This window comes from Malus sylvestris, chromosome 3 (genome assembly GCF_916048215.2).
Source record: "Malus sylvestris chromosome 3, drMalSylv7.2, whole genome shotgun sequence".
In the NCBI taxonomy this organism is placed as follows: Eukaryota; Viridiplantae; Streptophyta; class Magnoliopsida; order Rosales; family Rosaceae; genus Malus; species Malus sylvestris.
Window position 1 is genome coordinate 22008157 of NC_062262.1, and position 220704 is coordinate 22228860.

The window sequence follows — 220704 nt, forward strand, 5'->3', positions numbered from 1 at the left end:
AACATACACATACACATATACATACATACAGACATACATACATATAAATGTACATAGACATGCACACACAGATGCATACATACATACATATACATGTACATACACACACAGATACATACATACATATAAAATAATATACATATAAAATAATTGTTTGTAAACACGAATTTTCTATAACAAATGACACAAGAACATGTGTACAAAATAATTGTATTGTATTAATGAGTTTAGGGCTACAATCTCTTTAAAAACTTGATCCTATAATTCAATCTCTGAAGATGAAAAAATGTATTGTTATTGATCCAAGGGTCGTGATGACTTGATCTCGAATGAACGCACGTCTCAAGGTTTTGGCTTGTGGCAATTGAAAATCCAGCACGTGTGGTGGTGCTTGATGATTCTTCAAAGGTTTGAGGAAGAACGCAGAGAGCTTTCTGAATGCTTCTAAGTATTTAAGAATTTGGAGATTTGGATGATTGAGAGTTTTAGAGTTTCAAAGTTTCAGCATCTGGGTGTGAATGATTTTCTTGACCCTTTCTTTGTCTTGAATCCTCGTATTTATAGACTCTCAATGACACACCCCGATCCTAGCATCAAGGCGTGCTAGCCGTCATGTGGGAGTGACATGACCAAAAGTGCGATGCGGAAGCAAAAGATAAAAGAATTACGAAGGAATAAAAATCAACTACTAGCAGTAATATCCAACTAACATGCTAGAGTGAGTTTAAGTGTGAAACACACATATTCAGAGCATAAGTACTAAGTGCAGTCAAGTAGGACCATTACTAAATTACAACACCTGAAGGTGAGTCCTACATTTATGTAGTCTGTCAGAACACCGTGCGAATCCTCGTGAGCCACCAACACTGGTAACTCGAACCTGGAGGGGCGCAAAACAAGATTGAGTGCGTTAGTAAAACAAAGCTTTTCGAAAATATTTCAATTAATAACACTTCTAACCCCTCATTGTAAAACCTGTATACTTTCCCAGAAAAATAGTATATATAACCATATATAACAACAATTAGCTTAAATCACAAGTCTTTAACACTTTTCAAGAAATATGCCATGCTATGCTTCAAAACATAATAAGGATGCATCAATATAACAAATGAAATAAGGAATCAATCGGAGACCCTGCAGCTGTCCTGTACGGTGAATTCTATAGCTCAATATCCAACCCAACTGGAGTCACTACTGTGACCCATACGGCACTACTCTGCACATAAATCGGAACTACCTGAAGTAGTCTGTACGACAAGAATGGTGTACGAATACGCTATAGTGCTTTTCTCATCAACAGCTGTATAATAATCTAAAGTCACCTACAAGTTGGAACCACCTTTAATGGTTTGTACGACATGTCGGAACCACCTCTAGTGATCTGTATGACATGCACCTACGTGGATCCAAGGTGAGCGTGTGGTGCGGGGTGAATAATATAAGCACTAACACGAGGGGTGTAGGTTATGAGCTCTCAACACAATTCACATCATCAATAAACCATATGAACAACATAAAACTCACCTACTCACCAGTGCGTCCACATCACCATTTCACATATATGCATCAAATACTAATTCATATATTTCATATATTATGTATGCATGGCATTTTAAAACGTACTTTCATTTAAATTCAATTTCTGAGAAAAATCAGTAGTATATAGGTATAAACAGAAAATAACTGCCCACTCACTGGTAAGTCGAAGGGTCGTAACCCCCGTGACGCCCTTGAATGCTCTCATCCTCGTGATAGGTCTCACCAATATGCGAAACAACTATAAAAACGTTATTTTAAAGCACATAACCGATAATATGTAATAATTTCTCATACGATGCTCAAATTGGGTATATGAATATACCACAGTGACCTACTCGACGTCACGAACGTCGAGGTACTTTTAGAAAAAAATTTGGATCTGTCACGCGCCCCCACGTGCGTCTTCCCCTACCTCCAGTCGCCGGACTGGTTTCACCGGAGATGGAAAAGTTGCCGGTTTCTGGGAAATTTTCAAACTTCTTATTCTCCGTCAATTCTCAACCATTTTTTACGTAATTTATACCAAAATGAAGCCCTAAGCATGGAGAATCATGATGTACTAATTTAAGGCTAAAAAACACATGAAACTCACCGAAGAAAATCCAAGAAAACCGGCCAACTTCGAACCCTACAATCTCGACATCCAAAACCTTCAAACTAAGTACTCCAAGCTTCCTTGGGACCTTACTAAGCTCCCTGTAGGCTTAGAATTTCCTGAAAACCAACATTTCACGTGTGCATGAACAGTGACATCAAACGGTTTCGACGTGATTTCGTGGTTTCCAGTTCTAAAAATAGTACCAATCGATTCATGAGATAGCAAGGATGAAGGAACTCAGCTTTTTGTCATCGATCTGTGAAGTTTTTGTTGGAAATATGCCCTGAAAGTCAATCATTGGAAGAAACCTTTCAGGACAAATGAATCGATGTATAGATGACTCTTATACATCGAATGGCAAAGATACTAATTAGGACTATCTCAATAAACGATATATGTCCTAAATAGTGAATCCATGGACAATGGATTGATTGAAGAAGTAATCTAATGATGTTAGACTACAGAGACCTTCTTCACATAACCATTATGTCCAAAAGGTTCCTGGTCATTGGATTGTCGGAGGGATACGACAATGCTTAGACCGGTACATACTGTGTCTGCTTCAATTGGAAGGATGGAAAGTCTCATCCCATTCGTGTGGTGACACTAAGACAAGTATGTAGGTGCTCATTAAGGGAATGAGTTCATTGAACACAATCGAACGAGAGTACTTGCATGGAGGTCTACTCACATGTCAAGCAAGTAACTCTAATGGTTGGAATAATGTAAGTAGTCCTTTGACCTGAGGCATCGTCGTTGTCTTGTGGCTAAGTACTTAATCTTTGATTATGTCAAAGTCATCCCATCCGCGGGTGTCCACGGCATGATTGGGGTTAAGCCACTTAGTCATGAAGGCAAGTGTATGCGCAACAAGGGATCTCTAATCTTCGATAAGAGAGGAAGAATACTCTAAGATATGATTCGGGAATCTTCGGCCGAAGTATCGAGCGTAATAAAGGAAAGCGTTCCTATACGACTCAATTGAATCATATAAGAAGGAATAATCACATTAGGGGTTTGACATAATATATCCATACCCTAGTAATGTGATTGAGAGTATTGTTTTAGAGAAGGATTGAATTACATTGTAATTCCAACTGAATAGGTTCTCCGAATAAACTTCTACATTAGCTTGGGTAGCTATGACATATGGTTAGATGTCACTCATAGCTTGTGAGTTCTTCTAGATGATTAAATGTAGTCATCAAAGAAGAAAGATGAATTAAAAGGAAGTTTTAATTCACTAAGTGATTGGATAAAATATAATCAATTGGATTGGTGCCAATCACCTCACTGCCTTGCTAATTAGAACCTAAAAGATTGTTCACCAATACACTATTGTAGTGAGTAATTAATGGATGATGGAAACAATTAATTGGATTAATTAAGTGTTGTGATTAATTTAGAAAGTCTAAAGAAATCATAAAAGCGATAAAGATTGTTTTGGGCTTAAAGAAACGTTCGGGTTTAATTGGGCCCATTGGGCCTAAACCCATTGGGCTTTTATTCAAGCATTGGATGACTTGAAATAAATGAAAGCCCAAAGCCCAAACAACACAAAGAGGGCCGGCCACTTTAGGTGGAAAGGGTGAGATATTTAGGCAAGTTGTTGACTAGGTTTCTTTTGTCTATATAAGGAACTTTATAGAGATATTGTTCATTAGGGTTTTTGTGTGTTTAAAACAACAAAGAGGCAAAAGAAATATCTCTCTAAAACACATCAAAGGCCGGCCACCTTGGGGTGATTTTACTAACATATTTTTCACCCTTTGGTTATTCCTTCATCCTTCTCACTACACTAATGGGTGAGGATCTTTAGAGGTTTCCTACTTTGGAAACTTGAAGAGAACCTAGGAGCACACATTCTATCAAAGTGGAGGAGGCAAGGAGGGAAGCTAGGCTCAAGGAGTTCAAGGAACAAAGGGCTTGGAGGTGGTCCATCCTTGGTCTCAAGTCTAGATCAAGAGGTATAAGACTAAACCTTCACTTTGTTCTTTTTCTCCAAATTTTATTTGATGCATTATATATAAACCTATGAACCTTGAAGGGGATTTGCATGACTATAGCTTTGATAATTTGTTATAAATGCTTCCGCTGCTTTCGTATATTAAATTTGATTTGTATATGCATGATAGTCATTTAGAAATCCCATATGGAATCTCATAATTTTCCCTTCAGTTTTGAGGGGTTTTGCTCTTGTCCGTACAAGTTCGAAAGGGAGGGAGAGAGAGTGAACTGAGAGGGAGGAAAGAGAGAACACAAGGTGAGTGTGCTTGTCCCGTGTGTGTGTGTGGTCCACCCAAAACAAATCATAATCCAAATTTCTTTAAGTCCCTAACCACACAAAAATGTATACCATTTTAATCCACTTAAAATTTCCCAAGAACTTAAGAGAGTATGCAATATTCAAATAAACATGTCACACATACCTTAGCAACCGTTAAGGGCAATTCCGTCATTTCACATCCATGATAAATGAAATTTCAGGACGGGCTGTGACAATCTACCCTCCTTATAGAATTTCGTCCTCGAAATTCATACAACACTCACTCCACTAATATTCATAAAACAACCTTGGGTGCATCTCTCTCATTCGATCTTCTGTCTCCCAAGTAGTTTCTTCCACTGAGTGGTTCGTCCACAATACTTTTACCAAGCTCACTGTCTTATTCCTTAGATAACTCCGGTGGCAACTCCAATCTGTAAGCAACTTCACCAATCCTTTCAGTGATCTCATAAGGTCCTATATGCCTAGGACTTAGCTTGCTTTTCTTTCCAAATCGCACTACACCTCTCCAAGGTGACAATTTCAAGAATACCAAATTACCCACATCATATACTCGATCAGTGGCATGTCTATTTGCTAAACTCTTTTGTCGATCCTGGGCCGCTTTCAGGTTAGACTTAATCACCTGAACATTTTGAGTAGTCTCATCCACAATCTCTGGGCCCTCTAGCACTCTGTCGCCAACCTCTGACCAACACAATGGCGTACGACAAGCTCTACCATAAAGTGCCTCAAATGGTGACATACCAATGCTCGAATGAAAACTATTATTGTAGGCAAATTCCATCAAGTCTAGGCGATCATGCCAGGAATCACCAAATTGTAACACTAAAGATCTCAACATAGCTTCTAATGTCTGAATAGTCCTCTCTGATTATCCATCTGTTTGAGGATGATAAGCAGTGCTGTAAAGCAATTTCGTACCAAGAGCTTCCTGAAAAGCTATCCAAAACTTAGAAGTAAATCTTGGATCTCGATCAGAAATAATATTCACTGGAACTCCATGATACTTCACAATCTTCATGATGAACAACTTAGCCAATTTATTTAGGGGATACTTTTCCCTCACTGGAATGAAGTGTGCTGACTTGGTAAGCTGATCTACAACCACCCAAACACCATCAAATCCATTATGTGTACATGGAAGCTTATACACAAAATCCATAGTTATATTTTCCCATTTCCACTGAGGAACAGGAAGTGGTTGCATCCGTCCAAAAGGCTTCTTTTTTTCTGCTTTGACTTGCTGACAAACAATACACCTACTTACATATTCTGCAATTTCCCTTTTCATACTCGGCTAATAATAAAATGGTCGAATGGTATGGTACATCTTAGTTCCTCTTGGATGCATCGCATAAGCCGAACAATGTGCTTCATCCAAAATTTCTTTCTTTAATTCCTCATTATTCGGCACATACATTCTGTTCTCCTGCATAAGCATGCCATCTGATTCTCGAATCTTGAGGTCTTTCTTTTTCCCTTCATTTCTCAATCGAATCATTTCTTGGATCTCTTCATCAACCATCTGAGCTTCAAGTACACGATCGACCAAAACTGGCCTGACTTGGAAACTAGCAAGAAAAGCTTCTCTTTGCTCTTTTATCTCCAACTTTACCCCAGTAGCTCTCAAATCTACAAGTAGAGGAACATGACAAGCATATAAAGCATTAAGTCGACCTTGAGGTTTCCTACTCAGTACATCAACTACCACATTTGCACGACCTGGATGATACTCAATAGTGCAGTCATAATCACTTAGTAACTCCATCCACCTTCGCTGACGAAGATTAAGATCATGCTGAGTAAAAAGATACTGAAAACTCTTATGATCCGTGAAGATCTTACATTTCTCACCATAGAGATAATGCCTCAAAATCTTCAAAGCAAAGACAATGGCTGCCAACTCAAGATCGTGAGTAGGATAATTCCTTTCATGAATCTTCAATTGTCGAGAAGCATAGGCGATCACTCTATTATGTTGCATCAAGACACATCCCAAACCATTCAAGGAAGCATCACTGTAAATCTCAAAGTTACCGCTATCGTCAGGAAGTACCAATACTGGAGCATAAGTGAGGCAATATTTCAGCTGCTATAAACTTTGCTCACAATTCTCGTCCCACTCGAACTTAACATCATTCCTGGTTAACTTCGTTAGTGGTAAAGCAATCATAGAAAAATCTTGAACAAACCGTCGATAATAACCTGCTAGACCAAGAAAACTCCGTACCTCAGTGACGGTTCGTGGTTGTTCCCAATTTTCCACTGCTGCTATCTTTTAAGGATCTACTTGAATTCCTTGTGCCGATACTACATGTCTCAAAAATGCCACTTGATTCAACCAAAACTGGCATTTGCTAAACTTGGCATACAACTGATGTTCCCTCAATTTCTTTAATACCAAGTTAAGATGTCGAATATGATCTGCTTTCGACTTAGAGTATACCAGAATATCATCAATAAAAACAATGACAAACCTATCAAGATATTGCTGGAATACTTCATTCATTAACCTCATGAAAGCTGCAAGTGCATTAGTCAATCCAAATGGCATCACCAAAAACTCATAATGTCCATAACGGGTCCTGAAAGCCATTTTAGGTACATCTTCATCTTTAATCTTCAACTGATAATAGCCAAATCTCAAATCAATCTTAGAGAACACACATGCACCTTTAAGCTGATCAAACAAGTCATCAATACGAGGCAATGGATAACGGTTTTTAATCGTTACCCGATTCAATTGCTTGTAATCAATACATAATCTCAAAGTTCCATCTTTCTTTCTTACAAACAACACCGGAGCTCCCCAAGGTGAAGTACTAGGTTGAATGAAACCTTTATCAGTTAATTCCTGTAACTAAATTTTCAATTCTCTCAATGCAACTGGAGCCATTCTATATGGAGTCAAAGATATAGGATCCGTACCTAGAAGCAAATCAATAGAAAACTCCACATCTTTATCTAGCGGCAATCCAGGCAAATCATCTGGGAATACATCAGGATAGTGCCTAACTACTCCAACTTCCTCCACACTGCTAAGAACAACATCATTTAATACCACATGTGCTAAGTATCCTTGAGAACCTTTTGATAACAACTTATTTGCTCTCATGGCAGAAATAACACCATGTCTCACCCCACTTCTTTCACCCACAAAAGTAACTTCTGGTAGTCCAGGACGATGAAAGGTAACTGATTTCCCGTAACAATCTATATGGGCACGATTATAATGCAACCAATCTGCCCCTAAAATCACATCAAAATCCACAATATCTAACGGGATAAGATTAGCTGGCATAACTACACCATCTACCATCACTGGACACCCTGGATAAACACTATCAACATAACATTTGTCCCCTCTAGGCATAGCAAACTCTAAATCAAATCCTAGAGGTGTAGGGTGAGGTTGTGTCATTTGAGCAAATGTATGAGAAATCACAGAATGTGTAGCATCACAATCAATCAAAACTCTAGCAAAGTGACCAAGGATGTTTAACGTACCCATAATTGAGTCCGGATGATTATGAGCATTTTGCAGTGAGATGTGATTAACACGTCTATGAGCTTGTTGTCGTCCTCCACGACCTCTATTACCTTGATTACCTAGCCCCTGAGAAGTACGTCTCTGTCCTGTCTGGCTAGACTGCCTAGACGGTCCTGCACTGCTAGCAGCAACCTCTCCCTCCCTGATACCACTGAGATCCACTAGCTGGCATGGAAGGATCCTGGGAATACTGATACTGTCCGGAAGCATAGAGAGCAGCATCACCCTGATAGTGGTAAGCACCACCACGACCCGCCTGACCATAACTGCCTGATCCAAAGTTCTGCTGAATCGGCGCTTATGTGGCATAGGAGACTGCTGAGGCCTCTGTTGACTTTGGGGACACTGAGCATCTCTATGTCCCAACTGTCCACAAGTGTAGCAACCACCGCCGCTTCTCCTACACTCTCCATGATGTCTGAAATTACAACGGCGACACAATGGAGGACTTAAACCACCAGCACCACCAAAGTCTCTCTGTCTCTGAAACCTGGGTCCACCAGTAAACCTTCCACCTCTCCTTGGGCCCATGACACTAAATCCTCCACTGGAAGAACTCGAGCTCGCTCCACTTCTCTTGAAATTCTGTGTCTTACGGGGTCCCTAAGTGGAGATACCTTTACCTCTGTCATCTTTCCTCTGATTATCATTCTTATCTTCATCTCACTATTACTAGGGAGGTTTTCAGAATCCTCCATCCGAACCAAAATCTCAAAAAACTCATGGTAAGTGGTGCAAGGAATCGCACTAGCAAACGTTCGCCATTTCCTCTTAGTTCCCAGCTTAAAACGGCGAAGCATCTCTACCTGATTACCAGCTATATCAGGATCATAGCGGGATAAGTCTGTAAACTTCCTGTAATACTCATGCGCTGACATATTCTTTTGCTTCAATTGAGTGAACTCCTGCTTCTTATGATCAATGTACTCCGGGGGAACAAATCTTTTCTTGAAATTCTCTTTGAATACTTCTCAATCAGTTGCCGCTTCAGGTGACATAAACTGAGTTTGATTTACCCACCAAGTTGCTGGCTCTCGTCCTAAAAACCAAGTAGTGGTCTCGATCCATCTACTAGCAGGAAGATTTCCTTGACTCTGCATCACCTGAAAGGTCTTCTCAATATGGTCTAACCACTTTTCTGCCCCTTCATGACCCTCATTACCCATGAAGTAGTCTAATTACAGATTATACATAGTTTACAGGGATGTTCTCTGAGGAGGAGGATGACGGATTGCATTCTAAAAGGCATGGGCCATCGCTTCCCCTAATTGAGTTATGTCAGGGAAATTAGGCTCAGAAGCACGACGTGATTCCCTACGATGCGGCATAGTTCTGATAGAAGACACCAAAAGATCATTAGAGCATGAACAATTTATACAGGACTGCAAACCTAGGCTCTGATACCAAACTGAGATACCCCAATCCTAGAATCAAGGTGTGATGGCCGTCATGTGGGCGTGACGTAACCAAAAGTGCGATGCGAAAGCAAAAGATAAAAGAATTACAAAGGAATAAAAACCAACTACTAGCAGTAATATCCAACTAACATGCTAGAGTGAGTTTAAGTGTGAAACACATATATTCAGAGCATAAGTACTAAGTTCAGTCAAGTAGGACCATTACTAAATTACAACACCCAAAGGTAAGTCCTACATTTATGTAGTTTGTCAGAACGCCGTGGGAATCCTCGTGAGCCACCAACACTGCTAACTAGAACTTAGAGGGGCGCAAAACAAGATTGAGTGGGTCAGTAAAAAAAAGCTTTTCGAAAGTATTTCAATTAATAACACTTCTAGCCCCTCGCTGTAAAACCTATATACTTTCCCAGAAAAATAGTATATATAACCATATATAACAGCAATTAGCTTAAATCACAAGTCTTTAACACTTTTCAAGAAATATGCCATGCTATGCTTCAAAACATAATAAGGATGCATCAATATAACAAATGAAATAAGGAATCAACCGGAGACCCTGCAGCTGTCCTGTACGGTTAATTCTATAGCTCAATATCCAACCCAACCGGATTCACCACTATGACCTGTACGGCACTACTCTGCACATAAATCGGAACTACCTGAAGTAGTCTGTACGACAAGAATGATGTAAGAATACGCTCTAGTGCTTTTCTCATCAACAGCTGTATAATAATCTAAAGTCACCTACAAGTTGGAACCACCTTTAATGGTTTGTACGACATGTCGGAACCACCTCTAGTGATCTGTATGACATGCACCGACGTGGATCCAAGGTGAGCGTGTGGTGCGGGATGAATAATATAAGCACTAACACGAGGGGTGCAGGTTATGAGCTCTCAACACAATTCACATTATCAATAAACCATATGAACAACATAAAACTCACCTGATACTCACATGTGCGTCCACAACACCATTTCACATATATGCATCAAATACTAATTCATATATTTCATATATTATGTATGCATGGCATTTTAAAACGTACTTTCATTTAAATTCAATTTTTGGGAAAAATCAGTAGTATATAGGTATAAACATAAAATAACTGCCCACTCACTGGTAAGTAGAAGGGTCATAACCCCCGTGATGCCCTTGAATGCGCTCGTCCTCGTGATAGGTCTCACCTATATGCGAAACAACTATAAAAAAGTTATTTTAAAGCACATAACCGTCAATACGTAATAACTTCTCATACGATGCTCAAATTAGGTATATGAATATATCACAGTGACCTACTCGACGTCCCGGACGACGAGGTATTTTTAGAAAAAAAATTTGGATCTGTCACGCGCCCCCACGCGTGTCATCCCCTACCTTCAGTCGCCGGACTGGTTTCGCCGGCGATGGAAAAGTTGCTGGTTTCTGGGAAATTTTCAAACTTCTTATTCTCCGTCAATTCTCAACCATTTTTTATGCAATTTATACCAAAATGAAGCCTTAAGCATGTAGAATCACGTTGTACTAATTTAAGGCTAAAAAACACACGAAATGTCACCGGAGAAAATCCAAGAAAACCGGCCAACTTCGAACCCTACGATCCCGACGTCCAAAACCTTCAAACTAAGTACTCTAAGCTTCCTTGGGACCTCACTAAGCTCCCTGTAGGCTTAGAATTCCCTGAAAACCAACATTTCACGTGTGCATGAACAATGACATCAAACTGGGTTACAGTTTCGACGTGATTTCGAGGGTTTCCAGTTCTAAAAATAGTACCAATCGATTCAGGAGGTTGCAAGGATGAAGGAAATCAGTTTTTTGTCATCGATCTGTGAAGTTTTGAGGGGTTTTGCTCTTGTCCGTACAAGTTTGAAAGGGAGGGAGAGAGAGAGCACGGGGTGAGTGTGCTTGTCTCGTGTGTGTGTGTGGTCCACCCAAAACAAATCACAATCCAAATTTCTTTAAGTCCTGATAGGAGCATATTTATGCGACTTAGTTAACATGTTTTCTTGCACTTAGTTAGTTATTGCTTATAAGAGTGTTTTAAGCTATTTTCGTGTGTTTGTAGGTCCTAATGGCAAAGTTGGCAAGAAAGTGCAATTTGGAGCAGTTTTTGGCCAAGATTGGATAACTTATGCATGGAGCAAGATGGATGGACGAATTTGAAGTTAAAAGAGGCTAGAAACACTCACCCACTACACCCATTACATCCACTCATTACCACAACCCACTACACCCATTACATCCACTCATTACAACATTCACCCACTACACCCATTACATCCACTCATTACCACAACCCATTACACCCATTACATCCACTCATTACCACAACCCACTACACCCATTACATCCACTCATTATCACAACACTCACCCACTACACCCATTACATCCACTCATTACCACAACATACACTATCCTCTCCCTAGCCTATAAATACATCCACCATTCCCCTTCCTAAAGGATTCCATCATCATCCAAAGACACTACATTTCACATCTCACAACTTCATTCACAAACACAATTTCCTTGCCGTGACCTCCATCCATTCATCTAGCCATACTACATCTCACCAATCCATACACTTTCATCTTTTAGCCGTGCAAATCCATTCCATCCATATATCCATACACATCCTAGACACTTGTGCTACAACAAGGTGGTGAAAACAAAGGTCCTTGACGTTTCAAGCTTGGAACTTTGGAGCGTTTTAGGTGTACTCCGTTCTTGCTTTCAATGTCTACTTTGTTATTTTCTAATTTTGTTGCAATTATGAGTGGCTAAACCCCTATTTAGTTAGGGGGAAGTTTGAAGCCATGAACATGCTTGAGATTTGAATTGATTTCTTCCAATTGTGATTTGATAAGTTATGATTGCAATTCAATTATCTATTTTATTCATAACTGATTCTTGTATGTTTATTAAGGATGCATACTTAGTTTTCATGCATGAATTAGATGCTAGAATATAAATGAGTTTCACCTAATCGTTAGAAGTTTATATTCATGAGTAGTGAAGGTTGTTTATCACAATCAAGTTAATTGAATTCTTGGCAATTGTACCATGCATTCATAGTTATAATTGCCTCGTCAACACTTATGATTTTCATTGAACGTAATGATCTCTGATTGTATCTCTATTATGCATTATTTTCATTGAACGTAATGATCTCTGATTGTATCTCTATTATGCATTCATATAGGGGACTTTTAGAGAATGATTTGGGTTGTCGCATGCATTCATCCAATTCAATGAGTAAAGGAAAATCTGAGGGTTAATTTGTGCATCACGGTTAATCTGGGGTGTTGAGCATCATAGTTTATTGAAAAGCAATTGGAAATCGATTCATGTACAAGTGTGTCATGTGTGAAGAACGGACCTCTAACTAATCCATCCATCATCGTATTCCTCAAATTTGTCTTACAATCTACCTAGTTTTATAACTTGTTTGTTTGTTTCAAATTCATCAAAACCAAAATCCCCCTTTTACTTTGTTGTTTCAAAGTGTTAAATTTCTATTTCGTTAGTGTTTTTGAGTGTTTTGATTCAAACCAAAACACTAAATTGTGTTTTGAGTCAAGTCAAAACCCAAATTTTCGTCCAAAGTTGTGTTAGAGTCAGAAACTGCCTAGTTTGTGTTTTTAGGCAGTTTTGAGTGTTTTTGAGTTGTTTTGAGTCTTGTGAACCTGTTTTGAGTCCTTTAAGTCTATTCAAACGTCTTTAACTTTGTTTTTATGTTTTTGAGTTAGTTTAGAGGTTTTAGCAAGCCCTCCTAATCCCCGGTTTAGAACAATCTCTACTTGCATTATTACTACAATTTGACAACAAGAGGGTTTAATTTGAGTGCTTAACTTTCATCGCATCAAGTCCCTAACCACACAAAAATGTATACCATTTTAATCCACTTAAAATTTCCCAAGAACTTAGGAGAGTATGCAATATTCAAATAAACATGTCACACATACCTTAGCAACGGTTAAGGGCAATTCCGTCATTTCACATCCACGATAATGAAATTTCGGGACTAGCTGTGACACTCCAAGCCTTACCTATGAATGGATTTGGCCTTGATTGTGGGCTTGATCAATTGACAAAAGAACCAGGACTTGATTTGTAAGCCGGTTCACGATATTAATTAAATTAAAATCAGATAATTCATTTCCACCAAATGTTGACACGTGTCCTTCTTGATGACTCATCCAATTTTGATAAATCCCATTTATGTGTACGATTTATGAGACACATGATGCATGCCATGTATGCCCTGACATGTCGAAACTTTAATGTGTTGGTAAACATTTATTTCACCAAAATTTCAATGTTTAAAGCAGTTCTTGGTTTGGAAAGGTAATAGCATACACAACTATCTCTCTCTCTCTCTCTCTCTCTCTCTCTCTCCCCCCCTACACGCATAGGTTCGAATACCATCTTATATATATGTGTGTGTGTTGTTGGACTCTTTAATTAACAGTGGAAAATTTGCAGTACGGAGGACTAAAGAACGTTCAAGATTTGAAGAGGCAGGCCTTCCGTTCTTGCTTTTTTTCCCCAAAACAAATCTGTTTACATTATTGTCACATGGCCTCATAAATTCCAATTCCAATCAATGAAAAAATTGCACAGGTCATCCGAGTGGTGATGTTTGCACATGGTGGGCAGATATGCATTGTTATAATATTCGCTTCTCGGTCAAAAGAGGAAAATAAATAAATAAAACCCCTCCTACAACTTTCGGATAGAGTTTTGTTAAGAGTATTAATTTCATATCTGAGATTGCATGTGTTTATAAGTAATTGACTACGTCTCATATTGCCAACTGATTTTACGGCAGAACCTCAATTTTTTTTATTATAAAAGTAGGTTGTCCTATATGTCATGCCCAACGGCTACACGTGCTTCGCGGTATCCGATTTGCGATATCCACGTGTTAGACTTGAAAAATCATCACATGGATAGAAGCGTGTTGAGCTTATTAATCCCACATCGAAAAAATAATGGACCTTGTATACTTATAAATAAAAAAATAATGGACCTTGTATACTTATAAATAATTGAAGTTCTCCCCATATTATCAATTAATTTACCAATTAAATGAGGAAGAGCATGTGTGTGTGCAAGTGTAACAACTTGTACATGTGGAAATGATGATTAGATGACAGCAAACACACATGAAAAGAGGGCGGAATGCACGGCATGGCCAAAAAATACACCCATTACATCCACTCATTACCACAACACTCACCCTTGTCCCCTTCATTATTTCTGTTTCATGCACCATTACATTTAATCATTGCACTCAATTGGTGCACATTCCTTATCCCCTTCACCCATCAGATTTCATTCACTTTCACCTCCACTACTAATGCGATGAAAGTTAAGCACTCAAATTAAACCCTTTTGTTGTCAAATTGTAGTAAAAATGCAAGTAGGGATCGTTCTAAACCGGGGATTAGGAGGGCTTGCTAAAACCTCTAAACTAACTCAAAAACTTAAAAACAAAGTTAAAAACGTTTGAATAGACTCAAATGACTCAAAACAGATTATAAAGACGCAAAACAACTTAAAAACACTCAAAATTGCCTAAAAACACAAACTGGGCAGATTTGACTCTAACACAACTTTGGACGAATTTAGTGTTTTGACTTAAATCAAAACACTCTAAAACACAAACAAAACAGATTTTAAACACTTTGGAACAAGAAAGTAAAATGGGGGTTTTGATTTGGATGAATTTGAAATAAACAAGCAAGTTATATAACTAGGCAGATTATAAAATGAATTTGAGAAATAAAATGATGGATGGATTAGTTAGAGGTTCGTTCTTCACACATGATACACTTGTACATGAATCGATTTCCAATTGCTTTTCAATAAACTATGATACTCAACACCCCAGATTAATCGTGATGCACAAATTAACCCTTAGATTTTCCTTTACTCATTGAGTTGGATGAATGCATGCAACAACCCAAATCATTCTCTAAAAGTCCCCTATATGAATGCATAATAGAGATACAATCAGAGATCATTACGTGCAATGAAAATCATAAGTGTTGATGAGGCAATTATAACTATGAATGCATGATACATTTTCCGAGAATTCAATTAACACGATTGTGATAAACAACCTTCACTACTCATGAATATAAACTTGTAACGATTAGGTGAAACTCATTTATATTCTAGCATCTAATTCATGCATGAAAACTAAGTATGCATCCTTAATAAACATACAAGAATCAGTTATGAATAAAATAGATAATTGAATTGCAATCACAACTTATCAAATCACAATTGGAAGAAATCAATTCATATCTCAAGCATGTTCATGGCTTCAAACTTCCCCCTAACTAAATAGGGGTTTAGCCACTCATAGTTGCAACAAAATCAGAAAATAACAAAGTAGACATTGAAAGCAAGAACGAAGTACGCCTAAAACGCTCCAATCTTCAAGCTTAAAATGCCAAGGACCTTCCTTTTCACCACCTTGTTGCGGCACAAGAAAGGGGAGTGGCTAAATGGAGGTCACGGCAAAGGTTGAAAGTGTAAGTGTATGGAGTTGTGAGATGTGAAAATATAGTGTCTTTGGATGGAGATGGAATTATTTAGGAAGGGGAATGGGGGATGTATTTATGGGCTAGGGAGAGGATAGTGTATTTTGTGGTAATGAGTGGATGTAATGGGTGTAGTGGGTGAGTGTTGTGGTAATGAGTGTAGTGTAGTGGGTTGTGGTAATGAGTGGATGTAATGGGTGTAGTGGATGGATGTTTGGAGTTGTAGGTCAACACACTTGCACACACACATGCTGATTTCTAGCCATTAACTCTTCAAAAACGTCCATCCTCATGTCTCCATGCTTGCACTATCCAATCTTGGCTAAAAAATGCTCTAAAATGCTCCAAAATGCACTTTCTTGCCAACTTTGTTATTATGACCTACAAACACACGAAAATAGCTTAAAGTACATAAGTAACTAAGAAATAATAACACAAATGCACAAGAACAAGCTAATTAAGTCGCATAAATATGCTCCTATCAAATTCCCCCACACTTAGCTTTTGCTAGTCCTCGAGCAAAACAAAAGAAACAGAACGAAACAAAACAAACAAAACACAACCTAACCTTCCAATATTTTCCTCAGGGATTTTCAATAAAACATGCCATGCCAAAGATCACCACTTACATAGATTTAAGCATTCCTTACCCTCGAGCATACTTAATCATAGTCACCATTCACTAGCTCACATTTAATCAATTAAAACAGCATTTTGAATATAGTAACATGCCTTAGAGAATTTCCTCAATTCCTTACTAGATACACTCTTATTTTCACACAAGAATTTCTGACTACACTCCCTATACTAGGTATATGTGAGAAGATTGATGTAAACATGAAAACTAGTACTCGCATATGTTTTTCAACAAAGAAGCAATTTCTGGAATTATTAATTCATGTATATATATGATCTCATGAATGGAATGCTACTACTTAGATGCGCGAACCAGTGACACCATATGCTCATATCAATTTCAAACTCCACAAATTGAAACACACAACACTTAAGATTGAAGTCAAGGGTTGTAACAGGGCTTGGGGGTAATGGCTAACAAAGCAAGGATAGGAATAACAAACGTTCTTAAAGCGATAGCAAGCAAAGTAATGGAATCGACACTTGGAATTTACTTTAGAATGCAAAAATCAACTTTTAAACACAAAAGGAAGATTCATGCAACACTTAGGGTTGAATTCAATGCTTTGGACCCTTTCTTCAACAAACAACACTTTAGAGCTCTTTCTTATATATTTTTCAACTCTTTTCACAACTTTTCTTCTTTTCATTCTATTTTCCACGAATTTTTCTTTTCCTTTTTCTTTTCTACCTGTGCCTTATGAAGGACTTTGGCATACACATACACACAAGAATCACTTCCCCCACACTTGTTTTTTCTGCAAGAGTTCAACAAAAGGAATTCCTTCTAAATTATGTTTTACTATGCTTCAAGAACAAGGGTATGGATGGTCCTAATCTAGGCTAGGTGAGGATAGTGTGGGTAACAAAGAACATAGGCTTAACAAGGCTCAACGGGGTTAAACTTAAACACATAATGAAATAGGGGCACGACAATTTGGCTTTGGTGGTCACTACACAACTTCATCTTGAAAATGTGTTATGCAAATCAATAGCATGCTTTGAAAGAAATAGGCATGAGTTCTAGCATTTGGAACTAAATGATGAAACGCCTTCTAAGTAGCAACCAAGCAAAGAATAATGAGATCATGCAACGACTTTAGAAAACAATGATGCACAGATTTTTAACTCTCCAAATAAACGTTTAGGCTCAAGTATCACAAGGTTGTAGCGTACATTTGAGTTCCTTCTTTCAAGCATGTTACAAAACTGATTTTTCCTTTATGATTGCATGTGAATTCATAAATTATAACCACAACCAAGCATACACCAAAGAGTAAATCAAATTTTCATCCATGTTTATAACTCTCTTTAACAGTCATGTAATTAAAAACCAAATCCTCATCATTGTGTTGGAAGGTACCCTAAGACACAAATAAACATACAAAAACAACTCTTTTTGGGTTTTTCAAAACAATTTTTCAAATTTTTGTGAGATTTTCGGATTTTTATGTCAAAACACACTGAAACACTCCAAAACAGCTTAAAAACACTTAAAACAGCAAGGAACAACACTAGAAGTAATGGGTGATAAACTCCTATGAATTTCATGCAAAACAATGGTTACCCCCCCCCCCCCACACTTAAATCAAACATTGTCCTCAATGTTTCAAGCATAAACTCACACAAAAACAAGCAAATAAACAAACAACGAATAAACATGACAAGTATAGCAAAGTAAAAAAGAAACAGACAGAGTAGAGTTTAAGAATGCAAATCTGGTTTTGGAGATAGATGATCTTTTTTACTTTCCACAGCTTTGATCTCGAACTGGTTTGGAATTCTGAGCGACAAATATCAGAGTTCCTTGGTTTCAAATCAGACTCTTTCTGCTGGGTTTATTTGATTGTGCAGTCTGCATTCTTCTCTGCTTGTTTCTTCTGCACGGCAGGCAAGCACGAGGTAGAAGTGTTAGTCTATTTCTTTCTTCAATCTTTCCAAGTGTCCACCTCTTGTTTTCTTTCTCCTTGTCCCTAGCTAAGGATGAATTGGCAAATTGTCTCCACATGCTTCGAGGTATCATTTTCACTTCCCTTATCTGTTCCCCAAGCAGATATGGTAAACCAAGAGGAAGCATAAAATGATGAAGATGAGTACTCGAGAGCAAGGCTAGGTAAGCAATCAGGAAGGGGTTCCAGGCAGTCGGTTCCAGATCAGAAGATTGATACCAAGTGCTGCCTGATTACTCTCTTTCCCATTGTCCTAAAATAACGACAAGGAGAAGGATAGGGAGAAAGCATGACATGAGATACTCTTACTTTCAACCTTCATGATATGAAATACTTTTGCTTTGGATGAGTTGTTTGCAGAGGTACCCCAAGGAATAAGGAACACTGAGTGACTCGAGAGGGTTTGTTGGAAAGACATTCTCGGAGAAGAAGAAGGGTTATGTATGTCTGCCTTGCAATGGAGTGAAGGGTGACATTTATAGGAATTAATAACCGGTACTATTCTTTCACTCTTGTCAACAACCGTTTGATGATTTAATAGTAAACTTCACGTGCTTTCTACTTCACAAAAGATGTTCGACAGATTGCTCGTAATTTCCGCAAGGCTGAGTGTGTATGTGACAGGCGCTGACACGTCTGGAAAAAAAAGTGCCTCTTCGATATCTGGAATCGACGCTTCGACAAACTGCCTGTGATTTTCGCAAAGCTGATTCTGCATGTGACAGATGCTGACACATCTGGAAAAGCATTTCGACAAACTACCCGTGATTTCCATAAAGCAGACTCTGCATGTGATAGATGCTGACACGTCTGGAAAAGCAGATGCTTCTCCGATATCTAGAATCGGCGCTTCGACAAACTGCCCGTGATTTTCGCAAAGCTGACTCTGCATGTGACAGATGCTGACACATCTGGAAAAGCAGATGCCTCTCCGATTTCTGAGCTTGCCTCTTCGATCTCTGAAATCTGGTCGAGTGCAGAGGTTACATGTGACAAGTGCGGACAAATCTGGAAAAGAAGATTGGTCGTGGTTTCTAAGCAAGCCCAGCTTTTGAGAAAGTTAGCGCCTCATTGATTTTTGAGTTGGCCTCTTCGATTTCTGAGCTCGCATCTTCGATCTCTGAAATCCCATCGAGTGCTGATTTTTACAGAGGTACGCAGGACGTTCAAAGCACACTTGAATTTCTGCCTGTAGAAACTCCCTTCATGCACGTCTACGATCTTGACTTGTCCGACCTCTTCTTTCTTTAACACCTCTGAAAAAGTATGGCCCCTCCGACCGTCGTTTTGACTTGAACCTTGGTGAAGAGGCAGTCCCGCCTTTTCCAGACAACATATGGCGCCCATGCTTCATATCCCCTACTGGTCCCCTTACCGTTGGGGATTCGATGATGAAGAATGATATGACAGCTATGATGGTGGCTAGGAACCTTGTCACTCCCAAAGATAACATACTACTTGCCAAACGGTCTGATGAGTTGGCTGTTAAGGATTCTCTGGCTCTCAGTGTGCAGTGCGCAGGTTTCGTGTCTAATATGGCCCAACGCCTATTTTCCCGAACCCGTCAAGTTGAATCATTGGCGGCTGAAGTGATGAGTCTCAAGCAGGAGATTAGAGGGGCTTAAGCATGAGAATAAACAGTTGCATAGGCTCGCACATAACTATGCTACAAACATGAAGAGGAAGATTGACCAGATGCAGGAATCTGATAGTCAGATTTTACTTGATCATCAGAGGTTTGTGGGTTTGTTCCAACAGCATTTGCCTTCGTCTTCTGGGGCTGTACCGCGTAATGAAGCTCCAAATGATCAACCTCCAATGCCTCCTCCTTCTAGGGCTCTGCCAACTACTGAGACTTCACCTAAGCAGCCTTTGTGAAGGCTCCCTCTTGTATTTTCTGCTTAATGTTCCTTTTTTTCATGAAAATGAATGTAAAATACCTTGCATATCTGTCAGTGTTTCAAAAATAAACCCATACCAAAAACAATTAAACAAGCAACAAATAAAAATGACAATCGTGGCAAAATAAAATTGCAGAAAAGGGAAGGTTTTTAGAAATGCAAAATTGATTGTGGAGCGATTCAAAAATCTTCCTTATTTGAATACATGGGTTGCCTCCCAAGAAGCGCTTGCTTTAACGTCTTCCAGCCGGACGAAACTTCCTTCTAAACTTGGATAGGGCCCATAGCATGGAATTGATCCTTGAATGGAAGGTGATACTCGACATGATCCGGCAATGGTTTAAATTTTAGTGTAGGTGCCTGAATCATCAAAATCAGCAAGTTAGTATATAATAAAATCGAAGTTGGAGAAGATAGCTTACTTGCTTGCTCCAACACTAACTCATTTACGAACACCACATCTTTAAAAGTTGCAGGGATATGGGACTTGGCCAGATTTGGTGTTTTGAGAGTTATGACTTGTCCCGTGTCATAAAATCCAACTTCTTTGGGAATTTTCGTCTCAAATGTATCTTCTTTGATGAATTCTAGACATTCCCCATCCACTTCTTGCTCTTGATTCTTTGGAAAGGTTTTGAAGATGTCTTTCTCACCCTCTTCTTCCTTGGATTGCATGATCCTGCAAGGAATAAGGACATTTGGTGAAACGGGGTCAGGACAAATTGAATTTAGGCTTACCTTGGTTGTAGTGGACGACATAGAAGGCATATGGGGCTGCAGCAAAGGTGGTTCTTCCCTTGTGAAGGAAAAAAATTGTCCTAGCTAAGAACATGTGAGAATATTTGAACACATATGCAAACTATTAACACATTAAAGTAGGCATGCATTCAAAACAATTCTAAAACCCATGACTTTCAAAGCCTAGTGAATGGTGAACCGAGACTCTTTAACAACATTAAAGAGAAAAAAGGTTTTAGAGATTCATTACCCTTGAAGCTCATCCTTGTTTACACAAGGGATTCACCCAAGTGGAGGGCCTTCAAGTCACCTCCTAGCTCCTTGGATCTTCCTTGTGATTTCCTTCCTTTTGATGCTCCTTTGCTCCTTAAGGATGTGAGGAAAGGATCTCCAAAACACCAAAGGTTTGGTGTCTCTAAGTCTCCACACCAAGGATGAGGTGTGAAGATGAACTGGATGACTTAGAGAAGAAAAGATTGCTAGCTATTTCTTCCCTACGTGGCCGGCCTCCTTGTAGAGAAAAAGAGAGAAAATGTTTCACCTCTTTGCCTCAAGGAAACCCTAATGAGGTAAAAGCTATAAAGATGCTTTTATATCTCTTTTCTTAGGTGAGTGGCAAACTTGCAATTAAGCAAAACTTCCCACTACCCTTGCTATGGCCGGCCATCTTAAGTGATTGGGCTATTTGCCCATATTTGTTTTAGTTGTCATACAACTTAAACATAATGGGCCTAGTGGACCAAACCCTTTTGGACCCCGAAGCCCAAAATTAACTTAAAAGCCCAATACGAACCTTTCGTAAAATTAATTAACTAATTAATTAATCTTGACCATTCTCAATTAAACCATTTAATTGCTTATCCATCTCATTTATATTTCTTCACTTTCATCCTTACTCAGTGTACGATCCATTAGGTTCCAATTAGCGAGGTAGTGGGCGAGTGTTACTCTTAACGATCGATTGTGAATTGAAACAACATTTCAATTCTCCCTTTGTTGAAGATTAGTGTTTGCTAATCTTCAGGGCTTCCACAAACCATGAGTGACACCTAGCAATATGTCATGGCTACCCAAGCTAAGTAGAATTGGTTAGAGAACCTATCCAGTTACAATCACAATGCAATACGGTCCTTCTCTAATACAATACTCTTAATCACATTGTTTGAGTGATAGTTTGTTTCATGTCTACTATCCAATATAATACTTCTCTATATGATTCAATTGAATATGATTTGGAACATACTTCCTAAGTCATATTCGTATGCTTTGGCCAAAGACTCCCGAATCATATCTTAGAGTATTCTCCTTCCACCATGGAAGGTTAGAGATCCCTTGTTGTGCATTCATATGCCTACATGACTAGATAGCTTGACCCCAACAATGCTGTGGACACTCTCGATGGAATGCCTTTGACATGATCAAAGATCAAGGACCTAATCATTAGATGTCTATGATGCCTCAGGTCAAAGGACTACTTTGCATATTGCAACTTACGAGTTCTTACATGACATGTATGTTCGAACTCTCTTTTGATCGTTGTTCAGTGTACTTGATTACTCTTTCAAGCACCTATGTGTTTGTCTTAGTGTCCAACACTAAATGACTTGAGACTAGTCATACTCACGCTTGAGTTGACATAACACATACTAACCTTAGCGGATTGTCAATGCCCAATTGGCAATCCTATGGCTAGGAACGTTTTAGGAATGAACATAAGAGAAAGGTCTCGTTAATTTAACTTACTTAAATCACTTCTCTCTTAGATCAAATACATTCCTTGGATTCCCTTATTGCTTAAACACATGATACAATAAATAGTGATTAACAATAAGCTTTGCCCTTCGTTAAACATATAATAGTTTAATACATTAAGTATTCCAAAAGCTATTACATCAAATGAGTGGCTTTGTGGGCATACTTCCAACACCTTGCCGTGGCCTTGTTATTCTCCTCTTCTTCGAGCAGCAGCTGTTCATCCATGTTTTGTCTTGGTTTGGATGTCTTGGGTTCACCTCCAACCTCCATAGCACTTCCCAAAGTGATAGCATCATGGATTTCAAAATCTTCCTTCAAATTTTCAATAGTTGAGTTGGAGAGTTCACTTTGCTCTTGAATTTGTGCCATGAACTCCATAATCTGCCCAATTTTCTTCTCCAATTCACCCATCTTCTTGGCTTGATTTTGCATCTCTTTGTTTCCATTTTCTACTTCCTGGTTCAAAGAGGTGAGTAACTTATTAAACGTATCATTATCCAAAGACGTACCTGAATTGAATTGGGTAGATTGTTGTGGTGGCTGCATAGGTCTTGAATAGAATTCCTCTTCTTGCTGCCAATACCCATCTTGTTGGAATTGTTGAGGTTCTCCCCACATGTAATCTGAATAATCTCTCCAATCCGAATTGTAAGTGTTGGAAAACATGTTGTCCCATGATTGGCTATAGCCTTGATAACCCCAAGCATCTTCGTTCGCAGCGAATTGAGAACATTGATGAGTTGGATATCCTTGCCCATAGGACACACCATCTGTAGGGACACTTTGCATTGTGGTCCTTTCGGCATATTGTGACAATTGAGAAGTAAGTTTCGCCAATTAAGCTTGAATGGTAGCAAAATCCATGTCTTACTTCTCTAGAACCTGAAATCAAGGAAACAAAACTAAATCAAATATCATAAGTAAAAATAAAACACACAAATATAAAAAAAGTCAGTGACTAAAACAAAAGACATGAAAAAGAAACAACGGGGGATTAGCAAAGTTGCTAATCCCCGGCAACGGCGCCAAAATTTGATGCGATGAAAGTTAAGCACTCAAATTAAACCCTCTTGTTGTCAAATTGTAGTAAAAATACAAGTAGGGATTGTTCTAAACCGGGGATTAGGAGGGCTTGCTAAAACCTCTAAACTAACTCAAAAACTTAAAAACAAAGTTAAAAACGTTTGAATAGACTCAAAGGACTCAAAACAGATTATAAAGACGCAAAACAACTTAAAAACACTCAAAATTGCCTAAAAACACAAACTGGGCAGATTTGACTCTAACACAACTTTGGATGAATTTAGTGTTTTGACTTAAATCAAAACACTCTAAAACACAAACAAAACAGATTTTAAACACTTTGGAACAAGAAAGTAAAATGGGGGTTTTGATTTGGATGAATTTGAAATAAACAAGCAAGTTATAAAACTGGGCAGATTATAAAATGAATTTGAGAAATAAAATGATTGATGGATTAGTTAGAGGTCCATTCTTCACACATGATACACTTGTACATGAATCGATTTCCAATTGCTTTTCAATAAACTATGATACTCAACACCCCAGATTAATCGTGATGCACAAATTAACCCTTAGATTTTCCTTTACTCATTGAGTTGGATGAATGCATGCAACAACCCAAATCATTCTCTAAAAGTCCCCTATATGAATGCATAATAGAGATACAATCAGAGATCATTACGTGCAATGAAAATCATAAGTGTTGACGAGGCAATTATAACTATGAATGCATGATACATTTACCAAGAATTCGATTAACACGATTGTGATAAACAACCTTCACTACTCATGAATATAAACTTGTAACGATTAGGTGAAACTCATTTATATTCTAGCATCTAATTCATGCATGAAAACTAAGTATGCATCCTTAATAAACATACAAGAATCAGTTATGAATGAAATAGATAATTGAATTGCAATCACAACTTATCAAATCACAATTGGAAGAAATCAATTCATATCTCAAGCATGTTCATGGCTTCAAACTTCCCCCTAACTAAATAGGGGTTTAGCCACCCATAGTTGCAACAAAATCAGAAAATAACAAAGTAGACATTGAAAGCAAGAATGAAGTACACATAAAACGCTCCAATCTTCAAGCTTAAAACGCCAAGGACCTTCTTTTTCACCACCTTGTTGCGGCACAAGAAAGGGGAGTGGCTAAATGGAGGTCACGACAAGGGATGAAAGTGTAAGTGTATGGAGTTGTGAGATGTGAAAATGTAGTGTCTTTGGATGGAGATGCAATTATTTAAGAAGGGGAATGGGGGATGTATTTATGGGCTAGGGAGAGGATAGTGTATTTTGTGGTAATGAGTGGATGTAATGGGTGTAGTGGGTGAGTGTTGTGGTAATGAGTGGATGTAATGGGTGTAGTGGGTTGTGGTAATGAGTGGATGTAATGGGTAGTGGGTTGTGGTAATGAGTGGATGTAATGGGTGTAGTGAATGGATGTTTGGAGTTGTAGGTCAACACACTTGCACACACACATGCTGATTTCTAGCCTTTAAATCTTCAAAAACGTCCATCCTCATGTCTCCATGCTTGCACTATCCAATCTTGGCTAAAAAATGATCTAAAATGCTCCAAAATGCACTTTCTTGCCAACTTTGTTATTATGACCTACAAACACACGAAAATAGCTTAAAATACATAAGTAACTAAGAAATAATAACACAAATGCACAAGAACAAGCTAACTAAGTTGCATAAATATGCTCCTATCAACTACATGCACTCATTGATGCACCACTCCTTCACTTTCCTTGCCCATGTCGTGCATCATGAATCAACCTGCACCTATGACTCATTTCTGCACCATTCCACCTCCCTTTCCTTTATCTACCATGTGCACAATCATTCATGTTCCCTACCTGCATTCATAGCTACAACACCACTCCATTTCACCCCCCATGCTTTGCATCATTACTTTACTTTCACCTTTGAATCATTGTTCACACCACCATCCATCCCTCCATGCCGTGCACTTCCTCTATAAAAGGAAGTGTGTGTGGTAGCCATTACAACCAGTTTTTGCTAGAGAATTCATCCCCATTCCAATACAACTTTCATCCAAACACATCCATTCATCTTCACATCCATTCCTCCATACAACCAAACCTTCAAACACTCACCAACACCTTGTGCCGTAGCAAAGGGAGGGAAGGAAAGTGCTTGGACGTGCATGTTGTCCAACTTGGATCGTTGGAGCGTTTAGGTGTCTTCTTTCTATTGTTTTCAATGTCTAAAATTTGTTTATCGTTGCTTTGTAAGTATGAGGAACTAAACCCCCCTTAGCTAGGGGGAATTCGAAACCATGTTCATGCTTGCAATATGATTTGATTATCTTCAGTTGTGATTCATAAGTTGTGAATTCAATTTACTTATCCATTTGAATTAAAACTGATTTGTGTATGTTGGTTGAGAGTGCACACTTAATTTTCATGCATAAATATGATGCGAGGATATAAGGGAGTTTCACCTAATCGTTATGAACTTATATTCACAAGTAGTAAAGGTTGCTTGTCACAACCGCGTTAAGTAAATTCTTGGCATAAGTTTCATGCAATTCATAGTAACAAGTGCCTTGTCAATGCTTATGATTTTCATAGAACTTAATGATCTTTGCTTGTATCTCTATTATGCAATTCATGTGAGGAACTTGTGGGGAATACCTTGGGTTGTCGTTTGCAATCATCCAATTCAATAACTTTAGGAAAATCTGAGGGTTAATTAGTGCAATTCACGGTTAATCTGGGGCGTTGGGAATTCATGATTTATTGAAAAGCAATTGGAAATCGTTTTGTATGCAAGTGTGACATGTGTGGAGAAGAACCTCCTAGCTAGCCTTTTATCCATTCACTTTACTAAAATTTGTCCATATTTCACTAGTTCTTTACTTTACTTGTTTTGTTTCAAATTCATCAAATTAGTTAAAAAGTGATTTCGTTTGTGTTTTTAAATGTTTTGAACCAAGTTAAAACCTATTTTCGTCCAATTTTTTGTGGCAGATTTGAGTCTTTTAGCTTGTTTTGTGCTGTTTTGAGTCTTTTGAGTTGTTTCAATGTTTTATAGTTTAGTTTTGCATTCTTTGAGTCTAGCTTAGTGTTTTAAACTTTGTTTTACGTTTTTGAGTTAGTTTAGAGGTTATTAGCAAGCCCTCCTAATCCCCAGTCCAGAACGATCCCTACTTACATTCTTTACTACAATTGATACAAGAGGGTTTAATTTGTGTGTTAAGTTAATTTTCATATCAGAGCTAAGTTCGATTCGGCTTTTAAGAGGTTCACTGCTATGAAGGGCAGGAAAGTTGATTCTACTGTTAAGGTTGTGCCTGGGCCTGTTCCTCCTTCTGTTATGATTGATTCGTCTACTAAGAAATGGATGTCTGTTCACATGGGAAGTTGTGAGAGATCCAACGAGTATGAGGCTGGAGAGTTTCTCGAGGTTTGTGCGCTGCTAAAGGTTGACCTGCTTAAGGACGTTGATGTATGCACTAAGTTTGTTGACAATGTTGGGAAAGTTGTCATCAGCTCAGACTTTTTTGCTAAGCGTCCTGCTTACTCGAGAAGGTCCTTCCTGATTGCTGTAATGCACAAAACTTTGATCCTGGCAGCTGAGTCTATACGCATTGATCAGGATGCTGTCAAGTGCGCTAAGGAGGTCGAAGTGGTGCTGACGGCTCAGCTTCCCTTGGCTACTGAAAAGATCAAGAAGCTCGAATCTGAACTAGCTATTTTGAAAGGGTATGATGTCTCTACCCCCACTTCTATGCAGTTGGAAACCGCTCATGAGGCGGTCGCCCATTTGAAAGCTAAGCTTAATGCGACTCAGGCGATGTTGGAAGCTGCAGAGAAGAAAGTCAGTCGTGTTTCACCGGTGGTCAAGGACCTTGAGCGTGTCAATTTGGATCCATGATCTGCTTGTTTTGCCAAGGACGAAGAGATTGTCTTCATGCATGCTAAAGTGTCTCGTCTCAAAGATGTTCCCAGTAAGCTTGAGTCCAAGGAAGTGGATCTACAAGGTGTGCTGTCTGCTAGCGAGAACTTGAAAAAAGAACCGGATAAGCTGCAGGGTGCTCACACTAGGCTTGTTAAGGAGAATGTGCAGTTGAAGAATGAGAAAGTTGGTCACGAAGTGGTGCTTACTTCTTGTTAGGCCGATTTCTACAAGCTTGGTTATATAGACCATTTTCAGGGTAGGTCGTCAAATTATGAGATTTCTAAGAAGGACTTCGAGACTTTCTCCATTTCTCCAATTGATCTACTTAATTTCTCATTTGAAGCTGCTTTTGGTGGAGCAGCTGAGATTTAAGCAGAGGCGGCTGAGGATGAGTTGATGGAAGCTTTGGTTGCTAAGAGCGATGTTGATAAGAGCATATTTATGCGACTTAATTGGCTTGTTCTCGTGCATTTTAGTTGTGTTCCCTTAGTTATTTTAGTGTTTAAAGTCACTTTTGTGTGTTTTCAGATTCTAAGGAAAAGTATGCAAGAAGATGCATTTTGGAGCTTTTTGGACCAAAATTGGGCTTGGAATGGTTATCACAAGCTTGGAGCAAAAGGAATGAACGTAATTGAAGATTTGAAGAAGTTTGGATTCCTACTCATATGAGGATTCCTACTCCAACAAGGATTCCTACTTGAATTAGGAAAGTTAAGCCAAGGTTTCCTACTTTGGTTTGACCTTTCCTAAGTGTCCCTAAGTATTATCAACTTTGAAGGCCTCCTAAGTATTCTAGGACATCAAGCACGCATTTCTTGCATGGTCTAAGTCAATGCCGCACTTCACATGCCCTTTCCACAATCCCATCTTCCTTGCCGTGCAAGGGAACCCTTTCCCTTCAGTTTTAGGACATTTAAACCTTTCCCTAAACCTTTCCTACATCTCAGCCGCACCCCCTTAACCTTTCCTCTTCCTTGCCGTACAAGGGAGAGGGTTCTTTTCTATTTCCTTCCATTAAAACACATTCCTTTTGTGTTTTATGCCCTTGCCGCACCTCTTAGTCAATTTCCTTTAAGTTTCTGATTTGATTTCCTATTTCTAGAAGCTTTTGACTTAATTTCTGTTTACCTAAATAACCTAGGGTTTTAATTCCTGAAATCCTTTAAATAAACCTCCTTTTTGCAACCACAAAACATCCATTCATTCACCATTCACGCCAGAAAGCTACCACCACTCTCTACCACATCCATACTTCACCATTCAACATATTTTATGCCCAGAAACAACCCTTGCCGTCCCCTACATTCATCCTAACCTTAATTCCATCCTTCTACATCATCCATAACTCCCTAAACTCACCCAACCCTTGTGCCGCAGCAAATGAGAGGAAGAAGAAGTGCTTGAAGGTTCTAGCTGTTCAACATTGAATCGTTGGAGTATTTAGGTGTTCTCTTTCTTATATTTACATTATATAAATCTGTTTTCCTTTGTTTTGTGAACATGAGGAACTAAGCCCTTTTGGCTAGGGGGTTATTCAATACCATGATTATGCTTGCAAGATGAATTGATTACTTCTAATTGTTATTTCATGAATTGTGAATGCAATTTGCTTAACCGTTTGATTGATGACTTATTTTTGTGTGTTGATTAAGATGGCCAACTTAGTTTTCATGCAGGAATTTAAAGCTAAAATATAAGGAAGTTTCACCTAAGAGTTACAACCTTATATTTGCAAGTAGTGGAGGTCGCTTATAAACGATCGTGTTAAGTGAATTCTTGGCAAACGTTTCATGCTTTTCATAGTAACAATTGCCTCGTCAATGCTTATAGTTTTCATGAAGCTTAATGATCTTTGATTGTGCCTTTATTGTGCTTTTCACGTAAGGGACTTTTAGAGAATGTTTTGAGTTGTTGCATGTGCATTCCCATCCAATTCAATAATTTAAGGAAGACTTGAAGGTTAAAAAAGTGCTATCACAGTTAACCTAGGGCATTGAGGTTCATGGTCTATTGAAAGAAGCAATTGGAAATCAACTTTGTATGCAAGTGTATCATGTGTGGAGAAGAACCATCTAGTTAGTCTATCACCCATCAATTCACCTAGTTTTGTCTAAGAATCTGTTTACATTGTTCTTGTCTTAATTTACTTATTTTCGTCCAAAATCAACCCCACCTTATTTCTTTGAGTCATATTAGTTAGAACTTGTCTTAGATTATGTTTTTAAGTGTTTTAAGTCATTAGAAAACCAAATTTCGTCCAAGTTTGTGTTAGTATTCAAAACTACCCAGAAAGTGTTTTTAAGGCAGTTTTGAGTGTTTTTGTGCTGTTTTGAGTCTTTTGGTTTGTTTTACTGTTTTAGAGTTTAGTTTTGTATTCTTTGAGTCTAGTTTAGTGTTTTAAACTTTGTTTTACATATTTGAGTTAGTTTAGGAACGATCCCTACTTATCCATACTACAATTGTCAATTAGAGGGTTTAATTTGTGTGTTTAGTTATTTTACACATCAAATTTTGGCGCCGTTGCCGGGGATTAGCAAACTTTGCTAATCCCTCGTTATTTCTTCTTATTTTTCGTTTGTTTTCTATCTTAGTTGCTGATTTGTTTTGTTTCTTTGTTTTTAGGTACTAGTGCATGACTCGAAGTTCCTAACCTGTTCGTGAGCATATTTTGGACTTTGAGAAGAATGAGGAACCAACAAGAGTCTAACCCACCTAGCCCTGAACCTGACCTTGAAGAACAAGTTTTAGAAGAAGAAGAGAGGGGCACGGCTGGGATTTTTGAGGAAGCACCAATCATGGCAGCCGATAACCAAACAATCAATGAGCTTTCGGCTTCAGGATTGGACAATACCGCACCTTTATGCATCCAATATCCCATGGCAGCTCAAGGCAAGACCGAAAAGTTCGAATTGAAGTCTAGCTTGCTGCACCACATCCCAAAGTTCCATGGGCTGTCCATAGAGGACCCTAACAAGCATTTGAAAGAGTTTGAGGTTGTTTGCTCAAGTATGACTCCGGTTAACGTTGATGGCAGCATCTTGAAGATGAAGGCTTTTCCATTCTCTCTAATGGATAAAGCTAAAGATTGGTTATATGAGCTTGCACCTGGGACAGTCACATCGTGGGAAAGTATGAAACGAGCGTTCTTGGAGAAATTTTTCCCTACTTCAAGAGTCATTCTCTTGAGGAAAAGGATAAGTGGCATCCAACAAAACCAAGGTGAGTCTTTTCCATCTTATTATGAACGTTTTAAAACGCTTGTTGCTTCTTACCCGCAACATCAAATGAAGGAAGAGTTGCTACTCCAATACTTCTATGAAAGCCTTCTACCAATCGAACGTCAAATGCTAGATGCCTCGGTGGGATGAGCTTTGGTAGATAAGACACCCATGGCAGCCAAGACACTCATTGCAAACCGTGCATTGAATGCACAACAATACGAAGGCATTGGGCAAAGGGATACCCCACGGCAACAAGTTCATGAGGTAAGTTCCACATCCGACATTCAATCTCAATTAGCTAATCTTACTTCCATTGTTTCTCAGATGGCCGAAGGAATGAAAATTCAAGGACCAATGGTGTGTGGCGTATGTTCTATCCAAGGACATGCCTCTGAAAAGTGTCCTCAACTCATTGAGAATGGTGGATGGGAGAACGCTAATGCAATTGGATTTCAAAGCCAAAATCAACCAAGGAACGATCCATATTCCAATACCTACAATCCCGGTTGGAGAGGCCACCCAAATTTCAAGTGGAGGGAGCCACAACCACCTCAACCACAAGGAGGCTTTAGGCAACAACCCCCGGGCTTCTACACCAAGCCATACGCACCTCCACAAGCTCATCCACAATCTGCTCTAAACACTTCAGGTAACACTTTGGATAATGACACACTTCTTAAGTTACTAACCAATTTGTCTCAAGGGCAAGAAAATCAAACCAAAGCAATGGAAAGCCAAGACAAGAGGGTGGATCAACTAGAGAAACAAATTGGGCAGATTGCTGAATTTGTAGGGCAGTTTTGAGACCAAGGAAGACTCCCTAGTTCCACCATTGCAAATCCAAAATGAGGGTTTGAATCGGCCAAAGCAATCACCCTAAGAAGTGGCAAGGAGGTTGGGGCAGGTTCTTCATCAAAAACAGGTCACAAAGAGGATGAAATGTTGCAAATGGAAGAGGAGGAAGCAAGTCCACCCATGACAAGGATAGAAGCATCCTTGCTGCAAGTTCCAATAGCCCCAACACCACCCAATTTGTCCAACAAAGGTAAGAATGTGTCCAATTCGGTTTCTACTAATGTTATTCCTTCGAATATACCTTTTCCACGTAGGTTCATGCAAACAAAGAAGGAGGAAGCTGAAAAGGATATTCTAGATACATTTAGGAAAGTACAAGTCAACATTCCACTCCTTGATGCAATCAAGCAAGTGCCAAGGTATGCCAAGTTTTTAAAAGAACTTCGCACAACTAGGAAAAGAATTTCGAGCAAGGAAGTGGTGAAGGTAAGTGAAAATGTCTCAGCCATCTTACAACGTAAGTTGCCTCCTAAATGCAAGGATCCAGGTAGTTTTACAATTCCTTGTGTCATTGGTAATACCCGTTTCAAATCTGCCATGCTAGACTTATGAGCATCTATAAATGTTATGCCATATTCAATTTATGTATCTATGAACTTAGGTGAGTTGAAACATGATGGTGTAATCATACAATTGGCCGATAGATCTAATGCTTATCCAAAGGGAGTTTTGGAAGATGTTTTAGTGCAGGTTGATCATTTAATCTTTCCGGCGGATTTCTATGTCCTCGAAATGGATGAATCGGACCATGCCCCTTCGTTGCCCATCCTCCATGGAAGGCCGTTCATGAAAACTGCGCGTACTAAGATTGATGTGTTTAATGGGACTTTGTCCATGGAATTTGATGGGGAAGTTGTTAATTTCAATCTTTCTGATTCTATTAAGTATCCTAGTGAGGATCATTCATGTTTCTCTATTGATATAATTGACTCTTTGGCGCAGGGATATCTTGAAGATTTGAATAACAATGCACTTGAAAAGGTCATTACAAGAGGCATGGAACTCAAAACCAAGGGGGCAGAACCTATGCTAACCCACGGCATACATGAACCACTCCATGTCGTGCCTCCTAGTGAGGAATTCATTGAGTTGGTTGCTGCCCTTGAGTCATTACCTAAGCATGGTGGTAAGTCTCCTAACTTCGATTCAATTCCCATTTCGACTAACAAGTTGCTTCCATCCATAATTCAGGCACCCATGCTTGATCTCAAACCCTTACCAAGCCATTTGAAGTACATTTTCTTGGGGGAAAACGAGACCTTACCTGCCATTATTTCCTCATCCCTCACGACACAAGAAGAAGAGAAACTAGTGCGTGTTTTGAAGGAGTTCAAATCTGCCTTAGGTTGGACCTTGGCCGATATCAAAGGTATAAGCACTACAACGTGTATGCATCACATATTTCTTGAGGAGGGGGCCAAACCAACTAGAAAGGCTCAACGCCGTCTCAACCCTCCGATGATGGAAGTTGTGAAAAATGAGATAATCAAGCTCCTTGATTGTGGAGTGATTTATCCCATCTCCGATAGCCGTCGGGTTTCACCTATCCAATGTGTGCCCAAGAAATCTAGAGTGACGGTTGTAGAAAATGCAGAGAATGAGCTTGTGCCCACCCGAATTCAAACCGGTTGGCGAGTGTGCATTGATTATAGGAAGCTAAACGCCACCACAAGGAATGATCACTTCCCATTGTCGTTCCTAAATCAAATGCTTGAGAGGTTAGCAGGTCATTCCTTTTATTGTTTTCTTGATGGTTATTCTGGTTATAATCAAATTGTCATTGCCCCGGATGATCAAGAAAATACCACTTTTACTTGTCCCTTTGGAACGTTTGCATATCGACGCATGCCATTCGGCTTGTGCAATGCTCCTGCCACGTTTCAAAGGTGTATGGTTAGCATATTTTCTGACTATGTTGAAAGGATTATTGAGATATTCATGGATGATTTTAGTGTGTTTGGTAATTCATTTGATAATTGCTTGGACAATCTCACTTTAATCTTGAAACGTTGTGTTGAAACAAACCTTGTGTTAAATTGGGAGAAATGCCATTTTATGGTTAAACAAGGTATTGTTTTGGGCCATATAATCTCTGAAAAAAGGAATTGAGGTTGATAAGTCTAAAATAGATCTTGTACGCTACTTACCCTCTTCTACTTCGGTGAGAGAGGTTCGTTCTTTTCTCGGTCATGCAGGATTCTATCGATGATTTATCAAGGACTTTTCCAAGATTGCACAGCCCCTATGCCGTCTCCTACAAAAGGAAGTGTCTTTTGAGTTCAACGAGGCGTGTGAGCAAGCATTCAACCATCTCAAGGACTTACTCACCACGGCACCAATCCTCACTCCACCAGATTGGTCCATTCCCTTTGAGCTAATGTGTGATGCATCGGATTATGCACTTGGAGCTGTTTTGGGTCAAAGGAAAAACAAGTTGCCACATGTTATTTATTATGCTTCTCGTACCTTAAATGATGCCCAATTAAATTATTCCACAATTGAGAAAGAACTCTTGGATGTTGTCTTTGCATTAGATAAGTTTATATCATATTTAATTGGCACTAAAGTCATTGTTTTCACTGACCATGCAGCCTTGAAGTACTTGTTCACAAAGAAATAAGCTAAACCTAGACTCATTCGTTGGATGCTTCTACTTCAAGAGTTTGATATCGAAATTAAGGACAAAAAGGGGAGTGACAATGTAGTTGCCGACCATCTAAGCAAGTTGGTGCGTGAAGAGGAGGTTCTTCCCATCTCTGAAACGTTTCCGGATGAACAACTCTTGTCCATTAAGGTAAGTGAGCCTTGGTACGCAGATTTGGTGAATTATTTGGTGACTAAACAAGTTCCTAGCACCCTAAACAAATTCCAACGTGATAAACTTAAGAAGGATGCTAGATTTTATGTTTGGGATGACCCATACTTGTGGAAATATTGTTCAGATCAGATTATAAGAAGATGTGTGCATGAATCAGATTTTGACTCAATTTTAAGTTTTTGTCACACATATGCATGTGGGGGTCATTTTGGCACCCAAAGGACAGCTTTTAAGGTTCTTGAATGTGGTTTTTATTGGCCTACTTTGTTTAAAGATGCTAGAACCTTTTGTTTAACGTGTGATCGCTGCCAAAGGACAGGTAATATAGGCCAAAAAGATCAAATGCCGCAAGTACCCATCTTTGTTGTTGAAATTTTTTATGTTTGGGGTATTGATTTTATGGGTCCTTTTCCTTCATCTTTTGGTTTCAATTACATATTACTTGCAGTTGATTATGTTTCAAAGTGGGTGGAAGCGAAAGCCACTCGAACTAACGATTCTAAAGTTGTGGCAGATTTTGTGAAAACTAATATCTTTTCTAGATTTGGGATGCCTAGGGTGCTAATAAGTGATGGAGGGTCTCATTTTTACAATCGTACCATTGAGGCATTACTCAAGAAGTATCATGTGACACATAAGGTTTCCACACCTTATCACCCCTAAACCAATGGCCAAGCCGAGGTGTCTAATCGAGAGATCAAACAGATTTTGGAGAAGACCGTTGGGCCAAATAGAAAAGATTGGAGCTTACGGTTGGATGATGCACTATGGGCGTATCGAACGGCTTACAAAACCCCCATTGGTATGTCTCCTTTTCGGCTTGTGTATGGCAAGCCATGCCATCTACCCGTGGAATTAGAACATAGAGCTCATTGGGCTATCAAGACCTTCAATTTGAATGTGGACCAAGCTGGAAGTCATAGAAAGCTTCAATTGAGTGAACTTGATGAGATAAGGGATGAAGCTTATGAGAATGCTAGAATTTACAAAGAGAAGACCACGGCATTCCATGATAAGATGCTTCGAGGCAAGACTTTCACACTAGGGCAAAAAGTGTTGTTGTTCAACTCCCATCTTCGTCTATTCCCTGCTAAGTTACGTTCCAAGTGGGTTGGTCCGTTTGTTATTACTAATCTTTTTGTGCATGGTGCAGTCCAAATTAAGAGCTTCAGAACTGGGCAAGAATTCAAGGTGAATGGACATCGATTGAAGCCATACTACGAGAACTTTGTGGAGCATGTTGTGGAGGAGATCCCACTGCATGCCGTGGGTTCCAAGGAGGAGTAAAGGTGTTCTTCGTCTGGCTGTACGACATTAAAACAAGCGTTATGTGGGAGGCAACCCATGCATACAACAAAGGAAGCCCTAGGAATCACTCCAATTCCAGATTTGCGTTCCTAAAACCCTTCTCTTTGTTCTTGTTTCTATTCTACCCTGTTTATTTGTTTAGTTGTTGTTTGCATGTTTACTTGTGTTTTGTGTGAATTTATGCTTGAAACATTGAGGACAATGTTTGATTTAAGTGCGGGGGGGTAATTAAGTGTTTTTTATGCAAATTCGTGGGATTCTATCACCCATAACTTCAAGTGTTGTTCCTTGCTGTTTTTAAGTGTTTTTAGTCTGTTTTGGTGTGTTTTAGTATGTTTTGTTTTAAAAATCCGAAAATCCCAGAAAAAATTGAAAAATTGTTTTGAAAAAAACCAAAAAGAGTTGTTTTTTATTCGTTTTTGTGTGTTTGTTTGTGTCTTAGGGTACCTTCCAACACAATGATGAGGATTTGATTTGTAATTGCATGGCTGTTAAAGAAAGTGATTAACATGGATGAAAGTTTGATTTACTCTTTGTTTATGCTTGGTTATGGTTATAATTTATGAATTCATATACAATCAAAAGGAAAAAAAAATTTAGTTTTTGTAACATGCTTGAAGGAAGGAACTCAAACAAACGCTACAACCTTGTGAGACTTGAGCCTAAACGTTTATTTGGAGAGTTAAAATCTATGCATTATTTTTTTCTAAAGTCGTTGCATGATCTCATTATTCTTTGCTTGGTTACTACTTAGAAGGCGTTTCATCATTTAGTTCCAAATGCTAGAACTCATGCCCATTTCATTCAAAGCATGTTATTGATTTGCATAACACATATTCAAGATGAAGTTGTGTAGTTACCACCACCAAAGCCAAACTGCCGTGTATCCTATATCATTATATGTTTAAGTTTAGCCCCTTTGAGCCTTCGTTAGCCTACATTCTTTGTTAACCACATTATCCTAACCTAGCCTAGATTAGGACCATCCATACCCTTGTTCTTGAAGCATAGTAAAGCATGATTCAAATTGAATTCTTTTTTATTAATGTTTGGCAGAAAACAAGTGTGGGGGAAGTGTTTCTCATGTGAGTTAGTGTGCCATAGGCATGGGTAGGAAGAAAAGAAAAGAAAAATTCGTGAAAAAGAAAGAAAGAAAAAAGAAAAGTGTGAAAAGTATGAAAAAAAGAGTTGAAAAGAGGTGAAAAAGAGTTCTAAAGTATTGTTTGTTGAAGGAAGGGTCCAAAAAGTTGAATTTGACCCTAAGAGTTGTTTAAATCTTCCCTTTATGGCTACAAGTGATTTCTGCATTCTAAAGTGAATTCTAAGTCTAGATTTCATTACTTTGCTTGCTATTGCTTTAAGCGTTTGTTTTCCCTATCCTTCCTTTGTTAGCCAATACCCCAAGCCCCGTTACAACCCTTGACTTCAATCTTGAGTGTTATGTGTTTCAATTTGTGGAGTTTGAATTTGGTATGAGCATATGGTGTCACTGGTTCTTGCATCTAAGTAGTAGCATTCCATTCATGAGATCATATCTAAACATGCTTATTAACTGCATAAATTGCTTTCTTTGTGATACATATATGTGAGCGTTCGTTTTCATATCTACATCAATCTTATCACATATAACTAGTATAGGGTGTGTAGTTAGAAAATCTGAGTGAAAATTGAGTGCATATCTTGTAAGGAATTGAGCGAATTCTCTAAGGCATGTTACTACATTCAACACATTGTTTTAATTAGTTAATTGTGAACAAGTAAGTGGTGACTATGATTAAGTATGTGCTTAAGTGTAGAGATGACTAAAATCTGTGGGGATGATGATTTGTAACATGTCATGTGCATTGGAAATCCCTGAGGCAAACATTGGAAGGTTTAGGTTGTGTTTCGTTTGTTTTGTTTCGTTTAGTTTTCTTTAGTTTTGTTTGTTTTGCTCGAGGACTAGCAAAAGCTAAGTGTGGGGGAATTTGATAGGAGCATATTTATGCGACTTAATTGGCTTGTTCTCGTGCATTTTAGTTGTGTTCCTTTAGTTATTTTAGTGTTTAAAGTCACTTTTGTGTGTTTTCAGATTCTAAGGACAAAGTATGCAAGAAGATGCATTTTGGAGCTTTTTGGAGCAAAATTGGGCTTGGAATGGTTATCACAAGCTTGGAGCAAAAGGAATGAACGTAATTGAAGATTTGAAGAAGTTTGGATTCCTACTCACATAAGGATTCCTACTCCAACAAGGATTCCTACTTGAATTATGAAAGTTAAGCCAAGGTTTCCTACTTTGGTTTGACCTTTCCTAAGTGTCCCTAAGTATTATCAACTTTGAAGGCCTCCTAAGTATTCTAGGACATCAAGCACACATTTCTTGCATGGTCTAAGTCAATGTCGCACTTCACATGCCCTTTCCACAATCCCATCTTCCTTGCCATGCAAGGGAACCCTTTCCCTTCAGTTTTAGGACATTTAAACCTTTCCCTAAACCTTTCCTACATCTCAGCCGCACCCCCTTAACCTTTCCTCTTCCTTGTCGTGCAAGGGAGAGGGTTCTTTCCTATTTCCTTCCATTAAAACACATTCCTTTTGTGTTTTATGCCCTTGCCGCGCCTCTTAGTCAATTTCCTTTAAGTTTCTGATTTGATTTCCTATTTCTAGAAGCTTTTGACTTAATTTCTGTTTACCTAAATAACCTAGGGTTTTAATTCCTGAAATCCTTTAAATAAACCTCCTTTTTGCAGCCACAAAACATCTATTCATTCACCATTCACGCCAGAAAGCTACCACCACTCTCTACCACATCCATACTTCACCATTCATCATATTTTATGCCCAGAAACAACCCTTGTCGTCCCCTACATTCATCCTAACCTTAATTCCATCCTTCTACATCATCCATAACTCCCTAAACTCACCCCCAACCCTTGTGCCGCAGCAAAGGAGAGAAAGAAGAAGTGTTTGAAGGTTCTAGCTGTTCAACATTGAATCGTTGGAGTATTTAGGTGTTCTCTTTCTTATATTTACAATGTATAAATCTGTTTTCCTTTGTTTTGTGAACATGAGGAACTAAGCCCTTTTGGCTAGGGGGTTATTCAATACCATGATTATGCTTGCAAGATGAATTGATTACTTCTAATTGTTATTTCATGAATTGTGAATGCAATTTGCTTAACCGTTTGATTGATGAATTATTTTTGTGTGTTGATTAAGATGGCCAACTTAGTTTTCATGCAGGAATTTAAAGCTAAAATATTAGGAAGTTTCACCTAAGAGTTACAACCTTATATTTGCAAGTAGTGGAGGTCGCTTATAAACGATCGTGTTAAGTGAATTCTTGGCAAACGTTTCATGCTTTTCATAGTAACAATTGCCTCGTCAATGCTTATAGTTTTCATGAAGCTTAATGATCTTTGATTGTGCCTTTATTGTGCTTTTCACGTAAGGGACTTTTAGAGAATGTTTTGAGTTGTTGCATGTGCATTCTCATCCAATTCAATAATTTAAGGAAGACTTGAAGGTTAAAAAAGTGCTATCACAGTTAACCTAGGGCATTGAGGTTCATGGTCTATTGAAAGAAGCAATTGGAAATCAACTTTGTATGCAAGTGTATCATGTGTGGAGAAGAACCATCTAGTTAGTCTATCACCCATCAATTCACCTAGTTTTGTCTAAGAATCTGTTTACATTGTTCTTGTCTTAATTTACTTATTTTCGTCCAAAATCAACCCCACCTTATTTCTTTGAGTCATATTAGTTATAACTTGTCTTAGATTATGTTTTTAAGTGTTTTAAGTCATTAGAAAACCAAATTTCGTCCAAGTTTGTGTTAGTATTCAAAACTACCCAGAAAGTGTTTTTAAGGCAGTTTTGAGTGTTTTTGTGCTGTTTTGAGTCTTTTGGTTTGTTTTACTGTTTTAGAGTTTAGTTTTGTATTCTTTGAGTCTAGTTTAGTGTTTTAAACTTTGTTTTACATATTTGAGTCAGTTTAGAGTGTTTTAGCAATCCCTCATAATCCCCGGTTTAAGAACGATCCCTACTTATCCATACTACAATTGTCAACAAGAGGGTTTAATTTGTGTGTTTAGTTATTTTACGCATCAGATGTGGCTGCTGAAGGTCAGTTGAGGGACTAATGGTTGCACAGACTGCTGATGAGTAATCTTTTTGCTTAGACTTAGGAATTTTCTTCTTTTCCTTTTTGTTCTTAGCCTTCGAGCCAGTTTGTCCATTTGCTAAAAATCTAATAAATAGCTTTCATTGCTTCGCTGCATCATTCTAGGTAGCCATGTCTTCTGCAAAACTTTACCGTATAACGGACGGCTAGGTGAGATTCTTCAATGAAGCAGACGATCCCACATCGTCACTTAGGTTTTAGTTTCAACTTTGGGGCTCAATGAGCCTTACTTGTAAGAGGAAAAATACGAGATTTCTAACTTATAAAGCCGACAGCCGAACTCGTTGCCTCTATAGAAAGTAGACGAGTTTACGTAGCTATTATAGTTGAACATGTCGTTGCACGAGCCTTAACCCTCTCGGGGCGTGTTGCGAAATTTTTAACTTATAGAGCCGGCGGCTAGACACGTGCTTCTCGTAGAAAGCAAAGGAAATCCGTGTAGATGCTATAGTAATATATTTCCGCTTTAGCGATTTCAGGAGCCTTGGTCCTCTCGGGGCATGTTACGAAATTTTTAACTTATAGAGCCGACGGCCGGACATATGCTTCTCTTAAAAAGCAGGGGAAATCATGTAGCTACTATAGTCGTCTATTTCAGCTTTAGCTCTTGCAAAACTTAAACCGTTGGCTATAAGCGCTACTTTTAAATAAGCAGACGAGTCCGCGTAGTCATACTAGGTGTAAGTCTCAGCTTACAAATTGCCTAAGGTTGCTTGCCTTTTAGGTCGTCGGCCGGATATCTTACTTACAAAAGCAAAGGACCCACGTGACCAATTTAGGCGTCTTCCCTGGCTCTCAGAGGCACTTTAGGCTTAAGGTGTAGGCAATATCGCGCCTCAAAGGCCATGTCCTTCCGAGTTTGTAACTTGATTCCATAGGTCGCTTAACAAGTATTGCAACACTTTAGAGCCAAGCTACGTTCATGAAGATTTGCACGTCGAGGACAGACCATCTAATCAAACGAATTCTTTCATGGACAGGAATCCTGCACTTAGCATCTCTTTCGATTAGAGACCCGGGCTCTCACTGAATTGAATCCTTCAGTCAGCTAAGTTTTTTTAGGAAAAAGTCTATTGTGGCCAATTCTAGGAGTCGTCCGGCACAGGTAGTCGATGCATTCAGGGGGAACTGAGCAGTCGTAAAACCCATCCACGTCTGGATATCCTGGATCAATTTACCCTATCTTGATAGGAGAGCACACGCCATGTCTGCAAGGGCATGAGTGTCTTTTGCTGTCATATGGGTGGTTAGTTTGTTTATGCATTCGGCTAGGCTTGTAAGTAGTAATAGCATAATGACTGATAGTTCTCGGCATGCGAGGTCTTGTTCGTCGAGTTACTTAAGTCTTCGAACTTTATTTTTCTTGGAATGGTGGGAGGTCACACATAGTACTTTCTTAAGTTGTAGGCATTTCACTACTTTTCGATCTCTTTGTCGCTCATAGTGGTGAGGGTGTAGCGACCCTTCCGCCTACTCGACTAATTTTGTACAGACCATTCCATATGGGAGCCATCTTTTTGGAGCCTTCCCGGCAGGCGGTTATGAAGACTTTTCCAAGGACTAAGTCTCCTGGCTGGGACTGCCGGATCTTCGCCCTCTTGTTGTAGTTGGAGATAAGCTGCTGCTGATAAGCCGCAATGTGGGTGATAACCTTCCTGCACTTTTCTCCGCCAAGTCTAAGTTCATAGGCATCTCCTTCTTGTTTTGCTTGAAATTCGGTAGTACAGTGTTGATGCTTGGCACCATAACGTGATTGCCTCAGAGCCATATGCCAGGGATAGTGGAGTTTTATCGGTTGCTCATCTTTTGGTGGTACGATACACCTATAGAACATCAAGGAGCTCGTCTAGCCACTTGCCCTTCTTGTTTGAGAGGGACTTCTTGAGGTAGTCGATGATGGTCTTGTTGGATGCCTTAGTCTGCCCATTGCCCTGCGGATGCTTAGGCATGGACATATGCTGCTTGATGCCATATTTTTTGAAGAACTTCGCCAAGTCTTTGCCCACGAACTGCGGACCATTGTATGTGACGATAGAGTACATGATGTTGAAAAGGAAAATGAGATTCTTCTATATGAAGCGCTCTATGTCCAACTGGGTAATTGTAGTCATGGGTTCGACTTCGACCCATTTTGTGAAGTAGTCAGTCATTATGATCATTATACCTCTGCTCCCAATGGCAGGCGGCATTAGTCCTACTAGGTCAATCGCCCACTACATGAATGGCCAATGGCTTGTCTGCGAGTGAAGTTCGCTAGTAGGTAGTGCAGACACGAGCTTGAAGCGCTGGTAACTATCACACCTTTGTACATACTCCCTAGTGTCTTGATGCATGGTTGGCCAGTAGTAGCCAGCGTTAAGAGCTTTTTGCGTCATGGAGCGGCCTCCAGTGTGGTTTCCACAGACATCTTCATGGATTGAGCTAAAAATCTTCACGTCATCAAGAGACGATAGGTAGCGTAAATGTGGCCTTAAGAAGGATCTACGAAAGAGCATGTCGTTCCACATATAATAGTGTGCTGCCTTCATCTGGAGCTTCCTAAACTCCAATCTGTCTGCAGAGAGCATTCCGTTGACTATGTAGTCGATGATGGAATCTTGCCAACTCAAAGTTGTGTTGATTTGTGTCACCTCGACTGCTGGTTCCTCATCTATGCTCGACTTTTCCTAAGTACTCGACTGGGATGAAGCACATAAGCTGATGGTCTAAGGCAGGGCCTAGGCCTACTAGTGCGTCTGCGTAGGTATTTTATGCTTGTGGAACCTGAGTGAGTGTGTATGCCTGGAACGTTGCTAATTATTCTCGTACCTTCCCGAGGTATTGGCCCATCCTTGGATGCTTTGTTGCGTACTCCCCTGAGGTTTGGTTGGTGATCAGCTGGGAATCGGAATAGATCGTAAGCTTCCTTACCACTAGTTCTTTCACCAATCGAATACCTGCTAGTAAGGTTTCATACTTTGCTCCATTGTTTAATGCCTTGAAGCTTAGAATGATTGCCTATTCAAGCATCGAACCGTCTGGGGTAGTGAGAACTAGGCCTGCTCCTAATCCTTAGATGACCTGTAGACGTGCAAGCGCTAGAAATCTCTTGTAGGTCAACCTGGTACGGCTATGGTGTGCTTGGCTGCTTCTAAGGCGTTTCTAGGCTGAGTTGCTGAGCTCGTCGGAACCTCCGCCAGTTTTCGCGCCTTTAACATTGTGCGTCTGGATTGTGTAAAACATCGCACCATGATGATGACTGCGTACGTCTGAAGGTACGGCTTAAGCTTCTGGGTTACAACAACTAGCGCCAAAATCAAAGTTTTGATTTTCAGGTATCTGGTTTCCGTATCGAATAGAGCTTTTGAATTATGGAATACAGGTGGTCGGGCCCCCAGCTCTTTTCATATAAGGGTAGAGCTTATTGCTGCTTCAAATACCATCATATAGATGCATAGATCGTATGAGGGTAGGGGAGGTGATGTCAGGTACTTCTTCAAGTCCTGTAATGTTTTCTCACACTTCATCGTTCCATTTGGCCATACGTCCTGATTACCTTGAAAAAAGTTTGCATCAGTCGGTAGGTCGCAAGAGAAATCGATTGAGTGCAGCTGCTTGTCAAGTCAGACCTTTGATCTTTTGTGTGTTTTATATGGTCTGACCGCTGCTTAAGGTCAAGGGAGATGTGCTCAGTCTTCTTCGGGTTTCCATCATAATTCATCTATCAGGGCATTGTTGACCTTGACACCATTTTCTTGATCCGTCTGCTGTGATTCCTATTTTGTAGAGGTAGAATCGTCTTTCTGCACTTCAACTGTTACCGTTGGGGAAAAAGACTTCTTCTTCGTCTCCTTGAGAACTTGTACAGTGCATGGCCAAGACATGGCCTGGTTGCCTTTGATCTCTCCGACTACTCTTCCGAGGATGTGAAATCGGATCTTCTAATACTCGATCAAGGTCACAGCTCCAATCTTTACTAGCCAAGGTTAGCCAAATATCCCATTGGGGAGATGGGTCACTGACGATCATGAAGGTCTACGATAAGACAATTGGAATGGTGGTTACGTCGAGCATGATTGTGTCAATGGTAGTTGAGATAAGTCCATTGAATTCAGTTAAAACATTTGCTTTGCGTTTGATCGTGTTTTCCAGGCCCATCTTCTAGATAACTGACAGTCGTTGTCCACCATAATTTTGTCAATGATAGTGTGGGCCAGTTGAGCAGAAATCTCCAAGGCGTCGTCATGAGGAAAGTCTACTCCATAGCATCCTGCTCGATGAAGCCAACAATTGGTCCAAATACAACATCTATGGCTTGAACTTGAAAGACCAATCCCGCCTGCTGGATCTTCCTCTTCTTGAAACTGTTAGTGGCCCCTAGATGCTCAGATTCGACAAAGATATCGTTGATTCGGATCGTCTTGGCTGAGGGTTCAACTTCGGCATCTACTTCTAGCCTTGGCTAGGCAATTAACCTGTTGACATACTGGTCATACTTATCTTCCTTCATGAGCTTCTCAAGGTACTTCATCCATATGGTACAGTCATTGGTTGCATGCCCCGGACCTCTATAGAATGTGCAGTACTTTGTCTGGTCCATCTTGGAGGTGTCTTCCCTTATGGGTGGCGGCATCTTGAACCATGGCTTGTCATTAAGGTTGCGAAGGATTTGGTTGATCGGGATTGAGAACATGGTGTATGTCTTGGGCGTCGTGCCTCCCTTCATCGAGGATCAGTCCCCGCGTCTGCTTCATAACTTGTTCTTGTCATTAAGTGGTTTATCGCTCCCCTTCTTCTAAGTCAGTTTTGCGTCTTAGCGTGGCTACTTAGGCAGCTTATGAGAACATTTGGCCTCATCCTAAAGGGAATGATTTTTCTGCCAAAGCATAAGATTATGCCAAGGTCAAGTTCTCACCTATAATCAGCTCTCTGAAAAGTGGGTGATCTGCTGAGAGCCTCTTCTGAAAAGCTGAGCATGCAATGTTATCATCATATCCGACGATCTTCACCTTCTCTGCCTTAAAACTCTTGACATATGTGTGAAGTGACTCATTCAGGTCATTTTTCATGTTGAAGAAGTGGTCAAACTTCTTCTTGATCGAGCAGTAGGATAAATATTCCTTATTAGAAACTAAGGAAAGTTCGCTGAAGTTCCGAATTGATCGTGGTGACATGATGGGGAATCAGTCTTGCGCCTCGCCTTGGAGAGTCATGGCAAAGATTTTGCACATGAGAGTGTCATTGCTACAGTAGAAGGTCATGGGGCTTCGGTAGTACATCAAGTGCATGTCTGGATCTTCATCTCTTTTGAATAAGGTGAAATATGACGAGTTGAACTTCTGCGATGGCCCTATCTGCTTGATCTTGTCTATAAACGGTGACCTACTCATGTTGGCCACATCTCTACAAAGGGCATTATCGGTAATAGCAATACGCTGGAAGTCGTGCAGCTGCTTTGCTATGAGCTTTTGTACTTCCTTCTGAATTTACGCCTAGTAGGGCAGCGAAGCCTCCAGTTGCCCCGATGTTGACCTGCTGGTCCATGTTGCTCTTCGGCATGTCATGTTTGTTTGTGTCATAGTTATGGTGCACGTGGTTCATTATGTGTTGCTCTCCTCGGCCCGTCATGTTGCTGCCTACTCTTGTGCCTCGTAGGAGGATTTCTTTGTAGGCCTAGCCTCGTGTGGACGCTTCGTTTGGAATGTCTTGAGTGCTCGTCCGAGTGTAGACCCAATCTTGAATAAACACTGACTCATAAGCCGAGTCAGGAATGGACGCTTCTTTGCACATCTAGGCTGGAGAAAATGGTTTCTCGATGGCCCAAACGAAAAGGCACACTACCCAAATACATGGTTCATGCTGGGTTAAATGAATTTTTACCAGGACGTTGCTGGAATGAGTCACATTCTTCTGTCCTTGTCCTACTTCGGGACACCTCGTCGGGGGCGTACTACGCCTCGATGCGCTCAAGGAGCTGGTTCACCAAGGTGGTCTACTACGCAAGGGCACTTGTCAAATTGGTTACTTGTTGGGGCAGGTGGTGTTCTCCATTTGGATTAGAATAGTGTGGATAATATGCTTCTCTATGTGTGGTGGAAGTGTAGTGGACTGCAAGTACAAAGCTTGAACCCAAAGCGAGCATTCCTACAAAACAGTGATGTGAAAATAACCCTAAGTCGATCCCGGGACCGATGGTCGGAATCTGGATCGCAAGATGTGGCCTCGGGTTGGATTGGGCAACGGGTAGGGTCACGAAGCAGGCCAACCCGATTGGGTGGTCGAGCCATGCTTGTGGGCACACTAGGCTCGCACATGTGGCGACTGGCCTTGGGCCTACGCTGTGCTCTAAGCTAGCGTTTGCCCATCTTGAGCCTGGGCTGTATCTGCATCAAGTATAGCTCAACTCTGAGCTTAAGCCGTGGCGGCTTGGGCTACTAGCTGGGCTTCAGCTACTGCAGCACAGGCTGTCTGGCTAGTGACTTGACCTATTACGGCTTGGGCCATCCTTGGCTCAGCTTACAACTTAGGGTCCTAAGCCTCCTGCACATAGGCCATGGAATCGACCTGGCCCTACCGTGGCTGCTAGGTTGCGGCAATGGTGGTGGTGCGACTCCGCTGCAGTAGGACTCCTCATGACGTCGCGTTGAGCCTTGAGGATCGCCATCATAGGGCTATGTCGTCGTCTCCACTCTTCGGTCTAAATCCTTGTACATACAGGGTTCCGTTCATCGTGGTTTCTGAATTTCCTACCATTGTATCATTTCTCTAGGGATTGATCAAGAAACTTTTCAAGGAAAAATTAATTGATACAATGTGTGAGAAATTCAACGTAACAGAAAATTCAAGAAACAAAATGCAAAAGGCTTCTTTGAGTATTTGAATCAGCTCTCAATGAAAGCACCAATTTTTCGATGCAAATTTCTGCAGTCTTCAGTCTTGATGAAAATGCACCTGCAAAACAATTAACACATTTAATCAAAGAGTGAAGCCTCACGCGCCCACGTGGTGGGAGGTTAGGCCAATGGATCTCCGATGCCTAAGTTAGTTTTTCTGAGGAGAGTAAAGTGTTTAGGGCTTTTTAGGGGTAGCAAAAGCTTCTGAAATTTGGTAGAATATGGGGTATATATAGGGGACAAGGTTGGCCATAGTGTTAGGGTTTTACCTACACATGGCGGCATCCTATTGGCCAATTTTCATGGAGAAAAATTCTCAAGATATTAAATAGGAAAAAATATCTCGAGATAATGAAATAATTATCCCTAATTGATTTAAATTGGGAGTACTTACTTGATTGAAGTCAATCTTCAATTGGGAATGTATTAAAGATAGGATTTGAGTAATTAATTTTTATCTTTAACGATTTGACTTTTCCTTGCCAAGGGTATGTAAGCTATGGGCAATCGTATTTAGCTGCTGAGACCTTCAGGGATATGAGCTGCGTGTTAGAATATCTGAGGAGCCTGCCCATTTATAGAGGGCAATCTTGTCTTCTTGAGCAAAACTCCACGTGTCGTCTCTAGAATTTTTGGGATTATTTTAGGCTCTACAAGGAAGACACATCGAGTGGTCCAGACCCTTACCTCAGTAAAAAAAACTCGAGATCTCGTTAGAGTTCTCCATTTCTAATTTCTCTAATTCGAGTGCAAGTCTAAGGGTCAAATAAGTTTCTGGGCTCGAGAAGATAGATGGGGCGAGGTAAGGGTGATGGTGGTGTGGCTCGCGAAAGAAGACGACGAGTTAGTAGACGGCCTCGACGTTAGTAGTTGCAAAGAGAGGATAGAGTTAGAGTGAGAGAGAGAGAGAGATGCGGGAGAAATAGAGTGAAAAGAGAGAGAGATTGTGCAAGAGCTTGGGAAAAAGGACAAGTGGCGAGAGATGAGAGGAGAATTTGGGTGAGGTGTGGGCCCCATAGGTCAAAAATATTATTAAAATAATAAAAAATATCTAATCATAAAATAATAAAATAATAACAAAATAATTAAAATAGTAATTTCTTCAAAAATAATCTTTCGGATTCGTAAATCCATAAAATTTTAACCGTAACTCCGATTTCGATTCCGTTTACACCTACATATTCGTATTGTCGAGTACCTCAAGAATATGGTAAAATAATAGCTCATACACATCTCAAAATGACGGTCAACGAAAGTCAACAATCTCGCCTCTAGGGGCATTTCCATTCACTCCTTTAAAATTAATAAAATTGTCAAATTACAAACGAGTTGTTACAATTTGCCCACCTTAAAAAAACATTTGTCCCTGAATTTTAAATAAGTTGCTATATAAAAATAGTGAAAAGATAGCAGAAAAAATATATATGTAAAAAAGATATCAAGTTAGAACGGTTGCATAAAAGAGAATGTCATTTCATCGCAATCGGAGTGCAAGGATTCCTCTTTCATGCCTCCAAACTCATACTTTCCTTCTCCTTTAGTACAAAACTAAAATATAAAACCTTTATAAAAATATAAAGTCAAAAATAGATATATAATGACATAACGTTAAAAATACCTATATAAAAATGTAAAGTTAAAATAATTGTACTGAAACTAAAACTAAAAATAGAAAGTTTTTCACCTATGCATTTGTAGTGTCACGTACTCCGAGAATAAACGTGTAGTATCTTTGGGTCAAGTCCAAACAATAAATAAATAAATATACTAATGTAAACGGACCTACTTATCCAATTGCTTAACGAATCTAACAAATAAGTTATCAATATTACAATCTGCAGCCCGCAATACCGACAACTCACTGTTGTCATGATAAGCAAGCAATTAATTCCCGAGGGTGTAATATTACCATCATGCCCCCTTGGGAAATACACCTAAATCGTCTGATCAAAGCCTCGATCGCACTCACACGCTACCCTCTCAAGAGATAACATCACATAATTTCCTACATCGTAATCTCAATCATTCTAATACATGTTCGCAAAACTCTTCTGTCTATCATGTACTGTCCGTAGAATCCCTACACAACGTCTCAAACAGTGCCATACCCAAAATTGAAATTGTAACCATAATTACATGCAATTCTAATAAAGATAAATGTTTGTTACAACCATACTAAGTCTACAGAAAGGACAAAACTCAACATGTACACTAGTGTCTGTATAGTTCGTTCAGACTGGCTGTTAGTTTGAGGGTGAAATGTGGTATTGGACAAAAACTTAGCACACATGGCCTTCAAGAAAACTTCCCAAGACTTGGAAGTGAAACACGTATCACGATAAAATATAATAACGTCGGTCACACAATGTAACCGAACAATGTGGTTCACAAAGCTTCAGTGAGTAGATTCATTATAAATTTTCTTGGGTTTAGCAAAAAACTATGCCGAAAAGGCTAAAAGAACACTCGAGAATTTGAGGGTCAAAACAAGTCCATCAAATCAAGAATACAAGGTAACTAGATTGAATGCGTAACCTCTTGCTACAACTAGTAGCTTATGGGAGATTCAATCACCAACGGTGAAGATTTGTTTAGTAGAGTATTTGTTGGGTGAATAAGGAATTAATGGTCACAACTAACATTTCAATATCCGAGCGATTCTCCTAGACAATCTGTGTGCTTAAAAAAATTGTATAAAGTGCAATAGAGTAGACACGTACCCAAGATTAACTGGAATGCATTCCAGCATAAGAGGTGACTAAGGAATCATGGTCAAGTAGGTGTCGATCGAAACGCCAAAAAATCTGATAATTTCAAGAATGAGGAATTTTCTCAAGTGATCTAAAATGTAGTCCTTCTAGACCAACAAAAAGTGGGTTGATTTGTCAAGTCGGCTGATAATCACTGAAACATCATCCTAATCTCTACATGTACAAGATACCTCGTACCGGGAGCTTATGGTGATATTTTTCATCTCTATTCAGATACAGGAAGTGATTATAACCACTCGAACAATTTCTTGATGATTCGTAATTAACGTCAAAATGATACTCGTGAATTCCAACTAGAATGGGATACGTCAGGCTAGAGGTATTCAAGGGTACATATGTCTTTTGCTGTGGCAAACAGTATTTACGTTTGCACAACCAGGGTAATACATGATAATGCAATTGTAGACGTTGACTTGGTTCTTCCATCGTCGCTGTCAAAAATTTAGTTCATTTCAAATGAAGATGTATTTTAGAAGGCTAAGGTTGGACACATTTCTCCACAGAGAAGTGTCATCTAGTTTTCAAGTAAGGATGGTGATTGGTGACTTTTGGTCATAAATAAGATGGGTAAGAAATAGACAATATCACTATGGATTTTGAAATCATCGAAATTATCGAAAAGTGTACAAACATGGGTAAGAAATAGACAATAGCTCAGTTGTCACAACTTTAATCATATTCCACGTCTCAATTTAAACTAACATTCCTCGGTTGACATGTGAGGAAAAACGCTATAGCTGAAAATTGCTAACAAATTGTCGATAAAAACAAATAAGGTCAAGGATGTCTTGTATTTCATAATAATTTATGGGAATATCCAATTTTCTGCATTTGCAACCTTTTGGAGAAAGAAAAAAATATCGTCTGCTGAGATCACGTATACCAAGAAAAGTACTTAATCTAAACAAGGCTACACTTGAGGAATTTGATATAAAGCTGATTGTCGATGTTTAGAAATTTTGATTTGGTTGCTGAGTATGTAAGAAAGTCATCGATAAGACTACTACGAATTCATCAGGCTAAGGAAGAAAACTAGGGCTCTAGAAGTTTGTCAGAGAAGCCATCAATTTGAAGTATGGGTTAACGATTTTAATCGTCACCCCGATTGAGTTGCTAAAATCTAGGTACAATACTAAGGTTTAGTTTTTTGCCTTCACGGATGGGTTTGAGGTTCCCTAGATAAAGTGTTTGGTTGGGTATATTCCTAATTGGTAGCTTTTACAACTAAGTTTTCTAGACGATGTAAAAGTCGTTTGATAAGATGCAAAAAAGATAAGGGTGGTATTAGAAAGGTGGATTGATGATGTTTCAATGGTATCTTAGGTAAAATTTTGAGAAAAGATGCCAAAGATATGCGTCCTCAGAACATACAATACTACTTCATTTCATTACACCACGTACTAAAGGCCTTCACAACTTTCTCGATACTCAATTCACTCTTACAGCGGGAATTCAACTCGTGCTTCAATTCTAATATTTGTCTGTGAAGGTGATCAGAAAGGTGATTGGTCGAGAATGTTCTGGTTACCTAGATGGGTAAAATGGTTAACATAACTGCGAGTTTACGATCATCCTACAAGGCTTGATTCTAAGTTTCCACTATTATAATTTATACGGCTCAGGTAGTCACTGTTAACCAATCTATTAGTCACGCCGCTAATTAACGCATTAAGATATTTTGATATTGTTCGTTATCCTAAAATTGTGAACCGACGTTCTGGCACAAAGATATCACTCCGGGATACTAGTATATATGTCCGGTATCAGGAATCATACTGCCTGAATATTTGTCAATTAGTAGTGCCACTGTAGGCTGGTTACTGGTTAGAGCTCGCTCGGGTGAATGGTTTCAGATGATTGGTAAGGAATTGGTCTAAGAGGTGGTTTCATTGATTCTAGGGAAAATTGATTACTGCTAATCGAAGGTATAACAATTCATACTCTGATGCCTAAACTCATCGAATTGACTAGTACAACATCGAAGGAATTTCAGGAACTAGTGTTGGTTGACGTGTTCTTAGGTCGGGAAAAGGAATTTGCTAACAACCTACTTTAGAATGGACTTTAACGTAAGTCGATCTTCCTACTGAAGATTCGAAATTATAACTACACTTGAAAGATTAGTATAGTCGGGGACCAAAGGTGATTGTCCCCCTCCCGATGTTCTTCCATTGAGTGCTACCACTTTAGTACCATATTGTCACTCGAGACATTTCTGGAATTTTGACGAAAAGTAAAACTTCGTAGGAATTCTAATAGGTGGTATTCTAACGGGTACTGCCAAGGAATCAAAACATTTACGATTTCCTAACTCGGACGGATTGGAAATGATGACTGGATAATAATGGTGAGATAGATTGGTAAAAAAATCTTGACACACAATTACTGATTTAGCCCTACTTCAAGGTCATCAGCTTATCTCCAATCTAAACCTTTCCTTGGCAGAGAAATTCTTCACTTAAAGTCTAAAGACGCTCGCCAAAACGATCTTCTAAAATGTCGATAAGTCGTCTAAATTATCCAAAACTTAGGAAAAACTAACACATTTTTCATGCTCGATGAGGTGGCAAGATTCGACAATTAGGTTCAAGAACCGAGAATGCTCATAACACGGGTGTGATGAACGCAATACTGCTCAAATTTAAGCTCTAATACCAAATTGACACACCCCGACCCGAAATGTCCATCTGGACTCCGAATCGAGCTATGTTGGCCGACACCCGGAAGGTGACGAACCATAAAGTGTAGTGAGGTGGAATATGTGAATAAATTTAAACCTAAAAGTGCCTAAATGTAAGAGTGCACATGTGAGCGAGAGTGAACCCAATTCATATGTGATGTCAGAACATAAATAAAGTACAGTAAAGGTAGGATAAGAATTATACCACCGAAGGTAATCACCTATACCAAAGTTTGCCAAGAATCCTCATCAACATGAAAGCTCAGCTACTAAAACCAAGAGGGGCGAAAAAACAAGGTTGAGTGGGCCTAAAAATAAAGTTTTATGAAAACCTTTTCGAAAGCATAATAACCCCTCATCATAAAACAAATATAGTTACCAAAATATACGTACTACGTATAGCATAAAAATACTTACCGTAGCCTGCAATTTCTCAAGATTTCAATATGTCATAATATTTCATAAATAAATATCTAACGTCTGGTAATCACATAATCTTGCATAAACAAACATAACATATCGATTTCTCATCGACATATGTTGACACACGAGTCCATGCAGAGATATTTTGACATGAACAGGACTGGGTGTAATAATGATATATGCTATAGTATTATAATTACGTGAAGACTAGCGTTATGCGCATCACATACGAGTCCTAATTGCCTATAGCAATCTAGGACGTGACTGGGACCTATAATGGATCCAGAGTGAGCATACGGTGCCACGTGAACATACACGTGAAAGTCTGGCTCTAGCCTGGGCGAGTACTAACACTGGTGCAACAATGATGAGCAGATAACGTAAATAAACTCATACAACGGTAAATCAATAATTTACGTTGACATAATACTGTTCACTACTGTAAATATAAAATGGCATCACTTAGAAAATGCATTATTAATCTCACAATTTCAATCATCGAGACAATTCTTATAATGTTAATTTAATTATGGCATCACTTAGAAAATTCATTATTAATCTATGTATGAAAATTCAAATAATATATATATATATATATATATATATATATATATTATATAAAAGAAAAGACCTACTCACAGATACTTGCGAAGTCATAACTGTTCAAACGACGGAAGCCAAAGCCTACGATAGTAATCGCACCTAAGTATAATAATGGGACCCATTAGTAAAACTCAACTAAAATGATTAAATTTGGAAAAACGGAGTGCGAATTTGGAATCAAGGCGTCGAAATACAATAGGAAGAGTCCCGGACAATTTTCGTAAAAAGTCAACGAATAAATTTGGAAAAACGGAGTGCGAATTTGGAATCAAGGCGTCGAAATACAATAGGAAGAGTCCCGGACAATTTTCGTAAAAAGTCAACGAAAAGTCAACGGTCGACCCAAAAAAGTCAACCGAGCCGTCCCAGTGGTCAACTACGTTAGAACTTTGGAATTTCACTAAATGGATGTCAAAAACGGACTCAGGGTGTCGAAAATTAGCTTCGGTGGGTTTTCGAGAAAATTCTGAAAAAAAAGCCAACACAAGGAATATTCTAAGAATATTCCACAAAATATTTTAAAGAATATTCCTAGAATATTCTAAGCCCATTATTGAACTGAGTCGGGTTGGAACCTTTGGGCTGAGTTTGGCCAAAAGGTTGGGCCAGGTTTGGGCTCAATGTTTGGGGTAGGTTTGGGCTTAGGCCCTTTTTTTTTTAAATTTCTCTTTACCGGGTCGGGTTTGACCCGTTTGGGCTAGTGGGTCACCGGATCCAACAAAGAAAAAGGCCGAAATGATAGAGGTTGCTTTCGGCCTCAATACTCAACCAAAATCAATGTTCCACTAGTCAAAATGAAGCTAGACGAATGAGGAACGAGATTATACCAAAATCATATCAAAACGAGGTTGAATGACGGCCTAAAAATGCTCTGAAAACTCACTGGTTCCTCGCTGGAAAATGGTGGATCTTCATACCTTCGAATATGCACCCAACGTTGCCAAAACACACGTATTGACACAATCATCATCAGAATGAGATTGGGAAGACACATCGAGTGGTCCAGACCCTTACCTTGGTTGAAAAAACTCGAGATCTCGTCGAAGTTCTCCATTTCTAATTTCTCTGATTCGAGTGTGAGTCCAAGGGTCAAGTTTTTGGGCTTGGGGAGAGAGATGAGACGAGATGAGGGTGATGGTGATGGTGGTGTGGCTCACCAGAGAAGACAGCGAGTTGGTGGATAGCCTCAGCTCTGGTAGTTGCAGAGCGAGATGAGAGAGTTAGAGTGAAAGTGATATGCGAGAAAGATAGAGTGAAGAGAAAGAGAGAGAGAGAGAGAGAGAGAGAGGGAGAGAGAGAGAGAAAGAGCGTGCAAGAGCTTGGGAAAAAGGACAAGTGGCGACAGATAAGAGGAGAATTTGGGTGACGTGTGGGCCCATAGACCAGAAATGTTATTAAAATAATAAAAATATCTAATCAGAAAACATTAAAATAATAATAAAATAATATATAATAATTTAAATAGTAATTTCTTCAAAAATAATCTTTCGGCTTCGTAAATCCGTAAAATTTTAACCGTAATTCCGATTTCGATTCCGTTTGCGCCTATGCGTTAGTACCGTCGAGTATTTCAAGAATACAATAAAATAATAGCTCATACGAATCTTAAAATGATAGTCAATGAAAGTAAACAATCTTGCCTCTAGGGGTTTTTTTATCCATCCACTCTTTTAAAATTAATAAAATTGTAAAATTACGGACGGGTTGTTATATTGTGACATAGAAAAGAGAGGTGCTAATGTTAGGGAGGAGGTTGGAGAGTTGGGAGAAGAATAATTTTTCCTTTAATTTTTAAATTTGATTTCATTTTAAATACAAGGAATTAGATGAAAATATCCTTAATTGGCTAACGGAGATACATACAAGGACTAAATTGGCCAAATTGAAATACAATGACTAAATTAACCCAATAACTAAAACACAGAGATATTTTAACATTTAAAGCCCACCTTTAATGTAGATGTATTGTATTAGGAAAAAAAAAATTGTGAACTTATTACATTTGATATGGTTAATAAATAAAAATAGATATCTTCGAACGGTTTAGAATTTTAATTTTATAATTGATTGATATGTAATAAGAAAATGGCAAGTGTCAAACAAATAATACCATTATGGCTTCATTGTCAAAAGTGTTATAGTCATTTGTTCAATTTAGTCTCCGCATTTTCAATTTGGCCAATTTAGTCATCTTGTTTATCTCTATTAGCTAATTAAGGATATTTCATCTAATCTCTGTTAAAAAATTCATAAATTATGTAAACTTATTTATAAAATTAGATGTTTAATTTAAAATTTAAATGTGAAATAAATCTAAAAATTAATAGAAAAATACTCTTCTCCCAACTCTCCAACCTCCTCCCTAACGTTCTCTCCTCTTTTCAATCTTTCCCCTCTCTTTTTTACGTCCCAACCTTAATACTTTTTCAGGTTGGAAGTTTTAGCTGAGAATTTATCATACATAGCCAAAATATACACTCTAATTTCGTAAATGTTAGTTTTTATAAAAACTAAATATATCCAAAATTTCAATACAATAAACTTCAATATCCTCAAAGTTAATAACAAACCCTAAATCCAAAAAATATTAGATAAAATTATAGCAATTCCACCTGTTTATGAATGAACCTGAATTCATTTCCAAGAAAATTTGTTGTTTAACAATACCATCCACACCTCACAGTCTAATTGACACACCCCGTCCCGAATGAGGGCGTGCTGGCCGTCACGTGAGTGTGACGTAACCATTTACACAGTTCGGAAGCTTTAAAAAAATACAATTACTATGATGAAACACCCGAGGGTGAGTCCTACTTTTGTAACTTCTGTCAGAACACCGCTGGATTCCTCGTAGCCACCAAAGCTCTGCAACTAGAACCTGGAGGGGCACAAAACAAAATTGAGTGGGTCAGTACAACAAGGTTTTTCGAAAACATTTCATTTAAAACATTTCTAACCCCTCGCTGTGAAACATGTATACTTTCCCAGAAAATAACATAATAATATATAAACATATATATATCATCAAAAGCTCAAATTACAATCCTTCAACGCTTTCCAGAAAGAATATGTCATGCCATGTCATATGCCAAAATATAATATAAATGCATCAATATAAATCAGGCGAAATAATAAATCAACCGGAGACCCTACAGTGGTCCTATACAGCTGATTCTATAGCTCAATATCCCATCCAGCCGGAGTCACCAACTGTGACCTGTACGGCCCTGCCGGAGTCACCACTGTGACCTGTACGGCACTACACTGCACATAAGTCGGAACTACCTATAGTAGTCTGTACGACTAATATGGTGAAATAATACGCTCTAGTGCTTATCTCATCAATCATCTGTGCACATAATCTAAGGTCACCTAACAGTCGGAACCCCTCTAATGGTCTGTACGACTGGCATGTCGGAACCACCTCTAGTGGTCTGTACGACTAGCATCTACTTGGATCCAAGGTGAGCGTGTGATGCAGGGTGACTAACATAAGCACTAACACCAGAGGTGCAGGTTATGAGCTCTCAACATAATTCACATCATCATTCATTCATATAAACCATATAAACTCTCCTGATACTCACCTGTGCGTCCACAGCACCAATTCACATATATATATATATATATATATATATATATATATATATATATATATATATATATATATATATATATATATATGCATCAATATCAATTCATATAATTTTTTTATATGCATCATGGCAATTGAAAACATACTTTCATATAAATTCAATTTTTGGGACAATTAATAGTATATAGGTAATACGAAAAAAACAAAAACTGCCCGCTCACCTGGAGTTCGCCCAACAACTCCGTAGCACCACACATCAAGGCGTCAAGACGATCAGCGCCTAGAACAATAATCAAATCCAACCTCAGAATTCATATCGATGGAATATATAACTTATATAAGACACGTCACTATGTAGTTCGGTCCGGACGATCTGCAACTCAGATTTCAAATCCATAACTTCCAGAGGTCCACAATATACATCGGGGACATCATCCTAAAATTTCATTACCATCCAACGGTCGGATCTCCGTCAATTTCGGAAACCAAGTGACGGTTAACATTTTATTTTATGAACTTACAACTCCAATTCCGAAAGATCCGTAAATAGGATTCCCGATCCGTAAGTTCCTATAATCCTCAAATATTACGTATTACAACATATCAAAGTTTGGTGACGATCCAACGGTCGGATCGTCAATTCACATTTTGACCTAACCACGAATCGAAACGAACTTAGGTTCAATTACTCAATTTACGTCCATCAATTATTAAAACTGAACCTAGAACCTTAAACACATGCTAAGAATGACATTGGCGGGCCATTGGCCACGCGCCGCCCCACGGGCCGCCGCGGGTGGCGATCGGCCGCCCCGGTTCGCCGGAAAATCCTACTATTTCCAAAAATTCTCAAAAATACATAATTAAAGATCTCAATGAGTAGAGCAACTTTCATACCTGTGGCCAAGGCCAATTTGGCCTGGAAACACTTCAAATTCATCAAATTCCGTGCGGACCCTAGAATTGGGTGAGCTTCAATTCGACCTCCAAACTTGTTCCAACGCCTCTACTACTTCTTGGGCTTTGTTCTAGGTCCTGAAGGAACGCTAATGGTGTTAGTAATTGAAAGAAAACATTTCAAGATTTGAAGAATTTAGACAAGAAAGTCGCGGCACCCGTGTGGGTGTTCTTCGCGAAATCACCACGAAATTCATTGATTTTTGGGGTGAAACGTGAAGAGGGAAGGCCTAGGTGTTAATTGGGAGTGGTACCTTGATCCAATTCGTCGGAAAATTGAACGAGAACGGCGAGAACCCGTCGATTTGAAGGCACGGGTCGCACGGGTCAAGGATGACCTGTTTCCTCCTTTTCCCCCGTTCACCACTCTCCCTCCTTTCCCTCCTTTCCTTCCTCTGGTTGGTCAGCTTCTCCCTCTCTCTTCTCCTGATTCGTTGGACTCCCTCCTTTCTCTCCCGGAGCTCTGGCTCTCTCTTCTTCTGGTTGGGCAGTTTCTGCCCAATCCTCAATCTTCTTCTTCTTCTTCTTACGCGCACACACACACACCAAAAACCTTATTTCACTTAAATTTATTTATTTTTGTTTTTCCTTACATCCAAGTCAACCATTTAATCTTCATTAAATCTGGGCCATCCAAATTTTAATAATAAAATTTATAAAATGCCCAAACTTCAAACTTTAAAATCTTTTTCGTTATAACTCCAAATAACGAACCGTCTACGCCCACGCGTCCGTAGCGACGAGTACTTCGAGGATATGTCAAGAAAACAAATCTTAGATTGCACAACATGATGATTAACCTCGAATAATGCACGTACCTCAAAGGGCACTTTTGTAAAATCCTTTATTAAAACTTTAAAAATTCTTAAAATTAGGGACGGGCTGTCACAATCTACCCACCTTAAAAAAATTTCGTCCTCGAAATTTACACAATCTTTACAATCCATCGATATCCATAAAACAACTGGAACACATCCCTCTCATTCGATCTTTTGTCCCAAGTAGTTTATTCTACTGAATGATTCCTCCATAAAACTTTTACCAAGTACACTGTCTTATTTCTCAGGACTTCCTCTTTCTATTCCAAAATAATCATGGGTTCCTCATTATAATCCAAATCCGGATTAATCTCCAAGGCTGAACCGGAATCATATGTGACGAATCTGCTACTTTGTAACGAAGCATCAAAACATGAACTACACTATACACCTTATCCAATCCCGAGGGTACTCAAACTTGAAAGTATTTCACCGATTCCTTCAATAGTCAAAGACAGCCTGATGTACTTAGGATTTAACTTGTCTTCCATTTCGACCCGAACCGCACATTTCCAAGGTGATAATTTCAAAAACATCCAATCTCCTGCATTACACGTCCGGTCAGTGGCATGTTTGTCTGCTAAGCTCTTCAGCCGATCTTGGCTCACTTCCAGGTTAGACTTAATTACTTGACTATTCCGAGTAGTCTCCTTCACTAACTCAGGGCCTTGAATACCATTCGTCCACAATTCTAACAATTTTTGAAACACAAGACACAGTTTTCCACGGCCTTATGGCGTTACTCTAAGGAACAAACTGAAAGGACCAACATACCCAAGAAGTTCAATAGATCCGTAAGCCCAAATCTCTTTTCCATAAGATAGATAAATAACTGTTGCACTTCTGGAAAGGTTACTGCTCTTCCATTGAAGAATACTGCGCTGATTTAGTAAGCCAATCAATTATCACCTCAATTTCATCATAACCATCTCATGAACGAGGAAACTTGCACATATAATCTATATTAATATTTTCTCATTTCCGCTGTGGAATGGGAAGTAACTACATCAATCCAAAAGACTTCTTTCTTCCGTTTTAACCTGCTGACAGATGATACGCCTACTTACATACTCCACCATTTCTCTTTTCATACTCGGTCAATAGTAAAATGTTCGAATGATATGATACATTTTAATACCTTCAGGATGCCTTGTATAAGTTGAACCGTGCGCTTCGTCCGAAATTGTTTTCTTTAATTCCATAACATTAGGTACATACATTTTGTTCTCTTGCATAGGCATGCCATCTGATTCTCTAACTCTGAGGTCCTTCTTTTTTCCGTTATTCCTTGCTTTAAATAAATTCTTGAATTTCTTCGTCAAACGTTTAAGTCTCGAGTACGACCTAACTTGAAAATTAGCAAGTACGTTTTCTTTTCGATCTTCCATTCCCAACTTTACTCCAGTAGATCTTAAATCCACAAGAAGATGAACATGGCAATCGTACCAAGCATTAATTCTCACTCGGGTCTTCCTACTAAAAGCATTGGCCACAACATTTGCTCGATCACCCTAGTCGTGCAATCATAATCACTAAGCAACATAATCCACCTTCGTTGTATAAGATTAAGATACCTCTGAATAAACAAATATTGGAGACTCTTATGATTCATAAAAATCTTGCATTTCTCACCAATAATATAATGTCTCCATAACTTCAAAGTAAGAATGATAGCCGCCAATTCCAATCACAAGTAGTGTAATTCATCTCATGAGATCTCAATGGCCGTGAAGCCTAGGTAATCATCCTACCATGTTGCATCAACACGCATCCAAGAACATTCAAAGAAGTATCACTATAGACCACATAATTACCACTATCGTCTGGGAGTGCAAAAACAGATGCATGAGTGAGGGAATATTTTACTTGCAAGCTTTACTCACAATTTTTCATCCCACTCAAACTTAACCTCTTTTCTCATCAATCTCGCCAAGGGCAAAGCAATGATTGAAAAATCATTTATAAACGTCTATAGTAGCCTGCTAGACCAAGAAAACTCAGTACCTCAGTGACGGCTCAAGGTTGTTCCCAATTTTCCCCAGTTGTCACTCATTGAGGAGCTATCTGAATACCTTGTGTAGATATCACATGTCCCAAAAATGCCACTTGATTCGTCCAAAATTGACATTTGCTAAACTTAGCATACAACCGAGGTTCCCTCAAACATTTTAACACCAACTCAAAATGACTAGTATGCTTTACTTTCATTAAGAGTATACCAGACCTCAACTCTTTCCTGGAAAACACATAGGCACCTCTAAGCTGATCAAACAATCATCAATGCGCGGCAATGGATAACGGTTCTTATTCGTTACCCGATTCAATTACCTAATATCCATACATATTCTTAAAATCCCGTCTTTCTTCCTTATAAACAAAGCTAGGGCTTTCCAAAGTAACGTACTAGGTTGATTGAAACCTTTGTCAACCAATACCTGTGATTGAATTTTCAATTCCTTTAGCTCTGTAGGAACCAATTTATAGCATAAAGTATGTACTTGGAGACAATTCAATAATGAACACCACATCTCTGTCTGGTGGCAATCCATGTAAATCATTCCGGAAACACATTAGGAAAATGTCTACCACTCGTACGTCATCCACAATACTAGGAGTACGATCCTGCAACACCACATGAGCTAGGTATCCTTGGCAACCTTTTGATAATAATCTTTTTGCTCTCACAACAGAAATAACGGCATGCCTAACTCCACTTTGCTCAATCACAAAAGTAACCTTTGATAATCCAAGACAATGGAAAGTAACTGATTTCCCGTAGCAATCCATATTGGCACGATTAATGTAACCAATATGTGCCTAAAATCACATCAAAATCCACAATGTCTAGCGGGATACGATTCGCTGGCATAACTACTTCTTCCACCATCACTGGACACCCTGAATAGTCATAACAAACATAGAATGACCTACCTGTTTACTTGCTTAACGAATCCAACAAATAATTTATGGGTATTACGGTCTGCAGCCCGCAATAACGATAACTCACTGTCGTCTCGATAAGTAAGCAACAATTCTTAAGGGTGCACTATTATCATTTTACTCCTCACAGGGAAAATACATATATACGCCTCGATCGTGCTCATTCACTACTTCCTTTGGCAACATTGTCCATGATAAGAATTATATCAGCCGGAGTCAGCTAGAATGACCTGTACGGCTGAGTCTACAGCTCGATCATCCATGTTAGCACATAAGTCGGAGTCACTTATAGTGACCTGTACGACTTACCCATCAATTTTCCAAGTAATATGCCGAGGAAGACTGCTAGGTAACAACTGATCCTAGGGACCATTCATACCTCTATGTCTCATCTAACCACATGAACACATTCACAACTTCCCACACTTTCCAAAGTGCCTAATATTGTACCTACGGTGCAAAGATACATTTCCTCTACCAGAGTCACCTTGTCTCTGAAATCTAGGATCACTAGTAAATCTATCACTTCGCCTAGAACCAGTGGCACTAAAACCTCAGCTGGGAAAATTAGCTCTAATTTCACTTCTTTTGAAGCTCTGAGTCTTCCGAGGTCTTTGATATGACGGATCTTTAACTTTATCGTCTTTCTTCTGATTCTCATTCTTTTCTTATTTCTCTTTACTCTTGCTGATCATGTTCTCAAAGTCCTCAATGCTCAACAACATCTCGTAAACTCCTGATAAAAAGTACAATGAATAGGGGTCGCCAAAGAACGCCACTTCTTCTTATTATCCAGCCAAAAACGACATAACACCTCGACCGGATTAGCAACAACATCCGAATGGAAACAAGGAAAGTCTGTAAACTCTTTATAATGATATGCCAGAGGAATGAACTTTTCCTTAAACAATTCTTTAAACGACTTCGAAACAGCTGTTCTTCCTATAACATCAGATAACATTCCTATCTCCATCAGAATGCAGATTCAACATTCAGAAACTAGGTAGTCATCTCGACCCACCAGTCGGGAGGAAGATTCCCTTGACTTTGCATAATTCGAAACGTCTTTTCCCAAATGATTAAGCCATCGATCTGCTCCCTAGGTTCTTCATTTCCCTAAAGTGATTCAAATTTAACTTATAACCAGTCTCAAAGGTTCCTTTAGATAATAGACTGAATCACAATGGCAATAGTTTCCCCCCAAACTACTATATCAGGGAAATTAGGCCCATCTGAACTACGTGGCTCGCTACGAGGCGGTATAGTTCTGACAGAAGACACTAGGAAATTCTCAAGATGTCAAGAATTGCAACCTAGGCTCTGATACCAACTGACACACCCCGTCCTGAATGAGGGCGTGCTGGCCATCACGTGAGTGTGACGTAACCATTTACACAGTTCGGAAGCTTCAAAAAAATACAATTACTATGATGAAACACCCGAGGGTGAGTCCTACTTTTGTAACTTCTGTCAGAACACCGCTGGATTCCTCGTAGCCACCAAAGCTCTGCAACTAGAACCTGGAAGGGCACAAAACAAAATTGAGTGGGTCAGTACAACAAGGTTTTTCGAAAACATTTCATTTAAAACATTTCTAACCCCTCGCTGTAAAACCTGTATACTTTCCCAGAAAATAACATAATAATATATAAACATATATATATCTTCAAAAGCTCAAATTACAATCCTTCAACGCTTTCCAGAAAGAATATGTCATGCCATGTCATATGCCAAAATATAATATAAATGCATCAATATAAATCAGGCGAAATAATAAATCAACCGGAGACCCTACAGTGGTCCTGTACGGCTGATTCTATAGCTCAATATCCCATCCAGCCGGAGTCACCAACTGTGACCTGTACGGCCCTGCCGGAGTCACCACTGTGACCTGTACGGCACTACACTGCACATAAGTCGGAACTACCTATAGTAGTCTGTACGACTAATATGGTGAAATAATACGCTCTAGTGCTTCTCTCATCAATCATCTGTGCACATAATCGAAGGTCACCTACCAGTCGGAACCCCTCTAATGGTTTGTACGACTGGCATGTCGGAACCACCTCTAGTGGTCTGTACGACTAGCATCTACTTGGATCCAAGGTGAGCGTGTGATGCAGGGTGACTAACATAAGCACTACCAAAGGTGCAGGTTATGAGCTCTCAACATAATTCACATCATCATTCATTCATATAAACCATATAAACTCACCTGATACTCACCTGTGCATCCACAGCACCAATTCACATATATATATATATATGCATCAATATCAATTCATATAATTCTTTTATATGCATCATGGCAATTGAAAACATACTTTCATATAAATTCAATTTTTGGGACAATTAATAGTATATAGGTAATACGAAAAAAACAAAAACTGCCCACTCACCTGGAGTTCACCCAACAACTCCGTATCACCACACATCAAGGCGTCAAGACGATCAGTGCCTAGAACAATAATCAAATCCAACCTCAGAATTCATATCGATGGAATATATAACTTATATAAGACACGTCACTACGTAGTTCGGTCCGGACGATCTGCAACTCAGATTTCAAATCCATAACTTCCAGAGGTCCACAATATACCTCGGGGACATCATCCTAAAATTTCATTACCATCCAACGGTCGGATCTCCGTCAATTTCGGAAACCAAGTGACGGTTAACATTTTATTTTATGAACTTACAACTCCAATTCCGAAAGATCCGTAAATCGGATTCCCGATCCGTAAGTTCCTATAATCCTCAAATATTACGTATTACAACGTATCAAAGTTTGGTGACGATCCAATGGTCGGATTGTCAATTCACATTTTCACCTAACCACGAATCGAAACGAACTTAGGTTCAATTACTCAATTTACGTCCATCAATTATTAAAACTGAACTTAGAACCTTAAACACATGCTAAGAATGACATTGGCGGGCCATTGGCCACGCGCCGCCGCACAGGCCGCCGCGGGTGGCGGTCGGCCGCCCCAGTTCGCCGGAAAATCCAACTATTTCCAAAAATTCTCAAAAAATATAGAATTAAAGAACTCAATGAGTAGAGCAACTTTCATACCTATGGCCAAGGCCAATTTGGCCTGGAAACACTTCAAATTCATCAAATTCCGTGCGGACCCTAGAATTGGGTGAGCTTCAATTCGACCTCCAAACTTGTTCCAACGCCTCTACTACTTCTTGGGCTTTTTTCTAGGTCCTGAAGGAATGCTAATGGTGCTAGTAATTGAAAGAAACCATTTCAAGATTTGAAGAATTTAGACAAGAAAGTTGCGGCACCCGTGTGGGTGTTCTTCGCGAAATCACCACGAAATTCATTGATTTTTGGGGTGAAACGTGAAGAGGGAAGGCCTAGGTGTTAATTGGGAGTGGTACCTTGATCCAATTCGTCGGAAAATTGAACGAGAACGGCGAGAACCCGCCGATTTGAAGGCACGGGTCGCACGGGTCAAGAATGACCCGTTTCCTCCTTTTCCCCCGTTCACCACTCTCCCTCCTTTCCCTCCTTTCCTTCCTCTAGTTGGTCAGCTTCTCCCTCTCTCTTCTCCTGATTCGTTGTACTCCCTCCTTTCTCTCCCGGAGCTCCGGCTCTCTCTTTTTCTGGTTGGGCAGTTTCTGTCCAATCCTCAATCTTCTTCTTCTTCTTCTTACGCGCACACACACACACCAAAAACCTTATTTCACTTAAATTTATTTATTTTTGTTTTTCCTTACATCCAAGCCATCCATTTAATCTTCATTAAATCTAGGCCATCCAAATTTTAATAATAAAATTTATAAAATGCCCAAACTTCAAACTTTAAAATCTTTTTCGTTATAACTCCAAATAACGAACCGTCTACGCCCACGCGTCCGTAGCGATGAGTACTTCGAGGATATGTCAAGAAAACAAATCTTAGATGGCACAACATGATGATTAACCTCGAATAATGCACGTACCTCAAAGGGCACTTTTGTAAAATCCTTTATTAAAACTTTAAAAATTCTTAAAATTAGGGACGGGCTGTCACACTAATCCCCACCTCCCAATCAATCATAAATATTTTGTTTTACTTATGATTTTGGTTTTGCAATAAAAACTGGAATTTGTTTGTTTAAATGCAATTGTGATGGGCTTTTGACAAAAGGAAGAGCTCTTGATGATCGGCGAACATATGGCAACATGCCGTCGTCGCTCCCAATTAGCTAGACCCTCTTCAACTTTGCCAATATATTTCCTTTTGATTTGTTAAGTTTCCAAGGCATACCGAAAGTATAAGAAAAAAAATTAATTATTATTTTAATTATTTTAATTGAACATTTAAAAACAATATGAAGGAGAAGGATAAGCAAAGGCCAGAAGGGGAAAAGGTTGTGGCGATGGGTGGTTCGACAACTAAGCAATCTTGTTGTGAGTTTGAATAAAAATGAATTCCAACGATTTTAAGTGTTGTGTAATTTGATTTTAATTTGTAGTGCAATTTGATTTTTTAAAGCATGTTTTATGTTATAATTGATAGTTTTTATAAAAAAAATGACATTTATGAAATTAGAGGCTGAATATTGGTTATATATATGACAAATTCTTGTTTTAGCTCTTATAAGTATAATTTCTCATTGTCACTTATTATTACGGTCTAGTGGTATCTCTCTAAGAAAGAGGACCTATGTTCAATTCTCGTCAAATGCAAAGTTGAACCACATTATTATGGTATGTCTATTATAAGGCTTAGCCCACACTCCCACCTTCTTAGTGTAGATAATATTGTTTGTTAAAAAAAAAGTATAATTTCTCATTTATTTGCATTTTTATTTCTCATTTATTTGCATTTTTATGTGAATTTAAATTTAAAAATTGTACATCACGTGTTTTTATGTAAATAGTGAAAAAATTTATTTTTGAAGTTATTAACTTTTTAACATACATATTGTCACATCCCTGCCCGGGCCTCTACCACATCCTGAGCTCGACTCCACCGTAGCACGATATTGTTTGCTTTGGGTCCCAACCACGCCCTCACGATTTTGTTTCTGGGAACTCACATGAGAACTTTCCAGTGGATCACCCATCATGGGATTGTTCTCGCGAGAACTCGCTTAACTTCGGAGTTTCGATGGAACCCAAAACCAGTGAGCTCCCAAAAGGCCTCGTGCTATGTAGAGATATGAATATACATATAAGGTTTACAAGATCCACTCCCATGGGCGATGTGGGATGTTATAATCCACCCCCCTTAGGGGCCCAACGTCCTTGGCACACTTCAGACTAGGAATTGGCTCTGATATCAAATTGTCACCTCCCGGCCCGGGCCCCCACCACATCCCGGACTCGACTCCACCGTAGCACAATATTGTCCGCTTTGGGCCCCGACCATGCCCTCACGGTTTTGTTTCTGAGAACTCACACGAGAACTTCTCAGTGAGTCACCCATCACAGGATTGCTCTCACGCAAACTTGCTTAACTTCGAAGTTTCGATGGAACCCAAAGCCAATGAGCTCCCAAAAGGCCTCGTACTAGGTAGAGATAAGAATATACGTATAAGGCTTACATTATCCACTCCGCTGAACAATGTGAGATGTTACACATATCCCACCATTTATATAATACCATAAAATGTATCACCTCATATATAATGGTCACACTGAAAATCTATCTTGCTTAGCACCGTACTTGTCCGTCCCCACATCCCCCAAACAGGAAAAACGAGCATATTCACAAAGGTCGGCCAACGAGGATGATTTCCCAGAGCGTTTGACTGGTTGTATGATCCCATGAGGAAATTAAGGAGATTTTCAGAAAAAGAGACAAAGATTCGACATGGGTTTCTCCATTATAAGGCTTAGCCCACTCCCCCACCTTCTTAGTGTAGATAATATCGTTTGTTAAAAAAAGAGTATAATTTCTCATTTATTTGCATTCTTATGTGAATTTAAATTTAAAAATTGTACATCACGTATTTTTATGTAAGTGTTGGAAAATTTTATTTTTTAAATTATTAACTTTTTAACATACATAGTCACATCCCGGCCCGGGCCCCTACCACATCCCGAGCTCGACTCCACCGTAGCACGATATTATCTGCTTTGGATCCCGACCACGCCCTCACGATTTTGTTTCTAGGAACTCACATGAGAACTTTCCAGTAGATCACCCATCATGGGATTGTTTTCGCGAGAACTCGTTTAACTTCGGAGTTCCGATGGAACCCAAAACCAGTGAGTTCCCAAAAGGTCTCGTGCTCTGTAGAGATAGGAATATACATATAAGGCTTACAAGATCCACTCCCCTGGGCGATGTAGATTGTAACAATCCACCCCCCTTAGGGGCCCGACGTCCTCGGCACACTTCAGGCTAGGGATTGGCTCTGATACCAAATTGTCACCTCCCGGCCTGGGCCCCCACCACATCCCGGACTCGACTCCACCGTAACACGATATTGTCCGCTTTGGGCCCGACCATGCCCTCACGGTTTTGTTTCTAGGAACTCACACCATAGCATGATATTGTCCGCTTTTGGCCCCGACCACGCCCTTACGGTTTTGTTTCTGAGAACTCACACGAGAACTTCTCAATGAGTCACCCATCACGGGATTGCTCTCGCACGAACTCGCTTAACTTCGAAGTTCCGATGGAACCCAAAGCTAGTGAGCTCTCAAAAGGCCTCCAAACTCATACTTTCCTTCTCCTTTAGTACAAAACTAAAATATAAAACCTTTATAAAAATATAAAGTCAAAAATAGATATATAATGACATAACGTTAAAAATACCTATATAAAAATGTAAAGTTAAAATAATTGTACTGAAACTAAGACTGAAAATATAAAGTTTTTCACCTATGCATTTGTAGCGTCACGTACTCCGAGAATAAGCGTGTAGTATCTTTGGATTAAGTCCAAACAATAAATAAATATACTAATGTAAACAGACCTACTTATCCAATTGCTTAATGAATCCAACAAATAAGATATCAATATTACAATCTGCAGCCCGCAATACCGACAACTCACAATTGTACACCACGTGTTTTTATGCAAGTGGTGAAATTTTTTTTTTTTTTAAGTTATTAACTTTTTAACATACATATTGTCACATCCCAACCCAGGCCCCCACCACATCCCGAGCTCGACTCCACCGTAGCATGATATTGTCTGCTTTGGGTCTCGACCACGCCCTCACGATTTTATTTCTGGAAACTCACACGAGAACTTTCTAGTGGATCACCCATCATGAGATTGTTCTCGCAAGAACTCGCTTAATATTGGAGTTTCGATGGAACCCAAAACCAGTGAACTCCCAAAAGGTCTCGTGCTATGTAGAGATAGGAATATACATATAAGGCTTATAAGATCCACTCCTCTGGACGATGTGGGATGTTACAATCCACCCCCCTTAGGGGCCCGACGTCCTTGACACACTTCAAGCTAGGGATTGGCTTTGATACCAAATTATCACCTCTCGGCCCGGGCCCCCACCACATCCCGAGCTCGACTCCACCGTAGCACGATATTGTCCACTCTGGGCCTCGACACACCCTCACGGTTTTGTTTTTGGGAACTCAGACGAGAACTTCTCAGTGGGTCACCCATCATGGGATTGTTCTCGTGCGAACTCGCTTAACTTTGAAGTTTCGATGGAACCCAAAGCCAATGAGCTCCCAAAAAACCTCGTGCTAGGTAGAGATAAGAATATATATATAAGCTTACAGAATCCACTCCCCTGAGCGATATGGGATGTTACACTTATATCCCACTATTTATATAATAACATATAATGTACCATGATCAGACTGAAAATCTATCTTGATTAGCACCGTAGCTGTCCGTCCCCACATCCCCCAAACGGGAAAAACGAGCATATTCACAAAGGTCGGCCAACGAGGATGATTTCCCAGAGCGTTTGACCGGTTGTATGATCCCATGAGGAAATTAAGGAGATTTTCAGAAAAAGAGACAAAGATTCGACATGGGTTTCTCCAAAGACAATCTTAAAGGCGTTCTTCTGGCTTTGCTTTCAAGTGGCTTCATCGGGGCAAGCTTTATCATCAAGAAGAAAGGCCTCAGAAAAGCCGCAGCTGCTTCTGGAGTCAGAGCTGGTGATTTATTTATTTATTTATTTCTATTTTTCCTTCAAATTTCGGTTTTCCTTTCACGGATTTTGATTCTCTGAAATGGGTGTTCATTGATTCTTGATTTTTGTAGGGTATGGCGGGTATTCTTACCTCTTGGAGCCTCTTTGGTGGGTGGGATTTATTACCAGTAAGTTTTCATGTCTGTTTTTTCATTTTTTGTTGTATGTTTTGATCTTTCAGAAGCCAACGTATTCTTTGCAAATTGTTGTCGTATGAAACTTTATAGTCATTGGTCTTATCGTTGACATGGATTCTAAATTATGATTGTTTGGTCTGTTATCATCATTCATGTTTCATTTTGCAATTGAGATCAAGTGCTTTTCAATGGCAATAATTCTCCTTCACCGTGGAAGTTTCGTTTCTGTTTGATTTTAGCTATTGATGGTATCCAATGTCACTATGTCAGCGCTTTGAGATTTATTTTGTTCATTTAAATTCCACTGATGGCTCACAGAATCTGTCTTGATTTTTTATTTTTGATATAGTGATCGTTGGAGAGATTGCAAACTTCGTTGCATATGCATTTGCTCCAGCTGTTCTTGTTACCCCTCTCGGTGCGTTAAGTATAATTGTCAGGTAACTGTTTATATATTTGTTTTGTCCGTGCTTGGTTACTCCTATATACTTTTATCATGTCCTATGGCTATGGTGATGTTAAGAATTACTAATAATGTTTTAAATTTTTTGAATGGGATGATGTAGTGCTATGCTTGCGCATTTTATCTTGAAGGAGAGGCTGCACCGCCTTGGAGTTTTGGGCTGCGTAATGTGCATTTCCGGGTCAGTCATAATTGTTATCCATGCACCACAGGAACATTCTATCACTTCAGTTCTTGAAATATGGAGCATGGCAACTCAACCAGGTTTGATATAGGCTCATTCACTTTATTTTAATTTCTTTATCTCTTTGTTCTTTTGAATTATATGATCGTTCAATGAAAATTAACAATGTATACTTTCTATTTCAGCTTTCTTGCTTTATGTGGGTTCAGTGATTGTTCTGGTTTTCATACTGGTCTTCCATTTTGTGCCACAATGTGGGCACACAAATGTGCTAGTTTTCACGGGCATTTGTTCATTGATGGGTTCTCTCTCGGTAAAATGTTTGAATTACTGATAGTCATAGTTCTTTTCTGCCTTACTGTATTGAGTGCCTCTCATATCAAACTGTGGTGTTCTACACCAAAAAGGAGAAAAGAAACTAATTATTGCACTGAGCTCCTCTTATTCCTGTCCTTCTGTACTTAAACAACCATGGTTGATAGGGATGTAAGCGTTTAAAATTTTAAAATTTAGGCACAAAGTTCACACATGGCATGCGTTTAAATTGTTTTAATATTAATATGTAATATCTTCATGCTCGTATTCATCCTAAAGGGAACAGATGTTTATATAAAAAAACCATACAGGTGGAGCCTGGGTGGGTTATTGATACATAATGATATTGGTCAATCTGATTCCTTGGTTTGATGAAGATGAATGTCTGTTAGCACTTCATTCTTGAGTCCCTCTGCACCCGAGTCTGCTTTTATTGAATTCTTGTAATGCAATTATTTCCTTTCAGTTTTCATTATATCTGCATCTCATGTCATATATATTTATTACTTTTCATGATTTTGCAGGTGATGAGTGTTAAAGCCCTAGGAACTGCTCTGAAGTTAACTTTTGAGGGGAAGAATCAGTTAATCTATCCAGAGACGTGGTTTTTTATGTTGGTTGTAGCTACATGTGTCATCACCCAAATGAATTATCTGAATAAGGTTAGAAATTCTATTACATTGTGAATATGTTAGATATGGGCAATCGTTGTCTGATTTATGGGAGTCTTCTATTTAGAAGAATTACAGGCAGCTTTGTCTTTGTATTTTATACTTAACAACTCAACTCTGAATTTTCAGGCACTTGACACATTCAACACTGCGGTTGTGTCCCCTATTTATTACGTCATGTTTACCACGCTGGCAATCATTGCCAGTGTCATAATGTTTAAGGTATTGTTAAGTGATGGTGTTATGCCTCTTTGCCAAGTCCATAGCATCAGTTCCAAGTTGCATTGTTGTTAATATGATTGATGTTTAACAGAAGGCATGAATCGGGAATGTGACTTCAAAGTATACTCTGAAAAGCAGCTCAAGCTCAGCCTTGAGTAGTAATATTAAAAAACCCATGCTTTTTGTGAACCCAAGACAAGTTCATTATGTTAGTTGACGTGAAAAAAAAATGTTGTTTTATGAATGGATTGGGATCGGCAAGGGACTTAATAGAAAACCTGCTAAAGAGTACAACAGCAGTGCGCTACTGTCTATACTTCAAAATACCCTATTAGAATTTATAAAACTTAGGCATCCGGTACTCCTGATCTTAATTCTAGGGCCCTGACTTTTATGGCGGGGATATTTCTATACAATTTATATCAGAATTCTAATTTAGATACTCAGTTAATACTATTTGTTCTTCTAAAACAACCGGTTACTAATTGCAGATTTAGTTGATGACTGTAATTACATGCTACAATTTATGATCTTAGGATTGGGATGACCAAAGTGGGGCAGCCATCATATCAGAAATATGTGGATTTATTGTTGTATTATGTGGAACCATCGTATTGCATTCGACGAGAGAGTTTGATAGAAGCTCGTCTTTTCGAGGTATGAGACCAATCTGCTATTTATTTTTATTTTTTCTGTTATCTAGTATCATATATTTCCTAACCACTTTACTCTCTTAAACGCAGGTAGTTATATGCCTGTGTCGCCTTCACTATCCGCGCGACTTTGTAATGGGAATGGAGAATTATCGAAGCATGAAGAAGAAAACGGCTCACCTTCTGAGGAAATTTGCTTAAGAAGACCAGAATTGTACTAGATCGTATCTCCTAGGATGACACCATCCCATTCCATCACGGGCAAGGAAGAAGTAGCAGAAGTTGCCCCGTTCTGGTCAAGTCCAGATATAAAATGGCAGAAGTAGCAGAAGTTGTTCAGGTGGTGGACGTTTCTCAACTGCTAGTGGTTTTGCTGTGTAGACTAGAGGGAGGACGAATGGAATGACAATTGATGCTGACTTTCGCCAGGGCTTCATATACAGTTTGTCCAAGATTCCTGGCTTTAATGGGTGGTTTGTTCACTCTATGAAATAAGGAAATATAGCTTTAAAATCAGATGAAGCACCAACAGACACCTGGATTTTATAAAGGCTGGACGTTGTCCTTACCAAGATTATGAACTGCGGTGAAAACTGATTTACGGAGCCCAGGTCAGTTGAGATGTTGGAAGTTCCTACACAATTTTTCAGGTGTCTTCGGAAATAGATTATGGTAGCTTTCGCTTGCTTCTTTTTTTCTTTTGGAAGAGGGTGTGGTGGTACTTTCTCTGTTTTTATGTCTCTTATTCTTTTAAGCTATTACATGACACGTCTATGTAGAGTTGTTATCAGATTTTGATTGTACCTTTTGAAGATTGACCGAGTTGGATCCTGAAATCTTTTTAGGGATGCAATATAACTTGATGTTTGTGGGGGCCAAAATATTTGGTACTTGTAAGAACGGTGTTGTAAAATGGGATTAGGATAGGGTTAGGTTACGAGAAGATTTAACCACCACACGATGCCCTAGTAATTAGAAACGAATTTCAAGTCTGTATTTCACATAGCACGTTTTGGGTTTGGCCAGGGAGAGACCAAAATGTCTCTGAGCTCTTTCGATACCTAAAAGGGTAGACTGCAGTGATGAAGTCACTAGCTGGTCTCTTTTTTTTATTTTTTTGAGTAACCAAACTACCCACCAAATGCATGTTGTACGCGTTTGGAGTTCGTTCCACCAAATGTGTCGACTTCAATCATGATATATGTGGTGGTATTTCATCATGATAATAAAAAATGTCAAACACAAAAACATAGATGCATATAAGGAAGAACCAAATGAAAGGAAGACAATGATGCCTTGTTTTTTTAAGGATAATGTTAGAGAATTTAAAATTTTAAACTAACTGATGTGTTACTAATGAAAAATAAATACATTAATCAACACTCAACACTCAAGTAATAATCTCAAAAAATAATCATTAGTCTTTTTAGCATTACCCTTCTTTTTCATATTGGTAAAACTAGGGAGACCAAATTTTTTTAACCAAATGACGTGGATATTTACTTAAGTATTGATTAATGTGTTTATTTTCTATTGGTGACACATCATTTGTTTTACAAATGAGAACTTTTATTAGCACTTCAAAAATCTCATTTTGCACTTCTCACAAATGTATTTTTCTTTCTAAATATAGAATGATTGGAATGACAAATGAGAATTTTAGAGCGCCAGTAATAATTTCCTTATAAATTTAGTTTTAAATTTTCATATTCCTAGCATTATTCTTTTAATAATATACTTAGTTGTATCATTAGTTTATAAATTCTTTAAAAATGATTTTTATGGTTAGTGGCCCAATACATTGGATTAGTCAGATCTACACATGTGCTAGGAAAATATAGTAATAAAAATTTTGACAGAAATTGGACGGTAGAAATATGCTCAATCAAACAGTACAATATCCCTATTGTATATATTGGTATATTCTATATTAAATATATATATTTATATAAGTTAAAAAAATTAAGTTATATTCATTTATTTACTTTTATTATAAGAGTTTCTTATTATTATTAATAGGATAAATTTTACTTAACATGTTGTTGTCCAAAATTAAAATCAACTAGTATAGTATTAGTATAGGCAATAAGACATCCCTACAATTATGAAAAATATGAAAGATTATATAAACACTCGTGATTCATCATTCCTCCATGAGTAGATAATGGTTACACTTACATTATCGTTTAGATTTTTAAAACCCTCCAAACCGTCATGAATAGTGTTTTTTATTTAAGTGTAAAATTAATAATAATTATTGCAGAAGTGTAAGAAATGTAAAAAAAATATATATATATATACAATCACTGGTAGTGACAAGCTTTACAGCTTTCGTGAAGGGTTCAACTTCGAAATCCGACACAATAATCCATAAACCTTAAATTTGTATTTAACCGTAGATTGTCGTTTAAGCTTTATTCTTTATATTGAATTTCATTTTTAAAATTTTCTTTTTTCAAAACATGATCTTCTAGAGGGTGTAGGAAGATGAACGGTTCAGATCTTTGATATCACGTCCCGATATTTACGGTTAATTAAAATATGAGTTGATGTTATATAGTTTGTAGATACTTTATAAACACCAAGCAATATTTTCACTAACGGTAACACTTTGAACATAATATCAACGATCCAAACTGTTCATCTTCTTGTATCCTCTAATAGATTATGTTTTCAAAAAATAAAATATGAAAAAACAAAATTTGGTGAGAAAAATGAAGCATAAATGTAAACAACAATCGACGGTTAAATTTTGATCTATGATTTATATCATTATAGTGACACATTTCAAAGTTAAGCCCTTTATAAAAGTTGTAAAGCTTGTCATTACGAGCGTTTATATATTTTTTCTATATTTTTCACACTTCTACATTAGCATAGGATAAATGGGGAGAGAGTGCTCATGTAGAAAGCCTCATTGAAGATATCATCAATATAACTCTTGAAGACAAGATATCAAGTCAAAATTCCAATACCTTTTCCCATGGTGATTGATGAAAATTGAAGAGTTTGATTGTAAGAAAATGTGCAAGGTTCCAAACCTTGAAACATAACTCCCTTAATTTTGCAAATTTTTTGAACATTTGATATTTTGTAATGTTCTAATGTTTATTTTTTATTTTTATTATGCTCTTATTTTGGGTATGTAAATATGTAATATTTGAAAGACAAATGCGTTTTTATGTTTTGAATGTGATAATATGGTATGTACATACTTATTTAGTATTATGTTTTTCATTTGATTATTTATTGGTTTAAAATATATTTTCCTTAACGGGTAACGGGTCGGGTCATATTACCCATTAATATTATCGGGTCGATTTTGGGTCGGGTCATTTTATCCATTTATTTTAACGGATGTTACACGACACGACCCGTTAAGATATCGAATATGACACGAAAACGACACGAACACAGGAAACACGACACGAATGTCAAGTCTAATCAAACTTTAAATTCACATTTCAAGACCAAAATGAGGAGGATGAATTTGAAGGGACAAATTAGAAATGATACTTTGTTTGTATATATTTGTAGGGTACATAAAGGAAACTTGAATCTGGTGTTTATTATCTCTGTTCGGAGTTTGGGTTTCTCCGAGGATGTGATGGCGGCGGCGGTCTGGTTTATGCTGCTTGAGACTATGGTTTTTTGGTTTTTTGTTATCACAGCCTACGAGCCTAAATTTGTCAAGGTCTCCCGTTGTATCTTGGATTGCAGCTCTCATTTTACATGGGCCTTTTACTTTTTCTACTGTTGTTTATTAGATTCATTTTAAGCCTTGTACTAGTTTTTAATAGGGTAAATTACATAGTAGCCCTTCAGGTTTGAGGGTAAATTACAATCTCATACAACAACTTTAAAACATTTCACTTTCATACCTCACGTACTATTTTATTTCAAAATAACACCTCCGTTAGATTTTTCATCCAATGGTCTGTTAAATGCTGACGTGGCTGCCACTTGGCAAAAATAATAATTTTTTATACATTAACAATATTATAATATTAACCCTATTATTTAAAAAAAAAAAAAAACCACAAAAACCCGAACCCAGATCCCCTTCCCCTTCCCTACATCCCACCCCCTCACCCCTCTGCAACTCAACTCAACTCACATTTACAAAATCCCTTCCCCCCACCCCTACACACGACCTACCTAAAAACCCACACGACCTACTACCCTCTCCCCCCCCCCCCCGGCGACCGCCTGCCTTCCCTCGATGACCCACCTACCTTCGTTGGTGAAATCTCTCCAATAGAACGAAGCAAAGATGAGAATAGGTGCATTTACAAGCACAGCGCCATGGCAGGCTGCGACGAGATGGATTCAGTTGTGTGCCCAAAACCACGTCTCCTTTCGTCCTCCCCTCACCGAGCCTCTCTCCCATTTATCATTTTCCCTCTCTTCGAATCCCATCACCAACTGGGGCTTTTGCTGCACTACCATTTCTTCAATTTCTTGGTCTTCACCATTTTGCTAAGAAAAATCAGAGTTCCAAAAAGCCAAAACAAAGAACGACCCACCTGCCTTCCCCCATCCCCAACGCACAACGACCCACCTGCCTTCTCCACCCAGGAGCCCGATGGTGCTCGGCGACTGGGTCAGTTTCATCACAGGAGCCCTCCTCCTTCTCTCTTTCTCTTCCTTTCTCTACTTTCTCTCTCTATCAAATGCGCATCTGTTTGAATTGGGTTTATGAATTGTATGTGAAATTGATTGAATTTATGGTTTTTTTGGTAAATTGGGGGTTTGAAAATTGTCTCTGTAGGTGGTAAAAGTGCAATATTGACAGCTCTGTGTGTAGGTGAAGAGGAGAAAGGGTTTTGGAGAAAGTGAGGTGGGGTGGGGGGCTTGCGGGGGAGGTGGGGGTGGGGTGGGATGGGGGGGGTGTGGAGGGGATGGATGGAGGGGTGGAGGGGACGGACGGACGGGAAGGAAGAGATGGGTGAGGGGTGGGGGTGGGATGTGGGGTTGCGGGGAAGGGGATCTGGGTTCAGGTTTTTATGGTTTTTTTTTATTTAAAAAATAATATGGTTAATATTATAATATTGTTAATATATAAAAAATTATTATTTTTGCCAAGTGGCAGCCACATCAGCACAAATGTGGCAGCCACGTCAGCATTTAACAGACCATTAGATGGAAAATCTAACGGATGTGTTATTTTGAAATAAAATAGTAAGTGAGGTATGAAAGTGAAATGTTTTAAAATTGTTGTATGGAGTTGTAATTTACCCTCAAACTTGAGGAGTTACTATGTAATTTATCCTTTTTAATATAATGAAAGTTCTATTGACAAAAATAAAAATAAAAACAAAAACAAAAAAGAAAAGACTTGGCCCCTGAAGTAATTAAATAGATAAAATATCTCTATATATCAAACTCAAAGGAGTGCCTACCAATAAGAAAGCTAAAGAAAAATAGGGAAAGCTCAACTGTGACTTGTTTTGTGTGTTTAAGTCGCCTTTCTGATCCTCAATCCAAAACCCAACAACGCAGACGAAACGAGAATGGCGGATAACGTTGGGAAGTTCTTCGACTCGGTTAGCAATTTCTTCTCCGGTGGCGATCAGATCCCATGGTGCGACCGCGACCTCATCGCTGTAAGCACTTTCCCTGCTATTTTTGTATATGTATTAATATTTGGTGTTTAATTTTTGGCATACATGTGATTTGAAATGGGATTGCAGCTTTAGGGTTTCAGAATTCGATCATTTTGTTTTCTCTCAGTGGCTTGCCAGGGTCGTTATTTTTTATTTATTTTTCTATTAAGATTTGGAGTTCTGTTAATACAATTCTTTGGTTATTTCTTTGCATTATTTGAAGAGTGGAAGAATAATAATCAGTTGGGGATTAAATCAGATAAATATATTATTAATATTACAAAATCCCCTCTTACTGTTTGGCATCTTTGTGGGATAGATCTATTAGAGTTAAATTCATTTGAAGGGAACTTTCAGCTGCTGATTTGCCTAACAGCACTATTCTGAAAATCTCCGCCTAGGCGCTAGGCGGCTTGCCACTGCTCCGATTAATGTCTAGGCGTTTGAAAACCAAGAAAGGAGCTCTCCTTGGTCGTCTGCCTAGCCCACATGGCGCCCACCTAGACCCGCTTTGGTCGCGACTCTCACTTAGCATCTCAATACTTTGATGAACACTCATTATATGCTTTTTCTCCATATTTTCAATATGTTATAGTACTTTAATCTCTATGTCATTTTATTTTGAGATTTAGCATCTCAATACAATTATATATTTTTTTTAAATATAAATGGGTACTTATTTTATGTGACATATAATAAATTTATTTAAATCGGCCTAGGAGCCTGCCTAGGCCTCGCCTAGCCACCCAGGCGCTAGGCCCCAGCCCACCGTCTGACTAGCGCTTAGCATCTTTTAGAACCTTGCCTAATAGTGAGCAATTTAGGGTCCAAACAGCTTCTACAGAAAACGCTATCTTTTGCAGGTGTAGTACAAGTGTACAACTTGTCGTACATGATAGCTTCAAATTACTTTACTACTAATAACAGCAAAGCCTTTCTTTATGTCTGAAGTGCGACGATTACTGTAAGCATCTGAATGTTGTTACAATTTTAATGCTTAAGTAACTACTTCTACCGCTCCATGACTCCTCTAGCCATTGAAGAGTAGTGACTGGTCCTTAACGAGCGGTATGAGCCAAATCCCATGTCTAGGGTTGAAGTTGGTATTATATACTAGGATAGTGCTGAGTGGTTGCATACTATTAGATGAGTGAAGTTACCGGTGTAGATGGCTTCCACCTTACCAATGGTAGAGCAGCCAACAGAAACATCAGGATTTAAAATCATAGTGGAATTTTACGATATTAAAGGTTGAGTATTGGATGGTTCTTAATAGAGTCCTAATCCGGTCAGATGGGGAAGTAAATAAATGACTAAGAAACATCCTAGAAAGGAAAATGATTTGTTTATAATGTCGATGAGTTGATGAGATGGCAGGAATGGTCATGCTGCATACCGTACTTAGCAGATGTTTGCATGTGATTTATGTTTTTGAATGGATGCTATGACAGGGTATTGAAAAAGAGGTTGCTGATGCTCAGAATGGTTCCCCTGATCACGTTTTCAAGGAATGTCTCATGCGATTATCATGGGCTCTTGTTCATTCAAGGAATCCAGAAGATGTGCAACGTGGCATAGCAATGCTTGAAGGCTCTCTCTCTCTCTCTCTCACACACACACACACACACACACACACCCCTATACTCCCTCACTCCCACTAACGTACAATACATACACAAACACTTTCTTCCTTAGGTCTTTTTAGATATGCCAATGTGCTTACCGTGACTCTTTGGACCATATGGTGTCTTTTCCTAAGCACTTAACACTGCAACCTCCTTTGTGCTGTTCAATTTATTGCTTTTTGTTACTTATTATTTTTCTGACTTGATATATTGCAGAGGTTATGAGGGATCCAACTAAAGACCCACTGGAAGTGAGAGAGCCACTATATCTTCTTGCTGTTGGGTATTACAGAAGTGGTGACCATACCAGGTGCAGGGAACTTGTGGAACAGAGTTTGATGGTATGATTTTGTTTAGATTTGATTATGTACTTTGAAACTACTTGCTCTGCATGTCTCTTATCGTGGAAAACACTCGGTTATGATCTTCTGTTTACTGTCTCTTTCTATATAGCAGTCCAGATTGCATTAATTATCTTGACGCCAGTACTTATGCTTAAGGAAGTGTTAGTTTTTTCTTCATATCTTATCCTCGAATGTGCTCGTATGGTCTGCACTAGATTTTCCATGATATGGTTCTTTTGTAGATTGCACCTGATTGGAGACAGGCACTGAACCTTAAGAAAATGAACGAAGCCCGGATCAAAAGAGGTAGAAATCAATCATTTCTCTCTCTCTTTCCTCTCTCACTCTCTGAAAATGAAACTGAAACTGTCAATACTCTCCCTTCTTTGAATGCAGATGGTGCGATTGGCATAGGAATTGCAGCGACTGCTGTTGGACTGCTTGCTGGTGGAATTGCAGCGGCTGTGGCTCGGAAGAAGTGATCCAGTATGCTTCAAAACTTTCCTGTTCATATAAATTTTACATTAGATGTAAAATTAATACAAGTGTTCGCTTAAACAAATTATCCTGAAGAAAAACCAGGAGTCAGATAATCATTGCTTTTCTCTCTTTAAGAGAGTTTACATTTTTTTTTTTAACAAACGATATTATTTGTTAGTAACAGCCCAAAATTTGTAGTGGATGAATATGTGACACGGGCTAGATGTGGGACTTGGATCCTCTCTGGATCGTTAACAAGAAGCCAAACGCGCCATTCCTTCTCTCTCACGTTGGCGAACTCGTGCCTCCCTATTCACCGATCTCCCAGATCTCCAGCAAGAAGAAGAAACAGTCCAAGCCTCCGTCACTCGGGGAAAGACTTACAATGGCAAATAGGCTGCGGGAGTCTGGTTTGGGAAATCAAGTGCAGAGTGGGCAATGGGAAATAGCCTAGGGTCCTATTTGGTGGGCGGTGAGCTGAATGAGATAGGTTGTGATCAATTAAAATGGATCGAGTTTAATCCGTTGTGTCAAAATGAGAAATAAGCAGGATTCGATATGATATGTTATGAATCAGCAATAAAGTGAGTCATCTAACTTACCCTCGTACATGAGTTACAAGTCATTGCTAATTCAATCATATTCTTATCACCCAATCTTATCTGGCTAACCAAAGAGGCCCTTACAATTTTTTTTTATGAACAAACGATATTTATGTACGCTTAATTCATCTCTAATGAGTTGGACAACCTTACAATTTAAACTTTAAATCCCCTTAAACCGTCTCCAATTATTGGTCTAAAATAAGCCTCGGAGAGAAAATAGAACTTTGGGCTAGATTCTACTTAAATCATTTTGAACCCATCAAACTATCATATTTCAAACATTTCTTTTTTATTTTTTACTTATAATTCAACGGTTGTATTCAAATAAGATCAAATCTAAAAGTATAAAAAAGGATCAGAGGCCCAAAATTAAATCTAACATCTAGATAATTTAAAAAAGATTATTTAAATCAAATTTCACTCAATACCTATGTATTTGTATTTGTGTGATTTTTCATTATTTATTATAATTTAAATAATTTTAGATTAAAATGTTCATAAAAATAAATTAAGATAATTAGGGTTGGTTTGAGGTTGGGATTCCGAACCAAAACTCAAAGCCTGAATCCCAAACCGACTCTCTTCGCGATAGGATTGTAAAACCCAAAACCGAACCAAAATTTCAGTTTTTCCGAATTTCGGGATTCCCGAAATTGTTTCAGTTTTTCGGTTTGGGATCAAGAATGAATGCAGTCAGAAGATATGAACCAAATTTAGGAAGATGGAATGAATGAATGCAGTCCCCAAATAACAAATTTCCAGTCCCCTAATCTGATGTAGAACAAATGGCGGAATGGATCGAGGAGGAGATGGAACGTCGGAAGACAAAAGGGCGCAATCATAAAAGGGGTATTAATTTCCCATAAAAGTGGCTTGAGCCACTTTTCGCAGAAACGTGTTAAAATAATTCTCCCACAAAGGTGACTCGAGCCATCTTTTGCAGAAAGTCATCGAAACATCAGTCTACTAATAAATAGAGTCTTTTGGGTTTCAAGGGCTTTATTATATGTCAGTTATTTTCATTTTAATTCCCTAAGTCTTTTGAGTTTCCAAAAAGGTTGTAAAAGGCTTATTTAAAGCCATGGCTTTGTAATCATTTGGACATCTTTTTATCAATTAATCAAATTATCCTTTGGGATTTCTATCAACTGGTGGACTCCAGTAAACTTTGTTCTACAAGGGATTACGCTGGTAACCCTTTCATTGCTTCGTGCTGCGTCAATTGGTACCAGAGCGGGTTTCTCCCATCTTGGCATCGTTGATTATCCTATCTATCCATGGGTGATCGTGATCGTGAACCTGCCCCTATCACTCGAGCAGACTTGGATGCTCAAGCTGAACAGATTACAAACTTGACTACTCAAATTGGAGAACTTCGTGAGATGTTGGTCCAAGCCATCGGTCCAAATAATCATAGAGCTGCTAGAGTCAATAATCTACGAGTTCCTAGGCTCCGTGTTCAAGACAGCGAATCGGAGTCCGAAGAAGAAGATGTGGAACCACATGCAGCTAACAATCCAAACCATCAAAACCGCAACAACTTTGATGACTTTCGGATTAAGGCCGACATTCCAACTTTTGCAAGAAACCTTAAAATCGAAGATTTCCTGGATTGGCTAGTTGAAGTAGAAAGATTCTTTGATGTCATGGAGGTTCCCGAGACAAAGATGGTGAAGATGGTGGCCTTCCGTCTCAAAGCAACTGCCGCTGTTTGGTGGGATCAATTACAAAATACTCGGCAGAGGCAAGGAAAGAATCGAATCCGCACTTGGAGAAAAATGAAGCAACTCTTGATGGATCGTTTCTTACCTGCGGATTATGAACAGCTTTTGTATCGTATGTACATCAGCTGCGTCCAAGGCAACAGAAACGTGACTGATTATACGGATGATTTCATGAGACTTGCGGAGCGAAACAATCTGATGGAGACAGAAAATCAAAGGGTTGCAAGGTTCGTGAATGGATTGAAACCCTCCATTCAAGAAAAGATTGGGCTGCAAAATCTGTGGAGTTTGCAAGAGGCCATTAACATGGCCTTGAAGGCGGAGATAATAGAGAAAGAAAGGCGACAAACCTCTTTCCGGAGGAACGTGACGGAGCATTTTGAAAACCCTGTTGTCTCGTCCACCGACAAAGGGAAATCTATGCCACAAAGTTCGGGAGAATTGAAACCTTCAAGTTTTTCTTCTCGAGCAGCAAATGAAGGGAGTAGCAGAACTTTTAACAATGGGCAGAATAGAAACCAACCTCCAAGGGAGAATCCGTACGCCAAGCCTATGGGAGACATTTGTTGTCGTTGCAACAAAATCGGGCATCGATCTAACGTTTGTCCTGAACGGAGACAAGCCAATTTGTTGGAGGCTGAAGGGGACCAAGAAGAAGTTGGTGATGATGACTATGAAGGCGTTGAATTCGCAACTGAAGAAGGAATGGATCGTCTCGCTTTGGTGTTGCAGCGAGTTCTTTTAACACCAAAAGAGGATGGGCAACGACACTGCATTTTTCGTTCTCTTTGCTCCATCAACAGCAAAGTTTGCGAAGTGATTGTAGACAATGGAAGTTGTGAAAATTTTGTGGCCAAGAAAGTGGTGGAGCGTTTACAGCTACCAACGGAGACTCATGTCACCCCATACTCACTTGGATGGGTGAAGAAAGGACCTTCCGTCTATGTCACAGAAACTTGTCGTGTCCCACTTTCCATTGGTAAGCATTACTGTGATGAAGTACTTTGCGATGTTATTGATATGGATGCTTGTCATATACTATTAGGGAGACCGTGGCAGTTTGATGTGGATTCGACATTGAAGGGTCGAGATAATGTGGTGTTATTTACTTGGAATAATCAGAAGATTGCGATGGCTCATGTTTCGCCCTCTGAAGTACCAAAAGCAAAGAATACTAGTTTCCTCACTCTAATTAGTGATAAGCAGGAGATTGAAGGGGCCATAAAAGAAGCAGATTCTTTCTTTCCGATCGTGATGAAGGGACTATTGACAGAAAACAAAGAAGATGAACAAATCTCTTCAGAAGTGCAGCAATTATTGGAGGAATTTCATGAACTCATTTCTGACAAGTTACCTAACGAGCTTCCTCCCATGAGGAACATCCAACATCAAATTGATTTGGTACCTGGAGCTAGCCTACCAAATCTTCCCCATTATCGAATGAACCTTGCAGAAAATGAGATTTTGAGGGAACAAATTGAAGACTTGCTGCGAAAGGGGTTTATCTGAGAAAGTATGAGCCCTTGTGCAGTACCTGCCCTATTGGTTCCAAAGAAAGATAAAGAAAAGAAAAAGGCATGGCGTATATGTGTAGACAGCCGAGCTATTAACTGAATCACCATCAAATACAGATTTCCAATACCTCGGTTAGATGACATGCTAGATGTGCTTGAAGGTTCGAAATTATTTTCAAAAATTGACCTTCGCAGTGGCTACCATCAAATTCGAATCAGGCCTGAAGATGAGTGGAAAACGGCGTTCAAGAGTAAGGATGGACTGTTCGAGTGGCTAGTGATGCCATTTGGATTGTCTAATGCACCGAGTACCTTCATGAGGCTTATGAATCAGGTTCTTCGTCCCTTTATTGGTCTCTTTGTTGTGGTTTACTTTGATGACATCTTAATCTATAGCAAGACCAGAGAAGAACACATGATGCATTTGAGACACGTTTTGGGTGTTTTGAAAGAAAATAAATTGTATATGAATCTCAAGAAATGCATATTTTGTACAAGTAAATTGCTATTTCTAGGATTTTTGGTTGGTGAAAATGGTATTCAAGTGGATGATGAGAAGACTAAGGCCATCCGAGAATGGCCAACTCCGAAGTCCGTCTCCGACGTGAGGAGTTTCCATGGCTTGGCTACTTTTTATCGGAGATTTGTGCGGCATTTCAGCACCATCACCGCACCCATTACAGAATGTTTGAAGAAAGGCAAGTTCCGTTGGGGAGATGAACAAGAACAAAGCTTTGTTTTGATCAAAGAGAAGCTTTGTACTGCTCCGGTGTTAGCTCTTCCAAATTTTGAGAAAGTATTCGAAGTCGAATGTGATGCAAGTGGAGTGGGAGTGGGTGCTGTCCTTTCCCAAGAGAAGAGACCTATAGCTTTTTTCTCTGAAAAGCTAAGTGAAGCCCGTAAAAAATGGAGCACTTATGATCAGGAGTTTTATGCGGTGATTCGAGCTTTAAAACAATGGGAACACTATCTCATTCAGAAAGAATTTGTGTTATTCACGGATCATCAAGCCTTGAAGTTTATTAACAATCAGAAGCATGTTAATAAAATGCATATCAGATGGGTAACGTTCTTGCAAAAATTTCCATTTGTTATCAAGCACAAATCTAGAGCTCAAAACCGTGTTGCCGATGCCTTGAGTAGACGAGCATCATTGCTAATCACTCTTTCCCAAGAAGTTGTGGGTTTCGAGTGCTTAAAGGAGTTGTATACAACCGATGATGATTTTCAAGAAATATGGAGGAAATGCATCAATCATGAACCTATGGCAGATTACTCTATCAACGAAGGTTTTCTGTTCAAAGGTAACCAATTATGTGTTCCTATCTCTTCCTTGCGGGAAAAGCTTATTCAAGATTTGCATGGAGGAGGATTAAGCAATCATCTTGGTCGTGACAAGATGATAGCAAGTTTGGAAGAAAGGTACTTTTGGCCACAATTGAAACGGGATGTTGGAGCCATTGTGAGGAAGTGTTACACTTGTCAGGTTTCAAAGGGGCAAGTCCAAAATACGGGTCTTTACATGCCTTTACCTGTTCCTAACGATATTTGGGAGGACATTGCTATGGATTTTGCGCTTGGACTACCCCGAACACCAAGGGGAATGGATTCAGTTTTTGTGGTGGTTGACAGGTTCTCCAAGATGGCTCATTTCCTTGCTTGCAGAAAAACCGCTGATGCATCAAACATAGCCAAACTGTTTTTCAGGGAGGTTGTTCGATTGCATGGGGTACCTAAGTCCATCACTTCTGATCGAGACACCAAGTTCTTGAGTCATTTCTGGATTACATTATGGAGAATGTTTGGGACTACTTTGAATCGAAGTACTACTGCACATCCCCAAACTGATGGACAAACAGAGGTCACAAATAGGACTCTTGGTAACATGGTTCGAAGCATTTGCGGAGAAAAAACAAAACAATGGGACTATGCCCTACCTCAGATGGAGTTTTCTTATAATAGTGTTGTGCATCGTGCTACTGGTAAGTCACCATTTTCCATTGTTTACACTGCCACTCCTCATCATGTGGTGGATTTGGTGAAGCTACCTAAGGGACATGGACTTAGCATTGCTGCAGAAAATATGGCTGAAGATGTGGTGGCAATTCATGATGAGGTCAAGCAACGGCTTGAACAAACCAATGTTAAGTATAAGGAAGCAGTGGACAAACATCGGCGGGTGAAAGTGTTTAAGGAAGGAGATTCTGTCATGGTGTTCTTGAGAAGAGAACGATTCCCTGTCGGAACTTATAGCAAGTTAAAGCCACGAAAGTATGGTCCATTCAAAGTTATCAAGCGAATTAATGACAATGCCTATGTTATTGATTTGCCGGAGTCTATGGGAATTTCCAATACTTTCAACGTTGCTGATTTGTATACCTTCAATGATGATGAAGTTCTTTATCCTGATCATAACTCGGGGTCGAGTTCTTCTGAAGTGGAGGGGACTGATGTAGAACAAATGGCGAAATGGATCGAGGAGGAGATGGAACGTCGGAAGACAAAAGGGCGCAATCATAAAAGGGGTATTAATTTCCCATAAAAGTGGCTTGAGCCACTTTTCGCAGAAACGTGTTAAAATAATTCTCCCACAAAGGTGACTCGAGCCATCTTTTGCAGAAAGTCATCGAAACATCAGTCTACTAATAAATAGAGTCTTTTGGGTTTCAAGGGCTTTATTATATGTTAGTTATTTTCATTTTAATTCCCTAAGTCTTTTGAGTTTCCAAAAAGGTTGTAAAAGGCTTATTTAAAGCTATGGCTTTGTAATCATTTGGACATCTTTTTATCAATTAATCAAATTATCCTTTGGGATTTCTATCAACTGGTGGACTCCAGTAAACTTTGTTCTACAAGGGATTACGCTGGTAACCCTTTCATTGCTTCGTGCTGCGTCATAATCCTAAATTTGCAGACAACCCTCAAAAATCAAAGAGTCAAAGATCAAAGAAGCCGTCGATCAAAATTCAAAAGCAGAAAACCAAATAGAAAGAAATCAAGCAGTAATTGAAATCAGGGGATTTTCAAAACAAAAATCCTAATTGTAATTCTAAAGCCCCAAGTTGAAAGTTGAAAACCCTAATCCTCAATTTCAGAATCCAAACCGAAATCAAGGTAGAATAATTTCATGAAGTTTGGCACCTTCAGATTAGGGAAGCTTCGATTTGGAGGTTGTTGGAGGTGGAAGCGTGGAAGTGTGGATCTGAAATATGGTGTAGTGGTCGATGACTCGACGGCCGACGTGTTGAGTTTGTTGACAGAGGGAGGAGGAGGAGTGCAGAGAGTGCAGCGACGATTCGAGAGATTAGAGAGAGTGTTGAGTTGGAGTCTGTTGACATGATGAAGGGGGAGAGAAGAGAGAGAGCGTAGAGTTCGCGTCTAACGCAATTATGTTTTTATGTAATACAAAAGCCATCTTTATGTCTGCAGAAAAACTTTCATGGCTGCTATCATTCAAAACAAACACAAACAGTAGATTGTACTCGAATTGAATCAGATATATGAACCATGTCTATATCAAGTAGGTAATTTTGTTTAGCCTCAAAAGAGTGCAAGAGGAGGAACAAATATGCATTATTTACAGAGCATCCTGAAACAAAATGAATTACACAGATAAACTGTGAATCAAATCCTGGAAGGGATCAGAGGGGTATTGTTCTGGAAGTATGCACTGGCTGCTGCAACTCCGCTTCCGAGCTTAACAGGGTATCCGACATCCTTAAGCACCATCTCCACACCAGCAAGACAACCCAACAGTTGCAACTGGAAACAGAATAATTATCGGATATCAAAAACTGAGAAAGTTACTGCGTAAACCTTGTACTCCATTATAACCGTTTCATTTTACTTGCATTGCAAGCTTTCCCAATGATGTTCATACGTATCGTTAAGTTTAACTTTTGCCCCATTCTCTTTACACAAACAACAATGAAAAACATATGGTATATAGCACAACTTCGAGGATGATAAATAAATGAATTGGGTGCTATAAACAAGCCTCATTGAAGTGATGTTATCATTTGTAGATTTTTGTGTTCTCCCATTTTCATATAGAGCGTAATTGACAGAGCGAGGTCAATAGGCTAGTTTCTACCTGCTCTATTACATGATATCCAGTTTAAGCCGAAAATAGGTCCACTTCCTTTTGTACTTCCATTCCAACTGATGTCGAATGGTGCTTGAAATATGTAAATAATGTAAGATGCAAAGGATTGACATTACCTCATTCAGGTTGCCAAGATGCCCTATTCTGAAAACCTTGCCGGCTATTTTGTTCAGGCCTAGGCCTAAGCTCAAATTGTACCTTTTCCATGCCCTTTTCACAATTTCGGTACTGTCAATGTATGGAGGAACAAGAACAGCAGTCACTGTGTCACTCACCCATTCCTCGCTTTGGGTGCAGTTCTTCAACCCCCATGCCTCCACAGCAAGCCTGCACTTCCAAGTTGTAGGCAACGTTCAAATACCCCATTTAATGCAATACAACAGTAAACAATTGGGAGACGAATAGTTGTAACCAGAAGCTATACCTTGTTGCTTTGCCCAAACGGCTATGTCTTGCAATCACATTGTCAAGTCCTTCCTCAAAAAGAAGATCAAGTGCTGTACGCAGCCCATACAGCAACTGGATGGAAGGGGTGTATGGCCAGTATGTTCCCAACTTATAGAACTTCAAGTAGTCATTCCAGTCGAAGAACACCCTCACGGATTTTGCACTTTTAGATGCCTCCAGAGCCTTGGGGCTTGCACACACAATCCCAATTCCAGTGGGGAGGGAAAGAGCTTTCTGAGAGCCAGTTAAAGCAACATCTACCCCCCACTCGTCCATACGGAAATCAAGGGCACATATGGAAGACACTCCATCGACAAGGAAGAGAGCCGGATGCATGTAGTTATCTGAGAGTTCAATGAAAAAGCATGAGAAGCATTCCATGAAGGTAACTGACGAGTAAGAAAAGTAAGTATCCAGAGAAAGGAAGAAAATGTGACTAAGATTAACTGATGTCTGCAAGTACTCTGTGGCTCTGCCTCGGATAGATAATAGAGAGCCACATACATAAGCATATAGACAACCATTTTAGAACTGATAATAGAACATGTACACAAGCAGATTACGGATATAAAATGAAAGCTAAATCAGGCATAGAAGAAGACAAGCCTACCAAGTATTTTTCTGACTTTAGCCAAGTTGTTTGTGACTCCGGTGGCTGTTTCATTGTGAACAATGCATATTGCCTTTATAGTGTGCGCTGTATCTTCTGCAATTTTTGATTCCAGAACGTCAAGGTTGGCACCTTGGCCCCAATCACTTTCTACAACATCCACATTGAACTTAAGGCGCTGCTGCTGATCGATCCACAGTAAACTGAATTGGCCAATCAGGAAAGATACAATCCGGTCTCCAGGAGATAATGTGTTTGTAAGTGCACTCTCCCATGCACCAGTGCCTAAAAAAATTTAGAGTAATGTTATAAAGAACTTAGCCATTCACACTCAATTAACCTAATTATGAACGTAAGATCGCTTCTAGTTGTTCAGACCATGTATAATACTGAGACACTACAAACAACTTTTCACAAGATGTGATAAAAGAAAGAACTAATCTGAAAAGTACATTACAACTGAATGGAAAAAACTAAGACCATAATAGTTATTGAGATACCTGTGGTAGGGATCATAAATGGAGTTCCAGATGTAGTCTTGAAAATCTTCTTCACATCCTCGAGCAGAGTTTTGGTCATTGCTGGGACAGCGGGAGAACGGTAATCCTCATTGTTCCTGTTCATGGCCCGAAGGACTGGCTCCGGAATATTGACCGGGCCTGGAACAAAGAGGTGGTTCCTTCCTGGTCCATAAACGTAGTCCATTTTCACCTCCCTGCAGGCTCACAAATTGAGCCGAACCTAAGCTGCAAACCAACTTAAAGATTTAACCTCAGCCTCACCGAAAAAAAGCATTCTCCATCTGTGCAGGTTTCTAGTTTGAAGTTTGAACTCAGCCTCAGACAAACAAAAAGAACTATTGTGTTTTCACACACACACACACCTATGCACGGACATACTATGTACCTATCAGGGAATACATTTCATATGCGTTGTCCACAATCGTAAAATACACAATATCATTTGGACTAAGTAGTAGTACGACGGTTTTAGTCCGTCGACTGTCGATGCTGTGAAAATGATACTGACAGTGTTTCGGAAAAATATAGCAGAGGGGGTTCAATCTTCCATTCTTTTTCTGCAGTGCAGGCTAATGGCCTTGATTCTTTTGTCCCCACCAGCCAAATTTAAGCCTTTTAATTTCCTTAATTTCCTCTAGTATTTCAATAAAACTAGTATCGGCTATGTGTGTTCTTGAGGACAACTCTCTGGCCTAAAACAAGAAAATATTACTGCTAATGACTGCTGGAGCTTCATTTTCTCAACTATTTTCTTAAAAGTAGTATCGATATTGAGCCTGCAATAAGAGGTTGCACATAGAGTAGAGCGAGAATCAACATACCTGTGTATGTTATTTACTAGACATACATACACGTCGATAATTTAAGTTTTATACAAAAACAGTAAATAAAGTCCAACTGAAGTAAAAAAAAAAAAAAAAAAACTCATCCATCCACTTGTTATGCTCTAATTGATGATTAATTGTGAAAATCGTTTGAATTTGAATTGAAAACCTTTGTAGAAATACAAATGATACAAATATCAGTGCAAACATCTGTATTATTTGTTTACTATGAAGAGAAAAATAAAGAGAATTATCCATTACAATCTAATCCTAGACACCAAACGCGACCTCAAATTCCTTACGTACCTGAACCATACTGAAATTGAACTAAGAACACCCTTAACATAAAACTAAAAACTGAATTAGGAGTATTAATCTGTTTATATTTTGAATGAAAACAAAAGCTAATATAGAACTATTTAAATTTGGGGTCAAACAAAAAACACACTCACACACACTAAATTACACACACACACACACACATATATATATATATATGTGTGTGTGTGTGTGAGATAGGTGCATTATTTATCATATTTTCATGTTAATTATTCTAGGTTTTGTATGGAATTGATTATTAAAGAGCTTTATTGCTTTCCTTTCCATAATTTCAGTCAATTTGTACTTGGAATGTTCTTGGTGATAAATCGACTTTGCGGAGGAGTTTTCGTGCAACACCAATTGGAAAAGGAAGCTATGAGGCTGAAGATGAATATATATCTTGTATTTGATTAAGAGACAAAAGTGATGTAGATGAGATTAGAGGTAAAAGCATGACAACAAAAGTGAAGGCAGAAAATTCAGAAAACAGATATATAGTATAAACGCCAACTGATCATCAGAAATATGTCGATATACAGATACATACATACATATATATATGTGTGTGTGTGTGTGTGTGTGTGTGTATAGAATGAATGAAAAGAGAAGAGAGGAAGAAGATGAGTTTTTACGTACCCAAAGGCAACGAGTGGAAGAGAACAGAATTCTCTTCTGGGTGTTGATGGCAAAGCAAAGCACAAGACAAGTGCCTGCTCTCCTCTTTAAGCTATTTTTTTTATATTTCTACGATAGGAGGTGGGCGGGATGTTGACGGGGACCCACTTTTCTCAAAACGTGGCAGATAAGAGCCACACCAACGAAACCCTCTTTCATTTCATTTCTGCATTGGATTTCCACTTCGAAAATTTAAAATAATAATTATGAGTTAAGCTTTATTTTAATTTCTCCACCGTCATCGCAGTCCAATGGTATATCTCACTTCATATGCAAGTGAGATTGTGTTTGACTTTTATAAATGACGAGCTCGAAATTAAATTATTATTCTCACTATGTGTCTTAGTCTAATTTCTTATCCAAATGTTTGTTGTATAGAGATAAATTTTATTTCAATTCGGTTTTTTAGTTGAGTAATATTCTAATCTAAACGAAATAAGGTATGGTTGTATTAATTTTGTGAGAGAAGTTTTATACAACTAACAAAAAGTGAGAAGTTTTATGTTCAACTTTCATGGATCGCCAGTTTGGGACCAAATTTCTGTAATTGACTCATTTTATGACTTACCTTAAATCCTTATTTCTTTATTTTAATATAAATATAGAGAGCGTAAAACTTGAGTACAAAAAAGAGTACACTCGAAAAACCACCTTTTTTCTTTTTCTTTTTAGTAGAGTGATAGCGTTAGTGGGTTAGATAGTTAGTTGTCAGGAAGGGAGGAGATTCGGCGGGATCAAACCCGCAACAGAGTACAAAATATAATTGATTTCTGTCACTGGGTTAAAGCAACATCTGCTTGTACAAATCAACTTAAATGAAAATGAAAAAAAAATTAAAAAAAAATTAAAAACCAAAGAATGCAAGCCAAACAAGAAACTAGGATAATGTAGGAGTAGAAAATGTAGTTATAAAAATATATTTAAAATATGTATGGACATGAATTACTAGAATAATTCAATGAAATTAAAATTTTGGATGATAAAATGAAGGTTGAGGTTGAGAAAGGAGAGTGAAAGATAAAGTGATAAGGGGTAGCTGCAGACCACACCCACTTTGTAGGAAGCAACACCACACACGCCTTTTCCGTTTGTTTTCTTCCTATGTTTCTGTTTTCTTCCATATTTCATGTCTCTCACTGTGGGCCATTTCTTTTTTGTAATCTTATTTTTTTTCTTTGAGTTAAACTATATTTTTGTTCTTTATTTGTAAGTGAAAGGTCTTAAATTCGATTAATACTTTCTTTGAGTTAAAATATATTGCATTTTTTTTCTTTATAATGGTTGAGGAAACATCGTTAACGGGCTTCACCACACAGGCATGATTAATAATTTTTTCATGGCCGCTTAGTATTATGGTCTAATAATATTCCTCTTCATTTGTAAGTGAGGTCTTAGGTTTGATTATCATGAAAGGCGAATTTGAACCACATTGTTAGCCACTCAGTACTACGGTCTAGTGATATTTCTCTTCACTTGTAAATGAGAGGTCTTATATTCGAATTTTGTGAATGGCGAATTCGATATGAAATTACGTTGCCCATTGTGTGCTTAGCTGAACTCTCCCCTCCTCTTAGTATAAAATATATCGTTGTACTAAAAAAAATAGTTTTTTTCACTATAGGAATCAATTCAAAATTAGTGCCTCGCCACAAGGAACTTGAAAAAAATTAGGAAACTTTCATAAAAATGGTTTGGGCTAAGTTTATTTTAACCAAAAATCATGCTATTACTTTATTTAATGAAAAAGATTTAAATTTTAATAAAAAAAAATCTTAAACTTTAATAAAAAGGACAAAAGAATTTAAATTTTAATGAAAAATACATAATTTTAATACTAAAAAAATTAAAAAAAAAACTGACAGGCAAGACCAGCACGTCGTCAAACATACAGTTTACTAAACTTACTACATTGTTTATGAAATTTACTACGCTGTTTATAAAACTTACTATATTGTTTATGAAACTTAACAATACTACATTGTTTATGAAACTTAATAATATTACACTGTTTATGAAACTTAACATTAAATAAAATTATTAGATGGCATTCCTTAAAAAAGTATAATCAAACCACGTGTACAATTTCAATACCTCACAGAGCAACGTGAGAAAGTAGACTAGATATTTTTTTTAAGAGGAAAATGTTGCCTCTTATAAAGATTTCCATTCCACAAGGCATGGGGCGTAATGTACTAACGTGTAGTTTGCGTTGGTTCAATGAGGTTGTCTGCATCACTTGATAAGAAACGGAAGCAGAAATTGCCAAATGATCCTTCTTCGGAAGATTTTGCAATCTTATTCTTGCTATAGAACCAACCATTATATAGATTTTGGAAAGTATTAACTATCAACAATTCAATACATGAAATAATGACATAAATAAGTCTCCAGAACTACTGGGGAAGAGGAGAACACCAAAAACTACTTCAAAATTGATAATGTACACTTGCTACATTCTCCTTCTGTATGTATACGTTCGATGAGTAAGAAAATCGTTTCACTAACTGGCCCTATTTACGTCAACACAGTACCAACCGAACTCATCTTGGGAAGAAAAATAAAATGCTGCAGAATTCCACCGGCCTTGGGTCGTCAGCTCAGCGGCTCAGCCACGTCTTGTTCAATGGTGCCAATCCCACTTGGCCGATAACCTGTTCCCATCATCTCAGAAACCCAACTCGGGTCTCCAAAAATTTATTCCCATGGTTGAAAAAAAAAAATCCAGAGAATATATATGCATGGGCTGAAGTCATAAATGCCCCCAAGTAAACGAGAACCAGCCACTTTCCTACCAATTTGTATGTAGAACTACTTAATACCTGATGTGAAACCTTGTTTTGTTGGTAAACCTGTCTGCCGTGTCCTATAAGGCCTTTCATTCACAGCGCGTTTATTTTCTGACGGTCCTGCACCAAGAATCCCTAATGAGCTTGGATCAGTTAATCGGGTACCATTATTCATATTTCTTTGAGATTGGGCCTGAACTTGGATATTGCTATCAGCTTCCCCTCTCCTCCTTCGTTTCCATGCTTCAAACTTCGCTGTATCAGGACCTCTTTGCCTGTCCGAATGGAAGGAGAAGGGAGAAGAGTCATTGTCTCTGCCAAAGGGCCCAGAAGCAGAGCCATTCATGTGGGAAGGGCCAGCCTCCACATCCTGGTGCTGTTTAAGTTTTGAATAGATTTGATGAAGTCTCTCCCCGGACAGATTTGAAAAGGTAGAAACATAGTTCCACAAGCGCATGCTCATCCCTGTAGAGGCACACTTTGTTAATCTATGAACTATATTGACTCCAATTTAAAACATGCCCCGTGAACAGGAAAAACGAATTTGTCACCTAAGCAGTCCTAGACCTTGTCTAATGTAGGATCAAGTATTCACTTAAAGAAAATAATCTAATCAATTAAACTTGAAACATCCAACAATCGTAGATACAGAAGCGATCAGGAATGACAAAAATAAAGCATACAAGGATGAAGCACATACTATCTTGTCCATAAGGTTCCTTCTCATTTTCTAAAACAATTTGATCTATCGTTCGTCCAAGAAGCTGTAAATAACTTCGAATCTGGGAAAGCACCTGAAAAAAACATGAAAAACTATACCAGCATGAGATTTATGATCTAAACAATGGCAGAAATACAAATTTATGATCTAAGCCGCACCTTTTCCTTTGGGAGATTGGCACTAATCATCTGCAACCGTTCAAGACGATTTAAGGTTTTAGTTTCATCCTTCATCATCTCTTCACACCATTCCATCCATTTCTCCTCCTTAAACTTCTCATACACTTCATCATCGTCTGACATTTCACCCTCCTCTTTCACTAAAGGTTCAACTTTCTGGGGTTTCAGTGGTCTGTCCTTGTTTGTTGGAAAATTAGCTCTAGAAGAACTGGTTTTTCCTTTCTTTGGCCCACTGCGAGCTAAAGAAACATTGCGAGTAGCTTCCCTCTCCTTTGAAGCCTTACGACCCACTTTAACATTTGCATTCTTTCCACTAAGAGCTGCAATTTCCTGGTTACCGATGTTTTATTCATCAACTCATGCCATATAGGAGCCAAATCATTTACTCACATTATTCAAGAATATCAATCACATTCAGAATGGAGCCAAAACACACAAACTAAAACACAGGAAACCAAACAGTTAACAAGAATTATAAGTATCAGGAAGGATCAGCTTTGACCATGGAAGGGTTAATCTTAGACCTAGCATTAAGTTTGACAAATTCACATGTTCTTAAAACAACAATCATCTCGGCACACTCATAAGGTATCTGCTAAATTACACACAAACCGGTCAAGAAAGAACCATTTTCTTTTCCAATCCTACTTCAGAAATTATAAGCACGATCATAAGTTTATTGCATACCATTTCCAAAAGAGCGTTAGCCCGATCTCTCAAATTTGGAGCACGGGGTAAAAATGTTTCATGGTGTTGAAGTTCCACTGGAGCAATTTTCTTTGTAAGGCCAAGCCTTGCATCTAAACGTATCTTTTCCCAATTTCCAAAGCCATGGTAGTATATTCCAATAAGCAATCTTGCATCATCAACTATCAACAAGACAAATATCAGCAAAAGGTAACCAAACGGTAACCGCCCTTCTAGATGAAAAAGGAAAAAATAAATTATAAGAAAATATGTAATACATACTTTGATTCCAGCCACAACCTTTCGACCAATTTGAAGGTTTGAGGTACTTCAAGACACGAAACTGAGCAACGGGATCATCATATCGACTAATGCGTTTTGCCAGGTGTTGAAGTTCACGAACACGGTTGAGCAGATCACCAGCTTTGACAGGGACACCATAAAAATCCAGCAATGGCCCCTAATAAGTACCACAAATTTGTAAAATTCATCAGCCAGCAAGTACTCCCCCAGCAACAAAAAGAAAAATTATTAAACATAGGCATTCAAAAAGTTCAAAACAAATATGAATATACATCATCCAAAACAACCTTCGGGTCCAGACTCCCCACTTCCACTGCTTCTGTGCAGCCATCAATCAATGCATTGAAAAGCTCAACCTGTGCATCAGTTGAAGCTGCTGCAACTGCACCACCGACCTCCTCAACTATCAAGGCAATTTGGCTCTCATTCCCAAATTTCATAACCTAATTTAATAAGAAGAGGCAGTGTTAAGATAATGAAGCATAAAAACATAAAGCATAAATTTATAAAGTAGCAGTTGACCAAATCTATATATAAAGTTGCACAAGTAACCATTTTTTAGCAGATGGGCTGCTTTGCCCTCCTTTTTTTAATGGATTATCATCGCATGGTGAGACTGCTGTTCTTGTCTAACTATTTGATTTTTTTTTCTGGCTTTGTGTTGTAAATGGTTTGCAAATGTTTTTCCTACTTTTTAGTTGGTAACTTCATGCTGCTTGTATCTTTGATACCTATGCCTTCCTTCCTTGTGAGATGGCTGTACTCTGGCCTTCTGGCTTTGTATATGAATTACTTACAAATAAGTTATTAGACCATTATAAACAATATTTGAGAAATGTTTGATAATTTATTCTCTGTAGTAAACAGTTTTTGATTAAATATATCCTTAGAACCACTCCTATCGTAGTAGTTTCCTTCTGGCTTGGAGTGGTTCAATGCCATGTGCTTTCCTCCGTTAGGAGACTTGTGACACACTATCCACAACAAACCACAAAGAAAAAGTAGAAGCAAATGCACTTATTTCCTTGTCAAAAAATATATTATTCACAAGTTCCATTTTTCTTCCAAAATTTCCAATGTTTGCCTCTTACATTTGATACTTCAGTTGATATTTCTGAGTTTCCAGACCCTTAATATTTCAGGTCATACTTCTTTTCACAAAACCTGATTGATGAACACAACACTCCTTCCCCCTTATTTTACTCTAAAGAGAAAGACAAGCCCAACCCAACTATTATTAAGTCTAAAAATGTTCCAAAACAACTCAAAATTAGAAGGCAAGAACAAAAAAAGGTTCATCATATATTACTCCAGCCTGAAAATTTAGCAATGAAATAGCAAACTATTTATTTGCTATCGAAAAGGACAGGTTAAAACCATATAAAATGCCAAACAATAGTTCTCAAAGAAAGTGGACTTTGATCATAGAATCAGCAAGAATACATCGACATAAAACCAGGGTACGTTGTCTTGCCACTTCAATTCTGAAATACAAGTGTATCGGAAACAGTGTATAGATATCTATAATTACGTAAAGGAAATATATTATAACAATGAGATGCACCTTAAAGAAACAACTGAGAACAATAAAACCATTTGCGAGAAGGTGTCCACTCAGATCAAGTCTAAAAAATTTCTGTCATTTGATCAATCATAACATAAAGTAAAAAAAGAAATAAAAAAAATACAAAAATCAAATATCCAGGAGGCACGGATTAGTGTTGTAAAAAGTACCTAGCCATATCAATCCAAAAGTGATATGCTCCCCACTACCCCAGTGTATTTTCTTTTCCTTTTTTAAACCAGGTAAGAGTAGGTGAGTTCCTTTTCTGTAATATATATTTGGGTGCTACACATGTAGAAATATTATGAGCTTTCTCAACCCAAGCAAATATGTGGTTATGGGTGGTTTGGATGGAGAGAAGAAAGAAGGATTTTCCACAGTTACTGCTAGGTTATGACTAAGGGCTCATTTGGAAGTGCTTTTAAATGACTGAAACCGCTTTTAGAGAATGTTTTTGGGTTCCAAAAGTACTTGAAGTGCTTCCTGCTAGAAGCACCATAACTTGCATTTTTACTAAGGATTGGTTTTAACAACATTTTCTCTTAAAAGAGCTTTTAGTCATTTAAAAGCACTTCCTAAATGAGCCCTAATACAACTATGCACAACATAGCTGAAACATATAAGTAGGAGCTTACAGCACGAGAAAATCGCAATGCGTCTCTCTTGGATAAGTTCCCAGAAGACCATCCCCTAACTTGAGCAGATGCTCCGTCAATCATGGGCACTGAGGTGACTGTATAATCTGCTTTCCGTCTTTTCTGGACTCTTTCCTGAGGCTCAGATTCTTTCTTTTTTCTTTTATTACTTCTATCAGGCTGATCAGCTTCTGCATAGCTCTTAGTATTCCTAGTGGCACGAGGAGCAAGAGCTTCCTATAAGGAAATAACAAATTGATCATTTTATCCTACTGAAAGACCAGTCCAATACTATTAGGTACGACAGTATATAACAGAAGAGATTCGTACTTCGGCTTGGGATACTGCTTCAGGCTTTATCCAACGACTCCAAAAACTACCATCATCTTCAGCAGTACCAAAATTTGCAACCTGGAAATATACGTACCAAGGAGTAGAAGGTTTATTAACAAAACAAAGATGAATACGCTTTAAAGTGAAAGCAGTAGCAACTATACAGCATCCCTCCACCACCATCTTTACCCAAAATTACCCCAAACCCGAGAAGTCCAGTGCCTTTGATTTTAGGCCACAGTGACATTGTGTTAAAGAAAAAAACAACCAACAAAAAGGGAAAACTCTTCTGTAGGAGGGGCTCAATCAAAGTAAAGGAACAAAGAACAATGGAAAAAACATGCCTTAAAAGCACTCAACAATTCATTCCCTTCCTCTGCAGTTTCCTTCTCTTCAACCTTTTCTGCTCTTTCAAGAATCTCATCAATATCCATACTTAAGAGTCTTTTCTTGCTTTCTTCATCATTTTTTTCTTCCTTGAAAAGTTCCTCAGCCCCGAATCGTAGAATAGAAGACAGCTCATTCTGCAATTACGAAATCAAAAAATCAGATATATTAGTTATGCTCAGAGAAAGTGGACAATTGGTGTACGTACGTACGTACGTAGAAAGAGATCCATCTATAAGTGGAAAACCACAGATAATCTCCGAATCTTTCTGCTTCCATTTTCCCCCACATTTATAAGTCCTCATGTAACCCAACTGAATTCAGCATGATAAACAATTAACTAAAGTCCTTACTTTGTCAAATAAAGTCCCTTTCTTAGATTCTTTCTTTTCCAACCTACCCTCTGCATTTAATTTTTGAATCACCAAATGGTCAAGCACCTATGGAACACAATGGAAAAAACAAAACATATTAGATTGAATAATAGAACTCAAGCGAAAAATTATATGCATAATGCATATGCAGATACTATATGTACAAACTGCAGAGTTCAAATTTATAAATCATATCTCAAGATAATGTTATGTAACATACCATCTTTTTCTTAGCTCTCTCCAGGATATCTTCCTCGACACTTTTGCTTGTGACAAATCTATAGATGTTAACAACTTCTTGTTGCCCTATTCTGTGAGCTCTGCTCATTGCCTGATTCATAATCATAGAGAAGCGGAGGTTCAAAGTCAGGTCTTCAGTGTGAACGCTAGTTACACTAACATGGAAAACTATGCCCACTGGTAAGGTTAAGAAAAAAGTCTTTTAAGTAGACCTGCAGGTCGTTTTGGGGATTCCAATCTGAGTCGAATATTATAACCGTATCCGCTGTGGCAAGGTTGATACCAAGGCCACCTGCTCGAGTTGAAAGGAGGAAGCAAAAGTCTTCACTACCAGGCGCATTAAAATGTTCCATTGCTTGGTGGCGTAAATCAGCCTTTGTACTTCCATCAAGCCGCTGAAATTGAAAACCTCTAATTGACATGTACTCCGCCAGTATGTCCAACATTCTTACCATCTGCAATAAATTATTTCAATAACTTAGTAGGCATACTTGTTAGGTTTTTCCAGCCCATGATAAGTTGTCCTAAGGAATTATAGTCTTAGAGGATTAAATTGTTTTCCCAATTGGAGTTGTTTTCCCAATTGGAGTTGTTTACCCAATTGGAGTAGGATTCATAACTAGATTCCAATTTGGATTAATAATCCTTATTGAAGAAGACCTTTATTACGTCTATATAAAGGGGCTATTGTACTAGGTTTGAATTTGAGGGAGCAAAACAATAAATTGTATACCACTCAAGGGATTAGAGTGAGAGAATATTGTAAACTGTGTGCGAGAGAAAAGAAAAGAGAGTGTGTATTTCTTGTTCTTGTTCTTTCAGGTTTTTCGTCAAGTCCTAGTTCTAGAGATTTGGCAAGATTATTGGTTGTACTCATTATTGATATAGTGAAAGATTGTTGTTGCTGTCCCATGGACGTAGGCACATATTGTCGAACCACGTAAATTCTAGGTGTTATTTATCTTGGTTATTTGTTTTTCAATTTCCGGAGTTTGTTCTATTTTTCCCATTCTTAAACGCGAAATTCTCAACAATACTATCTCTGTATCAACCAATAACCCCAGTATCTAAGCTGCCTGAGTAACTTTGTAGTCGCTAACTATTTAACCCATATTCCAGCGTGCAGCCAACTGCTACAGAAACAAATAGACATAAAATGCTGACACAGACACAAGTCATGTTACCACATGAACAGCAACACTCACCAAATCAAAGATCAAGACACTAGTGTAACTATAAACAGATAGACCATTGTCCTACTCAACAGAGATTAAGAAAGTGGTAATTCTATAAATTGTAAAAGCATGGCAAGAAAGAGGGCCAGAAGTGTTATATCCTCAAACAACCAACGGATGATATTGCCCTACACATAGCAACAGATATGGATTCCAATACTGAAAAGAAATGGAGTAAAGAAAACTGTGAAGTTAGAAAGTGCATCGAAAACAACTCAACAAGATGAAAGTATCTGCAAACATTAAATCCAACTAAATAGTAAATAAACCTGGGAAAATATGAGAACACGGTGCTTTGTTTCATGCAATTTCATAAGAAGCTTATCGAGTATAACCAACTTTCCGCTGCTTAAAATAGTCCTCTCCAATTTACTGCCATCTTTACCACTTGAGTCCCCACCATAACCATGGTCAGCACTTTCAAACAGAAAGGGATGATTACAACATTTCTTCAATTCTACCACAATATTCAACAAGGAAACCTGCAAAGAAAAAAAACAGAGAATAAAAGTAAAAGAATGAAACTGCTATTATTTTTAAACAATTGTCACACAAAGAAGAAAGGGATGGTAAAGGTAAAGCTGGTATTCTTCAACTGATTACATTTTCTATCAGCTGTAAGCATAGTCCAAATTATATTAATCATTGTCCAAAAGTCGCCTATAATTTCATGTTCTTTTATAAGGCAATATCAACTTAACTCATATTTATCATAATTTTTATATGTTTACTGCCAATTTTCAAAGACGGAATTTCGGTCCTAAGTTTCCTGTAGTATCAAGTTTTAAAGGAAGAGGGTGTTGTGAAAGTTTCAGCCCCAAGTTTGGTGCGGAATTTCATGCTGTATTTAACTAAATTGAAGAGGTTTCAGTAATTAGCGGACCTCAGAAGAAACTGAAGGCCGGCCTTCAAATGTTGTGAGTCAAGAGACAAGTGAAAATGTAATATGTGACATTTCAGTCTTTTGACTCTTTTCAGAGAAGTGGAAGAAATATTACTGAGTGAACATAAAAAGGCTGTATCAAAGTAAATAATACTTGACAGAGAGAAGATAATTTCTTCAAACAAACTACTTATTAGAATGTCAGGCTTTTCCAAATTTCTCTCTAACTCCGACGATGTTTGGAAAATAATCATCCCTACTTAATGAGACAAACTATCTTCAATTTTCACCACAACAGTTCGTTTCATGCAAATGATTGAGTTATTTTAAGGTTGAAAGATAAAATACAAACCCAGATCGAGTCCAATTTTCAGTTTCAATGCCATTTTCTTTTTTTGACATTTGCTAATTGCAACCATACAGTTACAATAAATTCTACTGTTCTACACAAGGTAGACACAAACACAGAGAGAGTCAAATTTTTAGTTAGAATACCAAAAAAAATATTGACTGGTATGCTTGATTGCAAACCGTACAGTTACAATTAATTCCACAAATGGCAGAGGAAAGGGGAAAAAACCTGATTCCCACGAACTCCTTTGTTCAAGTTATGAAAGTTGCGTTCCAAAATCCACTTATAATACCTAAATAATCCCAAACCAAAAGAGCAGAACGTCAAATCACTGAAAATAGTTAAAACAAGGCCACTTCATTACAAGTTCAATCACGTACTGTTTCTGAAGAGGAGACATTTCAACCCTAAGAATCCGCTCAATTTTAGGAGGTAAAGACTTTTCCACATCCTTGATAACTCTTCGAAGAATGTGAGGCCTCAATTCCATATGCAGATTAGCAAGCTAAACATAAACCCAAAGCAAACATATAGACATAATAATAGTTATCAAAACAAAGGTGAACATGAAAAATCCAAGGTGCAGAGAGAATGTAAAAAAGAAGTTCGCTGGACAATACCTCAATCTCATTGAATGAACTGAGATTTTTGTAATTCTGAACAAAATCATCTTTATTCTTGAATTTATCAGGGTCGAGGAAGTGAAGCAGAGCCCTGAACAATTTTAAAATTTACAGAAAAGAAGAAAGAAAATATATGTAAGGCATTGGAAAGCTCATGCATCACCCATGGCATCAGTGCTAATCATTCAACTCTTTCAGAAGAAGATAGGAAAAAGAAAAAAACAACTCAATGAAAACAATGGGAGGGTCTATTTGATGCCAAAGAATTAATCAGTATATCATTTATTTTGTTGTAAGATAATTCAAAAAAACTTTACCCTTTCAAGAAACGATTATACTAAGGTCAAAGGAAACAACAAAGAGATTGGTCAAGAAGACCAAACCAGAAAACAGAAAACAAACACGACTTAGAAAACTAAAACAAGAGAACACAGAGCAGAGACACTAGAAGCCATTCGAGAACAAATGCTTTCGACTCTTGCCTACACACACACACACAGATAAAACTCAACCCGAAAGCTCCGCGAAACCAGCTCCCTCAAAATCCTTAAAGACCCTTCCCAGAATAAAACATATTCAATATTTATTCATATAGGAAGAAACTTATCTCTATCCCTCTATTTTCTCTCATCCCCTCCATTTCGTCATCACCCAACCCCTCCAGCTTCTTGGTATCCGTATTCTCTACCTCCAAACAATCAGAAACCAGCATCTCCCCTCTACTCATTTACTATTCTCTTTCTCCAGCACTGAATCCAAGGGGTGGCCGAACACCTCGGATCATGGCCACTCAAGGCACCAATTATATATGATCAAGAGTAAGAGAAGAAAGAGAGGAAGAGAAGAAAGAGAGGAAGAGAAGAAAGAAGGGAAGAGAGAAGAAAGAAAGGAGAACAAGAGTAACTTTTGGGAGAAAATATGTAATGGTTAGGGTAAGTGATGCAAGCCGAGAGAAAACCGCTCGCAAACATGTTCAGGAAAATCCCATATGATATGAACATGTGCACACATTAATGCAATGCCCAAACCCCCACGCCTCTTAACACATACATAGAGGTATAGAGTCATAACACATATATAGGGGTATAGAGTCACCTTTGGACCCAAATGCTTGAGCAAGCACACACACGAACACAGGCACTTTAACGAAAACAGAACTAATGCATGCACAAGCAGAAATATGAGGATAAGAAAACAAATCAATTACCATAACTCCTCTACGCTGTTCTGCAAGGGAGTACCAGTTATAAGCAACTTGTTCTTTGTGCTAAATTCCTGTCAAACCGGGATGGCAGCATTTATAGTAAGACGAGATTAAACTCGATAAAGGTGTGAAAGAATTGATTGGCTGACTGCATACCAAGAGGGTTGTGTACAACTGTGCCTCACTGTTCTTTAATCTATGAGCTTCATCAACCATTAGATAATTCCACTTGATCTTGGAAAGAACAGCCTTATCCTTTAAAACCACCTCATACGTAGTCAATAGTGCATTGAATTTAACAGGCCGGCCAACTATTTTATCATTATTAAATTCATACTGCTGACAAACCTACAATCAAAGAAAATAACAAACAGATCAATAATTGATATATGAACCTCATACACATGTACAAGAAAGCATGTCTTACCTCTCGGCTTGCACGAGTACCAACATACACAATAATATTCATATCAGGGAGCCACTTCCTAAATTCTTTGGCCCAGTTAGACAACGTGGATAATGGTACAACAACAAGAAATGGCCCGTGGATCTGTTGAGCGTTCTGCAAAAATACAAAAATAAAAAACAATAAATAAAAAGGTTAATATTTCATGTACATTACAATCTCACATTCGTTTGAAATTACATTAAATAATATAACACTTTACAAGCTAGTCGGCAAAGAGTTTGGATTTCATCTTCACCTGTAAAAAACCAAGCATTGAAACTGATTGAACTGTTTTACCAAGACCCATTTCATCAGCTAAAATGACATTGGTATCATTCCTCCAACTGCCACACGCAAGAGCTGCTGATTAGAAACTTTCCAAGGATGGCATATTAAGGTATCCGTTTTCCAATGATAAATGTGAGTTAGAAGTAATAAACAAGCCATGCCTATTAACAAGAAAATTCAAACCCTCAAGCTGATAATCACGAAGCTTTCCTCCCTTTAACCATTCGGGTTGTTCCTCGAGCTTCCTTAGACTTCCTAAACAACATTAACAACAGTTTTAAAATAAAAGAAAAATGATCACAATATGTCAAGAAGAGCAGCAAAAACTAACCAAAACAAAACAAAACAAAGCAAGAAAATGAAAGGGACGAAAGGGGAAAGAGCAAAAAATTCACAGCTGATGTTATATACCTTTATAATACTATAAAAATATTATATACCGTTATATATTCAAATATAAGGAAAAAAAAATACTTCAATAGCATATCCATTTCATTATTACTCAGAAGAATAACAAAACAAGAGGAAATGGGTTAGTGCCTAGTGGATAGGTTGCAGTACTCCAAATAAAATCTTCGATTTCTACCCCTTTGGCTTGTCAAATATTGAATCCTCATCTATACAGGTATTCCTTGAACCACAGTGCAGTCATAACTTCCTCAGTTTCCTTTTCATCCACTCACGTGGACTCTATTTGACTTTTAAGAGGAATTTAGCAATAAAGAATCGGAAAGATTTTCTGTTATACTGTCCCTCCTTAGTGATTCTCTCTTGCCTTTTGATGATGCTGACTAGAGTTCGGTGTGTCTCCGGGTGATGGTACTTTTCTTGCAACTCACTGCTTTTGTTGCTTGAGAACCCTATTCTTCCTATCTTAGGTCCCTTTAGATAGTTTGCCTTTGGAATGCTAGGGTGCTAACCAAAATTCAGTTTCTTGCTTGGTATGGGATTAATGGGAACACTAATACTTGAGAACACCTTAAACATATTGCCTTACACTTCACTATCACTTCATAGTTGTACTGAGAATAGCTGCAAGTGATGTTTCAGTCAATTTCTTTGTTGCTTATTCACACCCTTCATCTGGTGTCTATTTCTTAAGAATTTTGGTATGAACTGGGTAGCTCTGAGAAACAGTTACTCTTTATTGAATGGTTTCTTTAAGGGTCAAGAACAAGGCTCCAAACTATGGATCAAAATATCAAGTATTTGAGACGCTGATATGAAATAGAGTGAGGGAGGGGCATTTCCTTCCCGGGAAATCCGTGTATTATAGTCAGCATATCATATATCCTAAATGCTGTGTAGAATCAGAAGACAATGAAGACATTTAAGATGATACTATATCAAAGGGTATTTAGCCAAAATGAATAAGAGGCAGAAGAAAAACAAATGTCAAACCCAGAGAGTCAGAGTTGAAATACAAAAAACATTGACCAAGATAACAAATGTGTAACTATGAAATTTCTAAGATGGTAATACAAGATTCTTTCATCGAGTTGCAAATGGAAGAAGGAAGAGAAACTATATTGAAAGGTTGGAGCCGGTTGGAGGGGGAATAATAGAGGATGCAAAAGAGATTGAAGAGCATATTGTAAATTTTTTCAAATCCTTATTTAGCAGTAACGACGAGGCATGTTGGGGTTTAGAAGGTATAAATTGGGCCCCAATAAGCGCCCTTGGACAATTTGGCTTGAGAGGCCTTTTGAGGAAGCAGAAGTTCAAAGAGCAGTTTTCGATTGTGGAAAGGATAAGTCACCAGGACCAGATGGCTTCTCTATGCAAATGTTCCAACATTGCTGGGATATTTTGAAGGAAGATATAATGAAGATCATGGAGGAGTTCTTTGAGAAAGGGATAATAAATGCAGTGACGAACGAAACTTTCATTTGCTTAATCCCAAAGAAGTCAGATTCTTTGAAGGTGACGGACTATAGGCCCATAAGTTTAGTAACTGGATTGTATAAAATTATACCGAAAACACTGGCTTCAAGATTGAAGGAGGTTTTGGTTACCACTGTCTCTCCACATCAGGGGGCGTTTGTTAAGGATCGACAAATTTTGGATGCTGTCCTCATTGCAAATGAAGTGGTAGAAGAGATAAGGCAGAAAAAAGAGAAGGGATTGGTGCTCAAGATCGACTTTGAAAAAGCATATGATCATGTTGAATGGAGATTTCTGGAAGAAGTACTACAAAGAAAAGGTTTTGGCAACAGATGGAGGAAATGGATGCAGGGATGTTTATGCTCTGCAAATTTCTCTGTTTTGATCAATGGGAGGCCTAGGGGAAAATTTCAAGCTTCAAGAGGACTGAGACAAGGCGACCCACTGTCACCCTTTCTCTTCACCTTAGTAGTCGATGTTTTGAGCAGGTTAATGGAGAAGGCTCAAGAAAATGATCTCATCAAAGGTTTGTGTATCGGGCAAGAAAAGGTGGAGATCTCTCATCTTCAATTTGCCGATGACACCATATTCTTCTTGACGGAAGACGAGGAAGTTTGGAACAACCTATTACAAGTGCTCAACTTATTCTGTTAGGTCTCAGGATTGAAAATCAACAAAGCTAAGTGCTTTTTGGCAGGAATAAATTCAGAAAGTGAGAAATTAATCAGGATGGCAGTTTCTTGGGGTTGCGAGGTAGGATGTTGGCCTATAAAGTATCTGGGACTTCACCTTGGGGGCAGGCCAAGAGCTATAAGGTTTTGGGATCCAGTGGTAGAAACAATGGAAAGAAGACTTCAAAGTTGGAAGAAGGCTTTCCTATCCAAGGGAGGTAGATTAACTCTAATTCAATCAGTCTTGGGAAGCTTGCCGACTTACTATATGTCATTGTTCAAAATTCCTTGCGGGGTGAGAAGACGTCTAGAAAAATTAATGAAAGGGTTTCTCTGGGAAGGCGTGGAGGAAGGTAAGAAAACCCATTTGGTCAAATGGGAGTTAGTTACTAAAAACAAGGAGGAAGGAGGTCTAGGGGTGGGGAATTTGAGGAATCAGAACGAAGCATTATTGGCTAAGTGGTTGTGGAGATTCCCAAGGGAGTCTCATTCCCTATGGCACAAGGTGATAAGAAGCAAGTATGGGTTACAAGTTAATGGTTGGAATGCACTTCCTCCAAGGAGGGTTTCAAGTCGTAGCCCATGGAAAGACATTTCGAGTGGTGCTCATCAGTTTCTTAGATGTTGCAAGTTTGAGGTGGGCAATGGAGAGAGGGTGAGGTTTTGGGAGGATGGGTGGTTAGCAGGGGGACCGCTGAAGGAGCAATTCCCCAGATTATTCCTATTATCGAGGAAGCATAATCATAACATCTCCAGCTTTGTGGAAGTTTCGTCAAGTTCCTTGAGTTGGAACTTTGATTTTAGGAGAAATCTGAATGAGATGGAGATAGAAGAGGCGGCCAGCTTATTACAGAAAGTGGAAGTGGTTCGCTTGTCTCCATCAAAAATGGATAACAGAAGGTGGAACCTAGAACATTCAGGTTTGTTCACATGCAAATCCTATCGTTCATTACTGAGCAACAATGGGATTGGGCACTATTATCCACCCTACTCTCAGATTTGGAAATCAAAAGCTCCTCCGAAGGTTAAAATACTTGTATGGCTTGTGGCCACTGGGAGTCTCAACACTTGCGACAAAATTCAAAGGAGAAACCCTCTGATGTGTTTATCCCCACATTGGTGTAGTTTATGCAAAGCTAAGGAGGAGTGTAAATCACATCTTTCTTCATTGTTCCTACTCGATCCAACTGTGGTGGAAACTGTTTCAGGAGGTTAAAGTAAGTTGGGTCATTCCTAAAGGGTGTTTTGAGCTACTAAGCACCAATTTTAAGGCACTTGGAAAAGGGAAAAAATCCAAAGCTTTGTGGGGTTGCCTGGTATCGGCAATTTTTTGGAATATATGGCTGGAACGCAACAAAAGGATTTTTGAAGACTATACTGGAGTGGGGGCAGAAGTACTTTGGGGGAGAGTAAAATATTGGGCATCTTTTTGGGCTTCGGTTACTAAAGAGTTTAATAATTGCTCTCTATCTCAAATACTGTGGGATTTGTTAGCAGCAGTTAAGTGAGCTAGGTCTAGAATTGGCTGCTGTAGCCAAATCCTATTGGGATTTTCCTTTCTAATTTGTTGGTGGACTTCTTATCCACTTCTGTGTATTTCTCTATTCTTTAATAAAATTGTTTCTTCTCAAAAAAAAAAAAATGAAATTTCTAAGACAAGAAAGAAAATAATCCCTGAACTCATTCGAAACTGATGCCCAGTATCTAACTATACCCTATAGTTCATCTACTCCCACTCCCTTATAATCCTCAAAATTCTTACACTACACAAACCAAATGTTTCAAACTGCCAACGCCAAACAGCCCCACAAAGCTCTAGCTTTTTCCCCCTTCCTAGAAATCAAAAATTTCCAAGCCAAGCAATTATCCACAACAATCATACATATTGGTGAGGGGAATCAAAATCGAGCACTAATGTGTCAAATATGTATTTTAAGATGATTTTGGTTTTTTAAAAACCACTTAAACTTTATACCAAATCTAAAACGAAACAGTAGCACATAAGTAATAAAGCCAATTAAGATTTAGGGTCAATGATCCATTCACTGATAAGACATAACATAAAAAACTAAACACTTCCTTAAGAATTTTAAGGTCATTGCCTTGTATAATTGATATTGAATAAAGTTAAGTTATGAATTAACTGCAATGTTTTTCCAGCCTTTTCTGGTTGTATGCTTAAAATTTGATGTTCCTATCAGAAAAAGAGAATGCAATGACTACCTTGCTAGCAAAAAAGAAAAAGAAAAAAATGACATGACCCAGGTAGTGAGAATTAAAGGGGGGAAAATGCAAAGAGAAGATATAAGCAAGTTCAAAAACTAAAACCCAGACCTTTGCTCCTCTTGCGCTGGAGATCCACCATTTTCCCTTGTACAGCCATTGCAGCTTCACGAACCTGCTCATAATAACAATCCACAACCAAGATTACACGCAAAAGAAAAATCTAATCACGAGCAACTGTGTACACATAAAAAAAAATCACCACATGCAGAATTATCATATCATTATACTTAAAAGGAAACAAGAATAAGAAGACCCCCAAAGAGCTTGATGAGGAAAAGAAACCCAATGACGCAGCAAAAAGGAAGAGATAATTTCAAAGAATATTTTCATGATTCCTAAAATATGTCTAGTCATAAACAAATAACTACCAAGTACCTTACAAAGAATACTTTGTATTTCACCATGTCCGTATATGATAACTCCAAAATAACCATTAATCTCTTTCCTAATTAGATTATATATAATGTTATATCATTCATCACAATGATCAACATATCATGTTGAGTAATCGTACCAGATATTTTTTTTTTTTCTTTTTGAGAATAAACTATAACATTTTATTAAAATAGAAAAGTGGAATTAAACAGAAGTGGATAAGAAATCCACCAAGAACAAAACAAGAAAATCTCTCAAGAGGATCTGATTACAAGTAGCAAAACCTCAACCAAAATCACTTTACGGCTGCTAACATATCCCACAGTATGTGAGAAAGAGAGTAATTCTTAAAATCATTTGAAACTGAAGCCCAGAGGGCTGCCCAATATCTTACTCTTCCCCATAGATCCATAATCATACCAGATATTTAATGCCGACATCATGATCACATTAGGGTAATCATACCATATATTCACCACTAAGCATATATTCTCATATTTCAACCTAGCACATTGCAGTAACTGCAAGAGAGTAATTCTTAAAATCATTTGAAACTGAAGCCCAGAGGGCTGCCCAATATCTTACTCTTCCCCATAGATCCATAATCATACCAGATATTTAATGCCGACATCATGATCACATTAGGGTAATCATACCATATATTCACCACTAAGCATATATTCTCATATTTCAACCTAGCACATAGCAGTAACTGCACATCTTATCCATCACACTAGGACTAACAACAGATAAGTACTAAAAGAAATAACTACCAATGTTCAGGTGACCTTCAAATGCATAAAAACTAAAAACATAAAGATTTAAGATAACACACTACCTTGAACTCATCAATAGCATCTTGTGCAAACGCAATATCTACATCCTTCTCCCTATCATCAGATACCATTGACAAATATAAGCATTCATTATTGCAATTAAAACAAAAGAAAAACCAAAAGCACCAAAGAGTCGAACAGTATTTAAGATAAAGCACTGGAAACTTGTACAATTAATTTAGTATGAATAGTGCAACTTATAACATCCTAAGCATATATGAAAGAGATAGGCATGAGAAACAACACAGCAAATAATCTGCATTACTCTTACCATGTTGCTTCAGCATAAGACAATCCTTGCCACTTGACTAGATAATCCGGACCCACATCGCCAGAGGTATCTTGCCTGATGCGGTCTGCAATTATTCTCTCCACCTGAGAATCAATTACGAACAATTGTAAGCAAAAGAGATAAATGTACGTTCAGGAAAGTAAACCAAAAATTGTGAAATGCATGAAAGCAAACCTGACTATTCTGCTTGATGAGATCTAAGTCCATTTCCTTGCTCACATCATGAACCTCAATCTAGCAAGCATATACATCATCCCAAAAAAAAAAATAGATAAATGAGCTACTTCACATGTAAATAAAACAATTAAAAAATACAAAACAGAAGGGAAAAGGAAGAAATAGTGACATGTTCACTATCATGTTTTGTTTCCATCTACTGGTATTACTTGCACTATTTCTTTCTCGAGAATAATTCATTGCCTTCATTAAACAATCACCATTTGTCAACTACTGCGTTCTATTAGAAACTACATAAAATTTGACGGTAAAATAAATAACTCCCCTACAGTGACATAAAAAGTCTACCTATCAAATCTCGACATGAAAAATGCTCTATATTTAAAACTGGGATCCCCTACAAGAATTACACAAACCAACCACTACTAGACAAGTTTAGTGTTCTCTATTTTGTTTGGCTTTAATTGTGGGCAGATTATGCAAACCCTGTGTCCGCATAACTGTCCTAGGATTACATTTTGTTAATAAGAAAATGAATTATAGCTTAAAGAAATAGAAGTCATACGTTATTTTATTGAAATAACATATCATACAATGCAGATGAATCTTTTTATTGAGATATGATCACTTCGGAAATAAAATCCATGTTGAAAAAGGAAAAAAAAAAGTACCTCCTCACGTGATATTGTGTTCCTGTACCTGGCATCTTCCATCACCTTTTTAGTGTAATTTAAAACCTTCTTAAAACCGCTAAGCTGCAAAGTACAGAAACCAAAAACATAGAGCATCTTGAACAACAGATTGTAGGAAAAATCCACAAGATAATGTTAGAACACCAATTACATTTGACAGAATGTTTCTACTAAATTAACTCAATCCAGTGCTTGTGCATAACCAGGAAGAAACTATATAAAGCAGTACATTTTGTAGCTCGGAAATTGATTTCCATTGACAGTGCAAATGGGACTGCCCTTTCCATTTTATCAAGAACTCCATATGATTCCAATCTGGCTCAGAATCAAACAAGTGACTTAATAGCACAGGATCCGTTGATCTATTGTTCCTCAGAGCATCTTCAGCCATGCCCTTAGGCTGATGCCAAAGCACCTTTTCAATATAGTCACCATCCTCTTCTTCAATCTCCTCCTAAAAGAAGAGATTAGTAAATTAAATGAGTAAATTAAGCATAAGAAATGACAGAACAAAATTTTTAACGTACAATCAATGAGGGATACCCAAACTAAAGAAGTTTGACACTAACAACTATACACTCATGGAGCATCAAGTGCAAGAGTTCCCTGCCCCATTACATGTTCTTGATGGTCTGGAGCATTTCATTTTGTAAATATAGAAATGACTCACATACGCATGTCTGCTCAGACACATACATAGTAGAGGTAGCACCATTAATCAGATGGAAATCAGGAGATCTTGAATAATTATAACAAGGGATGATCAAGCTAAAGAACAAAAACCAGTAAAAAATCATTTCAACTGAGGAAGAGCTGTTTTCTTTTACATCTGACATGAACTGAAAAATATAACGTATTAGAGAAAGATGAGTTACAGAGGTCCGTCTCAGCATAACAGACTACCATAGCATGACAAGAATTAAATTACCTTCAAGTTAGCACTCCCATCCACTCAATATGAATTATAAATTCACAATCAAGGGAATATCCTATTCAACCCCATTATTGTATGTACTTGTATTTATTCTAAACGGTCCACATAAAAGCTGAAACTGGAGATCACCAATGGGTAAAATCTTCCTCATGGCCCCAGAACCTAATAGATCTTTGACCAGCAAAAAGACCAAACTTTCATGGCCAAGCACCACTAAGTACAAATTTGCAAAGTGGAGGAGGAAGGCCAACACTCTTGCCAGCATATTTGGACAAATGCACCACATCACGAAGATACTAATGGTCTTCTTTCTTGCTGCACATTGCAAGTACTAGTTTTCCTATGTGCCACCACATGCAAAAACTTGGACTTTGAAAGTCCTCCAGAGATGATTACTGGACTGGTTTAGCAGAGGATCATTCTAATTTAGAGAAAATAAAATATTACAAAAGCTTCCTGGAAGCATAAACAGTCCAAGAACTACTGCTGGACCACCGATGAAAACTAAATGGAACCCTAACATGCAACCATATTTCAAACTTGTACAAAAATTTTGACTTAAATACAAAAGCTCTAGTGGAATTTAACCTGAATATCACCAGCTTCACAATTTTAATACGTCCCAATTTTTTATGAGATGGAGAGGACCAATTACATGACCTTGTCCTTACATTGCTGATTTGATATCCATCCATGCAGCATTAATAATTATCTGCCTAACAAATTACTTAAACTTCAATGATACACAAATCACCACCCAATCTCAAACTCATTCCAAAGGGACCTCTGTTTAGCAAAACAGGCTAAGGAACCAAATGCCACTAAGACTAGCCATTCTAACATTTAACATAATGGGACACTTGAACATGAAGATTCTTCATAGAAATCTTTCAGTTCTTTCCCTTCCTTTCCTTTTTTATTCTTTTGCAAATGAAACCTTTGTCTAACATATCTTACAACGCGCACAATTACACATCCATCCAGTACGTTCCTTCGAATGTTCTAGAAACAATCTGCCAATACATATTAGCCTATGAGTTTAAACAGTTTTAAACTACATCTCCACTGCACTTCAGAAAACTTTAATCAAACCAGCAGTTCACCTTATCGCCAAAAGAAATTCCACATTCATTTGCATTCTAATTTATGTGATACATTAATTTTTCCAACTACAGCTTTTGACAAGAGATGAGTAGCAAAACAAAATATATCATTACATGACAAATCCTTAACACAAAAACAAATCTTATGCCACTCATTAGAAAATCTAGGCTTAGTTTCCACAAGTCGCATAATTTCCAACTTGAGAATCACACATGCAAATGAAAAATGTGATCTTAAATAGAGCATACCAAAATACATGGATGTAATACTAATATCACAGAAGTAAACAGATACCTTCTGGGACTTCTTTTTCTTTCCTTCTTCAACTTCATCACTTCCATCACTTTCAACATATGAGACCTTCCTAACAGACCTAGTAGAAGTTCGTACCTCACCATTTTGTCCAGTAACATTTCTTCGGCCATTCTTCTTGCGCGTATGTACACCTTTCCTTTTAATACTTTTAAAATCCTCGTCACTGTCACTTTCGGAGTCCTCTGCTGAGGACTCATCATCATCAAACGATGACTTCCCTCTTCTTTGCCGACTAGATGAATGATATGATTTGCGTTCCCTTGTAGATTTAGCATTACCACGATGCCTACTCTTAGGTTTCTTTCCATAATAAGAATCATCTTCATCTGAAACATCAAGCTCATCATCACTATCATTATCATCATCAGAATCTTCACCATTCCAATTTTTATCCTGGTGTCATCAAAGAATAACTTCATTAGTGTACAGTAGAAAGAAAAAACCACTAAATAATTCATCCAACAGAAAAGACAGAGAGATGGAGAAAGTGACAAGTATACATGAAAAATTAAACAGATAGAACATTACTCAAAGTAAGTCAACAAATAATAACTGTTTTTCTTTGAAATTGTTCTCTTGAAAATTATGCAGTAAAATTTGCAAAAAGATCTTCAAGGTTAACCATATGGGCGCATGTAATCTTTTATCAGTTAAGCACTTAAAAGTAAAAACTTCAAAATTGGAATTGAGAAAATAAAGTGAAAATAGCAGTTACAAGAAATGAGGATCTCCCAGAGCGTAGAGCCGTCAGAACAAGTTTTGTATACTAACTTTCTGAAAACTTCAAGCCAGTAAACTAATACTTCTAATGTAAATTAATAAAACTAGGCTTATAACCTTCTGTGCAGTGCGACCACTTCCAACACCAGAATCAGGTTCAAAATCGGCATCATCAGGATCATCTTCTGCAAGCAAGCAGAACGATGAAGAGAAGTAAAAAATTACTACATCATCAAAATATTAAAATGATGAAAGGTATATAAGAAATGAAGGATCCAAATTCCTGCCCAACAGCAGCAAAATTCTAATCAACAAAAAGATTGCAGAGCAAATTACCATCTTCGTCTTCTTCATAATCAGCATCAGCAGCATCAAGATCTTCGTTGGCATCATCACCATCTTCAAAATCTTCAATATCATTTCTAGAAGTTCTATAGTGTGCACGGTCGCTGACTGAATTAGGCTTTGATTGTGGCCTAGAATTTGACCCAATGGAGTGATGAAACCCTCTATAGCGCATTGATTCACTCTGTTCTTCCCCATCCTGCTCATAATATTCATCAGATAACATTTCATCTGCAGGGATGTCAGAATGGCCCCGTTGTCCCTTGCTTACTTTCGGCTTGCCCTCATCTTCAAAATCGATTCCATCTTCCTTGACATCCGAAGAATTATCTTCAGATCCAATAGCATTTCTGTAGTCCAACCCACTTTTAGTTTCCTGACCAGAATCAGACCCACCCTGTGAGCGCATAGGTTGACAGTCCTTCCAAAAGGTTGAACCCCACTTTCCAGCCACAGCTGTTCTCCTCCCAGAAGTGGGTAAATTGGAAAATTTTGTACCAATAACCTCATCTTCTGCTGCCTCATTGTGCAACCTACTAGCATCTTCATGTTCGCCTTCACTTTGATACTGAACATCCATGTTGATATCAAATTCCTTTTCATAAGAATTTACATCCACATCTTCATTCCCTGTGGAGCTATGAATTCTTTCAACACTTTGTCCTAGGGTTTTTTCTTCCAGGACACTTCGTGAAACTGTATCGTTAGAATAGTTCCTAAAAAAAGCCATCACTTCTCATGGGAATTCTATGGATTCATATTAATAATGTCTGCACCTGCAACAGGTCAAAGACATATTCATGTCAAACTGGAAACAGTGTGTTACCGTCATTACTCAATTCACAACAAACATATTTCATTAAGCGTAGGCCAAATCAAATTAAGAGAAAATGGATAACTGTAATGGGCTAGGACCGAACATAACATCTTGAAGACGCCACGCGGAATTACATTTATAGTTAAATGATGGTATATCAATTCGAAATTCCTTTTTCTTTCTTCCCCCCCCCCCCCCCCCCCCACATATTCTCAGCATACAGGTTTAGTTTTTCAGTTGAATTACACAGTATTGACTTTAAAAACACCAGGAATCGGTAAATACTTCCGACTCATTTCATAGACATAGAAAACTAGAAGAAAAACAAACTAAGTGTATACCGATACTCATATAGTAGACACAACTAAGCACCTAAACCCCTGCCTACGATGCGAAAACTGATTGAAAATTCTACAAAATCCAACTCGGTGACGAAAAAATTTGTCAATGCCTCAAGGCCAATCACATAATCAAGCCAAACAAAGCAAGCAATAGATCAATGACCGAATTCGCAGACTGGAACAGAATCAACCGCCAAAAAGCCCCTTCAAAGTTCCACAAGAAAACCCTAAATACGAACGGCGAACCTAAATCCATGCCTAGAAACCCTAATTTCAAGACAACTCACATCGAAATGAGCGAATCCAAACAAAGCAGCCGATGATTGAGAGCTTACGGAGAGAGCCAGACTCACGCAGTAATAGCTCCCCAGGAAACAAGGTCAATACGGGGAGAGAAATATAGAGGTGTGCCGTGTGCGCAGGTTAATGATGGTGCGCACCTTCTCCAACGTGGACTCGCCGGAGAATGACCCGCCGGGAAAAGGATACTGGTTTTTCCGTTTTGGTTCTACGAGTCCAATTATGGGTCGGATATTGGGGTGGAAGTAAGCGGCGATGGCGGCGGAGGCGGCGGCTAAGATGCGCCGGAGATGAGGTTACGACTTTTTGAGACGGCGTCGTTTTCGGATTTATCGTCGACGACGATGACGACGGGGGTTGTGGTGGCGGAGGTGGTGAGTGTTTTTGAGAGTTTTTAGAGAGAGGGATATTATCAAAATAAATGGTTAAAAGTGACAAAAAATGAAACGTGTTTATAGAGAGAGAGAATGTGATTTTTCATTTTTAATCTGCCCCGATTTGTGAAGGAGCACAATGGTATAAATCCACCTGGCGTACACCTGCAGGGGGATTTTATTGTTTTTTTGTTAGTGAAGAGAAATTTTCTAGTGTACCGAAAACATAATTAGTTAGGAATTTTTAAAAAAATTTTAACTAATTGTATTATTACACCTGATGCATCGGATTGTATTCCCGACATAGTGAAAAATCTCTCTTTACGCAAAGGAATATATTTAAAAAGAAGAAAAAACACAAAGTGAGTGGTACCTTCACAACCTTAAAAGAATGAGAAAGGGAATTCTATTCTTTCTTCAAGAAAGAAGATAGGAGAGTTAACAAAGGATTGAACAGCACGGGCCATTAAATTTACAATGGTTCCTTGTCTCTAAACTATTTATTGCTATAATCACAATAGAATTGGAGGTTCTGAGGTCCCAGATCCCAGTGGCTTTGGGCGATTGTGTCAATTCGGTGAAGTTCGCGTTGGCAGCGATATCGAAGGTGTTTTCGGTGTGTGGTGAACTAAGAAATCCACGAGGGATGAAAAAGATAAACAAGATCGTGACATCAGATTTTAAGACAATTCAAGGGGCAATGGATGCGGTATCGGAGAAGATGGATTGTGATTGGGGTTTATTACGAGAATATGTTGATTGGGGTTTTTATGTGGGCTAATACAACTAACTCCATTAAGGATGTTGGAAATATTGACCATGTGGATGTTACTTCTTCTACAACAAATCACATAAAATTAATATTAGTATTATCACAATATTAGTACCACAATCTATTAAACAAAATAAACCAAATACAATAAAATACTTATCTTTTGTAGGCTGGAAATCGTTCTACTTCGATACTTGATGTGGAGCCAAAAATAATCAAGAAAATTATGGAAGTGACACGTGGACTTTTGGGTGAAAATGACAAATTTACCCTTAAGACACACCAGGATTCTCATGCACATGCAACAGACAATAACGGCACAATCAAGAAAGAGTCAAAGGTTATCAAAATTGTATTTATTCAAATCCCTCTCATCACTCCTCATCAAATCCTTATTCGAAAGGTAACTCCCAAATTTCCTATTTAATTTAGGATTAATTGCCATGTTAATTGCAATATATTATTTCACATAATATCTGGCAATTATTCACCCAATCACATCACCCAATCACACCATATATGGTCGGTCACTACTCTCCAAATAAGGCCGACCACTTCCCTATAAATAGCCATATTACCCTATTAAAACGGTAGGTCATTTGCTACCCACAAACTCTAAACACATTCTTTTTATAATTCTAACTTTAGCATCGGAGATGCTTCAGCCAAAGCCCCCCAATTCATCATGGGCATGTGAGACTTTTGGCCTTAATCTCAGGTGTTATTATTTTGTAGATGCATTTTCATCAAAGGAGAAGACGGAGGAAATTTGCATCCACAAATTGGTGCTTTCATTGAGAGTTTGATTCACACACTCAAAGAAGACTCTTGCATTCAAAGTTTCTCATTTCTCGTTCATTCGTAGATTTTTCGTACGTTCTTATTCCTAGAATTTTTTATAAAGTGCTTTGAATAAACATAAAAGAGAAGTACGATGGCGAGAAATTCAGAAATCACAATGAACGAAACTTCCTACGTTCAAGGATTTAGACCAAGTGATAGAGATCGTGACGTAGCCTCACCACAATGATCCACGAGGCTCAACGCGACGACAAGAAGAGCGGCACCACCCACATGGGGCACCACCGTGGCTATGCTAACGGCATCAACCACCGTGGTAGCCTACGGCAAAACCCAAGCCCACGGTGAATGTGTCACCTTACAACTGCAAGCCCAAGCTCATGCCACTTTGTAGCAACGAGCCCAGGCATGTGCCATAAAGGAGCCCAGCATGACCCAAGAGGTGTAAATAGCCCAGCTTGTTGCCACTGCAGCAACCCAGGCCTAAGAACAAGCCCAGTCCTAGACGCCATCAACTGCAGCTTGGCATGTCCAGGCCCAAGTCACAGAGCAACGCCAATCCTAGGCCCGCGCCACTTTGTAGCGCCAAGCCCAATCCCACGTCGCACAATAGCAGGCCCGCCCCGCTCCGTGACCCGACTCGCTTTCGCGATCCAGCCTACATATGTGGCCCTCCTAGCAGCCCAAATTGGTCCAGGATCGATTTAACCGTCCCAACTTTAGATTTCTGGACTGACGATTGAACCAGGTGTTTTTTCATCCCATTTTTCCATAAATTTGACATATCCTAAAGATATGTATATCGTCCAAGCTCTTCTAACCCAAATGACGAACAACACTTGTCCCGACAAGTCATAGAGTTAACAAATGTCCTTATGCAGCAAACGACCTTAGTGAATTAGCTATTGCAAGATGTAGCATGCCCCAAATGATGTGTCCCAAAGTAGGACAAGGCAGACGACAAACCTCTCTAGCAATGTCCCGGCAAGTAGCCACTCGACTAGTCACGAACCGAGCATTTTGGCAGTGTACACTCCTAACTGGGCCCCTGAGATAGTGTATACTCTTATCTTAGCGCACGAATGAACGTGCATTCTTGGTTAGGCTCACAAACGAGCATACTTTCATGGTTAGGGCCAAACTCCGATAATCAACATGAGCAACCTTCCAGGCGAAGTTGTAATACCCTGAAAAATTTTAAATATATGATTATGTGGAAATTTTTTATCGGAAAATGAAAAGACGAAAATGTCTCTCGTTGACTAAACGTAATTTTATGAGGACGTATTTTATCCTCATATACTTTATCATATTTCTAAATATATTTGAATAGAGGACGACCTTACGATAGCGTAAGTGCAAACGAATCCTAATTCCGAGTTATAACAGAGAAGTTACAAGCCTCAGAAGTAGTGATACTTTTTAGACATATGGACTTACTATTAGTAGGGAGTCTATAATTAGTTAGCCTAAAATGAGAAGGTTTCTACTTAGGGAAACCTGGTGAAGAGGCCCAAATAACCGAGAAAAACCCCCATTTTCAAGGTCGATTCAGGGCAACTCAAGTGGAACGATGACATTGGGATGAATGATTGCTTCTGAACCAAATGCCAATGAGAAATGAGTCTCACCGGTTGCTCATCGTTTGGTTGTGCAATAAGCCCATAGACATCCAGGAAGTTCATCTGACCATTTTCCTTTTTTGTCGGAGAGAGATTTCTTGAGGTAGTAGATAATCGTCTTGTTGGATGCTTCGACCTGCCTATTGCCTTGATGATACCTCGACATAGACATGTGCTGCTTGATGCCATATTTTTTTAAGAACTTCACCAAATCTTTGCCTACAAATTGCGGGGCGTTGTTGGTGATGATAGATTGAAAGATGCTAAATCGACATATTATGTTCCTCTATATGAAGTGTTCTATGTCCATCTGAGTTATGGTTATCATAGGCTCTGCTTCCACCCATTTAGTCAAGTAGTTAGTTGCCATAATCATCATGCATCTGCCCTAGTCGCGTGCAACATTAGCCCTACCAGGTAGATTACTTACTGCATGAACGACCAAAGACTCCTCTGCGGGTATAGTTCGCTGGCAGGCAGCATTGGTACCAGCTTGTAACATTAGCAACAGTCGTACTTTTGTAACTCCTTAGCGTCTTGATGCATAGTAGGCCAGTAGTAGCTTGCATTAAGAGCCTTATATGCTAAGGATCGACTTTCAGAGTGATTTCCACAAACGCCTTTATGGATTGAACTTAAAACATTTTTTAGGTTATTGGGAAGTGCTAGGCACTGGAGATGTGGTCCAATGTAGGATCTTCAGACGAGAATGCCATTCCACATATAGTAGTATGCTGTCTTCATTTGAAGTTTTCTAGACTCCAATCTTTTCATGGGGAATGTGTCATTGACCAGGTAGTTTATAATGGAATATTGCCAGTTTGGAGTTGTATTATCATATGACATCTCGGTTATTGGCTCTGCCTTTATGCTTGGTTTGTCCAGACTTTAGATACTCCACCGAAATAGAGCGTTTAAGTTGGTGGTCGAAGGCGTTGTCTGCCCATAGAACTTGAGTGAAGGTGTAAGTATGAAACACCTGAAGTTACTTTCGTACATTCTTTAGGTATTGCGCCATCTTCAGATGTTTTTCCGTGTATTCCTCATTAGTCTGGATGTTGATTATTTAAGAATTGGAATGAATTGCAAGCCTTTTCACCGCCAAGTCTTTTGCCATTTGGAGGCCTGCTAGTAAGGCTTCGTACTCTACTTCGTTGTTGGATGCTTTGAAGCCCAGAGTGATCGCCTATTCGAGCATCGAACCGTCTAGGGTGATAAGGACCACGCCTACTCTTGAAACCCTTGTAGTTGGATGCGCCGTCAACATGCAATTGTCAAAAGTCTTCATCGGGTGAGGAGGTATGGCTAGGGTGTGCTTGATTGCCTATGGTGTCGTTGAGTCGCACTATTACATCACTTAGGCTATGTGTGAATTCTACTATGAATTCTGCCAAGGTTTAGGCCTTTATCGCTATGCGGGGTCGGAAGACTAAGTCGTATTGGCTAAGTTCCAACACTCATTTCATTACTCATTGTGAATCATCTAGATTATGTAGGATTGATCGTAGAGGATACTGAGTCATGATTGTGGAGCCAAAAATATTCACTAGGCGACACGTGGACTTTTGAACGAAAGAGGACAAAAATACCCTTGAGGCATACCGGGATTCCTACACGCAAGTAGTGGGTAATCATCCTCAACCAATTCAAAAATGCTCCAGAAGAGGTAACCAATTCCAAATTATCTTATTTTAGGTAATTATTTCCAAAACTTAATTTCTCTAATATATTATTTAGTTAATTAATTATCTAAATAATATATTCTTCCCATATCTCCTAAAATCATCCCTTAATTATCAATTTGAAACATACACTCAAACCTAAAAAATAGTATAGGGCCGGCTATCCCATTCAAAACCTAATCCATCACCTTTTTTCTACCTTTTCCATCATTTCTTCCCTTTTATTAGCCAATCAATACCATAAAGTACTAAAACATTTCCTTTCATATTTAATTAGCCAATTAATTGGCTAATTAAACCTAAAATAAAACCTAAAACTCCCACCTAGTAGCCGGCCACATTCCCTCCCTTCTTTTCCTTACCTTTTCTGATTTCCTCCACTTTATTACCCAAATAAAGCTAGTCATTCAATTTGGTAACTTCCTATTTATTTCTATCATATTTTGTTAGCCAATAAAGTGACTAATTAAACCACAAAATTCACCAAAAAACACACAAAGGGGCCGGCCATTTTCTTGAAAAAGTGGACCAACTTAGTCCTATAAATAGTCACCCATTTTTACCAAACACTCATTCCAAACCTCTTGCAAAAATTCCAAAACACTCTAAACACTATTTCTCTCTAAAATTCTAACTTTGGCATCGGAGGTTCTTCGGCCAAAGCCCCCCTATTCATCGTGGGCACGTAAGGCTTTTGGCCTTAACCTAAGGTGCTAGTTGTTTTGTAGGTGCAAAATCGTCCAAGATCGAAGAGGTGAAAATTTGCATCCACAATGATGATGACTTTATGAGCTTGAAAATATGGTATGAGGGCAAAACTCACTACTACTTTTGAAACTACCAAGTAGATGTACAAGTCATCCGCTATTTCTGGCTTGGATAGTAAGGGAGACGATGTGGGATACTTCTTCAAGTCTTGGAAAGCTCTTTCACACTCATCATCCTATTTTTCTCTTTATGCATTCTTCATTGCTTTGAAAAAAAACTTGCATCGATAAGTGAACCGCGAGAAGAAGCGGTTGAGCGTTGCTGCTTGTCCGGTCAAGCTTTAGATCTCCTTTAAGGTAGTTAGAGGCTTCATTTCTTAAGATTGTTCAGATCTGCTTGAGATGTACTTCGATTCATCGTTGGGTTACTAGGTACCTTAAGAATCTACCTGAAGATACTCTGAACGTACATTTGGCGAGATTGAGCTTTATCTTGTACTTTCTGAGAAAGTCGAAAGTTTCTACCAAGTTGCCAATGTGGTCTGATCGCTACTTGCTCTTCACCATGATGTCGTCGAAGTAGACTTCTATGGTTACTCCAATTTGCTTCTTAAACATCATGTTTACCAGTCTTTGGAAAATCGTGTTCTTGAGGCCAAAAGGTCATGACTTTGCAGCAGTAGGTGCCTCGCTCGATCATGAATGTGATTTTCTCTTTATCGAGCTTATGCATAACTATTTGGTTGTAGCTGGAGTATGCGTCCAAGAAAATGAGCAGCTGGTTCCCAGAATTTGAATCTACTAGTAAATTGATTCGGGGAACTAGATAAGGATCATTCGGGCATGCTTTGTTGAGGTCTATGTCTATACAAACCTTCAATTTGCCTTTATCTTTCTTCATTACTAGAATGACGTTGGTAAATCATACTAAGTGTGCTACCTCTTCTATGAACCCGGCCTCTAGTAGCTTATCGATTTCTGCTTCAATGATCGCCATGTGTTCAAGTGAGAAATGTCTTCTTTTTTGGATCAAGGTCTTGGCAACGGGGTCGACGTGCAACTTGTGGCAAGCTATCTTAGGGTCGATGTCGGGCATGTCGAAAGGTGACCATGCAAAGATGTCACGATTTTCTCTAAGGAAAGCCATGAGTTCTTCTTTTTCCTTTAGGATCAGACGTAAGTCAATTCTAGCAGTCTTCTCCGGTTGTTAGGGATCAAGAATGATATGTTCGATGTCTTCTTCGGGTTTTCATCCCGTCTCGTCTGTTGTCGCGTTGATTTGGACGTCATTTTCTTGATCAGCCTACTGTAATTGCTATTTGGTAACTTCGTCGCCCCTTTGGACCTTTGTAGCCCAAAGGGGCGACGAAGTTACCAAATAGCAATTACAGTAGACTGATCAAGAAAATGACGTCCAAATCAACGCGACAACAGACTTTTTTTTTGTTTTCTTCAGTACTTGCACAGTGCATGGTTAAGATGTGACCTTGTCAGACTTGATTTCTCTGTCTCCTCATCTCGGGATGTGAAATCAAAATTTTTGATACTTCACGGAGGTTACGGCATCCAGCTTTATCAGCCAAGGTTGCCTTAGAATCCTATTGTAGGGAGACGAGTCGTTTACTATTGTGAACATCTACTTTGAGACAATTGATGGTGTTCTCATGTCAAATGTAATGTTGCCAATGGCAGTCGAGGTGTGTTCGTTGAATCCGGTAAGTACCTTCGCTTGACGTATGATTGTGCTTTCTAGACCCATCTTTTGAATTACTGAGAGCTGAAGTAAGTTGATCGCACTTCCATTGTCAACCATCATTATGTCGACTACAGCATGGGTTAGTTGGATAAATACCACTAGTGCGTCGTCATGTGGGAAGTCGACGTCTTCAACATCTTGCTTAGTGAAGTCAACGATGGGTCCAAGTTGAGTGGCCCTTAAGTGCTTGGATTTGGCAAAAATGACATTGATTCGAATTGTCTTGGTCGACGGCTCTTCGTCGACGTCTGTGTTTCTTCTAGGATGCGTGGTTAGCTTGTCTAGGTATCTATCGACCTTGCCTTTTTTCACCAGCTTTTCTAGGTTGTTCCTCCAAGTGTAGCAGTCATCAGTTATGTGATTGGGACCTCAATGGAATGTGCAGTTCTTGGTGTGGTCCAACTTGGAGGTATCTCCATTTAATTGCCTCGGCAGATTGAACCATGGTTGATTTTTAATGTTAAAGATGATTTGGTGGATCAGGATAGAGAACTTAAAGTAGTTATTAGGTGTCAGACTTCATTTAGTTGGAGATTGGTCACTACGCTTGGCCTTTTGCCTGCTTTTGTTATTATACTACTTCCCGTCCTCTTTCTTTTGAGCTACTGTCAATTCCTTTTTAAGCTGTTCGGGTGCCTTGTCTACTTGCTGAGCCTCATCCTAAAATGCATGCTTATCTGCTAGAGCAAATGAGTCTGCCATAGTTAAGTCTTCTTTCATGATCAATTCTTTAAATAGCTGGTGATCCGTTGAGAGTTCTTTTTGGAAGGCTGCACTAGCGATTAAGTCGTTGTATCCAACTATCTTTGCCTTCTTTGCATTGTACTCGTTTTGTAGAATGGTGGTAAATTTCTTACACATGAGAGCGTCATTGTTCTGATAGAGGATCATTGCACTTCGGTAGTACTTTAGGTGCCTATCTAAGTCGCCATCTCCTTTAAAGGTTGTGAAATGTGGTATGCCGAACTTGTGTGGAGGCTTTGCCTGCTCGATCTCGTCCGTGAAGGGTGACCTGCTTATTTTGGTCATGTCTATTCAGAGTGCCTGAATTCGGCCATGAGCCATACTTCTTCCTGAATTTACCTTTGTTGGGGTAGCTCGGTTGCCCCTGACTGTGTCCTGCTGGTCTAGGCTGCTCTTCCATGTATTTGACTCGTCTATCTCGTGGCTACAGTGCATGTGGTATGTTCCTAGCAGGCGAACGAATTACTCGCAGGCTGCCGGTTGAACTTGAGCCGAATTTAGTGATTGCTTCTCTTTGTTTGTCCTACTGCTTACTCATATGTGAGGTGGATGATGCTCCTTACGGGTCTAGCCACGAATGAACACTTCTGTAATGACCTGAAATTTTTAATTTCAAAAGCTAATTACTAAAATATGCCCTAAATTCATTTTCTTAGCAAATTTCACTAAAAGATTAATCTCAGGTATTTTATTATGGTTGCATCTAACCTTCTCGTAAGATTGCCTATATACCCTACTAAGGGATCAAGCCATTCATATTTCACATTATTCTTTTAGAACAACATACTAAAATTTCATTTTAATCCAACGGTTGGATCTTCGTCAATCGCAACATTCGAGTGGCGGTTGACATTTTAATTTACTAACTTGCAAATCCAATTTGTTTATACCATATTTAGGGCCTCCGTATTTAGACCTCGTATAAATATTCGGGGGACTCAAATGTAATTATGCAATAAGTAAAGGGGCAAATATGTAATAAGTAAGGAGCCCTTATTCTATAAAAGAGACTCCTCACTCTCTTCACAGGGAGAGCCAATTTGAGGCGAAGGTTGAGGCTAGAGAGAGATCCATCAAAATAGGCCTTTGGCCTCCAGAAATATATTAACATCAGTGTGGACGTAGCCCAAACATTGGGGTGAACTACGATACATCTTGTGTTATTTACATTACATGCAGATTCACGGTCGGATTTACGTTGTTCCAAGACCTCCGGTTTTGTGCATCAACATTTGGCGCCGTCTGTGGGAATCGACACGAAAAGTTATGTCGGTTCTCTTTCATTTTTTTCACCTCCACCGTGAATCTGCAGAAACCAGGAACCCAAAACTTTTCGAGAAAATCCACAGAGCCACCTCCTCTCTCACTCAGTCTCTCTCTGCAACTGCAAGACAGAATCCACCCAACCCACGGAGCCACTTTCTCATCCCTAAGTTCTACCAAAGTTTCTTCCTCCTTTAAAAGTTGCAATTTTTCTTTGCTTGAACCTAGAACAAGAGATTTGGAAATTTTAATATTGATGGCAGTTGAATGACCGAATTCGGCATGTAGCTCTTTCACCAAGTATATTTCAATTTCTTCGGCTTGAGAAGCGGTTCGAAGAGCTACATACTATGTACAAATAAATCTAGTTTCAGTATAGTGATGGAAGCTTTCAGACAAGAGAAGTGCTACCAAATGAAAAATGCAGTGAGTGGAAGAATTACCTGACATAAATGTCCAACTGAAAGGGTAGACCTGCAACAAAGATATGGCCGCTGCAAACTTGGTATTCTTTTCTCATCGAGAGAAACAAGCAGGAGGTGGATGTCCAAAAGTCCAACCATCACAGTACAGAAGCGGATCTGTTCGATTGGGACCTAACGAGCTGCTCACGAGGGAGAGAGATGCTGTGTAAGAGAGTTGCAGGACGAGATCAATACAGAAGCTCTTCGACTCCAGCTGGAAGGTGACGATGACCATTCTCCAGCAACTAGCAGCAGCACAAACTCGATCACGCCCATAAAGACTACAGGTTGCTGAAGAACAATGTCGGTGCCGCAGACCTCTTCGTTGTCCTCCGCTATCTTCGTCACCTTTCTCTTCCTCACGGTCGCCAGCCTGCAAATCTCGACGATATCATCCTCCTGCTCGGGAGCTTGCTTGAAATAGGGTTCTGGCTCATGAGTTTTGTGAGGAGAAGCTACGGCAGTGATGGGCTGAGATGTTTGGTTGGAGAAATCTTGTGGAATGTGGAAATTGATGGACTTATAGGTGTAGGGGTGTCTAGAGGAGATGTCAGTGTAGAGGTAAAGGGTGTCGAACTGGCCCTATCCGAAGACCCTCCCCAAATAGTAGAGGACAGTGAGTTTCTGGGAACTCCGACCCTCACTTTCTCTCTCCAGAAAAGCTAAAGTTTGGTGGTTGGGTCAGCCTCCAGTTTCGTTATCATCAACTCTTCCTTCGAGTCCATTTTCTCAACAACCAGGCTGAAAGCAAAAGCAAATCCCATCATTCCTTGTCTGCCATATTCATCAGGGTCACTTTCTACATGAGAACATGCAAAAGATAAGAACTTTGTTTTTTTATATTTAATATGTTATTATCACCCACCAACTTATGATAAAAAAAGGGTGAAACTTTCATCATGCATCCCATTTTCCAAAAAGCTATTACAAATATTATTATTAATATTACAGGGTATAATATATACCCATTATCCATCTGTCTAACAGAAAAAAGCCACGGTAAAACTCAAGATAAGAGCACTTTTATTATGAAGTCTCTACTTTTCACTTTGATATTGTCGGCCATGAAAGAAACATCATTATGTTTTCTCAATTATTATTTTATTTGTGTCATGATGGTTAATTATAAAATAATAATTTTATTAATTTTTATGTCATGATGACTTATGATTAAATAATATTATTTCTGATATCACATGATTTATACCACGTTATTGATTTATACAACATGTGATTTATCAAACAGCTGAATAAATCATTTATTCATGATTATATATATACACACACATTTAGGCAATACCTAATATATTGTTGATATATGATACAAATCATTTACCAAACGACTGAATAAATTATTTATTTATAGAAGGCACATAGTACAATATTTTGCCTTGACAAACTTTGTCAATTTGATTTATTCATTATACAGTCGTACTTATACTATCATTTATTGTCAGGAATTATTGAGCAACTAGATCCACTGATCAACATTGTTGCTGATTAAAGAAGTCTACCAACTTATAGACTGATGAGCCATGTGCTCATGGTGATCTCTTGTTTGACCGGACACCCACTTTCTCGGACATTTACTTATTGTGACACCTATGTGCATGGACCCAACTCGATGACCCTACAGATAGCCCCAACTCGATGACCCTATGTATGGCCCCGACTTAAAGACCCGACTTGCGGACCAGATCCGCAGATCCGACGCATAGACCCAATATGCGAACTCGACAAGCGGACCCGAGTCATGTCGAGAATAAACTTATACTGAGTGCATGTTGACATAAAATAGATACTTGCAATGAGGAATACCACGAGCCGAGCCGCCTCGTAGCGAGCATAGCCTCTAGCCGAGCCGCCTCGCAACGAGCATCGCCTCCAGCCGAGCAAACGCCTCGCCGCGAGCATAGCCTCTAGCCGAGCAGCCTCGCAACGAGCATAGCCTCTAGCTGAGCAGTCTCGTAACGTGTGATACCTCTAGCCGAGTATTGCTTTATGTTGAGCATTGTCTTAGGTTGAGTACTGGTTCAAGACATCTAGCCACTTCGGCTCGTACATGGATTGGATTTGAAGTCTCCAGCTGAGCAGTCTCGTAACATGTGATACCTCTAGCCGAGTATTGCTTTATGTTGAGCATTGCCTAAGGTTGAGTACTGGTTCAAGACATCTAGCCACTTCGGCTCGTACATGGATTGGATTTCAAGTTTCCAGCCAAAAGACTCTCTTGACTGAAGACTTGGGGGACTACTGTTTATACCATATTTAGGGCCTCCGTATTTAGACCTCGTATAAATACTCGGGGGACTTAAATGTAATTATGCAATAAGTGAAGGGCAAATATGTAATAAGTAAGGAGCCCTTATTCTATAAAAGGGACTCATCACTCTCTTCACAGGGAGAGCCAATTTGAGGCGAAGGTTGAGGCTAGAGAGAGATCCATCAAAATAGGCCTTTGGCCTCCAGAAATATATTAACATCAGTGTGGACGTAGCCCAAACATTGGGGTGAACCACGATACATCTTGTGTTATTTACATTACATGCAGATTCACGTTGTTCCAAGACCTCCGGTTTTGTGCATCAACACAATTCAAGAATATCCATACGTTAGATTCTCGATCTGTAAGTTCCTAAGGTTCTTAAATATTATGTACTATAATGCCTCAAAGTTTGGTGACGATCCAACGGTTGAATGGTCATCAATTTCGAATCATCGCATCAAATTTCAACAAACGGACTTTGGATATGGGCTTAGGACATCAAGGATGTCCTGCTGTCCAAAATCCATGTAAACAGATTCTCCCCCATGCGCCGTAGAAATCCACTTTTTCAGCGAACTCCAAATTTTACCAAAATTTACAAGAAGATAGAGCTCAACAAGAGGAATAAGTTTTATACCTGCCACGAAGTCCAAAAGTGGACGGAAGAGGGTTAATTCCGCTGATTCAATAGGCGGGTGCCTAAAGCTTCTAGGTGTTGATTCGTCGCCCATAGTGGTCCAACAGGATCAAAGCTAGTCGGGATTTACTCTTGGGATGATGGGATACAAAACCCAAGTGGTGGGATCAGTCATCGCTTTGTCGAGTCACCTAAAAATGAAAAGGGTGGCTAGAGCACCATTGGTTTTCATAGGTTTTTATGGCCTTACACCGCCACATACGGTGGCTAATCAAGGTGGTTCTTGGTTGGATTTTGTAGAGGGGAGTGAGAGCTTCAAGATAATGGTGGTGTCAAGTATCAGCACTCTACTGCCATTCATCGAGCAGCCTGAAGATCTAGTCCTAAGAAAAGCATTCATCACTGCCCGTAGAGAAGACTTAAAAAATATGGATCCCATCAGGGAAGGTTTGTACAAGATTAGCAGAGTAGGCAGCAAGGGTAGTTACACCATCGCCACCATGAACGACAAAGAGATAAAAAAGCAATGGAACGACTACAATTTGAGGAAGTACCATGTGTTACCTCCCGCAACATTAAAACTCGAAGATTCAAACAGCTCGATAGGCACCACCCTGCAAGTCGAGGACTATCCAGTTGTTATGCAGTTCCTACCTTACAGCTAAGTGTTCATTCGTTTAACTCGTTTTTCAATGAAAAATTCAAAAGTTATTCACAACTTAGCTCGGCTGCATGCTTACAACAACTGAACACTCATGCACTTCAAAAAAAATTGCGCCCTTCTTAGGAACTTATCGTAGGAATTACACCCCTAGCCAAGAAGGGCTTAGTTCCTCATGTCCACAAAACAAAGATACATAAATTTAGACATTAAAAACAAAGAATGAAAACACCTAGAAACGCTCCAACAATCCAACGTCTTGAATGGCAAGCACGTCTAAGGGTCTCCTTCCTTCTTCTTTGCTGTGGCACAAGGGATGGGTGAAGGTTTTTGTGGTGATTTGTGGTGGTGGATGGATATAGGTTGGTTATGGTGAAGGGTGGAGTCTTTTTCAGAATGGTGCGGCAATAACATATATATATAGGGGAAGGTAAGGCACGGTTTGGAACTGAAATTGGCTAAGTTTAAATTTCCAAATCCTCCAAGAAAAGGTAAGAAATCAGAATTAAAAGGAGAAAAGGTAAGGTGATGTGCGGCAAATACTAGAAAATTAAGGGAATGTGATTTCCTTGCAGATTTGGTGCCGCAATAAAGGTAAGCTGGAGGGTTGGGTGCGGCAACTTCCTAGGCAGGTATTAGGATTTCTAGGACCTATATTTAAGTGTCCTAAATTATTTAGGAAGCCTCCTTGCTGCTGGAAATTGAATGGATTGGAAATAGGAAAGTTAAGACCAAATTAGGCAATTTGGACTTAGTCAATCCCTCTTCTTCTTGCATTCCTTTTCCTTCCTTGATTTGAATTAATTTTTCTTCCTCTCTTTGGCTGATTCCTAGCATGCTTTGGTCTTCAATTTCGTCCATCTACATTGCTCCAAGCATAAGCTATTCAATTCATGCCCAAAACTGCTCCAAAAGGCTCCAAAATGCACATGTTTGCATACTTTGTCCTTAAAACCTGAAATTGCACGAAAATAGCTTAAAATACTAAAATTACTAAGTACTAGCAATGTAAATGCAAGGAAACAAGCTAATTAAGTCACATAAATATGCTTCTATCAACTGTCTATGGCTTGCCCTTTGAGCAGTAAGCCGCGCTAAACTTATACAATCGCACATTTTTGTGAAAGGTTAAACAATTACCGTGCATATACGAAGCTCTATCCACTACCAACATGTTATGCAATCGATAAGCTTCATCTCTGCCATGTGCAGAATGATCATTCAAGATCTTCACAAATTTCTAAAGTGTTGTGATACTTGCTACGCAACCTATAGAATTAATTACATAAAGAGCAAGGAGTTCTCTCTGACCTTTGCCTACGAAATTCCATACAACCGCATACTTTTAATACGAAAGGTTAGTAAATTTCATGCCCCAGAAATCTTTAGTATGTTGTGATGTATGCCACACAACTCAAAGGATTGAAGAAAGCCAAAGTTAACAACCAAGTGGTCACGCGGGCTCGTCTGCTTCTATAAGTAAGGCGTCCTGCTGCCGACCCTATGGCTAAGAACTTTGCAAAAGTTATACACTAAAACCTACGGCTGCATAGGCTACGTAAGCCTGTTTGTTTACAAAAAAAGTAGCACATATGCCGAAGAAGTGAAGATGAATAAAAGGGAATGAAGCAAGTTTATTAAATTTTCTATCAAAATTGATAAACAAATAGCTAAGGCTGAAGAAGTTCAAGCAAAGGAAAAAGCAACAAGGAAAACAAAGAAAATCCTAAAGGCTACCTAGAAGGCTACTCTTCAGCAGCTTGGACATCCCACAACTACTCGATCGCCATACCTTCAGCAGCCTCTACATTCTCAACAACGACATCATCTAACGCTCTACCCCCAGCTACCCCAGCCTGGGCACCAACTTCCTTGACTACTTCACCAATGAAAGCCTCAAAAGTAAAGGTAAGCAAGTATTCCAGAGAAATAGAGAATGTCTCGAAGTCTTTCCCAGCAAACTCAAAGTCAGACGACCACCAAAAAGATGATATACATAACCGAGCTTGTAGAAATCAGCTTAACTTTAAACAAAGGAAACCTCGAGTCCAACCTTTTCACTCTTTAGCTACTCGTTCTCCTCGAGCAAACCAACGCGGACGCGTTGCAGCTCATCAACTTCATTCTTCAGATTTTTGTTGATCTTTAGCGCACTTTTGAGTTCCAACACTTGGGGTTCAAGCCTATCGACGATCTTCTTGAAGTTGATTACTTGATTATAAACAGCAATCAACTATTCATCCTTTGCGTAAGCAACAGAACAAAGATTAGAAAACAACACGCTCAAGATCTTGAATATGAGGTATGTAATAGCCAATCTCATTTTCTGCAGCGCATGGACCCTCATGAGCAAAGGAGGAAGCCTTTGGTTTTTTCTCAATCGGCATTTCTTAAGCAGGTAGGGAAAATCTCTTATTTCCACCTTTATTCACAATAGGCTCCACAACAACAATTGGATGAGCCAATGCATCCGCCTTGATCTGTTTTACCTCTTCTCTAAGGGGGAGCCCACCTTTCTCCTAGGGACAATGACTAAGCAGCCAACACCATTCACAGTACTCAGTGGGGATACCTAAAGCAACATACATCTTTTTCATATCTGGAGAAATCTTGGGAGTTGAGCCAAATTTCGAATCTATATAGACAGATGAGGATAATCAACAAATCAAATGGCAGCTCAACAAATGCACAAAGTAGCCTAAAGCCTAAGCGGTCTACTTACCGGTGATGAAAATCGTCGTAACACACAGCTCAGGGGAAAAATCAAACTCCTACTCTCTACTTATCACTAAAGTCTCTTTGGTCCAATCATGATCTCTCTTGCTCGAATGATCGAAAAGCCTATGGCGAATCGCAGCTGCCCAACTTCATCAACATGGCCTATGTCAAAGAAGTACCAGAATTCGTTGACAGTCAGATCATGGTCAAAAAATTGGCTTAGATTGAGGAACATCACCATCACACGGTCTGCATTTGGAAAACATTAAGCGGAGGCACACTTCATGGAGCAAAGTACTTTTTGGAAGAAACGCGGCATGGGACAAGTAAATCCCAACACAAGGTAGTAGGGGTGAAACTTGATAGTTCTCCAAGCCCCACTACATGGCTCACGGCTGCTACCCTCCTCGACATGCTTCACACGCACCCCGGATGGAACAACGTGTCTACATGCTTCAAGGAAATCTCTGAATGAGTCATCATAATTAATTTTGAATTGAGCAACTTTGAAGTAGCCCACTTTACTCAAAAACCGCCTTGACGATACAATGACGGCACACCATTATCACATTTGTGGCTTGAAGAAAACATGCTGGAAGAAATTTTACAAAGACACAAAGAATAATCATTACACGAATGTACACAAAAGAAAAATAGCAACGCATCAGACCCTACGGCCCAAAGACTAACCAACCACAGCCCAAGACCGCAGGAGCCCAACAGCCACGCCAAGCCCTATAACCTGGTCCATATCTCATCTCGGCCCAAGTTAGTAGGAAATGGGGGTAGGCGCCCCCACGCTTCCCTTAGTTTCTCACTTGCACGGGCCAAGCTTAGCGGCCGACAAGCCCAAGGCCTCTATTTCCTCTCTTTGTATATGGGCCCGACCCTAGCAAAACAAGAAGCATGCACCTCCTTGACCACACGAGCCCAGGCATAACAACCCAGACCCAAGTGCCCCAACGCCCTGGCCCAAGCCAGCCACATGGTGTGGAGGCATTTGTGGATAAAAAAATAATCAAGAAAATTATGGAGGTGACACGAGGATATTTGGGTAAAAATGACAAAATTACCCTCGAAGCACATAGGGATTCTTACGCGCATCCAACAGACAATAGCAGCTCAATCAAGGAAGGGTCAAAAGGTTATCAAAATGGTATTTATTCAAATCCCTTTCATCACTCCTCATCAAATCCTTATTCAGAAGGTAACTCTCAAATTTCCTATTTAATTTAGGATTAATTGCCATGTTAATTGCAAGATATTATTTCACATAATATTGTAAACATCGAAATTTTGGTAAATAAATGTTGACCGATAAATCAAAGTTTCAATGCTCATGTATTACATAAATTTTACACGTAATGTGTGACTCGACGAAAAATTGAAATGAGTCGAAAAAATCATCAAACAGGACACGTGTCAACACCTGGCAGAAACGACTTATTTCATCTAGAATATTATATTCAAAATTAGGCCTTGGAAAATTCTATAAATAGAAGCCAATTTCATTCATTTCATTTCACCAATGGATATTACACCAAAACCTTGAAGCTTTGAAACTCTAAAGCTCTCAAGCAAATTCCGAATGATCGAAAAAACTCTCTTCGTTCTTCGCCAAATCCGCCTTCAAGCCCAAGCCCCAACTGCCCCCTTGAAGAAAGTGTTCATCGTTCATCAACTGTTCATTCTCAAGGATCAAGCCCCAACGGCCCCTTTGAATCGACAACATCAACGAATCCGTTCATCAACTATTCATCAAGCTCAATCCCCAATGGCCCCTTGAAGATCCGATCATCCGCTGTTCATCAAGCTTAAGCCCCGACGGCCCATTGAAGAACTTCCACCAATTCAAGATCAAGCCCCGACGGTCATTAAAGAAAGTGTTCATCGTTCATCATCCGTTCATTCTAAGATCAAGCCCCAACGGCCCTTTGGATCAACAACGTCGACAAATCCACATATCCAACCGTCCTTTAAGATCAAAGCCCAAAAGCCCTTAAAGGTCTGTTCATTATCGTTATTCAAGATCAAGCCCAAAAGCCCTTGAAGATTCGTCAATCATTGTTCTTCAAGATCAAGCCCAAAAGCCATTGAAGATCCATTCATCACCGTTATTCAAGATCAAGCCTCAACGGCTCTTGAAGAAACGCTCATCCTCAAGATCAAAGCCCAATGGCTCCTTGAAGATCCGCTCAAATCTACCTTCAAAATCAAGCCCACGACCCTTGAAGAGCGTTCATCCTTAGATCAAGCCTAATGGCCTTTTGGATCAATCGCACATTCACAAATCAACACTTTACGGAGATCGAATCAGAGGATCAAATTTGAGAGAGATTGTAACCCCTAAATCACAAATACAAATATTATTTTGTGCACGTTATTCTTGTCTCTTTCGTTTCAAGAATTTTTCGTGTTTACAAATTTGGCACGCCTGGTAGGACCATCTCTACCTCTAATCTCTTTGTCCGTTCAAGGAATCCAAACACACATCAAAGTGGCATCAAGCAAGGGACAAGCCGTTCTCGCAACCACTAAGGGAATGATCCTAAGCACTTCTGCCGCGAACGGATAATCCATTGGTGCCACAACCGCTCCTCAACATGCCACTTCAAAGTTGGTGCTGTTAAAGGAGCAAGAGAAGCATCAAAAGCGTGAGTTCGTCATCAACCTGACCTCGCTGGGGGCACCGAAGCATGCTGTTGAGGCAAACAATATGACATCCCAAAGCGGCCAACGACGTTCTTCGTCAGCATCCTGGATGTCTAAAGGAAAGTCACATATATTGGTTGCACAAGTCATGACCATCGGCGTTACCTCTGTTGAAGAACAACTGGCTCAAATGAATGAAGCGATTGCAAGGCTAACACAGATTGTGGAAGAAAAAGACTTGCAAATCGCTGCACTCATCAACCGACTGGAGCCACAAGACGGCGAGAACCCCGACCCAGAGAATGATCCACTCAAGAGAGGAGCTGGCGAAGAAGAGGAGCCTTCGGTGGAGAAAATCGATGTGAAGCCAGAGCCAGACCAAGTAGCGGCACTCATGGGATCTCTTTCTATCCAGCAACTGCAAGAGATGATCACCAACACCATCAAGGCGCAGTACGAATGGAGCTCACATACCTCCTTGTTCTACTCGAAGCCATACTCCAAGAAGATTGATGTCCTGAAGATGCCAAGAGGTTATCAACCACCAAAGTTCATGCAGTTTGATAGAAAAGGAAACCCAAAGCAGCACGTTGCACATTTCGTCGAAACTTGCAACAAAGCGGGAATGGAGGGAGACTACCTCGCTAAGCAGTTTGTGCGCTCGCCGAAAGGAAACGCCTTTGAGTGGTACACAGATCTAGAGCCTGAGTCCATCAACAACTGGGAGCAATTGGAAAGAGAATTCCTTAACCGTTTCTACAGCACCCGCCGCACTGTAAGCATGTTGGAGCTGACAAGTACGAAGCAATGGAAAGATGAGCCAGTCGTGGACTACATCAACCGATGGCACACTCTAAGTCTTGACTGCAAAGATAGACTTTCGGAGACCTCATCGATTGAAATGTGTGTTCAAGACATGCAGTGGGGATTACAGTACATCATTTAAGGCATCAAACCACGGACTTTCGAGGAGTTAGCCATCCACGCCCATGATATGGAGTTGAGCATCGCCCATCATGGGAAGAAAGAACCGATCGCTGACTAAAAGAACGACAAAGTTCTTGGGAGAAAGGTGGAGAAGGCTACGTGGAAATCCATCAAGGAAGCAATGACAGGTCAACACAGCTCCCGTCAAAATCTCTACACGAGGCAAGGCGATTCAAGCCGAAGCTTTTCGTGATTAAGAGATACGTAGACGTACTTTGAAGGAGCTTGAGGAGAAGACTTATCCATTCCCTGACTCTAATGTGGTTGCCATGTTAAAAGACTTGCTTGACAAAAAGGTGATCGACTTACCTGAGTGCAGACGGCCAGAAGAGATCAATCGTACTGACAGTCCAAGGTACTGTAAATTCCATCGCTTCATAAGTCATCCAACGGAAAAGTGCTTCGTATTGAAAGATCTCATCCTGAAGCTAGCACAACAAGGGAAAATCGAGCTTGACCTCGAAGACACAGTTGCGGCACACACTACTACTATCGTGTTTGGATCACTCGATCCTGTGCATCTCCGAAGCATACATGACCATTCCTGTCAATGTTCAAGTCACACGGCACCTCCTACACAACCATCACTGGGGCCAAGCAACCAAGATGCATCTACTGGTGATAAGGAAGGGTGGACATCGGCGACCTACAAAAAAAAAAGGAAGCCAAAACCACAAGCCACAAGGCCAAAAGAGGAGCCTAAACCCGCCCCTCGAACTTCAATCTTCGACATGCTGAATCATTCAAAACCTAGAATTTCGGCACTTGATCGCATCAATGGTCGAGACCGAACTTCCGTCTTTAAAAGGCTTAAGACGCCAACATTGCAAAGATCTGTCTTTGAAAAGTTATCAAAACCCAAGAAACAAAGTGGCACAGCTAGATCTCCTCCGCAACAGTCGGCTGCGAACAGACTTGAAGAAATTAATAAGCCTTTTAGAAATAGGAAGACAACGTCAAATGAAGAAAAGCTCGACAGTCTAGCAGGAAAAGACGATGTTCAAAGCTTGATTCCTTCAAGGATGAAGCGCCAAGCAGCTTTGGAGGTCGACACAAAAGGACCACTGAAGGTAAAGAGGCGCACCATATCCTACACCGGCCAATCTTCACACCAACAAACCCAAGAAGACCGCACTGAAGAGGAGGCCCAAGAAGACAAAGAAGACGAAATCCCGGAAGAATACGTCACTTCCAGCTTTGTCAACTCAAAATCTTCACCTCAATTGCTGGGGGCATGCTCCAAAACCATGCCAGTCAAGCCAAGTGAAGTTGAAGGATGGACTCATGTCATTCCGAAGAAACTGCACAAGAAGCATATGACTTCTCCACAAGTTCACCCATCGGAAATGGGGCAAAGCAACTTTCGCCAACCTCCAAAGCAATGTGAAAGTGTTGAAGATGAGGAAATTTCGACACAAAAATCGACCATGCGCGATCTCTCCTTTCTCAGAAAATTATTCAGCTACTCGGTCAAGGCTCCTTGCTATAAAGATTGCGAGGAACGCCTCTCCAGGCAGTAACCATCTATTCCACAAGTTCACCAATGGGAAAGGGGGCAAATCAACTCCTGTCAACCTCCAGAACAATGTGAAAGTGTTGGAGATAATGAAACTTTGACACAAAGATCATCCATCCCCATCACGATGTGTGACATCTTCCCAGAAGACTTCTTCAACAACTCAGTCAAGGCTCCTTGCTATGAAGATTGCGAGGAACAACTCTCTCGAATCGTTTGACGAACCAACAACGCTCCTTGTCCGCATGAGCATAAAAGGCGACAACCAAAGCTCCTTGCATGCATAAGCCTAAACTATACATGGCACCAAAGCTCCTCGACTGCACGAACCTAAACTGCACGACACCATGCTCCTTGTCCGCACGAGCTTAAAAGGCGACACACCATACTCCTTATCCGCACGAGTTTAAAAGGCGACACACCAAGCTCCTTGTCCGAACGAGCCTAAACTGTAAGACACGATGCTCCTCTCCTACACAAGCCTAAACTGCATGGCACTAAGCTCCTAGTCTGCACGAGCATAAAAAGCGACAACCCAAGCTCCTCGTCTGCATGAGTTGAAACTGCAAACGGCACCAAATGCTCCTGGTCTGCACGAGCATAAAAGGCAACATCAACGTTCCTGGCCCGTAAGAGCATAAATTGTATACGGCAAAATCATCATCAAAACCACCATCAAAATCATCATCAAAATCACTGTTAAATTCATCGCTAATTTGAATTACGTTTTGACTTGATCTCTTTCTTTGGAAGGGTACGTAGGCAGCTCGAGCATTCAATTTCGAGTTCAGTCACATAAAAAAAAGGTTTGATTAAATTTCATTGATGAAGGTCAATTTTATTACAAATTTATTTTATTAAAAAAATGATGAATACACATGTTATTATGTATTTACAAAATAATAATAATAACAATAATAATAATAATAATAATAATAATAATAATACAATTTCTTCTTCTTAAAAAAAAAAGGAAATATATATATGTGTGTCTAGGTCGAACATCAATAAAAGAAGGCAGAAAGCGCCATGGACTCCAAAGCAACACTAGGCCCAAGCCTGCGTCAAGTCCAAAGTCTAGGCTTGGCTCTCAAAGCCCAATTCGTGTCTTCTTCCACGCATAGGTCTTAGCAACTGAGGCACACAGCCCATATGTCAGGCCCACCCCACGCTATGCGCATGCCTCTCGACTCTCCACCTTCATCAACCTAGCCTCCAAAGGTCTCTCCGACTATCTCCCTTCAAATCTCAACTCTCTCTCATCTGCAACCGGAATCTTCACTTTCTTTCTCATAGGGTAGGCTTCGGGGATCGAATCCATGAGGCAGTAATCGTTGATCTACAGCTTTGTAGCACGTGACACGGTGATCCTCGGACAATAATGGCTTTGATTGCAGTCTACAATGTCATTCCAGACGGCATTCTCGCCTACTTTGATGAGGTATACAAGGTCCAATCCGTCAACATCCACGCCCTAACCTCCTGCCACGAGACAGCGACAACACCGCCGTGATCATCATCACCCTCCTCTATCGCGCTCATTCGAACAAAAAGATAGGTACTTGGCGACGAAAAAAGAAAGCAGTTGCACATAATGGATTTAATGGAAGAACCCTTGATCTCAACCTTCTCTCTCTGCTCAACAAGAACTCAGCAGTCAGCACCTCGTCTTCTTCATTCTGTTGTCTCCATCAGTCCTCTGACCCAAGGGTAGCGCGATTCGCGATTCACGATTCGAAGGCGATGAACCAGGCAATGCAGTTAGGCACGCCAGTCTAGACCATCGTCAAATTTGAGGAGGCTCGAAACAAGAGAATGGCAGTAGTGGTTAATTTGAAGATACTAGAGAAGGCATCATTTGAAGCAGCCACACTTTCGAGTGCACAAGGCCTTCACGCCAGCCCGTATTCTTCGCTCCTCCTCTGTGTAAACCTACGTCTCCCAACTTACGACCTCGTCGTCGTTCTGAACCATGGTAGAGCAGCATCATCCGAGATAGAACATCTTCAACGTGGCACTCATCTGCTCTCTCGTCGCCAGCATTGGAGGACAGGCTCTGTCTCTGCCACCTCTGACTCTCTCTGCTACACGCGACCGGCTCGATCACGACTGCTCCGTGTCCTGGCTCCATGCCTGGACTGTTTCCCTGATTGGTGGTTGCATCAAGATGAGGGAAATCTTTTCTGCTGCACGTCAGGGCACTGAGATACCTCCATGAGTGCTTGTATCACTTGTTGTCAAATAAAATAAAATAAAACTCTGGTTGAGGTTTAGTTGTCTTGAACACAAAGTCTGATCTCAATAGGGCATCTTTGATAAATGATGACACGGGCAGAAGTGTCATCTAAGCATAAGCTTCGTCTGTTTCGGTGTCTGCATGCAAGATGACATGGTGAATGAGACATATTAGCTTGGATAGTTTGGTATTTGATTATCCACATCCTTGAAGCCGCAAACTGTTCGCTGCTGGCTCCGCCCTCGTCGCCATCGCCATCTTCCTCCTCACCCAGTGCATCATCTGGCCACCATGGTCAAAGTCGGTGAAGATTTTCAAAGGGACCGTCGTCAAACGACTAGCCGGTTGTGAAGCTCGAAGCTCTGCTCTGCCTCAAGCTCCGTCTCCATCGACTCCAGCTCTACGTCGTCTTCGTTCTTCCCTGCAAATTCCCCAGCCCATCAACAAAATTTATACAAAAAAAAATTTAATAAAAAAATGAGATAGTGGAGCAAAGTGGTGCTGGCACCACATGAAAAAAAAACGGTGCATTTGGCACCGAAAACAGACGAAAAAAAAAAATTAATATATATATATAATAAATAAATAAAAGTTGAAAGGTTCATGATGATGGTGGGTGTGAGCACCACCGAAAGCAAAAAAAAAAAATTAAAAAAATAAAAAATGATGGTGGACGACACCATGTGAAAAAATTGTAATCATAGAGTCATTTGGTGTTTTGACACCATGTAAAAAAAATGTACACTGAGTGAAACAAAGCTCATTTATTGATTTCTTTAAAAAAAATTTTTACAGAAACGTACGTTTACATGAAAAAAAAAATTTACAAAAAAAAAATGTGCAAACAAACGGGAGGGAGTCTTCATTGCTCAGGTGGCGTCTCAGTACTCGGCGGAGCTCCAAAAGGTGGAGGCACCAGATGGTGATTATTTAGAGCCTCAGTACTAGGCAGAACCCTAGGAGGAGGAGGCACCGAAGGTTGATCATTTGGAGCTTCATTACGCGGTACAGCCCCAAAAGATGAAGGCAAATGATGTTGGAACAAACCCACAAACCTCTGATGATCAAGTAAAATCTGACCATCAGATTCTTGCATCTGGTCAATCTTCCTCTTCATGTTTGTAGCATAGTTATGTGTGAGTCTGTGCAACTGTTTATTCTCATGCTTGAGCCTTCTAATCTCCTGTTTGAGACTCATCACTTCAGCCGCCAATGATTCAACTTGACGGGTTCGAGCAAATAGGCGTTGGGCCATATTAGACACAGAACCTGCACACTGCACACTGAGAGCCAGAGAATCCTTAACGGCCAACTCATCAAACAGTTTGGAAAACAATCTGTTATCTTTGGGAGTGACAAGGTTCCGGGCCACCACCGCAGCGGTCATATCATTCTTCATCACCGAATCTCCAACGGTAAGAGGACTAGTAGGGGATATGAAGGATGGGCGCCATATGTTGTCTAGAGAAGACGGGACTGCCTCTTCACCAAGGTTCAAGTCAAAACGACAGTCGGAGGGGCTAGACATTTTCAAAGATGTTGAAAGAAAGAAGAGGTCGGACAAATCAATATCGTAGAAGTGCAAGAAGGGAGTTTTTACAGGCAGAAATTCAAGTGTGCTTTGAAACGTCCTGCGTACCTCTATAAAAATCAGCACTCGACGGGATTTCAGAGATCGAAAAGGCGAACTCAGAAATTGAAGAAGCACTTACTTTTCCAGACTTGTCTGCACTTGTCACATGCAACCTCTGTACTCAACGGAGCTCAGAAATCGAAGAGGCCAATTCAAAAATCGAAGAGGCAAGCTCAGAAATCGAAGAGGCATCTTGCTTTTCCAGACGCGTCAGCACCCGTCACATGCAAACTCAGCTTTACGGAAATCACGGGCAATTTGTCGAAGCGCCAATCCCAGATATCAAAGAAGCGCCGGTCTTTTTCAGCCTTGTCAACACCTGTCACATGCACACTCAGCTTGGCGAAAATTACAGACAATTTGTCGAAGATTTCTGATAAAGAAGAAAGCACGTGAAGCCATTCTGATCAATCACTCAATGGTTGCCGACATGAGTGAAAGAATAGTACCTCTACAGGTATTAAAAAACTTCCTATAACTGTTCACTTTCACCCTCCATAGCAAGGCAGACATACAGAACCTTTCTTCATCTCCGAGAATGCCTTCCCAACGAAGCCTCTCGAGTCATTCAGTGTTCCTTATTCCTTAGGGTACCTCTGCAAACAAATGACACCAAAACAAAAGTTTCTCATATCACCAGAGTAGAAAACAAGAGTATCTCATATCATGTTTTCTCCCTGTCCTTTCCTTTGTCCTTGTTCTTACCTACAAAGACAAGGATAAAGAAAGCAATATGCCGGAACCTGCACTCAAACTCGGGTAAGGAATCGACTATCTGGAACCTTTGCCTGGTTGCTTACCTCTGGCATTGCTCTCGAGTACTCGTCTTCAGCTGCTGATGTACTTCCAAAAAATATGCCACATTTGCCTGGAGAACAGATAAGGAAAGTGAAAATGATACATTGCAGCATGTGGAGAGAACGTGCAAAAGAAACAAGCAGAGAAGAATGCAGCCTGCACAGTCAACTCAGCAGAAGGAGTCTGAGTTGAGGAACTCAAGAAGCTGCCACATCTGCCTGGAGAACAAATAAGGAAATGCGGCATGCACAATCAACTCAGCAGAATGAGTCCGAGTTGAAGAATTAGAGAGAGGAAGGGGTCTGAGTTGGATCCAAGAGCTCGAGAAGCTTTAACAACATATTGACGGCACCATCGCCGAAGAGCAAAGCCTCGCTGTGCAACGCTGTCAAATCGCCACCACTTTTTCGAAAGCAAGAATATTTCATATCATGCTTTCTCCTTGTCCTTTTCTTTGTCCTTGTTCTTACCTGCGGGACAAGGAGAAAGAAAGCAATCAGCCACCACTTGGTATCAATCTTCCGATCTGGAACCGACTACTTGGAACCCCTTCCTGATTGCTTACCTAGCCGTGCTCTCGAATACTCATCTTTAACATCTTATGTTTCCTCTTCGTCTACCACATCTGCCTGGGGAACAGATAAGGGAAGTGAAAATGATACATTGAAGCATGTGGAGACAAGCACAACAAAGCACGTGCCGATTCATCCACTACTTCTTCAAAATCAAAAGTATCTCATATCATCAGGGTTGCAATCACTCTGGGTGGAGGACTCATTTTGACCTTCAAATTCTTGGGTCGACTTGCTAGGCGTTCTGGGTTGCACGTGCCGACACCACCCTTGAATCAAATTCTTAAAGATCAAGTCACCAACTGGAAGAAGAGCCCATCAATCTTGAAGATCATACCGTTGACCAAACTGCTCAGGTGTGAATTAGAAAGATTGAACAAAGCAGCAAGTCGTCACCTTCACCTCGTGCCTGCTTGCCATGTGTTCGAGTCAACCTTCAAGAATCAAGCCTCAACAGCCCTTGAAAATGCTTCCAGTCAAGTTCAAGATCAAGCCTCAATGGCCCTTAAGGAAATCACAAGTCTGATTCAAAATCAAGCGTCTACCACCCTTGAATCAAATCCAGTTCAAGAATAAGCTACAGAAAGCCAACAATTGGAAGAATCCAGAAAATCCTCCAACCCAGTTCAAGATCAAAGTTGTGGAAAGTCAACAAGCGCAAAAACAAATATGTGCCAATTCATCCACTACCAAAGTCAAAGATCATCTACCACATGAAGCTCCTTGTGGTCCAATTTTAACCTTCAAGATCAAGCCTCGACGGCCCTTGAAGAAATTTCAAACAAAGTTTAAGAACAAGCCTCAACGGCCCTTGAAGAAACTTTCAGCCCAATTCAAGATCAAGCCTCAATGACCCTTGAAGAAATCTCCAGCCCAATTCAAGACCAAGCATCGATGGCCCTTGGATCGACATCTACATTAAGGGACTTCAAAATGCATCTCCTACACGTGACAAGCACATGTATACGACGCGCCTTGAAGTGGGGGCATTTGTAGACATCGAAATTTTGATAAATAAATGTTGACCGATAAATCAAAGTTTCAACGCTCATGTATTACATAAATTTTACACGTGGCGTGTGACTCGACGAAAAATTGAAATGAGTCGGAAAAGTCATCAAATAGGACACGTGTCAACACCTGGCAGAAGCGACTTATTTCATCTGGAATATTATATTCAAAATTAGGCATTGGAAAATTCTATAAATAGAAGCCAATTTCATTCATTTCATTTCACCAATGGATATTACACCAAAACCTTGAAGCTTTGAAACTCTAAAGCTCTTAAGCAAATTCCGAAGGATCGAGAAAACTCTCTTTGTTCTTCGCCAAATCCGCCTTCAAGCCCAAGCCCCAACGGCCCCCTTGAAGAAAGTGTTCATCGTTCATCAACTGTTCATCCTCAAGGATCAAGCCCTAACAGCCTCTTTGGATCGACTACATTAATGAATCCGTTCATCAACTGTTCATCAAGCTTAAGCCTCAACGGCCCCTTGAAGATCCGCTCATCCGTTGTTCATCAAGCTTAAGCCTCAACGGCCCATTGAAGAACTTCCACCAATTCAAGATCAAGCCTCGACGGCCCTTGAAGAAAGTGTTCATCGTTCATCATCCATTCATCCTAAGATCAAGCCCCAATGGCCTTTTGGATCCACAACGTCGACAAATCTACACATCCAACCGTCCTTCAAGATCAAAGCCCAAAAGTCCTTGAAGGTCCATTCATCACCGTTATTCAAGAACAAGCCCAAAAGCCCTTGAAGATATGTCAATCATTGTTCTTCAAGATCAAGCCCAAAAGCCCTTGAAGATCCGTTCATCACCGTTATTCAAGATCAAGCCTCAACAGCCCTTGAAGAAACGCTCATCCTCAAGATCAAACCCCAATGGCTCCTTGAAGATCCGTTCAAATCTACCTTCAAGATCAAGCCCACGGCTCTTGAAGAACGTTCATCCTTAGATCAAGCCCAACGGCCCTTTGGATCAATCGCACATCTACAAATCAACACCTTACGGAGATCGAATCAGAGGATCAAATTTGAGAGAGATTGTAACCCCTAAATCACAAATACAAATATTATTTTGTGCACGTTGTTCTTGTCTCTTTCGTTTCAAGAATTTTTCGTGTTCACAAATATCTTGCAATTATTCACTCAATCACACCATATATGGTCGTCCACTTCTCCAAATAAGGTTAGCCACTCCCCTATAAAAAGCCCTATTATCCCACTAAAAAAGTAGGTCATTTGCTACCCACAAACTCTTAGACACATTCTTTTTAGAATTCTAACTTTGGCATCAGAGATTCTTCAGCCAAAGTCCCCCATTCATCGTGGGTGCGTAAGGCTTTTGGCCTTAATCTTAGGTGTTATTATTTTGCAGGTGCATTTTTGTCAAAGGAGAAGACGGCAGAAATTTACATCCACACTTGATTAGAATAATATTTTAGGTTAAGGCATGTAATCTATGCCCTTAACAGTAGATTTCTACTCTCAAAGACAATGTCTCAGTGTAGCAGGTTATGGCGCTCTACCATCTAAGATACAACAATCTATGATCCCTGTAAGCGTACACTCACAATACTTTGATGGAGTGAACAACTTAATTCTTTCCTTTGGTATAGAAGTGAACAATGAAGTAGAATGATTGAAGATTTGGAGAAGTGAAGATGACTTCACTGGAACTACCATTCTCCTTTTGAGTTATGCATAGTAATTTATAAGGCTAGTCACATAGAAAAACGTTTGGCCAAATAATGGGAATTCAAGTAGCATTATTCCATAGTCAAATAATAACATTATACACCCCCTTTAATGCATCAGTTTTGGTTTTACAAATAAAACTGAAATTAGGACTTTAAAACAAATTGAATGATATTAAAGTTACTAATGAAGAGTTGTACTTTGAAATACCCAATTAAAATTCCAACAATCCCCCATATATTTCAAAATATAAATTGACTCACAAAAAGAAAGGAATTAGAGAAACATAAGTATAATGAGAGGATAAAGAAGTAACAAATGAAAGTGAGAATCCAACACATCAGAACTGGTGTCTTTTGGACTATAAACCAGCCTTAGGATGAGCTAGCCGTAACTCACAGAAATTTGGTGAAAACTAAATTTTCTATGAACCAAGATTTCTTTGCGTGATTCATAGGACTAACCACCCACATTGAATCCTTGGAATCGAGCTTGTTCTAGTGGGTTGGTGCGAATAGGCCATGCGCCCACTGGACATTCATGAGTGCTCTAAAGAACCTGCCTAAGCTCTCATAGGAAGCAGCCTCACTCCCATACTCAAATAGGTGAATCCATCAAGTGTGCACTGCAGTCAAGCACACCACCTACATATAGACTACGGTATTCATTAAGAACATAAGTTCAACCTCACACGCTGCAGTAGTTGCACTATCTACACCATAAGGATAGACTCTCAATAAAGTTATTGATATAAATTGATAATGCACGCTCAAACAACAAGTGACTTGTTCTTACCCATATGAACCTACTTCCTGGGATCTCCATTCACATAGGTTGGGTTACCATCACTCTTGATTGATGTTATAAGCATATGTCTCATCCCCCTCAATGTCATAATCATCACTAGCATATAGCTTAGTGGATTTGTCAGAAGATTAGCTAAATCCATTTCTGACCTCTAAATAATTACATCAAATGCAAATGCATAAGTTATTTAGCTTAATGCCCTCATAGCTATGATATCACACACAATGAACCAACTAGTCTCTTCCACAAATAGTGAGATATCTCAAACCAAACAAAGTGATCTCTTCCATAAATAGTGGAATATCTCAAACCAAACATAGAGTCACATCCATATAAAATGGGATATAACAAAGAGGTTGTTAAGCCTCATTATCATTTTCAATGGCTATCAACTCATGTTCCCATCCAAAATGAACCTGCATATCTATTTAAGATATATGTCTCCAAAATATAATATTAACCGGTATAATATTTACCACAAGCATCGTTGTACTACAAACATAATTGATTGTATCTTAAGTATATTTAGTGCTCAAAATATACCTCTGTAGTAATCTATGAGAGATTTTTCGAGTACTTCGTTTCCACCAATTAAGTGTTAGTCCCACAAGACAATTGAAATTAAATTTTAGTATCTCTTCATATGCTTATTAGTATTCCACATGGTTTGTATTTGAGTATACTTGTTCAATATGGCATGTGAAACATCTTGCAAACACATTAGATGCATAAAAAAGGTAGTTCACATGATTGTTAGCACCACACAATGTAATTAAGATTATCACAGAAATACATCAATGCTCACGTATGTCCCTTCCGATAGCTTTTAATAAACCTTGGTGTTTGAATACTTGCTAAATTTGTCCCATGTGTCTCTGTATCAAACCATTTTTTTTAATTTTTATTATTTTTTATTTTTATGAATGGCTCTCTATCCCCCACAATTTGAATGATGTCAAGTAGCCCTTCTCAATCTTAGTGATCACAATCGTCATCACAAAATGTATAATTTCTTCTTAATTTGTAGCAGCTCTAATGAAAACATCACAAAAACTCAAACACAATTAATTAGCTCCATACAAATTTGGTATTGCTTTCAAGCATTAAATATACATCGAAGTAAAGCCTTATCATTTTAACAACAAGGCTAATATGTAAATCAAAGTAATTCAATTCCATAAATAAATTGAATAAATAACCCCAACAAATTAAAGATATAAAGACATAACTTTCAAGTATTCAACAAATATCTCATACATATTATAGAACCTACTCAAGACATCAACTTAGCATATCAAATTTGAAACCATTTACTTATCCAAAGGATATAAAGCCTTCTTTAGTAGCTCGCTTGCCATACTTGTGGATGCAAATTTCTTCCTCCTCGATCTTGGACGATTTTGCACCTACAAAACAATTAACACCTTAGGTTAAGGCCAAGAGCCTCACGCGCCCACGATGAATGGGGGGGGCTTTGGCCGAAGAACCTCCGATGCCAAAGTTAGAATTTAGAGAGAAAGAGTGTTTAGAGAATTTTGGGATTTTTGCCAAAGTGTTGGAATTGGTTTTTTGGTGAGAAATGAGAGTATATTTATAGGGATAGGAGGTGGCTAGGGTTTTTTGGGTTTGATTTAGGTTTATTAGGAGTTACCAAATAATTAAAAAGGGAAAATGGTGGAAAAGGTAGAGAATATGATAGGCTCTTTTTGGATGGGAATGGCCGGCCCTTGGTGTGATTTTTGGGGTATAATTTGGTGATGTAATTAGCCTTTAATATATTGATTATATTAATTGGTTGAGGATGTTATGGAATGTTTGAAATAAATGGCTAATTGAATAAGGAAAAAATGAGGTAAAAACATATATGGAATGAAATAGGTTTTGAATTGTTACCCATTTTGGGTACTCCTGCTTGGTTGATGGATGATTCTCCACTGCTCGCGTGTAGGAAACCCGGTATGCCTCGAGGGTATTTTTGTCCTCTTTTGTCCAAAAATCCATGTGTCGCCCTGTGAATATTTTTGGCTCCACAAATGCCCCCACACCTGTTGGGCTGCTCGCAGAAAAGGGCAGCAGGTGTAGAGATCTTCTTGCTTTAGGAAACTTAGGACTGCTTCCTATTTTGATGTAGATTCTTTCTTTAATAGGAAATTAGATCCTTCTAGGAAAGGGAAATAAATTTCTCTCAAAGCCTATTTAAATCCACCTTAAGTGGGTTATTAAATCAACTTTGGAGAGCGATTTATTCTACCATACAAGAGAGAGATAGCTTAGAGGATATTTGTTCCCCCTTCTCTAGCAATCTTCTACGTCTTGCCCGTGCAAAGGACCGTCTTTCGTTGATTTCTTCGTCTTCTTCGTGGATAGTGCTACCGCGGGGCAGCCGTCGGGGTGGTGCGGCACGTCGGCTGGCATGGGCCAGGAGTCGACTCGGCATGGGCCGATGAGGTATTGTGGCAGGGACCACTGCTTTAAGCTGCTCGACTTGGCTAGAACCAAGGGCAGCTTGTGTGGCTGGGACCTCGGATTGTGGCACTGGGGCGCAGTGTTAGGCAAGTCACATGGCTCATGTCTTTTTAGGCTTTTGGACATGACTCGAGCTAGGCTCGTGATTGAGAGAAATGAAGAGGTTGCGAACCTCATGAACTGCTGGAATGTTGGGTTGAACTTCCCTGCTAAGTACCACGAATGACGTTGGCTACTTTAACTCTTTTCGTCAGGAGAAACGTGGGCTGTTCCCAAAAGATGAGGGGAATAGGATCAAAGCGGATGCACTGGCTCGTCCAATCACTGTTGTGGATCCTGCTGCAACTGAAGGTGGGAAAATGGATCTTCTCTGCTTGCTCAAGAGATGCCGGCTGAGAAAAAACCAAAGACTTCTTTCGCTGCTCATGAGGGTCCGCTTGCTACCAAGAGGTATGTGATTGACATGACTTCTTCCAATGGAAATAAATGTAAGGCTGCTAGATCTGAGCATGTGGCGTCTTCCATGTTGAGAATGGCTAGTATAATTATGGATAAGATTACTCAGCGTAAAGGTTTTATCATGCCCCCAATGCCGAAGTATGTACCAGGACGTTCTTTGGGAGCCAAGTCTGGTTCACCTTTGTAGAGACTTGCTATTATGAAGAGTGGTAAGGTGGACTCTGCTGCTAAAGTGGCGCCAAAGCCTGCTCCCTTTGCTACTGAGATTGATTCGCCTCAGATTCAAGATCTTAAGCTTGTAATTTCTGAGCTTCGTTTCGCTACTTATGCTAAGAAGAGAGTGGATGAGCTGCAGCGCGTCCGTGTTAGTCTGCTTAAGAAGAAGGAACAACTGAAGGGTGAGAAAGATGGGCTTGAGATTTTAAGACATTCTCTATTTCTCCGGAAGACTTGCTTGCTTTTACTTTTAAGGCTTCCATTGGTGAAGTAGTTGGAGAAGTTAGTGCCCAGACTGGGGCAGCCAGGGGTGAAGCGTCGGATGATGCCGCTGCTAAGAGTGTTACGGCTGTTGAAGGTGTGGCGACCGAGTAGTCGTGGGATGTCCAAGCTGCTGTAGTGTAGTATTTTAGGTAGCCTTTAGGATTTTCTTTGTTTTTCCTTGTAGCTTTTGTTTTGCTTGAACTCCTTCGGCCTTTGCTAGTTGTTTATAAACATGGTTTCCTTCGTTTTTCTTCATCTTCACTTCTTTTGTTCATGCCCTAACCTTTAGACTTGATAGACCAGTGGCAGGCATGCTATTTTTTTATAAGCAGACAAACTCACGTAGCCTATGCAGCCGTAGGTGTTGGTGTAGAACTTTGCAAAGTTGTTAGTCATAGGGTTGGCAGCTGGATGCCTTACTTACAGAAGCAGACAAGTCCGCGTAACCACTAGGCTGTTAACCTTGACTTTCTTCAATTCCGTAGGTTGCGTAGCAAGTATCACAACACTTTAGGACTTGGTGTAGGTTGTTCTGCGCTTGGCAGAGGTGAAGCTTATCGACTACGTAGCATGTCGGCAGTGGATAAAACTTCGTATATGTGCGCTAGCTTGTTTAACCTTTCACAAGAATGTGCGGTTGTATAAGTCTAGTGCGGCTTCACTGCTCGAAGGGCAAGCCGTAGGCAGTCTTCCGGAATCCGTAGGCTACCTTAGTGCACTCGGTAGCAGCTTTAGGATTCCAGGGCGCCGTCCATCGGATGTACTGCGTAATGTGCCATCTCCGTCTCTAGGGCCCGGTTCCCCACGGATTAGGCCAAGAGACCCAAAATCCTTCAGTTAGCTAAGCCTTGAAAAAGACCATTACGACTACTTCTAGGAATCCCGGCGCAAGCCATCGTGCATCTAGTTATACTAGGGCAGCCAGGCTCATCCACGTCTGGATATTCGGAGTGTAAAGTTTATCCTCCAGTCTTGGAGAGCTGACCCATATGGGTATCGGAGAATTGGTTTACCCTCTCGCACTAGAGAGCATGGTTGGTCCCTCGGGGGGCGCAATTCCTGCGATGAGTCCCTAAGAAGGGCGCAGTCTTCTTTTGAAGTGCAGGAGTGATTAGTTGTTGTAAGCATGCAGCCAAGCCAAGTTGTGATTACTTCTAAATTCCTCATTGAAAAACGAGTGAAACGAACGAGAACTTTAGCTGTAAGGTAGGAACTGCATAACAACTGGATAGTCCTCAGCTTGTGAGGTGGTGCCCGTCGAGCTTATTAAGTCTTCGGGTTTTGATGTAGCGGAAGGTCACACATGGTACTTCTTCAGATTGTAGGTCATCCATTTCTTTTCAATCTTTTTGCCGCTTCATGGTGGTGAGAGTGTAATTACTCTTGCCCCCTACTCTGCTGATCTTGTACGGACCTTCCCAGATGGGATCCATCTTTTTGGAGCCTTCTCTGTCGGCAGTGATGAAGGCTTTTCTGCGTCGTCGACATGCAAATGCCAGAAGTCTCCATCGGGTGGAGTAGGTGCAGCTAGAGTGTGCTCGGCTACTTCTGAGGCATCGTTGGGCCGCTCTGTTGCGTCACCTAGGCTCGGCGTGAAGACGCAGTAGGGAGCTGTGGAGATGGGGCCATGTCATACGCAACAGGAGATGCTCAACTGCCGGTATTGGGCCACTCTAGAGTTGAATCATTGAGCAAGGGTCGGCTAGGGTCGTGTGATGCGCAGCAAGAAATGGTACTCAACTGCCGGTACATGTTGCTCCTATGTAGAATCTTTTAGGGTGACGAGGATAAAACTTGCTTTCGAGTGTGTCCTTCCAGTGTTGCGTTCGTCAGAAAACTTTACATCCGCCAGGGTCTACGCCTTTATCGTCGCGCGTCTGGATTGGGCAGAATAGTACGTCATTAGGATGATTGCATGCGTTTGAAAGTAAAACTTGTGCTTCTGGGTTGCAACAACTATCGCCAAAGTTAGCTTTTGAATTTTTAATAACATCGAGGAGAGCTTTTGAACTGTAGAATACAGGTAACTGTGGAATACAGGTAGTCGGGCCCCCATCTCATCTCGCATGATGGTAGAGCTTATTGCTACTTTAGATACCGTCAAACATGTGAATAAGTCCTCCGCTACTTCTAGGGAGGTGATGTCAGGTACTTCTTCAAGTCCTTGAATGTGCATTGGCGAGCCTCATCCCAAAGTGCATACTTCTCTGCCAAAGCAAAAGAGTCTGCCAGAGTTAGATCTTCTTTCATGATCAATTTTCCGAATAGCGGGTGGTCTGCTGGAAGTCCTTTTTGGAAGGCTGCTCTAGCTATCGAGTCGTTGCATCCGACTATTTTTGCCTTCTCTACTTTGAACCTCCTCACATAATCGCGAAGTGACTCCTTTGGGTTCTTCTTGACGTTGAACAAATGATCAGATTTCTTTTTGATCGAGCGATAGGATGAATATTCTTTGGTGAAAACCAAAGAAAGTTCGTAGAAATTCCGGATAGATTGTGGCGGCAGGGTGTAGAACCAATCTTGCACCTCGCCTTGTAGAGTGGTGGCGAATATCTTGCACATAAGCTCATCGTTGTTTCGATAAAGGATCATTGCGCTTCGGTAGCGCTTTAAGTGTCTCTCCGGGTCTTCATCCCCTTTGAAAGATGTGAAATGTGGCATGCTAAACTCTCGTGGAGGCTCTGCCTGCTCGATCTCGTCCGTGAAGGGTGACCTGCTTATGTTGGTCATGTTCCGTCGTAGTGCCTCGTCGGTGACCTCGTTGCGTTGGAAATCATGCAATCGCTTGGTCAAGAGTCTCTCTACTTCTTCCTGAATTTGCCTTTGTTGGGGTAGCGGAGCTCTCAGCTGCCCCCAGCCATGACTTGCTGGTCTAGGCTGCTCTTCCATGTGTTTGGCTCGTCTACGCCGCAGATGCAGTGCATGTGGTGCGTTCCTAGCAGGCGAGCGAGTTCTTCGCAGGCTGCTGGTTGAACTTGAGCTGGATTGAGTGACTGCTTCTCTCCGTCCGTCGTGCTACCTACTCTGATGTGAGGTGGATGATGCTCCTTGTGGGCTTAGCCGCGAATGAACACTTTGTCTGGAAGGTTGCTCATGTTGACTATCGGAGTGTGACCCCAACCGTGAATGTATGCTCATCCGTGGGCCTAGTCGAGAGTACACGCTCCTCCGCGCGCTAAGACGGGAGTATACGCTATCTCGGAGGCCCAATCGGGAATGTACACTGCCTGAACGTTCGGCACGTGGCTGGTCGAATGGCTGCTTGTCGGGACGCTGCTAGAAAGGTTCGTCTGCCCTTGTCCTACTTCGGGATACCTCGTCCGGGGCACGTTGGATCCCGATGCGTTGCAAAAGTTGATTCACCAAAGTTGTCTGTTGTGCAAGGGCGCTCGTCAACTCTATGACTTGTCGAGACAAGTGTTGTTCGCCATTTGGATTGGAAGAGCTTGGAAGGAATGCGCCTCCTTGGGTAGTGGAAATGTGGTAGACTCTGGGCGCGAGATTTGAATTAGGAAATGTCAAATCCGTGAAAAAATATGGTGAGAATGCCCCCGGCTCGATGGTAGGTCCGGATGGTTGAGATAGTCTTGGGTCGACTTGGGCTGCTTGGAAAGCCACTGGAGCAGGATGGGTCGTGAGAGTGGGCTGCTCGTCGGGGGCAGGCTGGGTCACGAGAGCAGGTTGCTCGGCAGGAGCAGGCTGGACCATGGGAGTGAGCTGCTCGTCGGAAGCAGGTTGGGTCACGAGAGCAGGCTGCTTGGCAGGAGCAGGCTGGGCCACGGGAGTAGGCTGCTCGATGGAAGCAGGCTGGACCACGGGAGTGGGCTACTCGTCGGGAGCAGGCTGGGTCACGAGAGCAGGCTGCTTGGCATGAGCAGGCTGGGCCACAGGAGTGAGCTGCTCGACAGAAGCAGGATGGACCACAGGAGTGGGCTGCTCGACGAAAGCAGGCTAGACCACGGGAGTGGGCTGCTCGTCGGGAGCAGGCTGGGTCATGAGAGCAGGCTGCTTGGCAGGAGCATGCTGGGCGGCAGGAGTAGGTTGGGCCGTGAGAGTGGGCTGCTCGACGGAAGCAGGCTGGACCATGGGAGTGAGCTGCTCGTCGGGAGCAGGCTGGGTCACGAGAGTAGGCTGCTTGGCAGGAGCAGGCTGGACCATGGGAGTGAGCTGCTTGGCAGGAGCAGGCTGGACCATGGGAGTGAGCTGCTCGTCGGGAGCAGGCTGGGTCACGAGAGCAGGCTGCTTGGCAGGAGCAGGCTGGGCCACGGGAGTGGGCTGCTCGACGGAAGCAGGCTGGACCACGGGAGTGGGCTGCTCGTCGGGAGCAGGCTGGGTCACGAGAGCAGGCTGCTTGGCATGAGCAGGCTGGGCCACAGGAGTGGGCTGCTCGACAGAAGCAGGCTGGACCACAGTAGTGGGCTGCTCGACGAAAGCAGGCTAGACCACGGGAGTGGGCTGCTCGTCGGGAGCAGGCTGGGTCATGAGAGCAGGCTGCTTGGCAGGAGCATGCTGGGCCACGGGAGTGGGCTGCTCGACGGTAGCAGGTTGCTTAATGCGCAGTGCATGTGAATGCGAGGCTTGGGCTTGGGTCCATGTAAACTTGGATGGCACGGCTTGGGTCGTGGTCTTGGTACCGTGAGCCTTGGATGGCATGGCTCAGGCCGTGGTGAAAGCTCTATGGACCTCGCCACGAATGGCTACCGAAGTAGCCACCGCGGTGGTTCCCATGGTGGCTGTGGTGAAGGCACCATGGACCTCGCCGTGGGTGGCTACCGAGGTAGCCACCGCGGTGGTTCCCATGGTGGAAACTCGTGGTGGTGATGCCGCTCCCCTTATTGTCGCATTTTGCCTCACGGATCTCCGCACTCCCATTTCTTGAACACTAGAATTTTCACTTATGGAATTTTCTAAATTTCTAGCCATTATATTTTGCTTATACGTTTTATCAAAGAACCTTTGCAAGTAAAAAATTCTCATAATAAGAACGTATGAAAAATATTCAAATGGACTAGAAAATAAAGAAAAAACCTTTTTTTGTGCGAGAGTCTTCTACGAGTATGGATTTCAACTCTCAATGAAAGCACCAATTTGTGGATGCAAATTTCTTCCTCCTCGATCTTGGACGATTTTGCACCTACAAAACAATTAACACCTTAGGTTAAGGCCAAGAGCCTCACGCGCCCACGATGAATGGGGGGGGCTTTGGCCAAAGAACCTCCGATGCCAAAGTTAGAATTTAGAGAGAAAGAGTGTTTAGAGAATTTTGGGATTTTTGCCAAAGTGTTGGAATTGGTTTTTTGGTGAGAAATGAGAGTATATTTATAGGGATAGGAGGTGGCTAGGGTTTTTTGGGTTTGATTTAGGTTTATTAGGAGTTACCAAATAATTAAAAAGGGAAAATGGTGGAAAAGGTAGAGAATATGATAGGCTCTTTTTGGATGGGAATGGCCGGCCCTTGGTGTGATTTTTGGGGTATAATTTGGTGATGTAATTAGCCTTTAATATATTGATTATATTAATTGGTTGAGGATGTTATGGAATGTTTGAAATAAATGGCTAATTGAATAAGGAAAAAATGAGGTAAAAACATATATGGAATGAAATAGGTTTTGAATTGTTACCCATTTTGGGTACTCCTGCTTGGTTGATGGATGATTCTCCACTGCTCGCGTGTAGGAAACCCGGTATGCCTCGAGGGTATTTTTGTCCTCTTTTGTCCAAAAGTCCACGTGTCACCTAGTGAATATTTTTGGCTCCACAATACTTGCTAAAAAAATTATTAGTGCAATCATAAGGAGTTGAGATCATATCCATTATATATAAACACTATAACATATAACTTGCTCCCATGACCAAACCCACAAATTTAGGAAAATCTCAAATAAATACATGAATAATCACATACCTTAAAGTAGATGGTCATATCACAAAAACGTCAATTTCTACAAAACCTTTCATCATGAGGGGATTTGATGACTTCCGAAAACTAATCTAAGCGTTTTTGAAATCACTTGATAAAACTCATTACTGATAAAATGAAAATTTCTTTTAGCTCCTGGAAACTTGTTTGAACACCCCTACAAATTCATGGTAATAAAATAACGTTAGAATATAATCTCATGTCATAACATGTTGTAATTCTCATTCAACATGAATACTCACATAATATATGAATATAATAATTCAAAATAATATTAATCAATATACTTAATTGGTATAAACTAATTAAAATTTGGTAACCCCCACATTAAAGCTATTTAACCAAAATGGAGACAACCCCCACAATTTCTATTTATATTTTATTCAATATGAAATTCATAGGTCCATTAACTCTTGTTAAATAACTATCATCATCTTAATCAATGAGAAAAACTCCATCAATAAAAAGCATGCCATATCTTAATAATTATCCATGAGCAAATAAGCAACCAATAAATGCTTGTAAATTTCGGCCTTAATCTGAAAGCAATCACTACGTCCAGCACGTTTTGGATGTGACAAAACCACTTATAAACCAATATTTACATGCCTTTCCCGTTGACTATAACTATAAGGTATCATGTTCACAATAAATCATTGTAATTTTAACTTAATAGCAAAGACAATGCAGGTCACTTATCTGTAAATTCCATATATAATGAAACGAACTTTAAACCCAGCTCATCTGAATTCTCCAAGTAAGACCAATATTAATAAAGGACATAAAATACCGAAATTGATCTCATAGTGCAAAATTCTCAATAATAACCGCACAGATCAATACGAATTTATAATCAAAATATTTTTCAACTCGATGTAGTGATACATGATCGTATAACTTTAAATTTGAAAAGAGAGAGAAAGATCTCCAGCAAATAAGTGAAGAAATAAATATATTGCATATAAGAATCTGAAAAGCATGATACTTTCATATATGTGTATATAAACATATAATAATGACACTTATTATTTCGAATAGGAAAGTTAAATCAACATAAATACATTTAATTCAATAGATCCAAGCAATAAGTGGTTTTGCACTGGCTTTGCTAATCGGACAATCAAGATATGTGATTTGGCATCCAATGGGCTACAACTTTCATTTACGAGACATATTGAGTAGATAAGAGGCATTGTCGTTAGCACCATGCATCCTTATTTGTCCTCCACTGGCGATGAAGGTCAAGTTAATTGTTGGGACCTTGAACAAAACAAGTTATTTGTTTGTAGCACGGTCATCTAAGTGGTGTCAATAGCAAGACTCTTCATCCCACTCTTGACTATTTACTTACCAGAAGACGTGATAATGTATGTCGGGTTTGGGATATTTTTCTTAAGCATGTGCAAGTTCACGTATTGTCCAGCCATGAAGGTACAATTTGCTTCTTTCTCGCGAGGCCAACAAATCCACAATTTGTTATCGCACTCATGACACAACCATAAAGCTCTGGGAACTTAGAAATGTAAAAAACGTTTCAACTCTCACACACCATAAGAAATCATTGTGTGCAATGGCACAACATCCTAAATTAGATAAGGGGAATTGCTTTGCATCTGCTTCGACTAACACGATAAAGAAATTTAACCTTCTGATCGAAGGGAGAGTATGCACAACATATGTGTTTATACCATATTTAGGGCCTTGTATTTAGATCTCGTACAAATACTCGGAGGACTTAAATGTAATTATGTGATAAAGGAAGGGGCAAATATGTAATAAGTGAGGAGTCCTTATTCTATAAAATGACCCCTCATCCTCACAATTGGGGAGAGCCTCATTCTCACCCTCGGAGGCCAATTCCTAGGCCCTCTCACCCCCTTTCAAAGCTCTCACTCTCAGAGCTCTCTCTCCTTTAAAAAAATACATAATCAGTGTGAATGTAGCCCAAACCTTGGGGTGAACCACGATACATCTTGTGTTATTTACATTACTTGCAGATTCACGGTCGGATTTACATTGTTCCAAGACCTCCGGTTTTGTGCATCAACAATATGCTCTCCGAACAGAAAACCATTATTAACACCATGGCATCCAATGCAGATGGAGTAATGTCCACTGGAGGTGACAATGAACGTTTGTGGTTTTGGGATTAGAATAATGTTTCAATTTTCAACAATCCAAAGCAATGGTGCAGAGAGTGAAGCTGGAATTTATACTATTTCATATGACATCACAGTATGAGTCTGGTAAGTCCTAAAGCTGACAGGACAATCAAACAATCCAAACCTTCTTTCAAGGAAATAGGGTAGCATATCGTCTGCTATTTATGAAAACTTCATTCTCGATTCTACGAGAATTAAATGCAGAAACTAGACCTAAATGCCCATTCAGAAACTCATCCTCTTAAACTTAGGTCTCTTAACCCTAGAGATGTTCAGCGGTTCTAGGCTCTAGCTAGTATCTAAGTCTTCATGTGTAATTTTGTTTCCCAGTGATGATGGATGATCTAATAATTAGTAATATTTTATCGAATTTGAAATTGGTGTTGTTTTATTGAATAATACTACTTGTAGTTTTTACTTTTATATCACAATGTCCTTAATTGTTAATAATACAAAATAATTAAAATTTTACAACTCGAATCAATCAACAGGTGAAAAGAAATAATGAAAGGAATTTACATGAAGACACACACTCTTAACACTCACCAAGTCTTGCTTGAACCACCTCGTTCATATCACGTCCAATTGAATGTACATTTTTAATGGGTTTGTTAAGATTATTTGAGCATTTGATCTTTGGAATTTCTTGTACGAATTCTATAGTTTATTTGATCTTTTTGTCTAGTTTATATACAAAGCTTCTTGAAAATTTTGAAGGCCCTATGTGAAATCTAAACTAAAGTCATCACACTAGTGGTAGATTCATCAAGGAACAAAAGTGATATTAGGTGAACCCTTGAGGGCTGGAAAAGATATCGTTTCGAGCCATGTCATTATTTTCTGTTTTTTATTTCTTCAAATTGAAGAAAGTTGAGGTTCCACCACAAAACTAATTGGCACAATGGGGAGTAGCTCAACCTCTTATAAGTCGTTGCAAAGTTTTTCCTTTCACCAATGTGGGGCTCATTTACATTCATATATTCCCACGCCCCCTCATGTGTGGTGAATTTTCAAGCCAAACATGTGGACAACATAAATTGGGTGTCGTAGAGCATGTGTAGCCGTTGGGCATTTCACATGGGACAACCTGCTCTGATACCATGAAAATAGTTGGGATTCCACCATAAAACCAATTGGCAATATAATAGGTAGCCCAACTTACTTATAGCCCTTCTAAGGTTTCTACTTTCACCAATATAAGACTCTTTTAAAGTCACATCTGGCAATTATACATTTGTGAAGGTAAAAGAGTCTCACATCGGTGAAAGAAAAAAACCTTGCAAAAGCTTACAAGAGGTTTGGTTGCTCCCTATATTGTCAATTGATTTTATAGTGGAACCTTAACTTTCTTCATAGTATCAAAGCAAGTTGACCCATGTGTGAAGTTGAACAGCAGCACGTGCTCCACATCACGCAATTGTGTTGTTCACATGTTGGGCTTGAAAATTTGTCACACGTGAGGAGGCGTGTGAAAATGTGAGGACAAAGTCTCCTATCGGTGAGGGACCAAACCATACAAGGGCTTATAAGAGGTGGGCTATTCCCTATATTACTAATTGGTTTTATGGTGGAGCCCTAACTTTCTTCACATATAACTTTGCCAATAAAATGAATATATGTATCATTATTGATCAATTAAGCATGTAGCCCATTATCCTAATGGATAGGTTGTTAAGTTTCCATCAATGCGTCCAGGGTTTGAAATCCCCATTTTTAAAATTATTATAATAGTTTTGAACTCTCTCTTCTCTTAATAATAATATTAATGATGATATCAAGATTTGACTTTGTTCCTTTGTTGGTTCACATACTGGAATTGGATCCCATCCGGATCCACTTTATGGGGATCATAGGGATCCCTATATCTTCGTGCGTTCAAAAATCATTTGACTTTTTTTTTATTTAAAATTAAACACAAATAGTATCTGACGAAAACTGGCCGCACAATGTACGATGAATGGCTAGGATATGGGGATCCCTAGGATCCCCACAAAGTGGATCTGAAGAGGATCCTCTGCCCATATGCTTGTCACATCTACAGATCACCCAAATGGTAGTTATTAGATTGGTTAAGTTGGCATTGTCTTTTGCTTTTGAGTTTGTTATGTTTTGAGGACCCTTCCAATATAATCCAAGATGCCATCTTTCAGGTTTGTACATTTTTAACGCTCTTATAAAACCGCTACTGTTCTACTTAGTATTATGGTCTAATGATGTTTCTCTTTACTTGTAAGTGAGACCTCTTAGTTTCTATTCTCATCAAAGACAAATTTGAACCACATTATTATTAGCTTATTGAGGCTTAGCCCACCTCACTCTCCCTTTAATGTAGATAATATCGTATGTTAAAAAAAAAAGTACCGATACTGTTGCACCTAACAAAATAATTTATAATTTACTTTACACATTTCATAAATCACTCTCCATAAAATTATAAATTGTGTATGATTAACAAAATTCTCGTAATCAAATATATAGTTTGGCTTTAAACTTATTTATATAACGACGTGTCAACATTTTACTGTATAAACGTCATAATTAGAACTGTTCATTTTTCATCATAATGTAAAGATCTTATTAAAAAAACACATTTACTTCGAAACCACTTAATTATCTATATGAATCAAGCACACCGACTGTTCAGTATGAAATTGTTATTTGTTACTATAATTATTAATTTATTTGATAGATAAAATCCTAAATTATTTATATATATATTTTTTGAAAGAAAATAATATTTATATTTAAATAACGATAAAAAGAAAGAAAAACTATTGATGTCACGACATTTTCATACCTCATCTTTTAAAATTGACAATGTCATATCTCATCTTATGAACCCATTTTTTATTAAAAAATTCATAAGATTGGCACAAATTCATGCCAACCCTAGTGGAAGGTATAACATTGACACAAATTCATATGATAAGGTATGACATTGTCAATTTTAAAAAATGAAGTATGAAAGTGTCGTAACACCAATAATTGAAATAATTTTTTTGTACTTTACCCTACAAAGAATGATGATTTTGATTTTAACGTTAGTACAGTAAAATATATCGAAAATTTCGAAGGCAAGCACTTTTCCACTTTTATATTTTTAGGTTCCGAATGAAGCAAACGCAGGCCTAAAGTAAAGACACAACATCCGAGGTGGGGGTCCATGTAGATTTCTGCTCACTACCACTTCTGTATTACCGGATAGAGTTGAATCCAACACACTGACTGACGAGCAATCTTACCATCTTTCGCAACACCAGAAAATATAAAAAATAAATAAATAAATAAAGGAAAAAATCCAAAACCCCATCAGAGAGGGGTTTATTGAATTTTTATGGTTGCTGTTGGTGGCTGATTGCTTCAGTGCAAGTTTCTCTCTCTCTCTCTCTCTCTCTCTTCAATGGAGTGTTCTTCTTCTCTAAGGTTTTGCATACCCAAAAAACCTTTGCCATCAATCAGCACTGTATTGTTCTCTAGTATTTGCAGCAGCAGCAGTAGGAAGCAGCAGAGACTCATTTCCCAACAACTCTCTGCAGTTTCTTACAAGAAATTCATTCACTTTGCTTCGGAGGAAACCAAACTCCACACCCATCTGGAACCTTCTCCCTTGCAGGTATATGTATTTATACATTTATATACATACATACATATATATATATATATATATATACACATGTATGCATTCTGTTGCCTTTCAGCATACATCTTTAGATCTGGTGTGATTTGAAGTTTTGGGCCTTTGGCGTGCAATTCTTGGATGAGGAAATATTTTCTATTATCTTTCAAAGTTATAGAATGCTGGTTTGCTGCACACCTGTTTCTTGAAAATAAAACAAAGAGGTTTATAAATGGCTTTTTTCTTTTGGGTGGATTAGTTTGGGAATTAGTTGTTGTCTTCCTTTTGTTAATTATGCAATTTTAAATGTGTGTTAACATAAAAGGTTTTGTGCATTTGTGGTTAAATAATCACATTACTACATGGATGTTCCTATTGAATGAGAACCTCATCAGTTAGAAAGAAGCAGGGAATAGGAAAATTATGGTATGAAGATCAGTAAATGCACATATGAGGAATCTAACATATGAAAAGCGCTTCGGACTTTTGCTCAACGTAGGTCGCAACTGAGCATATTTGAGCAGCTTTGGCTTCCATATGTTTCTCGATTCGGCCTCCCTTAATTGGCCCCTAGGGAACTTACAGTAAGTTAGTCGGAGCTTTGTTCCCAATCGTATGAAGTGCCAAGTCTTTCTTTATAACCATTATCATAGATTATACATCACCAGTATAAGTGCTCGATTTAACTGAATTTTTTTTTACATGGGAGAAAAGGATTACTTGGTGTTGGAATATAAAGCGTCCATTGACTTTCAAATTGTGTGGTTAGGAACAAGGTATTAAATATCGATAATATCGGAAATATCGGTAGTCCGAAAACACGGAAATATCGGGATAATATCGATATCGATAAAAATAATATGGAAACCACGGAAATTGTAAGAAAAACTTGGAAATTTTTATTGAAACTTTGCAGGATGTTTATTTAGTCAATTATCTATTAGTTTATCACAAAAAATTGGAAGGAAATGCATTGCATGATGGATTTAACATTATCAAGTTGATTATATAGCGAGTTGGCAAATATTGTGAGTGTAGAAAATATGTAGTAATTAATGAAAGAAGTTTAAACACACCATAATAATTTATATATAATGAATTAGTACAATATTTTACACTTTATACATTGCATGGTAAGATACATGAGTGACTTAGTACCACATAGAGTTCCTATGAGGTTCAAATTTTTCACTATCTTCATCATCTCTATGTGTAGAGTGAGTGTATTGTGAAGAGTAGTTATCAAATGATAAATCCCCAAAATAGTTTTGGATGTAATTGTTAACATGCCACCCATATGGATCCGAGATTGGTTGACCTTGTCCATAAGCAAAATCATTTAAAGATTGAGTCTCGGATTGTTTCCATGAGTCACTCGATTCCATCCCAACAGGAATGGGATATGAAGGGTAGGGAAATGGTTGGTTATGAGTATAACCATAGTTACTACTTCCCAATCCAACAGAGTCCGAAGTTATAGATAACGAGTCATCTTCTTGACTTGACAAAATCCCCTTGCCTCTTTCTCTACGAGTATAGTCATTCCCTATGACACCAATTCCTGATCCTGCCCGCCTACTGCCATGGTCCTCATCCTGTGTTGCATGCATGAAGTTTGCCTCACCAGTGAAGGGGCTCATAAATCCGGGAGGTGGTTCAACATAGTTTTCATATCCACCACCATTACCTCCAGCTCCACTATATCATTCATCATTCCCACCTCCGGTGGTAGGTGAGCCTCCTCCTAATCTTGTACTAGAGCTATCATTAGTATTAGCACGATGTTGTGGTTGTGTAGGATTGGAAGAAGGTAGAATTCCAATGTTTCTTGGTCTTGGGCGCATAAGTTCTTCCAAAGAGTCAGCGCTGCTAGATCCCACCTCCTCTGCTAATACTCTTTCTACATTTATCCCTTCATTACGTGCTTCTTCAGCAACTCTGGGAGCTGGGTTGCTTTCATCATCATCTAAATGAAGAGGTCTAATCCATTGATAAAGTTGGTTACCTTCTGTATCATCATCTTCAGCAACAATATCAAACACATCTAGTGGGTCACCACGGTCGACATGATCTATTTCTGCTTCCTTATCTCGAATTTGAAGCTTCATGTTGTAGTAGCAATAAACTAATTTTTCCAATCTACTATGAGCCAACCTATTTCTTTGCTTTGTGTGTATGAGTGCAAATGTGCTCCAATTTCTTTCACAAGCAGATGAGGAAGCTGTTTGTGATAATACTTTGATTGCTAACTTTCTCACAGTTGGTGCATCGGTCCCATACATGATCTACCATTCAGCTACAATGAAAAACAATGTTGATAAGCCTAATAACTCCAACAAATTCTATTATAAACTTATCGTGAAATATGTTTACACTCACTAGGAGACATTTTTGTTCGAGCAGCAACTGATGTTGGTTCTCCAAAAGTTCTTCTTGCATCTTTAAACCATGTTAGCTGAATTCAATAAATCGTGTTAGTTTAATCCAACAAAGTAATTATTATAATTTAAGTAATTGTGTACCTCATTTCCAAATTGGCCAACTGCTGGTGATGCAGGATCTAATTTAGAGTATACATTATGTACAACACGTATAAGAGTACCATCATCTCCAACACCGGGTCTGTATTGGTATCGAGGATTCAAATAATATGCTGTTCAAAGAAACACATACTCTAATAAGAGAAATAATACTTATGCAATTAAAGAAATGAATTGCAAATTATGACATAATTTATACCCGCTGCATGCAAATCGTAGTATAATGTTTTATACCATCGGTCTTCAATTATCTTTATGACCCATCTTGCACCAGGTTTTCTTTCCAATTCATCCTTCACTACACGCATCAACTCATATATTGCCTCCATAGTAGGATACACTTCTGTGTAAACGATTCGTAAAACTTTGTAAAGAGGTTCAAACACTTGGCACACATGTTCTGATTGAGTCCAAAAAGCATGATCAAGCACTATACTTTCCACCATACGACCTGCATTTGAGCGGCTGAAATTGTGGTTGGCCCAATCGTCACTAGTGAATAGTTGCTTCAACCATGCTTTCTTCTTAAGTAGGCTGTCTAATGCAATATAGTTGGTGGCGAATCCAGTGGTAGGTGGACGAATAATTTCTCATTTGCAAAATTCACGCATCTTTGCCAACAACCAACCGTAATTGTAAATATAATTTGTGATCGTTCTAGCTCTTTTTACCACAGTAGCAACGTTCTCTCTCTTCCCTATTGCCTCAAACATGAGATCAATACAATGTGCTGCACATGATGTCCAAAACACATTATGATGCTTCATTAACTTTTTTCCAGCTTTGACAAATGCAGAACCGTTATCGGTCACGATTTGGACAACATTATGCTCTCCCACCTCCATGATTACATCCCTCAATAATTTGTAAATATACTTGTAGTTCTTTATATGGTCTGAAGCATCAACAGACTTCAAAAAAATTGTCTTTCCCTTGGAGTATACCATGAAGTTTATGATAGACAATCTGGTCGGGCCAGTTCATCCGTCACACATGATTCTGCAACCATTAGTTTCCCACTTTGACCTCAACTTGTTAACATACTCGCCAATGTCTTTATACTTCATATCCAAATATTTGTTTCTTATCTCATAGGGAGTGGGAGGTTGTACTCCAACACTAGCCTGTTGACATCCCACTACCATATTTTTGAAATGATGTGATGATGCTTTCTTAGGAGGGACATTTTCATAGATAAAGAACTTGCTAATTAGACGTCCCATTCCCTCCTTCACATTACCTCTAGTGAAATAACTCCAAACACTCTTTTGACGTGCTTTGGATAACTTATATAAACTTGGGGCTATTGGTGGTGTTGGTTGTGATTCTCTAAGACTGCCTCCCCGTCTCATTTGTGCACCACCACTTGTCCCGAAACCTTGTGCTCTATTAGGAATGTTATGAAGGTGTTATCTTTCCCATGTTGACTATTTGGAGGCACGTAATGCTTGTTTCAAACTGCGTCGTTCTTCAGGTCCCATGTCATCATCACATTCGTCCTCATCGTCATCATCATCACTGTTAACCGCTTGGCCAATGACTTCTCCTCGTAGTCCAGCTCGAATATTTTCCATTCCATGTGTTATCTTTTCCTTCTGCTGTTTTTTATTTTTTAATAATGTGCTGATGAATGCCTTCACTTCTGGGGGGACATTATCGCATCGTTGGACATTTTTTGCTGGATCTAATCCACTAAGATGGTACTTAAGTCGTGTCACTCCGCCACTCTTCATTACCCGATCACAATATTTGCAAATTGTGCCATATTTGTTTCCGTCTATTGGGTTTCCATGTTCCCAAGCTGGATCACGTTTAGTAACTCCACTGGACATCTTAAACGTACCTATATTTATTTTTCATGAAAATTAGATAATTATTTTTTGGCCAAAAAATATAGTAGTGATGACGGTTATATAAGAGAACCTAAATAATAAAGTTATTCTACAGAAGAATTAAATTCGAAGTAAAGAAAATGATTGTAAAAATTTAAGTAATTATAAAAATAATATGGAATAATAAAACCTAATATTAATGAATAATAATCCAATTTGATAAAAAAATAATCCTAATATAAAACATAGTGATGAATAATAATCCAATTTGATAATAATCCAATTTAATGAATAATAATCCAATTTGATAATAAAAAAAACCTAATATTAATGAATAATAATCTAATTTGATAATAAAACCTAATATTAATAAAATAATAAATAACATTAAACATATTAAAATTATCCTAGAGAATAATTATACAACATTACTTAATTACTTAAAAAAATTAACATGTAATTGTTAACATTACTTAATTACTTACAAAAACTAACATGCAAGTATTAATTACTTAAAAAAATTAACATACGAGTCCACACAAATTTTTTTGTTGTTGTATAAAAATCTGCACTTGACGGAGCTTCAGAAATCGAAGAGGCGCCTGCCCAAAAATCGAAGAGGCGTTTGCTTTCTCAAAAGTTGGGCTGCTCAGAGACCACGAGGGCCGATCTCAGAAATCGAAGAGGCGTTTGCTTTCTCAAAAGCTGGGCTGCTCAAAGACAACGAAGGCCGATCTCAGAAATCGAAGAGGCGTTTGCTTTCTCAAAAGCTGGGCTGCTCAGAGACCACGAGGGCCGATCTCAGAAATCGAAGAGGCACCTGCTTTTTTCAGCCTTGTCAGCACCTGTCACATGCACACTCAGTTTTGCTGAAATTACGGGCATTCTGTTGAAGATTTTTGGTGAAGTAGAAAGCACGTGAATCTTACTGTTCAATCATCCACTTTCCACACGCACCATCAGCTCATGGGTACCACAGATAACTTTGCCAAAGATCTCTGACAAAGTTTAGACACGTGAAGCTTGCAGCTTCCACTACATCGCTATGACCAAGAAGGGTAAAAGAATAGCAAAGAAACAACACTAACAAAGTTTAGACACATAAATTTTGAAGGTCTAGCTACCATATTATTACCCACAAGGGTAAAGGAACAGCACCACTGCTGGATAATTGGAAAGTCCCTGTGTGTCAACCTCTGTGCTCCGTGGCAAGGTAGACTAGCAAACATGCCCAACCTTTACTCACATTCGAGAAAACACTCTCAACAAGATTGCTTGCTCCAAAATTGAAGAGGCACCATCCTCCGAATCTCGGAAGCCAGACTCCCAACATGATTACTTTCTCAAAAATCGAAGAGACACCGCTCTCCGAATCTCGAGAGCCAGACTCCCAGCAGGATTGCTCTCTCAAAAATCGAAGAGGCACCGTTCTCCGAATCTCGAGAGCCAGATCCCCGACAGGATTGCTTGTACGAAAACCGAAGAGGCACCGTTTTCTCAACTTCGAGAGCCAGATCTCCTTGGATAAAGCTTGCCTGTAATCTTCACACGCAACATCAACTTTCCAGATACCACAAACCACTTTTTCAAAGTGCTCTGACACACGTGAAGCCGGCAGCTCCCACTACTGTGCTATGACCAAGCAGGGTAAAGGAATAGCATTACTACTCGTTGTTAGGGAAACTCCTATATATGTCGACCTCCATCCTCAACGGACATGCAAACCTGCAAAAATGCTCAACCTTTCCTCATATCTGAGAGGGCACTCCCAACGAAGCCTCTCGAAATACTCAGCTTTCTTTCCCCCCGATAATACCTCTGCAAACAAGCTACACTAGAGCAAGAATATCTCATATCATTAGGGTTAAAAGTAAGAGTATCCCATATCATGTTTTTTCCCTGTCTTTTCCTTTGGCCTTATTCTTACCTGCAAGACAAGGAGAAAGAGAGCAATCAGTCAGCACTTGGAATCAAGCTTCCAGTCAGGAACTGACTGCCTGGAACCCCTTACCTGATTACTTACTTGGCATTGCTCTCGAGTACTCATCTTCAACATCTTATGCTTCCAGAGAAGATACCACATCTGCCTGAGGAACAGATAGGGAAAGTGAGAAGGATACAAGAAAGCATGTGGAGACAAGCGTAACAGAACACGTACCGATACATCCACTACTTTGTCAACAACAAAAGTATCCCATATCAGCAGGGTCGAACGTACTCTAGATTTGATGGACTTGTTTTGACCCTCAAATTCTTCAGTCGGCCTTATACTCTGGAGGAAACCAGAAAATCCTCCAGCCCAGTTCAAGAATAAGCCTGTGGAAAGTTACTTCTTCTAAAGCAAAAGTATCTCATATCATCTATTCTCCTTTTCTTCTCTTTATCCTTCATGCTGCCTGCAAGATAGGGAGAATGAGAACAATCAGCCGGAACTCGAAATCAAACTTCTGATCTTGGACTGATTGCTTGGAGCTCTGATTGCTTACCTTATCTGTCACCTCTTTCAGCAGATGCCCTAGCTCGGCGACTTGGGGGACTCCTACTACATGGTTTGTATCGCGCTTGACCGAGCCTGAAACTACAAGTAAGCTTCAAGTGAAATTAATACATTACCTTGTGCATCTCCACCAGTTAAAGATACCACCCCTGGATGGAGGAAGAGTACTTCCAGAGAAGATGCCACATCTACCTATGAGACAGATAAGGCAAGTGAAAACGAGAGCTTGAACCTATGTCATTTGTACTAAATCATTCACTTGTACTTACTAAAGGAGAGCTTGAACCTATGTACTTGTGTAAACCCTCCACAATTAATGAGAACTCCTCTACTCCGTGAACGTAGCCAATCTGGGTGAACCACGTACATCTTGTGTTTGCTTTCCTGTCTCTATCCATTTACATACTTATCCACACTAATGACCAGAGCAATCTAGCGAAGATCACAAACTTAATACTTTCTGTTGCATCAACAATCCTTAAGTCCTTACCTTTTTGCATTGGTAATGGATGAGTTAACATGACATATTCAAGATGATATTCCTTGGTGTATACTTTTCGCAAATGATATAGTGTTGATAGATGAAACTCGGAAGGGGTAAATGCGAAGCTTAACCATTGGAGAGAAGTGTTGGAATCTAAAGGTCTTCGCCTAAGCCGATCAAAGACAGAATATATGGAATGCAAGTTCAGTGCAAATGGAGGCCAAAATGAGTTAAGGGTGAGGATCGGAGATTAGGAAATACCAAAGAGCGACCATTTTCGCTACCTAGGATCTATCTTGCAAAAGAACGGAGAATTAGATGGAGATCTCAACCATAGAATACAAGCTGGATGGATGAAGTGGAAGAGTGCATCCGGTGTGTTGTGTGACCGTCGTAGGCCACTAAAGCTCAAGGAAAAATTTTATAGGACGGCAATAAGGCCGGCGATGCTGTATGGCACAGAATGTTGGGCGGTGAAGCATCAACACGTACACAAAATGGGTTTGGACATGTGCAAAGAAGGCCTACTGACGCTCCGGTTCGAAGATGTGACTACGGGATAGAGGTTCAGGGCCGAAGGGGTAGAGGAAGACCTAGGAAAACTTTGGAAGAGACCCTAAGAAAAGACCTAGAGTACTTGGATCTAACGGAGGACATGACACAAAACCGAGCGCAATGGCGTTCTAGGATTCATGTAGCCGACCCCACTTAGTGGGAAAAGGCTTTGTTGTTGTTGTTGTTGTTGTTGTATAAATTACAATAATATAAATATAAGTTTGTAAACTTACTTTAAATATGGAACCCTTTGTGTTCAAGTTCTGGAATGGATCTGGAATGGCTTTGAAAGGGTTAAGGGAAGAAGAAGAAATGAAAATGCTCTGAATGGCTCTGATACTCCACCTCTTGAAAGAATATCACAGTGGCACACGGTTTTGAATGAAACCACCATCCATGGTCTGAAATTGTACAAGTTATAATTGTAAAAGTTGTCTGCGCTTTGAATTATTTAGATTCTTTTCAAAGAAATCACCATTATTTTTGTCCATGGTCTGAAATTGTCAAAATAATTGTAAAAGTTGTTAGAAGTTCCTGAGTGTGTCCTGAGTCCTGACAGGAGGAACCCCACACACACACACAACACACGCAACCACACACGCACACAAACATCACACACGCAGACACACAGAGACCTTTGTCTCTCTCTCTCTCGATCCTTCTCTATTCTCTCCATTCTCCACTCCCACACACACACAAAGATCTCTCGATCTCTCTTCTCCCTTCTACCACACACACACCATGGCCTTCTGTTCCTCCCTCTCCTTTCTCTCTGCATCGAGACCCACACGCACACCATCACACCTGCTTCGGCGAGTTTCTTCAATTTCTCTCCATTCTCCACTCCCACACACACACAGAGATCTCTCGATCTCTCTTCTCCCTTCTCCCACACACACACCACGACCTTCTGCTCCTCCCTCTCCTTTCTCTCTGCACCGAGACCCACATACACCTCTCCTTTCTCTCGGCACCGAGACCCACACGCACACCATCGCACCTGCTCCGATGAGTTTCTTCAATTTCTCCGGTTAGGTAAGCTTCGGGTTTTTCTTTTTCTGTTCTAGATCGAAGCTTAGATGTGAAATTGAAGTTCTATCTCGTGTTTTTGCAAGGTTTTTGGGATGAAATCGGCTCGGGAATAGGCACACCCATCTCCGGCGAGGCCGTGGGTGTCGACGAACTTTCCGAACATCTCCGACCGTTTCACGGCAAACGGACGTTATAAAGACGTTCCTCTCATCTTCTATTTCATTTTCATACCTAGATCGGAGTCTAGGGGGCTCTTTTACAGTCGGCCGGAGCTGTAGAAGCTCCGACGTTATTCTCCGATTTGCACAGTTCCGAAATTTCGCGATAATATCGCGATATTTTGACGAAAACCAATTGGATAACCATTAAAATATTGGTCTCGCGAAAAACAGATAATATCGGCGAAATATCGCCGATATTATCGGCATTTAAGACACTGGTGGGGAACATGTTCTCCATACTTCCCTTGAGTGTCAAATCACCTTTGTGATGATTCTCCCCCGAGGTTTCAGGGCCAATAAGGACTTGGGATCCCAATCACCAAGCTAGTGCTATCCCGAGCACTAAGGTTGGGCTAGTACTTAGGACTGGAAACTGAGCATTGCGATTGCTCAACTCAAGATAGAGATCTGATTTGTCTTCGACCAAGGTGCTCAGGCATTGTCCAGAGTGCTTGGGTAGGTGGTCAGGTCATCAAGTCCTATACTTGCACCATGTGGCCCATTCAAAATGTGTGGTTTGAATCTTGATACATTTTTTTTTTCTCAAAACATTTCCAAAAATGACCGAGCCATTGCTTGGATCCCTATCTTTATTTCTACCCACGGAGATACCGATAGAAATCTATCTGTGAATCAATCGACTGGTTTTGTAGTTTCTTTGCAAACAATCTTTTTCACATTACAAAAAAAGAATTGTTCTACTTTGGCATGCGGTCCCTTTGCATGCATCCAGTAGTAATTGAACCTACAAATTCACCAATTATGAGTTGGGCGCTTTGGCCATTCAGCCATGGATGCTTAGCGGGGATCCTCGTACATGGTGAATAACTAAATTCCAATTGAAATGAAATCTTTAGGATAAACCAATGCAATTTAGGAGGACTCAATGAAGGGACATCAATTCAGTATGGTTTCAGTAGAGTTAGCTGAAGGCACTGTTTTATTCGATTGCCCAAATTCTGTCAAAAATGAAATTGAATCCTCAGAATGTGAGATGTTAACTGATTGATTGCAGTTTTAGCAAGGATCGTATCATGTTTGCCAGCAGTATATCCTTCATATTCAATTCCGTTTAATAAGTATTAAATTCATATAGTCTCTAACTAAAGTGTTTTGCTAGAAGATAATGAACTTTTGCAGCTTTTTCATATGCATTATTTGGAGTAGACCATCTTCACAAAAGTTTTGCAACTTCCACATTGGCCATTTCTTGAACTATTTTCTTTTTTTGTTTTTCATTTGTGAGAACTCTTTTGCTGCTTTGATAGTATCAAATTATCAACACGTCACAATATAACCACCTCTCATAATATTTAACATTCCTTTGTACGTCTTCAGGAAAGATATAATTCCAGGATTTCAATGGATGGTAAAGCAGATATTCAAATGTTATCATTCGAAGCTACTAAAATTAGACATCTACGTAGCTTATGCATTGAGAGCCAAACAATGCAGGTATCATGCTTTAACATGTCTTTTTATTTACTCTATGATGCTCACAAGGCTCCATTTTATTCAATATGTTAGTTTCAGTTTGATTTATCATTGCTATAATCCTGGTGCAATAACTCAGCTAATGAATTTTCTGCGGTTTGCTATATTTCAAAAAAGTATTTCACCAGCATATTCAAATAGAGGTAGTTCATTTGAGGTAGCGTGTGAAATTGATGGACAAAATTTGTTACAGACCAGTTGGAAAATCAACTGTAGGGTGATTTATGTTTTTCAGAATTGTCTACATAAATAGAGATGGTTACATGTCCTGTGTGAAATGTGCTGTAGCCCCACGAATATTAATTTTCTTGACAAAAGGCTTGATTGGTTTTATATCTACAGTAATTTGCTTCCCAACTAGCTTCATGGTTAAGTTTATTTTGTCATGTTAGATCTTTTCCGGCTCTTGACACTATGAAGGGACAATAATAATATAATATCACACAATTTGATTTAGCAATTAGCATTTAGAAGGTGAACCATAAATAAAACTGAAGCCATATATTGCTGTTGCAGCGGAATTTAATCAGCATAACTTTTCCTTGAAGTAGTGTATGTATTGTATATTCTGTTATTATCTATAGAACTATTCACATTTTCCTTTGCAATGCCAATAACTGTTGTATCATAAACCGTATGCAGATTTTGGATTTTGCTGTCTTCCCAGAACCCGAATTTGATATGCCCATATTTTGTGCCAACTTCTTCACCAGTGCAAATATAAACATAGTTGTGCTGTAAGCTCATATTTATCAATGTATTGCTGTTCCTTTGTCAATTATTACTCTGAATCTTAAGCATAAACACAAATACATTTCTTTTTTCTTTTATGAAAAGCTAGGGGTGAGTTATAAGAACAAAATTACAAATATATTGGCTCTCTGCACAATTTTTGGATTCTAAAATTCCTACTTTTTCTTGCTATGGATCGTTTGCTTTTCCAATTTCTGTCCTTTTAGAATTTTATACAAAATCTCTTATTGCATTGGATTTGAGTTACCTCTTCATAATCCGACCAGCCCTTATTTAGCACAGTTATTTATAGAAGTCCAACTTTCTGGCTTTGATATGTCATTAAATTATTTGTCTTTTTTAGTTCATGTTGGATGTGGTGATCTAACAACTCCACCATTTACCTCACTTTTGTATCCTCTCAAATTATTAGTTTTAGTGCAACAGAACTGTAATTTTCTTGCTGTTGCGGGTTTGGTATCGTTCATATATATTGAAGAGCTTACCCGTGATTAATCATTTGTAGGGACCTCAATCCGTTGCATGATGTAATCAGTCAAAGGCATTACAGAGACAAATACTATAAAAGCCTAATACCTCTTGGTGTTAAATATTCTGAGGTATGTGGAATGATTTGAACTGGCGCACCTAATGTAGGATGTCGTTTCAATAGTAATTTCCAATCTTTCTTAAGATATTGCATTGCAACTGAACTCAGATTTCATGCAGCTTTTACCCTGGGGAGGAAAGCTTACGAGTGAGTCACTTAAATTCTTTTCACCAATTGTGATATGGACAAGATTTACGTCAAGCCCCAACAATTATGATGTTTTATATTCTGCATTCATGGATTATTACAAGGTATAGATTTGATGGACTTTATGCCCCCAAATTTGTGATATTTTCATAATGCTGTCAAGTGGAATTGGATATCAAACATTCATATTGTAGGACAATTAACCTGTAGGATTCCAAATTGTAATATACGACAACTTCCTCTTGCTCCTGCAGGCATGGCTTGCACTGATGGACCAAGCAGTAGTGGAGACAAATGCCTCCCAAATTATATGTAACCGTGAAGCGCAACATAGATATCTAACATGGAGAGCAGAGAAGGTGATTTATAATCTTTCACAAGTTTTTTGTTACACACATTCCGCATCTGTTGTATGAATTCCTTGTGATTTATTCTGGAATAGATTTTATTGTGAAGTCATCGTGCATCCCTTTGGTTTACTCTCAACGCCTAAAAAATCAGTGTTTTAGGTATGAAACACAAAGATAATGAAGAAAAGAAACACAGGTGTTTCCCCAGAATGTGGTAGATTTATTGCTGGAAATTTTAGAAGATTGTGAAAATAACATTTCCGCCAATGTGATCACTTTCATAATATTTATATTTGAATGCCATGAGGAAAACGGGCATTCAGAAAGGTTTAAGAACGATTTATGAAGAATTAGTCGTTGACTGTGATGCCAAAACTTGACAAAAGTTGAGTAGTGAAACCGAGCATTATACGGGTTGAATGATCTCCTAATCTGGTTGACTAAAGTTAGAGTTTAACTTTAATCCCCAATTATCTGTTTATGTGACTTATTTTGTTGAGGTAACATATGAAAGCAGGATCCCGGACATGCACTACTGAAAAAGTTGATTGGGGAGACACAAGCTAAGGTATTATTAGACATGAATGAGTTGGATTTTCTTACATCAGTGCAGTGCAGTTTCTTACGTAAAATCTAATCCGTAGGACTTGCTGGTGAACTTCCTCTTTAATGGAATCGATGAACTAGGAAGCAAAACTTTCCTCGATTACTTTCCAGAGTACGGCTGTGAGGATGGGACTGTAAACCAGAGTCGCAGTATGATAGGGAAATCTTTTGAAAGTCGCCCCTGGGACACAAAAGGAGAATTTATTAGTAACACACACTTTTGAAAGTTAGATCGTAACATTATTATCTTCGTATCTGTTCCGTTCGTCTTCCCTCTGTGGATTCTTTCCCTTCTTTTTTGTTCTTTCGGAATCCAGATTTGTATATAGTAATATAACTTTTTCTAGATAGACGATGGTAAGATGGAGTTATTGTTATGCAGTTCAGTTGGGAACTGCTACTCAGTTGAGTTTTGTATATGCCCCTAGATCATGTAATTTGCCACCTAATGAATAAAATTTTTAACTCATCTCGAGTTGTACATCTTGTCGCATTGCCGTTTCACAAGCGACACAATGGCAAGAACGATATATTTTTGTGATGAGTTCGATACTTGGTTGTGGCTAGTTCCGTTCTGTGCTAGAGTGGTTTTGTTGTGGCAGGTGCAAAGTAGAAGTTTATATAAATATTCTATAGTTTGTCCACTAAAGGAGAATTGCAAGAAAATGGTACCTAGAAACTCACATATAAAGCAAGATTCTCTAGTTTCGGTGTGGATATTTAGAACATGAGATCACTTCTAGAGGATGCACGAGCGACTGATAAGCAAACGAAGGGCAACAAAATTTACAGATCTTAATCGAAGTATTACACAGTAGTTATTTACACTATACAGACATTTATATATTTTGTTTCCAAACAGTATCGTCGATATACATGAATGATCCAAATGAAATCCAAAAATACAGTCACTGAGCTCGGGCAGCTTTGAACAATTCCCGCCACTTTTGCTGATCACTTCCTGGGCCTTCTCCCTGCACAGTACAAGATTTTTCCGTTGGAAAGGAATTCCTCAAAGAATAACATGACAGGGTTAATTGGAATCCTTGATATTTCTATCACAGATGCAACAGATCTCTAATAAACACGGCAGCAATATCAAGCGTGTTCCAAATCGTGAAGGGTCAAAAGCAGTGTACTCTTATACACCGAGGGGAAAAAATAGAACGGAAACTGATTCCAGTCATCTTCCTCAATTCAAGTTCATTCCCAAAGACTTATTTTGTTGCCTCATTATGTTCTATTCCTTATTCTAACAGCTACTTATTCGGCTTCAGGTGTTACTTTTCCTGACATCCAAACTTGAAGGGACACTTTCAGGATGTAAATCCTGGCGAGCTCATGGAAATAGGTGGCCTAGAAACCGCAACATCCCCATCCGGATGGAAAATTCACATTCCACTTGGGCTTCCATGTTCATATGGGTTGCTGATAAGCCAAGTAACATCAATTTCAACAAGCCAAAAAGAGTGACACTGAGGAACCATGCACAACCAGCCAAACTGTGGAAGCTAATAAGAGTCTACGAAAGCTTTTTTTGGGTCTTATATAAGAGAGGTTCAAATTTTCCTAGAAACAATTAAGCAAGGACACCATTCACCTTTCAACATGCAATGTAGATTATTGAAACCTTAAATTTTCCTTCCGAAGTATCACAGATCAATTTACAGGCTTCCACTATTAGTTAGGTTAAGTATTAAAGCATGAACTTTCAATTCAGGTGCATTTTTTCGTTAGTTATGGTCAGTAAATCTTCAGATATACTTAAAGACTGACATAAGTTTGAGTTCAAATGCCAAGGGATGTTTAAAATTGAGACCAGACATGCATTACTATGTGGTGACCCCTTAACTTCTGCAATCATCTTTAGAAAATTACCTCGACCGAGTTGACTTCAAAAATTTGTCCTTCAGTACATTCTATGTCCAACGCCTGTATGCAAGCTTCAGCAACGACATGCCTGCTAACCTCTCCAACCAGCTTATCTCCTGGTTCCCATAAAAAAATATGAACCGATTAAAGACATTCTAGGAAGGAATTAGCAATACTCAATAAAAAAAACCATGTACGCAGATGATCATTCTTTCCTGAACTTTAGGACTTGGTGAGGTATGACAGGAATATATTGGAATCTCGCAGAAATTTAATTTTGAGATATTTAAATCACCATATTCAACTCAACACAATTAAGCCTTCCCACAAATGGTTGGCTCAATGTTTGGCTTGATGCAGGATCAGTTACTAGCTACTGAACAATGTTCCAGACTCAGACCAGGCATCTACTAAGGTAGCCTCGGTTGTATAAGGTTGCTAAAAGCCAGGAACAAACAAATATAGACACAGCAGCTGCATTCATGTCAAGGTTTCTGACGTATAAATAATGCCCATCCCTAAGTAATGCAGAAGCAGAGTAAACACACAATGAAATAAGTTACAAGTTAAAACTCATTTGCATCAAAGCCCCGAAAGGGAATGCATCCACAACAACATAATTACATAAGAAAACAATGTAGTACTTTTCATTTTTTGTCCCTTCATTTTTGGTCCATCAGCCCTACTATAACATTTTAAATAGCAATTGAACCCTTCCCCCTCCGCCTATCTCTCATCCTAAAGCAAAGTATTCCTTTGACATTCTGCCGAAGCAGCCTTCATTCACTTGACATTTCGTAACCTCTTATTTGATGGTTTTGTGTTCTGCTTATTGCGGTGCTGCCAATTGATGCTAAATTTTTTATAGAAGACCAGAGGACCCATAATTGAGCCTCATGAACTGAACCTCTAATTCATCTATGCAATGCTCGGAGCAATTGAAGTACCTTGACCTAATAGGACTGCACGCCGTTTGCCAGCTGTAGCTTTGAGCAATGTATTAAGATCATATGATGTGTAAGGTCCATCTGTCAATCTACCAGGTCTGAAACGCACCAAGAACGATATAAGCAACCACCGAAAGAATAATCAGCTGCTTTTCTCTAACTTGAAGTCTGCCATATACAGCTGCTTTATAAAAGTTCTATTGTCTCTCAGAGAGTCAGAATTAAAAGACAAGTACATTAACGAGTTTACACAAACCTGATTATTGTAAATGGTAGGCCAGAATTACGAAGCATATCCTCCCCCATCTTTTTATATTTGAGAACGCCAAAAAGGTTCATAATGCTACAAAACAATGTAATTCAATTATCCTATGTGAGAAGAAGATAGAAAAGTGAAACTCACTTCATCAATTCATCATGAACCAATTGTATGAACATGGTCAGTTCCAAATCGAGTCCATGTCACATCAAAAATTTTAAAGCCATAACAAGAAGAGGTACAAGAATGCTACATTACTCCCGAAGAACTATATAGCGAATAAAACTCACATCTACGCTATGAAGAAGAAACCAATGCGAGATTCCGAAACTAGATAACCATTCACAAAAATAAGCTGGTATTGGTACAAGTAAACAGTGCGTAAGAAGATTCTTGAATTGCAAGGAGTCTCATTTTGTACAAGGAGAAAATATATTCCTTTAAATGCATCCTGTATGTGATGTAGGACAGGAACTTTGGCTCTTTGATTGTTGTAAATTGTTCGTAGGGAATGAACAAGAATGTCAAGAAAACGAGGACACAAGCCACTACTATCAGACCTACAGTTGGCTGCATCACACAATCCTATAAACATAAGCTTGCTGGAAAGCTCTGTAAATTTATGTGTGCCTCAAATGAAAGGTTCACAAGCCTCATATGGTTTCTATGCCGCTGCTTATTAAATGCAATGCATGAGTCCCAGCCATATTATGAACTATTATCAATTCCCTGTTGGGATCTTATTATGAAACTATGAAATTTTGAACGCTACACAAATCTGATGTATTTAAATCCCTAAATGTAGTTCCGAGTGAATTAGTATTACCTCCATGGCAGTTCATTTGACTTGGTTACGCCTACTGATGATACAAGAACAATTCTCTTCAGCGATGAAGGCAGTGCAGATATAAGATTTCTCACACCCTCCCAATCTTGAACAAAAAGTTTAAAGTCAAAATCTCTGAAAGCATAGTTCTAGATGAGTAAGAACATTCGGTTGTGAGCATACTACCCATGCAAGCATGTCCATGAAGTTGGCACAAAATTTATGAATCTATTTGGTATGCAAGGCTGTTCAGCAATCTATTACATCCGAATAGAAGATAAATAGTGCACCATGTTGTATGATGGAGATTCTTGCTCACTGGTAAAGAAAAAGTTTCAAAATGGATAATTCTAACCAACTCTTTCTGGTGTATTATCGCCTTCCCATCGCTTTGAAGGAAAGGCAGTAGTTCCTGAGCAGCAAATCACATGGGTGACTCCCTAAAAGATAAGACATTGTAAAACTAATACTTCAGAATCATTAATCATAGACACATTTATATCCAGTAAATGGAAGAAAGGTACAAGCAACTGAACTTAAAGCACGAACCTCAAAAATAGATGGATCCAGATCCTTTGGATTCCGAGTGTCCCCTTTGAATATCTATCAAGTTTCGAATATTTAGAACTTATACCCCTACTCCTCGTGGAAGGATGCAAATTTAAAGCAAGAAAATGCATGCATTTATCCTCAAAAAATAATTTGGAGGAAGAAATTATCAAGGGAATCGGGAAAGCATACACAATTCATCCACATGTTAAATGTCACCTACTATAATTAATCCAAGTGTTTGGCTCAGTTAAGTCTCAACCTCGTGTCTTGGAAAATAAATCACTGGGCTGGATGCTTTAACTTAACAGAAATATATGCAAAACATTTGAGTGATTGATTGATAGGAATCTCCGGATAAATTACTTACACAGAAATTGGTACCTGCAATGTTTCTTCATCGTGTTCACCAAATAATGTAGTGGCTTTCTCGGGGTCACGCAACAATAGTCGGGACTTGATATTCCGGTCGAGCAACGAAGCCACCACCAGCTGACCTGGAATGAGATTCAGGTTACAAAGTTGCCAAGAAAATCATAAAAGAAGTAAAATCTTGGGAGTACTTATTTGATACAGATACACACCTACTCTACTAATCACTACAAAACCAATCGCATTTCCACAATCACAAGACTCAATTTCTATAACGCACATAAACCAACATCAATTACAAATACCCGAAAATAGAATTCGAAACAAAATAAAAGTACTAGTGATATCCACACACACACACATACAGACACATATACATACATACACACAAACTGACAAACACATACATACATACATATACACACATACGCATATATACTACATACATAGTGTTAAAAGATGTCTATACTGTCTAACTCTAGATTAAAATATCGCTTAAATAATAATAGATAAATAATAAGAGGGACAAGGATTGTCTGCCCTCCTATTTCTGGTGCTTTCCTGTTTGTGTGGTAACGGTTAAGTCACGTCAATATTTTATATTACTATTCATTTTTATCTTATTATCTTTATAAAAAAAAAAAATATAAAATGTTGAATAACCACACAAAACAGAAGAGACCAGAAATGGTCCCCCTGCAATAGTTTAAATTAGATTAGAATATCACTCGAACAGTAAAAAATAAATAAATAAAAAGATGGTATGTGCAAGCATATGAAGAGCTAGTAAAGCAAAGCAGGACCACTTGGGGAATACCAACGCCGCCGGTGCCGCCAATGACGAGAACGAGCTTGGAAGAGGAAGAAGGGGAAGCTTCTGAATTTCCGGTGCGCTCTGAACTTGGGGACTGGACGACTTCTTCTTGGACAGCACCAAGTGCCGGTGGCGATGATCGTCCTTTAGAGCGCGAAATGGTTGTTGAATTGATAGAGGAATTTGCATGGAGATCCAGAGGTGGTGGAATAGAAAAAAGAGGTATTCTGTGAGGGTGGTTTGGGAGATTTCTAGCTGGGATTGGAAGATTAAGAATCGAAGTAGGTGAGAGTCTGGAAGCCATGGCCATGTGAGCAAGAAAGCAGAGGAGGGAAGGTGGAGATGGAAACAGCAGGTTATGACTTGTGGTCGTTGTATTTCATCTCGGATTTACCAAAATGTCCCCCAAATATCCATTCCATTTAGTACTGGCAGACAAATTCTTATTTTATTTTTTGGTTTTTTTTCAAAAGAAAACGAAATTGCCACTAGTACTATAGTTAATTGGTATTTTTTCTTACTTGTAAGTGAGATGTCTTAGATTTTATTCTCGCTAAAGGTGAAGTTGAACTACATTATTATGGCAAACCATTGGATTTAATTTTTGGTGGTTAGATTTATAATTTTTTTTAATTGTTTTAGCCGTTGGACTTAATTTTTTGTTTTTAGATTTTTTTACCTTTATATTTCATTATATTCGATATCAATTATTGGATTTAATGTATTTATAAATTATTTAGAAAAACAATTGAATCTAGACCTTAGTTGAATCACGTGGGCCATTCGATCAAGAAAATAGTAATTTGTCTTTCTGTAAGTGACCGACAGCGTCAGCAAATGAGTCGCAGCGCTAGGTTCTAGCCACTAACCTCGGCTCATTTTCTCGGGTAAATTTGGCCCCAAAAAAAGTTTTAACCCAAAACCCTTTTTTGGGAGAAGTTTTGGGCAAGTTTAAAACTTTAGTTTTGAGTTTTAACCCAACTTTTGGATTTGGTCTTAAGACAACTGGGTGTCTAGAATAATAAATGAAATCTCACTCTTGCCGAGCAAGAGCTTCCTTCGAAAGAGATTGTATCCAAAGCTGATTAGCACCAAAAGTGTGACACAATCAAAACAAGAGTATCAACAATGAAGTTAGCCTCATGAAAGTACATGACGAAAACTTATGAAAAGAAATCGAAAAGCTAGTTTTTGAATGTTGAAGATGATGGTACGAAGCCTCCATAAGGATCCTAGGCCAACCATTACTTGAGCAATAGTTCTTATTTTTTTGTTAAGCACACAAATTTCTAAAGGATCCTGACTGTAATTTTTTTTTTATCTTCAAGGAAAAAATAGCACACAAATTTGATATCACGCTCTGTATTCTGTGTTTGACCTCTGTATTAAAGAGTGTCAGTTGTGTGCTTAGTTTTATGAGTTCAAACAGCACTGTTGCTCAAATATGGGTCAAAGTCAGGCTGAACTCGGATTCGATTACCATATTCCTCAGTAGGACGATGAAAAGTTGTCCTTGATTAAAATGGGCATCAGCCTCTCTATCAGTGCGATCAAAATGGTCAAACTGCACGAACCTTATCACAGTTGGCATGGGAGGGAGGGGCTGAGGATAGATTCAATCCTCAACTTATAGAAAAATGGGCTACTGTTAGAACTAATGGAGTCATCATTTTGTATTTGTTTTGTTAAACTGGGCCAAAATCAAAGAAATTTGTCTTTTGGATGGAGAAAGTGTCAAATATAGAAAACTTTTGGGGTGATAACACATGGAACGAAAAAAACGTACGAGTGCGCAAACAGAAATATAACAGCTTTAAAGGATTGTGTTGAAATATTTCGCATGGATCGTATCTGTGAGAAAAGAAGAGTGTAAATATTTGAACTCTACTTCAACTTATACTTCGACATTTTGTGATAAAACACCCCACATGGGATTGTGCAGTGATAATTACCAAGTTAAGGACTGTTTGGATTAAAACTTGACTTTGGGCTCAAGAAAGGAGCTGGCCCAAAAGGAGGCCTGAAGGGAAAGTCGGCCGAAGCCCAGCCGAAACCCAGGAAAGCAGAAAAAGCCTTTTCTGACTTGGTGCAGCTCATGAAGATCACTTGCTCACCTACCCAAGGGCCAAGTGGTATAGACTGACCAGCTACACAGCACATAAAGTACTTTATGGTGGCATTACATGTAAAATAGCTAATGAGTCATCACCCTCAAACCGTATTCGGGCAAGGCTGCTGCTAAAGGAGGCCAAGCTGAGTTGTCTATATAAGAAGAAAGAGAAGCCAGGAATAAGGACACTCAATCAAACAAACAAATGCAAGCACAAACTCTGCTCAGAGCCAGATTTGCCTTCAAAACGAAGCTGTAGTCAGCCCAAGCCTTCATCCATCTCGGGACAAGCCTTCATCCCTCGCGGGATAACCTTTCCTTCAAACCTTTGTAATAGCTCTGCTACCCTGTTTAACCTTGCTGTAGTATCGATTCATCTTTTGTAATCTCTCTCTCTCTCTCTCTCTAAGCTTTCAGACCCTTGACAAAACTACAAAGATAAGAACCTGCAAGACGAGCAGCCTTACCTGATAAGGTTTAACCTTGCCCGACCTTCTTTGCCTTGTTTTTGTCTTTTCATTCATTAAGCCTAGCAATATGTTGTATACTTCCAGTTATGTGCAAGTTATTTCTAGCAATATGACTATTAAAAGGCTTTCTCAGTACTTGGATCCGATTTGAATATATCTTCAGTGTTCAAACCAGATCCAAGTCCTAAGCCCTCGGGCATGCAAATCTGATCAGTTAAAAGTCCTTGGCCTCAAGGCATAAAAAAGAACCTTATGTGGACTTAACCCATCCACGACAGTCCTTGATAAACGAGAAGTCCGAAGTTACTTGGGGCGCAAGTAATCAACCTACCCTTTAGTTTTATTTCTATTATATTATGATTATCATAGAACGCTTGAGCATGGAATGGACTCTGATGGGAAGCCTCAAGGCCTACACCTAAGGCCCCACAAAGGCACCCATTTAGATTCATTCCGTTCTGCGATCTAGAGAGTTTTGAGTATAAGAACGAATTCTGATGGGAAGCCTCAAGGCCTACACCTAAGGCCCTACAAAGGCATCTATTTGGGTTCATTCTACCTCTCGGACTCGGGTAATCAGAAGTATAATAGTTATAAAACTCCTGCAATCACGAGAACAAATATGATGTGTTCGAGCACTGGTTTAGTTATTGATGGGAAGCCTCAAGGCCTACACCTAAGGCCCCATAAAGGCACCTGTTATAACTAACACGGTTTCTCGGATATATACATATATACAACTAAAACTCGACATCCATTTTACATCTGCCATGCTGAAGATGGCAGTGGCACGCCTGAGCACCTAAAAGTTAACCTTGATTGTGAGCCTCAAGGCCTACATCTAAGGCCCCACAAAGGCACCTCTCAAAGTTAACTCTATCCTTCTCTTTCAGCCTTGCCCGACGAGCCTTGCCAGAAGAGTCTTACCCGACAAGACTTGCCCGATGAGACTTGCCCGACAAAGCCCGACAGTGAAGTAGAAGCCCGACAGCAGCCCTCAACCGGCGCCAACCTCCCGGGAAGCTGTGTGCTCATCGGCCAGGAAACATCCCCGACGGAAATTCCTGACGCGAACATAGTTTTGGCACGCCTGGTGGGACTTCCTTTTTTATCAGAAAATATATGACAAAATGCCAGAAGATTTGCAAACCACATTGTTACAAATGTTGCAAAGATTGGAGAAAGCCTCCACAAGCTCCAGAAATGATACAGACTTGGTTCCTCCCGAAGGAAAAAGACTTAGAGCCAGCCAGCCAGAAGAGATGATGATGGCCAAACCTGCAGTTCCCTTCTCAGAAGCCCCTATAAATATGATCAATATGGCATGGGCGGAGAAAGGAAAAGAAAAGATCACAAGGGAAGCAGAGGAAGAAAGACTGGCTACAAAACCTACAGGAGGGATGATCAGATCGCCCGAATATCCAAAAGCAGCCATAATCAAGGGGATGGTTATGTGTAGTAAGTGCCAATGTGAGTGTGAGCTCGAAATTCCCCCGGCTGGAATCCTCATTGATCACGAACTGATCAGGAGGAAGGAAGAAGACGTCAGAAGAGAAGCCCGCGAAAAGATTAAGCATGCAACAAAAAAGGATACTTCCCGAAGCGTTTTTCAACGACTAGGAGGTGATTCCCAACCCAAAGCTTTGTCAGAAGTATTTCGAAACCATGAAGCTTCTGAAGAGGCAGAAGATATGGAGGGGCGCAGATCATCCTCAATATGGCCAGATGGGGAGGGAAATCAAGAGGATTGATGGGATAACCAATCCTGTTAGAAAAGGAAATCCTGCCCACCTCGGGCGAAAATGGTACGTAGTCGGGAAGAACGGACAGCCTACCAAACCAATGGGAGCCTCCATGGTCAGGAGGGTTCAAAGGCAGCACAAAGCCTACATGAATTCCCTGGAGACCCCAACAACATCCGAAGCCTTCAAAAATCAAAGGTTGGAGAAAACAACATCTGGGGGAAGTAGTCAACTCTGTTGGAGAAGTAAGAAAGAGGTGGAAAAGGCCAATAGCAAGACAGAAGGCGAGGGGGATCACGTGCCGCAGAGCCAACACCCTGGGAAGTATAGGATCTTGAGGAGAGCTCAAGAAGATCTGATCATGGTGCCAACCCCTGGGTGGAAGCCATAGCCTATTTGCATTGGAACTGTTTCATTTGAGAGGAGACCACATTCTCTGCCATTGGTGGATCCTTTTGGTGAAGTTCCAAAACAAACACTGTATACGGACATGAATCAACAGCAACAGGAGGGGGCATCAGAACCACTACTTCCAACCGATGCGATGGCCTGGTTGGATGAATTTATGGACCAGATTGGGAGCAAGAAGGAAGATTTGCTCGAGCCTAGTAATTTCCATATCAACATGGCATATGTATTGTCCGCCACGTTTGGTGCCAGACCTGATCAACCCGCTACTATGGAGGGTGATTACTTGACAACTGAGCCAATGATGGCACATGTCAATGTGGAGGTAGTTGAAGAAGAAGACTCGGGCAAGGCTGAATCTTCAGAAGCATCCAAAGGTGGTCCTCTAAGGATTTATACAGACAAGATGGTGTTTAACCGCCCGAGCATCTCGCTGGCCAACCATCTGAAACCCATATATGTTACAACTCACTTGGAAGGTGTGCCCTTCAAAAGAATTCTAATTGATGGAGGAGCAGCTGTTAATGTGTTACCAGCCAAGTAGATGAAGAAAATGGGGAGAGGCACGGATGATCTTATTCCCACAGACCTCACGGTCTCTAGCTTCTCAGGCGCTATCACCAAGACTCATGGGATATTGCCTTTAGAAGTGGATTTGGGATCTAAACAGATAATGCTGGCATTCTTTGTGGTGGACTGCACTTCCACTTATGGGGCCTTACTCGGAAGAGATTGGATCCACCAAAGTTTGGCCATACCCTCCACTCTTCATCAACAAGTAGCTATTTATCATGAGGCGGGCACAGAAGGACCAGGCTTTTGGGAGATAGTAGAGGCCGAATCACGGCCATTCCTCCCCACAGCTAATGTTGCAGAAGCAAGTTTCTACAACCCCAATGTAGGAATCTTGAAATGTTCAGGAGCTGATAAGAACGGCCGCCCTACCAAGGTGACGGCCCAAAAGCTTTTGGAACAAGGAATGCTCCTTACTAAAGAGGAGTGGGATAGACCTTGTATCATCCCAAATCCCCTACACCATCAATGACTGAACAAAAGAAGAAATATCAGGTAATGGCAGTCAGATCCCTGATTAAAAGACTGTTGGTGTATGGGAAGGGAAGAAGGCAAGAAATGGAGCTCTTGGATAAGGAAGAGCAGGAATGGCAGGAGGGAGCTTCAACCAGCCAGCATGAAAGCAAGGAGGAATCTTGCAGAGAGGAACTGGATAGGGCCATTCAAATGGCCGAGTGCATATATGATCTAGACGGGCCATACGACTTGCCCGAGAGCCCGAAGCTGGTCGAATTTTTGTGTGCAGAACCGGATAAGCCATCACCAGAAGTCCAGGATCCTCTGGAAGTTATTGATCTAAGAACAGAGGATGATCCGAGACCAATACAGATCAGTGGTTTATTAGGGGTTGATGATCGGGCAAGGATTATTTGTCTTTTGCAAGAATTCAAAGACTGTTTTGCTTGGCATTATACCGAGATGCCAGGGTTAGATCCAACCTTGGTGGAACATAGAATGCCCATCAAAGAGGGATACAAACCTGTCAAACAAGCACCACGAAGGATGTCAAAGGAGATAGAAGAAAAGGTCAAAGAAGAGATTGAAAGGCTGGTAAAAGCTGGCTTTATTAGACCAGCTAAATATGTGGAGTGGTTAGCCAACATTGTACCCGTTTTAAAAGCTGTGACAAAAGTAGTACGATGTTGTGTTGACTACAGAAATATTAATAGTGCCACGCCGAAAGATGAGTATCCCATGCCCATGGCCGATTTATCCATAGATGCTGTAGCAAAACATAAAGTCTTATCTTTTATGGATGGAAATGCCGGGTATAATCAGATAAAGATGGCTCCAGAAGATATACATAAAACAGCTTTTAGGTGTCCCGATCATGTGGGGGCATATGAATATCTGGTCATGCCATTCGGGCTCAAGAATGCTGGTGCAACCTACCAAAGGGCAATGAATGCCATCTTTCACGATCTGATTGGCTAGAGCATGGAAGTATATATTGATGACATCATGGTTAAATCTAAGACAGAAGAGCAGCATCTAGTAGACCTCAAGCAAACATTGACAAGAATGAGAATCCACAAATTGAAGATGAATCCAAAGAAGTGCGCATTTGGAGTCAGAACGGGCAACTTCTTGGGATTCCTGGTGCATCAGAGAGGTGTAGAAGTGGACAAGAACAAATCTCGGGCAATAATGGAGTCACCTTCACCCACCAATAAGGTACAACTCAAAGGTTACTAGGCAAAATTAACTTCTTGAGGAGATTTATTGCCAATTTAGCGGGCAAGATCCAGCCACTGACTCCTCTACTAAGATTGAAAGATAAAGAAAACTTCGAGTGGGGACCGCCACACCAATAGGCATTTGACAACATCAAGGCCTATTTGACTTATCCACCTGTGTTGGTGCCACCTCAAAGGGGAAAACCCTTAAAGCTGTATATTTCTGCCTCAGAAAAGTCAATCGGGAGTTTGCTAGCCCAAAATAATGAAGGCGGGAAGGAGCAGGCAGTGTACTACCTCAGTAGGATTCTGACCGAGGTAGAAACAAGATATTCCCCAGTGGAGAGATTATGCTTGGCTCTATATTTCACTGACAGTAAACTAAGGCATTACATGTTACCTTGTCACGTGCACATCATCGCCAAGACAGATGTGATAAAGTACATGTTGTCAAAGCCAATGCTAACATGAAGGATTGGGAAGTGGATTCTAGCCTTATCAGAGTTCAGTTTCCAGTATGTACCCCAAAGGGCAGTCAAAGGTCAAGCAATTGCCGACTTCCTGACCGAGCATCAAGAATTTCAAAGTGAGGTGATCAATATCCTGGGAAGCCTAGAGGTTACTAGCATTTGGATCCCGCCAAGAAAAGATATTTCGGGCAAAGAAGATTGGGTCCAGCAAGAGATAAGAAGAGTAGCTGGTCTCTGGATCACTCATTGGAAGTTATATTTCGATGGATCTCACACTCAGAAGCCTTCAGGAGCTGGGATAGTGATTGTAAACCCTCATGGGGTTTATCATTATTACTCATTTCTCCTCGACTACCAAGGAAATACTAATAATCGGGCAGAGTATGAGGCCCTAATAATTGGTCTGGAAATCCTGATGGATTTGGGGGCAGCAGAGGTAGAGGTCTTTGGTGATTCGGAGTTAGTAATAAACCAGCTAAATGGTGAGTTCAAGTGCAGACATATCCCTATGGCGGGGTATTACTTGGCAGCTACGCAATTATTGAGTTTCTGGGATTCTGAGATATCAGTCAATTATATTCCCAGGGGATTCAACTTAGCGGCCAATGAGATGGCACAACTAGCCTCAGGAGTGCCAATACAGGAGAGGAAATATGGGGTAGATGTCGAGATCCAAAGAAGAAACCTTCCTTCTATCTTAGAAAGGGGATTCAGTTTGGATATAATGGTTCTAGAAACCGAGATAGAAGATTGGAGGTCACCTATCATTCATCATTTGAAGGATCCCTCTTCGCCTACAAGTAAGAAAAATAGACAGCAAGCAACCAAGTATGTCTTATGGGCGAAGAACCTACTAAGGAAAACTCCGGATGGGTTACTATTAAAATGCTTAGGCCAAGAAGAATCCATGAGAGTAATGGCCGAAGTACATGAAGGAATATGTGGAGCACATCAGGCTGGGACAAAGATGAGATGGTTGCTTAGAAGGTACGGTTATTTCTGGCCCGACATGGAGAAAGATTGCAAGTCTTATGCCCAAGGTTGTGAAGAGTGTCAGAGGCACGGACCTCTCCAACATGTGCCTTCAGTACCTTTAAATCCAGTAGTCAAGCCTTGGCCTTTCAGATGATGGGCGATGGACTTCATCGGGAAAATCTATCCAGCTTCTAGTAAAGGGCATACTTTCATAATTGTGGCAACGGATTATTTCACCAAGTGGGTGGAAGCATCAGCAGTAAAATCCATAACTTCAGCCGCAGTCAAGAATTTTATCGAGACCAAGATTCTGCACAGATATGGGGTGCCCGAAACTATAGTAACGGATCGTGGGCCATCTTTTATTTCAAAAGAAGTTGAGGAGTTTGCAAGCAAGTACAAAATAAAGATGATCCAGTCCAGTCCGTACTATCCTCAATCAAATGGCCAAGCAGAGGCCAGCAACAAGATCCTGGTCAACATTATCAAAAGAATGGTGGTAGATAGTCCAGAAAAGTGGCATGAGAGGCTGGGGAACACTTTGTGGGCATACAGAACTTCCAAGAGGGCAGGAACAGGGACAACTCCTTTTACTTTAACTTTCGGGCAAGATGCGGTGCTCCCCATGGAGATCAATGTAAGTTCTGTCAGAGTTCAGAATCAATTTGGGTTACACAATGAAGAGTACATCGAAGCCATGTGTCAAGGAATTGAAGACTTAGATGTAGCCCGAATTGAAGCTTTGAACCAGATTCAGGAAGGAAAGAAAGCAGTTGCCCGAGCTTATAACAAAAAGGTAAAGATGAAGTCTTTCAAAAAGGGAGACTTAGTATGGAAGACAGTCCTCCCGCTAAGAGCTCAGCTTTGGGGCTTTGGAAAGTGGAGCCCGACATGGGAAGGTCCTTTCATTATTAGTCAGGTATTGGATAAAGGAGGATACTACTTGGCGGACCTCGAGGGAAATGGGCAGAAACATCCCATTAATGTTAAATTCTTGAAGAAGTATTGTCCTACATTATGGGATGTTAGAGATTGTTACATTGAAGAGGGGGCAAAGTAAAGCAGGATTCGGGAGTTTCATATGCAGTGTTTGTTCATCAACCATTCAAAGAAGACATAAAGATAAAAGTTGTTGAAATAATATTTATTTCATGTCGACAAGTTGGTGAAATTTACAACAGATTCAATTCCTGCGTATTACATTTGATTCTCTCTGGATATAGTGGTGTTTTCAGCTGGTTTTCCGATATCTTCATGAATAGGATCTGATCAGGTGATCAGGTTGTACGGCCAACATGTGCCTGGTAGAGGATCCTCCGACAGGACCGTCACCATATGTGATGGTGAAGCCTGACTTATCACCGCAACAAGCAGGAAGACAAGCCTTCAAGAGGAAACCGCCTGACCAGGGGTGTTGGAGATAGCGGGGTGTTCGACCAAGGGTATTGGAGATAGTAGTCATTTGATGAAACCCCTTTTTCTCACGAAAAAGGAGTTTTAGGAAACCCCACTCAAAGCTTGAGGAACCCATTTCTCAGTTTTTAAAAAAGAAAACAAGAACGCTCGAGGAGGATGGAAGGGAAGGCCGAAGAGGATTTGATGGCTTGACAGAAGAGATTCCAAGCCAGAATTTATAGGGCTCAGAGGACAGTCCAAAGGTCGTGAGAAGAGCAAGGGGCACAGAAAACACAAGTTCCAAAAGATTGATATACACGCATGCGGATATTCAATCAATGATGGCGCTTGGGATTCCAACCTTACCATTAATTGAAAGGGGCACTGTTTGGATTAAAACTTGACTTTGGGCTCAAGAAAGGAGCTGGCCCAAAAGGAGGCCTGAAGGGAAAGTCGGCCGAAGCCCAGCCGAAACCCAGAAAAGCAGAAAACGCCTTTTCTGACTTGGTGCAGCTCATGAAGACCACTTGTTCACCTACCCAAGGGCCAAGTGGTATAGACTGACCAGCTACACAGCCCATAAAGTACTTTATGGTGGCATTACATGTAAAATAGCTGATGAGTCATCACCCTCAAACCGCATTCGGGCAAGGCTGCTGCTACAAGAGGCCAAGCCGAGTTGTCTATATAAGAAGAAAGAGAAGCCAGGAATAAGGACACTCAATCAAACAAACAAATGCAAGCACAAACTCTGCTCAGAGCCAGATTTGCCTTCAAAACGAAGCTGTAGTCAGCCCAAGCCTTCATTCCTTTCGGGACAAGCCTTCATCCCTCGCGGGATAACCTTTCCTTCAAACCTTTGTAATAGCTCTGCTACCCTGTTTAACCTTGCTATAGTATCGATTCATCTTTTGTAATCTCGCTATCTCTCTCTCTCTAAGCTTTCAGACCCTTGATAAAACTACAAAGATAAGAACCTGCAAGACGAGCAGCCTTACCTGATAAGGTTTAACCTTGCCCGACCTTCTTTGCTTTGTTTTTGTCTTTTCATTCATTAAGCCTAGCAATATGTTGTATACTTCCAGTTATGTGCAAGTTATTTCTAGCAATATGACTATTAAAAGGCTTTTTCAGTACTTGGATCCGATTTGAATATATCTTCAGTGTTCAAACCAGATCCAAGTCCTAAGCCCTCAGGCATGCAAATCTGATCAGTTAAAAGTCCTTGGCCTCAAGGCATAAAAAAGAACCTTATGTGGACTTAACCCATCCACGACAGTCCTTGATAAACGAGAAGTCCGAAGTTACTTTGGGCGCAAGTAATCGACCTACCCTTTAGTTTTATTTCTATTATATTATGATTATCATAGAACGCTTGAGCATGGAATGGATTTTGATGGGAAACCTCAAGGCCTACACCTAAGGCCCCACAAAGGCACCCATTTGGATTCATTCCGTTCTGCGATCTAGAGAGTTTTGAGTATAAGAACGAATTCTGATGGGAAACCTCAAGGCCTACACCTAAGGCCCCACAAAGGCACCTATTTAGGTTCATTCTACCTCTCAGACTCGGGTAATCAGAAGTATAATAGTTATAAAACTCCTGCAATCACGAGAATAAATATGATGTGTTCGAGCACTGGTTTAGTTATTGATGGGAAGCCTCAAGGCCTACACCTAAGATCTACACCTAAGGCCCCACAAAGGCACCTGTTATAACTAACACGGTTTCTCGGATATATACATATATACAACTAAAACTCAACATCCATTTTACATCTGCCATGCTGAAGATGGCAGTGGCACGCCTGAGCACCTAAAAGTTAACCTTGATTGTGGGCCTCAAGGCCTACACCTAAGGCCCCACAAAGGCACCTCTCAAAGTTAACTTTGTCCTTCTCTTTCAGCCTTGCCCGACGAGCCTTGCCAGAAGAGTCTTGCCCGACAAGACTTGCCCGACGAGACTTGCCCGACAAAGCCCGACAGTGAAGTAGAAGCCCGACAGCAGCCCTCAACCGGCGCCAACCTCCCGGGGAGCTGTGTGCTCGTCGGCCAGGAAACATCCCCGACGGAAATTCCTGACGCGAACAAGGACAATATTGGTATTGTTGAAAAGTTAGGGACAATATATGTGTCGTTAAAAGTGGACTTTCAGCCCGACTCTATGACAATTCTACATGTTGCACCAATTATGTTAACAGGTTCGTAAGGACCAATTTTTTGTTCTTTCTTTTATTCGATCATTTGCTTGTTACACCTGCCTTGCCGTGTAGATACTCCAGAAGACTCAGCTCAGCTTATAGGCAAGTTACAAAGTCAATTCATCTTTCTTCCTATAAATTATATGTAAAACTTACAGTAATACGCCTTTCTTACACACACACACACACACACGCAAATATGAAACTGGAGCTTGGAGGTGGAATTTTGATTGCGGTGCTAATTCCCAAAGAGCACTTAGCTTCTGGAAGTTTAATTGAGTCTGCAATACAGAAAGCCCTTGAAGATGCTAGGTAAAACGTCGTGTTCTTGTCAACAATAATCTTCAGTGAAATGTTATATCTTTATATATACTAATTGAAGTTGTCTTCTCAGGGATAAGAACACAATAGGAAATGATGCAACTCCATTCTTGCTCAAGAGAGTGAATGAGCTAACTGGAGAAGCTTCACTGGCTTCGAGTATCCTTTATCTATTCTTCTTTGCACAACAATGATAAATTCATCTTCTAACTCCTTACGTATGGCGTTGACTCATTCAAGCCTAAGGTATATAGGAGGCTATATTAAGATGAAATTCTCATGAAATTTTATGTAATTTTTTTCATATGTTTTTTCACAGCCCGTCCCAAAATATTAGAATATTCATTCTCGAGGACGTGAATTGACGGTTTTGCCTTTGGACAGGTTGAGTTATTTTGTGTTGTGGTGTGTATGTGATGGGAACTAAGTGATTATATAATTGAACTAATCCCTAAATTTTGGACCTAAGTGAACTAAAAAGGGATTTGGTTTTGTTTTGGTTGATTGGTGACTTTTGGACCCCACACATTACACCCCACTTTCTCTCTCTCTCACCCTCCCGTACTCTCTCTTTCTCAGATTCACTCTCTCTCTCTTCTCTCTTGTACGGACGAGACCTAAAACCCTTGTAAACGTGATGGATCAAGGTGGAGAAGGGAACCATTGTGTTTGTGAGGACCATACGAGTTCAAAGGTACCATTTTTAGGTAAGGAAACCTTCGATTTCACCTGGAAACCCTATCTCCGATTTGAACACTGTTCATGCAAACGTTAAATCTTGTGTGTTTTGGAAATTTCAAGCTCACATGGAGCTTAAGGAGATCCTTACGAGGCTCGGAGTACTTCGTTGGAGGTTTTTGGACGTCGGGATATCGAGATATGCAAGTTTAAAGTTTTGGCCGGAAGTTCGGGGATTCTCAGGCAAGATCCAGTGGTTTTGGGAGCTTGAAATTGGTATGATTTTATTCTAAATGTTGTAAGCTTCGTTTGGGTACATATTTCATTAAATTTGGTTGAGAAACAACGAAGATATAAGGATTTGAAAAATTCCTAGTTTTCCGGCGACGGCGACGGTTGCCGGAGCCTTAGGTTGAAGACGATTCTGACGGAATATTCTGACGCCGTCAGTTAAGTTTAGCGGAATATTCCCTAATTGCTGTTACTGTTTCCGTCAGAGTACCCTGCGTGTGACCGCGCATCTTGCCGTGCACTCGTCGGCGCGTGGCAGCGCGTGGGTGGATGAAAATTTATTTTAAAAATTTGGGGACGATCCTGAGGTTGTGTAGGTCACGGTGGTATATTCATATACCCAAATTGAGCAATATATGAGAAGTTATTACCTATTGTTGGTTATGTGCGTTAAATAACGTTTATTCGGTTATTACGCCTATAGGTGAGACCTATTCTCAAGACGTGCGTAATCAATTGAGGATCGAGCGCTACAACCCATCGACTTATCTGTGAGTGGGCAGTTATTTTCAGTATATATATACTTGACGTTTTTCCCAGAAAACGTATTTAAAGGAAGTGTGATTTAAATGCCACGCTATGCCTATGCCTATATTTTATTTTATTATATGCATTATCATAATTATGCATATTGTCGCATGGTGTTGTGGAGGCCCATGTAAGCTCAAATGAGTTATGTTTTGATTATGTGAATTGTCATTGATATGTTATGTGATTGAATAAGGTTGAGCTCATAAAACTGCACCTAGGGTGATTGTGATTTAGCCAGAGATGTGAAATACAAGCCTGTTTATTTACATCACCTCCCGCACTATATGCTCATATTGGATCTAACTTAAATGCACAGTCTTGTCGTACAGACCTTATTCATAGTTCCGACTCGTAGGTGACTAGCGATTTATCGCCCGGCTAGTATGAGAAAATAGAGTTGAGCATAATTATATTACATTCAATCTTGTCGAACAGACCCTGTCTAGGAGTTCCGACTTATGTGCAGTATATTGCCATATAGGTCATAGTAATGACTCCGGCTAGATTGAGTTTGAGCTATGAGTTCAACCGTACAGACTACCATAGGGGTTCCGGCTAACATATCATATTTCTATGAATTTATTCTTACTTGAATTGCTTACTCTGTTATATATTGGTATGACATATATTTGAATATGATTATGTGAAGCATGATTGTAATGATATAATTACACATATATATTTATGTACATTCTTATATATTAATTTTGGGAAAAATTATACTTGTTTTACGGCGAGAGATTAGTATATTCAAAGGAAAATAAAGTTTTTCATGTAAATGTGTTTTACTGACCTACTCAACTTTATTTTTCGCCTCTCTAGCTTTTTAGTTAGCAGAGTTTGGTGGCCACGAGGAATTCAACGGTGTTCTGACAGATCCCGAAAAAGTAGGATTCACCCTCTGGTGTTATATCTTAGTAATTGTCCTACTTGACTGCAACTAGTATCATTTCTTAGTTGGGATTGTTAGTCGCTTGGTTTTAAATTGTTAGTATTTCTCTTACTCTTTATCGTTTCCGCTTTGAGCTCATGGCTACGTCACTCTCATGTGACAGCCAGCACGTCTCGACTTCGGTCAGGGTGTGTCATGTTTGATTTATCTGTTGAGAATAAATCTTACATTGATGAGAGGAGGGACCTTGCATGTGCTTATAAGAGGTTTGGCTACTCCTCATATTGCCAATTGGTTTTATAATAGAATCCCAGCTTTCTTCATGGTATCAGGGCAGGTTGTCCCCCGTGTGAAGCCAAAAGGCCACACGTGATCCACATCACCCTGTTGTTGTTGTGTTATCCATGTGTTACATGAGGGGACGTGTTGAGAATAAATCTCACATTGATGAGAGGAGAGACCTTGTATGTGCTTATAAGAGGTTGGACTACTCCTCGTATTGCCAATTAATTTTATCAAATCAGTTACTTAACCAACATTTAGACATTGGACTGGTGAAGAACAATGCACTTGTTGGTGCTAAGGTTGTTGTAGCACTTGGGCAGATTAGAGAACGTGAAAATAAAGGTAGGTAACGTTTTGTTGTTTTGCTATAATAATGAGAAAAAATCCATGTTTTTATTGGAGAAAATATGTTTTAAGGTATGTAAGCATTGACGAAGAAGGTCGTTTCAGCCTTGTTCCTCTTTTGATTCGCTAATGCTTGAGTAGGAACATGATTAGTGCCATCCAAAGAGCAGCACCGTAAGATATCCTTTTGTACTTGAGATCAGTTTGTTCGGAGGAATGTTATCATTTGTGGAGTTTGTCCTATCATATTTTGGAATTTTATTCTATACTACGTGGTATTCAATGATACAGAAAATGGACAACTGAAATTGAAAATAGAAGATCTAAACAGTTATGGAAATCAATTCTAAAGGCTAAAATACCCGTAGCATTACGTAGCATTGAAGCCATACCTATTTTTTGTGGTGTAAATGTTTATAGATAGAAGCATTCCGACTTGGACTTAAAGACTAAACTCTTTAGATTTCCATCTCTTACTATTTTCTTGTCTTGGCATTTTTAAGTTATTCCATCATGTATACTGTGTCTGCCATATGCTATATGCAATGACATCCTCCAGGAAGAGTCTTCAATTTCAAAGACTCGTGAAATTCTGTCATGACTCTAATTGTCAACTTTGTGTACTTTTTGAGAGGATAACTGGTTGTTGGTGTTTCCTGATTATATATAAGCAAACCCAGAACAAGCACAAGAATGTGTACTTGCCAAAATAGAGTTAATTCCTTGATATATTAGATGATTATTTCTCATTACAAGATGAACATATATATAGGGAAAGAAAGAAGACATAAGACCTAACTTTGCCTAACTTGCCTAACTTGCCTAACTTACCTAACTTGCCTAATTTACATAAAGAAAGTTGACTAGCCTAACTTCACTAGCCATCCAATACTCATGGCTGCTTTTAGTTGACACTCCCCCTCAAGTTGGTGCGTAAATATCTCGAATGCCCAACTTGCTGAGTGAAAGATGGAAAATCCTACTTGACACTGCCTTTGTTAAAATATCTGCTAGCTGGTCATCACTCTTCACATCAGGCAAGTTAATGGTACCATCAACCAACCTTTCCTTAATAAAGTGCCTATCCACTTCAACATGTTTAGTACGATCATGTTGAACTGGATTATGAGCAATGCTAATGGCAGCTTTGTTATCACAATAAAGTTTTGATGGCTTTGCAGAATTAAAACCTAATTCTCTCAACAAAGTCCTGAGCCATAACAATTCTTGCACACCATGTGCCATACCTCTAAATTTAGCTTCGGCACTGGATCTAGCCACTACATGTTGCTTCTTACTGCGCCAAGTAACTAGATTTCCTCCAACAAATGTAAAGTATCCAGAAGTCGATCTGCGATCAGTTACTGACCCAGCCCAATCTGCATCAGTGTACCCTTCAACTTCTTGATGTCCATGATTGGAAAACATCAAGCCTTTTCCAGGAGCAGACTTCAAATACCTGAGAATGCGTTGTACAGCATCCATGTGGGCTTCACTTGGCCTGTGCATAAATTGACTCACTACACTTACAGCATAGGCTATGTCAGGTCGTGTATGAGACAAATAAATCAACCTCCCAACTAATCTTTGGTACCTTTCCTTGTTAGCCGGAACTTGATCATGATAGTCTCCCAATCTATGGTTTTGCTCAATTGGTGTGTCTGCAGGTTTACAAGCTAACATCCCAGTCTTAGTTAATAAGTCTATAACATATTTCTTTTGAGAAAGAAAAATGCCATGCTTTGATCTTGCAACTTCAATACCCAAGAAATATTTCAGAGTACCCAAGTCTTTCATTTCAAATTCCTTGGCTAGATGCTTTTGAAGTTTTTGAATTTCCTCGACATCATTACCTGTAACCACCATATCATCCACATAACCAATTAAGGTTGTAAGTTTACCTCTATCATGCTTAAGAAATAAGGTATGGTCAGCTTGAGTTTGCTTGAACCCATAACTTCTCATTGATTGAGCAAACCTGCCAAACCATGCCCTTGGTGATTGTTTCAATCCATACAAGGACTTCCTTAACCTGCATACTTTGCCAATATCGCAAGTGGTAGTGAATCCTGGAGGAAGATCCATGTATACCTCTTCATCCAAGTCTCCATGTAAAAATGCATTTTTTACATCAAACTGTCGTAGAGGCCACCCTAGATTTGCTGCCAATGACATAAGAACCCTGATAGTGTTGATCTTTGCTACCGGAGCAAATGTCTCCTGATAATCAATGCCATAGGTTTGAGTATAACCTTTGGCTACCAGTCTAGCCTTGTACCTTTCCACTGAACCATCAGCTTTATGCTTTACTGTGAACACCCATCTACACCCAACAGGTTTCTTGCCTTCAGGAAGTGCAACCAGTTCCCAAGTGGAGTTTTTTCGAAGCGCTTCCATCTCTTCAATCATAGCCTTTTTCCATTTTGGATCTTTAAGAGCATCCTGTAACTTATTAGGAACTGAGACTGATGACAATTGGTTTGCAAAAGATATATAAGAGTTTGACAAGCGATGAGATGAAACAAAATTAGATATAGGATATTGAATACCCTTTGTAGAAGAATGACCATAACGAACAGGGGGTATCCCTCGATTTTCTCGAATAGGATAACGAGAACCCTGAGACTCACGATGTGGTTCATTTGAATCATTTGGATCATCACTTAATGAAATCTCATGATTGGACTCATCAAATATAGTAGGCTGAAAAGAGGGAGAATGAGTGGTTACCTCAGGATAATTCGTACGAGTAGCAGCTGATTGGTCAGAGAGTTGGTCAATGTGGGGATCTGTCTGTGGGTGGCCTATCTCATCATCCCTTTTTTCTTTATCTCCCTTTTTTCTTCTCCTCTCATACACCTTCAATATTTTTTCACCTTGTGCCTCATCATTAGGCAAATTTGCACCATCACCGACATCAGACAAGTGTTCATATGAAAAATGCATACCACCAATGTCAAGCGGCAACTTCTCTTCCTCCTTACTCCATATCTCCCCCTAAAGAGAAGTGGCCAAATCTTCTTTTGAAAAAAATGCCTCGTGTTCCCGAAAGGTAACATCCATAGAGACAAAAAATTTCCCAGTGGGAGGATAGTAACATCAATACCCTTTCTGAGTAGCAGAATAGCCAATAAACACACATTTGATGGCTCTAGGATCCAACTTATCACTATTTTGCATGGGGACGTGAACGTAGCAGACACAACCAAACACTTTTGGAGGAATATGAAGGAGTGAAGGAAGAGAATGATATTGGGAAAGGGTCTGGATAGGTGTTTGAAATTGGAGAACACGTGATGTCATGCGATTGATAAGAAAAACAGCTGTGTGAATGGCATCACCCCAAAAACGTTTAGGAACGTGCATAGCAGAACATAAAGAGCGAGCCACATCCAAGAGATGACGATTTTTACGTTCTGCTATACCGTTCTTTTGAGGAGTATGTGGACAAGATGTTTGATGAATGATACCGTGTTGTTGAAAAAATGTTCTAAGTCCATAATTCAAATATTCTTTCCCATTATCAGATCGAACAACTTGAATTTTAGCATGAAATTGGGTTTGAATCATTTGATGAAAGATTGGAAAAATAGACATAACCTCACTCTTATTTTTGAGTAAGTATACCCAAGAAACTCGAGTGCAGTCATCAATGAAAGAGACAAAGTATTTAGCACCAGTATAAGTAGGAATATGAAATGGTCCCCAAACATCAGAATGAATAAGAGAGAAAGGAACATTACTTTTATGGGAACTTAAAGGAAATGAGACACGATGATTTTTAGAAAGAATGCAAGTTTCACAATGGAAATCAGAAACCTTGACTTTAGAAAATAAAGAAGGGAATAGATATTGCAGGTACTGAAAGGAAGGGTGTCCCAATCTTTTGTGCCATAACCAAATTTTTTCAGAAGCTTCAAATTGTTTGGCCTCCACTTGACAACTGTAACTTGTCTTCTCACAATCGGGTGGTAAGTCCAAGTAGTATAGACCTCCCCTCTCTCTACCATGACCAATCAATGTTTTCGTTCGAATATCCTGAAACCAACAATGGGTAGGAGAAAAGATGGCAAGACAGTTTAGTTGATTTGTAAGTTTACCAATGGAAAGCAAATTGTGAGAAAGATTAGGAACATGTAAAACAGATGAGAGAGATAAGTCTGGTGTTAATGAGATGGAGCCTGCTCCAAGCACTGGAGTAGAAATACCATTAGCAACTTTAACGGTATTTAAAGGTGGAGTAGTGTGAGAAACCAACCATGTAGAGTTATTGGTCATGTGGTCAGAAGCCCCTGAATCAATGATCCAAGGTTTATTGGGAGGAACAATTGTAGTGTTCAAGGCAAAACCAAAGTTACCTGCATCGACTAAGGAAGTAGAAGCAGTAGTAGGAGAAACTAAGTGAGCAGATTGATCCACTCGAGGTATGGAATGCGTTGGTGTCAGATGTGCTTGTGATCCACCAATGCCTTTCTTTTGATTTTCCTTCTTTTGAACCCACCAATCAGGATATCCATGCAGCTTGAAGCAAGTGTCTCTAGTATGCTTATCCTTGTCACAATAAGTACACTTCCTTGTATCAGTAGTTTTGGATCCACCTAATCGAGAATTGGAGACTCCACGGGGAAATCGAGACGGAGCAGCTACCATGGCGGATCCTTCCACTTGTGGGCCAACCAACATAATGGTTTGCCTACTTGCTTGAGCATTCACAAGAGCATAAGCAGCACGAACAGAAGGCAGAGTTGTTTGAGTCAAAACTTGACTGCGAACATGATCTAAATGAGGATCAAGACCAGCCAGAAAATCATACAATCTTTCTTCCGAAATTTCTGTCTCTCGGGTAGCAATATCATCAGCGCACTTCAATTTTCCAGGACGCAAGAAATCAATTTCTTGCCATGTTTGCTGAAGTTTACCATAATATGCAGATAAAGGTTCTCCATTCTGGCGAGTCGCCAGTGCTTGACGGCGAAGTTCGTATAACTTTGATGCATCTTTTTCAATTGAGTAAGTTTGGGTAACAGCATCCCAAACATCTTTTTGCAGTAGGGAGTCGGAGAAAAATGGCCCGTACATCTCTGGTCATGGAGTTGAGTAACCAAGATTGAACCATGGCATTCTCTTCCTCCTATATAGCATACAATGCATCAGCTTCTGCTGGTGCCATTTTTGTTCCACTGACATAAGACCATTTACCTCTGCCAGTGATGTAGATGCGGACACTTTGGGACCATGAGGAATAGTTGGACCCATCCAACTTGTCTGGGGTGATATGTAGAGACATATCACTTTGAGTAATAGTAGCTGAAACAGTGGTCTTGGAGTCACCCATTATTACTGCCTCAGAGGTTATGAGTAAATTTGTTGGGTGATTCCAACGGGTATGGCTTATGGGGTATTGGGTAGTATATTTTTTTTGTGTGGAAAGATTTCTGGGTTTTGCAGAGATACTGCAAATGGGAAGAATATGGGAAAAGATGCAGCGGAATATGTATGGTTAACAAGCTGGATATGGGTAATAATGTTGGCAGATATGGCCAAATGAAAAAAGAGTAAGATTGGATTGGTATGAAAGTAGAAGACCTGCAGAATAGCAGGTCTTATTGGGTAGATGGCAGTAGTGCCAGTAAGTGAATCAGAATAGAAACTCTTTTTGGATCAGAATTGCTCTGATACCATGCCAAAATAGAGTTAATTCCTTGATATATTAGATGATTATTTCTCATTACAAGATGAACATATATATAGGGAAAGAAAGAAGACATAAGACCTAACTTTGCCTAACTTGCCTAACTTGCCTAACTTACCTAACTTGCCTAATTTACATAAAGAAAGTTGACTAGCCTAACTTCACTAGCCATCCAATACTCATGACTGCTTTTAGTTGACAGTACTAACTACCAAGTTATCGGTATTCCACTCGTCATTTTGTTTAAAAGCAGTCAGGCTTGAATTATATGTAAAATTGTGCTGAACATTCAAGTTATACATGATTTTAATTATACAGCTATGATGTCTTGTGCTTTCACTTATAAAAGACGGATTTATTTTTTATAGGTGGTGCAGAATCAGCGTTGTAGGGCTTGTCAACCAGTTGAGTTAATTCTCCTTCATGGCGATATGTGTTTATTACTTTCGCTATGATGATAAATGCGGCAACGTCGAGAAGGCCAGGCGCGAGGTTCTGGTGTACATTACAACCATTAGGGTATCTTACTGCCATGGTACACAAAGTCTCAATACTGCATATTCCTACTACTCAAAAACAAAAACAGAATAGTAATAATATTAACTGATTTTTGCAAACGATAAGATAATCTACACCACATCCATTTATGGTTAATTTATGTGCTTATTTTCTTGGGACTCTTTGTCGCGTACGTTTTGTAAGAGATGGAAGCTGCTGAATGAGTGGATAATCTGCTTAATGATTTGTAATAAACTGCAAATTTGGGTGAGAAATCATGTCTCCTTCTAAACACTGCCATTGTTTCCTCCTTCTTAAGATTCTAGAATATTAAGTGTTTCTTTGATATTCATTTTTATTTTTTCTTTCTAGTTTTCATTTTTCGCAAAAAAATAAAAAAAATAAAAAAAAATAAAAACAAACCTTGTTTGGTATCTCAGAATTGATAATTGTTTGAAAGTTACTATTTTGGAACTTAAGAAATGAACATTTTATTAGGGTCAAATCTTGAATTTGAGGTCATAGAGTGAAAGTGCATGGGACAAGGAGTTCGTATTGTTTTTCATTGAATGAGTTTAACCGTAAATATTGTGTTGTTGGTGTAGAATTGGTAAATAAAGGAAAAGAGAAATGGTCTGTGGTTTTGGGCAAAAGTTTTCAACGGAAAGTAAATTAAGGTAATATGAGTAATTACTCAATGATAAAACTGCTTTAGGATCTTCTTGTACTTGAATAGCTGTTCTTGAAATGACTAAACTTTTACATGGGGATTATTATGGCGAATTGGAAATGGTAATACGGTAAATTTTTGGATTGAGAAATGGGCTAAATGTGGTATTTTGCTTCATCATGTTAGCTGTCCACTCTCAAACGATATGCTGAAGGCTACTATAACTGATTATTGTTACAATAATGGTTGGGATATTGGTAAACTATTACTTGTTTTACCAAAGGAGATTGTTGAACAAATTCTTAGCATTCCAATTGGTTTTTATGCTTTGGCTAATAAGTGTATTTGGAGTGGAACAAGTGATGATAATTTTTTGTTAAATCTACTTATATGTTGGCCATTAATTCTATTGGTTTTCCTAATAGGCAGAATATCATTTGGAAACTTCATATTCCTCCAAAAGTTCAGAGTTTCTTACAGCTGCTATATCTTGATAAGCATTTAACTAATGAACAAAGGCTAAAAATGGGGTATGACTGATAACCATGAGTGTCAAAAATGTACTTGTGGCTTTGAATCAATGGCTCATGCTTTTAAAGATTGTCCTAAAACAAGAGAAATTTGGTAATGGATGGAGATGTATAATTAGAGTCCGACCACATTAATTTCATGATTGGCTTCATTTAATCTCACCAATAAACCTATCATATTGGGTTGGGTGTGGGTTAGAGTGGATGCTAGTTTTTTCCATTGCTTGTTAGATTATTTGATATTGACAAAATAAATTTATTTTTAGCAGTGTTATAAATAGGTAAAAGTTCGAGAAATAACCTTTACTAGTGACAGGAGCGAAGCAGGTGTAAAATATCACACTGTGACTATAACACAAGGGGATGACAAATAAAAGAGGGAGGAATAGATACTGATGTTATTGATCTTTCCTTTTTCTCTATGTATCTTGAAAGCATACGGAGCGCTCTATTTATAGAGCAACTCCAAACAAACGTATTAACTATACATTGAAATTTACAGCACACACCTCCTTCATTTCCTAAGTCAATATCACTTTGTGTGGGCATTGAAAAATCTACCAATGTTTTCAATATCACTGTGGACATTCATTAACCCACCAGTATTTTCAACACCCCCTTGGATGCCCACATATCAACATCAGTTGTCTCGTTAAAACCTTGCTCGGAAAAACCCAGTGGAAAAAAATCATAGCGAAGGAAAAAAAGTACAACTTTACCTGGATTGTTGATGTAGTGTTAAATATGCTTATGTTGCCTCGTTAAAACCTTGATAGGAAAAACCCAGTGGGAAAAATCCTAATCGAAGGAAAAAGAGTACAACATGCATGTATCATGGATGCTCCCCTTGATATATTCTCCCCATGATTCTGCATTCTCCAAATCCGATACTTTGCACTAATTCTGAAATGTGCACTTTGGTAGAGACTTGTTGAACAAATTTGCCAGATTTTCATTGGAACAGATTTGTCTGACTTCAATAACTGTAGCTTTCTGAAACTCATGTGCACTGAAAAACTACTACATTATCTTCATGGATGACAGTTGGATTATTTGTCTTCGAAGTTAGACCATATGAATTCCGGATATGATGGATCATTGATCTTAACCAAGAACATTCACGACTTGCTTCATGTAAAGCAAGTATATATGAGTGATTTGAAGATGTAGTAACTAATGTTTGCTTTGTTGAGCGTCATGAGATTGTTGTATCTCCATTCTTGAACACATATCCAGTTTGTGAGCAGGCTTTATGCAGATCAGAGAGAAAACCAGCATCTGCATATCCAATAAGGACCTGGTCATTTGTGGATTTCTTTAAGTAGAAGAGACCCATGTCTGTTGTTCCACGAAGGTATTGCAATACATCTTTGACTCCCTTCCAATGACGAATTGTTGGAGAAAAGCTATACCTTGCTAACAAGTTGACTAAAAAGCTATATATAGTTTAGTACATTGTGCTAAATACAATAAAGCACCTATTGCACTCAAATATGGTACTTTTGGACCAAGGACCAGCTCATCATCTTCTTTTGGACGGAATGGATATTTCTTAACGTCCAAAGAACGAACGACCATTGGCGTGCTGAGTAGATAAGCCTTGTCCATGCCAAATCGGTTCAGGATTTTTTCAATGTAAGTTGATTGGTGGACCAAAATTCCATTAGCACAATGCTCCATTTGCAGGTCGAGACAATATTTTGTTTTTCTAAGGTCTTTCATTTCAAATTCGTTTTTCAAATATTCAGTAGTTTTATTGAGCTCTTCAGGCATTCTAACTAGGTTTATATCATCGACATATACTGCCACTATAGCAAATCCAAAGTTGGATTTCTTAATGAACACACAAAGGTAAATGACATTGTTGATATACTCTTCAGGCGTTCCAACGATTATGCCACATTCGTCCAGATTGTTTCAGCCCATACAATGATCGCTTTAATTTTATTGAGAGCATATCTCATGATTTGTTAGTTGTTTCAGGCAACTTAAGTCCTTCTGGGACTTTCATATATATGTCAGTATTTAATTCTCCATATAGATACGCGATGATGACATCCATAAGTTGCATGTCAAGTTTTTCTGAAACCACTAAACTTATTAAGTAACGGAACGTAATTGCATCTATTACAGGAAAGTCTTTGTAAAAAACCACTAAACTTATTAAGTTTTTCTGACATCCATAAGTTGCATGTCAAGTATTTGTAAAAAACCTTGTGCAACGAGTCGTGCTTTATATCTTGCAATTTCGTTTTTCTCATTTCGCTTTCTTATGAATACCCATTTGTAACCCATGGGCTTTATACCAGGCGGGGTTTGGACTACTGGTCCAAAAACATTTCGCCTTTCCAAGGAATTTAATTCTACCTGGATTGCATCTTTCCACTTAGGCCAATCTTGTCTCTGTTTGCATTCATCAACAGAGCAGGGCTCAAGATCATCACTTGATTTCAGTGGCTACTGTGAATGCGAACATGTCGTCGATGATTATTTCATTCTGATCCCACAATTCATTAGTACAAGCATAATTTATGTAGATTTCTTTACTTTCATGTACCTCTGTTTCTTCAGGTACATGTGTCTCATCAAGGACATTTTCTTTTTTTTTTCTGAAAGTACAGAATCATGAATTGTAGATTTGTTATTCATTTTTTCTTCTTGAATGATTTCATTTGGATTCAGTTGTGCTCTCGTCTTTCTCTTTCAAGGGGCTGAATCTTTTGAACCTGGAGGTCTACCACGCTTCAGGCGTGCACCAGATGAATCATTCACTGCCACTTTATTTTGTCCAATAGGGACATCAATTCTTGCAGGTGTATTTGCAGCTGGTATATATGATTTTGTCACTTTCATAGCATCATTAAATGCATATGGCATTTGATTGACAATACTTTGGAGATGAACGATCATTTTCACTTCATTTTCACATTGAGTGCTACGTGGATCAAAATGAGATAAGGTGGGAACAACCCATGTCAGCCCTTGCCATTCTTCTGGAACGGTCTTTTCTCCCCCTAACGATGGGAAGACTGTCTCATCAAAGTGACAATCAACAAAACGAGCTGTAAACATATCACCTGTCAAGGGTTCCAAATATCTAATGATAGACGGTGAATCAAAACCCATATAAATTCCCAGTCTACACTGAGGTCCCATCTTAGTGTGTTGTGGTGGTGCAATAGGTACATAAACAGCACAATCAAAAACTCGTAAATGAGAAATGTTTGGCTGATGCCCAAACACTAGTTGTATTGATGAGTATTGGTGGTTGGCTATAAGTCTCAATCGAACCAATGATGCAGCATGTAAGATGGCATGTCCCTATGTAGAAATTGGCAATTTTGTTTTCATAAGCAGAGTGCGAGCTATTAATTGAAGCCGCTTGATAAATGCTTTTGCTAACCATTTTGAGTATGGACATGAGGAACAGGGTGTTCAATATCAATGCCCAATGTCATGTAGTAATCATCAAAAGTTTGAGATGTAAATTCACCAGCGTTATCAAGTCGGATTGACTTAATGGGGTAATCTGTGAACTGTGCTCGCAACTTAATTACCTGAGCAAGAAGTCTCGCAAAAGCTACATTCCAAGTAGACAAGAGACAAACATGTGACCATCAAGTAGATGCATCAACCAAAACCATAAAATATTGGAATGGTCCACATGATGGTTGAATAGGCCCACAAATGTCCCCTTGAATTCTTTGCAGAAATGATGGGGATTTAGCATCAACCTTTAGTTGTGATGGTCTAATTACCAACTTTGCTTGAGAACAAGCCTTGCAAGGGTTATAATTTGAGATAGCAATGTGTCTGCTCAATAATGGATATCCATTAGAGTTGGTAATGATCCTACGCATCATGGTAGATCCTGGGTGACCCAAACGGTCATGTCAAAGCATGTAGACTTTTGAATCAATGAACTTTTGGTTCATGATAGTATGTGATTCAACTGTCTTTATGTATGTATAATACAATCCACTCGTCAAACCATGCAACTTCTCCAATATACGCTTTTGGGTATCATTTGAGGTAATGCATAGATACTCCACATTTTCTGCACTTTTCGTTTCAATGTGGTATCCATTTAAATGTATGTCTTTGAAACTCAACAAATTTCAAGTAGATCGAGTAGAGTACAACGTATTCTGTATGGACAATATTGTTTCATTTGGTAACATAATCTGGGCTTCCCTGAGCCTTCAATTACATCTGATTGACCTGATATTGTTGTTGTTGTTACCCTTACTTTTGTAAGCATCAAGCTTGAAAAATACTTTCAATCTCGAAGTATTGTATGTGTGGTTGCGCTGTCTGCAAGACAGATATCTCCGCCATTTCTCATGTTTTGAGAATGACCATAGCTTTTATCCATGCTTTATCAAACATAAATGATTCAGTCGGACCGGTACACTTCATTCCCTCTTTTCACAATGAAGTCTGAGACATCTAGGTGGGTTGTGTTCAACTGCTCTGATAAGTCGTACACTGAATCAGGTATATCAATTGGTTTAGCCTGGTCGAGAAAATTGGTCTCGACACCCTTCTCCTTGATGGAGGCTTGATTTAGATCCATCAGATGTTTTGGGGTACGACAAGTACACGCCCAGTGCCCATTACCACCACACCTATGGCAGGCTCCTTCAGAGTTTCTGGGAGTATTGTTCATATGAGCTTTGCCTTTGTGGTGATTCACATTTTTGAAGCTCGAGCTTGAATTATGCCTTGGAACCTGGTTATGAAACTGGACACCATGATTCTTGCTTTTCCCATTCCATCGTCCTCGCCTGTGGCCACATCCTCGTTTATGATTATTACCACCAGAGGATGTGGCGTTCACTTTGAGGGAAGCAGTATTCACTTCTGGGAATGGTGTAGATCCATTAGATCAGGATTGATGATTTTTCAACAGGAGCTCATTGTTTTGTTCAGCAACCAGGAGCATAGATATCAGCTGGATGTATTCAGTAAAACCTCGCTCTTTATACTGTTGTTCTCACATTTGAGGCATGAAATGTGCTAAAAGTTTTTTCCAGCATATCTTCTTCAGTGATAGTTTCCCCACAAAGTTTCATCTGGGAGCTAATTCTGAACATCGCAGAATTGTACTCAGCCACTGACTTGAAATCCTAGATCCTTAGGTGAGTCCACTCATAACGAACTCTTGGAAGAATTACCATTTTCTGGTGATTGTATCTGTTTCTCAATGCCTTCCAGAGAGCTAACGGATCTTCAACTGTTAGGTACTCGCTCTTTAGTCCTTCATCAAGGTGGCGACAGATAAAGATAATGACCTTTGCCTGATCTTGAGAAGATGCATTGTTCTCTTCCTTGATTGTTTCTCCAAGATTCCTTGCCTCCAAATGGATCTTGGTATCCACTACCCAGGTAAGGTAGTTCTTCTCAGTAATGTCCAGGGCAACAAAATCAAGCTTTTCCAAGTTCGTCATTTTCTTTTCTGAAAGAAAATTGAGATGTGTAAGAACTTGCAATAATATGTATTATGAAGGTGTGTAATGTTAGAACTTTTAGTTCTTACAAATTTTTCATTTTGATCTTCAGGCCAAAATAATAAGCACTCAAAACTTCTGGCTCAAGATTTACATGATGAATGAGGAGGGCGATTGTACCGCACCATTCTCATTGAAATAATATAACATAGGATGAGCGATTATTCCGCACCACTCAGGTAACAGGAAAATTTAAATATGCAGAGCAGGGTGGGCAATTATACTGCACCACCTAAAATTGCAATAAAATTAAAAAGCAGGCAAATTTAAGTATGCAGAGTAGGGTGGGTGACTGTACCGCTCAACCTAAAATTTGCAATAAAATTAGATATGTAGTCCAAGATAGGCGATGATACCGCACCATCTTGGATTGCAGTAAGATTAAATTTCCAGTTCAAGATGGGCGATTGTACCGCACCATCTTGGATTGCAGTAAATTAACATAGATAAACACTGGGTTAGTAATCAAGAGCTACACCAAACAAGAAATCAAAGATATATGTAACTGTTAGATTGAGAACTAAAAACAGGCATGGTGCAAACAATTCGTCGCAAGGATAAATCCAGCAGTTGAGGCAGAGGAAGAAGATGAATAGTAAAATCCTTAGAGCAAAACTTTTTTTTTTCTTTCGATGAAGAGAAATGAGAAATGGTTAGAGAATCGTGATGATAACGTGTTATAAATAGGTAATAGTTCGAGAGATAACCTTTACTAGTGACAGGAGCGAAGCATGTGTAAAATATCACACTGTAACTATAACACAAGGGGATGACAAATAAAAGAGGGAGGAATAGATACTGATGTTATTGATCTTTCATGTTTCTTTGTGTATCTTGAAAGCATACGAAGCGCTCTATTTATAGAGCAACTCCAAACAAACGTATTAACTATACATTGAAATTTACAGCCCTTTTGACAATACAATCCTCCTTCATTTCCCAAGTCAATATCACTTTGTGTGGGCATTGAAAAATCTACCAATGTTTTCAATATCACTGTGAACATTCATTAACCCACCAGTATTTTCAACAAGCAGGGTTTTGTAACGGAGTTTTCTTTTTAACCCACTGCTTATAATAATGAAGAAAAGGGAGGCTGTCGTATCCTAGTTGTTGAAAAATAGAGTAATTAAAGGGATCACCAACCTCTCATCTACACCTTTTACCTTTTAGTGACTTGATTTAATGGTTAGGATTTTTCAATCTTTGATGCACCAAAATCACCATTGATATCTCATCATCTTTGTCTTCATACACAAAGGTCATAAAAAGCCGATGAAATGCTCTTTTGATGTGTATTGTCAACATGGCATTTCGTGGTTGGATCAACTACGTGTATTTTACTAAGTAAACTCAACAAAGTATAGTACGTCCTTGTGATTTATGTGAGTCGGATTTGAGGTCTTTCACTTACAAGTGAAGAGAATACTACTAAACGATAACATTAATTGTCATATTTTCCTTACTTATTGGAACATAAAGTGTGATGTTGACATATCATTGAAGAAAGTTGGGATTCCACCGTATAACCAATTGGCAATATGAGAAGTAGCCCAATCTCTTATAAGTCCATGCAAAGTCTCTCTTTTCATCAATATAAGACTTATTCTCAATAATCATATGAGCTAAATTTTCATATTTTATAAATTTAGGCTAAATATTAGCTATAATTTTTGTTTCTTTTCTTCTTTGAGATGCATTAAGCTATATCCCTATAAAATTTATAAATTACGAAATGAAGATTCAAATTTAAGTCCAACGAGAGGGGCATAATGATCTAACTAACTTATCTACGCTTAGGTAGTGCATGATAGATTTCAAAAACACAATGTTAATTAATTCAAATATTTCCAAAAGATGTTAAAAAAAAAAGAAAGAAGAGAGTGATCCAAATGGGAGTCCACCAAGAAGTAGAGATAAAAAGGGCATGTACCTTTTGGAGGGTTGCTTAAGCTCCCCATCTTTTTGTCTTAATATTAGCAAGGTAATACCAATTGTACAACGTAGTGATATTTTTCTTCACTTGTAAGTGAGATGTCTTATGCTTGATTCTTGCCAAAAATGAATTTGAACCACATTATTACTAGCTTATTGTGAGGCTGAGCCTACCCTCCCATCTCTTAATGTAAATAATATCGTTTGTTAAAAAAAAATACCAATGGTATGATCATGAGATGGCCATATCAAAACAAAATAAATTAAAAGACAAGTCCTCTATTTTGGTATCACCCAAAGAGCTTTGTTGCAATTCCTACACTTGTCCCCTTCCACTACCAAACAAATCCTCTGTTTGTCTTTGTTAGGGCATGTTTGAATTCTTCTAACCTTTGGGAATATTAACAAGTCTTTGGGCCACATCTGATTCCTTATCCACCTTAGGTCAAGACAAAATTCAAATAAAGTAGGTTTCCTTGAGTTTTTGAGGGACAGAATTTACTCTGTTTTAAATTTGGCTCATCATCTCACAAATTCCATGTTCCACTTGGGAACCAAGGACAACAAATCAATAAGGACAAAAGGACTTCCCCGCGCATTGTCGACAACGAAGCCATAGCTATGAGCTTCTGTCTCTCTTCAAAAACTCCCAACTTCCAATTTTATTAAATTCAAATCTTATAAAAACAGAGAAAAAAAAACCCAGAAGAAGAACATCAGCTCAAAACCCAGAAGGCTGCTTTCCTTGAATTCTCACGGGGTTCTGACTTCTACTTGGGCCTTTGATCAATTACAAAACCCACCAAGGATTTCCCTCTTCTTTCTTCGCTTGGTTAGTTCTTATACAACTAGTTTCTTTCTTCAGCTGTTTTTGTTGTTCTACTTATGATTTCTCAGGCGACTTCTCTCCTGGATTTCATTGGTTTTCTTTGGGAATCTAATCTGATTTTATCATAGGTTTTTTTTCCCATTTTAGCCTTTCTAGTAGGGGTTTGATTGAATTTCTGATATTTTTCTTTCTACTGATAAAATTGAAACCCCTTTTTCTGATAGTTTGGCACCTTCTTCGCATATTTAAGATCATACATTCTATAAATTCTTAGCCAATTAGGTGCTATTGCTTAGGAGTAAGGCCTTCTTTTGTCCAAAAAGCACTTTGGTTATAAGTTCTTTTGTTTGTTGTTGTTGTGAATGCTTGTTTGAGAGTACACATTTTTCTCAAATTGTGAATTCGTGCAATTTGTTCTTGCATGAACACTCGGAATAGGGTACTTGTTTAGAAATCCCCTGAATTATTCAGCCAACTTTGTTATCCAATTAATTACCAAATCATTCTTGTTTGCTATACATAAGGCACCAATGTTTCAAGACGAAGGGTCATCGTCTGCAACTTCATCTCCTCTCCAATGCTTTTCCATGATTTCATTTTCACCTAGTTTAAGCTCACCATACCCTTGGCTTAAAGAACTCAAATCCGAGGACCACGGTTTATATTTGATCCACTTGTTGCTCACTTGTGCAAACCATGTTGCCACCGGAAGCCTTGAAAATGCAAATGTCGCCCTTGAGCAAATCTCCCAACTCGCCGCTGCCGACGGTGATACCATGCAGCGGATTGCTGCCTACTTCACTGAGGCTTTTGCTAATCGAATCCTCAAAGCTTGGCCCGGTCTTCACAGGGCCCTGAATTCCACTAAAATATCTTTGGTTTCAGATGAAATTCTAGTTCGGAAAGTGTTTTTCAAGATGCTTCCCTTCCTAAAGGTGGCTTTTGTGCTCACAAACCAAGCTATTATGGAAGCCATGGAAGGGGAAAAGATGGTGCATATAATTGATCTTAATGCAGCTGAACTTGTTCAATGGATTACTCTTCTTCAAGTTTTAAGTGCAAGACCTGAAGGTCCGCCTCATTTGAGAATCACTGGTGTTCATCAGCAGAAAGATGTACTGGATCAAATGGCTCATAGGTTGACTGAGGAAGCCAAAAAATTGGATATCCCAATTCAGTTCTGTCCCATAATCAGCAAATTGGAAAATCTCGATATGGACAAACTTCGTGTCAAAACTGGCGAGACTCTAGCTATCAGCTCAGTTCTCTAGTTGCACTCCCTTTTGGCGTCGGATGATGGACTCCTGAAAAAGAAGTCCCCATTAGCATCAAAGGGTTCAAATGGAAATCACTTGCCAAGAGCATTGCAAATGAACCAAGGCACATTGGGTGAGTTGCTAGAGAAAGAGATGGGCAACGGGTATAGCCCGAGTCCTGATTCAACCTCGTCATCACCGCTATCTTTAACTCCTTCAGCGAAATTGGATAGCTTTCTTAATGCATTTTGGGGTTTGACACCGAAGGTTATGGTAATAACCGAGCAAGATTCTAACCATAATGGATCCACTCTGATGGAGAGGCTATTGGAATCTCTGTACTTGTATGCTGCATTATTTGATTGCTTGGAGTCTACGATGTTGAGAACCTCATTGGAGAGACTGAAGGTAGAGAAAATGCTGTTTGGGGAAGAGATAAAAAACATTATAGCTTGCGAGGGATCTGAGAGGACCGAATGACATGAAAAGCTTGAGAAATGGATTCAAAGGCTTGATTTAGCTGTCTTTGGAAATGTGCCTTTGAGCTATTACGAAATGCTGCAGGCAAAGAGGATGTTGCAGAGCTATGGTTGTGACGGGTATAGAATGAGGGAAGAGAACGGTTGTGTGTTGATTTCCAGGCAAGATAGACCGCTGTTTTCGATGTCAGCTTGGAGGTGCAGGAAGTAAAACATGGAATATTGATACTGATCATCGCATAATGTTCGAGTTTCTCGTCTAATCATGAAGAATTTTGTCCAACTGAATCTGTCTGCATTTCATTTGTTCGTGGAGGTTTGTTATGTGTTCAATTTCTTTTCCTTATGTATCTAATTGATTACAATTACTGCTGATATTTGAAACAAACACCCTATTAAGTTTTGTACAAAATCCTCTTTTTTTATTGAAACATGTACAAAACCCCTCAAAGAACCCAATTAGGACGAAAAAATTCATCAGCTAGCCACTTGTCAGGTTCTAATTCCTTCTTGGTGCGTAAAGCTTTTTTTTTTAGGAAACTTTAACGAAAACTCCCGATACTGTTCATTTGAACGAAAAACCATATTTTTACATTAAAAAGTCAATCCTGGTACTATTCGCTTTACTCTTTATTTTGTCATTATCGTTAAAACTCAAAGTTTTCAAACATTTTTCATTAGTTTTTTTTTTTACCCTCCTCCATTGAAAAATCTTTTTTTTAATTTTTTATTTTTTGGAGCTGAAACCTCGGTAAGCTAGAAATGCGTTTTTCTAAAGTATTTGAGTTGAAGTGTTTTGTCCCCTCTCTATCTCTCATCAGCCCATATAGATAGATCTAAGATGTCTTTATGAAGGCTGAAAATCGCGTGGTGAGAGACTTAGGAAGATTGTAATACAAAACAAGTTCCAGGGAAGTCCTATATTAGGCGCGACTTTGACATCAACGACCCCATTATATGCAAGTCCACTCAACAGTATGACATAAAGTGTTAATTAGTTAATTTTTAGCACACTGCTTTTTTTTTAGTGATCGAGCGATAGAGTAAGTGTTAAATAGTTAGTTATTAAGGAGGAGGAAAATTATTGGAGATCGAACCTGCACCATGATGCATAACCACAATTGCTTTCCACTACTCGATAAAGCGCCATATGTAGCTCATTATATACTTTAATCAAAGGATCAAGAGATAATGGGATCATGGTCTCCCTCAATCTTTGCGAGTACCAAACAGGGTTATGAGATTTTATTAATGTAAACAGACACGTACTGATGTACATTAAACATTACTTAGGGAACAAGAAGTACATCAGATATTCACTAATAACTTTACCACTAGGTAAGAAATAGCATATTGCAACTGTCACATTACAGACCGGCTCCGCCGTAGCATGATATTGTCCGCTTTGGGCTCCAGCCACGCCCTCATGGTTTTGTTTTTGGGAATTCACGCGAGAACTTCCTAGTGGGTCACCCATCCTAGGATTGTTCTCACCCAAACTCTCTTAACTTCGGAGTTCCAATGGAATCCGAAGCCAGTGAGTTCCCAAAAGGCCTCGTACTATATGGAGGTGGGCATGTACATATAAGGCACATCACCCCCCTTTCTGTTGGTCGATGTGGAATGTTACAACAACTGTTCCTGGCTTAATTTTAAGGAGTTGGAAAACCAAATGCCCAATGTCCATCTTGGTGTATCGGTGTCGCAAACTGCCACAGTTTCTGCTTTAGTTCCATCCGCATTGTCTGGTATCGATATTCAAAACATTTTTGCTGATCCCGTTGTATGTGTTTTTTCCTTCTATCCAGTTCTCTTCACCAACAAGTAGAAGAAGCATTTGAAGAGCTTTATATCCAAATTTATATGCAACTGTCTAAGCTAGGATAACATCAACCATATCCTCTTAAGTGCATATTGTTGGGCTGAGGGATTTTTCAAGTAACATGTGATTTAGCTATAGGTTACCCAGTAAGAAATGTACAATTATAAAATGTTAAATAGTGGGATTTGAACTCGTAGAGTAAGATGCTAATTAGGGCTTATTTTTACGGTTTAACTTCCTAATATTATTCTTCTCACCAAGGAGGAAAATATATAATATACAAGAGTGATTTACAAGGAAAGAAACATCAAATAACATCTTTCCTAATTACAATCTGATTACAAGGACCCAAATAGGTAACTAAACTAATTACAAAAGGTCAACTCTCCAACATTCCCCCTCAAGTTGGTACATAAATGTCGTTCATGCCTAACTTGACAAGAGAATTGTAGAACGCTCGACTTGCAACAACTTTAGTTAAGATATATGCCAATTCATCCTCTGACTTTACAAACAGGAATTGAATAATATTCTCATCCAACTTCTCCTTAATGAAGTGTCGGTCAACTTCCACATGTTTTGTGTGATCATGTTGAATTGGGTTGTGTGAGATATCGATAGCTGCTTTATTATCACAAAATAAATCCGAGGCTAAATTTGAAGGATACCCGAGCTCACCAAGTAACCTTCGAAGCCATAATAGCTCACATACTTTTTTTGCCATACCCCTGTATTCCACCTCTGCACTTGATAAAGCAACCACTTTCTGTTTCTTACTCCGCCAAGTCACTAAATTTCCTCCCACAAATGTAAAGTAACCAGATGTGGACTAATGATCAGTAATGTTGCCTACCTCATCCGCATTGGGGCAACCTTCTATTCGACAATGATCATTCTTGGAAAACATGATGCCTCTACCCGGTGAGGACTTTAGGTATCATAGGATGCGTTCAACCGCACCCATATGTGCATCACTTGGAGAATGCATAAACTGACTAACAACACTTACTGCATATGCAATATCTGGCCTAATGTGAGGTAAATAAATTAATCTTCCAACTAACCTTTGATAACGATCTTTGTTAGTGGGAACTTGATCAGAGTGCATGGCAAGATGGTGATTTTGGACTATGGGGGTGTCAGCCAGTTTACAATCAAACATTCCAGTTTCAGCTAACAAGTCTAAAACATACTTTCTTTGAGATTTCCTCTTTGCCATCACCTGTAACAATCATATCATTCACATAAATGGTAAATGCCATCAATTTCCCCATTCGACGTTTCAAGAAAAGTGTATGATCTGAATTGCTCTGCCTGAACCCATATTTCCTCATAGTCATCCGGAATCTACCAAACCATGCTCGAGGTGATTGTTTCAACCCATACAACGCTTTATTTAACTTGCACATTACTCCAGGTTGTAAAACTGATGCATAACTAGGTGGAATATCCATATACACTTCCTCTTTAAGATTACCATGTAAGAAAGTATTTTTTACATCAAATTGTTGTAATGGCCAATCTAAGTTAGCCGCTAATGAAAGCAATACTCTTACCGTATTAATCTTTGCTACCGGGGCAAATATCTCTGTATAATCAACACCATACATCAGAGGGTATCCCTTGGCCACCAATCATGCTTTGTATCGTTCAACAAACCCATCAGCTTTGTACTTCATGGTGTACAGCCATCGACACCCAACTCTCTTCTTTCCTTGAGGTAGTGGAACTAAATCCCATGTTTGATTTTTCTGGAGTGCAGCCATTTCTTCCTCCATTGCCTTGGTCCAATCGATCCTCAGATATTGCCTCATTCAAGGAACTTGGTGTGCTATCATTGGATATTTGTTGTACGAAAGCTTTGTCGAGTTTTGATAATTTATGTAATGACACATCGTTGGCAATGAGGTATTTAGAGCCTTTCGTTGTGTCCGATGAATAACAATTGGGTGGCATTCCCCGGTTGTGCTTGAAAGGTATTTGATAATTCGGAACAACAGATACATCAACAGGGATAGTATAGCTTACCTCAAGAATATTATCAGGAGTATGGTCACTGGTTGTACTATATTTGGAGATGAGGGGGAGTAGTATCAGTGGAAGTCTCAAAGTTGACAAATGACAGCACTATTGTCGTGGGTGAGGACGACACTGCTGTGCCTGTCGTTGATTTTATGGGCAGCACTACAGCTGTTGTTGGCTGGGCTGGCAACGTAGCCACTATAGGCTCTACTGCTGGCTCAGCCAGTGGCAGCGGAAGATCAGTAGTATCATCCATGGTCCAATCCTTCTCGTCATGCTGTGTCTCCCCCTGAGGAAGAGGATTGGAAGAATCTGAAAGGTAATACATCTCGGACTCGGAAAAATTAACATCCATAGTAACGTACATATGACGGGAATGAGGGTGGTAGCAACGGTACCCTTTCTAATGGAGTCTATACCCCATAAAAATACAACAGATAGCACACGGTTCAAGTCGTCCGTTGATTTTTATGAAGATGAACAAATGCAACACATCCAAAAACCCAAGACGAGAGTACCAAAACTGACGGTAGATGCATGAATGAGCAAGGACTTGTAAGAGGGTAAGAAAATCCAGGACTTTGGATGGTAGACGGTTGATAAGATAAGTGGCGGTTTGAAGAGCAACATCCCAAGAATAGCATAGAACATACGCCCCAATCAAGAGTAAGCGAGCCGTTTCTAAGATATGGTAATTTTTGCGCTCAACCATCCCATTCTATTGAGGAGTCTGAGGATAGGTAGTTTCGTGAAGAGTTCTGTGATTAGTTAAATAATGTGAAAGATCATTATTAACATATTCACCGACATTATAAGAATGCAAAATCCATATTTTAGTAGAAAATTGTGTCTGAACCATGGTGTGGAAGATCTTAAAAGCCGAAAAACATCACTTTTATGCTTAAGAAGATATAACCATGTCATCCGTGTGCAATCATCTATGAACGCTACAAACCACCGAATACCAGATGAAGTGGTAATCGGAGATGGTCCCCAAACATCTGAATGAACAAGACCAAAAGGACTAACACTTTTATTAGAATTCAGCGGATAAGAAACATAGTGACTCTTGGCAAGTATACAAGTGTCACATTTAAAGTCTGAAATTGAACAACCAACAAATAAATCCGAAAACATATGCTGCAAATAATTGAAATATGGATGACCCAAACGGTAATGCCATAACCATATCTGACGTCCCTTGTGATCAACAGCTCCTTGGGCGAGATTGACCCGTCATGTACTGACATCATCCACAAAATAAAGATCCCCCATCTTAGTACCATGACCAATTATCTCCTTCTTGAGAATATCCTATATAAAACAAAACTTTGATACATTAGCACACAACAGTTTAATTGTTCGATAGCTTGGCAAGGAGACATCAATTTATGCTTTAGTGAAGGTACAAGTAATGTATGAGGCAAAGAGAGAGAGGGTGAGGCGTACGGTGCCAACACCAATTACCAATGAGGTGACTCCATTAGCATTAATAATATTACGTCGAAGTGGAACAGTATCACAAGTTAAATCAATGGGATCATAAGTCAAATAGTATGTGGCACTAGAATCAATGATCCATCCGGATGGAGTATCATCATTATTCATATTAAAAACATAACCACAGTTACCTGAAGACTCCAGAGACATGTCAAAAGAACTCGAAATAGGAGGAGGATCATCTTGAGATATCAAAGATAATTGGGACATGGAGGTGGCGAGATTGGCTTGCCCTAACTTGGCTTGCTCATCTCGTTCCCGTTGTTTCGGAAGCTTCAACAGTTCCCACCAGTCATGATAGTCATGCAATTTGAAGTAATTATCGTAGCCATGTTTCTCACTACCGCAATAGCTGGGACATGTGGTTTAAGACGAGGAGGGTGGGGACCTGAGGTGGGTCGTGATGCCATCTTAGCAGCAAAGAGCGAACCCTGTGCTAGGCTCGGGGTAGTAGCTTGGGGTTGTAGTCCTGGGCTCGGTGTAGGTGGAGTTACAACTCGTGTAATAGGTCGAGCCACCATGGCTGCCCTACTTGGCAGCTGTCCTCCGGTATTCATCACAACTCATCGCATTCCCTCCGGCAAACATAAGCAAAAGTTTGTTCGACGGAAAGAATGGGCTCAGTTCATATAATATCACTACGAATTTTATCAAACATCTTATCCAATCCTGCAAGCAAAGTGTACACACAATCCGTTTGAACAATTTTATTATAAATTTCAATATCAATACTGCACTTCATTAGATTGGGTTGACGATAATCAATCTCTTGCCACAAAGATTGAAGATCACTATAGTATGTCTCCACCGGTCGTCCATCTTGCCTCATGTGAGCAATCGTGTCCCACACTTCCTTTGCCGTCGGTAGTTGAAGAAGGTACCCAATCAAATTGGGTTCCATAAAGTTGATGAGCCAACCCTTCACAATAGTGTTCTCCGTATGCCATTTGGTGAAGGCCGGA

The 220704-nt window shown here is 39.4% G+C and overlaps 6 protein-coding genes and 2 pseudogenes across 13 annotated transcripts; 5 read left to right on the forward strand and 3 right to left on the reverse strand.

The window, feature by feature from the left end:
• The first annotated feature begins 69720 nt into the window (after positions 1–69720).
• Positions 69721–73573, forward strand: LOC126616575 (probable magnesium transporter NIPA6). The gene is made up of 9 exons (XM_050284647.1): positions 69721–70012; positions 70119–70175; positions 70534–70624; positions 70751–70911; positions 71017–71144; positions 71671–71808; positions 71947–72039; positions 72576–72696; positions 72783–73573. Exons 1-9 carry the CDS (start codon positions 69883–69885, stop codon positions 72911–72913), a joined length of 1050 nt encoding a protein of 349 aa, XP_050140604.1. The 5' UTR covers positions 69721–69882; the 3' UTR covers positions 72914–73573.
• Positions 73574–78076: 4503 nt separating this feature from the next.
• LOC126616712 (mitochondrial fission 1 protein A-like) lies at positions 78077–81353 on the forward strand. Of its 4 annotated transcripts, none has more exons than XM_050284805.1 (6): positions 78077–78298; positions 79750–79888; positions 80140–80264; positions 80510–80573; positions 80664–80753; positions 80926–81353. In XM_050284805.1, the coding sequence occupies exons 1-5, from the start codon at positions 78206–78208 to the stop codon at positions 80747–80749; spliced, it is 507 nt and encodes a 168-aa protein (XP_050140762.1). In that variant the 5' UTR covers positions 78077–78205; the 3' UTR covers positions 80750–80753; positions 80926–81353. The 4 variants fall into 4 exon arrangements, with proteins under 4 accessions (XP_050140762.1, XP_050140761.1, XP_050140763.1 ...); XM_050284804.1 differs by having other exon boundaries at positions 80932–81353; XM_050284806.1 differs by having other exon boundaries at positions 80946–81353.
• A 6713-nt stretch (positions 81354–88066) lies between these two features.
• Positions 88067–92204, reverse strand: LOC126615640 (serine--glyoxylate aminotransferase). 2 transcript variants are annotated; one of them, XM_050283499.1, is made up of 6 exons: positions 92055–92204; positions 90253–90498; positions 89753–90037; positions 89120–89486; positions 88812–89022; positions 88067–88352 (listed from the first exon to the last, which is right to left on the reverse strand). In XM_050283499.1, exons 2-6 carry the CDS (start codon positions 90455–90457, stop codon positions 88215–88217), a joined length of 1206 nt encoding a protein of 401 aa, XP_050139456.1. In that variant the 5' UTR covers positions 90458–90498; positions 92055–92204; the 3' UTR covers positions 88067–88214. The 2 variants fall into 2 exon arrangements, with proteins under 2 accessions (XP_050139456.1, XP_050139457.1); XM_050283500.1 differs by lacking the exon at positions 92055–92204 and having other exon boundaries at positions 90253–90520.
• Positions 92205–94388: 2184 nt separating this feature from the next.
• LOC126615114 (protein CHROMATIN REMODELING 5-like) lies at positions 94389–117870 on the reverse strand. Of its 4 annotated transcripts, none has more exons than XM_050282858.1 (31): positions 117478–117870; positions 115958–116742; positions 115739–115806; positions 114881–115294; positions 112778–113002; positions 112528–112611; positions 111854–111913; positions 111659–111762; positions 111390–111441; positions 110225–110288; positions 105497–105590; positions 105304–105391; positions 105027–105161; positions 104756–104947; positions 104603–104670; positions 103393–103486; positions 103153–103277; positions 103001–103064; positions 101807–102019; positions 100515–100757; positions 100283–100393; positions 100042–100128; positions 99646–99825; positions 99299–99379; positions 98969–99205; positions 97057–97212; positions 96749–96926; positions 96467–96648; positions 95759–96109; positions 95580–95673; positions 94389–95344 (listed from the first exon to the last, which is right to left on the reverse strand). In XM_050282858.1, exons 2-31 carry the CDS (start codon positions 116694–116696, stop codon positions 94902–94904), a joined length of 5226 nt encoding a protein of 1741 aa, XP_050138815.1. In that variant the 5' UTR covers positions 116697–116742; positions 117478–117870; the 3' UTR covers positions 94389–94901. The 4 variants fall into 4 exon arrangements, with proteins under 4 accessions (XP_050138815.1, XP_050138816.1, XP_050138814.1 ...); XM_050282859.1 differs by having other exon boundaries at positions 115739–115803; positions 117460–117870; XM_050282857.1 differs by having other exon boundaries at positions 117412–117870.
• Positions 117554–159566, forward strand: LOC126617065 (protein pleiotropic regulatory locus 1-like; annotated as a pseudogene).
• A 2883-nt stretch (positions 159567–162449) lies between these two features.
• On the forward strand, positions 162450–176466 carry LOC126615439 (phytochromobilin:ferredoxin oxidoreductase, chloroplastic). Its single transcript, XM_050283267.1, has 8 exons — positions 162450–162894; positions 173397–173513; positions 174195–174289; positions 174811–174904; positions 175014–175145; positions 175296–175400; positions 175909–175959; positions 176036–176466. Exons 1-8 carry the CDS (start codon positions 162682–162684, stop codon positions 176219–176221), a joined length of 993 nt encoding a protein of 330 aa, XP_050139224.1. The 5' UTR covers positions 162450–162681; the 3' UTR covers positions 176222–176466.
• Positions 176467–176756: 290 nt separating this feature from the next.
• Positions 176757–182019, reverse strand: LOC126615438 (sanguinarine reductase). Its single transcript, XM_050283265.1, has 9 exons — positions 181640–182019; positions 180835–180947; positions 180451–180504; positions 180257–180341; positions 179902–180007; positions 179073–179159; positions 178817–178914; positions 177876–177985; positions 176757–176971 (listed from the first exon to the last, which is right to left on the reverse strand). The coding sequence occupies exons 1-9, from the start codon at positions 181944–181946 to the stop codon at positions 176906–176908; spliced, it is 1026 nt and encodes a 341-aa protein (XP_050139222.1). The 5' UTR covers positions 181947–182019; the 3' UTR covers positions 176757–176905.
• Positions 182020–212374: 30355 nt separating this feature from the next.
• Positions 212375–214810, forward strand: LOC126614252 (scarecrow-like protein 3; annotated as a pseudogene).
• Positions 214811–220704: the final 5894 nt, after the last annotated feature.

Excerpts from the sequence above, each read along its gene's own strand:
- LOC126616575 (XM_050284647.1), top strand. The coding sequence starts at position 69,883 with ATGGGTTTCTCCAAAGACAATCTTAAAGGCGTTCTTCTGGCTTTGCTT. Across the intron at positions 70,176-70,533 it reads GTGGGTGGGATTTATTACCA|TGATCGTTGGAGAGATTGCA; the intron begins GTAAGTTTTCAT and ends TTTTTGATATAG. Across the intron at positions 72,040-72,575 it reads CCAGTGTCATAATGTTTAAG|GATTGGGATGACCAAAGTGG; the intron begins GTATTGTTAAGT and ends TTATGATCTTAG.
- LOC126615114 (XM_050282858.1), bottom strand. The coding sequence starts at position 116,696 with ATGGCTTTTTTTAGGAACTATTCTAACGATACAGTTTCACGAAGTGTC. Across the intron at positions 113,003-114,880 it reads AGAAAAAGAAGTCCCAGAAG|GAGGAGATTGAAGAAGAGGA; the intron begins GTATCTGTTTAC and ends CTCTTCTTTTAG. Across the intron at positions 103,065-103,152 it reads ATGTCTCCTCTTCAGAAACA|GTATTATAAGTGGATTTTGG; the intron begins GTACGTGATTGA and ends GGGATTATTTAG.
- LOC126615640 (XM_050283499.1), bottom strand. The coding sequence starts at position 90,457 with ATGGACTACGTTTATGGACCAGGAAGGAACCACCTCTTTGTTCCAGGC. Across the intron at positions 90,038-90,252 it reads ATTTATGATCCCTACCACAG|GCACTGGTGCATGGGAGAGT; the intron begins GTATCTCAATAA and ends AAATTTTTTTAG. Across the intron at positions 89,023-89,119 it reads CGTTTGGGCAAAGCAACAAG|GCTTGCTGTGGAGGCATGGG; the intron begins GTATAGCTTCTG and ends TTGGAAGTGCAG.
- LOC126616712 (XM_050284805.1), top strand. The coding sequence starts at position 78,206 with ATGGCGGATAACGTTGGGAAGTTCTTCGACTCGGTTAGCAATTTCTTC. Across the intron at positions 80,265-80,509 it reads TTGTGGAACAGAGTTTGATG|ATTGCACCTGATTGGAGACA; the intron begins GTATGATTTTGT and ends GTTCTTTTGTAG. Across the intron at positions 80,574-80,663 it reads CGAAGCCCGGATCAAAAGAG|ATGGTGCGATTGGCATAGGA; the intron begins GTAGAAATCAAT and ends CTTTGAATGCAG.
- LOC126615438 (XM_050283265.1), bottom strand. The coding sequence starts at position 181,946 with ATGGCCATGGCTTCCAGACTCTCACCTACTTCGATTCTTAATCTTCCA. Across the intron at positions 180,505-180,834 it reads ACGATGAAGAAACATTGCAG|ATATTCAAAGGGGACACTCG; the intron begins GTACCAATTTCT and ends GAAACTTGATAG. Across the intron at positions 178,915-179,072 it reads CTACCATTTACAATAATCAG|ACCTGGTAGATTGACAGATG; the intron begins GTTTGTGTAAAC and ends GGTGCGTTTCAG.
- LOC126615439 (XM_050283267.1), top strand. The coding sequence starts at position 162,682 with ATGGAGTGTTCTTCTTCTCTAAGGTTTTGCATACCCAAAAAACCTTTG. Across the intron at positions 174,905-175,013 it reads TTGGTGTTAAATATTCTGAG|CTTTTACCCTGGGGAGGAAA; the intron begins GTATGTGGAATG and ends GATTTCATGCAG. Across the intron at positions 175,401-175,908 it reads TAACATGGAGAGCAGAGAAG|GATCCCGGACATGCACTACT; the intron begins GTGATTTATAAT and ends ATATGAAAGCAG.